Source organism: Lynx canadensis, chromosome A2, assembly GCF_007474595.2.
Source record: "Lynx canadensis isolate LIC74 chromosome A2, mLynCan4.pri.v2, whole genome shotgun sequence".
Lineage (NCBI taxonomy): Eukaryota > Metazoa > Chordata > Mammalia > Carnivora > Felidae > Lynx > Lynx canadensis.
Genome location: NC_044304.2, coordinates 1,167,262 through 1,440,078, shown reverse-complemented (window position 1 = coordinate 1,440,078; position 272,817 = coordinate 1,167,262). Strand labels below are relative to the sequence as shown.

At 59.8% G+C, this 272,817-nt stretch overlaps 13 protein-coding genes and 1 long non-coding RNA gene across 29 annotated transcripts; 8 read left to right on the top strand and 6 right to left on the bottom strand.

The window, feature by feature from the left end:
• Positions 1-10,201: 10,201 nt before the first annotated feature.
• Positions 10,202-30,239, top strand: LMNB2 (lamin B2). The gene is made up of 12 exons (XM_030336163.1): positions 10,202-10,411; positions 17,371-17,507; positions 21,871-22,027; positions 22,248-22,373; positions 24,385-24,555; positions 24,647-24,772; positions 25,091-25,311; positions 25,484-25,787; positions 25,875-25,982; positions 26,497-26,616; positions 26,880-26,993; positions 27,654-30,239. Exons 1-12 carry the CDS (start codon positions 10,208-10,210, stop codon positions 27,693-27,695), a joined length of 1,830 nt encoding a protein of 609 aa, XP_030192023.1. The 5' UTR covers positions 10,202-10,207; the 3' UTR covers positions 27,696-30,239.
• A 345-nt stretch (positions 30,240-30,584) lies between these two features.
• On the top strand, positions 30,585-31,292 carry TIMM13 (translocase of inner mitochondrial membrane 13). 2 transcript variants are annotated; one of them, XM_030336646.1, is made up of 3 exons: positions 30,585-30,727; positions 30,859-30,927; positions 31,079-31,292. In XM_030336646.1, exons 1-3 carry the CDS (start codon positions 30,653-30,655, stop codon positions 31,175-31,177), a joined length of 243 nt encoding a protein of 80 aa, XP_030192506.1. In that variant the 5' UTR covers positions 30,585-30,652; the 3' UTR covers positions 31,178-31,292. The 2 variants fall into 2 exon arrangements, with proteins under 2 accessions (XP_030192506.1, XP_030192497.1); XM_030336637.1 differs by having other exon boundaries at positions 30,591-30,772.
• A 736-nt stretch (positions 31,293-32,028) lies between these two features.
• On the bottom strand, positions 32,029-61,052 carry TMPRSS9 (transmembrane serine protease 9). The gene is made up of 18 exons (XM_032595482.1): positions 60,900-61,052; positions 57,232-57,359; positions 53,865-53,932; positions 53,576-53,755; positions 52,681-52,718; positions 51,475-51,588; positions 49,065-49,236; positions 46,382-46,656; positions 44,296-44,432; positions 43,273-43,576; positions 42,964-43,135; positions 42,173-42,444; positions 41,468-41,604; positions 37,390-37,771; positions 33,781-33,952; positions 32,872-33,137; positions 32,661-32,797; positions 32,029-32,190 (listed from the first exon to the last, which is right to left on the bottom strand). The coding sequence occupies exons 1-18, from the start codon at positions 61,039-61,041 to the stop codon at positions 32,029-32,031; spliced, it is 3,258 nt and encodes a 1,085-aa protein (XP_032451373.1). The 5' UTR covers positions 61,042-61,052.
• A 24,269-nt stretch (positions 61,053-85,321) lies between these two features.
• On the bottom strand, positions 85,322-103,469 carry SPPL2B (signal peptide peptidase like 2B). 7 transcript variants are annotated; one of them, XM_032595463.1, is made up of 16 exons: positions 103,355-103,456; positions 95,335-95,454; positions 94,542-94,724; positions 94,005-94,094; positions 93,137-93,276; positions 92,615-92,757; positions 92,220-92,316; positions 91,401-91,517; positions 90,186-90,267; positions 89,869-90,024; positions 89,430-89,504; positions 89,283-89,345; positions 89,091-89,190; positions 88,846-88,923; positions 87,319-87,479; positions 85,322-86,096 (listed from the first exon to the last, which is right to left on the bottom strand). In XM_032595463.1, exons 1-16 carry the CDS (start codon positions 103,439-103,441, stop codon positions 85,851-85,853), a joined length of 1,938 nt encoding a protein of 645 aa, XP_032451354.1. In that variant the 5' UTR covers positions 103,442-103,456; the 3' UTR covers positions 85,322-85,850. The 7 variants fall into 7 exon arrangements, with proteins under 7 accessions (XP_032451354.1, XP_032451356.1, XP_030191855.1 ...); XM_032595465.1 differs by having other exon boundaries at positions 92,615-92,754; XM_030335995.1 differs by lacking the exon at positions 103,355-103,456 and adding an exon at positions 99,154-99,222.
• A 95-nt stretch (positions 103,470-103,564) lies between these two features.
• LSM7 (LSM7 homolog, U6 small nuclear RNA and mRNA degradation associated) lies at positions 103,565-108,957 on the top strand. The gene is made up of 4 exons (XM_030336629.1): positions 103,565-103,599; positions 103,683-103,773; positions 107,389-107,460; positions 108,674-108,957. The coding sequence occupies exons 1-4, from the start codon at positions 103,594-103,596 to the stop codon at positions 108,814-108,816; spliced, it is 312 nt and encodes a 103-aa protein (XP_030192489.1). The 5' UTR covers positions 103,565-103,593; the 3' UTR covers positions 108,817-108,957.
• A 23,462-nt stretch (positions 108,958-132,419) lies between these two features.
• LINGO3 (leucine rich repeat and Ig domain containing 3) lies at positions 132,420-135,615 on the top strand. The gene has a single exon (XM_030336027.1). The coding sequence runs from the start codon at positions 132,462-132,464 to the stop codon at positions 134,241-134,243; it is 1,782 nt and encodes a 593-aa protein (XP_030191887.1). The 5' UTR covers positions 132,420-132,461; the 3' UTR covers positions 134,244-135,615.
• A 4,732-nt stretch (positions 135,616-140,347) lies between these two features.
• On the top strand, positions 140,348-144,911 carry PEAK3 (PEAK family member 3). 2 transcript variants are annotated; one of them, XM_030336158.2, is made up of 4 exons: positions 140,348-140,554; positions 140,859-141,146; positions 141,609-142,150; positions 143,455-144,911. In XM_030336158.2, exons 2-4 carry the CDS (start codon positions 141,065-141,067, stop codon positions 144,235-144,237), a joined length of 1,407 nt encoding a protein of 468 aa, XP_030192018.1. In that variant the 5' UTR covers positions 140,348-140,554; positions 140,859-141,064; the 3' UTR covers positions 144,238-144,911. The 2 variants fall into 2 exon arrangements, with proteins under 2 accessions (XP_030192018.1, XP_030192015.1); XM_030336155.2 differs by lacking the exon at positions 140,348-140,554 and having other exon boundaries at positions 140,561-141,146.
• Positions 144,912-146,781: 1,870 nt separating this feature from the next.
• OAZ1 (ornithine decarboxylase antizyme 1) lies at positions 146,782-149,215 on the bottom strand. Its single transcript, XM_030336421.1, is given in 6 exon segments — positions 146,782-147,198; positions 147,356-147,441; positions 147,533-147,705; positions 147,931-148,017; positions 148,019-148,085; positions 149,000-149,215. Coding segments are annotated over 6 exon segments (693 nt in total). The 5' UTR covers positions 149,146-149,215; the 3' UTR covers positions 146,782-147,064.
• A 1,598-nt stretch (positions 149,216-150,813) lies between these two features.
• Positions 150,814-156,640, top strand: LOC115528533. The gene is made up of 2 exons (XR_003973287.1): positions 150,814-150,951; positions 156,595-156,640. It is a non-coding gene; the product is annotated as an uncharacterized LOC115528533 (long non-coding RNA).
• Positions 156,641-156,701: 61 nt separating this feature from the next.
• JSRP1 (junctional sarcoplasmic reticulum protein 1) lies at positions 156,702-161,736 on the top strand. The gene is made up of 7 exons (XM_030335113.1): positions 156,702-156,945; positions 159,014-159,208; positions 159,593-159,630; positions 159,790-159,919; positions 160,270-160,446; positions 161,008-161,108; positions 161,228-161,736. The coding sequence occupies exons 1-7, from the start codon at positions 156,702-156,704 to the stop codon at positions 161,645-161,647; spliced, it is 1,305 nt and encodes a 434-aa protein (XP_030190973.1). The 3' UTR covers positions 161,648-161,736.
• Positions 161,737-161,955: 219 nt separating this feature from the next.
• Positions 161,956-164,957, bottom strand: AMH (anti-Mullerian hormone). The gene is made up of 5 exons (XM_030336040.1): positions 164,331-164,957; positions 163,613-163,755; positions 163,295-163,403; positions 163,045-163,204; positions 161,956-162,968 (listed from the first exon to the last, which is right to left on the bottom strand). The coding sequence occupies exons 1-5, from the start codon at positions 164,767-164,769 to the stop codon at positions 162,041-162,043; spliced, it is 1,779 nt and encodes a 592-aa protein (XP_030191900.1). The 5' UTR covers positions 164,770-164,957; the 3' UTR covers positions 161,956-162,040.
• A 665-nt stretch (positions 164,958-165,622) lies between these two features.
• SF3A2 (splicing factor 3a subunit 2) lies at positions 165,623-176,180 on the bottom strand. Of its 4 annotated transcripts, none has more exons than XM_030336119.2 (10): positions 176,102-176,180; positions 171,765-171,848; positions 171,255-171,418; positions 170,006-170,077; positions 168,925-168,971; positions 168,386-168,495; positions 167,163-167,212; positions 166,944-167,084; positions 166,551-166,619; positions 165,623-166,446 (listed from the first exon to the last, which is right to left on the bottom strand). In XM_030336119.2, the coding sequence occupies exons 3-10, from the start codon at positions 171,378-171,380 to the stop codon at positions 165,646-165,648; spliced, it is 1,416 nt and encodes a 471-aa protein (XP_030191979.1). In that variant the 5' UTR covers positions 171,381-171,418; positions 171,765-171,848; positions 176,102-176,180; the 3' UTR covers positions 165,623-165,645. The 4 variants fall into 4 exon arrangements, with proteins under 4 accessions (XP_030191979.1, XP_030191997.1, XP_030191988.1 ...); XM_030336137.2 differs by having other exon boundaries at positions 171,789-171,848; XM_030336128.2 differs by having other exon boundaries at positions 171,765-171,851; positions 176,102-176,172.
• A 266-nt stretch (positions 176,181-176,446) lies between these two features.
• On the top strand, positions 176,447-178,969 carry PLEKHJ1 (pleckstrin homology domain containing J1). The gene is made up of 6 exons (XM_030336548.1): positions 176,447-176,789; positions 176,918-176,985; positions 177,079-177,145; positions 178,017-178,107; positions 178,203-178,266; positions 178,348-178,969. The coding sequence occupies exons 1-6, from the start codon at positions 176,582-176,584 to the stop codon at positions 178,411-178,413; spliced, it is 564 nt and encodes a 187-aa protein (XP_030192408.1). The 5' UTR covers positions 176,447-176,581; the 3' UTR covers positions 178,414-178,969.
• Positions 178,970-179,537: 568 nt separating this feature from the next.
• On the bottom strand, positions 179,538-243,473 carry DOT1L (DOT1 like histone lysine methyltransferase). 5 transcript variants are annotated; one of them, XM_030335769.1, is made up of 29 exons: positions 243,331-243,473; positions 226,425-226,468; positions 217,743-217,817; positions 215,623-215,686; positions 214,106-214,334; positions 213,172-213,266; positions 212,752-212,814; positions 205,932-205,987; positions 203,785-203,864; positions 200,066-200,134; positions 199,326-199,432; positions 199,008-199,049; positions 198,024-198,134; positions 197,644-197,878; positions 197,132-197,245; positions 196,411-196,502; positions 195,994-196,095; positions 195,592-195,729; positions 194,855-194,980; positions 193,384-193,868; positions 193,058-193,193; positions 192,513-192,659; positions 191,291-191,405; positions 189,534-190,096; positions 189,091-189,212; positions 186,700-186,764; positions 185,304-186,227; positions 183,985-184,537; positions 179,538-182,489 (listed from the first exon to the last, which is right to left on the bottom strand). In XM_030335769.1, exons 1-28 carry the CDS (start codon positions 243,409-243,411, stop codon positions 184,020-184,022), a joined length of 4,998 nt encoding a protein of 1,665 aa, XP_030191629.1. In that variant the 5' UTR covers positions 243,412-243,473; the 3' UTR covers positions 179,538-182,489; positions 183,985-184,019. The 5 variants fall into 5 exon arrangements, 4 of the variants coding, with proteins under 4 accessions (XP_030191629.1, XP_030191621.1, XP_030191649.1 ...); XM_030335761.1 differs by having other exon boundaries at positions 189,091-189,293; positions 243,331-243,472; XR_003973124.1 differs by lacking the exon at positions 179,538-182,489 and adding an exon at positions 184,736-185,199 and having other exon boundaries at positions 184,474-184,537; positions 189,091-189,293; positions 243,331-243,471.
• Between the last annotated feature and the right edge of the window lie 29,344 nt (positions 243,474-272,817).

Sequence of the window (272,817 nt, the reverse complement as noted above, 5' to 3'; positions counted from 1 at the left end):
CAGCACAGAGAATGTCCCAGGCGGAGAAGCAGGACCGGGGAGGACAGCCTGCCCACCCCCCACGTCACTACAGGAGGTATTAGGGACCAAATGTTTGTGTTCTTCTGCAGAAGCCCTGACCTCCAGTGGGGCGTACTTGGAGGTGGGGCCCCTGGGAGGTGACTAAGGTCAGGTGAGCTCATGGGGTGGGGCCCCCCTGGGGTGGATTAGCGCCCTTATAAGGAGAGGAAGAGAGATGAGCACTTTCAACACAGATGAGGACACAGTGGACAGGTGGAGGCTGCGGGCTGGGGAGGCCTCCCCCGGACTCACCCCTGCTGGCACCTTGATCTCAGACGTCCAGCCTCCAGGACTGTGAGGAATCAGTGACTGTGGCATAAGTCCCCCAGTCCGTGGTGTTTGGTTATGGCAGCCCCAGCTGAGCGGGGGGGGGGGGGGGGGGGGGTGGGGATGAGGAGAATGGGGACAGAGTCCCTGCCCAGCACGTGGCGGGGAGGGGTGGGGTGTTTGACTGGGTTTGAATCCCAGCTTCCTTCCCGACCAGCCGTGTGAACGTGGGCACATGATTCCCTTGTTCCACTCCCATGCCTCAGTTTCCCCCCTCTGCAAATGGAAATAATAGCCTTGTCTAGGATTGTTCTGTGCACCGAACGAGGCCATTCTGGTCCACACTCAGAGGAGGGCTCTGTGGGTAGCAACTGCCTCTGAATAGGGCTGCTTCCTGACTTGCAGGCATTGATTGGAGACCCGAGTCACGTGAAGAAGCCAGGCTCGGAGGCATGAAGGGAGAGGGCCTCCGACACAGCTCGTGCAAAGGTCCTGAGGTGGGGCCACAGCTGGCATGCCCACGGAGCCCCGAGGAGGCCCAGGTGGCAGGATAGTGAGCAGAGATAGTGAGGGGGTGTGGGGGGTTGAGGTTAGAAAGGTGGGTCCTGGGGGCTGCAGGTTGGGGCGTCTGGATGTGACTCCGGCTGTGCCAGGAAGCCATTGGCAGGTGTGAAGCAGAAGAAAGGCCGGCCTCTGACGTCATGTGGGTGTTTTTGCAGAGATGAACAAGACGGGATTCCTGTCCCTAAGGAGAAGCTTCCGGGTAGATGTGAGTCATCATCTCCAGTTTGAGATGTTGGTAAGACAGGATGGGTCGGGAGGAGGTAAGGGTGACCCAGCAGGTGGGGGAGGTGACAGGAGCAAAGGTCATGGGGCCAGGAGCCCAGGCACACTTGGGAAAGAGATGGGGGGTGGTGAGCGGGCAGGTGGCTGGCACATCCTACAGGGGGGTGGCTGAGGGGGGTTCTGCTCTGAGGTCACACTCACCTTGTTCAGATCCCACCTCCACCCCCCTCACAAACCGTGTGTCCTTGAGTTGGGGTCGTAAACTCCCTCAAACTCCCTCTTTTCATGGGAAAATCGGGCTGTTGACAGGCGAGAAATGATGGCCCAGACTGCACTTGGCACGTGGGAAATGTGTCTCCATACGCCTCCCCTGCTGAGGTTACCTGGAAATCCATGGAAGGCCACCCCTTCCCTCCTTGGACACCCACGCCCCCCCCCAACTGGCCTCGCTGCAGTGCTCAGAGGATCCCTCCCTTGACTCACCCTCCCAAAGTAACACACACGCCAGAAAACCTCCCGCTCCCCTTTTCTGTTTTTTAAGTAGGCTTCACGTTCAGCGCCCCAATGCGGGGCTTGAACTCACGACCCTGAGATCACGGCTGAGGTAGGCTCAGCAGGGCTGCTGAGCTGCTGTCCTTGGAATGCACCCGGCAGGGTCCTACCCCCAGGCCTTTGCTGGTTCCTCTCCCTGGAACACCCTCCTACCCCATGTCATCTCCCCACTGTCCCCCTGCACCCCCCATCTCAGCGGGGCTCCCCGCCCCCCCCCCCCCCGCAGCCTGAGATGTTTCACACCCTTGCCCCGCCACCTCGCACATTTCGTACTCACCCCTTGTTTCTTCTTAGCCTCTCACACCGTCTATGTGTCTTACCTCCCCCTCCTAGTTACCCCCCGCCCCGTGCCCCTTATGGGAGCATGGATGCCCCAGGGCGGGAGTTCCCAGCACACAGTAGGTGCTCAAAAAAGACGTGTTGGTTGAACGACTGAATGAGCCCGCTAACTAATGAAGGGACTGGTGAGATGTCACAACACTCTCAGCTCCAGAACCACACATTTCTAGGCAATCGGGATGCTGAAATAAATGTGTTTCACGGGTACGAAAGGATACGGACCACCATCGACTTTCCATCGTTGACCGGAGAGTTCATGCCGCTTGGCTGGAGGACACGGTTCCCCGGAGGCTGCCCACACTGCAGGCGCCAGCCGCGAGCCTGGGGGCCCGAGACGGCCCAGAGCCACCGAGGACTCGGAAAAGGGCTGGATTTACAACGGCAGCACAGCGGTCTCCCGTCTCCGGGGGCCGGACGACAAATCCCCACACGCTGGGCAGCTTAAAATGACAGGGATTTATTCTCTCCCAGTTCTGGAGGTCCAAGGTCAAGACCGGGCTGGTTCCTTCTGAAAGTTCTGAAGGAGAGTCTGTTCCGGGCCCCTCCGGCAGAACCGGGGACTCCTTGGTCCCACCTCTGCCTGGGTCTGGACCTGGCCTTCTCCCTGGGCGCCTCTGTCTTCACAGAGACCTTAGGGCTGACCTTAATCCCAATGACCTCACCTGAATTTAACCAATAATTATATTATTATTTAACCAACCCTATTCCCAACCAGGTCCCATCGCTGGTTCCAAGTGGCCGTGAATTTTGGGGGGACACGTTCGCTCCAACACACAGTGAAGATTCAGGGCTCCCGGGCAGGAGGGGGGCACACGTACAGACAGGTCAGCCAGCAGGAGTGCAGGTGGGAGGTGGGAGGTGCCGCAGGGGTGCAGGAGGGGTCGGGTGGGGCTCACCCTCTCACCTCCCTGCCCTGCGGCATCGAACTCCTCAGCTCTGACTCCAAACCAAGCCTCGTGTCCATGCCTTCCCTCGGGTCTGGCCCACGGCCAGCGAGCCTGTCTCTAACATCCATGGGACCCAGAGCAAGTATTTGGAGGGGGGGGGTGTCACAAAACCCTCATCCAAGGGTTCAAAGTCCATACACCGAGTGACAAACTGGGGCACAAACGTGTCCGTCCTGTCTGGACAGATGCTCTGATGGATTAGAGACGCTTGCCCTGGGACCGCGGGCAGGCTGCCTGCCTCACGCCCACCGGGGCGGTTACAATAAAGACACAGATTCTAACAAATGTCGGCAGGAGGTGGACACGTTGGAACCCTCACGCGCGGCTGGCGGGAGGGTGAAACGGTGCAGCCGCTGTGGAAGAGTCTGGTGGTTCCTCCAAAGGGTAGCCCAACCCTGATCCGGGAGTGTTAATGGCAGCGATGTTCATAATTTCCCAGATGTGGAATCAACCCCAATGTCCATCAGCTGATGGTGGGTGAGAGAGATGTAGTTCATCCCCACGACGGAATTCATTCACCTGCTAGCAAGAGCGAGGCGCCCACCCCCGCCGCCCCGCGGATGGACCCCGAGCACACGACGCCCAGGGAGGGAACCAGACCCGAGAGGCCACACAGGGTGTGAGTCCGCGTGCGTGAAACGTCCAGAACGGGCCCATCCACGGACGGGAAGGGGGCTCTCGTGGGGGGCGGGGGAGGGCAGGGGGAGTGACAACCTGTGGGGACGGGGCTTCTTTTTGGGGAGAGGGAATGTTCTAAAGTTGACTGTGTTGGGGGATGCACCATGCTGTGGACATAGTAAAACCCACTGAAATGCACACTTTAGGGGGTGAACTGTTTGGTATGTGAATTACACGTCAATAAAGTTGTTAGGAAGAAAAAGAAGGTTGCAATTCTTGGACATCCCTCCCATCGGCCCATCCCGGTTCCCCTCTCCTCCCTCACATCTGGGTTGCACCTGGTCCTAAAATTCAAGAGGCCTGGAGCTTCCGTCTGGCTCCCAGGGAGCCCCGAGACACCACGTAAGAAGTTCCACTGTGCTGCAGCCACAGGCACGCGGGACCACACAGAGGGGAGCGGGGCTCGCTGAGGCACCAGGCCAAGCACAGAAGCATCTGGGAGCCCCCACCCCGGCCCACCTGCAAGTCAGACGCCACCCCGTGACCCCTGTCAAGCCCACCCCACCAGGGACGGAAGAACCACCCAGCTGAGCCACATTCCCGACCCACAGGTTGGGATAAAATTTGGGGATGGTTTGTGACACAGGGATAGACCAGAACTCAAACCTTCCGAACTTCCTGGCAAGCCCGCTTCACGTTTAGAATTCTTGGATTCCTTGTGGTTCTGCCCCGGAGGCTGCAATGTGGGGAGAGCCGGCCCTGTGTCCAGGCCACCCGCCGTGGCTCGCTCTCTTCTCCCTGGGGTTTGTTCTCTGTGATAAGGTCCTGGCCTGGACCAGGTGGCATCTCAGCTCACAAATCCCCCCCCCCCACACACACACACCTTCAAAAACCAGCCGCCCTTCACCACCTGAGTCCGGGCAGCACACACACTGGGCCCCAGAGTGCCTTTGGGAGGACAGGCCAGAGAGGGAGGTCGGCCCAAGTGTTGGAGACAGGTGAGTCCTGAGATCTGGGTGCTGGAGTGAGGTCTAGAAAAGGAGGTGTAGGGAGAAGCCCACAAAGGGAGACGGACTAGGTCCAAGTGCAGCAGCGACCCCCGCCCAGGCCACTACAGTCCCTCCCCTGGGTGACCTTCCCAGAATTCTCTTCAACCTGTGCTGGCTGGTAGCAGCTGCGTGTGGCTACTGAGCCCTTAAAACAGGGTTAGCGTTGGGGCGCCAGGTGGCTCAGTCTGGGGGGCTTGAACCCATGAACTGGGAGATCATGACCTGAGCCTAAATCAAGAGTCAGATGCTCAACTGACTGAGCCACCCAGGTGTCCCTAAAGTCTCATTAAAAAAAATTTTTTTGGTAAAGTTTATTTATTTTGAGAGAGAGCACGCTCGCAGGAGGGGCAGAGAGAGAGAGGGAGAGAGAGAATTCCAAGCAGGTTCCACACTGAAAGCTCGGAGCCCGATGCAGGCTCTATCTCACGGTTTGTGAGTTTAAGCCCCGTGTCAGGCTCCTCACTGACGGTGCAGAGCCTGCTCGGGATTCTGTCTCTCCCTCTCTCTGCCTCTCGTCGGTTTGCTCTCTGTCTCTCTCAAAATAAATAAAAAAACTTGAAAAAATCTTAAAAAAAAAATAAAGTAACAATGTGGCTCACATTCTATATCTTTTCTTTTTTTGGATATTCTTTTTAAAAGAAAAAACTTGAGATTGGGGCACCTGGAGGACTCAGTCGGCTGAGCGTCCGACTTCAGCTCAGGTCGTGATCTCATGGCTGGTGAGTTCGAGCCCGGCGTCGGGCTCTGTGCGGACAGCTCGGAGCCTGGAGCCTGCTTCGGATTCTGTGTCTCCCTCTCTGTCTGCCCCTCCCCCCACTCGCACTCTGTCTCTCTCTGTCTCAAAAATAAATAAACATTAAAAAAATTAAAAAAAAACTCAGAGATATAATTGAGTATAACATTGTGTAATGTAAGATGTACAACGCGTAGAGTCGAAACATTCCTAGATTGCAACACGATTACCACCATAGCTTAGGTAACATCTCCATGAGGTTGAGCGGTTACCATCTCTCTTTTGTGGTAGGATGTTCTATTTCCATTTTTTCCCCCACTTTTGAAACGTGAAATATATCAAACACACGAAAAGCATCTATAACTCATATGTCCGGCTTATCGAATAGAGACTTCACGACCACCAGGCGTACAAAATACAAGGGGACCACCATGTTGAAACCCCCACCGTGTACCCACCTCAGGTATCACCCCCCTTCCTCACCAGACAAAACCACGAGCTGACTTCTGAGTAAACAAGTTTGTACTTTTCCTTTCAATGTGTCACCTTTGCAGCAGCCCTCCAAAATATAAGCTAGGGCGGCCACGTGTTGAATTTTATAAAAATGGCAGGATGTTGTTGGAACTTTTCTGCGTTTCGCTTTCTTTGCACGATCTTCTGTTGGGGAGAGCTTTCTGTGGATGGGTGTCCCCGGGGCACATTCAAATTTACTGCTGTATAAAATTCCACGGTGTGTATTTACATGAAGGTGTGGGTCCGTTGCCTGAGGGATATTTGGGCTGTTTTGGGTTTTGATTCCCTGTTACAACAAATGGTGAGGGTTTCAAAACCCAAATGAGATCCTCTGTTATGTGATGAGGAACTGAGACAGCCCTTGGACCACAGCTGGCCAGAACCTGAGACCCTCAGCCCAACTGCCTGCAAGGACTTGAACCCTTCCATCAACAGTGTGAAGGCGGCACCTGGGTGGTTCAGTCGGCAGAGCATCCGACTTCGGCTCAGGTCGTGATCTCACGGCTCGTGGGTTGGAGCCCCGCGTCGGGCTCTGTGCCGACAGCTCGGAGCCTGGAGCCTGCTTCGGATTCTGTGTCTCCCTCCCTCTCTGCCCCTCCCCAGCTCATGCTCTGTCTCTATCTCAAAAATAAACATTAAAAAAAAAAAAAGTGAGTGAACTTGATGTGAGCTTTTGTGAAGCCTTGGCCAGGTGTGCAGCTAAGCCCCACCCAGATTCTGGAGCCACGGAAACTGAGAAAAATGGGAGTTGCTTTAAGCCACTACATTTAGGGCTATTTGTTACACGGTGATAGATAACTAATACACTAACATCATATCCTATATTTGCTTAAAAGCGGAAAGTCAAAGAAACAAAGATGGCTCCACTAATGCTTCCATAAAGCTTGATTTTATTTTATTTTTAAGTTTTATTTTTTTAATGTATTTTGAGAGAGAGGGAGAGCATGAGAATGCAACAGGGGAGGGGCAGAGAGAGAGTCCCAAGCAGGCTCCGTGCTGTCAGCGCAGAGCCTGACGCGGGGCTCAAACCCACAAGCCACGAGACCCTGCCCTGAGCTGAAGTTGGATTTTAAAGTACTCTTTTTCCCAGGGCACCTGGGGGGCTCTTTATCCCCAAATCTGTCCTCGGGCTACTAGTTTGGGTGAGAACACCCCTCCATGCCCAGAGGCAGCGCTGGGGGGTCCCTGTCCTTGGAAGGCTTTCTCCCCACAGTTGACAGGGTGGATCCCCTCCTTCTCTCGGAGTCCTTGCTCAAACGTCCGCTTCGCTAGCACGAGGCCCAGCCTTTAAGGAGCGCTCCCCCCTACTTAAAAATGCAACCCCCCTGGGGCGCGTGGGGGGCACAGTGGGTTAAGCCTCCAGCTCTGGATTTCGGCTCAGGTCATAATCTGAGGTTCCTGGGATGGAGCCCCACGTGGGATCGAGCCCCACATCAGGCTCCGCATGACGTGGAGGGGCCTGCTTGGGGGTCTCTCTGACCCTCCCCCGCTCTCTTAAAATAAATAAACTTAAAAATAAATGCAACCCCCTATCCACATGCTCCCAAGCCCCTTCACCCTGCTGTGTTCCCCCCCAGGCCCTGTCTTCCAGCTCCGCCCAGGTCAGCTGCCCCAGAGCCAGGATCCTCGTCTGGGTCCCCGGTGCAGCCCCCGTGCCGGGCACAGGGGAGAAGGTCAGTGAGTCTTTGGTGGTGTCTCCAGCGCATTCCGCGCCTGTGAGGAACCGCAGCCTGCACCCAGATTCCATCTGGGGTCACCCGTCTGCAGCCCTCCAGCCTCCCGAATTCTGCCTCTGTATTCCAGGGTCAGCCTGCACTCCCCGCCAGGCCCCGGAACCCAGGATCCAGGCTCGCGAGCCGGGCCCGCAGCCAGCGGCGTCCGTTGGACCGAGGTTTTGAAAAATCAGGCGCCAAACGGAGCGCGAAGCCCGGGGCGCGGAGGGGACGACTGGGGGAGGGGTGGGCGCGCTGGGCGGTCCCGGGCTCGGCCCCTCCCACCCCTACCCGGACCCCCTGCCTCCAAGGCAGACAGCGGAGCACTCTCTGCGTGCGCTCCTGGGTTCGAGCCCCGCCTCCGCGTCGCCCCTGCTAGGGGGTCCCGTGCCTTAGTGTCCCGTGCGGGCCGGGGTCCGGAGCGCAGCCTGCGGAGGGGGCGGGGTGCGGCCGCAGCTGTCGCCGCCCCGCCCGCCCAGCGCCAAAATTTGAAAACTGCCGAAGCCTCTCCAACCGCGCGGGGAGGGGGGACGTCCCGGGCCCCACCCACGGGGAGCGCAGGGCTTTCTGGGACTTGGAGTCCAGCCCCCGGGGGTCCCGCGTCGGGGGGTGCTGCGGACCCCGAGCCCCGCCCAGCGCTGAGAGGTCAGGGCGTGTGGCAGGGACCCGACCCCGTTTCACAGACGGGAAGGCTGAGGCCAGGCCAGCCCGACAGCCAGCAGGGCAGTGGCACCCTGGCCTGGGAGAGACCAGGAGGCGGATGGGACATCCCCGCGTCGGGAGGGGTGACAGCGGTTCACGGTGCGCCGGACCCTGAGGGGCCCTGAGTTGCAGGCGCTGGGGGTCAGGTCGCTGACCTGTGGCTCTGGGCGCTGGTCCAGTTGCTTTGATGAGGAGGGGGTGGCAGCTCAGTCTGGGGGTGGAGCGCTGGAAAGGTGACCCCATGCCACCCTCAAACCTCAGTCCTCTCCTTCCCCTCTGGCCCTGCCGCCTGGAGTATCACCTACCTTCCCTCTGCTTTAAATGCCCTCACATTCTACCAACTGTCTTTTGTATTTGATGGCCCACCGTTAGCAGGTGCAGACGACAATATCAGGTTTAAAGCACAAGGTAACGTTTGAGAAGACAGCGGAGTGACAGTGTAGCTGGGGACCTGCTCCTGCCTGGGTGTTCAAGACCGGTGACCACGCAGGGGAGACCTCCTGGCCTCCTCAGAAGGCTGGAAGGGGAATCACGTTCTCAATGTGCCACTGGCCAGGCTCCCTGAGGGAAGCTGTTTAAGCCACAGTCCCCAAGGTGGGACGAATGGGAAGGAGGGGTTCTCGAGGCAGAAAGAGCACCTGGCACGGTCCAGGGTACGGGGAAGGAAGTGATCCTAACTGGGGGTGATTTTGCCTCGGAGGTGACACGTGGAAATGTGTAGACATTTTGGTCTTAGGGACTGGAGTGAGGCAGTGGTGCTCCTGGCTTCAAGGGGAGCGGTGGGGAGCCTAGAGATGTTCCTCCACGTCCCACCCCCACAGAGCAGGATGCGGCCAAATGTCCAGGCTCCAAGACCCCGCTCTGTAGAGGCCCCTCTTGTGGACATTTTATACAAGTGGAATCATAGACTGTGTGGCCTTTTGTGCCTGGCTTCTTTCCCCGAGGGGTGTGTGTGCGTGTGTGTAATATTGAGATGTAATTGACATATTACATTGTATTAGTTTCAGGTGTACAACCTAATGATTTGATCTTTGTGTGCATTGTTGAAATGACCTCAGTGGGTCTAGTTAGCAACCATCGCCGTACATAGTTACAATTCTTTTTCTTGTGGTGAACACTTAGCAACTTCAAATATGCAATAGAGTGTTATTAACTACAGTCACCATGCTGTACATTACATCCCCAAAACTTATTCATCTTATAACGTGAAATTTGTGCCTTTTGACCATGTTCACCTACTTTGCTCACCTCCCACCTCTCCACTTCAACCACCCCCAACTTGTTCTCTGTATCTATGAGCTCAGTTACTTTTTTTAAGTTAATGTACTATTTTTTTTTTTAAGTAATCTCCACACCCAAAGTGGAACTCGAACTCACGACCCTGAGATCAAGAGTCGCAGACTCCACCGAGTGAGCAGGCCAGGCACCCCTGTGAGCTGTTATTTTATTTTATTTTTATTTTGTTATTTCATTTTATTTTAATTGTACAGGTAAGTGACATCACTGAGCATATTTTTCAGGTTCCTTCACCTTTCATTTTAATAGGACTCCAAAGAAGTAGGTAGGCTATGCAAGTGTGGAAACTGGGCATTGGCGGGAAAGCCGGTGTCTCTCGGTGTCGAGCTGGGAGTTTCGGGGCGGGCGGCTTGGCTAACGGATTAAGGTTTATGGACAGCCAAGGCCGGAGCGGGAACCCGAGCGGGAGGCGGGCCGGCCGAGCCCGCGCAAGAAACTACAGCTCCCGGCGTGCCCCGCGAAGCCCCGACGGACTACAAGTCCCAGGCTACTCCGCGGCGGCGGGCGCCGGGCGCCATCTTGGTCGGCGGCGCGGATTGAATGAGCCCGCCGAGCCGCGGCCGCCGTTCCGAGCCGCGCGGGCCCCGAGCCGTCGCCGCCGCCGCCGCCGCTGCCGCCGCCGCCGCCGCCGCCATGGGCACGCCGCTGCCCGGCCGCGCGGGCGGACCCGCCACGCCGCTGTCGCCCACGCGCTTGTCGCGGCTGCAGGAGAAGGAGGAGCTGCGCGAGCTCAATGACCGCCTGGCGCACTACATCGACCGCGTCCGCGCGCTCGAGCTCGAGAACGACCGGCTCCTGCTCAAGATCTCCGAGAGGGAGGAGGTGACCACGCGCGAGGTGGGCGCGGAGCGGGGGCTCCGGCCTCCGAGGGTTCCGGGGGGTTCCCCTGCGCGGGAGTGACACCGGGCAGGCCCCGCCCACCGGGGGGGGGTTCCCCGGGGCTTCGGGGGGACCCCTAGGGTCGCACGTTGGGGTGGGCGTCGGCCTCCGAGGGTACCTGGGGGGCTTCGGGGATCCCCGCGAGTGAGGTTTGGAGGCCAGGTGGGCCCTGACCACCGAGGGGTCCTCAGGGGTTTCTCGGGGAACCTGTGAGCGAGGGGTGCACACTGGGGCAGGCCCCTCACACCGAGGGGGATTCTCGGGTTTTTCGGGGGACCTGTGAGCAAGGGGTGCACACTGGAGCAGGGCCCGCCCACCGAGGGGGATCCTCAGATTTTTCGGGGGACCCGTGAGCAAGGCGTGCATCCTGGGACAGGCCCCGCCCACCGAGGGCTCCCAGGGAATTTTGGGGGGACCTGTGAGCGGGTGTTGCATACTGGGGCGGGCCCCGTCCGCCGAAGCGCCCGCAGGGGGTTTCGGGTGTCTCCTAAGTGAGGCGTGCAGTCTGGGGCAGACCGTGCTCTGAGGGACCCCCAGGGCATCTCGGGGTCCTCTGTACGACTGGTGGATATGGGACAGCCCCGAGCGCTGAGTGATCAGAGAAGATCTGGGGATCCCCTGACTGAGAGGGTGTGAGCCAGAGTAAGCCACGCCCCTAAGAGAGTTGTGGGGATGCGTTAGTCTGTTCTGGTGTCCTGGGAGAAAATTTGGTGGGGTTCTCTGGTCTCTGAGGAGACTGGGAGTTCAGGCTGTCTGATGGGGCCCTGAGGAGGGGTGGAGGGTCTCATGGGTGCGGGTGGGGTCCCTGGGGCGAGTCACGTGGCCTTTTCTGGTAGAACTCTGCAGAAGTCCTGTGATGAACTCTGGGGAGTTCAGGGACTGGGGAGGTGGTTAGGCTGTAGGCTTCGGCTCCTACCCGCACCTGGGGTGGGAGGGCGTCCTGGGGGGGGGGGGGGCTGATGTGTTAGCGACCCCGCGGGAAATTTGAGAGGTCCTCAGTTGGGCCCTGGGGAGCCCTGTTTGCTGATGAGTTGTTTGATGAGTGGATGAGAGGGGATGGGGAGACAGCTGGTCTTGGGGACCCACTAGGAAGTTTTGGGTTCCAGGTGGGCCCCAGGGTTTCACAGACTGAGGGGCTGGGTAAACCCTCCCCCTAAGGGGATGTGAGAGCCAGATGTCGAGGGGGTCCTGGGTGGGTTCTTGGTGGGGACTACGGCTCCCACCCAACTATCCCCCAACCCTCATTGGCCCCAGGCTCTTTTCTCGTTTAGCCGGCCCCCTGAAACCCACGTAGGGGTCCTCTGAGTATGGGTTGGGGTGACGAGGGTGCTCACCTTGCGGTCCCCCCTGAGGGCCGCTAGGAGAGCCAGGTCCTGAAGCCACGGCGTCCCTAGCCTGACAGTGGACCATGTGACAGAGTTGTGGGAGGACAGCAGCTAGGGGGTCATTTCTGGGAGCCACTTACTTACCCTTCGTGTGACCCTGGGCAAGTCACTTACCCTCTCTGGGTCTCAGTTCCTCTTCTGTAAAGTGGAAATATCAATACCACCTTTTGTGCCAGCTGGTGGGCCCTGGGAGTTGGTATTGGCTTCGTGGAATAAAGGGCAGGCACTCAGGGGAAGTGCCCTGTGGCTTCGTTGCCCCTGTGTAATCGTGGCCTTAGTGGCTCAGAAAACGGCTTCGGTGACGGGGAGGAAGAAGTGTCCTTGGCGGGGGGTGGTGTTGTGTGTTGCTCGGAACTGGATTCAAACCCAGATCCAAACTGCTTTTAGTCTGTGTGACCAGGGGGCAGGTCATTTATGCCGTGGGGCTAGAATTGTCCGGTCCCAAGCGTGGCCACCTGCCTCAGCGGTGCTCGTGTCCTCAGGATGTGGACCTCCAGCTCCCACCTGCAGGTTGGTCAGGACGCCACGGGACCTGGCTTCTGGTCTTTCCCCTGGCCTCGGTTGTCCCACCGACAGACAGAGTAAATGGCGAGCAGACCTTTGGGGGCCATGAGCCTGGTGGGCGGAGCGGAAGTGGGTGCTGTCCCTGGAGTGCACACAGGTGGGGCCAGGGAGCTGTATCCGGGCCCTGTCTGTCTGTCTGTCTGGGCAGTGGCGTTACTTACTTTTCAGGGGTGAGGCCTGCTCCTGGGAACAAGGGGAGTGGTGCTTCGGGCGATAAGCCTGCCCCACCGTGACCTTGAGGGCTGTGCACAGGCTCCAGGGGTGAGGGATGGGCTCCCAGGATAAATGGGGGGATAAACGCCCCTCTTAACTGGGCAGTGGAGGGAGCTGGTGACCTGCGGAGGGATGGGGAAGGTGGTCACATGGGCCCTTCAGAGGGAGTGACCTGGAAATGGCCTTGGGCTACAGTGGGACCCAGGCTTGACTGCTGAGTTGGGCAGAAGCAGAGGGGGCTGGAGAGGTGGCTCGGGTGGGAGGGCCATGGGCCAAGCAGCGTTTATTTTACCTGCGCGGAAGCTTCGCACCTGGATGGAGCCTGCCCGACACAGAATGATGTCTGGGGACGCTAGTGGTCATCACGCTGGGGGTGCTCCTGGCATCGGGTGGCTGGGGAGAGGGGTGTGCTCAGCCCCCACAGTGCCCAGGATGGCCTTGCCCCAGAGGATGATCCCGCCCCAATGCCAAGAGGAGAAACCACTTGAGGAACCCTTTGAAGATGCCTTTTAAACTGTTCTGAGCGTGTCACACGCTTGTCATAAAATCCAGACAGTGGAACTGCATGAAGTAAAACCACAGCTTCACCCCTTTTGAGTCCTGCCCGCAGGTTCGCTCTCACACGTGGGGCGGGTAGTGCACTGCTCAATAGCCATGTGCTCGGATCACTAGAAGGTTTCTGGAAAGGCTGGGGCGGGCCGGATTCTGTTGGGAGAGAGATCTGGGTGCGGGCGGGGAGGGAAGGGGCCCCGGGAGGGAGGGGCAGTTCTCCAAGGAGCCTCCCCTTGGGGTGTTAGGTTCCTCCAGCCTTCAGTTTCTTTTCCCTTACCTGCCCAGGTGTCCTGTTCCTCCTGGGGGGGGGGGGGGGGGGGGGGGTCGGGACTCCCTCAGGTGGACCCAGGGAGCAGGGGCTGGGCAGGGCGAGCTGGGTGGGAGAGTAGCACTTGGGGCTGCCTGCATTAGGGGATTGTGGGACTGTGGTTCTCAGCCGGGAAGTCGTCCCCCGGAGACACAGGGACAGGAAAAGGCCACCTCGGGTTACGTGCGCCCCCCCCCACCCCCTCTCTGCCCAACACATGCGAGCACATTTGCTCACTCCTGGCACTTGCAGAACGCCGTGAAAGACCGAACAATAGGCCGAGCCATTGGTCTCCGGTTGCCTGCCCGCAGTGCCTCACAGGTGCAGGGAAGCAGGGCCTGCCAGGGGAGCACCTGTTAGTGGTCTGAGAAAAAGGAGTCTGTGAGCTTGTCCCCTACAGGAAGTTTCCAGGTTGCCCCGCTGCTGTGGAGCCGGGTCCGCGTTTTAGCTCTGTGGGCTGGAAGTGTCTCCGTCGGGGCTGCTCGACTCCGAGGCTGCAGTGGAGCGCGGCCGCAGACACCGCGTGAAGGAGCGGGCCAGGCCGCGTGCCCGTGAAACTTCATTTGTACACGCTGAAATCAGAATCCCCGGGATTTCCCTCCCTGTGTCGCAAAATCTCTTTTTCTTTTCTCCTTTTTTCCCCCCCTCGGCCATTTAAAGATGCAAAAACTATTCGGGGCTTGCAGGCTGGACGAAGACAGGTGGCGTGGTGGAAATTGGCGCGTGGGCCCGAGTTCGCAGACCTGGCTGTAGATGAGTGCCTTGTCGAGACCAAAGGGACACCAGCCGCACGCGGACACACGCAGGGACCTGAGTCACGCTGCAAGAGCTTGGCGTTGTGCTTTTGGTTTTCTTTTTGTTTTTTTAAGTAATCTCTGTAACCGTGGGGCTCGAACTCACCACCCTGAGATCGAGAGCCAAATGCTCTCTGACGGAGCCAGCCGGGCGCCCCAGAACTTGGTACTTTAAACAGGACACTTGAGGTGGTTGTGACGCTTCGGGCACAGAATCCGGGGGGGGGTGCCAAAAATCTCAGTCGTGAAGACAAGCGATAGGGTGTATTTTTATTGACTCAACCTGATGTTTTAGGCCAGTTTTAGATGTAGAGAAAAATGGCAAGGCTAGCGCGGGGTTCCCACAGAGCCCAGCCCCGTTCCCCTTCGTGTTACGTTTGTCACCACGATGTCACCAGTTTTGACGTCACGTTGACCTCGTTGACTAGCACCCATACTTTATTTGTGGGTCCTCAGTTTCCCCTGACCCCTCTGCCCCAGGACCCCCTGGGGACCCCACATGGCATCCAGGGGTCCTGTCTCCTCGGGCCCCTCTGGACCGAGACGCTTTCTGAGACTTCCCTCGTGTGCATGCCCTGGGCCACCGTGAGGAGTGCCGGTCAGGAATTCGTAAGACGTCTGTCCAGTGGGGTTTGCCTCCTGTTTCCTCGTGGTCAGGCTGGGGCAGTGCGACAAGTAATATTTTCACGGACTATTCAAGAAACTAAAACGTGTAGGACGCCTGGCTGGCTCACTCGGTGGAGCACGTGTCTCCTGATCTTGGAGTCGTGAGTTCGAGCCCCACGTTGGGGGTAGAGTTTACTCCAAAAAAATTTTTTTTTTTTTTTCTAAACAAATTTTTTTTTTAACATTTATTTATTTTTGAGACAGAGAGAGACAGAGCATGAACGGGGGAGGGTCACAGAGAGAGGGAGACACAGAATCCGAAACAGGCTCCAGGCTCTGAGCGGTCAGCACAGAGCCTGATGCGGGGCTCGAACTCATAGACCGCGAGATCATGACCTGAGCCGAAGTCGGACGCTCAACCGACCAAGCCACCCAGGCACCCCAAAAATCTTTTTAACTAGTACAAAAATCTCGCTGTGAATGAAATATAGAAAACTTAAATACGGTGTCATAGTTGCTGGCTTCTCCTGCCCTGTGCCCTGACCAGGCTCCGTGCTGAGGTCGCCTTAGTGACCGTTGTGTCGGTCACTGTTCGTCCCAGGACCCCCTGCCTGGTGAGGGGAGGGTGTGAGGGAAAGGGCCCCAGGCTGGGGGAGGAGCAGGGGTATGTCCTGCGTGTGCCCCTCCCTCAGGCTCAGGAGAGTTCTAGAAGGTGAGATGGCAGTTGACGAGCAAAGACACACACGTAAACCCAGGTGCCCATCTACCTGTGGAGAGAGGAGCCACTCTGTGAACTGAGGTTTATTCCAGAAGCCAGTTCCCAGAGTTGGAGGCATCGGGTGTGGCCAGAGGTGACCACCTTTGTGGGAGGGAGGGCTCTTGCTGTTGGGGGTGCGGGAGGGAGAAGCTGGCTTTGTCTCCACTCCCCCTATCGTGTGTCCTGACCTTGGAGCTGCGCCCGGCAGACCGGCCCTGCACCTGCAGGTCAGGAGACCACAGCTCACCGCTCCCTGTCTGGGAAGTGGGCCTGGGAGCCCGGATCCCGTCTTACCTGTGGGATGAGATGACTGGGAGCTGCCGGGTTGAGGCACAGGGTGCCCGGGCCAGTGGGGGTGGTGCGTGGGGTCTCAGACTGGATGTTAAAACCCCAGCTCTTGGGGCGCCTGGCTGGCTCCGTCGGTGGAGCATACAACTCTTGGTCTCCAGGTTGTGCGTTCAAGCCCCGTGTTGGGTGTAGAGATTACTTAAATAAAACTTGAAAAAAACTTAAAAAAAACAAACAAACCATCTTTTCTGAAAAGCGCCACCTCCTGGAGGCTCCTTGGCCCCTGGGCGAGCCGGGATGGTCATGACCCTAGCACATGGCAGGTTCCACGGCCCCTCTGCTCAGGGGCCTTTCCTGTGGACGGGTGGGGTCCCAGCCGCGCCCCGGACACACACCCGCGCGGGCACCTTCTAGCTCCACAGCGATGGCTGTGCTTGTCGTCCCGCGGCCCCGTCTTCAGCCGCTTTACTGAGCTGGAATTCCCGTCTCCCACCGCTCACCCAGTCACACTCTACATCTCCATGCTTTTAGCACTTCCAGAATGGTGCAGCCTTCACCTCCGTCCAATTCCAGAACATTCCATCTCCCCAGAGGGAACCCTATCACCCCCAGCCCCCAGCTCCTAGCCCCCACGAGCCCCCCTCCTGTCCGTGGAGGAGCCCGTTCTGGACGTTTCACACACGTGGGCCCACACCCCGCATGGCCTCTCGTGTCCGGTTCCCTCCCTGAGCGTCGTGTGTTCGGGGTCCGTCCGCGGGGCAGCGGGGGTGGGCGCCTCGCTCCTGCTTGAGGCCAAGTGAGTGGGTGGGGTGCCGTGTGTGTTCGTCCACGGATGGCCCTGTGGGTCGTGTCCACTCTGTGGCTGTTGTGAATCGTGCTGCTGTAAACACACACCCGGGTTTGTGTAGACGCGTGTGTCACTGCTTCTGGGCAGACAGATACTCAGCCGTGGAATTGGCGGGTTACAGGTGAGTCTGCTAACCCGTCCGAGGGGGCGCCCCGCGGTCTTCTGCAGCGGCTACCCGACTTTCCATTCCCCCTGCCGTGCGTGGAGGGCCCCATTTCTCTGTGTTGCCAGCATTTGTTGTCCGTTGTCTTTTCGACCCCAGCCGTCCTAGAGGGTGGAGGGGATACCTCACTGTCCTGTTGGGTTCCAGATATCCGTGAACACATGTGCGTGGTCCTGGGCACGTAGACATGGGGGAGGCTGGGGGCAAGAAGGCCACGAGAAGTGAGCCGTGTGCCCAGCTGGTGGGTGACCTGGGCAGGGGACGGGCCACAAGGGCGGGTGGGACCGGCTGGGGTGGCCCCGGGCTAGCGGGGCCGAACTGGGTGCGGAAGCCTCCGCTGTCCCTACGAGCTCTGTCTGGCCCAAGGGGGGCGGGGTGTGGGGAGCCTGCGCGGTGGGGAAGAGGCTTCTCTTTGACCTGGGCCCTGCCGAACCCCCTCAGGTGAGCGGCCTCAAGACGCTGTACGAGTCGGAGCTGGCCGACGCCCGCAGGGTGCTGGACGAGACGGCCCGAGAGCGGGCCCGGCTGCAGATCGAGCTGGGGAAGGTGAAGGCCGAGCTGGAAGAGACGAACAAAAGGTAGGTGTGTGGCTGGCGTCTGCCACCCTCGTTCTGGGCTGCGTCCCCGGGACCGAGCTCTGTGGCCTCGGCCTCCAGACGCCCCTTCCCAGCATCATGCAGCCCAGGGGAGATTCCTTTCTTTTTTTTTTTTTTTCTTTTCAGAAGTTTGTTTATTTTGAGAGAGCGGCAGGAGCAGAGAGAGGGGGAGAGAGAGAATCCCAGACAGGCTCCGCACTGTCAGCACAGAGCTCGATGCAGGGCTCGATCTCACCAACTGTGAGATCATGATCTGAGCGACGGCAAGAGTCGGACGCTCATCCGACTGAGCCCCCCAGGCGCCCCTTCCCCAGGCAGATTTCAAACCCGAGCAGCTCTCCTGAAGCGAGTCTGTAGGGAGCTGTCAGCACGGGGCCCCTGTGCTCCCAGGGGGAAGGACGGGCCAGAGCCCAGCCTCCCTTCTCTGCCCTGGACTTGGGAACCACTGTTGTGTCGCGGGTCCCCAGGGACCTTGCCGCCCACCTCACGTGTGTGCAGTGGCCCTCGTCCCCCACGGCACCTGTTGGGTGCCCGCCCCGGGAAACTCGGTCCGCTTCCGTCCCCCCACTGGAGCACCTCAGCCACCATACAGGCCGCGTGAGGGAGGCAGCCTTCAGGCTGTGGGCTTTTCTCTTCAAAAGCACACACTGTGGCCACTTTTGAGTGAAAGGGCCGCACGGGAAACGAGCAGAACCAAGTTGTGCGGGTGTGGACAGCAGCAGGACGGAGTACTTGATCGGGGACACGGTGCGCCACAGCAGGCAGTCAGATGTGACCCGCTGTAAGCCTCACACCCGCCAGGGCCCGACCGTCACGGTCTCCAGTCCGGACGGGCAAACTGTGGCAGGGGCCGGGCTTATCCAGGGTCCCTCAGCTTGGTGGTCACCGGGAGAGGCCTGGTGCCTGTGTCCCTGCCCACAGCCCCAGCCGCCACCCGAGTCACCGTTGCATTTGCGGGAATTTTTCCTTCCTATTTTTTAAATAGAGTTTTGGGTTTTTTTTTAAGGCAGTTTTACGTTTATAGGAAAACGAGTGGATGGTACAGAGTTTCCAAAATCCCCCCTCCGGTTTCCCCGTTATAAACACCTTTTTCACCTTCCATTAATGAGCGGGCTAGGCTGTTGTAACGGACGAGGCAACACCAATACGTTGTCGTTAACTGAAGCCCACAGCTGACGTTAGGGCGCACTCTCGCGGGGGTTCCCCCGTGAGTTTGCACAAACGCATCGTGAGGACGTATCCGCCCCTATACCGTCGTAGTCCCACTGGCCCTCAAAGTCTCGTGCTCTATCCGTCCCTCCCTCCCTTTCTCCCTCCCTCCTCCCTTCACTGCCTCCATGGTTCTGCCTTTTCCAGAATGTCCTAGACTTGGAACCACGCTGTGCGTGTGGCCCCCTCAGCCTGGCTTCTGTCGCTGAGTGATGGGCACCTGTGGTTCCTCGGTGGACTAGATCTGCTGGAGCAGAACAGAGAGCCCAGACACGGGCCCACGCTGCGCGGTCACCCGGTCTTTGGCCAAGGACCAAAGGCAAGTCCTGCTTTTGTAAAAGGCCAGGTAGACTGTGCGGGCCATCCGTTTGGTCGTTTTTTTTCATTAAAAAGTGATCCTGGAGAAGACTGAGGGGATTCCAGAGTCAGCACCGCCCGGACCCCAGCCTCTCTCTCTCTCTCGTGTCGGTGCGGAGTCCAGAACTCTCCAGACGCTCCTTGTCTGGGCCAGAAGTCTTGGTTTTTTTTCCCCACTATCGGTCACAGATGCTCGCTGTCAAGAAAGTGGAAAATGCAGGAAAGTTTGAAGAGAAGCAGCACACGTGGCCCCAGCCTTCGCCCAGAGTCGCCTTAGTGGGCCTGCCATGTTTCGGTCCCGCGGGTCTTTTCTGTGTGGCCTCAGGCAACTCCACGAACTGGCGACGCCTGAGGGCAATGGGGGGGGCGTCCCTCGCGGCCGTCCCCCGAGTCATGAGATGCCCCTGTGCCGGGGCTCTGTCCTGGCTGCTGGGATGTCCCCACGTCTGGGCTGCTTGACCAATGATGCCGGGGCTGTGCACTGCCAGCCCCATTGTTCTGTGACCGCCTCCGCGGGTGACAGCTGCGGGGTGGGGGTGGGGGCAGATAGGACAAGAAGAATGGCGAACGCTGCTAAGTGTCTGGGCCGGAACTTTCCCGTAAGGCCCCTACTCCAGAAGGAAGCCTTCCTGTGCTTGCGGGCCTGTGGACGCCTCTTTGGCCCCTGACCTCCGGGGCTTCGCGCAGTCGCCTCACTTCCTCTCGTCCGCGCAGGAGCCCTTCCAGACCAGGGCAGCCGTTTAGCTCTGGTGTCTTTCTTCTCCCGAACAACTTGTCACCACAGCCCCGTGAGGATGGGAATGTGGGTAGCGTGTGGAGGAGCCGCATTCTCCCACTCAACCTCCCAGGACTTCCTGTCAGGCAGGTGAGCGATCTGCCTGAGCGCCTCGAAGCTGGTGAGACGCGGCCAGTGAGACGAAAGCCAGTATAAGCCCCAGTGCCCCCGCTTTCCGGGCCGTTCTGTGTAGTTGTGCAGGGTACCGAGCACTAGATAAAGTTGTTCAGAAGTTCTCCACGTTACCTGACGCCTCTGTCCCAGTCGCCCTGGCTTCGTTGCCGATTTCAGACGTGCTGGGCACACCTGGCCCCAGGGCCTTTGCGCTTCTGCGTCCTCTGCCTGAACGCTCTTCTCCTGGAAATAACAGATCTGGCTCCTCCCACTGCTGCCCTCACGCAGGTCTGTTTCCGGCCCCCCCCCCCCCCCCCCCGGGCACGGCTGGCGGGACTTAAAAGTACAATTCCCACCTCGCTCTGCTCACCCGGCGTCTCCCCTCCCTGCTTCGTCTGCCCTTCTGATGCAGACTTACGTCTGGCAGGCAGCGTGTTTCCCTCTGGTCCCTACCCACGAGAAAGTTCTGCACCGTGGGAACAAGGGTGTTCCCGGATGGATCTCTGGCAGGAGGGTGTCCTCCACAAAGCGGGCTGTCAGTAATGGTTGTGAAATGAGTGACTTGTTTCCCCGCCAAACCCCTGCAAAACCGCTCTAGGGGCTCAGGGTTTGCAGCCCCTGGAGAGCCAGGACTGTGTGGCTGTGGGGACCCTGAGACCCCCCATGGAGAATGGCCATATGATGCCCGGGCAGAGCCCCACGTTCGTGGGGCTGCTCTTGGGGACAGGGGCAGCTTGGCGGCCAAAGTCTCTGGTCCTTATGCCACCCCACCTCACGTGAGCTGATGCGGGGTCCCCTGCGCTTCTCCCGGGGAGGGGAATGGCGGGGATGCCGCCCAGCCCCCACCGTGTCCCACGTGAGCAGTGCTGCTCGATGGGGATGGCTCCCTCAATTCCGTGGTGGGGAGGTGGGCCTGTGTTCAACTCCAAGGTTGAGAATTCCTTTGAGAATCAAGGGCCAGGGGCCCACGGTAGTAATAGCTGTGCCTTAAAGAATCTGTTTGTCATCTTCAATATCGGGAAAGTTGTCTACTAGGATACCAGATGAACCTGCTTCAAGTAACTTAAGTTTGCAAGTGAGGTGGACTTTTCAGCAGCTGGGATGTTAATTTTATAATGTTTATTTTTGAGAGAGAGAGGCAGACTGCAAGCGGGGGAGGGGCAGAGAGAGGGAGAGACAGACTCCGAAGCAGGCCCCAGGCTCCGAGCTGTCAGCACAGGGCCCGACGCGGGGCTCGAACTCACCAACCGTGAGATCGTGACCTGAGCCGAAGTCGGATGCTTACCGACTGAGCCACCCAGGCGCCCCAATATATACAACTTTAATAAATTTAAATTATACATTAACTTTTTAAAAAATTTATTTTTATTTTTAAGCTTATTTATTTTGAGAGAGAGACCATATGCAGAGAGAGAGAAAGGGAGAGAGAATCCTAAGCAGGCTCCAAGCTGTCAGCACAGAGCCCAACGCAGGGCTTGAACCCACAAATCGCGAGATTAGGACCTGAGCAGAAATCAAGATTCGGACGCTTAACCGACTGAGCCACCCAGGCGCCCCAGTATATGTTAACTTTTTAATAAATTGTTCTCCCCTCTACGAGCCGTCCAGTGTCCAGAAATCACAAAACAATGACATTAAAGCTCTTCCCTTGGGGTTTTTGGAGTGTGTGTGTGTGTGTGTGTGTGTGTGTGTGTGTGTGTGTTGGCCAGTGGGGCCCTGCTGGCCTGGCTCAGGGCAGGTTTGTGCCGAGAGCCGGGGTGGGTCTGGCCTGCTTGGGCCCGGGTGACCTTGTCCCGGGGCTTCCTGGGCTGCCTGAGGGGCTCCCTGTAGCCGCACCACAGCTGCCCTCCTGCTCTGCGCTCTTGGCTGAGTCCCGCTCTTGACTTTCAGCTCCAAGAAGAGGGAGGGCGAGCTCACGGTGGCCCAGGGCCGTGTGAAGGATCTGGAGTCCCTGTTCCACCGGAGCGAGGCGGAGCTGGCCGCCGCCCTCAGCGACAAGCGGGGCCTTGAGAGCAATGTGGCGGAGCTGCGGGCCCAGCTGGCTAAGGCGGGTTTCCGGGGGGCCCTGGTCTGGGGGAGGCCCGGTGCCACTGGGCATGTGCGTGTGCTGCGGGCCCAGGCGGTGGCTTTCCTGTCGGGTGTGAGCGGCTTTCCCACCTGGCGACGCCCCATCAGAGTGTGTGTGTGTTTAAGGGGATCCCCCGCGCCCCGAGAAGCTGCGTGGTGCGGCAGATGGTCACGTTGGCTTGCTGTCCTGTGTCCCCCAGGCGGAGGACGGTCACGCGGTGGCCAAAAAGCAGCTGGAGAAGGAGACGCTGATGCGCGTGGACCTGGAGAACCGCTGCCAGAGCCTGCAGGAGGAACTCGACTTCCGGAAGAACGTCTTTGAGGAGGTGCGGCCCGGCCGGCCCGCTAGGGCCCTGTGACAGCCTGAGGACAGGGGCCTCAGCCCGGCACAAGTGTGGGGGGCGGGGCGGGACCCGGGGAGGGTCCTTCTGCCTCTCTCAGCCTGGGGGACCCCGGGCACCTCTCCATCTGTGCCTTTCTTCACGCGGCCTCTCTGCCTCTCACCCAGACACTTGTCACTGGGTCTAGGGCCCACCCAGCTGATCCAGAATGATCTGATTTTGAGGCTCTTAATCGCATCTGCTAAGCCCCCCTTTCCAGATAAGGTCACACTCCCAGGTTCTAGGGATTAGGATGTGGACTCCTCTCTTGGACTTGGGGCTCCACCATTCAATCCACAGCAGACCCTCCCCACGGAAGGGAAGGAAGGGGGGGCCCATCTGCTTCCCTTGCTTCCTGGGTCTCTCCCTCCCCCTTTAAACCTGGGCCTGCCCGGGAGTGAATGAGCGCTCCTGGCGGTTAGAGCAGGGGTTTCTGTGTCCCCCCCCCCCCCCCCCCCCCCCCCCCCCCCGTGGCGCCTCCCAGCTCGTCCTCACAAAGCCCATTGTCCTGTCACAGCCCAGAATGGAACCCTGGGGCCCTCGCTGCTGCCCTCACTGCCTGGGTGAGCTGCTCGAGGGAACGATGTCCATGCTCCCGAGGAGTGGTTTCCCACTCCAGCCGCACCCCGTGAGAGCCAGGGCCGCCAGGGCTCTTGGGGAGCAGCCCGAGAGGGAACCCCTGAAGGCATCCGCCAGAAAACTGGAGCCTTCGAGGGGATCTGTAAGGGACCCTGAACTTGTGAGGGGCCCCTCGGAGGCACCAGTGAAGGATCCCGGGTCTGCCAGGGGGCCCGGGAAGACAGACATGAGGGGGCCTGCCAGGGGAGCCGGAAGGGCACCCCAGAAGGGCTCCTGGAGGGGCACCCGTGAGGGGCGCCGTGACGGCGGGTGTGCTGTTCGTGGGTTCGTTGTCAACAGGATTGGCTTCCTTGAGAAACATTCCTATTGTTCTTACAAGCGATGGCGCAGTGTGATAAGTGACAGCTCTCTGTGCTGGGGGGAGCTTCTGGGAGGAAAGGCTGTCCCCTTTCCTGGAGCCGGAGGCTGGCGAACAGCTCCTTCTGCCTGCCCTTGACCCCACCGTGCGTCTGGGGCAGCTGTGCTCTGGGGCCCCTGCCTTCCTCAGGCGTTGCCCTGTGTCCTCTGCTGTCCCGAGGTCCGGGTCTCTATCTCAGACCCCAGGTACCCGAGACGACCCGTCAGGAATTCTTTTAGCGACAGCTCTACTGAAATACTCCCAGGGTGCCTGGGTGGCTCCGTCGGTGGTTTAGTGACCGACTCTTGATTGAGCCCCCGTGTCCGGCTCCTTGCTGGAAGCTGCTTGAGAGTCTCTCTCTCTGCCCCTCCCCCACTCAGGCAGCACGAGTGCGCGTGCACGGGCTCGCGCGCGCTCTCTCTCTCTCTCTCTCTCTCTCTCAAAGAAAAAAGGAAAGGAGCATTCCCATACCCTGAAACTTTTAAAGTATACAATTTACTGGGTTTTGTATTTAACTCCAGAACATTCCATCAGCCCAAAAAGGAAGCCCCGTCCCTATCAGCAGTCACCCCCCTCCCTCCCAGGTCCCCAGCCCCCCCCCCCCCCCCCCCCCCCCGCAAGCCCCCTTCCTGTCCGTGGACGAGCCTGTTCTGGACGTTTCACACCCGTGGACTCCCGCCCCGCGTGGCCTCTCGTGTCTGGTTCCCTCCCTGAGCGTCGTGTGTTCAGGGGTCCGTCCGTGGGGCGGCGGGGGTGGACACACGATATTTACCTGCTAGTCAGCTGGAGGACACTTGGGCTGGGTCTCCCCTGCGCAGTGTGAGCAAGCAACCGGGAGATCCCCCCGCCCCCCGGTGGTTCACTGTGCAGTTTTGAGCCCTCGCTCGGCCTTGGCTCTCGGGTCGGGGACACCGCCGACCGGGAGGCCAGGGGTGCCCGGGCCGCGGGCCCGCCGCAGCGGTGACGCTCGCTGTGCCGCAGGAGGTGCGGGAGACGCGGCGGCGGCACGAGCGCCGCCTGGTGGAGGTGGACAGCAGCCGGCAGCAGGAGTACGACTTCAAGATGGCCCAGGCGCTGGAGGAGCTGCGCAGCCAGCACGACGAGCAAGTGCGGCTGTACAAGCTGGAGCTGGAGCAGACCTACCAGGCCAAGGTGCCCGCGGCGGTGGCGGCGGTGGCGGCGGTGGGGGGGGGGGGGCCGCGCCCGCCGCCAGCCGCTCACCCGCCGGTCCGTGTCCCTTCAGCTGGACAGCGCCAAGCTGAGCTCTGACCAGAACGATAAGGCCGCCAGCGCCGCGCGGGAGGAGCTGAAGGAAGCGCGCATGCGGGTCGAGTCCCTCAGCTACCAGCTGTCCGGCCTCCAGAAGCAGGTGACTCCCCGGGGCCTGTCTACCCGCCCCCCCGCCCCCCCGTCGACCCCCGCCGCCGCTGCGGGGCCCCCGCTTCTGGCTTCGGGTGTAGATGCAGTGGCGAGTCACGGGCGCTGGTGATGCATGCAGCGCTCCTTCCGGCCTGGCCTGGCCGAGGGGGCTGTGGGGCCCGCCGGCCACCGGAGCTCCTGGGGCTGGGTGTCTGTCCCCGGCCCGCCCCAGGAGCCTGGCCGCGTGTGCAGGAGGACGGGAAGCGAGGCGCGCAGCCGGGAGGGCTTCTCCCCGTGACCTGCAGAGGCCGCCCCGACTCCTCCCCAGGCCAGTGCCGCGGAGGACCGGATTCGCGAGCTGGAGGAGACCATGGCCGGGGAGCGGGACAAGTTCCGCAAGATGCTGGATGCCAAGGAACAGGAGATGACAGAGATGCGCGACGTGATGCAGCAGCAGCTGGCCGAGTACCAGGAGCTGCTCGATGTCAAGCTGGCCCTGGACATGGAGATCAGCGCCTACCGCAAGCTCCTGGAGGGCGAGGAGGAGAGGTGGGGGGGGCGAGGGGGCGGGGCGAGGCAGGCTGTTGGGGGCGGGGCTCCGGGGGGGGAGGGGAGAGGCGGAGCCGCAGGGGGTGGGGGCTCTCGGGGCAGGGGCGAGGAGGACGGGGAGGCCGAGCGGGTCTGGTCCCTTGGGAGCCCTAGTCGGCCCTCTGTCCCCCAGGCTGAAGCTGACCCCCAGCCCGTCGTCGCGGATCACAGTGTCGCGGGCCACGTCGAGCAGCAGCGGCAGCAGCGTGGCGGCGGCCGGGCGCCCGGGCCGCGGCAAGCGGAAGCGGCTGGAGGCGGAGGAGTCGCCGGGCTCGAGCGGCATCGGCTCCGGCGGCGGCGGCGGCGGCGGCGGCGGCGGTGGCGGCGGCGGCGGCGGCTTCCACCTGGCGCAGCAGGCGTCGGCCACGGGCGGCGTGGGCATCGAGGAGGTCGACCTGGAGGGCAGGTTTGTGCAGCTGAGGAACAGCTCGGACAAGGTGAGAGGCCCGCGTCCCTGGGGGTGGGGCCCCGTGGGGTTCCCCCCGAGCCGTGCGTCACGTCGGGCCGCGTGTCCCCTTTGCCAGGACCAGTCTCTGGGTAACTGGAGGATCAAGAGGCAGGTCCTGGAGGGGGAGGAGATCGCCTACAAGTTCACGCCCAAGTACGTGCTGCGCGCCGGCCAGACCGTCACGGTAGGTGGCTGCGGAAGGGCAGGTGGGCCGGCGGGGGGCGGGGGGGCAGTAGCAGCTAGCCAGGTGACCGATGTGACCGGGGGCCGGGATGGGGCAGGAAAGGGGGTGGGGTGGGGGGCGGTGGTTGAGTGACTTTGCCCCGAGAAGGGCTGTTGCTTGTCACGGGTCACCCGTGTGCCACTGCTGTGCCAGCGGACCCTCCCTGGAGCCCTGTGGCACCTTGGTGACACGTCAGGGTGCCGTGGCAGAGAAGGACGCAGGCTGTCCGGGCTGGCGGGCGGGCACTGGCCGAAGGTGTTAACAGTGGCGGGTGTGGACCCCTGGAGCCCACGGGCTTCTGATCCCAGCACGGCCGGCGCTCGCTGAGATGAGAGCCGTCGGCCACCGTGAACCTCAGTGTCGTGGCAACGGACGTCCCCCGGCAGGCCCCGGGGGCGGTGACAGGGACCCGGCTGGTGGCACAGAGTACTGGGACCAGAGCCAACACTGATGGGGAGGCCCCTGTGTCCCCCAGGTGTGGGCAGCTGGTGCCGGAGTGGCCCATAGTCCCCCCTCGACGCTTGTGTGGAGGAGCCAGAACAGCTGGAGCACAGGCGACAGCTTCCGGACCGTCCTGGTCAACGCGGATGGGGAGGTGGGTGCCCTGGGCCTGCGGGGGCCGTCCTCTGTCCTGGCCCCGGGGTCCCCCCCCCGGAGCCTCCCCGGCCGCACCACAGGCCGCTGTGGGAGCCCTGGGGTGGAGCTTCGGCCACAGGGCCAGCGACGCGATCCCGGGTTTGGGGTGCCGGCCTGCGGCGCGCCGAGGCCCGGCCGGAGCATCCTCACCTGACGGCCGACCTGTGGGCCGGGCCCTGGGCACCCGAGGGGTCGAGTGTCCACGGCTCTTCTCTCGCCCAGGAGGTGGCCATGAGAAGCGTGAAGCAGTCCTCAGCGGTGCGGGAGACGGAGAACGGGGAGGAGGGAGAAGAGGAGGGAGCCGAGTTCGGCGAGGAGGATCTTTTCCATCAACAGGTAGAAGTCCCCAAGGTGGCATGCGTGGCCGCCACGTCCCCGGGGCCGTGCTGCTCCGCGGGCTGCTGCGTCTGCGCTAAGGTTCTTGGCACAGTCCGGGCCTCACCCCCTGGAGGGCCCCACGGCCTGTGGCCAGAGATGTGCCATGGTGGGGCTGGGGGTGGGGGGGGGGGGGGCGACATCCCTGCCTCCTGGCTCTTGCCCATTGTGAGGGCCTCAGGGTTCTGGCCCGGGGGCCCCCCAGGAGTGCGGTGTTGGCCCCCGAGCGCCGCCAGGCGGCACCGGTGTAACCCCGAGGGTCCCCAGCGAATGGGCCCTGTGCCACTGCTCCGGCAGCCTGAGACAGCGGGGCCTAGATGTTGGTTTGGGGGGAAGGGCCCCTGGAGGGCCCTGGGGCCTTGCCGCGGCAGCTCTAAGTCCTGAGACTGGGGTCTGACATTCCAGTTGTGTTGTGTAGCTCAGAAGGGAGACGTGGAAGGTTCTGGAACGGGGACAGTTGAGGCTGAAGCTGCTGGCCCTGTCTTCTCGCCGGGAGCTGGTGCTCTGGGCTGGCGAAGGCCCTGGTCCAGCCCCTGTCTGGCAGGGGTGGGGGGCCACCAGCTACCTGCCTAGCCCGGCGCGCACGCTCCGGCCTCTTAGGCTGCTGGCCTTTCTTTCCAGGGGGACCCAAGGACCACCTCGAGAGGCTGCCGCGTCATGTGAACGGAACTCGCCTCATCACGTCTTTACCCAGAGCCACTGAAAACTATTTTTATATCATTGGCCGTCTTTAGTCCTTGATACATTTCTAGAGAATTTTTAAGCAAACTGCCAGAACGTGGGGGCGGGTCTCTGCCATCTGTGCTGTGGGTGGGCTTCCTCGGACCCTCCCTTCATCGCCACTGTCTGGACCTGGTTTTTGTTTTTGGTGCCGCGTTTCACCATTTGGCTGAGTTCGAGGAGGCCGAGGAACCTAATAGCTGCCGGGGGCGGGGTTTGGAGGCTGGAGGGCCTGGCGGGGGTGCAGGGGCCCGACTCTCTCCCTGCCTCTGTCTCTCCCTCGGACAGAGCGGACAGAGCGGGGCTGGCCTCTCCTCTCGGGACCAACCCGTGGGCCTTAAGGGGGCGGAGAGCAAAAATGCCCGGGAGTTTCGTTGTTTGTTAAGCTCTTTCAAAACCAAATCCAGAGCCCAGGCTGTGACCTGGCGGGGGGCCAGCGCCCCCCCTGTGGAATTTTGGCGGCTGGGCCGGAGACCAGAGCGTTGGGAGCGGGTGGTGTGGACGAGGCTCTGCTCTGACTCCGCTGGAGCGTGTGTGCGGCTGCAGGCCGGGTGTCTGTGCACGTGTCGGGGGCTCTGCGGTGAGCCCCCCTCCCTTCCTGGCTGTCGGGCCCTGGGGTTCTGGAGCTTTCTGTACTTGAGTTCCTCGGCTTGCGGGACCTGGAAACCTAGGGGACAGGGACAGCTCTGTTTGGAGACTTGTCACCAGGTAAATGGCAAGGGCACAGGCGGGATAGCCTCGCCGGCGAGTGTCCACGTGTGACAGCTGCTTCCCGGGCCTCTGAGAGGAGAGCCGCCTCGGGGTGAGACCCGGCCCCCTTCTCCAACTCTGTGCCTTGTGCACGGGGCTGAGCGCGGCTCCCCGCCGGCCTCCTGTGTGCTCGCGTGTCCCGCTGTCCTGGCTTCTGTGGGCGACTTCCTTCTCTGACGGCCGTGCTGGTGCCGACCGATTCCTGCAGGGCGGCTCCCGGTCACCTCGCCCGGCCCCCCCCTGCACTCGCTGACCGTTCATACCCCCTCCCACATAGATACACAGAAGTTATTTTTTTAATGGATATTTATTTTTTTACATTGGTCAGTGCTCAGATTGCCGGATCCCACTTCAGGGCTCGAGCCAGGGTCACTGGGACAGTCCCCCGAGGGGGTGGAGTTGCGGGGGGCGGGGGGTGGCCAGCTCGGTGGACGCTGAGGCCGCAGACGGCAAATTCCTTCAGAAAGCGCAGCTCAAGTCTTAAAGACGAAATACTGAGCCATGGAGGCACGCTGCCCCCAAAAGGTAGCACGTTTACCAAGCTGGCCCCTCCCACTCGCCCCAGGCAGGGAGCCCCGGCATGCGGCATGCGGTCCCTGCGGGTCCCCACCGGTCTCCCTTTCCTTGGAAACTGCCTGTGGCCAGAGGGTTAGAGGCTTGTAGGCTAGCGAACAGTCTGCTGCATCTTAGGTCAGGTACTTTGCGTGGCCACCAGAGTCCCCAGGGTGTGAACTTGGTTTTTCTCGTGAAGGGAAATGTCTCACCGCTACCCCTCCCCCGTTTCTGGTGGGTCCTGGGGTGGGGGGGAGGGCTCGCCTGCCACGATGATGCACCAGCCTCCGCCCCACGCGTGACCTTCCCCAGGAGTGCTTCCGGGCCCCCGAGGCCCTAAGGTGGTGCCCCCACACCCGCATCACAGGAACTGCATGCGCAGTGAGGGTCTGGAGCTCAGACGCAGAGGCATCAGGCGGGTTGTGGTGGGGGTCTCCAAAGTCTGCACTGGTCTCAGCCACATCTTGCGATGTATGGGGGAGGGGGGAGGGGAGAGGCGACTGTGGACAGGGAGTGGGCCCCATCGTTCCCATGGACCCAGATGCCTCATGGCATCCTTTTCGGTTCCGGGCAGGGCCTCCAGGTGCACGGGTAGGGCTTGCTCCTGGCAGGTGACATTTGTCCTTTCCAGGCCCGCTTCCGGCCTTTCCCCCCAACCCGTGTTGGCCTGGCCTTCCCCCTCCCCCCCCCCCAACCCGTGGTGGCCTGGCGGAGGTCCCGAGTGGAGGGGTGAAAGGGCCCAGGCACCGTGGTGTCCTTGTCTGGTGGGGGGAAGGTAAACTAGGGACCCTTGGTGACTGCAGGAGGATGGTGGCCGTTGGTAAGGGAGTATTTGGAAATCCAGAACGGAATCCAACGTTCAGATGTCAGCGCTGGCCTGGGAAACAGTCTGCAGTTGTCATTCTTAGCTTTAAGCCGCTTTAAACGATGCGGGAACGATTCCTTTGTCCGAGCCCCACTCGCTAACCGGGCGCCCGGGCCAGCGGCACCCCCGCTGGGGTCTCGCCCCGCGGCCCGCGCCCCGACGGATCATCAGCACAACCTGCCGTGGGGCCGGCTGGGCGGACGGCTTCTAAGGACTTGCATGCCAAACGTGTGGTCTTTTTCTTTCTCCAATGATTTGTAATATGCATTTTATGACCGGAAACTTTTTGTACAACACTCCAATAAACATTTTGATTTTAAGTTCTGCCCCCGAGTCTACTGTGACGCGGCTGGCCCCAGACCGGGGACGGAGGGGGGCATACGAGACCGCGGGACACTCCCTGGCAGCGACCCGCGTCGGGGTGCCCGAGCCTCAGCGGCCGGGCTGCGCCTTCGGTCACGCGACACGCCCGACGCTCTGTGCACATGCGCCGCGGGATCCGCAGGACGAGCCGGGGACGTTTTCTGCAGGCCCGGGGCCTCGAAACCAAAAGCTGCTGGCGCAGAAGGTGACTCCTATCCGCGCATGCGCAAAGGTGGAAGCACAGCTTTGTGGGGGTCGTAGTCCAACAAGCCCGGACTCCATTTCCCGTGGTGCCCTGGGGGGGGGGGCAACTTCCGGCGCGGGTACGGGTCGGCGCACGCGGTCTCGGTTCGGTTGACTTTGCGGAGCCATGGAGGGTGGCTTCGGCTCGGACTTCGGGAGCTCCGGCGGCGGCAAACTGGACCCGGGGCTCATCATGGAGCAGGTGAAGGTGCAGATCGCCGTGGCTAACGCGCAGGAGCTGCTGCAGGTCCGGGGTCGGGCCGGGGCGGGCGCCGAGGGCAGTGGGGTCCACCGGGCGCGGGTGTCGCGGCTGAGTTCGCGTTGTCCCCACAGAGGATGACGGACAAGTGCTTCCGGAAGTGCATCGGGAAGCCGGGGGGCTCCCTGGACAATTCGGAGCAGGTGAGGCGCGTGGGGCCGCGTGGAGGCAAGTACGCGTGCGCGGATCAACGGGCGTCGCGGTGGGACGAGTGCGCGTGCGCGGCCCGCTGCCTGGGGTGGGGCGCCGGTCCGGCCGCTGCTGAGCCGAGCCGCGCCCCCTTCCCGCCCGCAGAAGTGTATCGCCATGTGCATGGACCGCTACATGGACGCCTGGAACACCGTGTCCCGCGCCTACAACTCGCGGCTACAGCGGGAGCGAGCCAACATGTGACCCCCTCCCCGCCCCCGCGCCGCGTCCGGCCCGGCGGGCTCCCGGCAGGCCCCCACCCCACCCCCCTTTTCCGTTTCCATAAAGGCCCTTTGTGAAGCGGGGGCCCGCCTGTGCATCCTGCCTGCCCGTGGTTCCTGAGGACGAGACCGGTGCCGCCACACTGGGGTCGTCGCTCCCTCGGGTCGTGGGGGGCCCTGGGACTTCCCAGATTGCAGGCGGCGCGGCCCCTGCGGGGTCCAGGCTCACCGTGCACCTCGGGTGGCGAATCCGCCCTGGGACCTGGGGGCATAGTCAGGCCCCACCTGGCTGTGGCCACCTGAAGGTGGAGGCCAATAAGGGAGGTGCGGAGAGCACCCGATCGGTGTTCCCTGGAGGGGGTCTCTGCGGGAGGTGGCCCGGCGTGTTCCCGGGTCCCCTGACCGGCCTGCGCCTCTTTACCCTCTGTGCCCCTGGTTTCCAATGACCATGACCGGGAGCCGGTTGCTCACGCGAAAGGCAGCTTGGAGAGGAAGCGTGGCCAGACCCCCCCTCCCCAGCTCCGGCGCCAAAGACGGAGGGTAGTCCTGCCCCGGGGAGGCCTTGCTGCCCCTTCCCCGCACCTCCCATATCTGGGCCCCGGGTGAGCAGCAGCCGAACGGTCCCTGCTGTGATACGGAGGTGCTGAGCCAGCAGGCTGGGGACAAGGGGCTGTTTATTGGATCCAAATAAGCAGCAAACGTGCACCGGGTTACCCGCAGCCCCCTAGCCCCCCGCCCGCCCACCCCCTAGACTCTCCTCCTCGGGCAGAGGGGCCAGCGGGTTCCTGGCGCCGTCACCTCTCGTCCCGGGCGTGTGCAGCCACGTGCTGGCGGTCACTCCTGGATGTTCTGCCCGATCCAGCCTCTGACGGCAGCCACCCGAGTATAGACCCCTGGGAAGTGGGGCCGCCCGCAGCCGTACCCCCAGCTGGTGACCCCAGTTAGCACCCACCGGCCAGAGGGCTCCCTGCAGGCCAGGGGTCCCCCGGCGTCGCCCTGAGGGAAGGAGAGGAAAGGCCTTAAGAGCAGGCCACTACCTCCCCCATAGTAGCCCTTGGGCCCGGGTCCTTTTCCTCGTGAGCTTATTTTCTGGGGAAGGGGTTCTAGGTTAGGATGACCCGTTCATGCAGACACTCATGGACACTCGGTATTTCCCCCGGGCTGAATGGGGGCCTCACGCGGCAGTCACTGCCCAGCCCACGTCCCCATCCCGCCGGGGCCGGGCCGGGGAGGGGGGCGGGGGATGCCGAGGCGCCGAAACCGGCTCATAATGGATGCCCAATAAACGGTGGTCGAGTGAAAATTCCTCCAGGGTCAGAAAAGGTGCCCTGCTTGGTGGGCTTGAGAGGGCGGCGCCGGAGGGTCTTGCAGCGGTGACGACTTCGCCCCGCCACGCCCCCCCTTGCCCTCTGCGTGTGGGACCTGGGTCCCGAGAAGCGCCCGCTTCCGCTGCAGAGTGCGCTCACCGAACAGCTGTCCACGCCGCCCTGCGGGAAGCCGGCGCACAGCATGCGACTGCTGATCTGCACCGGGTAGAAGCGGCGGCACGTCTGCTCGCTGAGGAGGCGCACGGCCGCCTTCTGCAGCTGCCGCGCCATCGAGCCTGCGGGAGAAACGGGAGCCGTGGGCCGAGGGCCCTCTCGCCGCGGCGGGGGGAGGGGGGGCAGCCGAGCCTACCTCCCTCGCGCACCGAGCCCCAGCCGGTGATGACGCAGCGCGCGCCGTCGGGGGGCCGCGGCGTGGGCTCGGGCAGGCAGATGGGCCGCACCAGGCGGCCGCGGCGCACGGGCCCCGCCAGCTCGAGCAGCGCCACGTCGTAGTCGAGCGTGTAGAGGTTGTAGAAGGGGTGTTTGTAGATGCGCGCCACCCGCTCCAGCTGCCCCTCGGCGCCACTCAGGAACGGCGTGCCCAGGAAGGCCGCCCACTGCTTGGGGTCCCCGTAGCTGCGGGGTGCGCGGGGACAGACGTCGGCCCGAATCCCCGCGCCCCGGGCGCGCCCCCCCATCAGGAAATGGGGCTGTCGTCGCTTCCCCCTAGGACGGCGGGGAGGGTGCGAGGGTCCCGTGCCTGGAGCGAGTGCTACCGCGCACGGAGGTGACACCACAAGCGTATCCGTTCCCGTCAAGTATTAGGGCTCTGACCCTGGGAGGCGCGCTGCGCGTTTCCCTGGAGGACAGGGCCCCTAGCCTGGTCTACCCTACGAGCGCCCTACCGGGAAGGGGACTCACCACTGGGTGGCCTTTGGGTCTGGTGCCAAGTGCCAGCGGGGCGGGCCAAGGTGGGAGTGTTCCATCGTTCCCCAGAGCCTTCCGCCCCGCCCCGCCCGTGGCTGCAGACCTGGCCCCCTGGTGCCGGCAGAGGCCATGGCCAGGGTTCGGGGTGGGGGGGCTGCGGGGCTGGACGGGACCGCAGTGCCGCACGGCCAGGGGAGGGGCTGTATAGAGGAGGGGCCGGTCTGGGGCGGTGGGTGCCAGTGGCTGGGGAGGGCATTTGGGGCCAAAGCGTGGACAGGCGACGCGGTGAGTTTTCAGACAAGGCGCTCCAGTGAAGCGCACAGGCCAGGGGCGCCGGGGCGGCCGGACTCACACATCGAAGCAGTGCGCCGCCGACAGCAGCCACCTCTCGGCCACCAGGACGGCCCCGCAGCGGTGCTCCCGGCGCCGCAGCCACAGGCTCACCTGCCACGGCCACTCCCCGCGGGCCGCGGCGCTGCCGCCCACGATCCTGGTCATCGCTGCCACCGGTGCCAGGCCACAGTCTGCGGGGGAGTCGGGTGACAGATCGGCGGGCGAGCGCATCCCTGCCTGCGGCGCGCAGGGGAGGAGGAGCCCACACTAGGTTGGGGGACCTGCCTCGGGAAACCTCCGCTGTCAGGAACACTGGGCCTGGTGGTTAGGCCTGCAAATGAGGCTTCTCTGAGCTTTTCTCAAATAGTATTTGAAATGCATTTTAGGTTTGCCTCCTTCGTGGCTGAGGGCCAGCCCAGCAACTCTGCTCACCTCCCCTCTCCTCACCAGGCGTCTCCCACTGCCCTAGTAGCCAAGTTCCTTGCTGCCCCGGGGCCTTTGCACACCCTAGGCTGCTGCCCAATAGGCCCCTTCCCTGTCCCAACAGCTCCTGCACTGCCCTGGATGCCCTCTCTGGGCATCTCCCCTTACTGGGGTCCTGTGTGACTCAGTATCCTTCCCTCGACACTTCCTCCAGGCTGTGACATGTATCACTCCCCCTCCCCCAGCACAAGATGCCCTCTCAGAACACTACTGCAGACAGAACAAACTGGTGGTTGTAAGGGGTGCTGCAGGAACCCTTACCACCCATAGGGGCACTCGGGGACCCGCCCTATCATTCCCACAAGGAATTTCCTGCCTCCGGAACAGTCCTCCTTCCCCAGCCCGCCTTTCCTGCCCTTCAGCCTCCTGTCCCAACCTCAGCTGGAAGGGGAGAACGGAGAGATGGGGGGCCACCTGCCCGGTTCCCTCTCAGCCCCACCCCCAACACGCCAACACCATGGGGATCTTGCCCAAGACCAGGAGGCCTGGGGAATCTGATGGAAACAGCTCCTCTCCTGGAAGTGCCCCCCCACGCTGAACAACGCGAGAATGTGTGCCATTCCAGGGGGCTTCCTCACCTCCACTGGAGGCCAAGTTAAGAACTTGGCTGTAACTATTAGAACAGTAAAAACCACCAGGGCGGGAGGCGGTCTTAACTTTGTGTTGCCAGGGAGACAGGACCGGGGCCCCCCTGAGAGGGTCCAGACGACCCTTGCCCGGACCCCTGGCATGTGGCCGACTGGGCCCGCAGCCAACAGAGACTGCTTCTTTTCGATGCCATCCACCCCCTCTGTGCCCCCAGACCCTTCCCTGGTCTGGGAGCCGTGCGATGGTTCTGAAGGTGTGCGGGCTGCCTCGCTGCAGCGAGCCCCTAAACCTGGCTTTGTGGGCACAGGTCTGTGCCTGAGCGACCCAGGCTCATCGGGCCACGTGTGCGCACGTCCATATGTGTGCGAGGGAAAGGGAAGAGAATAGGGAAGAGAAGGCGACACATCCTTAAAGAGAGTGGCCGTGAGCATTTTCCCCCAGCTCCTGTGTCCTGGGGTTAGACCAGACGCACACACCCCTGCCACCCCTGGACAGGACAGTGGGGATCCAGGGGCCCAGGGAGGGACCCTGATGCAGGAGGGAAGCAGGGAAACCCCCCTGGGTCGCAGTCTCTATAGGGGAGTCGGTGAGGATGCTGGAGATGGGGACTTGGAACAGCCGGGAATTCTGGGAAACTCCCAGGAGGAAGGGAAGTGGATGCAGCCGGCAGAGGTCCGCAGCCCCACGTGCTGAAGCCCTGGGACTCCCAGAAGCGTGCTCGGTCCCTCCCTGCCGACCCGCTCCCCGCCTGAATGAAGCCAGACTCCGTCCCTCAGCATCTGGACACGAGCACAACGTTCACGTCTGCTGGGGGCAGGCGGGGGCGGCGTGCCGGGGGCCCTCCCCCATCCCCCCACCCCGCCTCCACCCTACTTGGTAGGGCCCCTCCTCTGTGGCAGCACTTCCTCTCTGAGTTTTGCGACCTACCACTCGGTCCCTTGAAACTGACACGGTGGATGGGGGGGGGGGGTTGGCAGGGCAGGAGTGGGATGGTTGCTAAGACAGGGGTCCCGCCAGCACACCCCGCGCCCCACAGAAGCCAGGCCTTGTCCTGCCCTTGGTTCCCCACGACGCTGCAGCCAGTATGAAGCTGGCTGCTTTTGATGGCGTTTTACTCCGGACCTGCCAACACGCGTTCGTACCTTCTGATCACTGTTTAATAAAAAACGCTTTGGTCACGCACGAAGGATCTCAAAGGCACGTTCTCCATCAGTATCTCTCTGGGCCCGTTCTGCCAAGATGGGCTGAGCCAATTTAGCCAGGGGCCCCTGAGCGGGGCCTGTGGGGTCAGCTGGGGCCTGCACAGTCCCCTTTTCACTCCTGCCTGCCAGGGACTGTGTGTGCGTCGCCAACGTCTGGTTCCCTGCCGCGCCGCATGGCATCGCACGGCAGGCTCGGCCCAGGGACCCTGGGCGGCCCAGAGGAGGGATTCAAGCATGGACGACGGGTGCCTGGACGTCCGTGATGACCCTCCCGCCGGGCACTTCCCCACATGCCCTGGTGCCTCAGAAAAGTCTCCGTTTTGTAACAGGAGCACACAGCGGCGCCTGGGTGGCCGTCAATTGAGCGTCCGCCTCTTGGTTTCAGCTCAAGTCGTGGTCTCAGGGTCGTGGGATCGAGCCCCACGTTGGGCTCGTGTTGGGCACAGCGCACAGCCTGCTTGGGATTCTCTCTCTGTCCCTCTCCTTTTGCCCCTTCCCCACCCGTGCACGCTCTCTCAAAATAAGTAATAAATAAGCATTAAAAAAAATAAAGGAGTGCCCGGGTGGCTCAGTTGGTTGAGTGTCCAGCTTTGGCTCAGGTCACGATTTCATGGTTCATGAGTTCAAGCCCCGTGTCAGGCTCTGTGCTGACAGCTCAGAGCCTGGAGCCTGTTTCGGATTCTGTGTCTCCCTCTCTCTCTGCCCCGCTCTCTGTCTCAAAAATAAACAGTAAAAATTTTTTTTAATAAAAAATAGGGGCACCTGGGTGGCTCGGTAGGTTAAGCATCTGGCTTCAGCCAGGGTCATGGTCTTGTGGGTTGTGGGTTCAAGGCTGACATCAAGTTTTGCGCTGACAGTGCAAAGCCTGCTTGGGATTCTCTCTTCCTCTCTCTCTGCCCCTCCCCTACTTGGGCTCTCTAAGTGAATAAACAGACTTAAAAAAATTAAAAATAAATAAGTAAATAAATAATAAATAGCACAGGAGCAGACAGGGGCTTGGGGCTAAGGCATCCGCCGCTAGACAACATACACCTGGCCAACCAGTGCCCGTGTCCCTGGCTCTCAGGACTGGGGGGGGGGGCGGGGGGGGGGGCTGATCCAGTGTGACAGGTGTCCTTACAGGTGACGACATGAGGACACAGACACGCACAGAGGGACGGTCCCATGAGGACACGGACAAAAGGGAGAGCACAGTGTCTACACAGACTTCTAACCTCCAGCCTGGGTGAGAACAAGCGTCTGTTGGTGAAGCCTGCCCCCACCCTCCGCGCACTGTGGCCCCTGTGACGTTAACAGCGTGAGCAGACCCACGCGGGACCCCTGCCACCCGCACATCACTCCACTCGCCCCAGTACCTGGTGGCTGGAAGCCCACGGTGGTCCTCGGGGCGTCTGGGAGGGGTGTCTGTCCCCCAGCAGTGGCGCTTACGGTGGCTGCAGTCATGTTGGCGGGCTGGCTGGTTGCCCTGCTGGTGGCCGAGGGGGTGGCTGTGCTGGCCGGGACTCCCGGGACTGTGAAGGCAGCTGCCGTCCCAGAGGACTGCCTGGTGGCGGGGGTCCTCGCGGTGGGGAGGAGGCCGGAGGACATGGTGTCCAGGATCCAGCCCTTCAGCCTGGTGATTCGAGCGTACACGCCAGGTCTCCGGGCCTGAGCGCAGCCGACCCCCCAGCTCACAATCCCCGCCAGGTAAAACACACCGGGGGCCTCCTCGCAGGCCAGGGGTCCCCCGGAGTCGCCCTGAAAGGGAAGGAAGGAGAAGGTGAGCTACATCCGTTGTGGCCATCATTTCACACGGCGCGTGAGACCACACGCTGTCCGCCCCCAGCACACGCGATGATGCAGATCACTTATTCCTCAGAGACTTGGGGGGGGTGGAGAGGGGAGGAAGTTAAAGCAAAAAAGTAAAGAGCTGGCTGTGACCCTGCGGCGCCTTCTCTGCAGGGGGCACCGCCTGGGCCTCCAGCCTTCCCGTGGGTGGCTGAGACCCATCAGTGGAGCAGGAGACACGGCACGGGGGCTCCGGAGACCTGGCTTCAGACCTTGCATGACCTTGATCAAGTCACTTCTCTCTGAACGTCAATTTTTCCTGCTTTTGTTCTTGAGATGTAAAAAAATAAAATAAAACGCAGAAAACCCAATCTGCTCATTAGCCGCCAGCCTTTTTCCTACACGTTTCAAAAAAATTACACCAGTAACATACTGCTCTTCCTTTAAAAGGGAAAAAAAAAAACAAAACCTTTTTTTTTTTTTTTTTTTTTGAGAGAGGGAGAGAGCGCGGGAAAGGGGCGGAGGGAGAGACAGAATCCCCAGCAGGTTCCATGTACTCTGCACAGAGCCGGCTGGACACGGGGCTCCAAGTCCTGGACTGTGACATCATGACCCGAGCTGAAATCAAGAGTCAGAGGCTCAACGGACTGAGCCACCCAGGTGCCCCCATTTTGTTTTTTAATTTTTTTCATGTTTGTTTATTTTTGAGACAGAGAGAGAGAGAGAGAGAGAGAGAGAGCATGAACGGGGGAGGGTCAGAGAGAGGAGACACAGAATCCGAAGCAGGCTCCAGGCTCTGAGCTGTCAGCACAGAGCCTGACACGGAGCCCGAACCCACGAACCGTGAGATCATGACCTGAGCAGAAGTCGGACGCTCAACCGACAGAGCCAGCCAGGCGCCCCTTGCTTTTCTTTAAAAACTCAGAATGTGACAATAGAGCTTAGGCCACACAGCAGACTGCTTTCCCAAAGGTGGCAGGAGACTGTCTCCCTCATCCCACACGTGCTCCTTGAACGCGGAGATCTTGGCACTCCTCCCATTGGGGGGTGGGGGTCTGCCTCTCCACGTGGCCCTGGGCACAGCTCTGTGGCTGCCTTCGCCCCTAGACTTTGGGGACAGTGATGCCAGGTGACTTCCATCTTGCTGCCTTGAATTACCTGCTCTTGGGAGCCAGCCAGCACATTTCGAGGTGGGAAGGAGCCCAGGCGGAGTCCACGTGGAGAGGCCACATGTAGGGTGTAGCTGAGACCCCAGCCAACAACCGGTATTGGATGTGCAAGTCGAAACCCCGTCAGAACCTCCTGGGACATCAGCCTTTGAGCCGTCCCACTGCAGGCCGCAGACGCCATGTGGAGCACACAAGCCAGCCCCACTGGGCCCCACCGGAATTTCCAACCCACAAAATCTACGATTGGAAGAAATGGCTGTTTCACACCACCAAGCTTTGGGGAGTCTTGTTACACAGCAGCGGGGACCGACACAGCCCTGCCCCTGGTCCCGGGGCCCCATTTCCCCAAAAGTGAACACATTAGGAGCTTGGTGGGTCCCACTATGCTTTTACATTTATTAGTAATTTTAGAAAATATGTAGTGCTGTCTTTAAAATGTACATAAATGTTACGTGTAGTATTTTACAACTTGCTTCATTCATTCAAGTCACAGCAGCCCTAGCAGACAGGTATTACTATGACCCCGTTTTACAGACAAGAATCTGAGGCCCAGAGAGGTTGAGTAACGTGCCCGGAGTCACGGAGCTTGTGGGAAGAGGAGCCAGGATTTGAACCCACAAGTGCACTTCCCAGAAGCTGCGCGAGAGGTTCCCACTGCAAGTTATGTGCCACGTTTCCCTCAACTGCGGCCTGTGAGCGTACGTTTATGTTGCAGCCGATATCTTCAACCTGGCGGACGTGAGCAACACCTCTGAGTGTTACTACTGAAGTCCACCCTTTGGGGCCCTGGCCCTCTCTGCTGGGACGAGCAGGCGGAATCCGTCCCTGCTGAGCTCTTACCAAAGTGCAGGTTCAGGAGCCCCATCGATGAGTCTCGTTCCCAGTCGCTAAGCTTCGGGCTGGTTGTTGACACAGAAGTAGGAGCCATCGCCACTTCCTATTTTGTTGTTCCCGGCGGTACACACATTCCTGATTCTTCTTTACCAGGACTATCCTGCCTGGTCAGGTACCATTACTTTGCTCTCCTGTGTGAATTTAAAACCAGCCCGCCAAGTCATATGGTGAAATGCTGTTGGAATTTTGCCTGGAATTGCAGTGATTTATAGGAAAAAATGGAGACAAACAGCTCTTCATAATATTGTCTTACCGTCCATGAATATGGTATGTTTTTCCATTCATTCAGACCTTTTTATTTTCTGCAGAGTTTAGTAACATTCTCCACGAAAACCTTGAACATCTAGAGTTTACTGCTAGACACCACACAGATTTTGTTCTCACGTCAGTGGGATCCCTTTTTCTAGGACGCTGATTTTTGCTGGGAAAAGAAACGTTCTTGACTTTGTATGACCTTGTATCAAGCCAGACTTGCTGGACTCTTGAATCTTTGTAGTTTCTTACTTGGCTCTGCGTGTTTTTATTTTATTTTACTTTTTTGGTAGACAGTCATGTTACTGCAGATTACATTTTTGTCTACTTTACAAATCCCTATGCTTTTCTTTTTTCTTGACTTCCCACATTAATCCAGATGTCCTTGGTGACGGCAGGCAGCCTGGTGTGTGAAAGGAAGGCTTTGTTTCACCATCAACATGATGTCGGCTGTAGGTTTCTGTTGTCTTTCATAGGATTGTAATTTCTTAAAATCGTAATTACGAATGGTTGTTAAATGGTTGTTAAAAAGTATCGGATGCCTTTTTCTGTGGTTTTGGAGAAGACGCCCTCTTTCCCTTTTGGTCCACTAATGTGATGAGTGGCGTTACTGGGTTCTCCTGTGTCAGACTAGATCTTATGAGATAAACTCACTATGGTTGTGATTTATTTTCCTTTTAACACATTATTAGATTTAGTCTAATATTTTATTAAGGGTTTTGCATCGATATTTCTTCAAGATTTTTAAAAATGTTTTTTGAGAAAGACAGACGTGGTAGGAAGAGGAGGAGAGGGGGAGAGAGAGGGAGGGGGAGAGGGAGAGAGACAGCGGTGGGGGGGGGGGGGGCGGAATCCCAATCAGGCTCTGTGCTGTCAGTGCAAAGTCTGACATGGGGCTTGATCTTGCAAACTGAGATCATGACCCGAGCCAAAACCGAATCAGATGCTTAACCAACTGAGCCACCCAGGCGCCCCACATCAATGTTTCCAAGACCATACATTTCCCCACTTGTATATTTCTTTGGCCTTCACAGCATGGTTCTGGAGCCAGGTTTCCCCTAAGCTGGATCGCACACACCTCAGGTGCTCACTGGCCACCCTGTGACACAGAGCAGTCACATGTGCCATCACTTGTGATTAGCTTTTCCTCCTGTGAATGCATGCTGCACATTTTCAAGTTAGTGTCTGTATTTTTATGCACACCCACCTCATCTTCTGCTTGGAAATATGACAATTTCTCTAAACCACACGTTTACAGGCATTCGGGTTCTCTTGAGGGTTCCCCTGCTCGCTGTGACGCACTGGAAACCGTTTCCCTCCCATCTGCGAACACGTCCGGCGGCCCGCTCACCTGGCAGGAGTCCACTTTGCCCTCCAGGAAGCCGGCGCAGAGCATCCTGTCCGTGAGGGAGGAGTTGTAGAGTGCGCTGCATGCCTTCTGGTCTATGATGCCCACAGACGCTCTCTGCAGAATGTCAGGCTTGGTGGCTGCCAAGGAGAGGAGGCCCCACACAAGCTCACTCACAGAGCGATCCCTCTTCTACGTCGGCTACGCTGTGGCAACACCCACCCGGGCAGGGGAGTCCCTGCCCTATGGATAAAGAACCACAGCCCCTCGGGGCCGCAGGGGTCCGTGCGGTCGTGTAGCGATAAGGGGGCGGACCCCGTGCTCCTACTCAGCACCCTAGACCCTCACCAACATCCCCAGGCAGATTCCCTAGTGCCTTGGGTGACCTGCAGGGAGGACAAAAGCAGCACTAACTCTTGGGGGTCCCTGAAGGGTACAGCACAAGGGTCTCCGAGCTTTTCTACCAAGGGCCACAGAGCACATAATCATGGCTTTACGGGCCAGACAGTCTCTTTTGGAACGACTGAGCTCTGCCCTTGTAGCAGGAAAGCCCCCAGAGACCGTCTGTAAACCAGCAGATGGGCTGGGCGCCGATAAACCTTTACGAAGCAGCCGCACTGCCCGAGCGCCAGAGCCTGCGACCCCGGGGGGAGCGGAGGGGAGAGGGGTTTGCAGGTGTGGGACCGGAGAGCCTGGTGGGGAGCTCACCGTTTCCCTCCTGTGTGTTACCCCAGCCGGAGATCATGCACTTCCGGCCCACGGGGAACTTCTGGATGGCCAGGGGCAGGCAGACAGGCTGGATGTACTTGTTGAAACCCAGGGGCCCGGCCAGCTCCAGCACGGCCACATCGAAGTCCAGGATGCCGGGGTTGTACTGGGGGTGCAGCACTGCCCGCTTGAGCCCCATCTTCACTGGGTTTCCGCCGACGCCCGTGAGGGACGCGGTGCCCAGGTGGGCCCGCACCAGCTCCACCTTCGTGCTGCCGACAAGGGGCCGCTCAGACACCCCGCTGCCCCCAGGACGCCAGGCACAGCTGTGGGGCCCGGGCTCTGGGGAGGGGCGCCGGGAGGACGGAGGGGCCACACGGCTGTTGCCCAAAAGTGGTCCCAGGCCGGGGGCCTGTGGACAAGGCAGGGAGCCCCTGCGGGCTCATCTCCTCTGGCTAGAACACAAGGGGCCCCTGGTGCCCTGTGACTGACAGACTAACCACAGGGCGGAGGCGAAGATGCCCCCACTTGTCCCCCAGAGACCAGCCCAGCAGAATCCTCCCCCCAGGAGCTGCGGCCCAGGTGGGGCCCTTGAGAGGCACCCCTGAACCCTCACTTCTCCCGCCTGTTCCCTCTCGGTTTTGCAGCTGGACAGAACCAGTTCTTGAGCCCAGGGGAAGGGCTGCCTCTGTGTGGCAGGATTCGTGTTCACGAGAGGAGGGGGCAGGGCATCGGGTGACAGAGGGGCACAGGGGTGGCTGCGCAGACCCAGGGGCCGGGGTGGGTCTTACTGGTTGAAGCAGTGGGCGGCCGACAGCAGCCAGCGGTCCCCCACCACGGTGGCGCCACAGAAGTGCCGGGAACCTTCCTTCAGGCTGACCTGCCAGGGCACTTCCCCGGACACGGCTCCCAGCCCGCCCACGATCCGAGTGGGCTTCTCCATGGCAGGCCTGGCCCCGCACTCTGTGGGGAACAAGAGAGAAGGGCCCAGACGGCATGCATCTCCTTCCCGCAGAGAGCTGCCGGGAGCCAGCACCCATCCGCCCAGCCCCGCAGGGGCGCACGCCTACCCTTCCTGCGCCTGCGCCCCTAGAAAGTACCTTGTGGCTTAGGGGCGGTGACTGAGTCGGGAGGCGCGGCGCCGAGGCCCAGAGTGGGCCTGGTGGGGCTCTCAGGACTGGTGGGCCGGGCAGTGCTGGCGGTGGTGGAGGCGGGAGCCGCCGTGGGGGCCAGAGGCCGGCCTGCCGTGGTGATGGCCTCCAGGATCCAGTCACGCAGCCTGGTCACTCGGGCATAGACGCCGGGGCGTCGGGCTTCCGCACAACCTATTCCCCAGCTCACGATGCCGGCCAGGAAGAACCTGCCAGAGGGCTCCTCGCAGACTAGGGGGCCTCCCGAGTCGCCCTGGGAGACAGAGGCACGCCTTTGGGAGGGTCGGGGGCCCTGGCCGCAGCCAGTCCAGATCCCAGAGCCGCAGAGTCAGAGGAGGCCCCCCTCCCCACGGGCTCCTGGAGCCAAGGTGGCTGGCGAGCCTCCGTCCGCTCTTCGTAAACACACAGCAGGACAGCTGGACAGCCGGGCCGTGGGGTCTCCAAGACCTCGCTCGGTTCAGCCTCCGGCAGTTCAAAACCCAGCCCAAATAAACATCCCCTCCTCTCCTCGTCCACGGGATCTCTGATGACGTTGCCACTTGCTAAGGCGGCCAGTGTGGCTGCCCCCGTGTCTCACTGGCAGTGAAGGGCCTGACCCGCCCTCACACATCCTGTCTGCTCACCCTTTCCCTTCCCACTCCCAGCTCGCCTGGTCTCTCACGTTCCCAAGCACACGCCCTCTGCCACCATTTCCCCACCTTTTCCACAGGCCCCGGTTTTGCTGTGGCACCGAGTGCAGGCAGCAGTCTCCCCACCTCCCCGCAGCCAGTGGGCTTGAGAAATGAGACCAAAGGCATAAAGGAAAAAGGCGATCCGGAGCCGTGCCAGAGGTCAAGCAGGGAAGTGTTGGTGGCAGACTGGAGACTGTGAGCACCCCCTCTTCCAGGGCGGAAACCTGGGGGCCTCGGGCAGGTGGGGCGGGGCCTGGGCCCTCGGGACTCGTCCCCAGGCCCCGGGGGCCGCGGGGCTCACCTGGCAGGAATCCACCTTCCCGTCCAGGTAGCCGGCACACAGCATCCTGTCGGTGAGCGAGTGGCCGTACAGGCTGGCACACAGGCCCTGGTCCAGCAGCTCCACTGTGGCTTTCTGCAGCGTTTCTGGCTTGACCACTGCCCAGGACAGAGAGACACCAGCAGGATGAGCGCTTCGGGGCCCGGGGCAGCCACCCCGAGGCCGGGGGCTGCAGGCCGTCTCTGCTCTGGCCCTCGGCTTCCCCAGCGGGAAGGGGCTCCGCGGCAGCAGCCAGCTCGGAAACCGGCAGAGCACACGCTCCACAATTGCCCCCAGCAACCTCCGTGGCCCAGGCGGCGAAGAGGCATCAAAGGGAACACCCAGGACTGGGCTCCTTCCCCACCTCCCTCCTAAAACCTGCTCCGCCCCGAGCCTCCCCGTACCTGCTTCTGCTATCATTCTTGTCCTACTCTGCGGAAATCTTTTCTCGGCCTGCAGCCAGTGCCTTCTTTGCTACAGATTATGTTGCCCTCTCCCCAGATCCTGCAGGGTGATGCCCTCCCCCCATCCCGGCTCAAACGGAAAGTCCAAGTCTGGACCACCGACCCCAGAGCCTTTGTGCATGCTGTCCCAGCTGCCTAGAGCGCTGTCTGTCCCTACACAATCTGCCTGCCTTCCCCCCTCACCCCCATTCTCAAGAAGCCCCTCCCGACCACCCTATTAAAGCTTGCAGCCCCCATCTCCACCCAACCTTAGTCTCCAATGCACTCATCGCCACCTGTCGTCCTCGCCACCTACTTCCTTCCAGGGCTGTGCTGTCCAGTCTGGCGGCCACTGGCTACATGTGGCTATTTAAATGTAGATCTAAACGCGTAAGATGCCATAAAATGTAAAAACTCGGTTTCCCAGGCACACGGCCACGGCCAGCTTGCAGGGGGCTGCTGGCTCCTATAGCGGGTGACACAAACATAAAGCACAGCCCCCACCCCCCAAGGGAAGCGCTCTTGGATAGTGCCGGTCTGGCCTGGGAGCCCCACGTGGCGAGGCTCACTGCTCTGCTCCCTGCCCCGCCCTTAGACCTGTGGTCGGTGAACGAGGGAGGCTGAAACGAAACGTTTGTGGCCTGGGCTTAATTATCTTTATATTCCCTCCTAATTAGGTCCGTGTGGAAAATACCTTTCCTTTTCAGAAGGTGTAAAAATCATACGACGTTTTTCTTTTCTTTCGTATCAGGCAGGCACAGACCTGAGAAAACCCCAAATCACAGGCCATGGGCCCTGCACCTGAAGTCAGCTGCGGTGGACGCCCAGACCCTTCCGACAGGGCAAAGCTGCCCCTCAGCTTGGGGGGCCCTAGGGCACCCCCCACTTCCATGCACAGCCACTGAGCCAGCCTGGACAGTTTGCTCTAGAATGTTCTAGACTAGCGTCATCCAATAGGACTTCCCGCAATGATGGGACTTCTCGCTGCAGGACAACCCCCTGTCCAAATACTTTATCTCATCCACTGGGTCAGAGCTGAGGCGTCACTTTCACGGTCCTTCCCTGAAGCCATCCCCACCCCAAATCCTTTTCCCTGAGACATCCTGTGGGTTTCCTTCCAGCACCTTCTGTCAGATTACAGTGGATTCTCACCCCTCCTCCGAGACAGTTCTGTTCTGTAAAGTCGCCACAAACCCTGACTTATCGCTTCTGTAGCGTGGCTTGTGGGGGGCAGAGGGCAGGTTCCTAGGAGCCTCTGCTCTCAAGGTTCATAACTTACGGTGTGTGTGCCTCTGAGCACGCGCACTTCGCTGAGTTTACGCTCTGGAACCCACCGCGGAAAGCAGCTTACTAGACACCCCGGCCTGTCTGCACCTAGAGACGCCAGCCGCCACTCTGCACCAGGGGCCATTTTAGCAATCACCCACCAAGAGCACAAAAACGCACAAAACGTGGCAGTGAATACGCCACGGAAAGGACGCCAGTTTCTGGCCTGGGCTGACACAGCAGGGCACATTCGCAAATGGCACAGAACTGCCCAGAGTACCCTCTGGGGCGGCAGGCACCGCAGGCGTGGAGCGCCAGGACCCCCGGCCGCGGGAGGAGGCAGGGGCGGAGCGACTTACGGAAGTCCTCCTTGAGGTAGCCCCAGCCGGAGATGAGGCACTTCCTCCGCGGCGGGAAGACGTGCGTGGCGGCAGGCAGGCACACGGGCTGGACGTGCCTGCCGAAGGCCAGCGGGCCGTCCAGCTCCAGCACCGCCACGTCGAAGTCGGCCGTGTCCGGGTTGTAGAGGGGGTGCGGGGTGATGCGGGCCACGCGCACCCGCACCGTGCTGGCCTCTGCGCCACTGAGGTGGGTCGTGCCTGCGTAGGCCACCCACTCCGCCGGGTCTTGGAATCTGCGGGGCACAGAAGCCACAGCTCCAGGGCCCACCCAGCACAGACGGGCAGCAGGGGCGGCAAGGGAGGCACCCGCCCTGGGAGCGGGCGTGATTAGGGTGCGCCCCGAAACTCAGTCATCACGCGACTTTGTCGAAAATGGAAATGGATGCACACGAACCCATTCCACGCCAATTTTCAACATCTGAAACAAAGACAGATCTGGGTGCGGAGTGTTGGGGTGGGGGCCAAAGCCCACAGGCCTTGGGATAAACCGTGTCTTCGCGCCATACCGCAGAACGTCCAAATGAATGCGAACCCACGACAAACAAAGTGCGGACATTTTACATAAACACAGGATCCGGCTGCCCCAGCCCCACTCACCGCCCAGCCTTCGAAGCCAGAGCCCCGGCCGGTCAGATCTGGTCTGAATTTCCCAACTGGACATTCTGTTCATTGTGGATTTTGTTTTTTGCGTTTTTATTTTTTTGCAACATGACATGAAAATATTACTTGTCATAATGACTGTTCTGGGCAACACCTGACACTTTGCCCCCCCCCCTCCCAATCACCAAAAGTGCCTCGTTCTCCTCACCCTACTCCTGGCCTTGTAGTGGATGTTCCTCGTGGGCCCCGTACAGGGTCAACGGACGGAACACCACGCTTCCCAGCAGAAGCAGGGGACAAGGCCCAGTTCTGTCTCCCAAAGCCCTCCCTCCCCTCCCCCACCCTCTCTCCGTACCTTTGCGGAATCATTCTGCTAAGTTCAAGATCAAAACTCTTACTGCCTTAAATAAGTTTTACCAGAAGGAAGTTTTACCATGTTACCAGAATAAGAAAGAAAACACAAAGGCAGCTCTAATGGACCCTTGGGACAAGCGGGGAGATCGGATGTGGACAGGGCGCCGGATGCCAGCGTGTGGCGGTGGGTCACGATACTGTGGGCACGGGCGACAGTGTTCCTTGTTTGTACAGACACGTGCAGCAGAGTCAGGGGGACGCATCACGGTCAGAGGGGAGAATATCAAATGGTTTGGCACGAAAAGACGCAGAGCCGCGTGTGTGTAGGTAAAGGCACAGCAGGAGCGATGGCTAATACGGGAAAATGCCAACGCGTGCTAAAATCGGCTAAGAGCGCACAAATGTCTGCCGTGCCGTTTTTTCGTCTTTTCTATCTGCTTAACTACTGCTGTAATAAAATATGGGAGAACAAAACTGAATGGAAAAATTGCCACCTACTGTCCTGAGCTGTGACTGGTTCTGGCATCCGTCCCCAGGCTGGCAGCTGAGGCAGACAGCAGGCTGCACGCGGGGCCCGGCAGCAAGCCAAGGGCTGTAAAGTACTGGACCATCTGTCCAGACTGCCCTGCCCTCTCCCTCAGGTCTCCAAAGACTGCAGCAACCAAACAGCAATGCCTGGCACAGAGGCTTCTAGAACCTTCTCCCACTTTTGACCAGCTCCATTCTGCCTGACCACTCTGGTTTGTTAAAGATTCTGACCATCCTCAACAACAAGCAACGACCTGGTTCAACAACAGGCAAAGAGTTCAAACACATTTCTCTAAAGAAGACATACAAGTGGGCCACAAGCACAGTCAGGCAGCATGGGACAGCCGCCGCGGTGGCTCAGATCAAAACGGCAGATGACAACAAGTGCTGGGGAGCACGTGGAGACACCGGAGCCTGCTGCGTGGCCGGCGGGGATGGAAAATGGTGCGGCCCCTGGGGATAACCATACGGTGGTTCCTCAAAAAGTTTAAACACAGAATTACCAGATGACCCAGCAATCCCACTCGCGTGTCTATACTCATAGAGGCACTGGAAACAGGTCCCAGTTCACAACCACCAAGAGCTGATGAAAGCACTCGAGTGTCCCTCCATGGATGAAGGACAAACACAATGTGGTCCATCCACACGCCGGAGTAGGATCCAGCCTCAGGAAGGAAGGACGTCCTGCCGCCTGCCACCACGTGGACGGACCCAGAGGATACCATGCACAGTGACAGAAGCCAGACACAGAAGGACACGTCCTGCATGACCCCACTCACAGGGGGTCCCCAGAGGAGTCCCGTCCACAGAGACAGAGAGCAGATGGTGGGAGCCAGGGGAGGGGCAGGGACAGGGAGTCAGTGCTTCATGGGGACAGAGTCTCAGCTTGGGGACATGGAAAGTTCTGGAGATGAGTGGTGGGGGCAGCTGGACAGCAGTGTGAACAGCAACGCTACTGAATTGTGATGGTTAAGGTGGTAAATTTATGTAGTGTATATTTTACCACAACTTAAAAAACAAGAACACATTCAGATTCAACAACAGAAAAGAAAAAGAAGGGAGGGGAGGGACAAGAGAGCTCCACGGGGCTCTAAGGACCCCAGGAAAGGCGGTGCTCCGGGAGTGGGACAGAAGGCAGGACCAAGGGTGCAGGGCTCACCCGTTGAAGCAGTGGGCCGCGGACACCAGCCACCTGGCCCCGATGACAGCAGCCCCACAGAAGTGTTCCTTGTTTTCTCGAAGGCTGACTTGCCACGGGAACTCTCCCGGGGACGCTTCCACGCCACCCACGATCCGGCCGGCCGTCTTCCAGCCAGGCTGTAGACCACAGTCTGCAAGACAGAGGTCACCAACCAGGGCCCTCAGAAGGCAGGGCCGTGACTATGCTCCCACCACGTTTGTGCAGAACCGCTCATCCCTGCCACCCTCTCGTTCAAAGACATGCTCTAGGTCCCTTGCACTTGGCTTTGCCGACTCCTTTGGGGTCCCCCTAGCCCTCGTGTGCCCCACCTCCAGCTGCCCAACAGGCCAAACACCCAAGGCTGCATGCACCAGGCAGTGGCAGAGAATGTCTCTGCCGGGACCCTTTCTCTGCCTCAGGCACAGGTGGCCTTCAAGCAACCTTCACTTCTCCGCATTACACCTGTCACGGAGCTCATGGCCAAGGGCGAGATCCAGGTGGAACTCCACACTTTCGACTTGACTCGTGGGTGTGCCGACTCATAAAGCAAAGGGTCGACCCCTTGCTTCCTCATGTCTCTAGCTACCCAGAGGGCACTTTCTTCCTTTTCTTCCCCACACGGCCCCCTCCCTCTGCGTCTCCACTTCAGCTCATGTTGTCATGCAGCAAACAGTGAACTGAGAAGAGCTGTCCAAACACTGCACGTCTCAGAGAAAGTACTGTTGCCCTTGGCCACCTCCTGGGAGGAAACCTCTAAGCTCTTGGACTGTTGTTTGAGAGCAGCTGGACCTTGACCTGCCTGGGGACTTGGGTCACCCAGAAAGTTCATGGTGACTTTGGGCCACGTGGTATCACCTTGACCTCTTGAGGGGCTGGAAACTCAGTTTTTTGGGCTGAGCTGTGTCCCCCGAAAAGATGAAGTTTTAACCCCCAGTACTTGTGAGTGTGATTTATTTGGAAATAGGGTCTTCAGAGATGATCAAATTAAGATGAAGTCATTAGTGAGGGCCCTGAATCCAATGACTGGTGTCTTCTTAAAAAGGGGAAATTTGGACAAAGGCACACACACAGGGAGAATGCCATGTGGACGTGATGTCAGAGATCTGGTGACACTTCCATAAGCCAAGAAATGCTAGACATCCATCAAGCCCCAGAAGCCAGGAGAGAACCATGAAACAGATTCTCCATCACCAGCTCAGAAGAAACCAAACCTTCTGCTACCTTGACCTCGGCTTCCAGCCTCCAGATTGTGACAGGGACCGTCCCTATTGTCCAGGCCACCTTGTTTCAGCAGCCCTGGGACTCTCACACCTAAAGTGAGCTGTGCCGGTGCTACCTGCCTGTGTGACCCGGGACACCAAGCCTCAGCGAGTTTCCCTGGCTGGAAACACTTTGTATGTGTTCACGTGCTGCTGCTGCTGCTGCTGCGACTTTCAGTCCAGCACCGTCCCGTGACCGCACTGGGCAGTGGGGAGCCTGCCCACCGCCGGTCTCGCCCACTCTGTGCCCAGTGCACCTCTTCCTTTCATGACCTTTTCACTGGGAGAAGCTGTAACCTTGCATAGGAGGACACCTTTCTGAGTTCTGCGAGTCACTTTTGGTGAGTCACGGACCCCGAGGTGGGGGGGGGTCACAGCCGCCAATTTCAATTGGCCTCCACAGATCATCCAGGTCCAGGTGCCACACGCTACCAATGTTTCCTCCACCGTAGACTTTGCAAGTTTCAAAGTTCTTATACATCCATCTTTTCACGGGATGCCATGTTTCAGCTTATTTGGTCCACTTTTACGTCCAGTGAGGTTCTATAATTTTATAGAACTTTACAGGCTTGACATGCTCATTTTTTGTTGCTTCTGATCACATGCGGGATTTTTTGCATTTTATCTTCTAACCCGTTGTTAGTTGCATAAAGCAAAGGAATAGCTTTTGTATGTGTTTATGTTTCTCGTACTCTCCCCTCCATGTCAAACTTTCTCATTTTCTAATCCCGGGCTAGTCAATTTATTGATTCATTTATATAGTCGATCACATCCACTGTGAATTATGATGGTTTTGCCTCTTCCTTTCCACACTTCAACTGCTGCTCTTACCCTATTGCATGGGCTAACATCGCTAGAAAACGTTGGCTCCTCTTACGGCACTTCCACCGTGAGATTCCCTTGCTCGAATCCCACTGCATATAGGACAGAGAGCCAGTTCCTGGCACTCGAGGCTTATCACGCTTCGGCAGGGACCCATCTCACAGGCGTCCCCTCCCTTCCTCTGCCCAGCTCCAGCGATGCCAAGCCCAGGTGGCGTGTTTAATGTGTGCAGCGGGCCAGACAGCAGAGCCAGCAGCTGACCGTGGAGAGGGGACATGGCCCAGATACCAGCCAGACAGGGGACTGACCACAGTGGGCCTCATCAGATCCGTCGGGGCAGTCCACTCTGTCGTCACACTCCGGGTTCACTTTGGTCACACACTGGCCGTTGCGGCAGGAAAAGGTGTTCCCTGGGCAGTGACCTGTGGGCAGAGAAGAACCAAGTTCCTGACCCCACTCTGTACCTCCCGGCTGCAGCAAGATTCCGCTCGCTACTCGGAGCCTTCAGGGCATGGAAAACCTCTTTTTTGCTTCCTTGGCCCTAAATGTTTCTGAAGTAATTTTCTCAGAACCAGTACGGAGACACAACACGAGAATGTCAGTCAGCACACAGGCCAGGACAATGTAACAGAAGTACAGGCACACCATGTGTGCTTCCACATTTTTGAGCGCCCACGTATTTTTAAGTAAGACACAGGTGAAACTGAACTTTTCGGGGCACCTGGGTGGCTCAGTCGGTTAAGCATTAGACTTTGGCTCAGGTCATGATCTCACGGTTGGTGGGTTTAAGCCCCAGGTCAGGCTCTGTACTGACAGCTCAGCCTGGAGCCTGCTTCTGATTCTGTGTCTCTCTCTTTCTTTGCCCCTCCCCTGCTCACACTTTGTCGTTTTCTCTCTCAAAAATAAATAAAACATTAACGAAAGTATTTAAAAAAAAAAAATCAAACTTTTCAAGTTGTAGTAAAAACATACAGAACGTGAAGTTTACCATGTTAACCATTTTAAGTGTTCGGCACACACGTGGGGCCCAACCGTTCTCTGCGAGGGCATCCTGGGCACTGTGGGGGCTGAACAGCACTCCTGGCCCCACCCCCTCCAGGCCAGGAGCCCCGCTCCTTACTACCAGATGTCCCTGGATACCACCCAGCATCCCTTGGGGCCAGGATCGCCCCTACTTGAGGACTCCATGTGGTACTCATTCTTTTTTCTTTTTTTCCAAACTGTGTTATGTCTTTTAACAGCAGATCCCTACCACTTTTCCAAAAAAACCCACCAGTAATGTTTTCTCTTACTCGTATTTGGCCACGTGTGCTTCAGCGTCTCATCTTTCCATCTCTTGCCCACACAGGACTGTAAGTCCGTGCCTCCTGGCCCCCAGAGGAGGCTGGTGTGCAGAACTAGCCTGCACTGCATTGGAGGGAGCCCTCTGTGTCTGAAGTCTTGGGGAACCTCTCCAGGTGACTCTCTGGAAACTGCAGAGGGCAGGGAGCTCCGTGGGAGAGGGGAAGACATACCTGATTTTAAATCTCTTTCTGTCCATGGCGCTTTCTGGCTTCCTGCAGTGAAACGGACAAGACACGTAAGCTCATCCAGTGAGTTGTGTAGTTTTTTGAAAACATCGGATTGCAAGGCAGCTGCACGGTCTATCATGGGAGCCACTTAAATTCTAACTTAAATCAGTTAAGATGAAACCCAACGAATCATTCTGTTGCTTGGTCTCACTGGCTGCATGACAAGCACTCAAGGGCCACACAGGCCTAGTGGCCACCATATGGACTGTGCAGGCACAAGACCGAGGAGAGTTCAAGTCACACTGACGCCGAGGTTACTAAGACTCAACCAGCATGTCAGCATTGGTGGGCAAAGGGCATAAATGTCCAGTAGGACAAGGTCAAGGCAAGCAGTCTTTAACCTGACGACAGACTGAACGAACTCATGTCTGGTTCTCAAATCACGATGAACTGCACTATCCGATCTTGTGTGAAGTTTTTGGTTCATGATACGGAATCTGCACCATCAGATCTTAGAGCACAGCATTTACTCTTATTTCTATACCAGGATTGGCAAACAATGGCTGCAGGCCAAATGCGGCCTACCATTTGATTATGCGTTAAAGTTTTATCGATACACAACAGTGCCCATTTATGTATTGTCTTTAGCTCTCATGTGACAATAGCAGAGTTGAGTGACCTCGACCGAGACCCAAAGGGCTGCAAGGATGAAAATATTTACACTCCGGCCATTTGCAGGTTGCTGTCACCTGGTCTCTACTAGTGAGGGTAAAACAATGTGCCTGTGTTTTCTTTTCAAGGGAGGGAGCGGCTGTTGAAAACCTAAAGTTTAATGCAACGTTCAGCTGCCACCTCCCCCACAGCCTCCCCCTGGTGTCTTTCAGGGTCTATAGCCTACTTGCCTGTGAGCTGGGCGGACACAATGGTGCCGTGGGCAGCCAGGGGGATACCGTGCCCCTGCAGCCTCGCTCGGAGTCCCTGCCGCAACAGCTCCTCCTCTAGGCCCAGACTCAGTGACTGCGAGGCTTGCAGCAGGAAGTGCAGCCGGAAATGCACGAAGACGCTGGAATTCCCATCCCTGCAGGGAGGAGAGAAGCCTTTGGGGAGGGAGGGCTCCTGCTGGAATCTTCTGGAACCTCTTGGGTGTCCACCGGGGTTCCTTCGCCTGAAAGGAGGCCCTGACCCACCTGTAACTTAGCACGGTGCAGCCCACACAGCTGGCCTCCAACTCGGTCTCCCGAAAGCTGCTCACAAACTGCAACAGAAACCACAGCAGCACGCGCTAAGGCCACAGGCTGGGCGGCCGTCCCGCAGGGACCCGCGGAGTTGGAGAGGGCACGGAAACGCGCCTCCTCTTACACTCAGTGCACCCGGCAGTCACAGAGCCGTGTGCGGGACAGGGAAACTTGGCAGTTATTTGGATGAAAGTACTGCCCCATCAGCAGATGGATGGATAGAACGTGGCCCATCCACACGGACGGGAGCGAGGCACGGACACGAGCTGCCTGTGGGACAGACCCTGGACACACAACGCTCAGAGCGGGAACCAGACACGAGAGTGCGGTTCCCGTGTGTGAAACGTCCACAACAGGCACATCCACAGACAAGAAAGGGCTTCATGGGTGCAGGAGGCTGGGGAGTGACAGCTAATGGGGATGGGGCTGCTTTTGGGGTTGGTGGAACATCCCGGAACTAGACAGAGGTGACGGCTGCACAATTTTGTGAATATACTAAACACCCCTGAAGTGTTTACTTTAAAAATGGTTAATTACATTTGACATGAATTTTTACATGAAAATAAACTCTGCTTTGGGCAACCAGACGCCATTAGGAACTTGCTTGTCCTTCGTGTGCTGTTCGAGTGACCACTATCCACAGTCTCCGGTTTAGCACTGAAGGGCCCTCATCCTGGGCACCGGGATAGGTGTTACTCCAGATGCTGTCCCCAGCAGCACCAAGGTCGGGGGTCCGGAGAGTCCCCCCGGCACATTATGTGACCTATACCTAGGGCTACCAGATGTCTCCGTTTACCTGCTCTCAGTGGAGTCACTAACAGCATCCCTGTTCACAGTCAGTGTCCCGGCTTGGCTGCTAAACCTGACGCTCACCGCGCCAAAGCACATGATACACAGGTCTCCCGCCTAAAACTCCCTCTGACCTGCTTCTCTTCTGTCCACTCTCCGAGCCTATGTCCCCCTCACCCACATTCAGACCTGCACTGGCCCACAGAACAGCACACAAATCTGGGAAATGTTCTTTACCTGCCCTGCCCCACGTGGCAGCCACGGGTCACACGTGATGACGGAGCATTTGACACATGGCACGGCTGGTGCCACAGGGGGACTGGTTTTTACATTTTAGTTAACTCACGCTTAGATTTAAAAACAGATACTCGGGGCGCCTGGGTGGCGCAGTCGGTTAAGCGTCCGACTTCAGCCAGGTCACGATCTCGCGGTCCGTGAGTTCGAGCCCCGCGTCGGGCTCTGGGCTGATGGCTCGGAGCCTGGAGCCTGTTTCCGATTCTGTGTCTCCCTCTCTCTCTGCCCCTCCCCCGTTCATGCTCTGTCTCTCTCTGTCCCAAAAATAAATAAAAACGTTGAAGAAAAAAAAAATTTAAAAAAAAATAAATAAATAAAAATAAATAAATAAAAACAGATACTCTGCACAGTTACCAGAAAACTCTTAAGAATACTTGGGGCAACTTACGCATGTACATTTATGGAATCTACACACGGATTAAGTATTCCTGGTGACAATTTAGCAAATGCATTGAGATGTGAGTGTAAAACACACCCGGGTTTTGAAGACTCAACACAAAAAGAGGTGAAAAGTCTCATTAATACCCACTTTATCTATGCCAATGACATCAAATGATAATATTCTGGATACCGTGGGTTAAGTAAAATATATTAAAATTAAGCCTACCTGTTTCCTTTTCCTTAACACAGTGGCTAGATAATTTTAAATTATGCATGAAGCTTCGTGTTGTACTTCTGGACAGAGCTTTAGGGCACGGGGCTTAAATCAGCTAGCTGACACCCATGGGCCAAATTCGTTACCTGTTGTTATACAGTACACAAACTAAAAATAGTTTTTACAGTTTTAAATGGTTGGAGAAAGTCAAAAGGAAAATATTTCATGGTACGTGAAGATTATACGAAATGTTTATTTCGGTGTCCATAAACAAAGCTTTATCGGCACACAGCCACATCCATTAATTCACCTGTCCCCTGTGGCACCTCTTGAGCTGCCTCAGGCCAAGTTGAGTAGCTGGGCCCCAAAAAGCCAAAGATCTTGCCTGTCTCGGTTAGAGGAAAAGTGTGTTGATCCCTGGTCTGGATGGTGGTGTCTTGTAACTGCCCCCCTGCTTTCCCACGTCTTATCATACAGCCTCCAGGCCACAGGCAGATTGCTCGTCTCAAAACGTGAATTCTTACCTAGTGATCCTTCTGCTCTCTTACGATGAAATTTAAAACATTTTCTTTAATTGAGATAGAATTCACCTACCTAAACTTACCCTTTAAAAGTGGACAACTGGATGGGTTTTAGTGCACAGAGTTGTGCAGCCATCACCACAACCAATTTTTGAATATTCCATCAGTCCCAAAGCAACCCCATCTCCCCTAGCACTCACGCCCCACCTCTCCCCAGCCCCCATGAGCCCCCTTCCCGTCTGTGGATGAGCCTGTTCTGGACATTTCACACACGCGGACTCACACCCCGTGTGGCCTCTCGTGTCTGGGTCCCTCCCTGAGCGTCGTGTGTTCAGGGTCCGTCCTCAGGGTGGCAGAGGTGGGTGCCTTGCTCCTGCTCCCGGCCGAGTAACGTGCCCGTGTGCACGCAGGCCTCCTTGTGTTTATCCATTTACCCATCGATGGGCATTTGGGTGTTTCCACTTTTTGGCTCTTGTGAGTCATGCCGCCGTGAGCACTGGTTGTGCAGGTTTTCTGTGAGGACATGAACTTTCATCTCTCTTGGGTGGACACCTACGAACAGAATCGCTAGATCATGTGGAAATTACGTTTACCCTTCTGACCAACTGCCTGCCTGTTTCCACAGTGGCTGCCCTCTTTCAGGTTCCCACCAGTTGTGTGTGAGGCTCTGGTCTCTCCACTGGAATACAACTTTTTTTTTTTCAAGGTTTATTTTTATTTTTGAGAGAGAGAGAGGGGAGCAGAGCATGAGTGGGGGAGGGGCAGAGAGAGAGGGAGACACAGAATCCGAAGCAGGCTCCAGGCTCTGAGACGTCAGCACAGAGCCCGATGTGGGGCTCGAACCCGTGAAGTGGGAGATCATGACCTGAGCTGAAGTCGGACGCCTAACCGACTGAGCCACCCAGGCGCCCCTGGAATACAACTTTTAACCTTTTAAAAATGCCTACGAGCCAGCAGGGGTCAGTCCCCACTGATACCGCACTGCCCCGTATTCCAGGGGCCACCAGCGCTGGCCACAATGGCCTCAACCTCTCCGCCCCACACGCCCTCTTTCCTGCCTCAGAGCCTGCCTGGGCTTCTCCCCTGCTGTGCTCTGCTCGCCACCCACGGCCGCCCTCACCAGCCATTCCAGAGCGGGCGTCAGGGTGCGGTAGTAGTCTGAGGCCTCGTGTTGCAAGCTGTGGGCGTAGCGGACCCCTTGCAGCTCCGCCGTGTGCTCCACGTCGACACCCTGTGTAGAGAGGGAGGCTGCGGACAAGACCAGGGCCCCGTGAGAGAGCCCAAGTTCGGGGTCAGGGTGCAGTTAAGTCAGCCTCAAAGGCCCGCAGCCACCCAGGGGCCATCACCCTGACAAACAGGTGGTGGGCCGACTGCCAGGGTGGGGGGGTGGGCCCTGAGTGGTCACCAACAGTGTCCCCCTTCGTCTCTCACACAGGTCTCGGTTTGGGGACGGACTCTACAGGCAGCCGCCTGAAGGCACCGGCCGTCCCCAGGTCTCCTGAGGACACGGTTAGCTCCTGCTCACCCCTGGCTCACCAGGTGTACCTGGCTCAGGGCCTGAAGCTGGCCTCACCAAGAAATGGCCTCAGGAGGAGCAATTCCCAACAAATGCCACGGGGGCGTGACCACAGCCGGGAGGCACCAGGACCCTCAGCCCACAGCCCCATGATGCCACCCTCTGAAAAAACAGGGGTTTGCGACTGTTGGAAACACGGCGTCAAAAGCACTTAATAACAGAGAATCGGACCCATCAATACAGAGAACAAACCAATGGGTACCAGAGGGGCGGGCGGGGGAGGGCAGAGGGGTGCAGAGGACAGGGTGGCACGGTGCCAGGAGTCCAGCCAGTGATGTCGGGGTGGCCGATGGCAGCCACGCTCACGGTGAGCACAGCACAACCCACAAGGCTGTCCCGCCACTACACTGTATACCCACCAGTAGCCCCTAAAATCCACTTTGCTTTTATTTAATTATCCATTTAAAAAAATTTTTTTAATGTTTATTTATTTTTGAGAGAGAGACCGTGAGAGCGTGAGTGAGGGAGGGGCAGAGAGAGGGAGACGCAGAATCCAAAGCAGGCTCCAGGCTCTGAGCTGTCAGCACAGAGCCCGACGCGGGGCTCAAATTTGTGAACCGCGAGATCATGACCTGAGCCGAAGTCGGATGCTTAATCTACTGAGCCACCCAGGCGCCCCTACTTCGATTTTAAAAAGTACGTGGCAGGGGCGCCTGGCTGGCTCAGTGGGTACAGAACACAACTCCTGATCTCGGGGTTCTGAGTTCGAGCCCCACGGGTATAGACGACTTAAAAATAAAATCTTAAATATAAAAAAAAAGTACACAATAGCAAAGAGTAACAATCATCACAAAGTTTTAAAAGGACACAACAGCAACCACCTAAAACATGAAAACGGGGGTTTCTGCCACGAATGGATCAAAATAACACACCAGTGAAAAATGCTCATAACTGCAATATAAAAACATGAAGGTAGCAGCCACATAAACCGTGACAGCTGGGTACCAATTCTATTTATTGTGAGTGAATGTTCACCTAGAAATATATTTTGGTATTTATGATTACCACAGGATATATATATCGTAAGCCAATTCCTAAAACAACGGTTTTCTCATTCGAGAAACTAAAAATAAAGAGAAATGAACGTTCTTCAGTGTGGGCCATGTTGCCTACACTCTATACGCCAGCTAAGCCTTTCTGTTTTCCCTCGGAAATAATGATAGACACACAGGAAGCTGCAGAAATAGTACAGAGGTCCCAGGGGCCCGACCCCCAGCTTCCCTGAAGGCTAACATTACCAACTAACACTTTGAGCTGTCTGGGAAGGGGACACATTTGAATTTTAATTAAAGAAAACATTCTAAAACTTCTTAAAGCCTTCCTTAGTTTCAGAGGTCCTGACGGGGATTGTATTTATGCTGTTCCCCAAAATGTATGTGCTTCTGGAATGCAGGTGTGAAACCCCACCCCCTGCCTCTCCCCAGTGTGAGGACACTGATGTGCTCACACCTATACAATCACACACACATACGCGCACACTCACACGGCACAAATTTTCCTGCATTTGACTCCCACAACCACTAGGGGGCCTCTGTCAGACACGCCAGGCTATATTCCACACTAGATATATTCCAGATGTTCCAAATATATGCACAAAGTGCATAATAGACATATCTGTACTATATATAAGAATCAAGGAAACCCACATAGCATTGCCAGCTTACACTTTTGCCACATGGCAACATTTTCCCTCAAACTGCCCCTTTGTATCGTTATGTTTTTTCATGAAAAGGTGACCTTCACATCTCCAAATAAAACTGTAGGAAGCTTATCATCTCAGAATAAGCCTGTTCCAGAGCAGCGCTGCCCAGCGGAAATTCCTGTGATGACAGAATGTCCTAGATCCACACTGTCCAGTGCAGTATCCGTGAGCTGCCCATGAAACATCGCTGGTGGGGAAAAGGAACTGACTTTTAAATGTTACATAATTCTAAATAATTCTGTTTTGTCTGTTGGGGTTAAGTAGGCTTCTGCCCAGCATGGAGCCCAACGTGGGGCTTGAACTCAGGACCCTGAGGTCACGACTTGAGCTGAGATCAGGAGAAGGACACTTAACCGACTGGGCCACCCAGGCACCCCTAATGTTAACAGATTTAACCCTAAGAAGCCCCCAGGGCTCAGGGCCACCAGCCCCAGTAGCACTGAGGCAGGCAACACCGGACTGAGCGCTGTCTATGGTGGTGACAGATGAAAACAGCTCATGGTCTCACAGGGAATGTCCGTCTAAACTCTCCACACGAACATTAGGGAGAATCCAGGACAAATGGTGGAAGGAAAAAGGCAAGCTCCCACAGGGTCTGCAGACCCTGCTGACACATAACAGATTCCCCCAAAACAGCACTAGGCGTTATCCGTGGAAACGAGTCTGTGTGTGGAAACCTGTGGACTGTGAACCACTCATGGTCGCTGCTGCCACAAAGGTGGCACATGGAAAACCAGTGCAGGCTGTGGTCAGCTGCGGTGAGTGGTTTCATACTTTGCAAAAAGACAACACTGTGAACGGGCGTAATGAATCCACATGGTTCAAAATCGAAAGCCACCAAAGGGCATCTGGTGACAAATCTCCCTCCTGTGTCCTCCCCAGAGGTAACTGGTCAGTTAGGCTCCGAAACTCCTTTCCAGAAAACAATTTACGCACATAGGCAAACACGTTCTTTCTTACTATTCGGCACCTCTCTCTACTTTTCCAAACGTAGGCGTCTCTAGATCATTCTACTGAAATACAAAAAGAGCTTCCTCTGTTTATTTTTCACAACTGCAGCCCCACATTGTACAGAGACCATAATTTTGTATGGTTAACTCTAAATAACATGACTATCTACTGAAAGAAAATAGGAAATGGGGCCCACTTTGGATTGTAGGAACATAAACCACTGTTCATTCCTTACACTGTATGCTTTTCGGTACTTTTTAAATTTCTTAAATTTAAAAGAGTTCATTTTGCTGTTTTCATTTTAACCCCACAGCAAAAACTTCCTTGGAAAACCTGGTCAATGGGAAACGTGATTATGCAGTGCCTGGCCCCCTCCCACGCACCACCCACCCCAGACCGCCACCCCAGGCCCTCAGGCTCCTGGCCTGCCTTCAATTCCACACTTGCAGGCTCAACCCTTCGGTTCCGGGATCACAATGTGGATACGACTGAGCCACTTCTAAGCATCTTTGTGCAAGTTGCCCGGTGTGTGAACCCATGCAAGCCCACAGCCACTTACCCATGAGGACTCCCAGGGTGACCATGATGATGCTGGTGGCCACAACAACACAGAGGGCCATGCGGCAGCACGAGGTGTAGGGAGCTGGGACTTCCTTTGCTGTCCCAGGCACAAGCTGTAAGTCACCAGCGGTGGGCTCCATGGCTCCTACACACTGGGAAGGCGACCTGGATGCCAGCAAGAAAGGGCGAAAAAACAGGGTCAGGGCTGGAGGACGCGTCTCTTCCCCTAAGCAACGGTTTTACTTGTGCAGATGTGGCAGCCTCCAACAGTGCCCTAGGTGCCTGTCTTAAAGTCATAAAAGGCGGCACAGCGTGATCGCTGGCTGGGCCTGTGCATGCGGGCTCCCCCGGGTCCCTGGGGTCCACTGCCAAGACGGATGCGTGACTTCCTGGTCGCCGTTTAACAAATCACCGCAAACCTAGTGTCGCCGAGGAACCCAGATTTATTACTAAGCAGTTCTGGCCTCAGAAGTCCTAACATCCAGGCCTGGGCAGGGCCGGTTCCCCCCGGAGCCCCAGGGAGACCCGTCTCCCCACTTTTCCAGCTTCCAGAGGCGCCGCATCCTGGGCCCGCGGGGCCCTCCTCATCCTCACGGTCAGCAGCGCGGGGTCCGCCCGGCTCTCTGCCTCCCTCTCGTGAGGACCTCGTGAGGACGCCGGGCCCCCGGGCCCCCCCCCCCGAGTCACCCCCGCCTCAGGGGCCTTGACAAGGACCCCTCTGCCACGTGACGCGACACATTCCAGGCTCTGGGACTAGAACGGGTAAGTCTCCAGGCCGCCGCTCCGCCTAGCGGCACAGAACACGCGGACGCAGAGCGAACCAACTGGAGCCTAGCCGAGCGCCAGGTCGGGCGCCCGCGCCGTCCTTCGTGGCCCTGGGGTCTAGGAGAGCGTCCGCAGCCGCCAGCATCCCTGGCGGAGGGACAGGCCTCGACGCGCCCTCGGCTGACAGTACGCGGGGTACTTATCCTCGTTAGGGCCTCAGCTCCGAGAGAGCCAGAGGCAGCCATGCGCTCCTATGGTCACGCGTCCAGCCCGCCCCTTCCTCCCGGTCTCGCGAGAGACCCGAGACCAGGCAGGCCCTGCGAAGCCACCACTTGGTCGTAGTCCCGCGAGAGACCCAACCGAGGTCACGCGAGGTCACCCGTTGTTCGCGGTCTCGCAAGAGGCCCAGCAGAAGTCCCCCTCGATGCGGCCTCGATCGTAGTCTCGCGAGAAACCCCGCTGAGGCCGCGCGAGGCTGTCTTGCGAGGCTGTCTCCGTGAAGAGTGGCTTCTGCGTCTCCTCAGTCTCCTCCCGGGAAGCGGCGAGGAGAGTAGCTGCAGCCTGGCCGCGCCGGCCTCCTGCTTCCTCATGTCAGGTAGGCCGAGTGCGGGCCGTAGGTCGGCCTTTCTCTCCGGGGGCCTTTGGTCCTCCTCGTGCCTGCAGCCGCTCCCTCTCTGCGCCGGGCGGGCACAGGGCTGCTCTGGGCGGGGGGGGGGGGGGAGGGGGTCTGTGGGCACCAACGGCAGGCCTGGGTGTCAGGGAAAACACCGGGCGCCCAGATGCGCTTGGATTTCAGATGAGCAGATCCTGCTTTCGCAGCACGAGTGTGTCGCTGGCCTGGCTAATTTTACGTGTCCTCTTGGCCGGGTTGTGGCGCCCGGTGGACGGGTCAGACATTATGCTAGAAGTTGCCGTGGAGGTAATGGTTAGACGTAACTACCTTTGCAGTGAGTAAATGTTGAGTAGAGCAGGTGACCCTCCCTCTTGCGGGTGGGCCACATGCAATCAGTTGAAGGCCTTCGGAGACTAGGAATGCAGCCTCCCGGCGGCCTGGGGGACTCGAGCTGCAGCATCAGCTCTGCCCTGGGTCTCCAGTCCGCCCTGCGGATCGCGGGCTCGCCAGCCTTCACGTTGGCTGTGTTTATCTGGAGAACCCCGATTGACACAGCCCCTAACGCGCCTTATGCAACATTTGGGACCTACTTACGCTAAAAAAAAAAAAAAAAAAAAAAAGTATTTGTCGTTCGCTTGAAATTCAGATCTATCTGACTGTGCTGGATGTTTATTGTTAAGGCGGGAACCCTATGCTGGGGCCCAGCCAGAATACTCCATCCTCAAGGGAGTGTGTCCCTGCCGGGAATGGCCACTCCATGCCTCCCCGCCGCCATCTGGAGCTGAGGAGAAAGGGGAGATGTGCGGGGGTGGCGGGGAGTGAGGCTGTGTAACACTTACCCCTTTATTCTCACACTTGAGCCGAATTGCCTTCTGAGGAGCCAGGGGATCTCTAAGAATCACTTGATGAAATGTTTTAGGGACAAAGACACCAAGATTCACCTCTGTGATTAGGGCTGGAAACTCAAGTTTAGTGTATGAGCTCATTGACACGCACCGCCCCCCCCAACCAAACACACACACTATATTCATTCAGCCCCAGCTGCCCCTGCTACCCCCCCAAGCCTGTGGGTTTTCTAAGGATTCCTGTGTTCTCCGAATTGTCTTGTCATCACTGTCATTAGGACACAGAAGGGGCCCGATGCTGTTTAGCATCGAATATAGAAGCACTATTCATTCAGCTTTCTGTCTGTCTGATATTTGTGACGGGCCAGGCCTGGGTGCTCTGTGCTGAGTCCCCAGCCCTGAAATGAGGCAGATGGGATTCTCTGAGCTCAGAGAGCTTAAATCAGAGTGGCAGGGCCCAAAATAAATTAAAATTACAGCTACAATTAAGGCTTGAAAATGAAGATGTGTCCATGGGGCTTTGAGTCCGTGTGAAAAGGAGCTTTGATCTAGATGGGGCGGGGGGGGGGGGGGGGAGGGGGAGTGGCGTCAGGAAGGGCTTCCCTGGGGGAGGGGTGTGTTATCTGAGTTCTGAGGGATAAGCGAGCATGAGTTCAGTAAGTGCCCACAGAAGGAACAGATTTCCACACAGGACAAAATGCGTAAAGCCCCATAGCTGAGTAGGAAAGGAAGGGCCGATGCAGAGAAGGTGTGTCAGTTGTTGCAGCTGCTCAGCACATTTCCGCCGACATAGCAGCTTAGAACAACGCATAGTTATTCTCTTGCGGTTTCTGTGGCTGGGATCCCGGCAGCTTTCAGCTGGGTCCTCTGCTCTGGGTCTCAAGAGGCCGTGAGTCAGGTGTTGTTAGCTGGGCTGCATTCTCATCCGGAGGCTCAGCTGGGGAAGGATCCACTTCTGAGCTCCCGATATGCCAGAATTTGTTTCCTGGCAGTTGTGGGGCCTGCTGGCTGTTGGCCTGGGGCTGCTGTTAGCTCACAGGCCCCTGACAACACAGTAGCCACGTTGTCAAGGCCAGAGAGAGAAATTCACTGCAGCGTTCTAGGATGGGGTCTTTTTTTTTTTTTCTTAAGTGTATTTATTTATTTTGAGAGAGAGAGAGAAAAAGCAAGCAGGGGAGGGGCAGAGAGAGATGGATAGGGAGGATTCGAAGCAGTCTCCATGCTGTCCGTGCCGAACCTGATGTGGGCCTCAAACTCATGAACTGTCGGATCATGACCTGAGCTGAAACCAAGAATTGGACACTTAACTGACTGAGCCGCCCACGCGCCCTACTACGGTGGAGTCTTACAGAATGTAAGGCGACGATGGGAGCCACATCCTGACACCTTGTTCATCGAATGTGACTTAAGGCAGTGGCCATGACATTGTATTCAGCGGGTTCACACTCGGGGGGGAAGGGGTTATACAGGGCATTCATGCTGGGGGACAGAAATCTTAGGAACCTTTTAGAATTCTGCCTACCACAGATATGAGGAGGGGTGATCTGAGGTGTGCATGGGGATAAGCAGGGTGCATATTTCACTGGTGTTTGAGAAGGAGAGATTAGACAAATGGGAGAGGCCATCTTAGAAGAGAAATGAGCTGGGAACTTTCCAGAACTGCTGGAAGATCTGAATCCTCAGACTTGAAAGGCACAATGCCAAGCATGACAGATAAAACAGATGCTCAGAGTAAATCCACAGAATAAAAACAAAGAGAAGGTTCTAGGAGTAACTAGAAAGTAGAGATACGCCACCTACAAAGGAATGCTGGATAAGAGCAGCAGATTTCTCAACAGAAAAGAAACTGAGGTGAGAGAATAACACGTTCAAAGTGCTAGGTGGAAATAGGTGTCCATCAACAATCATATACCTAAACCCACATGGTCAAGAAGGAGACTCAAGAGGCGCCTGGGTGGCTCAGTCCGTTAAGCGTCCGACTTCAGCTCAGGTCATGATCTCGCGGTCTGTGAGTTCGAGCCCCACGTTGGGCTGTGTGCTGACAGCTCAGAGCCTGGAGCCTGTTTCAGATTCTGTGTCTCCCTCTCTCTAACCCTCCCCCGTTCATGCTCTGTCCCTCTCTCCGTCTCAAAAATGAATAAACGTTAAAAAAATTAAAAAATTAAAAAAAAGTAAACTTAAAAAAAAAAAAGGAGACTCAAATGCAGACAATTGCAGGAAGACTGTGAAGCTCAGCACTAACACACCAGCACTGAAAAACGCTACTGAAGGATGGAATGAGGAAAACTACAGTTGGATTTGGAACAAAGAGGTGAAATGCAGAAGCACCATGAACCCAGATACTGGTTAACATGGGGAAGCATCGGAAAAGCACTGTATCTATAAAATGATAATACTGACCAACTTGAGGTGCACAGATACCAAGGCTGAACCAGCTACAAGATGGAAGCATGAGTGCGGTTGAAAGACTCTCAGGTTCAGAGAAAAAAAGAGATTAGTGATTAATTTCAGACCTTGTCAAGTGAAACATGCATGGAAAAATTTTAAGAGCAATTTTGATAACAGAACTGAAATGGATAGCTTCCAAATAGTAGAGTGAAAAAAGATGTGAATGCAGGAGAAAGGGAAGAAGGCAGAGAAAGAGAAAAAGAAAACATACAAATGTACTTAAATGTAAAAGAATTGGTGAGGTTAGGTTTTTTTAAAAGTCAGCTAGATGTTTTAGGTGGTCTCTTGTAAACCGCAAAAGGCATAAAATGGAAGAGAGAAAAATTGTAAACTCTTATGTATGTAATACCAAAATTTAACACTAGACAAGTTTACTTAATGGACCTATATTCCCTATACTGAGAATAAATTTACTTTTTCAGGATTCTCTGTATTGAGAATAAATTTACTTTTTCAGGCACACACGAAATATTTACAAAAATTAATCATGTACTTAACCACAAAGCAAATCTCCACAAAACCCAAAAACTCTACACTTGATGCACATGTCTTGTGGAGTGCAATTAAAGTTTTTTTTTTAACGGTTTATTTATTATTGAGAGACAGACACAGAGCGTGAGTAGGGGAGGGGTAGAGAGAGGGGGAGACACAGAACCCAAAGCAGGCTCCGGGCTCTGAGCTGTCAGCATAGAGCCCGACGTAAGGCTCGAACTCACAAACTGTAAGATCATGACCTGAGCCGAAGTCAGTCGCCTAACCAACTGAGCCACCCAGGTGCCCCTCATGGCAGTGCAATTAAATTAGATGACTGGAAATAACAAAATCATGGTTGAAAAGTCTAAAATTACTTCTACAGAATTAATGATCCCAGGAAGAAATTATAGCTAATTAAAATACTTAGAACTGAATGTGCTTGGCATCAAAATACCCGATGGACCCAAAGCTGTCCTTACAGCGGTCACCGTCAGTGTTCCATCAAGCCAGACAGCCCACACAGCATCCACTGCACTGAGGTCGGCTGCCAGAACCCTGGTGTCCTTGGCAGACCAGGCCACATTTTGGGTTGTATTGTCCTGAGCAAAGCTCCTTCTCTGTGCCAATGACCCAGGAAGTACTCATGGGGCAAGTGTGCCTGCTGTCTTTTTTCTTAATATTTCCTGAAGACACATCTGAGAAGGCAAATCTGGCAAGAAGAGAATGGAATGGGAATTCAAGGGGGGTAAAGATCGCCCGATGAGAGGATGTGTAGGGCAAATTTAAGATTGCTCAAAAAGAAAGCGCAGACTTTATCCTCAGTGTCTGGGAGCTTTTTCTTGGAGGCTGAGATCAACCATGTGGGCAATCAGTGAATCAGCCAGCAAATCCATCAATGAATCAGTCTCGGGAAAAACGCTGGACACAGAAAATGGAAGTTAGGGGGTGCTGCTCAGATTGGTTATAGTCCATGCGTGTTGTCGCACGTGCCCCAAGAACAACACACCCTGGCTGCGCAGGGAGAGGACCATGGAAGCGTCAGGCTTTGTCTTTGTCCTGGTGCTGCAGACTAGTGCTCTGTCCCCCCAAATCCATATGCTGAAACCCTACTCCCCAAGATGACGGTACGGGGAGGTGGGGCCTCTGGGAGGGATTAAGTCATGAGGGTACAGCCCCCGTGAATGGGGTAAGTGCCCCTGTAAGGGAGGCCCCAGAGAGCTCCCTGGCCCCTGCTCTATGTGAAGACACAGTGAGAATATGGCCATCTGTGAACCAGGAAACAGGCTCTCACCAGATATGGAACCTGCCAGTGCCTTGAACTTGGATTTCCAGCCTCCGGAGCCATGAGAAATGTGTGTTGTTCATCAGCCACCTGGTTGGTGGTGTCCAGCTAGAGCTGCCCGAGCAGACTGAGACAGCTGCCCTCTTCCCCACTGGCCTCTCTCTTTGGCTCCTTTTACCCTGTAATGTTAATCCCTGTAAGCCGTAACTGTGACTGTACCCGCTTTTAGTGAGTTCTGAGTCTTTCTAGGGAGTTGTTACACCTAAGAGCGGTGCAGGGGACCTCCCTGCATGAGTCTCCTGGGGCTGCCATAACAGAGAAACACAAACCGAGCAGCTCGAACAGTAGAGATATATTCTCTCCCACCCCTGGAGGCCAGAGGTCCAAAATCAAGGTGTAGGTAGTGCTGGTTCCTTCTGAGGCTGTGAGGGGGAACCTGCCCCAGGCTCCTAGATTCTGCTGGTCACAGCAGTCGTGACCCTTGGCCTGTAGAAGCATCCCCTCATCCCTGCCTCCGTCTTCATAGGACCTTCTCCCTGCGTGCACATCTGTGTCCCAAGGTCCCTTCTTATAAGGACATCAGTCATAGAGCACTAGGACCCACCCTAATGACCCCATTTTAATTTGGTCACCTCTGTGAAGACCTTATTTTCCAATAATTATCCTTCTGAAGTGTTGGTGGTTAGGACTTCAACACACAAAATCTGAGGGGACAGAATTCACCCCAGAACCCCTCTGAACTCGCATGTGGTGTCAGATGTGCAGGCAGTCTCAGCCTCTGACCTTATAGTTGGTAGTTCACTCTTCACGAAGGAAGAGCTAAAGAGAGATATCACACCCATTAGGGTGGCCATCATCCAAAAACAGAACAATAACAAGAGTTGGCGAGGATGTGAAGTCAGAAGACTTGTGCGTGGCTGGTGGGAATGGAAAATGGGGCGGCCACTGTGGAAAACAGCTTGGTGGCTCCTCAAACAATGAAATACAATTACCATATGAATTGCATAAAATTATCACATAGAATGACCACAGGACCCAGCAATGCCATTCCCAGGTATACACCCGAAGAACCTGAAAGCGGGGTCATGAAGCTCTAATATATCTGTGTTCACAGCAGCATCATCCACAATGGCCAAGAGGTGGAAACACCCCAAGTGTCCATCGGTGGGTCAAAGACAAACACAATGTGTCCACCCACACGCTGGAATATTCTTGTTCAGCCTCAGGAAGGAAGGCATCCTGCCACCTGCCACCATGTGGATGGACCCTGAGGATGCTGTGTGCAGGGACAGAAGCCAGACACAGAAGGACACATCCTGCACGACCCCACTCATAAAGGAGGTCCCTAGAGGAGTCCTGTTCACAGAGACAGAGAGTAGATGGTGGGAGCCAGGGCTAGGGCAGGGGGGTGAGGAGTCAGTGCTTCATGGGGACATAGCCTCAGTTTGGGGAGATGGAAAGTTCTGGAGACGGATGGTGGGGTGGCAGACAACATTCACAACGATGTGAATGTGCTTAATGTCAGTGAGCTGTGTACTTAGACATGGTTAAGGTGTCTTGTGTGTATTACTGAAAGAGAGGAAGGGAAGGAGGGAGGAGGAAGAAAGGAAAAGAAAGAAGAAGGGAGGGGAGGGATCAGGAGAGAGAGCAAGCAAGGAGGTACATAGGCCACAAACTGGAACAGGAGGCGGACAGCTGGAGGAGGTGAGGAGGAAGCCAATAACCATGGGGAGCAGCAGGACACAGTTGATGCAGAAACATCCAGAATGTGGAGAGCCAGGAGCCAGATTCTGTGAACAAACAAGGAAACTCAGGAGGAGCCGGCCGCCTGCTGGCTGCGCCTCTGAGTCCCGCTGATCCCCGGGCTGGACCTGCACCAGTGCATTCGCGCCCCGGCACGACCCCCACGCGGCCTCCTCCAAGGGCCGAGAAACCTCATCCGGCAGTTGGCAGGCTTGGTGGAGGGCAGATAAAAATCAGGCTACAAAATCTGCCTTTGAACCAAGCAAGGCTTAGAAAGGCAGGGACTGTTTGGTCCAAACAACCTGACAGTGTCCCCGGGCACTTCCACAGAAGTGGCATTTTGCTTAGACCCTGTGGTAGGTGGAAGAATAGCTCCAAAGGCGTCCATGTCCTCGTCCCCGGGACCTTGGACATGCTCGCCTCGCACATTGAAGGCACTTTGCCAGGGGGGCCAAATTGAGGCCCCTAAGGCAGGGGTGACCCTGGGTTCTTCAGAGGTGCAGTGTCCTCACGAGGTCCTCATAAGAGGGACGCAGAGAGAGGGGCAGACCTCATGCTGCTGGCTGTGAGTATGGAAGAGTGGCCACAGGCCACGGATGTGGAAAAGGGGAGAGACGGGTCTCCTTGGGACCCCCGGGAGGAACCAGCCCTGCCCACACCTGGATGTAGCTCCGGGAGGCCCACATTGTTACAGCAGCAACAGGAATCTAATACAAGCTTTCTGTGGGCAGTGCTGACCCAGGAGAGAGGGTTGAGTGTTGATTCAGGACATTAGGCATCTTCATAGGAAAAACATCTTGAAAAGGGGAACTGCCTTTCCCCCATGGTGCTCTACAGTCAGGTGGAAGGAATGCTGGTCATCAGAAGACCAAAATCCACGTTCCAGCTGCAACCCAAGTAGTCTGTGACCCCCAGAAAGGTAAACCTCTTCAGGCCTAATTATGGCCAATGATCGGCCTTGTCCCTTTAGTTCTCATTTCTTATAACGTAGGGTGGCAATATCGTTTTTGTCTTCCCAGATCACTTTCTTTGGGGAAGACTTACCCCAGGCGTGAGCCCCACGCACCTGGCCACCAGACCTACCAGTCACACTCTCATGCCCACCCCCTTTGGTGCCAGGTCCACACTGAACCCGGGCCTGCCAGTCACGATACCCACCTCTTTTTTTTTTTTTTTTTTTAATTTTTTTTTCAACGTTTATTTATTTTTGGGACAGAGAGAGACAGAGCATGAACGGGGGAGGGGCAGAGAGAGAGGGAGACACAGAATCGGAAACAGGCTCCAGGCTCCGAGCCATCAGCCCAGAGCCCGACGCGGGGCTCGAACTCACGGACCGTGAGATCGTGACCTGGCTGAAGTCGGACGCTTAACCGACTGCGCCACCCAGGCGCCCCACGATACCCACCTCTTCACTCCCATCGGTGATTGGTCCATGGGGTCGTGCATGACTGAAGCAGGCCAACTGAGTTTCTTCCCTGAGTTTCAACTGTATGAAATTGCCCTTTTTTAGACCAAAAACAACAGGAGATGATCAATTTCATACAGTTCAACTAACAAGAATAGGGGGGAGTAGGGGGGAAGCATTCTTCCCAGTGGGGCTCCTAAACTGCCATAGGTAGGCTTGGGGCCACCTTGACTGTCAACAGGAAGGAGGTTGAGATCAACACCCTGAAGGAAGAGATGTGGGGGGGCACACCCAGGGGCATGCTTCAAGGGACAAGACCGAGTGACCCAGCTCTGCCAGAGGCCAGGGCTTCTTCTGGATTGCCCAGGCAAAGGAGCCAATCTTTGCTTGAACTGGTTCAGGGTGGGGTTGTCTCTCTTATAAGACCAAGCTTATGGCTCATCGACACTCTAAAGCAGGGAGCAGTAACTTCTACTACACGGGCACTAAGGAAGATTCTCTTCACCCACCTCTTCAGCTCTGGTCAGACAAACACACACTACAGTCAACACAATGTCAGGGTCATCGGAGTTCAGGGTCCCAGATGTTGTCACCTCCCCATGTGCTGGGGTGCCTATTCCCCCAAGGCCTTTGTAGGCTTGTGGACATGTAGCCCCAGCGGGCCTGTGGTCAGGAAACTCCCTCCTAAACTCCTCTCCCAGTCTGATTAGGGGCTTCCTAGAGGCAGCAGGAGTGATAGAGGGGCCTTCTGCTAGGTCTTTGTGTCCTCACCAGCTGGCTCCTCTGCTGGTAACATCTTGATGGGACCATGTAAGCAGCCACAAAACAAAACACATCAACTAGTTGTAAGCTGCAGAGGCCTTTCTCGTCACTATCAGCCTTCTCCCACCCCGTCCTCCACGGCTCCCTTCTCTGGTGCTGCCCCTAGGAGAGTCCACAGCACCAGTGATCATTTACCTACCAGCAAGCCCCACATAGAAGTTTCCAGTTCATGTCTCTCTGGAGCTTCAGATGGGAATGGACATGGGACGCTTCTGCACACAGCTCAGCTTGTCCCAAGTGGGAAGTGTATTACCCCAGCCAACCTGCTCACTCTTCCCTCTCCAGAGTCCTGGGGACTACCTCTCCCATCTGCTGATGCTCTAGACCAGCCCCCTCCTCCCCAGTCTTCCTCTATCACTTCTCCATCTTCCTTCCCTTCCTTGCTGGTCACCTCCAAATCTGGCCACTCCACCTCCTTCCTCCTCTCCAGGGGTCCCCCCCCCCCACCCATTCCTGCTCCCATACCTTCACCCCTTCCCTGGGCTAGTGGTGTTCTTGCTAACTCCAGGCCTGTGTCAACCTACCCATTTTTTTTTTTTAATTTTTTTTTTCAACGCTTTTTATTTATTTTTGGGACAGAGAGAGACAGAGCATGAACGGGGGAGGGGCAGAGAGAGAGGGAGACACAGAATCGGAAACAGGCTCCAGGCTCCGAGCCATCAGCCCAGAGCCTGACGCGGGGCTCGAACTCACGGACCGCGAGATCGTGACCTGGCTGAAGTCGGACGCTTAACCGACTGCGCCACCCAGGCGCCCCAACCTACCCATTTTTTATACAACTAGAGATAGCTACCTAGACCAGGGGATCTCACCCAGGGTGATTTTGCCTTCAGGGGACAGTGGGCAGATGTTTGCGGCTGTCATGACTAGGGGCACTCTTGGCATTGAGGGGGTGGAAGTCGGAGATGCTGCTCAACTTCTCACAGCCCAGGATGCCCCACATGTCCACAGTGCCAAGGGAGAGAGGCCCTGGTCGGCACACATACAATGGCGCTACTCCCTGGCCCTTCAGTAGCTCTTTACCACCCTCAGCACCAAGTTCAAAGTCTTGGTCCTCACCTGACTCTCCTCACCAGCCCTTGCTCCTAGCCATTCCATGTGTATTCTCCCAAAGGAATCCTGACACCTGCTATAACGTGGAGGGACCCCGAGGACACTGTGCGCCACAGGACAGAAGGACAGAAGCCAGACACGGACAAATCCTGCGTGACCCCACTCACAGGAGGTCCCTAGAGGAGTCCCATCCACAGAGACAGAGAGTAGATGTGGGAGCCAGGGGTGGGGCAGGGGGCAGGGAGTCCATGTTTCGTGGGGACAGAGTCTCAGTGTGGGGAGATGGAAAGTTCTGGACACGGATGATGGGGGTGGCTGCACCACAGTGTGAGTGTGCCTGACGCCGCTGAACTGTGCGCTCAGAGATGGTTACGATGGTGAGTTTTAGGTTGGGTGTACTCTATTGCAATAAAAAAAAAAATCGCTAACAGAAATCGGAAAGGACGGATGGAGAAGGGGGGTTCAGCGCTGGTGCAGTAAACGCTGGTGTGGAGTAGAAGGCGTAAAGCCACGGAGGCAACAGGGCTCCCTGGCTGGAAAGTGATTATGAAGTACTCCACGGACACATGCAGGTTAGAGAATCTTCTAGACCCCTGTCAACTCCTCGAGGACAGACGTGCACCTTCTGCCTTGCTCTCATGTCCTGGCAAAGCCTGTGCAAATCGTTGGCACAGACAAGGCATTTGTTGCTTCAGTGAAAAGCTAACAATTTTACCAACAAGTGAGTTATCAGTATGCCTGTATTAGCTTTGCAAAAAGTTGGCTAAAGACCTCTAAGGAGCAACCTCTTTGCATCGCTGTATGTTCCACTAAATGACGTAACATTGAGAGAAGCTGAAGGCTGGATTGATCATGGGCTAATTACCAGTTTCCAGTCATAAAGTCAAGTCGATTTAAAACTCAACTTTCTCAAAGCACCCGTATTTCTTTTTTTTTTTTTCAATATATGAAGTTTATTGTCAAATTGGTTGCCATACAACACCCAGTGCTCATCCCAAAAGGTGCCCTCCTCAATACCCATCACCCACCCTCCCCTCCCTCCCACCCCCCATCAACCCTCAGTTTGTTCTCAGTTTTGAAGAGTCTCTTATGCTTTGGCTCTCTTCCACTCTAACCTCTTTTTTTTTTTTTTTTCCTTCCCCTCCCCCATGGGTTTCTGTTAAGTTTCTCAGGATCCACATAAGAGTGAAAACATATGGTATCTGTCTTTCTCTGTATGGCTTATTTCACTTAGCATCACACTCTCCAGTTCCATCCACGTTGCTCCAAAGGGCCATATTTCATTCTTTCTCATTGCCACGTAGTCCTCCATTGTGTATATAAACCACAATTTATTTATCCATTCACCAGTTGATGGACATTTATTTAAGCTCTTTCCATAATTTGGCTATTGTTGAGAGTGCCGCTATAAACATTGGGGTACAAGTGCCCCTATGCATCAGTACTCCTGTATCCCCTGTGTAAATTCCTAGCAGTGCTATTGCTGGGTCATAGGGTAGGTCTATTTTTAATTTTCTGAGGAACCTCCACACTGCTTTCCAGAGTGGCTGCACCAATTTGCATTCCCACCAACAGTGCAAGAGGGTTCCCGTTTCTCCACATCCTCGCCAGCATCTATAGTCTCCTGATTTGTTCATTTTGGCCACTCTGACTGGCGTGAGGTGATATCTGAGTGTGGTTTTGATTTGTATTTCCCTGATGAGGAGCGACGTTGAGCCTCTTTTCATGAAAGCACCCGTATTTCTAAATTGAAGTAGAGTTTGGACCAACACGTGAAGTTCATTTAGGACTTAAAAAAAATGTCAGCCCCAAACCGAATCTGCCTACGTCGATTATCTTTCCCTTTCCCTTTTCACTCAGATACAGTGGAGACAACCTGTCTCAGACAAATGGGCAGTTTACTTAGGGAAAGGTAAAGGGATGGGAGGTTCCAGAAGATCCTTCATGCCCTTAATCTCAGACTACAAAATATCTTCTAGAGTTTGTTTTATTTCTGTTTTTTTTTTTTTTAAAGATCGGGCTGGGAGAGAATGGACAACGAAAGCTGAGTGCAAAGAGGGAAGATAGCCGATTAAGAGAAATAAGAGAGAACCCAAGAAGGCGATTGCTGGCTCACGCGGTGACCTTGAGCTAAGAGAAAGCCCTGGACAGGATGAGGCATAGTTTATTATTTTTTTTTTTAAAGAAACGTAGGAGGATAAGTTACCACCTGCGCTTGAGAGATACATGAGAACACCCCAGACAAATCTAAAGAATGAGTGCAGTTGCAAAAGAAGAGAAATGAGTAGGCACAGACTTGCTGTCCCCAGTTATGGGAATGACCAGTAGAAGCTTCAAGAAGGACTGACACCGGTTCCAAGATCTGAAGTGTGCACGGAGACAGAGGGAAGGAAGAGGCAGGGTCTCTAGAACATAGAGACCCAAATTGTGAGCTGTGAACACCAGCGTCTCCAAGCTGAGCCTGTGGCTTGCCCAGCATCCAGCTCGAGTACATACCCCCCCTGTCCCGACGTTCCCGGGCCCAGGCGGGAGGCGAAATGCCAGCCTCTCATCCCAACTCAGCAAGGATGGGGTGACACTGAGGAAGTCACCCCCATCTGGGGTGACCAAGTGTCTTAGGTCACCTGGAACTGTTCTAGTCATAACCTGGAGATCAGGACATCTGGGCACCTGCTCCCCCTCTGTCTTCATCTACCAGGAAGGGTCTGGAGCAATTCAGGGGTTCCCAAGGGGGTGCTGAGCACGACGCCAGGGCGGAAACAACTTGTTTCCAGCCCCCCGACGATGCCGGGGACAGCTTCAGCTTGGAGCCAACATGTTCCTAATGCCACTCTTAACTCTTGTCAGTGACTGTTTTCAAAAAGGGCGTGAACTGTGGGTGCACAGCCTTCAGGGAGAGTACCCAGCCCAATGCCTAGGGTGAAGGGATCGAGGGGCTGGCCTCAGGGGCAAAGTGCAAGGGTGCCCCCATAAACCTCAGTTCAAGATAAATATTTTTACACAACATTTTAAACATATAAACATTAACAGCAAGAAAACGAGCAACCAAATACCGATGTGGCACACAAAGACAGGACTTTGCACGTCCCCGACCACCTCTCTCTCCGCCCCCACTCCCAGCCCTGCCGGGTGCTGTGTTGGTTTGAAACTTTGATATTTTGCTCATCGGGAGTTTCTCTGCGTTCATTGGTGTTTTCGTGATCGCACTGCAGCGTCATTTCTCATGAACACTGACTGTTTTTTTGTCCCTTCAAATTTTGTGCCCGAGGTGAGTGTCCTGCCTGCCTTGCTTCGTCTGGGCCCCGAAGGGCAGTAACTACCTAACAATACTGGTTTTCTTCCCATGTATTTATTTATTGTCAGTGACCTCCTCTTTCTTGTTTTTTTTTTTTTTTCAATGTTTGTTTACTTTGAGAGAGAGTGTGCTAGTGGGGGACGAGCAGAGACAGAGGGGGACAGAGGATCCAAAGCAGGCTCTGCACTGACAGCAGCAAACCTGATGTGGGGTTCGAACTCACGAACCCACAAGATCGTGACCTGAGTCGAAGTCAGACACTCAGCTGACTGAACCCCCCCCCCCCAGGTGCCCCTTTCTTATTTTCTATTTGTGTTGCAGTGACTCCATTTTCTTTTAAAAAAGGGAAAAATTTTAATTTAAAAAAGTAGGCCATTTCAAGAAGATTTAATGAATATTTTCACGGTCTCCCTCCAGATAGGTGCCCTCCTCCAGTGACGCCACTCAGTCTTGTGGTTTTAATAACATCCCTGAATTCTACAAGCTCCTGGCCAGACTCCTCTTCTGAATTCTGGACTCAGGTCCAGCTGGCTGCTGGAGCCTCCTCCTGCTGGTGACCCAAGGTGACCCCGTGGGCCCTCCCCTCCTGGTATTCACACCCCTGGCCAGTCTCGCCCCCTGAGTTTGTGTGGCTTGCTTCTACCCATTGGAACGCAGCAGAGCCAATGGGCCATCCCTGTTCTGAGTATATTGCGTTAGGTAAGACCCTGTATTGGCAGACTGGAGCTAACAACCCCCTTGCTGGCTTGATGAAGTATGTGGCCACCTAGGAGACCCCCAGATGGCCTGTAGGAACAGAGGGCGGCCACCAGCTGGCAGGCTGCCAAAGCCAGGCCCTCCGTGCTCGCCCATGACCTGAATGAGTTTGGAAGGTGGGTCCTTCCCCAGTCTGGCCTTCAGTTGAGAACACGGTCTCGTGTGATCCTGAGCACGGGGGCCAGCTCAGCCACGTCCAGATTCTGGACCCACAGAAACTGAGAGGTATTAAATGTGAGCTGGTTCAAGCCACCAAACTTGTGGTGACCACAGCCCAATGACTGGCAAGCTGCTCAGATCTGACGCACACCAGACTGAAGCCTGTGGCTTCCCACGGCCTTCCCTGCCTCAGGCAGCACCTTCTGTGATCAACTGAGACCACATCTCCTAGGGTCGGCATGACATGTTTCCACAGCCTGGAAGTGCTGGCTGCCCCACCCCCAGAACATACCTAGCATTGGCCCACCTGTGCCGCACCTGCCTTGGTTAAACAGAGAACCACCCAGGCCTCATCACAGGGCTGGCGGCTTCCATCCTCAGCGGCTAAAACCTGACTCAGGCCATGTCCCACCTCTGCTCAATCCTCCCCGGGGCTTTCACTCAGGGCAAAATGCCTGGGAGACCCAGTCCCACCCATCCTCCCTCGTCTGTCCTCAGCTGTTCCTCCTTCCTCCCTCACTAGAGCCACGGAGCCTTCCCACTGCTCCTCAAACGTGCAGGACACAATCCTGCCCCGGGGCCTTTGCATCTGCTGTGCCTGCTGCCTGCCATGCTTATCTATATCCTCATGGCAGATGCTTCCACCCCCCTGCTGTATCTGTTTTCTCCTGGATTGTGCAGTCTGCACCCTTGGGAGTAGACTGCAGGATGGTGCTGAGCCTGGACTTCCGTGGGTCCCTTTGGGAGAAGCGGAAGTCAGGGAAAGAGCAAATGGACGTTCTCTTCATTCTTAACCCAATCCTGACCGAGAGAACCGCCATCTCACCCCACACTCTGGCCTCACGGCTCCAGGGGGCACAGCTTGGTGTCAACGGCTGGGACGTCACTCCTCAGGACAGTGTGCCGGAGCAATGGACCACGGCTTCAAGGGCTGCCACGAGAGGCATCGTCTCGGGGGCCGCTTGCCGCGACGATGCTCACGCACCACTGCACAGATGCAGGCCCGGAAGCGGTTCTTCCGGCCCCGGCCAACACCCTGACGGCAACATCATGAGAGGCCCCGAGCCCAGACCGCCTGGATGAATCACCCCCAGGTCCCGCCCCACGGAAACCGTGGCATGATAAACTGATAAACGTTTGTTGTCAGTAAACCTTACCCCCAACATGGGGCTCGAACTCCTGACTCCAAGATCAAGAGTCACAGTCTCCACCAACTGAGCCTACCAGGTGCCTCTAATAAATGTTTTAATCTGCTAACATCTGGAATAATTTGCTATGCATCATCCGCTCGCTCATTTGTACGCCGGCTCCAGACCCCACCCGGTGTTCTGCTCCCTTCCAGGCACCACACTTTACTATCGGGGGCCCATCTGGCCCCTTCTCTCCACCTCTTCCAGGCCCCTCACCCTTTCTGTAGCGGCCAGGTGCCCGCCGCCGATCTCCCCTCGCCCCCAGTGGCCACCTGTGCCCCGTCGGTTGGGGTGCATCCAGCGTCTGCAAGGGCAGAAGAGCACCGGAGTTCACTGTCTGCCCAGGAAAACCCTGACTTCGCCTCTGCTTCGACCCTCCCCGCTGCCCCCACCCCACCCCAGCCCCCTGTGAAAGTCCATCTTTCCCCTGATCCCATGTGATGCTGGCCCCCCCTTGCATCCCGCCCGGCTGCACGGCCCGAGGCCTGCTGCTGGAACAGGCCCCCCTCGCCCGCCCTCCAGCCTCTCCTGTTTCTCCCGCCTCTCTGCGGGCTCGCCAGGAGACCTCCCCGCCCGCCGCCCCCACTCCATGAAATAAATCACTCAGCAAGCCTACGGGAAATTTAATAAGCTCGGCCTCTTTTTTTCCTTTCTGTCTGTGGACTTTTTGTTAGGTTTTCATGGGAAGAGGTGTTTGTGAGAAAACTGTTTGCAGTGATGATACCACGTGTTCCCTTAGCTTTAGTAACATGCACAGAGGAACGGGGAGTTGGGGACCCCTCAGGGCGCCGGGCGGGGTTGCTGATAAACACGGGTGATACCCGGGAAAACAGATACAGGTTCAAAGGTTCAAGAAACAAACCTCCAGCCACCTACAACTTGTATAACTTAAAATTAACACAGGTCTGGGGCGCCTGGGTGGCTCGGTTGGTTGGGCATCCAACTCTGGATTTTAGCTCGGGTCATGATCTCACAGTTTGTGGGTTTGAGTTGGGCTCTGGGTTGACAGTGCGGAGCCTGCTTGGGATTCTCTCTCTCCCTCTCTCTCTGTCCCTCCCCTGCTCGTGTGCACACACTCTCAAAATAAATAAGTAAAATGAAAATTTAAAAAGTAAGATTAATGCAGGTCCTAAATGCCATGGGGGCTCTCAGACTGGAGCCCAAAACGGAAAAAGTACATTCGTGGGAAAACTGGGAAACCTGAACGAGGTTGGCTGCAAGTGCTGTGCCCACATTAATTTTCTGGTCTGCATCTTTGCACTGTGGTTACGTGAGGGGAAGCTGGTGCAGCGTGTGCGGGGACCTGCCATGCCATCTTTGCAAGTAAAATTGTTCCAAAATCATTGATTTTATATTTTTAATGTTTTTAAATTTTATCCTGTGTAAAAAAATTTTTTTAATGTTTATTTATTTTGAAAGATAGAGGATGGGCAGGGAAGGGGCAGAGAGGGGGGAGAGGGAATCCCAAATAGGCTCCCCGACATCAGCAATGAACCCGACACAGGGCTAGAACTCATGAACTGTGAGATCATGACCTGAACTGAAATCAAGAGTCGGCCACTTAACTGACTGAGCCGCCTGGGCGCAAGAGAGAGGGAGTGCAGGTGGGGGAGGGGCAGAGAGAGAGAGGGAGAGAGAATCAGAATCGTAAGCAGGCTCCATGCTGTCAGCAGAGAGCCTGACGTGGGGCTCAAACTCACAAACTGTGCGATCATGACCTGAGCCGAAGTCCAACGCTCAACCGAACTGAGCCACCAGGTGCCCCCCCCAAATCATTGATTTTTTTTTTTTTTTTAATTTTTTTTTTCAACGTTTATTCATTTTTGGGACAGAGAGAGACAGAGCATGAACGGGCGAGGGGCAGAGAGAGAGAGAGGGAGACACAGAATCGGAAACAGGCTCCAGGCTCCGAGCCATCAGCCCAGAGCCCGACGCGGGGCTCGAACTCCCGGACCGCGAGATCGTGACCCGGCTGAAGTCGGACGCTTAACCGACTGCGCCACCCAGGCGCCCCCCAAATCATTGATTTTAATTAATAGAGGTAGAGTAGGAAAAACAAAGCCTTATCCAGGTATGAGCCAGCAGCCCAGAATATATTATCCTTTGCATTAATTTTAGAGCCATGAATGTTAAAATACATAGCTGGGGACAGCTGTGTCCCGTCTCTACTCACGTGGACAAGGAGAGGAGCAGCCACGAGCAGAAAGGTCACACCTGCCACCAGTTTATAGATGAAGAAACTGAGGCTTGGAGAGACTCCCTCTCTCTGCCTCTGTCTCTCTGCCTCCCCTCCTCCTCTTCCTCACACACACAGTTCTTTTGATCCCAGCGATGTCCCCCACTTCGCTGGTGGCTTCTCTATCGCGAAATGGGTCCCTGCCACCCCAGGACCCGGCTGTCCAGGTACAGCAGGTGAGCCTCCAAGATGGGGTTCTCGGCTCCCCATGCACCAGCCACACCCCTCGATAAGAGTCACGCGTCCCAGAAGCACACGGCGGCCCCCACACGCCCCTTGCCTGTAGCGCATGGATGACGAGGCCCAGACACAGGCATCTGCTTCCTCTGCCTCTGTTCCCCTCCAGGACGGGCAGGGCTCACCCGGCCGCGGTCAGAGGAGCCCCCGCCTCTGCCCGGTCCCTCCCGGGTTCCTCCCAGTCCCTCCCAGGGCATCAGACTCTCCCCCCACAGCAGTGATCGCAGTGATCACGGGAGGGGGATGCTCTGTCTTCAGGCCGCACTCAGAGCAGGCTGTTCCGAATAGGAGTTCCCAGCCTTAGCGAAAGGCCGCTCACCACACTGTCTGCGGACCCTCCAAACCCCGCCCTGCACACGGAGTGAACTTGGGGCCACATGCACGTCAAGGACGGGGCTCAAAGCCGGGATGGGCTGCGGGCTTCACTGGCCTCAGTCCACACACCGCGGTCAGATCAGTGCCCACGTCTGACGTCTTGTGTGCGAGGGCCGCGTGCCACCGCGTCTTCCTGGGGACCGCCGTGGCCTGGCTCTCCGATCCACGCGAGCCGCGGTGGCCGCCATCCCCGTTCTCCAGGCCGGGAGGCTAGTAAGGAGTTCACACACGTGATGCCTCACACAACCGCGTAGAAAATCAGACAGCACCTCCCAGTGCAATCACAAACACAACACAGACACACACAGGCTCACGCGCGTGGTCGCACACTGAGTGACACAGCCACGCACAGCCACCCCACAAACACTCCGGGACACAACTACACACGGTCACGCGTGACTGTACATCCTCACACAGCCACACGAGAGCACACACTGTTGCCATACGGCCACACGCGACTACACAACCTCACACACGACGTGGCAGTGACACAGACGCGCAGTCTCACACAGCACCCCGGTCAGGCCTGCGGGCAGGTGGCATGGGCTCTGGGTCCACGGCCACGCGCAGAACCCGAGTCCACTCACCTGCAGGGTTCCCGAGGCTGTCCCTGCACGTGCCAATGAGGCTTGTGTTTAATGTGAACACACAGTCCCCCAAAGCCCACACCTTCCCCCGTGGGGTCCAGGGAGCCTGCGAACCCTGAGATGTGGCCCCTGTGGCCCGGCCACCCTCAGCCATTTCAGGGGCAAAGCGGGTACTTCTGACCGGACCGCAGAACTCCAGTGACAGCCTGCCCTTGGTGCCAGGGTGGCTTTCCTGCCACACAGAACTGAACCCGTGAGACCCCTCCCGCCACAAACAGAACCCTCACCCCTTCAGACCACACCCTTCCTAACGTGTGGCCCCGGTAGCCTTGTCGTTTGTCACTTCCAGGGAACTCAGATGCTGGCCGGAGGGCCGGGCGCCCCACGGCCCTCCCTGCCTCTGTCCCCGGTCCCTCCCGCACTCCCCTCCGCCCGGGCTCCAGCTTAGCGTGAACGGAGGGCGGGAAACGGCGCCCTTGGCTGCCGGGACACGCAGTGCAACTGGCCTCCGTCGCCGCGACCCCCGGGCCCCCCCTCCCCGCCACCTGTCCAGCCGGCTCCGCGGCGGCTCTGCCCCACCTGCCGCGCGGTGCCGCCCCGGGAGCCACCGCGCAGAGGGGCCGCCCCAGCCCTTCCGGGGACCCAGACTCACCGAGCCGCGGAGCCGCGCAGGGGCTGAGGCCGCGCCAGAGCCGCCACCACCGCCGGCCTGCGGAGCCCAGCGAGCCGCCAGCACCAGGGAGTCGGGGCGGGGCCGGGGGCGCGGCCTCCCTCCTCCCCCTGGGGCGCAGGTGGAGGGTGAGGCCAGGGGCGGGCGAGTCCGGGGCCCGGGCCCGGGTGGGGGTGGGGGGTGGGGGGTGGGGGGGGTCTCGGGGAAGGGGTGTGTGAGTAACTACCATAGTTTAAAAAACCAACTTGATTTCAGAAGTTTCAGATTTACGGAAGAGCTGTGGAGAGCGCCAGTTACTCTGCACCCCGTTTTCTCCGTGAGTGACACGCCATCACAATTAACGAACCGATAGTGACACATTGTTAGTTAGCGAACATCCGCACTTTATTCAGGTTCTGGCCCAGGTCCCCCAGGCTGAGGCACTTTCTCAGGCCCCTCGATTCTGAAGCCGTGGGCAGTCGGGAAAGGGCTGGTCAGGACCGGGGGGGGGGGGGGGGGGGGGGGCGGCGGCGTTTGTCGTGGCCAGGCTGGGGCAGGGGCCTGGCCTCAGTTTTGACACGCTTGCCACAGCCACGCTGGGACCCCGGCCTCCCCACCTGCTTACTTCTCCCTCACCGGCCCTGGGGGAACACATCTTCATCTCTGCTCAGGACGCTCAGGGGATATTTTCTGAATTGCCTCCAGGGACCAGCTGTCTTAACTACCATTGGTGGCATCGTCTTTCATGTCCTAAGTGGTGACTGACTTTTGTGGGAAACGCCATAAGCCGTGGGGAGCCAAGCATGGTGCTAGAGGGAGAGCAATCCTCCGGGTCCCGGCTGCCTGCAGCATGGTCCCATTTCCTGAGCACATGCAGGGAGGCCCTGGAGAAGCAGCCGTCACACCACTGGCAGAAGCAACAGCTACAGCCCCAGAGGGAGCATAGGGGCATGACCGAGGTCACTCCTCCAGCATGTAAGCCAAGACTGCAGACCTGGGCTCTTCCCACTGCTGCACCTGTCCTTGAGCTACGACAGCTGTGGGGGGAGGGGTCTCCCTCCCCTCCCCCCACCAGGACAGGTGCCACTATGCCCTTTCTAGGACTCTTGCCCCCTCACCTTCTGGTGACACCGGCCATGCCTTCCCCACGGGGCCAAGAGACCCCTGCCCCTCTCCTGCCCTCCCAGCAGCCATGCTGATCTCCCCACTACAGGCCTCACCTGTCTCCTCCAAGTTCCCTTCCCAAAGACAAAGACAGGTGTGGACTCGTGTCCTGTCCCTCCTCTCCAGGGTCAGCCACCTGGGGCAGAGTGGGGTCTGAGCCTCGCACGTGAATCCCCGGTGGAGTCGGGGGCCTGGCACACAGCAGGCGCTCAATGAAGGCTGATGGAATGAATGAGTCGTGGAAACCAAATAAGCTCTGGGGCTTTAGTGGAAGAACACTGCTGTCCTCACGGCCCCGAGCCAACTACAGAGCCCGCACTCCAGCACCGAGCCGAGCCCCGCCACAGGGCAGGAGCACTGTCCCCCCTGCGCCCACCCGCAGCTCTGCGCGTGGGGCCCTCCCTGCCCTCACGAAGGACGCTGGGCCCCCGGCCCCCGCGGCCTGGCCGAGACCACTGAGCACCCGGTGTCGGGACCATCTCGGAGGAGCGACACGTCTCTGCTGCGTCTCCGCCAGCCCCGCGCTGCCCAGTGGACCGGCCTCGGGAGCCTCGCCTTCTCTCTCTGCAGCAGAGCAGAGGCACCGCTCACACCGTGGGCGGCACAGCCGGGGGTGGGCCCGCCGCCCTTGGAAGATGCTGGCAAAGAAAGGGCTTCACTGTGTTGACTAGTTGAAAAATACCAAAAGGAGGCCATCACGTGACCTCTGAACACCACTCGGAAGGCACGTCTCTGTGTCCGTCAGCGCCCTGGCCACGGGCACGCCTGCCCGCCACGTGCTGTGACACTTGGGTTATGGCAGCAGGGCTGAGTTGTGGCAGGGAGTGGGTGGCCTGGAAGACCCCAAACACGCTGGCTGGCTCTTCACAAAGTCCACGGGGTGCGGATCCCGGCCACGCTGCTTAGATCACCACGGACAAGCGATGGCCCGGAACACGGGGTGGACCGAGCACTGACTGGGCTTCCTTCGACTCTCCAGTGCCAGGAAATAGGACAGCAGCCCCGCTCGGCTCCAGTGGGCGGTGTGGACGCGCTCCCCGGGGCGGTGTGGCCATCCTCACAGACCAGGCCACTCTGATCCTGCCGGGCCGGGCTCTGCCAGCTGCCACACTGTGGAAAACATGAGAGCCAAGCAACAACTATCAGGCCAAGCTGTGTCAGGGCGCCTGGGGGGAGCTCAGTCGGTTGAACGCCCAACTCTGGTCATGATCTCGCGGCTCCTGGGTTCCAGCCCCGCGGCGGGCTCTGTACCGACAGCCCAGAGCCTGGAGTGGAGTGTGCTTAGGATTCTGTCTCTGTCTCTCTCTCTGTCCCTCCCCCACTCATGCTCTGTTTCCCTTCAAAAATACAGAAGGCAAAAACTGCAAATGGAAACTTCAGGAACTAACAGCCGCCTCGAATTCCTTGATGTTTGTCAAACACAGAAGACAGAGAGAGATCCCGGCTCCTACACCGACGTACAAAATGGCTTAGAGTAAGGTGTGGGCCGATGTGCAAAGGGGGCCACTCAGGCCTGGCACCCCGGCCGCCCAGGGCTGCACCCCAGCTCCGGCCTCCGAGTCAGGGGCTCTCTGGGGTCGGCAGGTCCAGCTGGTCTCCCTCCCAGGTCACCTGTTTTTTAAGAGACACACAGAAACAGGTGGAAAACGTCTGTTTTTTTTTTTTTTTTTTTTTTTTTTTTTTTTTTTTTTTTTTTTTTTTGGAATAACCATTTCTTCTAGAGAAGCATGGCTGACAAAGGCTGTGAGTCTGTCTGGTGCTGGTATTTTCTGGAATGGATCATGGTTGACCCCCCGCCTGCTGTCTACAACTGATCAGCAGACACGTCGGGGACAGAGCTGGGACCGTGCGGCTGGAGGGTCTATGTCTTTCTGAACTTGAGTCTGTAAGCTGCGTGGACGGGCACGGCCCTGGCACGGGGGCCGCTGCACCGCGGCATTTCTGTCCTGACGTTCGGAGAACCCTGTCGGTGAGGTAGAAGACAAAACGCCGATTCCAGAATACTCTCCACGTTGCAGAAACTCCTGGGCGGTTTAAATAACAAGTATGCTCGCCCGGCCGGTGGTGTCGCTAGAGGCCGGTCTGGGGTGGGGTTGAGAATGTGCAGATGCCGAGAGGACGGTGCCCCCCTCCCCAGTCCCTCTAAGCTGAAAGACCAAACGGAGCCCACACAGAAGACACAGCCGCCGTGGAGGGTGCGGCCTGGCACCCACCCGCCCCAACAAGGGTGGTCCGAGAGACTCACACCCAAGAGGTGACACTACGGAGCTCAACGAGTCATGGCCGTTTATTAAGAGGCGGAGAAGCTGGAGCGCAGGCATGGGCGGCCCGTCACGCCGGGCGCCGCTTGCAGTCCCTGCCGACACAGAGGCAGGTCCGACCCGGCCAGCCGGGCCCGCATCCTGAGTCCAGACATCCAGGGCCCAGGTGCCGGACTGGGCTCTGCTGGCCAGCGTCCCTGGGGACGCGCAGGCGCGGCACAGGAGAGAACCTGAGGGAAGTGGCGGCAAGGCAAGCACCAGATGTGGGCGGATCTGCAGCCGTGGGCGGTCGGAGGCGGCACTTCCTGCCCTTTCCGAGGAACCACCGAGTCGACAGGCAAGACCGCGGAGCTGGGCGCTCCACACGGGTGACCTCGTCGGTCCGGGGGCTCGCGGCAGCCACTCGGGCCGGGAGCAGGAGCTGGAGAGGGTCCGGGGTGCAGCTGGGCTCTGCTCAAGGAGGAGGAAGAGCGGGGACATCGGCCAGACCAGAGCACCAAGTTGGGGGGGGGGAGGGCCGAGCACGTCCAGTCTCGGGGTCTCTCGGCGCAGAGGGGCGGCAGCGAGGGCCCGAGAGTCTGCGCCATCATCTAGGCCGAGGTGCCTACCGGGCCTGTGGGTTCAGGGGTGCGGCTGGCTGGGCTCGTGGGCTCCTGGGGGGGTGCTCTGGCCCCCGTCTCCTCGGGCGCAGACGATGCCGGGGGCTGCTTCGTGGGCAGGGAGCACTTGGCCAGTCCTTCGCCTGGAGGCGGCTGGGAGAGGCCAGTGTCTGAGTCCGTCTGGGGCTGGGGGCCGTCGGCTGAAGACGCCGCCCAAGGAGACTGAGGTAGGTCCTTCTGTAAGAGAAGAGGCCACAGTCAGGCGTGGGACGAGGACAGGAAAGCCCGGGGACAGTGGACAGGGGAGGGCAGATGAGTCACCGTCCCCCGAGGGTCCAGCTCCAGGCCCAGGAGCCACCTTCCCTTGGGGCCAAGTAGCACCAGCCAGAAGGCGGGACCACAGGCCGGTGACCCAATGCAGAAACGCTGAGCCTTGTTCCCCGGCCTCCCGAACCTTCCAGAACTTTGCCCTGTGGCAAAGCCAGCACTCCTCGGGACTGAGAGCCTCTGAGGACGGTGGGCGATGAAGCCGGGAGCGTTTCCCCGAGGGCCCGCGGGAGGGCCCAAGGCCCTATCATCCATCGGTTACGTTATCTGGTTCATCTATCAGGTTAACCTGGGGCCCTGCTCCGCTCGGCGCCTCTAGGCCAGGACGGAGAGGGTGCGAGTTTCAACTTCCACAAAACCTGGCACGGTAACACCACACTCAACCAGCAGCGCTCCAGAGGGACACATGTCACACTCAGGAGCTCCTGTAACTGACAAGGCTGGTCCCGGTGTCGCCCGCCTCTGTGTGCTACTGACAGGGCAGCAGAGGCAGCCGCAGCCTTTCCATACCCGCAGGGCGTCAGCTCTGTCCCTGCGCCACTGAAACACGTGCCCTCGTCCCATCGAATGTGCTGCGCTGCACCAAGAGTGGCCTCCGTCCCTCTCCTCTTCTGTCTCAAAAACCAGGAACAGCAAGCCACTGGCCGTGATCCACTCCACGAGGGGGGCGGTGGCGCCACAGGCTGAGCTTGGGTTCCTCCACCTGGCCTTGCACAGCTTGCCCCCGGGCCCCCTGCCCTTTCCCCGTCCTGGGCGGACAGCCCCCACCCTGGCAGAGGACCTCGGGGGCCCCCCCAGCTCGGCACTGTGTTCCCAAGGGCTGAAGAGCCGGAAGCCAGTATCCCATCACATGGGGTGTTACGGTCCCTCGGGACTGGCACCTCTAGTAAAGGGCTGTTAGCACCATCCTCAAGCCACACCCAGTGGGACGGCACAAGCGCGTCCCCTCTGCTGGGACGGCTCGGACCCTTCAGAGCCACACGGACAGGACACCAAACAGAACCTTCTGGGAACGGGGACAGAGGCCGCGGGGTTTAGTCGTGAAACTAGGAGGTTTTACTCAACTTTAACTCTAGTTAGGGCTTATTGGGTTATTATTTCTCGCAGACAGTCATAGCAAACGGGTATTCACCGCAAAGCCGCTGCCCGTCCAGAACATGCCCAGCTCCCTGCGCCAGAGCGCCAGGGCGCAGCTTATCATCAGCGTGCAGGGCACCAGGTAGAGGAGGGCGGGCTGGCCGCGCTGCATGAGGGCCAGCGCCATGAACGTCACCAGGAGGCCGATCCCGTAGGCTGCAGGGAGAGACGGGCGGCGTGTTACCCCCACGGGTGGCCCCGCGGCCCAGCACCCGCCTGCGGCCGGGATGCCGGAACGGGGACCGGAGAGGCGGGGCGCCCGCCACACGGTAGCGCATGGGGCACCCGGGGCAGGCAGGGGGCTGCCTGCCTGCGCACGGATGCGCCTGCGTCTTCCGGCACACACACCCCTGCCCGGTCCCACCGGGCGCCAGCGAGAAGGCGGGAATGAGCAAGGCTCCATGGCTGAGCCCCGGGTCTGGAGCCACAGGGGCAGTGAGAGAAAGGCCCGTTAACTGCCTGAGCACCTGTCTGCTCAGCCTCTGGCTAGGAAGAGAATTCTGGAGAAGAGTAACGTCCGCACAAAGTTACAAAAGCAAATGTTCGTAACAAGCTGTGATCGTTCGAAAGGCTGTTTCCATTCTCATGAGATACCCGACGGAGCCCCGAGGGGCGAAGGTCCGAATAAATCCCGCACGTCGGTTCCATACGTGAGCGCCAGCATAGAAGGACGCGCGTTTGCGCACGCACACACACGTACTTGCACACACAGTCACGCACGCACACGCTGCTGGACCCGAGGGCCGGCGTGCAGGCGCTCTTTGCGCTAATCCTGCAGCGGTAAATCCGCAACCGTCTCCTCGAGGAGTTAGGCTACAGTAACCTCCTCCGAGATCGCGGCTCGCTCGGCGGTCCTCACCTCCGGGGAGAGCTGTGCGTCACTTACCGGCGGTCCACGGGAGCGGGCTGCGGCTGCGGCTGCGGAGGAGAAAGGCGCCCGCTGCCCGCAAGGTCCGCAGGCTCGACAAGGAACCACACACACAAGCCGGCCAAGCGGCTCACACACACAAAGCCCTTGCAACGGTACCTGAAGGATGAGTGTGGTGTGTAAAGCCCAAGGGAAGGTTTAGGGCCGGCAAAGGGGACGAGGGGGCGTGCCTGCAGCCGTAGCAACCGGGGTGGGAAGACACAGGCGACCCCAAGGTACGCCCGGAAGGTCAGCCCCGGTCGTCCTGGTGCTCCCAGGGGCATTTACAGGGCCTCGCCTCTGCCGGGGTGGGCTGCCGGGGCCTGTGCGCGCGGCCCACGACGCGGGGGAGGGAGTCGTCAGGCAGCCCCTCCCCCAGCCTGGCTCCCCCATGGCGGGGGACACGCATGCACACGGACAGGCGCCATCGGGCAGGCTCGCTGCTCCTCCGGAAGGGCTGACCAGAGGTGAGCAGGCCGGCCGGTCTGGAAAACTCTCAAAGCAATCGGGCTCCACAGGACAGGTCGGTTCTGTAGCAATGGCTTTGGTAACCAAAGAAAGAAGTGGGGGACAAGGACAGGACGAAGGACGGACAGATACAAGGAGGGCGCTTACCCACGGTGCAGGCTACAAAGTAGACCCTGGACGACTGCACCTGGATGTCGAACCTGTGGCAGTAGGCCACGAGCAGCCCTGCGGGGAGAAGGCGCGTGGGCCCGGCGGCGTCCCGTGTGACGGCCGTCCCTGCTTTCAGACGGGGCTCGGCGGCCAGCCCGCCACCCAGGGGGCAAACCCGGCCTGCTCCGCTCAGGCTCCACCCACTGGACGCTCCCAAGGCCGCCCACCTCGCACCCCAGTACCTGGCACCAGGATGTCCCCGAAGCCCAGGAGGGAGAAGGGCCGGTCACACAGGGCCAGCGGCGAGGCGTTCAGTCGGGGCACCTTCAGGACCATGGGGAGCTGGGGGGAGCAGGAAGTGCCATGTCCGGGGGGGCCGCGCGTGCCCAGCACTCTTCTCCGGGCAGCGCCCCGGCCGGGGGCCCCCTACGTACCTTCTCGTGGGTGGCCGAGTCCGAGGGCCCGGTTGCCACCTCCACCATGATGCTGTTCCCACTCTAACAAAGGGGGGGGGGGTGTCAGAGAAGGGGCACGGGGACAGGGGGTGCAGCGGCAGGGCAGGGCAGGGCAGGGGCGCCCACCTTGGTCAGAAAGGGCGTGATGAACACAAAGAAGACGTCGTAGACAAAGAGCACCAGCAGCAGCAGCGTGCAGGCCTGGGGAGAGGACGTCCTGAGGGGCCGCGCTCAGAAGGTCCCCGGCGCACACCCCCAGGCCGCGTCCCCACCCCCACCTCCCCCCACAAGGCTCAGCCGTGCCCACGGGACAAAGCAGCTAGGGGCAAATCTGAGCAAATCCAGTCCCATCCCCTGGAGCCGCGGGAGACCAGGGCAGCACGTGAGTCAGGCCACGGTTCTGAGTGATGGAAAAGCTGGAAGGCAGGTGGCTCCAGCGACACGCATTCTGTGGCTTTGGGGCGGTGACGCCCCTTCTTCACGTCTTCCCGTGGACTTCTCGGTCCTGCCCACGGGGCCTGCGCTGGCGCTGCCGCCCCCTTTTGCCTGTGTGTGCGCGGCTCACCAGCAGGAAGTTGACCCGGCACCGCCACGGTGGCCGCCTCGGGAAGGGCCCTGCCCTGCGGCCGCCTTGCGGCCCCACCCGGGGAATCCTCAGCGCCAAGCTGTCACTGGCGTGGCCGCCACACTGGGAGGCGATCCTGCGGCTGATCCTTAAGCCCTGACACCAGAGAGGTGGCGGGACGGACAGAGGCACAAAGAACATGCTGTCCACAGGGGACCCGGGACACCCTGGGCGGACACGGGGGCGGGCCGGCCTGCAGCCGCCCTGAGGACACGGCCCCCTCCCATCCGGCGGCCCCACCCCCTTGGGACCCTCACCTTGAAAGTGGGGAGGCGGATGGTTTTCAACATGTAGAGGCAGAAGGCGACGCCCAGTGCGTCCTGAAGGATCCAGGCCCACCTGGGGAGCAGAGTGGTGGTCACCCGCTGGGGCAGGGGCTCCACCAAGAGCTATGACCCGGCGGGTCGCTCCCTCCTTGGCCACCTTGGCTCCCAGCTTGTGCAAGCTGTCCGTTCCCAGCCCGACCCCATGCTGTGAAGACACAGGCACGGGACCAAGGCTGGGGGGGGAGGCGGGGGGAGTGAGGCAGGAATGGGTGCACACGCTCAGGGGCTGTCTCTCTTGGGTGGTGGCGTTCACCCCCACATCACGGGACGGGGCGGGGGGATGGGGTGGGGACACTGTGCAACTATTGGACTCTACTGGACTCAGGTTTGCTTCAAAACTATTTTTTATGTGATTTAGCAAAGCCAAATGCTCGCCAGCCAGGTTCTACACCAAATCTCTTGGTGCCAGAAATGGGAGCTCAGGGACTGCAAGGTGGCGGCGGGGGGGGGGGGGGGGGGGGGAGGGTAAGACTGTCACCCCAGCAGCTGCAGGGAGCTCCCCCCCCCACACACACACACACACACAAGCCACCCCGCCCGGTCCACAGGCTCGCCCGCGCTGGGGCGGCAAGGAGGCCGCGGCCCAGGTTACTCATCAGACCGGGATGAAAACATCTCCCGGCCGGGGCAGCCGCAAAGAACAAAGAGGAGGCTTGCGGGCGGCCAGTGGGCGCCCAGACGCAGAGGGAACTGGGCCTGTTCTAATTTTAAAGAACAGAGCGAGTCTTGTGGCTCGAATCTAACCGTGGGAGCTCGTGTTCCCTTTGTGTACAAAGGACTCAAAATATTTTCACGTTTTCCTTCTGCCCAATTAAAGCTGTCGTGGCTCCAAACGGCAGCGCGGCCAAGAGCGGTTAACCGCCCCAGAAAAGGCTCGGAGGGAGCGCCAGGTGGTGTCAGGGGCCGGCGGCCAGGGCCTCCCTGCACCAGCGGGCACCCCGGAGGCCACGCGCTCGCTCAGGGCGCCCGGGGCCGGGAGGCTTCGCGGGAACCATATCCACATTCCAATCACGGTTCACGTGGCAGCCGACAAACCCAGTGGCACCGGACGCGGGCGGCACCTGGCCGCCACACAGCCCGGCTCACGGTCGCGGGGAGACGAGCACAGAGGGCACCTGAGGACAGCCCGCGGTGGGGGGCACTCACTGGTCCTCGTTCCGGAAGACACCCCACACCACGCTGACGGCCAAGCAGAGCAGCGCCAGGAGCAGCATGCCGACCCGAGGCCGCTTGTGGAAGTAGGGCAGGCTGTTGTCGGGGACCCTGGGGGCGGGGGGGGGGGGGGGGGCGCAGCTGTCAGGGCCAGCTTGTTCCTCACCTCCACCCAGCACCCAGAGGGTCACTTCCACCCCTGCCCCAAACCCTGGGCCCCTCATCCTTACGGGGCCTCCTGCTGCCCCCGCCTCCGTTCCCTATTGAACTCTGCCCTGACCTCTTAATTGACTTCTAGAAGGGAGGCCCCCCAGGTCCAGGGCAGACAGAGCAGGGGTTGGCACGTGGGGGTGGGCAGACCCCAGCCAGCGCCGAGCCGGCCCTGCCCTCCTTCAAACCTTTCAGCGCTCGGCCACACGGCCCTGCCCTGCCGCCCCTGCCCTGGACCCACATGCATCCACATCGCCCCGCTTCAGCCCCGGTGTCGACACTGGGCCTGACCCGGAATGGGATGCAGGGAGAGAGAGGCTGGGGAACCACCACCCGCCTCTCTGCTCCGCCCTACTCCTGAGGCCGCGAGCCCCAGCCTGCACTGAGTGAGCACGCGTGGCCTGCCCACGCCACGCCAGACTGGCCGGGGGCCACGGGACCGGGAGGGGGTCCTCGGCACCACTGAAGCAGAGCTTGGAGCTCCAGGGGCCGGGAGACAGGAGACCCCACCAGGGACAGGCCGAGGAAAGGTGGCAAGGTGGGACCTCAGTGAGCGGCGCCGGGGGGGCAGGGCCGGGCAGGGGCCTCCCGCGGGGGGCTTACCTACATCTGCCGAACGGCAGCCTCTGGACCAGTGGAGACAGGCAGCTGTAGAGGCCCGTGGAGGAGGACAGGCAGAAGATCCCTATGATCACATAGACTGCGGGGCGGGGTGGGGCGAGCGTTGAGGGCCGGGGGCCACCTGGGTCTCCCACCCTGGCCCCCCGCCCGAGAAAGGGCTCCAGGTGTTCGTGCACCCTAGCTGGGTGGCCGGCAGCTGGTAACGAGAGGGACAGTTCCCCGAGCACAGGTGCCCTCCTTCGGGCCGGCGGTGGCGGCCCGCGTTCGCCCCACCACCGCCTTCTCAAGTGGAACCCCGCAAGCAGGTGGAGGGGGGACCCGGGACCGGGGAGCGGGGGTACGGGCCTCGGCGTCCCTCTGGTGAGCCGGGGGCGCACCGAGCTGGTCGTAGAAGAAGTACAGCAACACCAGCATGGAGCAGCACATGACCACGAAGACACAGATCATGACGGGCGTCACGTCCACGGCCTCGTCCTCCCGCTTCTCGGGCCCGTCATCCCGCTTGTGTTTCATGGACCTTCTTGGGAGGCACAGCCGGGTCAGGGGCACCCTGCCGGCCGGCACGGGGACGGGGAGGGGCGGGGAGGGGCGGGCAGGGGCAGCAGGACGCAGGCGTCCACGGGGCTGAGGGGCGGCCCCTCCACGCCCATCACACATCCCTGCCGTCCCTTCGACGAGAGAGCCGGACCCCACCCCGGGGACCTCGCGAGACCACGCGGCGAGGGGCTGCCAGGCGGGCCCCAGCCCCAGGAGGAGCCAAGCCGTGACGGCCGCTTTTGATGGAAAGAGGCGCGATGCCCTCGGCCAGTGCTAGGACCACCCGCGGACCCCCAACCCGGCACCGACCGCGTCACGGGCTTCCCTGGGCGGCCAGGGAGAGGTCTCCCCGGGACACTCACTTCCTCACGTCCCGGCTCCCGGCCCAGTAGCCCCCGAGGGCGACGGTGCCGACGGCCATGACGAAGATGATGACCATGTTGTAGTCAAGCATGGGCTCGTTGGGGGCATACAGCGCTGCCCTCGCCGATCGGCCAAAACTCTGCCTCGGGGAAGGCACCAGAGCTCAAGGCGGGGGCTGCCGTCCCGCCCCCTCGGCCACCCAGAGAGCCCAGACCAGCCCACGCGTGGAGAGCCGGGGCCCGGGGAGAGCCTTCGCCTGCCACTCCCACCCCAGAGAAGTCAACTGTCGGAACGAGTGTCACACGACGTCCGGTGAAGGGGCCCACGCGCGTGCGGGGACACGAATCCTAAACCTAGATGCGTGTGCGCGTGCGGGAGTGGGGACGTCGCCCCGGGAAGCATGCAGGAGGCCGACAATGGTTCCCTTGGGGGAGCTGTGAGGCTGCAATCAGGATCGAGACATGTCCTGCAAATTGCCAGAAGCTTCCACAAAGATTGAACGTTTCCATTTTAATTGTGTCTGGAAGCTCGCCTGTTCTGGAACCAACAACTCCCCCGATGGTGGGTGCACACAGGCCTCTGGTCAGACGGGGCCGTGTGTGGGCAGGGAGAGCCAAGCTCAGGGTCTCTGGCGTGTGGGCGGGGCCGGCCGGTCTGGCCCGGAAGCCAGTGTCCGGCTGCCGCTCGGCACAGAGGCCCCGGAGCCTGGGCGCTCTGACCGCTGGGGCCAGCGTCTCCGTTCCCACGGGTCAGTGTCACCACCGGCCCCGGGTGGGCGGCCTCACTCGTGGGTCCCTGCCCACCCCTGCCCGCCAGATACTCACGGCCTGGCAACAGCCGCAGACCAGAGGACGTGGGAAACCCTACCTTGAAAATGTCTAGCATGTCTTTGTAGCTGAGCAGGGCCACGGGAATGCCGATCTCCTCGTACTGTGTCTTGTTGCCTCCTGGAGGGACCTGGGGGCCGAGAGGAGGGTGTGGCGGGAGGGGGGCCCTTGGCTTCCCAAGGGCGAGGCGGCCTGAAGAGCTAGCCCTCCCGGAGGCAGCTTGGGCCGGGGTGTGTGTGTGTGTGGCGGGGGGGGGTGTCTGCCCCTCCCCACCGGGGGAGGAAAAGCTCTCCTTCCGTGTTCAAGCCTTGGGGTCAGGTTGCTCAGGTGTCACTCTGCTCTGGGGGGGGGAGGGGGGCCTGCCTGGGGGAGAGGCAGGCGCGTGGGATGTGGGCCCATGCCAGCTGCTCCTCAGAGGGTACCCCCGAGCTCTGCCCCGAGGCCTTGTAGAGCGAGATGGGATCCGGTCTCCCCAGAGCCCCCGCGACTGCTCAGGAACAGGTCCCCCTCCAAGAGACACGGGTCCGCAGCCACGGTCAGCAAACCAAACCCCGGTCTCGAGGCCCCGGGGCCCTACCAGTGTCTCCCTGCTGACGATGAGCAGTCCGCGCGCCCCGCCGCCCTGGGCCAGCCGCACTTTCTCGTAGAAGGTGCAGTTTCCCCGCGCCACCAGCGGGATCTGGTTGCTGAAGCCTTTGGCCGGGAGGTCAGGCGGAGAGCAGAGCACAGAGGCCGTCCAGTCCCGCAGCTGCAGGAGGGACTGGGGAAGGGGGCGTTGACACCACCTGATCTAGAAAAGTCAGTGGGGGGCCGCACACACACACACACACACACACACACACACGTCCACACGGCTGAGCGCGAGGCCAACGGGAGGGGCAGGGGGTGGCGTGCGCTCAGAGAAAAGCCCCCAGAAACCTTCCCAGCATCCACTGCAAACGGAACACGGGCTGGGCAGGCGGGAGCCGTGGCCTCGGCAGTGAGAATCACCCACAAGCCCATCCAGCACGTGGGGGGTGGCCAGCGCCCCCGGCAGGGGCTGTGCCTCAACACCACCCGAACGTCCTTTTGTTTCTGACCAAGGAAACCAAGCCCCAGAGAGGTGATGGGGCCCCTCTACGGTCGTCTGAGACCCCAGCAGCCCCTCAAGTGTGACCAGGCCCCCCACGTTGGTTTCCCAGCTGAGGCCCTTCCTCTGTCCTCCAGCTGGTTCCCTGCAGGGTAAGACTTGTAGCAGTCCCCTCAGACAGCAGGCTGGGGAGCGGAGGGTGGCAGCCAGCAACACAGACCGGACCCCAAGTCAGGAGGGGGCACCCCAGAGCACTCCGGGCCTGCAGGGCCCCAGAGGGGACGCCCCAGTGGGTACTCACCGCTTTGCTCAGGTCGTGGGGCAGGTGGGCCCACTGAGGGTTGTAGAGAATGCAGTAGTCCTTGCCTCTGGGGCCCCCTGACTCGGAGACCACGTGCACCATGCCGTACTCACAGGCCACCTGGGGTGACAGGGCGGTGAGTCAGAGAGCTCAGCACCGGGGCTTGACAAGGAGGACAACCCCCACCCCCCAGCTCAGGGTTTGGGCTGGTTTCTTCCCTGGACAGGACGGATGGGACACCTCCATCCGCATCTTACGGCAGAGGAACAAGGCAGGGACAAGCTTCTCGAGGGAGACCTGGGTGCTGGCCGTGGCCGTGGCTCTCACGGCCGGGACAGCACCACGTCACGGGGCCCTCCAAGGATCGACGGGACGGGGAGAATGAAACCCCCACGGCTCCGTCACGAGGGGGACGTGGGGAGCCAGCGGGTCTGTCCAGGGGCTCCAGGCAGAGGCCGGGAGCACAGGGCCAGGCAGGAGGCCTGGAGGAGCTTTTCTGCACCCCAGCAGGTTTGGGGATTGCCCCTGACCCTGGAAACCAGGCTCCTGGAAAATCTGGCCCTGACCAGCGAGGCCAGCTGGGTCCAGGCCCCTGGTGCCAACTTTCCGGGGCGGGGGGGGGGGGGGGGGGGGCGCGTCAGACCCAGTGATGTGACCGGCCAGTGGGATCCGGTCAGTGGGATCCTGGCAGCCAGTGGGATCCCAGGTCAGGACTGAACCCCTTGCCCTGGGGCGTGGCTGGGAACTGCCAGACTTCGCCACAGAGGAGGGTCGTGCTGACGTCATCATCAGGGCGCGCACAGTTGTCCCTGCCAGAGCCTGCCTCCCCACACACCTAACCCTAACCCCACACAGCCCCGGCTCCCCAGAAGGAGGGAGGAGGAGGGAGGGGAAGGGCCACCCCCAGAGGGTCAGGAGGATCCAGCAAGCTTCGTCTGAACTCAAAGCAAGGCACAGGGGCAGATCCGCGTCCTCGGAGCACTGGACGGCCCTCGAGGGCAGTGGGGTGGCTGGGGGCCTGGGACAGAAGAGGCCGACAGCCCTCTTTTCTGCCGAACGCCAGCTTAATCTATGTGACAATTCCATCACACAAAGGTGTCCCCGCTCCCTGTCTCCATCCCTCCCTGGAGCCGCTGCCTGGCCGTCAGGTGGACTTGATTCGCAAGACCTCTCCCGGCTCCTCCCCTACGCTGGCCTGGGGCAGGGGCGCAGAGCATGACCTCTGTCCCTCAGGAGGGCTTTGTCACCAGCGGGCCACGCGGCATGTGACGCCCAGGTCTTGGCTGCTCTGCTGGCCGGTAGGCTTGCCCCAAGTCTGAGTAGCTCCCCAGGGTCTGCTGAGAGGGGAGGGGGTCTCAGGAGAGACACGCTGTGCGAGGTGCCAGGAGGCTGAGTCCAGCCACCACACCCAGGGGGCCCTGCGCCCGCCTGACCCCCGAATCCTGCTGTGTGCACCTAGGGCTCTTGGGGCCCCCGTGTCTCTAGCTCGTGCTCCCCGTGGGCTGCAAACACCTCAAGGCCGAGATGGAAAACTCACTCCTTGGTACCCCAAGAATCTGCCAAGGAGACACACGTGCACCGGCGGGACCCAGCTGGCACCGCCAGACACACACCTCACCGTCGGGGCCGAGGGTCCTGATGGCTCACGGCTCCCAACACCAGGCCTGGGGCCCTGACGGGCTTTCATCCGGCCAGAGCCTCGGTGGGAACACAGCAAGGCCCCGGCTGTTCCGGGAGCTTCTCACCCGGGCCCTGGTCACTTGTGGCGGCGGGAGCGTGGACCGACCCCCCCGGCCTCCCAAACCCGCAACCTGGAGGCCAACAGGAGGCACTGGGTGGCCACCCTGCGCTTCTCCGAGGCACCCGGCCACCTCTCTTCCGGCTGGCATCTCCACTCTGACGTTTCCGTCTGCCGCCTTGAGCCAGGGACCCAAGGCCACGCGGACTGCTGGGTGTGCTCTGTGAAGCCGTGCTTGACACAGCACCCAGCTCTAAGAACCCGGGCTCGTGGCAACAGGGCCAGGGGCCGCCCGAGGCTGACCGGAGGTCTCCTAGCATCTCGCTAAGGCTGTGTCCTTCCCCGACCTGCCCTGGCCAACCTCCGCTCACCTCAGTCCCTCCACCAGAGACAGAACTTCCTAACTCCTAATGTCCCCCTCTTCCAGATTCTTCCCGCCAGACTGTCCCCCAAGGGCATCCTTCACCCTGGCTGAGGCCCCGCGTACTGTGCCTGGCCGTCTGCTCTTTCCAATGGGCCACCCCGTGTTCAGGACCCCAGCACCTCCTCACCGTGGGCCACTGTGGAGCACATCCGATCCCCAACCCACCGGCCTCCTGCGCCCCACCTTCCGTGCTCCTGAATACGTTTCATTGGAGCGCGGCCACCCGCTCCTGTGCGCAGGGCTTCCGGCTGCTCTCAGTGACCACGGCAGAGCCGGGCAGTCGCTACACAGACCACGTGGCCCACAGAGCCAGAAATATTCACCATCTGGGCCTCTGCGGGACACCTTTGCTGACCCCTGATCTGTGGGACCCAGGTTGTTGGAGAAAAATGTCACGTGTGTAAAGGGGGAACGAGTAGAAGCTTCTAGAAAGGTCACTGCGGAGTACAGACCTCCGTCCCCACACTTGGCACAAGCAGCCTCCTGCTAAATCAACCTGCGCTTCCGTCGGATGCCCGCGTACAGTCTCCTCCCCCACGGAGTTAAAGGAACCAGTAGATGCTCCTCAAAAGGACCCAATGTGCTACAAGTGGGGCTTGGCCAGTCCCGGTCTGGGATAACGGACAGGCCGCCTTCCGACGTGTCACGGCCACCAAGTAGGTTCAGGAATGGCGAGGGAGACCGTGACTCAGGGAGACCGCGAATGCATTCCACATCAGGGGGTCTGAGAAGAGCCAATGCGTCCAGGCCAGAGGCAGCCTCCCCTCTAAGACTTGGCAGGTCTTAGGAGGAGAGGGGGTAGAAATAAGAACCCAGGAAGCTTGGAGATGCTGAGGCAGAGGAGGGGTGGTGACAGGTGGAGGAGGGGCAGAGGGGACAGGTGGAGAAGAGGGGACAGGTGGAGGAGTGAGGACAGATGGAGAAGAGGGGACAGGTGGAGGAGGAGTGAAGACAGGTGGAGAAGAGGGGACAGGTAGAGGAGGGGACAGGTGGAGAAGTGAGGACAGATGGAGAAGAGGGGACAGATGGAGGAGGAGTGAAGACAGGTGGAGAAGAGGGGACAGGTGGAGAAGAGGGGACAGATGGAGGAGTGAGGACAGATGGAGAAGAGGGGACAGATGGAGGAGGAGTGAAGACAGGTGGAGAAGAGGGGACAGGTGGAGGAGGGGCAGAGGGGACAGATGGAGGAGGAGTGAAGACAGGTGGAGAAGAGGGGACAGGTAGAGGAGGGGACAGGTGGAGGAGTGAGGACAGATGGAGAAGAGGGGACAGGTGGAGGAGGAGTGAAGACAGGTGGAGAAGAGGGGACAGGTGGAGGAGGGGCAGAGGGGACAGGTGGAGGAGGAGTGAAGACAGGTGGAGAAGAGGGGACAGGTGGAGGAGGGCCTGGGCTGATAGAGGAGAGGAAGACAGGTGCAGGAGGAGCAGAGGGGACAGGTGGGGAGGAGGGGGCCAGTAGAGGAGGGGAGACAGGTGGAGGAGGGGGAAGGGAGTACCGGGGCGGGGAGGGAACCAACTTTGCTCCGGGTCTGTTACTGGCCTTGACAGTACACTTCCGGTAGCCACTGGGGGAGATGTGTCTATCTGGGGAATCCCCCAGCCAGGGTCACAAAATGGTAGCAAATGAATTCAGGGCTGTCGGCAAGCAGCCTCCTACCCGGTGGAAAGCTAGTCTTCTTCCCAGGCAGCAGGACCCAAACTTCTAGAGAGAGCCACACCCGCACGCCCAAGGGCCGTCTGCCCCGTCTCACGGCCAACAGACCCGACCGGGCCGTGTTCCGCGAAGGGCACGCACAAGGCTCTCCGCGGCTGGCGCGCAGGTCGAGGTCCCGCCCGGGAGAGAGCCCGAACGCCCCAGCACCGGGAGCACTGCCCTCCTCGGTCCGCCCAGGAGGCCACGGCGAAGCCTGCCCTTTACCCTCGGCCGCCAGCCACGCCCACCGCTGCCCCTCCCCCTGCCCTCCCGCGAGCCTCCTTCAAGTGCATCCGAAGGGCCTCCTTGGGGGTGTCGTCTTTCTCAGGGAGTGAGCATGATATCATCCTACACGCCAAAGTGGCCTCTTCACCTTCTCAAAATAAAATATCAGCTCTCACACCTCCACCCCTGTTCAAGCTCCTCCCATCACCGGCAACACCCTCCCTCTGCCTTGAGACCTAGCAAACTTTTTTTTTTTTAATGTGAAGTTATTTACTTAATTTTGTATTATTTACTTACTACAATTTTTATTTTTATTATAAAATAACTATATTATGAGATAGTATGAAATACGTACTCAGCTCAGCTCACTGTATTTTTTTATTGTTTATTTTTGAAAGAGAGACAGAGTGTGAGCAGGGGAGGGGCAGAGAGAGAGGGAGGCACAGAATCCGAAACAGGCTCCAGGCTCTGTCAGCACAGAGCCCGACATGGGGCTCGAACTCACGAACTGTGAGATCATGACCTGAGCCCAAGCTAGACGCTTAACCAACTGAGCCACCCAGACGCCCCTCAACTCACTTTAATATTTTGTCACATTTGCTTCGGCTTTTAATTTCCCCGTTTTTTAAAAATAATATATTTCTTTTTAATTTGCATCCAAGTTAGTTAGCATATAGTGCAATGATTTCAGTAGAATTCAGTGATTCATCCCCTACGTATAACACTGAGTGCTCATCCCAACAAGTGTCCTCCTTAATGCCCCTTGCCCATTTAGCGCATCCCCCCACCCGCAACCCCTCCAGCAGCCCTCAGTTTGTTCTCTATCTTTAAGAGTCTCTTGGGGCGCCTGAGTGGCTCAGTTGGTTAAGCGTCTGACTTCGGCTCGGGTCACGATCTCGCGGTTCTTGAGTTCGAGCCCCACGTCAGGCTCTGTGCAGACAGCTCAGAGCCTGGAGCCTGCTTCAGATCCTGTGTCTCTCTCTCTGCCCCACCCCGCTTCTACTCTGTCTCTGTCTCTGTCAAAAATAAACATTAAAAAAAAAAAAAGTCTTATATTTTGTCCCCCTCCCTGTATTTGTATTATTTTTGCTTCCCTTCCACGAGTGAAGTCACATATTTGTCTTTCTCTCACTAATTTCCCTTAGCATAATACACTCTAGTTCTATCCACACTGTTGCAAATGGCAAGCTTTCATTCTTCTTGATTGCTGAGTAATACTCCATTGTATTATACCACATCTTCTTTATCCATTCATCCGTCAATGAACATTTGGGCTCTTTCCACACTTTGGCTATTGTTGATAGGGCTGCTATAAACATAGGGGTGCAAGTGTCCCTTCGAAACAGCACACCTGTATCCCGTGGATAAATGCCTAGTAGTGCAATTGCTGGGTTGTAGGGTAGTTCTATTTTTCGTTTTTTGAGGAAGCTCCAGACTGTTTTCCAGAGTGGCTGTTTCCCACCAGCAGTGCAAAAGAGATCCTCTTCGTCTGCATCCTCGCCAACATCTGTGTTGCCTGAGCTGTTAATGTTAGACATTCTGACAGGCGCGAGGTGGTATCTCCTTGTGGTTTTGATTTGTATTTCCCTGATGATGAGTGATGTGGAGCATTTTTTCACGTGTCGGTTGGCCATCTGGTTGTCTTCTTTGGAGAAGTGTCTGTTCAGCTCTTTTGCCCATGGATTATTTGTTTTTTGGGTGTTGAGTTTGATAAGTTCTTTATAGATTTTGGATACTAACCCTTTATCTGATATGTCATTTGCAAATACTTTTCCCATTCCGTCAGCTGCCTTTCAGTTTTCCTGATTGTTTCCTTCGCTATGCAGAAGCTTTTTATTTGGATGAGGTCCCAGTAGTTCATTTTTGCTTTTGTTTCCCTTGCCTCTGGAGACGTGTTGAGTAAGAAGTTGCTGCGGCCAAGATCAAAGAGGTTTTTGCCTGCTTTCTCCTCAGATTTTGACGGCTTCCTGTCTTACGTTTAGGTCTGTCATCCATGTTGAGTTTATTTTTGTGTCTGGTTTAAGAAAGTGGTCCAGGTTCATTCTTCTGCCTGTCGCTGTCCAGTTTTCCCAGCACCACTTGCTGAAGAGACTGTCTTTATTCCACTGGATATTCTTTCCTGCTTTATCAAAGGTTAGTTGGCCATACGTCTGTGGGTCCATATCTGGGTTCTCTATTCTGTTCCATTGATCTGAGTGTCTGTTTTTGTGCCAGTACCATACTGTCTTGATGACTACAGCTTTGTAATACAGCTTGAAGTCTGGGATTGTGATGCCTCCAGCCTTAGTTTTCTTTTTTAGGATTGCATTGGCTATTCGGGGTCTCTTCTGGTTCCGTACAAATTGTAGGATTGTTTGTTCTAGCTCCATGAACAATCCTGGGGTAATGCATTCAGTGCTAGGTAATGCATTGAATATGTAGATTGCTTTCAGTAGTTAGCGACATTTTAACAATATTTGTTCTTCCTATCCAGGAGCGTGGACTTTTTTTTTTTTTTTTTTTTTGGTGTGTGTGTGTGTGTGTGTGTGAGAGAGAGAGAGAGAGAGAGAGAGAGAGAGAGACCTGGCAAACTCTTATCCACCCTTCAGAACACCCTTTAGGTGCCTCTGCTTCTGAAAAGCCTCCCCAAGCAAACCAGGTCACTCTCTCCATGGTGCTCCCATTGCCCTTTGTCCACTTCTCACTTTGTTCTCCTTCAAAATGTCTGGAGAGCTCAAAGTCCCTGCCCTCAGCTTGCTCAGACGAGGAAATGAGTGAGCAGCATCGGGAGGAGTGCTGGGGGCTGGGGAGGGGGCATCCCAGAGAGCGTCTCTGGGGAGGAGGGAAGAACAAGCAAGCTGAGACCACAAGGATGACCAGGGGCATCCCAGGGAAACGGGGAAGACCAGAGAACTGAGTGCCCTCCGCAAATAGAAAAGGAGAGGAAGTTTCTTCCCAAGCAGCCAAACCACAGAGGCCTCCCAAATGCACTGAAAGCCATGGGAAGGCTCTCATCTGGATGCCACGAGACTTGACACACTTTCAAAGAGGTCACTCCTGCTGTGTCCAGGATGGATTGGAGAATGTGGGAGACGAAAGTGACCACAGAGAGAACACTGGCCACCAGGAGATACGTGGAGGTGGTGGGCTGGAGTGGATACATCAAGGTTAATGGCTGTGGGTGCAGGGCTGTAGGGACACCATTCCCTGAACTGCATAACCCAGGGGAGAGAGGACTTGAAAATAAAAAAGGCGCTTATGATAACGTACATAGCCGGCTCATGGCAGGTCCCCCACTCCCCGGGGAGACCCTTCACTTAAGTGCCCAAGAAGATGCACGCCGCACATAAATCACCCCATGCATCATCCCGCTCAGTCCTCGCTGTGCTCCTCTCTTCCTTTTGCAGAAGCGCAACAGACGGCCAAAGAGGGGACCTCCCTTGCCCAAGGTCACGGGACAAAATGCAGGGCGGCGATTCGACCCCACTCCCAGGATGGGCCCCTTGCCGCTCCCGGACACAGTCAGGCACTGGGTGCCGCGTTGGACGGCTCACCGCAACCACGGGGGTGGGCGCTAACAACGCGCGCAAGGGGAAACTGAGGCTCGGGGAGGGGCAGCCCCCTGCCCAAGGCCACGGGGCCAGGCAGCGGCGCCCCCGGCGGCGGTTGGAGACCTCGAGACAGAGCAGGGCCTGAGGAGGTAAGGGAATTCCCAAACTTCAGACCCCGGCACAGCTGAGTGACGCTGCAGCTGGGGAAGGCTCCAAGGCAGGAAAGAGAGGCTGGCCGGGGACAGGCCCGCAAGGTCACGGCCGAGCTCCGGGCCTGGGGGCCAGCCGCGCTGGAGGCGCGCAAACCCGAGGCGGGCCCCCAGGCCAGGCCAGTCGGGGCTTGCGCGGGGCCGGGGCAGAGGGCCCGGGTGCCGCAACCGGCGGGGCCGGCGGGGCCGACGCAGCCTCACCTGGGCCGCGAGGAGCAGGAAGGCCGCCGCGAGCCGCGCCAGCGCCGCCACCGCCGCCGCCGCCGCCGCCGCCGCCGCCGCCGCCATGTCGGCCGGTCCGCAGGCGTCGGCAGATGTTTCCCAGCAACGCCCCGTCGCTCCTGGGCGCGCCTGCGCCCTGTGTGCTCCGCGCCTGCGCGCGAGGGCAGGGTCAAAGGGCGCGGCGGCAGCGCCTGCGCCGAGCGGCGCGGTGCGGCAAGATGGCGGTGAGCGCGCGGCAGGGCCGGCTGGGCGGGCGGCGTGGGACCCGTCGGCGCTCTGCGCCTCACGCGCTCTGCTTCCCCTGCAGGACAAAGAGAAGAAGAAAAAAGAGAGCATCTTGGACTTATCTAAGTACATCGACAAGACGATCCGGGTGAAGTTTCAGGGAGGCCGCGAAGGTGAGAGCCCGCCGCCCCCACGCCCTAAACGGTTTAGGGTGAGTGACGGCCGAGGCGAGAATGGTGGCTGATGCCTGGGCACCGCTTTGAGCACTTTGCTCGGATAACTCGAACCGGCCTTCTAACGTGGGGAAATTGAGTCACGGGAACGGGTCCCAACCACCTAGAGGCACAGAGTTGCAGCCGGGACTGGGATTCCCGGCTTGCCTCCTGTGCGGTGCTCTCCCTCCGAGCCCGTCCCGGGCAGCGGTCGCAGCCCCTCGCCGATCCCCCCTACACCAGGTTCCTCAGGCGCCGCACCGGTGACATTGGGGCCACATGGTTTTCGGTTGTGAGGGCTGCCCTGGGCACCCTGGGGTGTTGACCAGCACCCCTAGATGCCACCAGGTGCCGGGAGCATCCCTTCGTTTTGACAAGCAAGCCAGACATCTCCCCGGTGGAGACCACTGCCCCTATCTACAGTCGATCTCTAAGAATGGGCCACGGAGACCCGTTAGAAACAGGTTGAATCTCCGTGTTTGCTGCTCAGTTCTTCCAGGCTCCGCGCCGGCTTAGGGTAAAGGACAGCCTTTTGTACCTCTCAGTGGCACGTGGAGCCCTCAACTACCACAGGGACGAGAGGTATACGCTTCCTTTGCCTGGAGTGCTCCTACCAGGCTAGCTTGTTACCCGTGTTAAAAGCACAGACCTCAACTGAGGGAGTTTTAACGATCTGTTGGCTTTCTTCAACAATCCGTGAGTCAGGCAGCGACCCATCTAGCAGATGGAAGGGAGCGGAGAGGCTGTACCAAACAGAAGGTTTTTTTGTAGGCGGGAGGGTGCAGGAACAGACAAAAGAGTGGATTGTTTCAGGGGAGGTCACCTTCCTTTGGGGGATGGCTGGGGGTCCACCGGGAAGATGGCCTCACTTGGTGCTGGCCGGGAAATTCCAGACTGACTGGTTGGAGTTACGTTCCTGGGAGAGCCGAAAGTGTCTCCGTGTGGTGGTGTCCACTTGGCACAGGTGACTCCGTTTTCGGTCTGTTTAACTCCAGGTTAACCTCAGAGTCCTTTTCCTGCTCTCAGCTCAAGGTTCTTGCTCCGGGAAGCCTTCCCTGAGTCTCCTCCCCAGGCCATGCCCCTTGGGTGTGAGCTCCTGGTATCACCTGTCACAGCCCCCAGCTTTATGCATGTGAACACGCTGATGACCTCTGCATCTTCCCCCCGGAACCTAGTACGGAGAGGGCAGGAGCGAGGCCCAGTGTCGCTCGTGCGCGTAGGCAGTGTGGCCTAGGTGGCTGCCCGGCCTAGCCTCTAGGTTCTAGAGCCAGACGGCGTGGCTCCAAGCCCCGGCTTCTTCATTTGTCACACAAAGCTGTTTCTCCACCTCCTCGGCGGGCGGCAGCGGGGAAGGAGCAAAGGGTCACGGGGGTGCTTTGCATCGTTCCTGACACCAGTGAGCACTTGAACCAACGTTTCGTTTACTCAGCTGCCTCTTTGGTCTTCAGTTTATCTCATGAGACAGCGAGCCAGATCCCTTCTCACGGGTGATCAGGTGGCGTCAGCAGGGTTAAAACACAGCGCGTGATGGGGCGCCTGGGGGGCTCCGTCGGTTGGGCGGCCGACTTCAGCCAGGTCACGATCTCGCGGTCCGTGAGTTCGAGCCCCGCGTCGGGCTCTGGGCTGAGAGCTCGGAGCCTGGAGCCTGTTTCCGATTCTGTGTCTCCCTCTCTCTCTGCCCCTCCCCCGTTCATGCTCTGTCTCTCCCTGTCTCAAAAATAAGTAAACGTTAAAAAAAAAAAATAATAAAACACAGCGCATGCAAGAGTGCATAGCCGGCAGCAGAGAGAATTTGAACCCGAATAGACGTCCGCCCCGTCCGCACCATGCTGGCTCTCGGACTTACGAACGAGATGCAGCTCTTGTTTTTTGGGGTGTCTGTCCTGGTTTTCCGCCCTCCATAGCAAACGGCCACCAGTTCAGCAGCTTGGGCAACACGAATTTATCACCTCGTGGTGTGCGTCTGGAGTCTGGGTGCCCTGGGCCCGAGGTCTCTCACAGGCTGCGGTCAAGGGGGGGCTTAGAGCCTCTTACCTCAGGCCCAGGGCCTTCCTCCAAGCCTGCTGGTTGCTGGTAGAACTCAGTTCCTCATGGCTGCAGGACTGGAGTCCCCGTGCTCTGCTGCGGGTGTCCAGGACGCTTGGCTCACCCAGGACTCTGTCCACAGCGGGGCAGTTTGCTCCTTCCAGGCCAGCAGGGAAACCTCTCCCACACTTCCAGTTTTTTTCTTGCAGAAAATTCCTGTTCCCTTCGCAGCTCATCCAGTCAGGTCAGGCCAACCCAGTGTAGTGTCTCTTTAGATGAACCAGAGGTCCGCCGACTTGGGGACTCTCGTCACATCTACAGAATCCTTCTTCCTTATCGTCAAAATAACCTAATCGCATTAGGAGTAGGCACCCCACCGGCACTCACAGCACCCCCACACACACACTTGAGGGGAGGGGCTGCCCACAGTGGTCACCAGGGAGGGGATATTAGCTCCATTTTAGAACCCCGCTCGCGCCGCATGAAGGAGGGTAGACCCACGGGTGCCGGTCCCCTGCTCTGGGCTCCGTGCCACATGCCCGTATGTTATTGCCATCCGTGCTGTTCGCGACCCCATCGGGGAGATCCTCGTAATCTGTTTTGCAGGGCAGGGACAGGCAGGGAGAGAGGAAGCACAGAGCCAGGGGCTCAAGCCCAGGAAGTCTGAGGCTGGCAGATATTTTCTGTAAAAGGCCAGAGAGGAAGTATTTTAAGCTTTGCGAGCCAGAGGACCCCGGTCACAATTCTGCAGCGTGAAAGCAGCCATAGACAGTACGTGGCCAAGCGAATGTGGCTGGGTGCCAGCGAAGGTCCGCGCGAAACGCAGCAGGCTGGATTTGGTCCGCGGGGCCGCAGTTTGCAGACCCCCGCCCTACGCCACACGGGGCTGGCTGCTGGTCGTGCCCAAGCCCGTTCGCTGTGTGGACGCTACAGCTGCGTGCTGTAGTGACGCGGAGGGACACGTGCTTCTGCCAGCCGTGCCTGGGACAGGGAGGCCTGAAAATGGGAGGAGTGAGGCAGGGGGGGCAGGGGGCTTTCAGGGCACATCATACAGCTCCTTCCTGTGGCTGAAGAGTCCTCTCTATCCGAGGCTCACCATTGCTTGCTTTTGTGTGGCTCGTGAATTACCTGAAATTCACATTTCTGTGTTGTAAGTGAGGTTTCACTGTGGCACAGCCACACCTGAACGTCTACTTGTGGTCTGGCTGCTTTCGCCCCAGGAGGGCAGAGTGGAGTCGTTGCCATGGGGACCATGTAGCCCGCGTGGTTGAGAGGTGCAGATGTGCACCGGCCGGCCCTTTGCTGAAGACATTTGCCAACCACGCTGTGGGGGGGTGAGAGTCATCCTCGCTGCTCCCCTTCTGGAGCCCCCTCACTTTCCCCTTGGTCCCTGATCCCTCCCGCCCCAGAGAGGCCGCTCCCACATCAGCCCCTTCCTGGGGGGTGAGCCCCCATCTCCGTGTACTGCCTCCCAGGCGCCGTGTGCCCCTGTCCCTGGAACGACTGTTTGTTTTACGCTTTTCCGTTTCTCTTCTCGGTGATTCCTACAAGCCAGCGGCATCCTGAAAGGGTTCGACCCACTCCTCAATCTCGTACTTGATGGTACCGTCGAATACATGAGAGGTGAGCACAGCCACGGGCCTCGGAAGCTCCTCGCCAGGCCTGAATTTTTCACTGCTCCAAACCCACCAACCTGCCCCTGAATGAAGGACACGGTCCTTGTGAACCAGGTAGCTGGTCTCCCCCGTCTCCTGTGTCCTCAAGTGGACTCTCTGCTGCTAACAGGGGGTCCTGTTCCCCTGATTCCCTACCCCGGTCCCTGTCGCCAAGGTCCCCAACCCTCCATCAGGCCAGCACCTGCCCATCGGCTGGCTAATTCTCCAGTTCGGCCTGCCTGAAACTTTAAGGGGATACCCAGACCTAGGAGGGAGGCAGGGTCCTGCCCCCCCGGGCACTGTCGCTGTTACCCTGGTGAAAAATTAGCGGGGACGCCAAGGGGCCTTTGTGCGGAAGCTTGGTCTCGGCAGAATGGCCGCCACCCGGCCTGTCGCTTTGCCCTCGTTTTCCGTCCTCCTGCCGGGTCCGCCCAGGCTGGAATCCCGGAGGCAGGATGAGTTTCTTCCTTTGTGAAAGGACAGCCCCACCGCGTGGGTCCACTGGGAAACCCTGCACTCGGAAGCAGGCCAGGCACCCGGCTGCACGCTGTTACTCCACACGGAGCCCGCTCCTCGCGGGGCCGGACTCCCCCGTGGCAGGAGTCCGTGCCCTCTTGTCTCAGCCCCAGAACAGGGGTTACCCCCTGGTCTCTGATGCACTGGGCCACTGGGCCCTCCCCTGACATGGTGCAAAAGCAGTAAAGGTTCGGTTGCTGTCTGTGCCACGGGGTCCCTCTCATCCCACCGTTAACTGCCCGCTGACATGGGGCGGACGGCGCCCCCACGCGGCTTCCGAGATTTTGCAGGAGCCAGGAGTCCCAGACCGATTTTTATTCCAGCTGCTCATCGCAGTGTAGTCCCTGGACCTCTGCTGACTCAGATGCCAGGGCCCCCAATGAGCTTCGTGAGCCAGCGTCCCCCAGGCTGTGTTGTCATTGTAGGAGGAGGGCAGGTACAGACACTGTTGCCAGACCTCTTCCTGGCCCTGTGGTCCGTGGTTCACCCAGGCACAAGGGCTGCGTGTCTGGGCTTGAGGAGTGAGGGTGAGGCACCTGGCCTGCACCCAGGCCACCAGGTTCCCTTGGATTTGGGTCCTCAGAGCCGCCACCCCCACCCCCGCCACCTGGCATGCGGCCTTCCCATCAGGCCGCCTCACGCCCGCCCTCCTTCTTGCTCTGCAGACCCCGACGACCAGTACAAGCTCACAGAGGACACCCGGCAGCTGGGCCTGGTGGTGTGCAGAGGCACGTCTGTGGTGCTCATCTGCCCGCAGGACGGCATGGAGGCCATCCCCAACCCCTTCATCCAGCAGCAGGACGCCTAGCGGGCTCGGAGGGCCCGGGACACAGCCTCCCGAGGACTCGGAGCTGCCCCTCCCGCATCACGCGCCACCGCAGGAATGGGGTCTCCTTCTTGTATAGGTTTTGTTTTTGTTTTCTTAATAAAATCGCAAACCTCAAGTGTCCGGGAGCCCCAGCATCTTGCTTCTAGCCTTGGCTTTCTGGCCAGACCGGCTCCCGGGGATTCAGTTCGGCACCCCGGGTTGTCAGGCGCTGACCTCGGTCGTGCTGGCACTGGCGGGTTCAGAGAGGACCGGGCACACGCTGTGCAAGCCGAGGGACGGGGACGTGGGAGGCAGGAGCCCCCTGCAGCTCTATAGCAGGTGCAGCGCCCCCAGGCCCGCCTGTGGTCCCAGGAGGGTGGACGGGCACACACCTCCGTGGGAAGGCCCCGGCGGCCCGTGCCTGCCTCTGCTGTGTCGCTCCAGTGCCGCCTCGTGCCAGCCAGCGTGGTCCCCGAAAACCAGGGCCTTCTGGGCCATGCTGGTCATGCTGGCCGGGCCCTAAAGCACACTGTGGGCCCTTCTGGAACCCCACCCTTGCCGGCTGGCTCCAGATCGTCCTCGGGAGTTCCCCCCCCCCCCCACCATGTCCCCTCCTCAGAAAGCGGGACGTCTTCTCTGATCCTTGTTTTCTAAACTCCTAGTACTTGTTAGGACCCTGCCCCCACAGGGGGGTCCCTGCCCGGAACAGGCTTCCTCCCTGACTTGTCACCAGGGGGGCCGAGGGGGGAGGGGGAGAGGGCTTGGGAGTAGGAACTATGGACCCGCGACCCCCTCACTACCAGCAGGGCCCGTGCAGGATGCTGGCGGCAGACGGGACCGGGGCTCCGAACGGGGCCGGACGGGCGCACGTGCTACCTGGCCGGCACTGCCACCAAAGAAACCGAAACCAGCTGGCTTCCGGCTTATCGCGGGGATCTGGGCTCTGTGTTCGCCGCGGCCACTGGGGATTAGTTGTCAGCCACCTGGCCAACCCTGTGCAGTCTCCTCATCCCTCCTGCCTGCTTCCACTGCCGCCGGGCCCGGCCCTGCCTCCACCAGCTGCCTTATCAGAGGCCTCATCCCCGAGCCAAATCCTCAGCAGCTGGGCATTGGGGGGGGGGGGGGGGCGCTGGGTTAGCTGCGGGCGGCAGCCCCCGGGGAAGGCTGTGACCTAGAATCGGCACACCCCACGTGCCGGCATCCGGGCCACCAGGCCTCGCTGCTGGGGAGCGACGCCCCGGTGCCCGTTTGACAGTTGGGGGCCCACACACGGTCAGAGAGGCCACGGGATAGAGGGACCGAGACCCCAGGCCCTGGAACGTCTGCTCCTTCGCGCACCTAGGCCACCCAGTCTGAGGCCAAGGCACAGCCTGAGACCGAGACCTCGGGGTCACCACTGAGTCCAGAGCCCTTGGCCATGAGGTAGGGCAGGGACGGGGTGCAACGAGGTCTTGGAGGCCAGTTAGACCTCATTAAAGCCCCAGGGGCAGCCAGGGGACCAAGACAGGGATGCCTGGCTTCCCAGCCCCTAGCTTCTCCGCAGACCAACTAAAGCTCGGCCCTGGTCCCCCCACCCCCACCCCACCATCGCACACCCCTGTGCTCCAGGCCTCTGCCTGCCCTCCCCTCCCCCTCAGCAAGCTGGTGAGGGCAAAAGCTGCCCTCTGCAGCCACAAATCCAGAGTTCAAATCTCCTGCAGCTTGCTGTGTGACTTACAGTAAGTGTCCCAACCTCTCCTAGGCCCCCTTCCTTCTCTATTAAGTTCAAAAACAGGCCGGGTATATCGATTCTGTGGCCAGGCACCGGGCCACCGCTGTATGGGGGGTTGGTTAAGAGCGACAGCTTTGCATTCAAGTCTGAAGATGAGAACAGAATGCCCTGGGACCCCCCCAAAGAGGGAAACCTCAACCCTGGGGGCTCAGGCAGAGCTCCCCAGAAAGGGGGATGAAGTGGGTTTGTTCCATTTAACCATATCTGCCCTCGAGAGTCCGTTTGACCCCCTTTGTAAAAGACTGGAAATAACCTAGCTTCCCATCACCGGGGGATCTGCATTATAAACTCAGGTTCCCGGGGCCCCTGGGTGGCTCAGTGGGTTAAGCACAATCATGAGATCACGACCTCACAGTTCGTGGGTTCAAACCTCGCATCGGGCTCTGTGCCGACAGCTCGGAGCCTGGAGCCTGCTCCAGATTCTGTGTCTCCCTCTCTGCCCCTCCCCTGCTCGCTCGCTCTCTCTCTCTCTCTCTCTCTCTGTCAAAAATAATAAGCGTTGAAAAAATCAAAACTTAAACTCCGGTTCTTCCGACCAACTGTAAAGCAACTTTTTGCAAAGAGGTAGCTCTCTGCATGGGGGCGGGGGTAGGTGAAATGCAGCCACAAACGCTCTGCAGCTCTCCCCGCGAGAGGGGGAGTCTTTGTCCACCCCTCCAAACCCGGGGCCTAGCTTTGGTGATAAGGATGTGGTGGGAACGAGGTGGGAATTCAGAGTCTCCTTCGCCGAGGGGCCTTGCAGCTTCCGCCTTCCTCCCACTGGAGCGAGGCCACCGCCGTGAAGGCGTAAGAAAGCTGGGCCACTGACCGAAGGCTGAGAAGCCCTCGTGGGAGCCCTGAGGCCTCCCAGCCAACAGCCAGCAGGCACCAGGGCCCTCGGACTTGTGACGGTCTCAGAACTCCTGGCCCAGGCGGCCCCCCTGAGCCAGCCCAGTGACAGCTGCGGACGCATTTCACAGCCGACCCACTGAAGGATGAGGAAGAGTAGTTTCGTGCCACTGAGACTGGGCGTGTTTATTACCCAGTGACAGGCCCAGACACTTGACACAGTGAGACAAAGTTGGGCGCACAGATACGGGCGGTCTGGTCCCATTCGCGTCAGATAATGATGGTTAAAAAGACCTTGTTTCTCTGCTTTCAAATGTATAGGGAAAGATCTGGAAGGAAGATGTGGAATTGAAGAGGGTGCCCGGAGGGCGGCGTTAGCCACTGCTTAACATTTTAATATTTCACGAGGAGAGATTTAATATTTAACGGTCTGTTGAAACTGTAATATTCTAGGAAGAGCCAGAGAAGGAGAAGGCCAGGAACGGGGAGATGCAGAGAGAGACAGGGAGACGGGGAGGCAGAGCAGGGAGGGCGACGAAATGAGGGCACAGCGGCCTAGCGGGTGACACCGGATCCCATCCTCCCGCCCCCCTGGCCGCGGTATAAATCCCCGGTCCGCCGCCCCACCGGCCGGCGACCATGCCTTCCAGAGGCTTCCCGCTCACCCCTGCCCGGATCCCACCCTTTGAGCTCCCAGGCCCACACCGGCCTCGGCACACGGGGCGCGGGCTGCGGCCGCCAGACCAGGAGCTAGCCCTGCTCCACGTGCACACGGTCACCGCGGCCCACGGCTTCCGGGTGCTGGCTGAGAGGCCTCGGGTGTTGTCTGCTGAGGACCCGTTCTGGGAGACGGTGCCAGCGGCCCCAGCAGACAGGGAGAGAGGGGCAGACCCCGGCTTGAGCCCAGACCGGCCAGAGAGCCCCCGGACACCCCCACACGGCAGATTCTGGAGCCTTCCGAAGGTGGACCGGATCTTCATGTTGCCCACGGTCAGCCCCGCCCCTCCCCACCCCAGCTGCCTTTGTCCCCCGGGTAGCTCTGGTGACAGGATACACCTTCTGGTCCACTTAGCGCCCCCCGCCCGCACCCCCCCCCAAGCCCTTTCATCACCCCGCTTACAGATGAGGAAACTGAGGCCCAGACGGCAGGGATGCCAGCTCGGATGGCAGGCTGCCCCCCGCACCCTCTCCCCTACCCTTCCTGTGCTCTAAAGCCACCGAGGCGCACTGCCCGTCCCTGAGGCCCAAAGCTAGATGGGTGACATACGTGGGGTGGGCACAGAGAAAGGGAATCACCACCTGCCCCACCCCCTGGCCAGGGGCCGGGAGGGAGCCAGTCCTCATTCCTACCCTGCAGGCCTGTTCCTGCCGCCAGCAGCCAGCGGAAGACCTCACTGCGGCCTCCGAGCACCGACAAAAGGACCCGATGCTGCCGAGCGGCTTGGGACCCTCTGCTGCAGATCCCAGAGCCCCCAGGGCGCCCAGACTGTCGCCACAGGCCTCCTGGCCAGGGAAACGGGGGAGGGCCCAGTGGAGGACGCGGACGTGAGAGGCTTTTGTCAGGCAAGTCTGCAACGGGCTGCTGGCTTGAGCTCAGGGTGTGAGCGAGGACAGCCCCGCGGGGCCGCCCCCCTCCCCGCCTCCTGCTGCCCCCACGTCCCTCCCTCCCTCCGCAGGAACAGGTCCCCCCACCGCCACCCACCGCCTCCCTGCTGTTGCCAGGGAGACGGGGGAGACCCCGGGGCTCGAGGCCTCAACCCAACCTGACCAAAAGGTGTCGCTGGAGGCTCTCGGTCTCCTCACAAGAAACATTCAAGGACGGACGGGCACACCGTGTTTGAGGCAAGCCCGTGGGAGTGCATTAGAGCGAGCGCACTACCCCCCACGCCGTGTGAGGGTCTGTCTGTCACCGACGGTTGTTAACAAGGACGCGGAATGTTATTAACTGGGGGAAGGGAATTTGGGGAGGGGGGTTTCGCCTCTTCTGCCTTCCTCGGTCAGGGTCTCCCGCCTTCTTTGTCGTGGGCGGGGGTTTGATCCCGCTGCCTGCGGCTCTCATTTGCCGGGTGCTGCGGGGACCGGCCTCCGACCTCCCGAGAGTGGGCCCCAACCCCCCCTCTGCTGGCCTGCACGCGTCCTCTTACAACCCGACTAGCTGCCTATTTTAACGCTGCCCTCCAAGGAAACCTTAAAATCTTTTATTTTATTTTATTTTTTTATTTATTTTTGAAACAGAGAGAGACAGAGCATGAGCAGGGGAGGGGCAGAGAGAGAGGAAGACACAGAATCCGAAGCAGCTCCCGGCTCCGAGCTGTCAGCACAGAGCCCAATGTGGGGCTCGAACTCATGGACTGTGAGATCATGACCTGAGCCGAAGTCGGACGCTTAACCGATTGAACCACCCAGGAGCCCCTAAAATCTTTTAAAAGAATGGGTGATGGCCCGTCTTCCCTCACGACCGCGTGCGGGATTGGGACGCTGACCTGCCTGAAGGCCCCGGAGGTCCCCTCTCTCCAGGTTTTAGGAGACCCGGAGGGACAGCGGGGAGCAGGACAAGGGGTGGCTCACTCTGTTTCGGGGTTTCTTTCGGGGTTGCTGCGGATTTACCTGGCTGAGGGGAGAGGAAATAAGTGTGTTAGTAACTTGAGGCCCCGGGGTCCGACATCAGAATGGGGTGTGCGGTCGCTAGGGGTCCGGGAGGAGGGTGGACCATGAAGAGTCCAAGGAGCCCCCCCGGGAGGAGGCGGAGGCGGGTGGGGGTTTAGGACCTGGGGTCCTTCCTCGGAGCTTATCCGCGGCCCGGACTCATGGGCCACTTGCTGGAGATGTGGGCCTCTGGGGCGTGGTGTGGGGGGCGTCCTTGGCAGTTGAGAGGCCCCCTCCTTGCAGCCGGCCGCGTGGGCGTGTGGACAAGGAGGGTCTGCTGACAGTCCGGCACCTGTTAACTTTTGGGCCCCCCTACTCTCGGGGCTCTGCTCCGGGGAGTAAGCCTGCGCTGTGGTGCTGGGCGTAGGGCCCCCGCCTCCAGAACCTGGCAGAGGGGGGCCTCTTACACGGAACTGCCGCCAGCGGTGAGCCAGCTGCCGTCCTGGTCGCCTAGAGTTGGCCTCTCAGGCCTGGCCTGCTGTGCCAGGACCGGGCGCCTGTCACCCCCCGCGGCAGGAGGGCAGCGGGGGGCTCAAGGATCTAGCACACTTTGACTTACTTCCCGAGAGTCCAGCCCTGGGGCCTGACCTTCAGGGAAGTATCCTCTGGCTGCCATCGCTGTCCCGTGGTCTCCGGGACTCCCTGTACCTGCTGGGGTCTGAGCCCCAAGGATGTGACCCGACGCTGCCTTGATGGCTTCTCCCTCGGAGAGCACAGCGGCGGCCACCGCCCTTGGGTGTCCGAGTGTCTCGAAAGAAAGGCTGTGGGTCGCGGGGCGGCCCCCGGGCTTGAGTAGGTGCCCCCAGAGTCACCCCTTGCCTTTCGGCCACAAGTAAGGTGAAGCACTTTTCAAGGTTAGGCGTCCCCAGCGTGGGGGCTGTTGCGAGCAGGCTCTGAGCTGTTGCTCTCCCTTCCGTGCAAGCGGGTCGGCGTCCGGGCCTTTTAAAACCTGGGGCAGGGGTTTGGCTGTGAGCCCGAACTCCGGAATCCGGATTCCGCAAAACGCACCATCCTAGAAACGTCTCGCCTCTGCACGGTATGGCTTCCTTGTGCTTACGGAAAGGGCCCGCCTTCCCGGGGTTCGGACGTGTCCCGAGTGTCCTCGCGTGGGCCTCTGTTGGGGCCACTCCACACCCTTGCGGCGACAGGACGCCGGTCCTTCCTGGAAGGGGCTACAGGGGAGCGCGTCACCCACACATCGCAAGCAAGCTTCCTGAGCCGTCTGGCAGGAGCGTCGCCAGACAGGTGGGGACTGTCCCTGAAGCCCAGGGCAGGACTGCGGGCGTAATGCTGAGTCACACTGGTGGGTGGATGTCGCTCCCTTCAAAGGCAAGCGTTCTGAGATTCCAGACGTAAGCGCGCAGAAGAAAGCGGCTTGGAGACGTGGGACCGTGAGCCAGGCGGTGCCTTCCGGGGTCAGGGGTGAGACGGTGCAGGGATGAGGCGCCTGGGGGGCTCAGTCGGTTGGGCGTCCGACTTCGGCTCAGCTCATGATCTCACGGTCCGTGAGTTCGAGCCCCGCGTCGGGCTCTGTGCTGACAGCTCGGAGCCTGGAGCCTGCCTCGGGTTCTGTGTCTCCCCCTCTCTCTGCCCTTCCCCTGCTTGTGCTCTCTCTCTCTCTCTCTCTCAAAAATAAATAAATCGACATGAAAACAGCAGACGGTGCAGGGATGAGGCACAATGGGGTTGACACGGGGCAGGGGGCTGAAGGGAGCACAGCACCAGGAGGCCGTGATTTAAGATCGTGTCTGTTGAGGGCTGGAGGCCTCACCCGCTTCAGGTTTAATGGGGTGCTGGCACCTGCAGGGGTCATTACTCTTGTCCTTTAAAGCACTTTCTATCGGATTTACAAACATAGCTCCTCCTGGGGTCCCCTTGTCCCACACGTGGGGATTAACCCGATCCCATGCCTGCGGGAAGTGGCGCAAGATGGGACCTCCCGAGCCAGGAAGAGGCCAAGAGTAGCGCCCAGGGTAGACGGAAAGCCTCCTCCCAAGAGCGGGCGTGGACGTTCCGGCAGGACCCGCCGTCTGCGAGCCGCGAGGTGACTTCCCCGCAAACGAGATGGGGGCTGAGTAAATACTTTGATTTTGGCCCTCCCTCCACCCCGACAACGGGGCAGCTTCAGAAGCTAGGGGCCCCCAGTGGGAATCAGGGGAGAAGTGGCTCTCGTGTGGACAGGAAACCGAATAGGCTTACCTGCCACTTCTGGGGCCACCTGTGGTTCCTCCCCCAGGATGGTGACGGCCTCCTGGGGGGCCTCCAGGGAGCTCGGGGCCGGTCAGTCAGCCACGGCCGTGACTGGTAAGAGGTGGGACCCCGGCTCCCTTTGGACCCACGGGCTCCCTCTTCCAGTGTCCTCCCTGTTTACGCAGGGGACACGGCGCTGGAGGAGGCGGGTGCCGGGGGCACTCGTGGCCCCAGTGGCCAGGACCACCACGGGGGAAATGGGCTCCCTCGCCTTGTGGTCTTATTTGGGGTGGGTTCGGGTGGCCCCGAGGTGGGTCACCAGCTGTGAGGGCGGCAGTCGAAGCCTGGCCGGCCTGCTGAAGACCGAGAAGGCCGCACCCCATGGTGATTAGCTGCTGTCTGGGCCCCACAGCCACGTGTTGGAGCTTTCTACGGTTTCTGGGGCTGACTGGCCTACGAACCGGACCCCAGGACTGACTGCCCTGCCCAGTGTCTGGGTCCACGTTGTGGATTCCCACCGCCCTCCTGCGCGATCGGAAGAGGGCAGGATGTCCCTGCTCCTGTCACAGTCCGCTGGCTTGGTGACACCACGGTGCCATGTGGTCCCTGAAGGCCAGTCCCGGTCGCCGGGGGTTTGCTCGGTGTTACAGCAGAAAGTGAGGAGGACCACGCGGTCCTCCCAGCTGAGGTCACCCGTCTGAGTCAGCTCACAGATTCCCCCCCCCCGTAAATCCGTCAGGGTCATCAGACAGACGACCCAGCGCCCAGGGCATCGTAGCGGGCAGGGAAGCTCCTTCTGACTTGGCTGTGGTGACGGAGGACGGACGGGTTGGCAGGCGCCGGGCCCGAGGCGAGGGGGCATCTCCGTGGCTCCTGGGTCGTTCCCCGAGGGGAGCTACAGACAGAAATCCCTCCCTGGAGCCACGAGCCAGAGGACCCCATCCGGCCACGTGCGCCTTGCACTTGTCAGATGGCTCCAGAGGGCCGTGAAGGCCGGGGCGTAGGGGGTCTCCGTCCATTTCTGGTCTCTTACGGAAGAGGTGAACCTGTGGTGTGGTTAGGACCCATTTTCCCGCCAGACTTCCCGCCCTCCGGCTTATGTTGGGGCCGAGCCGTGTCACAAACATGGAGAAGCATTTTTCTTTTTTTTTTTTCTAAAGTTGTTTAAAAAAAAAATTTTTTTTTTAATGTACTTATTTTTGACAGAGAGAGTGCAAGCATGAGCCAGGGAGGGGCAGACAGAGAAGGAGACACAGAATCTGAAACAGGCTCCAGGCTCTGAGCCGTCGGCACAGAGCCCGACGCGGGGCTCGAACCCACGAACCGCGAGATCGTCACCCGAGCTGAAGTCAGATGCTTAACCGACTGAGCCCCCCAGGTGCCCCTGGCTCTGGTTTTTTTAAGATTTTATGTATTTAAGTAATCTCCACACCCAACATGGGGCTCGAACTCACAGCCCCGAGATCAAGAGTCTCCCACTCTTCCGGGCACCCCCGAGTGCCCCTCCACGTCCCCCTTTTGTTGCCCCACTGCTCCTGGGTTTCCAGCTCACTGTCCCTTATTGTGACTCTGTTAAAACAGCGTCAAGGAGAGCCCCAGGGTTCTGGATGGCGAGCCTGGTTCCACAAAAGACCACCAAGGAATTGAAACAGAGACGTTTATTCCTCACAGGACCCGTGGGCGGTACGGGGCCTGGGAGAGCCTGGCCGGGAGCAGGACCCACACGAGACTTTACTAGGGTCCGTGGGTGGAGTGTTTTGGGGTCCCTGCACTAAAGCTGGTTTGGTCACTTCAACCAAGAAAGAGCAGGGGTTTGGCAAGCTCCGTGGGGGCTTATCTAAGGGGCCCCCACAGGGAGGCCTGGGGGGGGCATGTCCCAGGGCAGTTGTGGGGGCGGGGGGGGCTCGTACTTCCTCGTGTCCCAGATGCTGCTCTCCAGGGCGCATGCCCGCCTGAGGGACCAGTTCTAGGCCCCCCCGCAGGCCACGTGGCCGAACAAAATGGATGCCGAGGCATGAAGGCCGCAGAGCAGCAGGGCTAGACTCTGGACTCCCCACTGGCCTCCGCCGCCCTTGGGCCCACGGAACTTGTCCTTTGGGGCCCAGCCCTCCCATAACATTTGCCCCGTAGCCTGGATTTGGGGCCCCCTGGTCTCCCCAGCCCGATGGCGGAACCTGTGTTTGGGGACCCCGTATCCCAAGGGCACCACGCACAGTGCGAGGAAAGTGTTGACTCAGAAAATAATAACCAACAACCTCTGACAGTCGAGAGGGATTCGCTGTTACTACTTTTTTTTTTCTTTAAGTGTATTCACTTATTTTGAGAGAGGGAGTGGACAGAGAGAGGGGGAGAGCGCGAGAGAATCCCAAGCAGGCTCCGCACCGTCCGCGCAGAGCCCGATGCGGGGCTCGAATCCACAAACCGTGCGCCAGATCGTGACCTGAGCCGAAACCGAGAGCCGGGTGCTCAGCCCCCAGGATTCGCTGCTATTATCCCCACTGTTGCAGATGAGGCTACGGGGGCCCAGAGAGGTTAGCTCAAGGTCGCGCGGCAGGGACCCAGCAAGACCCCAGAGATCTGGAACCGGAGCCCAAGGCTTCGATCACTGCACGTTTGATGATTCCACTCCCAGTTACAGAGAGGAAGCCACTTGTCTGGGGCCACGGGCAAGAGGAGGAGGGCTTCTGATTTTAGAAATAATTACTGACGCCTAAGGGCTCCTGCTGGCTTTTCCAGGCGTGAGGGCACAAGAGGGGAAAAGCCCGTGGCCCAGGCACACCCCCACCCAGAGGGGCACACCCCCCGGGCAGGTGGCCACCTCCCTGCCCCCCAGCCCCTCTCATGGCTTCCCCATCTGGAGCTGTGCTCTCCTCCCGGGTGGTCTATCGCCATGGCAACATCCCCAGCACACACACACACACACACACACACACACACACACACACATAAAAGTGGTCGTAACCTTGGCAACCAGGTACTTCCACCCCCCGCCACCTGGGACGCTTGACCCCCTTCCCACAGTCCCCACACCCCTATGGTGGCATCTTGCTGGGGATGCTGGGCCCAGAGAGGCCACCAGGGTGGCTGAACCCCCCTCCGCCATACTGCTGGACGCATCGGAGCAGCGCACTCCAACGCGCACGTTCTAGCTGTTTGCTGAGCACCTACTAGGTCCTCTGGGACATGGCAGCCTGCGAGACAGGCGTGGTCCCTGCCCTCGGCAGGCACTCCCTTGGGACAGGAAGCGGGGAGATGCTGGCCAAGGACAGAGAGGGGAAGACAGGCAGCGGCTTTGGGGAGCGGTACTTAGAGGAACACCAGGGTGCCACTTCCCTGCTCAGAATCCCCACCTCTGGGGTTCCCTCAACATCACTGGGTCACTCAGTCATTCAACCAGGATCGGCCACAGGGAAACAGGATTAAATCAGGAAATTGCAGAGAATCTTAGCTGGGGAGAGCGCCGAGGAGGAGGGGACCGGAGGAGCCCTGAGTCAGGGGAAGGGCGGTGCAGGCAGAGGAGCGGCCGTGCAAAGGTCCTGAGCTGCGTGTGGGCGAGGCCTGCCCCTGCCCTTCAGCGCCCACACACCGGGCAGAGCAGCCAGCACCCTGGTGTGCCCTCTGTCATTGGGAGTGGCGTCTGTGCGGGTCTAGGAGATGGGGACTGCTCTGACTCCCGCGTCACAGGTGTGGAAACTGAGGCTGGAGGGGCGTCTCCCACAGCCCCATCGCCAGGCAGTGGTGGCAGGATCTAGACTGGAAGCCTGGCCCCCACTCCAGGTCACCTCTCAGCCTGCTGGACTCATCTCCAGTGCCCTTCCTCGGGGAAGCGGCCCTGTCCCCCGCCCGGGTTGGGCACCGGGTGTCTCTGCTGATATTTCCACCCCGCTCCATGACTATTCCGTGACTCCGCTTCCCCCGCCAGCCTTGGTGAGCCCCCTCGTTTCTCTGAGGGTCTCCTCCCTCCAGCACTTTGCCTGGTATACAATAGGTGCTCAGTAATGCTTTCCGCCAAGAGCACTGAGAAGCAGGTATCAGGAGAAGCAGGCATCAAAGGGAGACACAGAAGCTCAGAGAAGGGAAGTGACCTCCCCGAGGTCACACAGCACATACGCGGTGATGACTCCTCTGTGCAGTGTTCTAGGCTGGTCATGGGGGTGGGGAACCATGAGGGACGGCCGCCCACATCCCCCTTCCGGACCTCTCTGTGGCCAGGAAAGGAGCCATCCCCCCACCCCCCCGTCCTGTGGCGGGGGGGGGGGGGGGCCTGGCCTGCAGCCTCCTGAGATGCGGTTTCTGGGCCTCCAGCCAACGCGACAGTCTGGGAACGGAGCCTGCTTGAGTCACAGGTGGCTGAGCTGACACCAAGCTGCCATCGAAGCAGCTGGGTGGATGCAGAGGGCAGGGAGGGCTGGGGTGCCGTCTCTGAGCCTCACTTTGCTCATCTGGGAAATGGGGATGGTAGAAGGGTCCACCCTGGGACAGCGAGCGGAGCAAGTAGCAAAGGGCCTACGATTGAAATGAGCTGGGCACTGGCGTTATTAGCCAGATGGGGAAGAGGACGCCCCCAACCCCGTCCTCTGCCCCCGGGGCCCCCGATCTGCGGAGATGTCCACCTCCCAGTGAGCGAGCCCTCCGAATGGGGCAGGCCGGTCCCGGAGGCTAAAACACCCCACTCCTTGTCCTACTTCCGCCCTGTCCCGCTTGCAAGGGGAGCCACGGGACCCCAGCCTGGGAGTTTTCACCCTGACGCTCCCTGGTTCTGGAGTGTGTTCTGAAAAGACCCCTCTCATCAGACAGGGAGGCCCCCCTCCTACCTTGAGGCTCCCAAGCACAGGGGCACCCACTGGTCCCCAAACTGTTCGCGGTAGTGACAGTGAAAGGCTCTGAGCACGCTGCCTCCGCCAGGCCGAGGGTGTCGGTGGGAGAGCCCTCGTACTCAAACACACACAGGTGACTGCAGACTAGCCAAAGGAAGGATGGAGGGAACGGCATTGCAGGCAGAGGGAACAGCAAATGCAGAGGCCCTGAGGCTGGCAGCAGCTCGGGTGCTTGAGGAAGAGCAGGAAGGGGAGGGTGGGAAGAAAGGGGGTGCCGCGGATCCAGAAACACACACTCAGTTTAGACACGATCCTGAGGGCAATAAGGAGCCACGGTCGGTTCTGGAGCACAGTGGTTCGGTTGCCTCTGGGGCCCATGTGGGGAGCCGCCCTGAGCGGAAGAGGCTGGGGCAGGTGTACATGTGCCAGGCCCAGACGGAGGAGGAGGCCTCGAGGAGGGGGCAGGTCCCCGAGCGGCCCAGCCGGGGCGCCCCTGCGTTTCCTGCGCCACCGCCGCAGCAGGCCCACCAGGGCCACCGCTCCAGGGGTCCTCGGACTGGCGCCAACGCGGGCAGCGCGCACACTGACCGCACGCGTCCGGAGGCCCGCTCGCGTCCCCGCCCTGCGCCCCGGCGCGCGTCCTGCCACCTGCGCGTCACGTGGCCCCGCGCACCCCGCACACACTTGCGGCCCCCGCGCCGTGTCACCCCGCGAGCGGGCGGCGCGCACGGCCCGGCGCAGCCCCGTCGCGCCCCCGCCCCGCCAGCCGGGGTATGGCGTCGGGGCGTCGCGCGCGGGGGCGCGCACGGCGGCCCGGTAGGCGGCGGCGGCGGCGGCGGCTCGTGTCGGCTCGGGGCGGCCCTCGCGCCGCAGCCCGCGCCGTGTCCGCGGCGGAGCCGCCCAGGTGAGTGGCCGCGCGGGCCGGCGACCCCGCTCCGCCCGCGCGCCGCAGCCCCCCACCCACCCACCCCCGCGCGCCCCCGTCCTCGCCCCGGGGCACTCGCCCTGCGCCGCCCCTCCTGGGCGCATCGCTCCCCGCCAGACCCCCGGCGCTCCCCCTGGAAACTTTGGGGGCCACTCCCCACGCTGGGGTCCCCTCGTCCCTCCCCTGGGGCGCTGAGGAGCGCGGAGCCGGGTGGGCGTCTCTCTGGGGCGGCGAGGACACCAGGAAGGATGCGCTCCCTTCCAGGGGGGAAGAAGGGAGCACTGGCAGGGTCCTGGGGTGGGGGGGTGCTGTTGGAAGACGGCGGGGATAGGGGCTTCACCCCTGCAGCGAGGTCTGGGCCAGCCTGGAGGTTCTGAGGTGCCAGGACAGAGAAGGGGGCGTTTGGGGTCCACACCAGACAGGCGCCCTCTCTTGGGCTGGGGACAGCTCAGTCCGGTGGGGAGGCATTTGGGGGTGCAGGGCTGAGCCCTCTGCGCTGTGGGCCTGTGTCCAGACAACACCAAGGATGGGGCGGAAACCTTCTTTCTATCCCCTGAGTTTGGGCCTGGGTGCCCCCTGGGCCGTGGGGCCTGGCCGGTGAGCCCCATTCAACAAGTTGGGGCGAGGGGGGACAGTGCCCTGTGCCTCCGTCTGGGCCCAAGAAAAGACCCGGTCCTTACTTGCAAACCGCTTTAATAACTGCTTTCCTCAAAGCGTGCTCCGGGCGCGAAAGACCCAGGCACCGCAGCCCCCCAGTTCTGAGGTTCGGGCCCCGACGCTGCATTACGAACAAGCAACCCCCTGGTGGATCCATGTGTGCACAGAGGTGGTTGAGAACCTCTTGTTTCTGGCAGGGGGTGGGAAGGGGGTGTCTGGTGTGACGTGACATCGGGCTGAGGGACCATCTGGGACTCGATGGGTGAGGGGACCTCTGGACCGGCAGGGCAGTGAGACCCGGAGCAACCCAGGAGGCCTCCCTGGACGGGGTGTGAAGGCTGCAAAGAGCGTGGTAGTTGAGGGACAGAAGGCAGGGGACACAGGGTCTCAGTGTGGATGAGGCGGTGGGCAAGGAGGGGCTTGTCTGTGTCAGGAGTATCGGCCGAGGCGCGCTACGGGCACCTCTGAGCCAAAGCAGCTGCCGTCTGGGGCAGGTTGTGAACTGGGAGACCCCAGAGACGTCCTGCACTCCACCTGGACGGCACGGGGTGACGGCGCAGCCCCGGGACGGGGGTTCGGAAGGGCCGGAGCCAGCCTCCCGCACCCGGTCTTTCCTTCGTTCCCCGTCCCGTCTGGTGACTTCCGGCATAGGATGGCCCCTCTCTGAGCTCCAGCTCTGAGGCTGACCTAACAGACGGGTGCGCGCCGGGCCCGGTGGCTGCTGGGTCCCCACAGCTCTGCCTGGTGTCCGCTCAGCCTCAGTGTGCTCTTCTGTACAATGGGGGCGGCTCCTAGCCGCCCCCAGACGGAGCCCGGGATCTGAAGGTGCCTCGCTGAGTGGGCACGGAAGGCAGATGTGAGCCAGCAGCCCGACTACTCTTCCCACAGTGCTGTCATTCCTGGGCACCCCTGAGTCACCACCTCGTCACCAGGTAGACAGCCTCTCGGGGAACTCTCCAGGCAAAGCTCGCCCCAGGTGGGCCTGAGTGAGCCGTCATCATCTTCCCGCGTCAGTCCCGGGCCTCAGAAGAGCGTCCTCTGCCCTCCAGCGGGGCTCTCGCACTTAACGGAAAGGAGCTGGCACGTCCAGACGTTGACTCTTAAGCTTAGTGAGGCTAGATGCGCCGGGGATCACTCTGACCCTCAGTCTCCTTTTCTCCGAATGGGCTTCATTCCTGCCACCCTCGCGGCTGGGCTGGCGGCTGAGCGGCCACGGTCTATGGTGAGCATTTCAAAAAGTAGTTCCGATCTAGAAGCCTCACCTGTAGAGGGCAGTTGACAGTGCTCGCGCACAGGCTGCAAGGAAAGTGGGTCGGGAGGCCCCCAGCCCCCCAAGGGGTTAAGGGACTGTCGGCAGACGGGAGACTAATTAGAGCTTAATGAATTGTCATGGATGAAAGCCCCAGGAGGGTGTGGATCTAGGACACACAGCTCACCAAACGGCAGAGGGGGGGTCGGCCGCGTGTCCCCAAAAGCAGGGCCTCAGAGGGCCGGGTGCTGCTGCGGCTGGGCCCCCACCTTCCGAGTCTGTCTATAGAAGCTTAAGTGGGGGACGTTTCTAGACCCTGCCAAAGCAAACTCCCCGTGCTCCCTCCTGCCCCCATTGTGTGTGGGGGGGCAGGGGGGTCCAGCTGCCAGCTTCCACCGTCTGCACCGCCCCCCGCCCCCCGGCTGCCCCGTGGGTTCAGCTGTGGCCTCCAGGGGGACCTTGCCCGGCCTTGCCCTAGGCAGTCCTCAGCATCCCCTGGCCTGGCAGGGGTGGGAGGATGTGTCTCCTGTGGCCTGGACGGGGAGCAGGCTCACTCAGAACAGAGGAGGTGGGTGGAAGGTTCTGGGGGCCTGGCCAGGCCGCCTCTGTCCCAGGGGAGGGGCGCGGGTACCCCAGCCACACTCTCCTCCTCCTTGGCCTCAGAGCTTGATGGCAAATTAGTCCCCGGACAGTTTGGGGGTGGGGGGAGGGCTCTGCAATTGCCCAGGTCCCGCCGTGATGGACAGATCTCAGGGCCCCTCCCCGTGGGCCCCCCCACCCGTGAGCTGGTGCTGAGGCCGTTGCTCTCCCCAGCCCCTGGAAGGAGGCCCACAGCTCCGCGGGGACCTCCGCCCACCTCTTCGAGACCACACGCCTCTCCCGGGCCACTGTCACAAACGGCCACCAACCCAGGGCTTAAAACCACACACACTGGTTCTCTGACAGCTCTGGGCTCAGAAGTCCTAAGACCCAGGCGTGGGCGGGGCCGGTTGCCCCCGGGGCCCCAGGGAGCCCCGTCTCCCCCCTTTTCCGGCTTCCAGAGGCGCCGCATCCTGGGCCCACGGCCCCTCCTTCCTCACGGCCGGCGGTGCGGGGTCCGCCCGGCTCTCTGCCTCGCTCTCGTGGGGACCTCGTGGGGATGCTGGGCCCCCCCCGCCAGTCATCTGGGACAGTCTCCCCATCTTGAGGTCAGCTCAACGGTATCCTTAAGGTCATTGGCAAACGGGATCCTGGTGGCCACCTAGGGCGACATTCAGGGGTTCCAGGGAGTAGGGCGACATTCAGGGGTTCCAGGGAGCAGGTTATAGGCATCGTAGGAGTGGCCGTTCCGCCAGCCCTCCCGTTCAGGTCAACTCGGCGAGGCCTCCCCAGGCCTTGTGGGACCAAGCATCAGATCGTAACAGACCCCCCCCCCCACTTTTCCCAAACCATCCTGCTGCCGGTAACCATTTTCACGATTCCTGTCTGCTTGCCCCCCCAACACGACGCCCCGGGAGGGAACCGGACACGAGAGGCCACACGGGGTGTGAGTCCACGTGTGCGAAACGTGGGGGCTGGGGAGGGGGGTGGAGGTGATGGCTGATGAGGACGGGGATTCCTTTTGGGGAGATGGAATGTTCTGGAATTGCAGAGAGGTGATGGTTGCACGACACCGTGAGGGAACTAAAGACGCCGAGTTAAAAACTTGAAACGGGACACATGCGGCCACAGAGGCCCAGCCCCGGTCGGGACCCGCCACACAGTAGGTTTCAGGAGGAGAAATGGACACACAGGGTGACTGGCTAGCTGGGTGTCTCCACGCCCCAGACCCCCGTCCGCGGTGACCGCAGCCGCCCTGCAGAGGGCCTGGTCATGGCGGTGACACTCTGTCCTTGCAACACAAGTCACCTGCCCACTGGACGCGGGGCCGGGATGGCTCGGCCCCCGAGGGATTTGCATTTAGGTGGGAAGAAGGGCGGGGAGGTTCGGGCGACCAGCCCCCTGAGTGCTCGCCCGGCTGGAAAACGGGGTGGCAGAGGCCCCGGACTGCAGCGGGGGGGGGGGGGGGGGCTCCCGTCACCTGGCCACAGCAGGGAGGAAATGCCCTTCGGCCCTCATCCCGGCGCCCAGGCTGGCCGACCCCAAAGCTTTGTGTGGTGTGGGAGGAGGGGCTGCGGTCCCGGGGGCCCCACCGTCCTGCCCGGCTGGCCCAGGGCAGGCCCCTGGGTCTGCGGAGCTGGCAGAGGTCGTGGTTCTGTGGAGGACGGGGGTCCCCTGACCCTGGGAGAGCCGTGGAGAACGGGGCGTGGGCCCGAGTCTTGGATCTGCTTGTCACCTGCTCTGTGGCCCTGGCCGGGTGGCTTCCCCTCTCTGGGCCTCTGCTCTCCCGTCTGTAACACAGGCTGATAATCAGCTCACTTCCTCCTGGGGCGTCAAGTGCGCGCCTGCCGTGTGCCGCGCATCCGTAGATGGGGCTGTCACCTGGGGTGGTCCTGCCTCCCCGTCTGGGGACGTCTGTGGTTGTCATGACTGGCGATGCCCCTGGCGTCGAGCGGGTGGGGGCCGGGGACGCTGCTGAACACCCCGCAGGGCCTGGGACGGCCCCCCGGAGAATGACGTCACCCCTCAGTGGTGACGGCTGTCATCCAACCCTCCCACATCCCCCGGTGTCATTGTGCAGATGGGAACCCTGAGGCCGCAGAGGACGTCTGTTGAGAGCTCAGGTGTGAGCTGGCCTGCAGTGGGTTGGCGGTGGCCCAGCAGTGACAGGAGATCCAGAGCGAGGGAGAGCTGTGATGTGCTCGGAGGTGGGGCTCACGGCACCTGCTGACGGACTGGCTGGGGGCGGGGGGTTGCCACGATCCCAGCTTGTGCGGGAGGCGGGGCGGGGCGGTGGAGCGGGGACGGCTCCCCGTTGCCTGGGTGCTGCACCCCCCCCCCAGGAGAGGTCGGGCATGCGACCGGGTCCCCAGGACTGGAGCTCAGGGGAGACGTGCTGCCCGAGACACAAAACCAGGGTCATCAGCTAACAGTGGCAGTTAGTCTGGGCAGCCGGGAGGAGGGGCCCCAGGTGGGTGCCAGGTGCTGGGCAGGGCGGGGACGCAGGGTCTGGGCGCAGGTGCGCGTCACCTCCCCCAGGGCCGCGGCCCCGGGGGGCAGAGAATGGTGAAGCGGTCCCACCGCCCCGCCTGTGCCCTGGCCCGCCCTTCCTGCAGCATCTGCTCTGCTGACCCTCTCGCCTCCCGCAGGGAACGGGCCCCGGGCCCTAACGACCCCGCAGAGGCAGGACCCGAATCCAGACCTCTACCGGAGAGGGAACCCAGGGTCCCGGCCTCCTGACGCCACCCTGAGGCCCCGGGAGAGGAAACCGGTCTGCAGAGGGACCCTTCCTTCCCGGGGTGCCCAGCCCTTCGACCATCCGAGAGCGACAGACACAGGGGGTACCCAGGACCTCCGGGGGAGGCGTCAGAAGCTCCGGCCCCCCACGCCCCCGCCCCCGTGGAGACGACGAGGCCGCGCCTGAGAGGAGGTTTCGGGTGACGAGCTGGGTCCCAGCTTGGGCGGCCCCGCTCCTGTGACAGGCAAGGCACAGAGAGGGTGCACTGCTCATCACAGGTCACAAGGGGCGGGGACGGACAGCACCTGCTGTACCGTAGAAGACGGGCCAACCTCTCGTCGCCTGATGCCTCCTTCCAGATTTCGTCCTTACCCATATCCTGTGCCGGCTAATTTTTGAGAATTCTTTCCAGCTTAAAAACAACTTAAAATTTTAAACAGTCCGCCCTCCTCTCTGGCCTCAGCGCCTTGCCTGGACCGCGTGGCCCCCGCTCGCAGCGTTTGCCCCTGATGTGCCCTCCACCCGACCGCCCCCCCCACCCCGAGCCATCTGCTCGGTCTCTGATGGAACATTCCTCTCTCGGTAGATTAGATCTTCGCAGCCCCCTCGCCACGCCGTCCCTTCCCTGGATATACGTTTCTCCGCCGGCGGCCCCGGGAGGCGGGAGAGGGCGCGTGCATTTACCTCCTTTGATATCGTTCGGCTCCGAGAAAGCGAGCTCTCGGTCTTCCGTGCTCCGTGTCCCCCGGACCTGGAAGATGTTCCCCACATGGTAGGTGTTTGTTGACTGACTGGTGGACAGAGGCAGTGAATGAGGGGAAACAGCGTTATGGTGTCTCCAGAGGTGACAGCAGAAGTCATTCTTAAGGACATCCCCGAAGCTAAGGTAACGTTGTATGTCAACTATACTCAATTAAAAAATTCTTAAAAACTAGGACCAGAAGCAGAGCCGTGTTGCAAATCGTAGCCGGCTTCACCCGAGACCGTCCCCTGCCACCTCTGATGTGCTGTGTGGACCAGAGCAGGTGACTTAGGTTGCTTTGAGCCTCAGTGTTCCTGTCTGTAAAGTTAAGGTGACAGCAGCGTGTCCCCCCTCCCCATGCGTTTGTTGTGGGACCATCCAGGTGGAGCCCTGACCCCAGGGCTGGCACAGAGCAGAGGCGTTTGCCCTGAGGAGGAGGAGGGGGAGGTTCACAGTCCGGCTGACGGGAGACCAGCAATAAACAAGGGTTTAATAGCATTTAGAGAGACTAGGAAGGGGGCACCTGGCTGGCTCCGTCAGTGGAGAGTGCAACTCTTGCGTTTGAGCCCCACTTTGGGTGTAGAGCGTGCTTAAAAAAAATAGACGAGGATGGGGACCGTAGTACAGAGAGTCACCAGGGAGAGAGCCATGCAGGGAAGGTGTTCCAGGCAGAGGGAACATCGTGTGCAAAGGTCCTGGGGCAGGACCTGTCTGGCGTGTTGGAGGGACAGCACGAAGGCCCGTGTGGCTGGAGCAGAGTGAGCGAGGGGGAGAGAGGGAGGAGGGGAGGGCAGAGAGGGGACGGGGGCAGGTCGTGCAGGGCCTTGGGGGCCTCAGGGAGGACTGAATTATACTCGAGGGGGCTGAAATTCTCTGCTGCAGAAAGAACCAAGCAGGCAGTTCTGCCCGCGCAAGGAATCTGTTTGGGGGCTGAGCCATACCGCCCATTTCCTCGTTGGGGCAAAGCCAGAGAGGCCCCAAGTCCTTACAGTCAGAGGCCCTGTCCCCAGTTCCCCGGGGAGAGGACAGTTACCCCTTGACCACAGGGAACAGCACGGGCTGGGACAGGGACCTAGGAGTAACCTCACACTCAGGGACTGGTTTAAGGTAGGAAGTTGCCGGAATTGTGAGTCGGGCAGCTGAACAGGGGACCGTCCGTTCTGGCTCTCTTGTCCCCTCCTGGGACACGGCCTCTCCGTGTGCTGTTCAGGGCAACGACATGGGGAGAATGACCTAGAAAAACAGCCTCAGAAGGAAGTTTGCCTTGGGGAAAGACCGTGTCCCTGCAACGCCCGGGCCAGAATTAAGGACAGCTGCAGGGGGAGGGCACAACCAGCCAGCGCTCGGGGGACCCGTGACATCCCGGACACCAGATGATGCTCGCTTTCCTCGCGGTGTGAGCTGAGAGTGAGCAACCCCCTTCCCACCGCTCACGGTGCTGTCCCGTGCGGTGTGCGAGTCCCCAGGCGTTTTGGGGGGGCGCCTGCCCACGGATTCACGCGTCCGCCCGAGTCGAGAATCCCGTTCGCTGTTCTGTGTTCCCGTATTTTGCCGTGAGCAGGGCTATGCTGTCTGTAATCGCTTGGCCAGCCGGTTTGTCTCTAAGCCCCGTCTGACTGCCTTTCTCTGCGGGTCCATCCGTGTCTCCCAGAGCCCCGCCACAACCGGGGGTCACAGCTTACTTCCTCCCCCGCTGATGGACACGTAGGTTAGCCCCAGTCCGCGCTTTCACGCGACGGGCAGCAAACCTGCGTGGCCACGGCGTCTGCTCCCGCGCGGTCTTTGTCAGGGATCCACGGCCCCTCTTGAAGTCTCGCGCCAGTGCCCCGAGACCCCCTTCGCAAAACGCCACAATCGCGGCGGCTGAAAACGACAGGACTGTGTTCTCTCTGTGTTCCGGAGGCCAGAAGCGCAAACTCAAGGGACCCCCCCCCCCCGGGCTGGGCCCCCGCTCAGGGCTCCGGGGGGAGGATCCTCCCTTGCCTCTTCCAGCTCTTGGGGGCGACCGGTGACCTGCGGTGTCCCGTGGCTCGCGGCGCACCCTCCAATCCGCCGACACGGAGCCGTCTTGCCCGCGCGTCTGCGTCCGAATCTCCGCTCTTCATCAAGTCGCCAGTGGCTGGACGAGGGCCGCCTCGCCCCAGGGTGACCCCATCTTCACTGGATGGCACCTGCAGAGCGCAGACTCTCCCCCCGTTACGTGACTCTCCCCCAGCGTTCGGTGGCAGTTACTCGGGGGCTCCGTGTGTTACTTCCCCAAAGGGCCCAGGAAGGCAGGCGCTGGCCTCACAGATGTTGAGCAGACGAGGATCTGCTGCCTGAGCCCCTGCCGAGCCGGGCCTCTGGGGACAGCGCGGAAACTGGCAGCCTCTCCTGGGACGAGGGGGGTCGGGGGGGAGCCTTGGGGGGCTGCAGCTGCTAAGATGCCGAAAATAGCGGACCGGCTAACGGGGCAGGCCCCATCCCTGCCATCTGGCTAGAGCCTCCCCACCCGCACCCCACCTTGACCCCCGGGATCTGGGCTGCAGCCCAGAAGAGTGGGGGGAGGGGGAGGGGGCGGCGGGGCCAGCAGGCGAGATGGGCAGGCCCGGGGCCCTGCACGCCCCACGCCATCTGGCCTCCCTCCCCCAACCCCTTCACTCGCTCCTTCTGCCTCAGGGCCTTTGCACTGGCTTTTCCCCCAGCCCGGCCCCTCCCTTCCCCGGACACCGCGGGCACTTCCCTGACCGTCCTTTGTGTCTGCGTTAGCTTCCCGTGGCCGTCACAACAGACTACCACAAACGGAGTGGCTTAAAACAACAGAAATCTATTCTCTCTCAGCCCCGGAGGCCGAGTCTGAAGTCAGTGTGTTGCGGGGCCCCGTCCCCTCCGAAGGAAGGCTCCACGGGAGGATCCTCTCTGCCCCGTCCAGCTTTCGGGGGCTCCCCACGACCCTTGGCTTACTGACCCATCACTTCAACCCCCACCTCGGTCTTCACGTGGCCTCACTCCCTGGGCGCATCCGTGTGTGTCCAAGTTTCCCTCTTGTGATAGGACAGCGGTCAGTGGAACAAGGTCCCGTTCACAGGTACCGGGGGTTAAGCCCCACGTGTCTTTTGGGGGGGGGACACAGGTCCACCCACATCTGGGTCTCAGCTCACGTGTCACCTTTCCAGCTGCACCTCCTTCCCCCGGGATCACCGACTCTTCCTTTCAGAGCACCCGGGGCACATTCTCTGGTCTTGCTGCTTGTGTTGACTGAGCCCCGAAGGTCATCAAGCAGGTGCCGGGTCTAGGCTCTGAGAAACCGGAAGTGATGAAGACAAGTGCCTTGGAGAGGTTACAATCCACAGGGAGCAGACAACGAACAGGGCTTTAACCTGTAATTTCATGTGCTGGTTGGACCGGTGTAGACACAGGGAACTGAGGAAGGGCAAGACGGGTGGAGGGGGGGCCTGGTAAGGCCTCCGGGGGGGGGAGGGCAGGGGGGAATATTTAGACCACCTGTATCCCCACAGGGTGGATGTGAACCCCAGGAGGTCGGGGTCTCCATCTGCCTTGTTCATCAGTGTGTTTGGAGACTGGTATACAGTAGGCAGTCAGTAAGTGTTCTGGGGGGCTGTACCCCAAAATCTAACCTGTATTTGTGAAGTTCTTCCCCAGTTCAATAAATGTTTCCTCTTGCAATTTATTTTTATTAGGGTAAAATTCACATAACACAAACTTGCCCTTTTAAAGTATACATTTCAGGGGCGCCTGGGTGGCTCAGTCCGTTAAGCGTCTGACTTCCGCTCAGGTCATGATCTCGTGGTTAGTGAGTTCAAGCCCCACATCGGGCTCTGTGCTGACAGCTCAGAGCCTGGAACCTGCTTCCCATTCTGTGTCTCCCTCTCTCTCTCTGCCCTTCCTCCGCTTACACTCCCTTTCTCTCTCAAAAATAAACAAACATTAAGAAAATTTAAAGTATACATTTCAGCGGCTTTTAGTATATTCACAGAGCTGTGCCACTATCAGCACCATCTAAATCCAGAACATTCCACAACCCCCAAAAGAAGTCCCGTCCCCGTGAGCTGTCACCCCTCACCCCCTCCCCCGCCCCCCGCTCCCACGAGCCCCCTTCCCGTCCGTGGATGAGCCCGTTCTGGACGTTTCACACCCGCGGACTCACACCCCGCGTGGCCTCTCGTGGCCGGTTCCCTCCCTGAGCGCCGTGTGTTCGGGGTCCGTCCGCGGGGCGGCGGGGGCGGGCGCCTCGCTCCTGCTGGGGACCGAGTGACGTTCCGTGTGGATGGAGCACGTTTTTGTTCATCTGTTGATGGGCGTTTGGGTGGTTTGCACCTGTTGGCCGTGGTGGGCACTGCGGGCACAGGTTTTGTGGGGGCTCGCCCAGGGGCGGGACTGCGGGCCCCACGGCGGATAACCGCGTCTTGCGCACGCGTGCTAACGCTGCCCCCCCCGCCCCCCCCCCGCAACCCTCAGGTGCCCACGAGGATGGTGGCGCGGCCCTAGGCCCAGGCTCCGCACCATGACCTGCTGGCTGTGCGTCCTAAGCCTGCAGCTCCTGCTCCTGCCCGCGGCGCCGCCCCCGGCCGGCGGCTGCCCCGCCCGCTGCGAGTGCACGGCGCAGACGCGCGCGGTGGCCTGTCCCCGGCGCCGGCTGACCGCCGTGCCCGACGGCATCCCGGCCGAGACGCGCCTGCTGGAGCTCAGCCGCAACCGCATCCGCTGCCTGAACCCGGGCGACCTGGCCGCGCTGCCGCTGCTGGAGGAGCTGGACCTGAGCGAGAACGTGATCGCGCACGTGGAGCCGGGCGCCTTCGCCAACCTGCCGCGCCTGCGCGTCCTGCGCCTCCGGGGCAACCTGCTCAAGCTCATCCCGCCCGGCGTCTTCACGCGCCTGGACAACCTCACGCTGCTGGACCTGAGCGAGAACAAGCTGGTCATCCTCCTGGACTACACCTTCCAGGACCTGCGCAGCCTCCGCCGGCTGGAGGTGGGCGACAACCACCTGGTGTTCATCTCGCGCCGCGCCTTCGCGGGGCTGCTGGCGCTCGAGGAGCTGACCCTGGAGCGCTGCAACCTCACGGCGCTGTCGGGCGAGTCCCTGGGCCACCTGCGGGGCCTGGGCGCCCTGCGGCTGCGCCACCTGGCCATCGCCGCCCTGGAGGACCAGAACTTCCGCAGGCTGCCCGGCCTGCTGCACCTGGAGATCGACAACTGGCCGCTGCTGGAGGAGGTGGCCGCCGGCAGCCTGCAGGGCCTCAACCTGACCTCGCTGTCCGTCACGCACACCAACATCACCGCCGTGCCGGCGGCCGCGCTCCGCCACCAGGCCCACCTCACCTGCCTCAACCTGTCCCACAACCCCATCAGCACGGTGCCGCGCGGCTCCTTCCGCGACCTGGTCCGCCTGCGCGAGCTGCACCTGGCCGGCGCCCTGCTGGCCGTGGTGGAGCCGCAGGCCTTCCTGGGGCTGCGGCAGATCCGCCTGCTCAACCTCTCCGACAACCTGCTGTCCACGCTGGAGGAGAGCACCTTCCACTCGGTCAACACGCTGGAGACGCTGCGCGTGGACGGGAACCCGCTGGCCTGCGACTGTCGCCTGCTCTGGATCGTGCAGCGCCGGAAGACCCTCAACTTCGACGGGCGGCTCCCGGCCTGCGCCACCCCCGCCGAGGTCCGCGGCGACGCGCTGCGCAACCTGCCCGACTCCGTGCTCTTCGAGTACTTCGTGTGCCGCAAGCCCAAGATCCGCGAGCGGCGGCTGCAGCGCGTCACGGCCGCCGCGGGCGACGACGTGCGCTTCCGGTGCCGCGCCGAGGGCGAGCCCGCGCCCACCGTGGCCTGGGTGACGCCGCGCCACCGCGCCGTGACCGCCGCCGCCGGCGCCGGGCGCGCGCGCGTGCTGCCGGGGGGCACGCTGGAGATCCGCGGCGCGCGCCCGCAGGACAGCGGCACGTACACGTGCGTGGCCAGCAACGCGGGCGGCAACGACACCTACTTCGCCACGCTGACCGTGCAGCCCGAGCCCGCCGCCAACCGGACCCCGGGCGAGGGCCGCAACGACACGCAGGCGGCCGCGCGCTTCCCGCTGGACCTCACCAGCATCCTGGTGTCCACCGCCATGGGCTGCATCACCTTCCTGGGCGTCGTCCTCTTCTGCTTCCTGCTGCTGTTCGCGTGGAGCCGCGGCCGCGGGCAGCATAAGAACAACTTCTCGGTGGAGTACTCCTTCCGCAAGGTGGACGGGCCGGCCGCCGCCGCGGGCCCGGGGGGGGCGCGCAAGTTCACCATGAAGATGATCTGAGGGTCCGGGCGCCCCCACGCGGGCGCGGCTGACACCACCTATGCATTTCCCGGAGCGGGGGGCGGGGCCTCCCTCCCCGCGGCCGCCCCCTGGCGGAACTTCCCCTTTTTTTGTAGAGACCCGACCACAGGACTTTTTTCATCAGGACGCATTTTTGCATTGTTTCGCAAAGCATTTTCTAAAGGTTTCACCCCGTCTTCCTGCCCCCGCCGGGGTCCCGAGCTGGGCGGGGTGGGAGTTCGGAGCCGCCGGAGCCGCCCCCCCCCCACCTCCTCCCCAGAGCAAGTAGTTCACACGGGGGGGGGGGGGGGGGGGGTGGTCCAGCGCGCGGAGGGCAACCCGGCCCCCGGGGAAGGCCCGCGAAAGCCCATACGGGCCACACCCGGATGCCCCACACCGCACCTCACATCCAGCGGCACACACGCGTTCGCACCAAGGACACACAACCGACACCCAGCTCCGAGACCGAGCGCTCACACCTCCGACCCGCCTGACCCTGAACAGGTGCGCCCGGCCGCTGAGCTCCCGGCGGGCCTGCCCGCCTCTCGGCTCTCGGGAGACCACCGCTCACACCTGGGACACACCCCACTCGCACTCAGGACACTCGCAGCTGACACACGGCCCACCCGAGACACACGGCCCACCCTTGGGACGTGCCCGGCCTACGCTGGGAACACAGTCGGCTCCCAGCCAGGACTCGCTCGGCTCACCCAGCTCCTGATCAACCGGGCATCTCGGGGGCGGAGGAAAGTCTGGCTGAGCACGTGAATGCTCCCCCCAGGGGCCCAGCACACGGCATGCTAGCCCCCCGTCTCCGCCCCCAGACTCCCTCCCACCGGGACCCCTGGCCCAGCAGGGCGGGCTGCCCACTACAAGCCATTTCCCTAGCGCCCTCCGGCACCCCTAACGGCTGCCACCTGCTTCCTGTGCCCATGCCACACGGGAGGCACAGCTGCCCTGGCCCCTGGCTCGGGAGCATGGCCTCTGGGGTGACCCTCCACCCTGAGTTCACACTACGGCTGAGCCAGCCTCAGATGAGCCCCGAGGGTGGCCCTACCGTGCCCAGCCCTGTGACCCACCGCCCGTGTGGGGAGCGAGGCCAGAGAGTGTGGGAGGTTCTTGGGGTCCCCGTTAGGTGCGCTACAGGGGCAGCCATGGAGAACGAGGCCAGGACAGGGTGCAGGCTGCAGGGGGGGGTCTGGACCCAGCTGTTGGGAGCAGAGGTCCCTCGGTGCCTGCCTCTTTGGGGCAGAACTCGCGCTAAAGATCAAGGGAGCCGAGGGCAGACTACAGCTCAGGCTGAGGAAGAGCTTGCCCAAGGTCACTGCCCCTTTACTCTTCAGATAGCGAGTTCCCCGCCACTGGGGGTAAGCAACAGGAACTGAGGTTTTGCAGAAATATTCAGACACCACACTGGCTCCATCCATGACCCTGCCTCTCCCAGGCTGATTATTGCCCCCACCGTCCACCCGGGCCAGATGACAGGGCATCATCGGAGGAAGGGGCGCGGGAGATGTTGTGGGACCCCTCGACTAGTCAGGAGCTTGGCCGCCCGCCAGGAGGTCGGGACAGTATTCTTAAGGACCTTACAGGAAGGCTCGAAACCAGCCCTCTTCCTGCCCACGTGGGTAATTTCATCTGGTGACTGAGAACCGCCCGGGCTACAGTGTCCTCATCTGTAAAATGGGTCTGAGGTCAGATCCCCTGCCGCATATACAGAGGCCAGGCCCATGGATGGGCTTCACGGTTGACTGGGATCCTGGATCCTTCGAGATCTTTCCGAGAGGAGCCAGAGACATAGCTGGGTGAACGCTGGGGGTTTTGGGCAAAGGATTCACACGGAACTCGGAAGGGGGTACGGGCCGTTCTCCCTGGGCTGTGTGGCTGGAAGCCTCGGGACGCCCTGGTCCTTCTCCCACGGCCGCAAACGGGCCAGCGGGGCCGGGTGACGGGCCGCTGACCCCGCCTCAACCTCACTCGTGGCGGACATAGTGACGGCCAAAGGGGGTGTCCTGCGACCCCAAACCCCACCCGAGTTGGGCAGAACTGACTAGTTTTCTTTCCCCCTTCACATCCTCCTAACCTTGGTTGCCATAACCCCAAGGGCCCCTCAAAATGACATCCAAGTGCCTTTACCATCATCAAAGATGGGAGGGGTGTGTTCTCACAGCAGCATTAGGACTTGACCGAAAGTCAGCAAAGTGGGATCTCCCACCCCCTCTGCCCAACCCCCATCCCAACATGAACCGAGACCCCCCCCAGCCCCCCATCCTAACAGGAACCAAGACCCCCAGCCCCCCAGCACCCCCCAGCCCCCTAGCCCCGCAGCCCCCTCCTGCTGTATTTGGTTGGAATCTAATAAAATGAAGCTGATTTAATAACAGACTCAGTTTTTTTGTTTTTAATTCTCATGGGAGGAGTGAGGGCAGGAAGCAGTGGCTTCTGGGGTCCCCAGGGGGAACTGTCTCGTTCCAGCCCCGGAGCTGGCCCCAGAGCTGGCCTTGAGCCACAGGTGGGTGGCCAAGTGAGTTTGTGGAGCGACAAACTCAGCGGCCTGCTGAGATGACGTTACAGTAGCACTTCGGGAGCGCCCGTGCTGTTCCCGCGTGCTGTTCCCCAGCTCCTGCCATGCAGGTGACACCCTGGGAGCCGGGTCCTGTCATGACCTCACTTTACAGAGAGGCACAGGGAGGGCCAGAGGATGGAGGGCATCTGCCCAGAGCCCCCAGCTAAGGGGAGGTGGGGCACTCCTGCTGTGCCCTCACAGCTGGCAGCTTCCTCCAGGCCGGGGGTGGGGGCGGGGGTGTCTCTCCTCTTCTAAGGGGTCCCATCGGTTTCCCTGCTTCTGAGGCCTCTGAGAGAAAGCAGGCAGCTTTTTTAAAAAAAGATTTATTTATGTTATGTTCAAGGTGGGGCTCGAACCCACGACCCCGAAATCAAGAGCCACGGGCCCTTCCGACGGAGCCAGCCAGGCGCCTCCGAGAGCAGGCAGCTTTATCCGCACTGCAGAGTGGGGAAACTCGGGCCCAGAGCCCGTCTGAGCTGGAAACTCCGCTCCCGAGAGCCCGCGCTCTTTCTGGAAAGAGGTAGGCCGAGTCAGAGTGGTCAGCAGACTCTGACCTGGGCGAGGTGGCCAGGGGCAGTTCGCAAATGCCACTCGGTGTCACTCCGGGTCTCAGTTCCCCATTTGAAGCTGGGGACGTGTCAGGGCTGTGGGATGCGCCCCCCCCCCCCAATGCCTGATTTAAAAGGAGCCAGGAGGGGCGCCTGGGTGGCGCAGTCGGTTAAGCGTCCGACTTCAGCCAGGTCACGATCTCGCGGTCCGGGAGTTCGAGCCCCGCGTCGGGCTCTGGGCTGATGGCTCGGAGCCTGGAGCCTGTTTCCGATTCTGTGTCTCCCTCTCTCTCGGCCCCTCCCCGTTCATGCTCTGTCTCTCTCTGTCCCAAAAATAAATAAACGTTAAAAAAAAAGTTTTTTTTTTTTTTAAAAAGGAGCCGGGAGGCGAGGGTGCCGGGCCACGGGACCCTCCCTCAGAGCCTCCCTTCCCCTTGAACCGGGTTCAAGGCCCACGATTTCCTGAATCCCGTCTTATTCCAGGGGCGTGGCTGAGGGGTCCTCCTTCCTGGGGCAGCCTAGGCCCAGCTAAAGAGGACCCGGCCTGTTGGTGGCTGGAAACCGAGGAGGGGCCCCTCAGAGGGTGTCCGTGGGGTCCCCCAAAACACAGGACACAGGTCCAGGTAGCACACGTGGGCCCGGGGCAGGGACGCTGAACATCCCCGTCTCGATTTCCCCTCCCAGATGGAGCTAGGAAGGAGGGCAGTTTCCTCCAGCCAGCACCCTCTCCGGGGAGTCCCGGAGCTGTGAGCCCTCGTGACAAAACTTAGTGGCTTAAAACAACTGAGATTCGTTAGTCCTGGAGCTCAAACCTGTAAAATGAGTCAGCAGGGCCAGCTTCCCCCGGGGCCCCGTCTCCCCCCTTTTCCGGCTTCTGGAGGCACCGCATCCTTGGCCGTCGGCCCCTCCTCCACCCTCACAGCCAGCAGCACGGGGTCCGCCCGGTCTCTCTGCCTCCCTCTTGTGAGGACCTGTGAGGACCTGTGAGGACGCTGGGCCCCCAGGAACCCAGGGTCATCACCCCCTCGTCTAACAAGCAGAGCCTCAGTCGCACCTGCAGCCTCAGTTTCCCCGCCACGACACGTAGCAGGTTCGTAGGGTCCGGACATCTGGACCTGGACATCCTGGGGGGCCGTGACCCTGCCCGTCGCAAAAACCAGAGCGTTTTTCTCGGGAAGGCCAGCGGCATGTGAAATCGTGAGCACTTAGCATCCCACGGCCACGCTGGGCCACGCCAGACGCGCAGAGCCTGGCTTCGGCTCCCGCGGGACCCGGTGACCGCTTGTCAGACGGAAGATGACAGTCCCCAGAGGGCCCGACACGGAGGCCGAGCGGCCGGCGGGGGCGGGCACGGGACGACTCACAGGCGGATGGCCAGTTTTCGTGGCGAGCCGAGGCAAGCGGTCCCCGTTCCCGAGCCTCGGGGGAGGCCTGCCCGGTGGGGCTCAGGGGGGTGCCGGCAGTAGGCCCTGTGCTCCCCCCTCCCGCGGAGGGTCGGGGGGCACTGCGGGCACAGGCCGGCTCGAGGCAGGCAGGGGGTCCCCATGCGTCACCTGCTTGTCACCCTGCCCAGTCCTGGTGGAGAAGCCCCTGGAGATCTCACCCCTGTCCCAGGCTGGCCATCTGCTCGCCCCTCCCCCACGCCACCCCCGGCCTGGCCACACGGCTGTCACAGCAGGGCTGGGACCGGGGCGGGGTGGGTGAACCGCTCACCTCGGGCACCGCATCTAAGGGGCGCCCAGAACACTCATCAGGACCAGCATTCCATAAACAAAATTAGTTCATGTCCCGTATGCACAGTGACCGAAACAGTCATCTTTTAGATAAAAACGGGATCTGCCCTGGCGTGACCCCGCCCGGCCCCGGTTCTTAATAAAACTTCATTCACGAAAACAGACCGCCAGCCCGTGGCCAGAGCCAACGAGGCTTCGTAAGTATGACGGTAAAATGTTATTTCTCCGGATTGCCGAGTGGGGTTTGTTTGGCCTCGCCTTAAATCCTGCGCCTGAGGGGAGAGTGTGGCACGGCCCCCCTCCCCCCTGTCGTCGTGGCTCAGAGCCGTGACCTGGCTGCTGGCCCCCAGGGTCTCGTGAAGGGAAGGGCGAGAACCCGCGATCAGGGTTTGGGCAGTGCGGAGGCCGCCTGCTTAGCCCCGCTGGTCCCAGCTGGGACAGCCCAGGATTCGTGGGATCCGGCCCCGACGTTCCTGGAGCCCGCACCCCGCCTCCCGCCGCCGGCGTCGAAGCCCACCCAAATCGCAGCTGGGTGTGGCAGGGGACCCACGAGGAAGGGGTTCACGGAGCGGCTTCATCTGCTTCCGGGGGGGAGTGAGATGATTCCGGCTTTTAAAAGTTTTTAAAATATTTGTTTACGTTTGAGGCAGAGAGAGACAGAGCACGAGTGGGGGAGGGGCAGAGAGAGGGGGAGACCCGGAATCCGAAGCAGGCGCCAGGCTCCGAGCGGTCAGCACAGAGCCCGATGCGGGGCTCGAACCCATGAACCGCGAGATCACGACCTGAGCCGAAGTCGGACGCTTAACCGACTGAGCCACCCAGACGTTTTTTAAGGAAGAATCCAGCTGGTGTGACTGTCGTGAGGCAGCACAAGGGAACTGCTCTCCTTTATTCCCCGGAACAGAGAGGGGTGGCGATTTGCCCAACGTCACACAGCGAGTCAGAACACAGCCGGGTTCCGTGGAGCTGGGACGGGTGGGGGGCTGGTGCGCTGGGGGCTTCTCAGCCGCCCTGCACGAGGGACAGGGAAAGCAGAGAGAGAGGAAAGAGCCACCCCAGTGGCGGTGGTGTTTCTCGCTGCCCCAGCGCTGCCGGGGCTCTCTGCCCTCCCGAAGGCGGGGAGCCTAACTTGTCTGGCCGCCGGCCCCCTGGGGTGACCCCTTGCACCTTGCCCATGTCACCCCCCCTGCTCGCAGCCCTGGGGCCCCCCCTTCCTGGCCCAGGCGGCGCCCTCTGCCTGGAATGCCCTCCCCACCTTTGAGGGAGGTGTCCTGGGAGGGCGGGCGGGGCGCCAGGCTGGGGAAGTGGCACAGAGGCCCCCACACCGGCCTGCGGTCTGACAGTTGCACGGCACTTCCGGACCACAGCGGCCGCAGGCACACTGTCCCGGCAGGCCGGGGTGGCAGCTGCCCGGAGTCTGTCCCCAAGGCCCACCCCCTGCCCCTGGTCACTCCAGTTCTGCAGGTAGGGGCTCCTGGAGGGGTGCTCGGCAGGGAGGGGGCAGATGCTGCACCTTGCAGAGGTTGGGGTGACCAGGAATCTGGGGGGGGGGGGCAGCCGCTGCCCACTGCCTGGCTCGAGGGGGCTAGAGGAGCTGAGCTCTGGGACGGAAGCCCGAGCGGGTCCCTGGCTACTGTCCCCCCCCCACCACCAATGGCCCGCATTCGAAGCTGGACATTCTATTCTGTCCGTGTCACAGAGGCACGGGGTCCTTCTCCCTGCCCTGAAAAGTTGATGGGTGACATTCCTGCTTGCCCCATGAGGACAGGAGTCCAGAGAGGGCGACAAACCCTCCCAGAGAGAGCCACACAGCAGGTCAAGGCCGGGCAAGAAGACCAAGACCGCCCCTCTTGCCCGGGTCCCTGCACCCCCACCAACGCCACGGAGCCCTCCTGACTCCCGCGTGGGCCCGCCCGCGCACGCCCCCTGGAGTCCTCCTCCCGCCCACGCACGCCCCCAACTCTGACCTTCAGCATGAGCAGCCCCCCGCCGCCCACAGAGACCCCCGCACCTGACGCCCCCACCTGGCCGACTCAGCCGACCTACGGCAACCTCGGTGAGCCACCCCGGGGCCCTGGCTGGGGGACGCGGGCTGGCGGGGGCGGGTGGCTGAGCTGAAGGGCTGAGTCTCTCGTCACCCTCGAGGGAGCCCCCTGCCCGGTGGCGGCTGAGCTCACTCAGAGTGGTTGTTTCCACATCTTTCATAAAACGTTGTTAAGAAAAGGCTGGGATCATCAGCTTGTAAAAATGAGGAAGCTGGAATTCACGGGGGGGGTCATCTGGCCAGAGCCATGCGGCAAAGGGGACCACCTGCTGTGGGCTGGACACTTCTCGACCACTGATCTGTCACTCCTCCGGGCCTCGGTTTCCTCCTTTGTAAGCGGGGGGTGGTGTTCGTACCCCCCACGGGGCACCGGGCGTTGTTGAGGCAGTCGAGGCCGAGGGGTGGAGTCAGGTTCCCGAGGCCCCAGACTCTGCGAGGCCTCACCCCCTCCCCGCTCCCCCTCCCTCCCCCCAGGTGAGGTCCGCGCCCACCTGCTGCCCTCCAAGGCCTGCCGGCCCCCCCGGAAATCTGGGCCCCCCTCGGCTGACCCGCAGCCCCTGCCCCCACCCCTGCCCAAGAAGACCCTGTCCAGGACCCAGTCTCTGCCCAGCCACAGGGCCGCCAGCCGCAGCCCTGCTCCGGAAAGGCAGCCCCGGAGGCCCTTTGTGGGGTCCCACAGTGTGGACGAGCGCCAGGCGGATGACGGCCAAGCTCGGCCAGCCTGTCCCCTTGCAGAGACGCCCTTCGGCTCCCTCGACACCTCACTGGGCCTCTCCTGGCACGACCTGAGTTGCCCCGAGGCCACGCGCGCCGTCCTGGAGGCCCGGCAGCTGGAGGGTCTCCGCACTGTGCACTCCCGGCTCGAGGCCCGGCTCCTGGGGGGCCACCCGGGCCCCTGCCACCCCGGCCACGACTTCCGCCTCCTGGACAGCTCGCCCTACGTGGAGAGTGGGGACGCCCTCTACTACCGCATGGTGCGGGTGGGCGACGAGTCGTGGCACCTCCTGGCGGCCAAGGTGAGCCCTGCCCCCACCCCACCTCCTCCGAAGTTTCCAGTTTTCCATCTTGGGCACAACCCAGGACACGCACGGCGGGGGCTCAGCTGCCTAGTCTGCAGCGAGCATGGCCTAACACAGCCCTCAGCGCCACGTTTCTCAAGCGTGGGGCCACTGACATGCAAATGGCTGGGGGTCTTGTCTGCCGCCCCCCCCATGCCCCTCAGGAGCCTAGGAATCTGCATTGTAACCAGTCTCGGACGAACCCTGCCGCTAGAAAGCCGCTGCGTTCACCGCACTGAATAATCCTCGTCAGGAGCTGCCCAAACGTATGGAGCGTTTCCTTTGTGCCTTGAGCATCTGCGGGGAGTCCCGGACTCCTGGGTGATGCGAGTATCACCACATTTGTCCTAAGGGCGCTTCTGTCTTTTATGCGCCACTCAGGAAAAAAAAAAAAAAAAAAACAAAAACAAGATTCCTGTTAAACCACACCACCAGGGAACCTCACCCATTTGACAAAACGTGCTAGTGCAGGCCCGTAATTTTTACAGACTGGAGCGTCGTGGGGAGAAGGTTCTCGCTGGCTGTGTGTTCAGTTGACGGTTGGATCCTGGATCCACAAACAAACAAACACAAAAACCCTCCCCTGGCGATTCGAATCTCATTCCCAGAGCTGATGCTCTCCTGACCTGCTAGAAAGAGCCGTGTGCTGGCCGGTCCTGCAGCCACCGGCCACGTAGGACTTATGAGCACTTGAAACGGGGCTGGTCCGGCCCGGGATGTGCTCTGAGGGCCAACCATACACCAGATCACCAAGGCTTAGTATCTAAAAATTACTGTCATGTAAAACCCCTCGTTCATAGATTTGATGTTGATGACCGGCCCGTGGTAACATCTTGGATATATCCGGTCAAATAAAAACTACTGTGAACATTACGTTCGCATCTCTTATCGCTTTTTAAAAATGAGGCTTCTGGAAAGTTTTAATTATACCGTGGCCGCAGTTGCGTTTCTACTGCAGGCCCAGCCCTGGCGCCTTCGCCACCCCTGCCCCTGCCCCTGCCCTTGCCCTTGCCCGGAGCGGTAAGAACCCGCGCCTTTGGCAGGCCGCACAGTCTGACCCCTGAACACCACCCTCCTTAGCGTCGCTCTCCCTAAAATCACGTGGGCCACGAACATCCCAATTCACATTGAACCCCTGCTTCCGGAGGCGAGGCAGCCCACCTCCGCCACCGGAGACCGCAGCGGGGGCGGGGCGGGCAGGTGGAGGCGCTCGGCCGGGGTCTCGGCGGTCAGGCCCTGATGGCCCCCCTTTGCCCCCGCAGGTGTCCAAGTCGGGAGCGGAGGAGCCTCGCCCGTGGGGCCTGGAGCTGCAGGCCTCACTGCCCCCACACTTCAACCTCCAGGGGCTGTGCGGCCTGGTGCCCGAGGGCGCACTGCCCGGGGTGCCCTGGCCGGGCCCCGTGGTGCTGGCGGCCGAGGTGCCGGAGCGCACGCTGACCCAGTGGCTGGCAGAGGTGGGCACGCGGCGGCGGCCGGCGGAGTTGGCCTGGGCGGCGGCCCTGCTCCTGCTGCAGCTGAGCGCGGCCCTGGAGCAGCTGGAGGCGCGCGGCGCGGCCCTGGCGGAGCTGCGGCCGGAGAACCTGCTGCTGGCGGCGCCCCGGGGCTGTGCGGCCGCCGGGCCCCCGCGCCTGCTGCTGGCCGACTTCGGCCGCGTCCGCCCGCGGCCGCCGGGAGCCCCGGGCGCCCACGCGCCGCAGCTGGGCCGCCTGCTCCGCACGCTCCTCGGCCTCGCCGCGCCCTCAGCCACGCCCTTGGCCCACGGCCTGGAGACTCTGGCGGCCCGGCTGGCCCGCTCCCGGCCCTCGGCGGCCCAGACGCGCGGCGCGCTGCAGGCGCTGCTCTGGGGGCCCGGGCCCGAGCTGCACCGCCAGGGGGCGCTGCTGGGGCCCTGGCTGCAGGTGCGCCGCGCGCTGCTGGTCCTGCACCTGGCCGAGCGGGCCTCGGGTGGGGAACTGCCCGGCCTGGAGGACTGGCTGTGCTGTGAGTACCTGGCCGAGGCCACCGAGGCCTCGCTGAGCCACGCCCTGGCACTGCTGTGGGACTGACGCCTCCAGGGGCCGCGTGCCTGTCTGTTCCGGGGGGGGGGGGGGGGGGGCAGGCACACAGGGGACCTGGGCCGGAAGGCCAGGCGACAGTGAGGGAATGTGGACGCCTCTTCTGGGGTGCCTGCCCCCTGCCGTGCTGGGGACTTAGGCCCAAGTCGTCCCCAGGAAGGCAGGGGGCTAATGGCCGGCGCCTCCCGAAGCTTCCTGATGCCGGACGGCCCAGCCCTCCCCCAGCTGTGAACACTCCCTATCAACCGTCTCTGTGAGAGGGTGGGACCCCTCCGCCCACCTCCCGGCAGAGGCGAGGAGGATGCCCTTCTAGTGCTGGAGTCTGATGGTCACTGTCTTCATGAGAAGGTGCCCACGGTCCCTCCGACACCGGTAGCAGAGGCATCTCTGACCCTGGAGCACCCCCTTGTGCTGAGGACGGCCAGTGATCCTGAGTGTGAACGTCCCTGTCAAGAATGGCTTAAAAAAAAAAAAAAAAAAAAGAATGGCTTGGGGTCTCCAGGGGGGAGGGAAAGCTCCCCAGAACCTGAGACACCAGCCCACCCGGCAGAGCCCCCCCCAGAAGAGTCTGAACTCACCTGCCCCAATGCCACCCTGCCAGTCTCTGCACCCGCCTTGGCCCCCTCCCCGGTGCTCCGTGAAATTAAATTTTGTCCAGCCACCAAGCCTTTCCATGGGCTGTTCCCTCTGCCAGACCGTCCAAATCTCACCTGCTCCGAACAAAGTTGCCCCTCCCGGGCCCACCTTCGCCCCTCACTCTGCTCCCACCTCCTCCCAGAACACCTGTCGCCACCTGGAAGTATTTACGTCATTATCTGTCACCTAAGAACTTCACCCATCAGGCTGGGAGCACCCTGAGGGCAGAAAGCCAGGCTTAACACACAGTAGGTGTTTTTTTTTTTAATTTTTTTTAACGTTTATTTATTTTTGAGACAGAGAGAGACAGAGCATGAACGGGGGAAGGGTCAAAGAGAGAGGGAGACACAGAATCTGAAACAGGCTCCAGGCTCTGAGCGGTCAGCACAGAGCCCGACGCGGGGCTCGAACTCATGGACTGCGAGATCATGACCTGAGCCAAAGTCGGACGCTTAACCGACTGAGCCACCCAGGAGCCCCCACAGTAGGTGTTTAATTAATAGCATAGGATGATGCAATCACCTGGCAAGAAGACTCATCAGGGAACCTAAGGAAAAGAACAGAGTATCTCTGAAAAATGAACACAGAAGCCCCGAGGGGTCCCACTACCCTTGCCTGGGGACTCCAGTCATGCCCCTCACTTCCCTTCCCCCACCACGGCTAATCCCCCGGTATGACCAGGGTCTTCTCCTGCTCAAACATCTCCCATGGCTCCCTAATACCCTCAGAATACAGTGGGGCTCCTTCCAACATTCCACAAGCTCTCTTTGGCCAACCCCTCCTGCCACATTGCCTATCCTCGGAGCTTTCTGGCCACCAGACCTTGCCCAAATTGTTTCCTCCCCTGGATCGTTCTCCCCTCAAGGCCTGTGCTTTACTCCTACTCATCCTTCATTCAGTACCCCAGCTCGAGCCCCTTGTCCACACTCGCACTCCCCGCACTGGAGTGTTGTCCAGCTTTGTCCCTTCACGCCTCTGAAGACCGGCTGCACCCTCAGGTAGCTGAACATGCCTCTCCAGCCCCAGAGACACTCCAAGCCCTCCAAGTACCTTTCCTGCTCCATAAAAGATGCCCCCCTTTTCCAGCCTGTCTCCCAGCCAAGGCCTGGATGTGACTCCCTGGGCCACGCTCCCAGACGCAGCCAGCAGGTGGCACTGCGGTCCCGCCGATCGAATGCCTCAGGGCCCCTCCCCCTAGCCCGCCTACTGCTGGCCCCTCCGGCTTCCCCACCTTTGCCCCCCACCCCCACCTGCCAGGACCGGGCAGGCCGCAGTCCCGCCCCAGCACAGCACAGCACGCAGGGCCCTCTCCAAGGGGTACTGGTGCACTCGGGGTCCGCACCGGTGCTAAGGTGGGGCCACGTCCCACTCCCCAACACCTTAGCCTGGACAGTCCCCTGGGGGCCGACCTGGGAGCCCTGGCCACACCTCACCGGGGCCACGCCCCAAGCCACCATAACAAGCCCAGCCTCAGGCAGAGGGGACACTTCAGGGCCAGCCCGCATCCCAGCAAAGGGCACCTAAGGTTCAAGGGTGGGGCTGCTGGGAAGGACTGAGAAAGCGTGGGGTTCAGAGACGGCCAGGCCACAGGAACCCGGCCATAGCCCGGAGGGCGAGACCTCAGCCTTGGCTTCCCCCCAACCCCCGGAACAAGGGCCACTCAGCTCAGGGCACACTACGCCCGCCGCCCCAAGTCGCGGGCGGTGGGGACAGTGGCCGGCTGAACACCACTGAGCCAACACGGGTCTTGTAGGTGTCATCACTTTTATTCAGGTTTTCGAGCACTGGAAGAGCAGTAACACCTATCTTCTCAAGATCAGAGACCGAAGATTTCCAAAAGCCTTCAAATAAACTCCTTCTCCAAGTACAGGGACAATTGGAATCATCTTAAACCAGCAATAAAAAAGTAAAATATAAACTTTTATTTAGAATTAAAGCAAATACTTCAGTATCACAAACACAATATTAAACTTCAGGAAATATACTGCTAATTTGGAGTGAGCATTTATTTGCACAATCACAACATGCGGACACACCCAGCAGAGGCGAGCACCCTGCCGCCTGCGCCCTCGGCGAAGCAGTCGGTCACGCCGGCCACGCAAAGCAAAACACGCAAAGGGACCGCAGCCAAGGCTCCGAGGGCTCCCGCGGCAGAGCGCCAGGGCGGCGGGCGGCGCTGCCACTACTCCTCCTCCCCCGAAGACTCTCTCTCAAACGTGTAGGCCATGAAGCAAGCGTCGGGTCTCTTGGGGACAAGGGGATGCCCCGGTCTCACAATCTCAAAGCCCAAAAAGCTGAAGGTCCGGAGCAAGGCAGCTGCAGGGGAGACACCGTCAGAGACACCGCCGCCCTGGGGCCGCGCGCCCATCACCAGACGCCCGGAGGCTCCGGTGCTTGGGGGCGACGACACCCTCTCCCATCACCTCTGCAGACCCAGTCGTGCGCCCCCCCCCCCCCCCGGGAGGACCCCCACCTCTGTCATCGCGGTTCTTGTGGAAGCAAATGAAGACGTGGTCGGCGTGGAGCTGCTCCTCCGCGAACTCCAGAAGAACTGCGAAGCTGAAGGGCCCGCGTGAGCCCGCTGGCCACGCCCCCGCCCCTCCCCCCCCACCCGGGGCGGGGGGGTGGGGGGGCAGCCCCGGGCCCCTACCTGTCTTTGCTCCCCTCGGGCAGGGCCCCGCCTGGGATCTCGATGTAGAGGCAGCCGCCACTCAGCACCGCTCTCCAGTCGATGTGCTTGGAGCCCGTGAGCCTGGTCTGGACGTTCAGGACCCTCGTCTTGTTGTTAGACGTTAGTTCCTCTGTTACATTCAGCCGATTATCCTGCCGGGGCGCCCCAAGTCCGCACCTGGTATCTGCGCAGCAGCCAACCCGGAGAAGGGCCCCCCCCCCACCCCCGTCCCCCTCCCCCGGGGCGCGCGGACATCTGGACGCGGTTGGGGGAAGGGGCAAGTGGCTCGGGGACCTTGGCTCCCAGGAGGCACCGCGCAGGGAAGCAGGTGCGCCCCCCCCCGGCCCCCCCCCCCCCGGCGGCGCGAGCATACTCACGGAGTAAAATAAATTAGCTGAAAGATTGTGATCCCTCTGACTATTCCCTCGCCCACCTGGGATCTTCAGGGGTGGGTGAGGGACATCAGGAGCACCACCGAGGCCCTGGACCCAGGTTACTACAGCAGTTAGAAGCGGTGACGGAGGCCCTGGAACTGCAGCCGACGGCGCCGGTGAGCCGGGCCGCGGTGACACCGGCGCCACTTCCGCCTGTCAGGGCGGCGCCGGCACAGCGACCCCGCCGCCGCCGCCGCCGCCCGGCTCCCGTCCCCCACCCCACCCCCCACCCCCCCGAGGGCCTCAGACCCGGACTCGGCCTCCGCCGCCACTTCCCGTTTCTTCCCCAACCCGCTCCACTTCCCCTTCTCCCTTCGTCGTCGGCCGGCCCCGCCGGGCTCGTGGGGTCCGGGCGGCACCCCGGGCGGCCAGCGGGGCGCCCCCACCCCACCCCCCGCCGGCCCCGGGGTTGCGTCATCTCGCCGCCGCGGCCCTCGGCCCCGAGGGAGATTTTCACAATCGGCGCAGCCCGAGCGCCAGCAGCCATTTGCTGCGCGGCGTAAACAGGCTCCGTGGTCGCCTCCATCTTGCGCGGCTCCCATCCGGGGCCCCCAGAACCGCGGCCGTCTACGTGGCGGGGTCCCGGGGGTGAGGGTGTCTCGAGGGCAGCCGCGCGGCGGCGGGGGGGAGGGGGGGGGTCCCGCGGTCAACGACAGCCGGCCGCGCCCGCACAGCACGCACTCGCGCGGGCCTGAGTCGGCCTCGGGCCAGCCCGCCCCCGACCCGCCCCCTCGGCCCCTGACACCGCGCCCGCCCCCCAGATCAGCGCACAGCGCCCCGCGTCCCAGGGACTCTCGCGCCCCCCCAAATCCGATCGCCGTCGGGCCCCGGGGACCCCTAGGGGCCGCCGGGAGTAGGGGGGGGTGGGGGAGGACAGTGGGCACCCGCCCCCGCCGCGATTATGGCCTCGACAAAGGGGCGGACCTCGGGCTCCCCGGACTTCCGTGGCCGGCGCCCCGCGGGCCTGCGCGGCCGCGCTTCTGGAAGCTTCGGGCGGGGGCGGGGCGCTCACCTCTCGCTGCTGCGGCCGCCGCGGCTGTGCAGGCTGAGGAGCGGCATGGTGCGGCTGGCGTGGACGGTGGCGCTGGGTTTATCCCCCTCCTTCTCTCTGGCGAAGCAGTGGCTGTTGAGGATCCGCTGCAGGGAGGATTTCACCATCCGGCCGCTGGGGTCCGAAACCAGAAAACCTCCGCTGCGCTTCTCCGCGCCGCCGCCGCTGCTCGCCGTTCGCAAAATGGCGCCGCCGCCGCCGCCCGCCTTTATAGGCGCTGTGTCCGGGCCACGCCCCCTCGCCGTCTGGAGCGCGGCCGCGCGAGGGGGCGGGGCCACGGGGGCCCCCGGAAACGCAGGCGTGCCCGCCCCTCTCGGCGTCTGATTGGCGGGAGGCCGGGGTTGGGGCGGGGCCGCCTTGGGCCCTGCCCCCGCTCCTGACGACGCTCTGCGGGCTCTCGGGGGGCGGGGCGCCGTGGCCCGGAGAACGCATTGCGCGTCCCCCCCCCGCCCGCGTCAGCTGGGCCTGGGGGCGGGGCACCTCGCTCAGTGCGACTTCGGGAGGCGGGAGGCTGCGTCTCCGCCCTGGTTCCCCGTTCCTCGTCCCTTCCGGGGCGACGACAGAGGCCCCCGGTATTTGCGGGAGGGGTCCCAGAGCCACCCCCCCCCCCCGGGCAGGATTACCTGCAGGAATCACCCCGAAAGGATCGGGCCTAACGAGGGTTTTCTGCTTTCGTGTTTCACGTTTTAAGACGGCTGCAATTAGAAAGCGAAGCTTCAGGGTTAGAGACGCATTTGGCGGACTCGGACGGAGCCTTACCCTCGGGAGCTCCGATGCGGGGCGTCCCCGCGGGGAAACTCATCGTTTCACGCGTGCACCAGACCCGCCGCGGGCAGAAGTGCCACTCCCCGCGCTTAAATGCAGGAGCGCACTCTCTGCGAGCTAACTCTGGGACTTACCAGGGAAAATGCTGATTTTTGCAGGTCCTGCTTTGTTTCGTGGTCTTGGGTTTCCGGCACATTTACATAGAGGCTCCGAACGAAGCGTTACCTAGCATTGAAGCCGCTCCTATTTGGTTTTTGTCTTCACAATTCCTGCCTCTCGTTTTAATTTCATTCTACTATGTCCATTTGGGTTAGAGCCACAAACTTGTCCCTAAAGGGACCTTGAATGATTGCCAGACCAGCAGGAGCTCACTCTCCAGAGCACGTACGCTGAACCCCTGGGTGTCTCCGAATTCCCTTCCGTGCCCATCGCACTGTTTGTTATACAGTAACTCCCAAGGAAAACAATGTCCGATTTACAGCTTCCCTCCATGCGTCATCAAGACTCCCTCTAAACTGTTAAGGATTGCATGTAGTGGGCCAACCAAAGAATTTTCCTGGGAAAGAATATTTAAGCCATGACTTCGTTTAGAGTTGCAGCTCCCAGTGAAAATTAAAAGCAGGTGGATTGCTGATAGTGAACTTCCTAATCGTTTTCCATTGGTATGCAGAGACGCGTGCTTTGGTTGTGAGGGCTCCCTCCCACCCACCCTGGGGTGCTGCTTCAATATTCTCACTATTTGTAGGGTTAGTATCTTTGTTATAACGAAGGTCCTGTTTTCTTGACGCCAGAAGAGCCCCTGAGCTTTGAAATCTTTTTTCTTCCTTTCTTTTTTTTTTTTTTTTTTTTTTTTTTTTTTTTTTTTTTTTTTTTTTTTTTTTTTTTTGGTCTCTTGATGGCTCTCCAGTGTTTTGCACTGACGAGTGATTCTGGGCCAAGAGTCCGGAATCCAGACCTGCCACTGGTCACTGGGTCACATGGTGTTTACTCCCCATGCCTGAGGCCAGAAAGTGACAGAGGTCACAGTTGAGCCTCAGCCTCATGGGTGACTGTCTTGTGCCCGGGGCAGAGTCTGGGGAAGAAGATTTAGCCCTCTTCAGCCCACGGGGAACCAGCAGGAGCCTCGAGAGGAGAGACCCAGCACCCAGGTGGGGAGGGCCCCTTCTTCATCGACAGGTTTTGTGCCCTTGCTGGCCAAAGCGCTCTTCTAATTCGGAATCGTTGTGGGTGGAAAGCTGGGGCGGGGGGTGGGGGGCGTAAGCTCTTAAAAAACAAGTTGCAGCACCTTGCAAAAGAGCGGAGCTTGGAGAGAAAAGGGGGTACGTGTGGGGTGGGGTAGGACAGGCCAGGGAGAGCCAGGGAGAGTAGCCGCAGGGGGCAGGGCATCCTAAGGCCTCCCAGTGCCGTGGCGGGGATATGGGAGCAGTGTCACTCACCCTCTCGGGTCTGGATCTGGGGGACAGCTCCCTCTGCATGCTGTCAGGGAGGTAGGGGCGCCCGGGATGAGGAACATGTTCATCAGCCTCACTGACTGTGGTGGGGGAGGGGACCCAGGCGCCTGCCTCCACCAAGATTGCAAACACTGAGGCCGGGTCAGAACATCCTCCTCCCAGATCTCATCTGGCACGAAAAGGCTTGCTTGCTGTCAGATCTTGGTCACCGCCCGCGGTATTCAGGTGCTGAGGCAGAAATTGATTCCCACTATGCACAGTAGGGCCGGTCACGCCTGGGGGTGTCCCAGGCACTGGCGGGGGAGGGGGTTGAGCATACCCCCGGTCCCCACCACTCGATGCCGGGAACCCCTTCAGTTGTGACAGCCACAGATGTCCCCCGAGACACCGCCCCGTGTCTCGCAAATGTCATGTTTTCCTTTCTGTCTACTCTGGGCGCACCTGCAAATGTTGTCTGTGAGGGAGGAAACTCCTCTGTCGGAAGAGCACGGTGGAGGAGAGCTCCCGATCAGCACAGGTATTCAAGGCAGCCCCCCACCCCGGGCTGGGCTTGCTGGGGACCAAGACGGAAGTCAGACTGTGGGAGCCTGTGAGAGGCGAGGGACCCCCAGACTGCAGGGTAGGAAAGAGGCATATCAGGGAGGGCCTCGTGGAGGTGGTGAGCTGAGCTGCTGGTAAGGACAGCAGAGGATGTGGTGCCCGATGGCGAGCCCAGGCTTCATGTCCCGGTGAGATCAGTGTGGCAAGGTCTGATATCTGGGGGCGCCAGGGAATCTGAGGGTCTCACTCTGATTTTTAAAAAGGAAGTGTAGAGTATAGTTGGCTGATTAACAACCTCCCCTTCAACATCCGCTCCTAGTTCTGGAATGTGTGAATGTGTCACCTCACCTGGTAAAAGGGGAACGAGTCAAGGCCCCCAAGGCGGGGGTGGCCCTGGGGCCCCGGGGGGGACCAGCCCTGCCCAGGCCTGGGCGTTAGGACTTCTGACCCCAGAGCTGTCAGAGAATCGATGTGTGTGGTTTTAAGCCCTCAGTTGGTGGTGATTTGTCACATTGGCCCCGAGGGACTCCCACTTAGAATGATGTCAAGGTTCAGTATGTGGGTCAGTGACGTGGGGCGTGTGGCCATGTAAATTCCGTCCAAACGCACGGATCTCTGTCTCATGCTGAAGCATTTCAGTATCCGCAACCGACTTTGCAATAAAAATCCAGGGGGGCGCCTGGGTGGCTCCACTCGGTTGAGTGTCTGACTCTTGATTTCAGCTCAGGTCATGATCTCACGGTTCAAGGGTTCCAGCCCCACGGCGGGCTCTACACTGACAGTGCAGAGCCTGCTTGGGATTCTCTCTCTCCCTCTCTCTCTCTGCCCCTGCCCCACTCATTCTCTCTCTCCCTGTCTCTCTGTCTCCCTCTGCCTCCCTCAAAATAAATAAACTTTAAAAATAAAATAAAAAGTAAACATAGAAAAAGCTTGGGTCTCCCTTCATCAGGTCCACCTGGCCCTTTCTCCCATCCTCACTCCCAGGAACGAGACAGCAGAAGGGTCTTGGCCCCTTGAGCAGGGAAACGCGAACTAAGCAGTCACCAGCCATTCTGAACACGTGTCACACAGCCCGGCTGTGCGTCAGGCCCGAGGAAGGCTTCAGACGGCTGCAACCTGGCCACGAATCCACACAGGCGTCTGCGGCCGTGCGATAAAGCACGGGACACCAAACCGTGCTGGTGACATGGTGACAGGCCGGTAAACAACGCGGGTTCAAACAACCAGAGGGGGCGTCGACCAAGAAACGGGTGCGGAGTATCTCACACGGGCCAACTATGTCCTTGTCTCGTTGATATTTTCCAATGCACTCTTCCTTATTTTACTCTGTGGTGCCCAAGTGTTTTTACAAAGGTTTCGTGTTAGAAAGAAAATGATCCACAGGCTGCCACCCGAACATAACGGTGGCACCGTTCTTGGTCCCGCCCCGTGTGGCCCGCACCTCTGTTTTTTTTTTTTTTTTTTAATTTTTTTTTTTTTTAATTTTTTTTTCAACGTTTATTTATTTTTGGGACAGAGAGAGACAGAGCATGAACGGGGGAGGGGCAGAGAGAGAGGGAGACACAGAATCGGAAACAGGCTCCAGGCTCCGAGCCATCAGCCCAGAGCCCGACGCGGGGCTCGAACTCACAGACCGCGAGATCGTGACCTGGCTGAAGTCGGACGCTTAACCGACTGCGCCACCCAGGCACCCCTAAATTTTTTTTTTTAACGTTTATTTATTTTTGAGACAGAGAGAGACAGAGCATGAACGGGGGAGGGGCAGAGAGAGAGAGGGAGACACAGAATCGGAAGCAGGCTCCAGGCTCCGAGCCGTCAGCCCAGAGCCCGACGCGGGGCTCGAACTCACGGACCGCGAGATCGTGACCTGAGCTGAAGTCGGACGCTCAACCGACTGAGCCACCCAGGCGCCCCCGCACCTCTGTTTTTACCACGCTTTATCTTCGTTTCTGTAGAATTTCTGTTGCTAAATACAAGAGCAGCCGGTAGGCGTGACTCTTGATCTCGGGGTGTTGAGTTCGAGCCCCACGTTGGACCTAGAGAGTACTTAAAAAGGAATAAATACAAGAGTAGAGGAAACTAAATACATACAGGCATGTTTCTTACAGACATTTCTTTATATATATATTTTTTTAATTTTTTTAATGTGTATTTATTTTTGAGAGAGAGAGAGAGAGAGCGCGTGAGCTAGGGGAGGGGCAGAGAGAGGGAGACACAGAATCCGAAACAGGCTCCAAGCTCCGAGCTGTCAGCACAGAGCCCGACGCGGGGCTCGAACCCGCGAACCGCGAGATCGTGACCTGAGCCGAAGTCAGTCAGCTTAACCGACTGAGCCCCCCAGGCGCCCCAAACCGTAACATGCTCCTAAGAGAAAAGAAAGCGTCGTTTGTTAAACGAGATGTTCAGATCCTCACGGACGATGCTGGTTTTTAAAAAGCGAACACGTAAGTGACGTCACCACGGAGGGTCACGGAAACAGCGAGGAAAGAATCCTCAGATGTTGACAGTGTCTGGGTTGGGACGAGAGTATGCCGAGCTTGCTAAACACTGTCCTCGCCGAGCTCGTCTACGTTTTCTAAATGTTCGGGCTTTGTCGTGTAACAGGAAGAATGCGCTCTGTTTGGGGGTGCGGGGGGCCGCTGGCCTCAGCTATGCAGGTGGGCACATTTGTCAGCTTTCACGGTGGCTCCTGGGGGGAACTTACTCGCTCAGGGTTTATGCTGCTGGTGACCCACTGCTCCAATCCACCCCCCCTCAGGGTCCCGAAGGGGCTCTCGCTTTCCAGCTGCAAACCCCTGGGTCCAGGTCTCAGGATGAGCCTTCGAATATGGAGAAGAGAGCCTAGAGCCCCCCAGAGCAGGGGACCCCTGCTTCTCTGCACGGTCACGTGGGGAGAAGGAAGTTTGGGGATGTAGGTGTTTCTCGCAGCTGCCGTAACTAATAACCGCAAAATGAGGGACTTTAGTCTGGGGGCAACTTCTGGGGGCAGAGTCTGGAACCCAGGCATCCGCAGGGCGCCCTTCCCCTCTCTCCCCTAGAGGTGGGGAGGGAAGGGGGAGGGTCCTTCCGGCAGCTCCTGGTGGCTCAGACATTCCACCGGTGGCCGCGTCCCTCCGTGTCTGCCCCCCACCCCCCGCACGTATCTACATCATCTCCTCCCCGCGCGTGTCTGTTTCCAAAGTCCCTTCTCCTTACAAGAGCCCCATCCTGAGAATGTCACAGACCGGGGGGGGGGTTATAAACAACAGAAATTTATTTCTCGGTTTCGGGGGCTGGGAGTCCAAGGTCCAGGCGTCGGTAGATTTGGTGTCCGGTGGGGGGATCCCATTCCTGGTTCGTGGACGGCTGTCTCCTCCCTGTGTCGTCATGTGGGGAAGGGATGGGGAGAGTTCTCTGGGGTCTCCTCCATGAGGGCATTGATCCCATCCACGGGGGCGCCAGCCTCACGACCCAATCACCACAAAGGCCCCACCTCCAAATACCGTCACGCTGGAGATTAGGTTTCAACATACAAATTGGGGGGGGGGGGGACACACGCCTTCAATCTGCAGCGGACCCCAATTCCCAAGCAAGGCCACGTCCTGAGGTTCTGGGTGTTAGGACTCGAGCATGTGTTTTGGGGGGGGGGGTACAGTGAACCCAGTACCGGGGTCAGAGGCGTGTCCCAAAGATCAACCTTCGTCAAGGGGCCTCATGTGAGCCGTGGGGGAAATGTGGGAACGGGTCCCGTAGGGCGAGGGCCCTCCTGACTGAGTGCAGGCATATTTCCCACAAGTGTATGACTTTTACAGCAACCATGGGAGCCCGGCTGCGTGCAAATTGATTGGGATTCCACGCGGGGGCTCTCTGAGCCCAGAGACCCCTGTCCCAAGTCCTGATGCTCCTGCTCCCATGCTGCCTCCCGGGAGACCTGTTTGCACTGGGAAATTGCTATGACAACCAACGTGTGTCTGGGGTGGAACCGACTCACTAGGTTCTGTTCTGATGGCGCGATATATTCCACCGTGTTTTGACAGTTTAAATTCAACAGAGTCTCCTCCCGGTGCCGCTGACGTCGGGGCGGGTCACTCTGGGGGCAGAGCAGCGTCCCCGGCCCCACCAGCCACAGATGTCCACCCCCCCCCCCACACACATGGCTCAGCACGGGGCAGAGTCACCCCGGCCGAGAGCCACAGACCTACGGTTACAGAAATCGTGTCTTTTCACACATTTTAAAATATATGGCTCATGTACGGTATTTAAAAGGTTTTGGAGGCTTTCAAAATAAGCTTATGACTTTTTTACTCTGACAGTTCACGTTAGTTACTCAGTTAGGGTTCTGTTTATCCAGACAGCTCCTGTGGAAGGTGGGGACATTTTTTTTTTTTTTTTTTTTTTTTGGTCACTTGGCATGCCACTTTGGTAACTTCCAATGTATGTTTTGGTCCTGTCCAGGTAAAGTGGTATTTTAAGATTCTACATGAGCTCACGGGGCTTGTCCCCTTAATTCTGTCATACAAAATGGAATTCATTGTTATGCAATCTTTAAAAATTTTTTTAACGTGTATTTATTATTGAGAGACACGAGAAACAGAGCCCGAGCAGGGGAGGGGCAGAGAGAGAGGGAGACACAGAATCCAAAGCAGGCTCCAGGCTCCGAGCTGTCGGCCCGGAGTCTGATGTGGGACTCGATCTCACGAACCGTGAGATCATGACCTGAGCTGAAGTCGGGGCTGAGCCACCCAGGTGTCCCTCTTCACACATTTTAATATTAAAAACTTGTTTTTTTTTGTTTTGTTTTGTTTTTGTTTTTTTTTACAGGTGATGAGTCTGGCATGTATAGGGCATCTCATAAATCTGGTATTAAGAAAAAAAGACTTCAAAGCAGGGACTCCAACAGGTACTTGCACCCCCGTGTTCATAGCAGCATGACTGCCGTCCTTCGGTGGATGAAGGACAAACACGCTGTATCCATTTACACCCCGGAGTATGACCCAGTCCCAGTTAGGAAGAACGTCCTCCCACCTGCCACCGCGTGGAGGGACCCGGAGGCCACCGTGCGCAGTGACAGGAGCCAGACACAGAAGGACACGTCCCGCGTGACCCCACTCACAGGGGGTCCCCAGAGGAGTCCCGTCCACGGAGACAGAGAGCGGATGGTGGGAGCCAGGGGTGGGGCAGGGGGCGGGGAGTCCGTGCTTCCTGGGGGCAGGGTCTCAGTCTGGCTGGGGAGATGGAAAGTTCTGGAGACGGGTGGTGGGGGCGGGTGCAGGACAGCGTGAGTGCCTGATGCCGCTGAGCTGTGCGCTTAGGGACGGTCACGATGGTGAATTTCAGGTTGTGTGTATTTTACCACAATAAAAAAAATCAACGTATAAAAATCCACGATGAACATGATCTCGACCTTTTCTAAAGACGGGATCTGACCCGGGGCTCGACCACCCAGCACCTCTTCTCCTCTCCCTAATCTCACCCTGTCGGATGCCAGCGAGCGGATACACGCGGCGGGTCCGCCACCGCGAGCAGGAGCGAGGCGCCCGCCCCCGCCGCCCGGCGGACGGACCCGAACACGCGGCGCCCAGCGAGGGCACCCGACACGAGCGGCCACGCGGGGTGTGAGTCCGCGTGTGTGAAACGTCCGGAACGGGCTCATCCACGGACGGGGAGGGGGCTCGTGGGGGCCGGGGGAGGGGCGGTGACGGTTAACGGGGAGGGGGTTGCTGTTGGGGAGACAGAATGTTCTGGAGTTGGTGGTGGTAGCGCCACCCCGCCCATGGTTGTGAGCGGTGATTTCATATGGATTCCAGGTGCGGAAACAGAGGCCTCCCAGCTGGCGTCCTGCCCTCACGCCCCTGGCCCCACAGGCCCCACGAGCAGGGGTGCAGCTGAGCCCCGCACGTAATCGGTGCTCCGCATGCCCGCTGATGGAATTCGAGGGACCCTCCCTGGGTGCTCCCGCCTCCGGGACCTCCCTTCCTGGGCTCGGGGACGGCAAGCAGCTTTCCCAGGCCACCGTGGCCAGCCCAGCAGCGGCTCTGTGCTGCAGCGGGGGTGGGGTCACCCTTGGGCCAATGCCCAGTCCTGCTCTGAGCGTGGGGGCCACCCCAGCAGCAACCTCGTGGCCGGGCCTCCCCCCACCCCCGCCTCGCTGCAGCCTGCTGAGCTCATTGGCCCAGGCCGCGGCCTCCAGGCACCTGTTGCTGTCTGTCTGGGGGCCACCCTCCCCGTGCTCCATCTGTCCAGCGGGCTCACTGTGGCGGCTGTGCAGTAAGTAGGGCAGGGGGCGGCCTGGGCAGAGGTGGGGGGTCCCCTGGGTCTGGGGGAGGCCATCTCGGAGGTCCGCGGGAGTCCCCAGCTCTCGTGGGGGCCCCCCTACATACCTGAGGGCACATACCTGCGGCCTGGCCTGTCGGGGCCCCTCCCCCAATGCCCTGCTCCAGCCCCAGGGAAGGGTCACTTTTCTGGCCGGAGACGTGACACAATGGTGCTGGCAGCCAGGGGCACTGGAGACCCCAAAGGCTTTGGGAAATCGGCAGGACTGGGTTCGACCACAAGCTCCCTCCGACCTCTGGCTGACGGCTGTCTCCAGAGACTCAGTTTCCTCATCTGCCCTATGGGAGCAGAGGCAGTGGGAGGAGGCAGGGGCCCCAGCATTGGGGTCAGGAAGCTCCTGGGGGGGGGGGGCCCCTGCCCCTCCCTGCCTGTAGTGGCCAGAGTGAGGCTGGTCCTGACCGCTGCAGCGTGAGCTTCTAGATTTAGGGGTGGGGGTGGGGTGCAGCAATGGCAGACGAGGATGGTCCGGAGACCCCATGTGGACAACAGCCTGGGAGGGGCTGGCACCACGTCGGCCTGTCGCGCTGGCTTCCGGCACCGGATAAAAATAGTCCCTGCTCTCAGAGAACATGAGTCGACCCTGGGGCCAAGGGTTCAGGTCTGGGCTCTGTCTCATCTCCGTGTGACCTTGGGGGGGGGGGGTCCCAGCCCTCTCTGGGCCCCAGCAGCCTCCTTGTGCTCAGGGAGGGTGGGCTATGGGGAGGGGTCCCAAGGCAGGGGGCGGGGGGGGGGGAGGCATGAGGGCAAGGCTGTCCCGCCACGCCAGCCTGAGTGTGAACTTGCCAGGTGAAGGGGGTTCCGGGCAGAGGGGCCAGTAATGGCTGAGGTGAGAGGCGGGGGCCAGTCGATTCGTGTACACGGGGCGCCCCCCAGGTCAGGCCCACAGCGGGGCCTCAGCAAGTGTGAGCCGCCTCTCGGGCGAGACGCCTTTTCTGCAGCCCTCCTCCCGCCCAACTCCGGATCCCAGGCTTCTCAGACGTCTCCATGACAACCAGGGCCTTGCAGGAGCTGGATGGGGGCCTGGGCAGCTGCCAAGCAGGCCAGGACCTCTCCACGCTGGCTGACCCCTGCCCTGACCCGCCCCTGGAGGACAGAGCTCGAGGTACCCACAGAGGCACTGGCAGGATGGAACCTAAGCCCCCGTCTTCCCATTGAGCCGGAGGTTGACCTCCAGAGACCGGGACCTAGACTCCCACGTTGGACTGGTTTAAACTATGCTCCCTGTTTCCGGCCTCTGCCCGTTAGTGCCTTGGGGATCTATAAGGAGCCCCAGAAACATAAGCGCTGGGCCCCGCGGGTCAGGAGTCAAATCCCCGCTTGTCCGCAAAGTGCTGTGTGCGTGTGGGCAGGGCTGCCTGTGAGCCTGTTTCCTTTCTAATCTGTAAAATGGGAGCCATCACCCACCCTTAGCCCTGCAGAGCCCAGCAGAGGGTGGGATGGGCCCGGGGGTCTCACGACCTTGACTCTCTCTCTTTCCCTATTACAGCAACACCGAGGCTGGCCGACTCTAGCAGCTGGTCCCCTGTGAGCAGCCGGGGCCCCGGGGTTTCAACCTACGATGCCCCTGCAGCCAGGGATACGCTGGCCAAGGGGGTGGCTTTCTGTACTCCGTGGGAAGGGTGTGGGCTCCCTTAGGGGAAAGAGACAAAGGGAACACCCCAGGCGACTGGTGACTCCTCATAGGATTCTCAAGAGCCGGCAGCAGAGAGCAGCCCCACAGGCAATGTGGATGCCAGGCCCAAGAAGACAGAAAAAGAGCCTGTGACCAAAGTGGCCCCAGGAGCTGGGAAAGAGAGGCTGAAAGCTGGAGCAAGTAGGCTTGCAGAAGGCAGGGGTGAGGTGGGGGCGTGGGTGCGGCCCAGCAGGGCGTCAGATCCTGGGCTGCTGGGGCTTTGGATGTAGGGGGAAGGCAAGGGGGCGCAGTGGAGCTGCTGGCTGGGTTCTGTCCCGGGTGTCACCAGCGGTCACTAAAAGGGCTTGGGACCCTCTGCTAAAGCATAACACAACCTCAGCCTCGGTTAATTACCTTCTAGATTATTCTCCCCATCCCAGGGAAGCTCCGAGGCAGGCATGCAGGGCCGCGTGGCCAGGCAGGGAGGAGCTGAGATCAGGGCCCAGGTCTGCCCCGTGGGGCTGTGCCCAGCCCAGCGCTTGCTCCCGCAGCTCCCCGGAGCCCCGCCCGCAAGAAGGCGCAGGCCGCCCCTCCCCCGCAGCGGCCACCGCCGCCCCCGACCCCGGCCCTGAGCGAGGAGCTGCCCTGGGGAGACCTGTCACTCAACAAGTGCCTGGTGCTCGCCTCACTCCTGGCGATGCTGGGTTCGGCCTTCCAGCTGTGCCGCGGTGAGCCTGCGCCCTCCGGGGTGGGCTCTTGAATACCCGCCCCCGCCTCCCCGGGCTGGTCCCCTTCCCCCTCCCTCCCGCCCCCGCCACGGTGTGGACCTCAGAGGAGTGCTCGTCCCCCGACTGCCCCGCCTTGTGCCGGCACACTGCTCAGCGACTGACCTTGGGCGCCCCCAGGGCGGGGCCTCCTCCCCCACCCCCACCCCACCCCCACCCCCACCGGGGACCTGACCCTGGGCCCTTCCTCTCCCCCCGTCGCATTTTGGCGCTCCTCCCCCCTCGGTGAACAGGTCCTCACCCACCTCGGGCCCTGCCCCTCCCCCCGCCCAGGACTGGCCCTGTGAGCCCCCTTTCCAGTGTGTGCGCTCCGGGCAGCTCTTGTGGCCCTTTTGCACCTGGAATGAGGGAGACTGGGAGGGAAGGGGGCGCCCCAGCAGTGAGACCCTGGAGCCTTCCCTTCGGAAGGCTCGGAGCGGGGAGGGGGGAGGGCTCCAGCGGGGGGGACGCGGGTGGAGGGCGCGGTGTGCGCCGTGGCCTGGGCTGACACCCCTCCCCTCCAAGATGCTGTGGCGGGGGAGGCAGGTACCCCTGCACCTGTCCCCGAGCCGTGGGTACCGCCCAGGTCGGCACCGGAGCCGGCGTCGCCCCGGCCCCCGCCCCCGGTAAGCGCCTCCTTTAAGTGACCGCGGGCGGTGGGGGGGAGGGAGGGGCCTGGGCCGGCAGGGGAGGCGTGCGCTGACCCCACCGTCTCACACCGCCGGCGTGGCAGCCGAAGCCCGAGGCCTGGGTCCCCCCATCGGGACCGCCCGCGCCCCAGGTGGAGGCGGAGGAGAAGGCCGAGGTTCCTGGGAGCCGGGAGGCTGCAGAGAAGGCTGCTCGGGAAGAGCGCGCGCCCAAGGAGGCGCCTCGGAAGGAGGAGAGGCCTCGGAGGGAGAGGCCGCCGAAGGCGCAGAGGCCGCCGAAGGAGAGGCCGCGGAGGGAGGAGAGGCCTCGGAAGCAGGAGAAGCCACGGGCCGCCAGGGAGCCCAGAGCAGCCCTACCGCGGCGCTGGGAGGCAGGCGAAGGGGGCCGTCGGCCTTGGACGCAGGACTCTGGAGACCCCGGGCGCAGGAAGAGGCAGGCCTGGGGCTCCCCGCGGCGCCCGGACGGGGACCGGCCTCCGGGCCGCCAGAAGCAGCGGGCTGGCAAGGGGCGGGACTGAGCCAGGCCTCGGTACTGTGACACACAGTCCAGGGACCCCCGCTCGGTGGCCCCCGCGGTTCAGTGAAATAAATTGAGTGCTGCAGCCCCCGGGCCGCCTGCTCCTTTGAGCCTCGACGCCGGAACCTGCCTGGGCCCGAATGGCGGAGATGCTAGCTCTAAGGGGAGATTGGGGGGGGGGGGGGGGGGCGCCGGCCCCGCAGCGCCCCGCCCCCGCCCCGCCCCTCCTGCCAGTGGCTGCCGGTCCCCAGCGCGGGCGCGCGCGCGCGCGCGCACACACACACACACACACACACACACACGTCAGCCTGTGCTTGCTGGTCTTTATTGGGGCGATGATGGGGGTCCGAATAAATACGGGCGGGGACGCCACTCGGGGGGCACGGTGCGGGGCTCACCGGCAGCCGCACTCGGTGGCCACCATGTTGGGCACGTGGTGCGCGCTGATGCGCTCCTCCGACAGGCTGATGAGGAGCTTGCCCGCGTAGGCCGTGGGCACGCAGCAGGGCGGGCGCGCCAGGGCGGCGCCGCGGGCCTGCATCTTGAGCAGCAGCACCACGTGGTTGCCGTAGCGCGGGTTGCGGTCGGACTGCGGCCAGCCGCACGCGCCCTGGCAGTTGTTGGCCTGGTACGTCTCCGGGATGAGCACGGAGCGCTCGGCGCGCAGGTCCACGCTCAGCTCGCGCAGCGCGCACGGCCCGTCGGCCGCCCCGGCCCCCGCGCTGCGCTGCGCCCGCGCCGGTCCGCCCTGCTCGCGCCCGCGCCACTCCGCGCGCAGACCCTGCAGCGCCTTGAGCAGCAGCAGCGCGCGCAGCGGGCCGCCCGGGCCGCCGGGGGCCCCCGGGGCCCCCGAGTCCCCCGAGTCCCCCGAATCCCCGGGGCACAGCGCGAGCAGGCGCGCCAGCAGCGGCGTGGCGGCCGGCGGCAGCCCCGGGAGCCCGCGCAGCTCGGCGGCCGCGGCCTGCAGCTCGGCGGCCACGCGACGCGCTAGGCCGGCGGCCCAGGGCGCGGACGCCGGGCCGCGCGGCGGCGCGGGGTCCCCGGCGGCGGCGGCGGCGGCGGCGGCGGTGGGCGTGGCGGGTGGCAGCAGAAGCAGCAGCAGCGGCTCGTCGCCGCCGTTGAGCAGGCGCTCCTGCGCCGCGGGGTCCGACAGGTTGACCAGGCCCTGCGGGAAGCCGGCCAGCGCGCCGGGGTCCAGGGCCAGGCGCGGCGGCGAGGCCTGGGCCGGGGGCCCCCGCAGCGCGCGCACCAGGCGCGTGAGCGTCTCCAGGAAGGGGTCGGCGCCGGACCGTGGCTCCTTAGGCGCCTGCTCCTGGGAGGGCCTGGAAGGCGGAGTTGGGCGGTAGGGGCAGGTGCAGGGTTCCCCTCCCGACACCCCCAACGTGGGCCTGCGCACACCTGGGCGGCGGGAGAGGCACTTGGTCCAGCAGGCCACGCGCGGGCAGCGGTGCAGGCGCGGGCCCCGGCAGCAGGAGCAGCGCCGGGGTCATGCGTGTGAAGCAGCGGGGGTCGGGGCCGAACAGCAGCTCCTGCAGCTGGGCGGTGCTCAGGGGCGCACCTGCGTGGCGGGGCACGGGGGCCTGGCTGAGCGGGGGCCGAGGACCGCGGGCCGCCCACCCTTGCCCGGTCCCTCTCTCGGAGAGCCTACCGTCTCTGCGGGGTTGCAGGGTCAGGGTGAGCCCGGGGCTGCGCCAGGCCCCTTCTGGGTGGTCCACCGCCAGCACCAGGTAGCGGGTGTCCCGGGACTGACAGAGGCTCTGTGGAGATGGGGGCTCAGCCTAGCCAGATGGGAGGGCGAGGACACCAGCCCTGCTCTGCCCATTGCCCTTGACACCCCCCTTCAAGGTTCCAACCAGGGGACTTGGAATCTTTCTGTTCAGCACAGTTAAAAAACCCCATTCCCCCTCCTCTGCTGGGTGAGGGCTCCTGGAGGCCCCAGAACTAACCCCCTTCAACACCCCAGTACCTGGGTGCCTGGCAGCCCAGCCCCTGTGACCGTGACCTCGGGGCCAGGGCCAGGGTACAGCACCAGCATCGCCAGCTCTAGGGGACCGGCCCCTCCAGGCGGGGGCTCCTGGAACTTCAGTGAGGGTGTCGGCTCCCATGTCACTGTGGCCAGGAGGGACAAATAGGGAAGGGGCAACACCTGAGTCACCGAGGCCCCAGCCCCTCCCCGAAGCCCGTCTTGCAGTCCTGCGGGGAGAGCCCCCACCCGTACCGGGAGAGGCTTGACACCCAGCCATCGGGTGCAGGGCCTTGCCCCAATACGAGGAGCCTGGAGCACCCCTGGGGTCTCTGTCTGGGGCTCTCCTTAGTTGGGGGAGCCCATAGGGTCCCCTGGGAAACCATTTCCTCCAGCAGCTCCTGGGAACAGGCCACACACTACCCTTGGAGGGGGGGTGTGGGCGGAGCATGGCTCTGCCCCGACTCCCTTCTGCTCCTTCATGGGGTGGGGGGGGGGGCGGTGAACACCTCCCAGGAGGGCTGCAGGAGGGGTGGGCATGGAAGCAAAGCATCGGGGGGTTTGCAGCCCCCAGACACGAAGGGCCCCCACTTCCTGGGCCCTCAGCCTCAGCCTTCCCAGGAGGCCAAGATGGGTCTAGAGTTGGGCTCCGGCAGGACCCGGTCTGGAAAGAGTGGTGGCAGCGTGGCACCCCCCAGGCCGTGGCCCCCTCCCTACGTACCTTCCTCCAGGTGCAGCACCACCAGCCGCCGCCCCCCGGGCTCCCCCAGCCACGCCTGCAGCTGCCGCAGAGAGAACAGGGCGGCCTGCCTGTCCCTGGGGGTGCAAACTCCAAAGGTGGCCAGGCCGTGGGGACCCCAGCGGGCCCGTCGCACAGCCTCGAGGAAGGCGTGCTCGTAGCCTCTCAGCGCCCCCACCACCCGAAGCGGGGAGCCGCTCCCGTTACCACCCCTGTCCAGCGTCACCAGGCACAGGGGGTCTTGGGGACTGCCCGGGGGCTGCCAGTCCCAATCCGGGTGGAAGATGAGACCCCCGGTGCCTGTGGCTGGCCCCCCAGGCGGGGCCGGGGCGCTGGAGACCTCTTCCCCAGGGTCCCCGGCCATCAGCAGAGCCCCCATCACCGACAGCACCAGGGCCGGCGGAGAGAGCAGACCAGGCATCCTGGCTGCTGTGAGGGGCCGTGTTGCTCTGGCTTATGTGGAGGAGACCGGGATGTTTGTGCAGGAGCAAAGCCCCTATCTCCTTCTGGGGTGTGACCTTGGGGGCCAACGTCTGGTGCCCCACCGTGGGCCTGGGCAGGCAGAGGAGCCTCTCAAAGCCTCTTCTGTTCCAGCCTGACCGCCTATCTTCCTACCCGTGATACAGAGTGCCGCCCGTGCCCAGTTGGTCCAACGACTGTCCTTGATGAGGTTTTCCCCTCTGCAGGAGGGAGTGGGAACCAGACCAGGGAGCGACAGCGCAGACGATCAACAGCTCTGGGATGGGGGCAGGGGGGCAGGCGCCCTGGAGGCCTCCGGCACCCGGCTCTGATGGGGACCAGAGATCTTGGCGTTCAGACCGCTGGGTGCATGGGCTTGGCCGGAGGGTGGTCCCCCAGCGAAGCTGGGGCTCCCCAAGTGCTCGCTCACACTGCCTCTTGGCACCCTGGAGCTGCAGAAGCACAGCCATTTGGCTGGAGACCCCAAGGAGGGTGAGCGGCCGCAGAAGAGAGCCCAGACCCGCTGCTGACTGCCTGGGTCTGTCCTTCACCCACCGGCATCCTGGGAGGACACAGGGACACCGAGGCCCCAACCCCAAGCTCCCCACACGTACGGTGGGGGTGCACGTGGGTGTTCGCCAGCAGCGAGTGAAGCTACCACACCTACTGACCCACAGAGGCCCCCCCCCCCCCCGTTCCCCCACACAGCAGGTCACTTCGGGCATCAGGGGAGACCGTTTAATGACCGTCGGGGACATGGCACAACCCTGCACAAAAGCACACAGCTTGGAGAGAAACAGGACAAGACAGCGAACTGGCCTGGAGAAGGGGCAGCTTTTTAGTTGGCTGGGGGAGGGGGCGGAATGTTCCCAGGGCCCTCGGAGGGCAGCGGGGGCCTCAGCATCGGAGGCATGGGAGTTGGGGGGTGAACCCCGGGATTTGAGGGGTGAACTCCAGGAGGCTGGGGGTGAACCCCAGGAGCTGGAGGATGGACCCCAGGAGCAGATGGGTGGACCCCAGGAGGTGGGGGGTGAACCCCGGGAGGCTGGGGGTGGATCCCTGGGGCTGGGGGGTGGACCCCAGGAGCTGGAGGGTGGACGCCAGGGGCCTGGGGGTGAACCGCGGGAGCTGCGGGGTGCACCCCTGGAGCTTGGGGGTGAACTGCAGGAGCTGGAGGGTGGACCCCTGGGGCCTGGGGGTGAACCCCAGCAGACGGGGGAGGGTGGACACCCGGGGCAGGGGGGTGGACCCCTGGGGCTGGAGGGTGGACGCCCGGAGCAGGGGGGTGGACCCCAGATGCTGGGGGGTGCACCACTGGTGTCGGGGGGTGGACCCCGGGAGCCGGGGGGTGGACTCCTGGTGCGGGGGGGTGGACCCCAGATGTTGGGGGGTGGACCCCAGGAGCTGGTGGGGGCAGCTGGGGAGGGCCCGGAGGCCCGGAGGGTGCAGGCCCGCTGGGCGGCATGGGCGGAAGGGGCAGGCCTCCTGGCGGTGGCGGGGGCAGAGACTCTGGCAGCGGTGGCCGGGGGGGCAGACCGTTCATCAGGGGGGGCGGGGGGCGCTTCACCCCGGGGGGCCCAGCAGGGAGGCTTGGCGGGGCTGGAGGCTTCTCCATCTTGAAGTGGAACTGGAGGAAAAACTGGAGAAGACGGAGGGGGCTGAGCGGCGGTCCAGAGGGGACAGGCCGGCCGGGGCAGATGCCCAAGGCCCCACGAGCGCCTGGACCCAGACCCACTCACTCACCTGCTTCGTTTCCCGATTCCAGTGGGTCCAGAACTTGCCCTCGGCCTTGTCGATCTCCCTGCTTGGCACCTGTGTGGGGAGGGGGGTGGAGCGGGGCCTTGAGGACCACGACGGATCTGGGGTGGCGGCGGCTGATGTCCCAGCCCGGCTACCTAGCAGCCCTGGGGCCCCGGGGAAAGGCTGTGCTCTTTGCCCGGGACGGGGTTACGGGTCCCCAGACAGCCTGGCCACACAAGGGTGTCTTCCCACCAGGGTCACGTCAGGCTCTCTGCCCTTCGGCGGGGACCCACCTCTGGACGCCCAGCCCCCGGCTGTCGGTTCACCCAGCTCCCCAGCCTTCCAGAGGCCGCGACCCACTGGGGGACGGCTGCTGGGGGACCCCGTGGGTGCTACCTTGAAGGCGATGGTCTCGTAGGGCTCGGCGGCCATCAGGAGGTACTGCCAGCGCCGGTCCGGAGGCTCGATCCTCTGCTCGTAGGCGGACATAAAGCGGTGGCGGGGCATGACGCCCTCGGCGATCTCGGGGTAGTCGATCTGGGGGGGAGGGCAGGTGGCAGCGCCGCCGTTCAAGGGACCCCCTCCCGCCCCCAGTCGGGCTCCGGCTGCCCCTACCTGGAAGAGGAGACTCTGCTGGCCCATCTCTGTGTCCCTCTGCTTGGTCACTGCAACACACGAAGGGATCAGGTCCAGGCCAGCTCGTGCTCCCGGAGGCTAAGGGACCACGGGTGTGGACGAACGCCACCCGCGAACGGGAGGGCAGGACACTGGGGCCCGTTGTCTGGCTGGTGAACCAGGGCTACGTGTAGCTGGGACGGCTACCGCCCAGGACCGTGGGGTCCCTGCCTGAGGTCACAGAGTCAGGGGTGCGCGTGGGCAGGACGCGGGCCCTGTGGCCCTTACCTCGAGGCCTGGGACGACACTCCATGGAATCTGAAGCGGGGGCACGCTGTGCACACACAGCAAGCGGGGTCTGTGCCCCTGCTTCTGGGAGGACGCCCTTCACGTTAGAGCCCTGCAGCCAGGCCTCCAGTGGCCCCGTTCTCACTTGCAGACCGCTCTCCATACAGCTCTGGAACATGCCGCGCTCCCCCCCCAAGCCCTCCAGCGTCTCCCCATGACACTCAGGACAGAGACCAGGTGGCCTACCATGGCCCAAAGGCCTTTGGTGGCCTCCACCTGCTCCCCCCACCCCCCTCAGATCCTGTCATCCCAGCCCTAGCTTATCAAGCAGACCTGCCCCAGGACCTTTGCGCTGCTGTGTCGGGCTTGGAGTGCCAGTCATGCACAGACGTCACTACCTTTAGTTAGAACAGCTGCCTGGTAACTTTTTCTTTCTAACTCCTGGAAACATAGTCCTCTATATTCCAATGGAGCCACTTAACCTACTTTCTGGCAGGTGATCCAAGAACCCTCCTCTCTGCCGTCAGTTCCACTAAATAAGTGGTTTCTTACACAGACCTTCACCCTCTCCTCCTTCAGGCTGAAGCACCAACACCCTGTCCCAAGGTCAAGGAAAGGACCCCCCCCCCTCCATGGTCACTCATGTCCCCCAACAGCACAGTAAAGAACCACCTGCTCCCAAGACACGGGGACACGGGGCCCGAAAAGCCGTGACACTCTGTTACGGCTGTTTGGGAAAGTTCACAGGAAAGGGGGGCCAAGGGGGGCCGCTGGTCCCAGCCTAGTCCTTCCGATGGGAAACAGGAGAGGCACGGACAAGTGGGGGTCTCTGCAGCAAAGGGCCAGAGAACAGCAGCTTCTGTGTGGCTCAAGGACAGGGCTGGGGGTCACGCCCAGCCCCGGCTGCGGGCCAGACTGCCCCCAGACAGAATTACCTTTGTAGCCCGGGCGGCCGATCTTCACAAACTTCTTCACCTCCACCTTGACCTTCTCTGGCGCCGGCTGGGCGGGGGCCTCTTTGGCCTCCTTGGCGGCTCGCCGGGCCCTGCAGGCAGGACAGAGACGGCACTGTGGCCCCCCACACGGGCCGCCAAGGCCACAGGCCCAGGTGCTGGGAGCTGTCCAACCCTCACAGCGACCTTGGGAGTTTGAGAGGCCAGGGGCACAGGGGTGGGGGTGCTGGTTGGGGGGTCCCAGGGTTCGCACGCAGTGGGGCTGGGACAGGCTCGGGGCACCTCTGTCCCCATCACATTTTGTGCTGCCCCTCACTAGGGGGTCTTCTGTGACCCTCACCTCTCTCCCCGTGTTACAGAAGCCCCAGGCTGCAACACAATCAGCTTGACCGCTGGGGAAAGAGCACCTCCCGCTCCTCCTCGCGCCCACCCTCTGCTCGGCCCCAAGGCCCGGGAGACCCCGTGAAGCAGCTCCTGGAGGGGCTGGACCCCGGGCGCCGGAAGGGGGCCCAGGTACTCACAAGTTGGTCTGATGCTTCTTCCCCTGGGTGTGCGCCAGGTAACTCCCCTGCAGCGGGAAAAGCACACGGGTGGTTCGAGACCAGGTGAGCGAGGGTGGGGAGGGCAGAGAGGAGCCGGCCTCCGGCCACAGGCCCTGCCTCGAGGCGGGCGCTGGGTGGCTGCCGGACGGACAAGCTCCGGCACGTTCGCACGAAGCGGAGCAACACCGAGCCGGAGAAGGCGTCTGCGAGCGCCCGCTGTCACGGCAAGTGGGGCTCGGGAAGGCTCGCCGCCCACTGCTGCGGGGGGTGATCAGTGGGCCCGGCTGCACGGTGGAGGCTGGTACCCCCCAAGTGACATGCCCCGTGACCGCCAGGGTCCGACCTGACGACAGCCCAGGGGACCTCTCCACACGGAGCGGGGCGAACTCCCCGTTTCTCGATCGCCAGGGGAGCACTGGTGGCGTCTGGGGAAGTTTGTGGTGGTCGTGACCGGGGCGGTCCTGGCATCGAGCGGGTGGGGGACGCGGCTCAGCACCCCGAGAACGACCCGACTCCTCCGTCAGCACTGCCGAGGGGGACAGACCGTGCGACTCGGCACCACTTGTGACCGAGAACAACCCGAACGCTCAACAACGGGAAAGGGGAAAGCCGGCTCTACTCGCTCCGGAGCGGATCCGCGCACCGTGTGCACGCGGCAGACTACGACCTCCCGTCACTGAAAGAGCCCAGTTGGAGCCACACCGACGAGATCCCAAAAACCGGATCTAGAACTCCCGGGCACGGGCCTGGCCCAGGGCCGACGGCGCGCTCCCGCAGTAACGGTAGCAGCGGGGGTTACGGCGCAGCAGGGGGACTGGGGGGGGGGGGGGGGGAAGCAGACCGGGGACGGGGTGCTTGGCCTGTGCCCGGAGCACGCAGGGTCTCCCCTAAAGGATGTGCCCGAGAGCGCAGTCTGCTGAGGTAGCAGGCCCGAGCCCCTCCACCCTCGGGCGGGCTCTGAACGATGTCCCGGAACTACGAAGGGGGCAGCGCTGCCGGGCCAGGCGGCGGGGGACCCCGACGCGCAGCAGCAGAATCCACCCCGGAGCCGAGAACGCACCTCGTTGTTGTGCAGGGTCAGGCACAGCTTGCACTCGTAGGAGCCCAGGTGGTTCTTCATGAAGTAAGGGTCCTGGGGAGAGAAACATCCGTCAGCGGCGACCGTGGCCCCGCATGCGCCGCGAAGAGCCAGAGCCCGGTCTTTGTCCAAGCAGCAGAGGCGGCTGCTTTCCCTCGGGCAGGGGGCCGGGAGGAGCCCGCGGCCCAGGCTCCACGGGGCCCTCCTGAGGCAGCACCGCGGCACCCCCCCCCCTCCCCCCGGATCCCGGGGACACAGGCCGCTCGGCAGGGCTGGGGGCCCACGATACTGGTTCTCCACGCCGCCCCGGTGGCGGTTCCAGGTCCGGAAGGAAGCAGCGCCAGGACGGCACGGCGCCCGTCGCTAACCTCGCCGGCTTTGCCAAGCTCTGCGGCACAAGCCAGACACCAGAACAAAAGCAAACGCCTCGACAAAGGCCCGTGGGAGACCCTGGTCTCTGCGCGCGGGGTTCCCAGGCCAGCCACGCAGCCTTCCACGAACAGGGGCGGCGGCACAGACCCACGGGGGTTCAAATCCTAACTCGCTGTCCCGTAACTGTGTCGTCGTTGGCCGTGACGGTTCTCCCTCGTCTCCTTGGGAAAACGGGGACGGGAACAGAGCTGACCTCACAGGTGAGGCCTGGCACAGGGTGAGAGCTCTCGTCTCAGAGGAGTTTGAAGTCTAAGGGGCACCATGCGTGGACCCAGGGCACACTGGGGGACGTCTGGGGACACCGGAGTTTGTCACAGTTGGGGTGATCCTGGCACTGAGTGGGTGGGGGCCGGGATGCTGCTGGGCTGCCAACAGCACCCGGGATGCTCTGGCCCTACATGTCCGCAGCGCCGACGGGCAAATCCCGGTCTACCGACAGCCCTGAACCGCCAAATAAAACGTTGCCCTTCACTGCTCATGGCCAGAACGTCAATCCACCCGACGCTGTCTTAGTCCTCGCCACTGGCAATTCCCCACGCCTCTGGCCAGTCAGTCACACAAAAAGCTCACGCGATAACCCCCCTCCCCCCCTCTGAACAGCAGGCGGTCTCTGGGGTGGACAGCTGGAGCTGCTCTAGGTCAAGTTCCCTTGATTACAGACCGGGACCCGAGGCCCGGAGCGCTGGGCAGCGGGGCGAAGGGCACCAGGTGCGGGTGTACTGAATGTGGCTCCATTGACAGAAGGCAGAGCGAGGGAACACGGGACGGAGGGGGGCTTCCTGCCCTCGGTTCGACCCACCTTGTTGATGTCAATGGTCTCCAGGGCCAGCTGCCGGAGGCGCTCCCTGCGGTCTCGGTTGCTCTCTGAGGAGGAGGCCACGCCTCCACTCCCCGTCTTACCCCCAGGGCGATGCTGGAAGTCCATGGTGATGGCCTTGGGGCTTGACCAGACCCCGGAGAAACCTGCAGGGACAAAGGAGAGGCTGTGACAGTGCAGGGCACAGCAGGGGACAGGGCAGGAGAGACACCCCCCCCACCCTCTACAGTCTCCCATCCCTCCCTCTGCCCCCCACCCCATAGTCTCCCACCCCCCCCCCCAACTCCTGGTGGGGACAAGCCTCGTCGCCCCCCACCCCCGCCAATCTTCAGGTAGGCTGGGGCCCAGAATGGCCCAGGCACACACAAACCAGGAACAGGATGAACAGGATGCCTGGCCCTGGGGGAGGCCTGGACAGGAAGCCCCCGCAGCCCGAAAGGTGTAAAGGCTCAGAGACCCAAAAGGGCAACGAGGAAGAAACGGCCAAGCCACCTGCTTCAGGAAGCCTTTCCGGACCTTGGCCCGAAGTCTCTGTGTCTGCTCACGTCTCCGGAGTCCTGTAGCTCAGCCGAAAACCTGCTGAAGAGGAGGAAGAGAATCTACCTGTTCCTCCTAACGCACAAGAGACATTCAAGACCTGCCTGTGGCCCAGGAGGGCTCCCCTGAGCCCTCGATACCCTGTTCCACTCCCTGCCACAGTGCCTCCCACGTTCTTCCAGACTCGGCTCAAACCCAACCCCCAGGCACCTCTCTCGAGTCTCTGAACACTCTGCCTCTTGACTGGTCAGTATCAGCCCCGCTGGCTTAAACCCACACTACCTTGTCTCTGCAGAAGTGAGCTCACAGGGACAGGCCCAGCAGTGAACATGACCGCACAAAGACGCCCCCGTTCTAATCCCCAAAACAGTAAACGTGGAACCACATATGGCAAAAAGGACCTCGCAGGCGGGATCGATTCAAGGTCCCGAAGTGGGGGAGACCCTGGGTTCCCCAGGGGCCCAGTGTCCTCACGAGGGAGGCAGAGGGTCGGAGGCAGAGAGCCGGGCAGACCCTGTGCTGCCGGCCGCGAGGATGAGGAGGGGCCACAGGCCGAGGACGCGGTGCCTCTGGAAGCCGGAAAAAGGGGGAGACGGGGCTCCCTGGGGCCCCTAGAAGGAGCACAGCCCTCCATTTTATACTTCTGATTTCCAGAACCGCATAGTAATAAGTCTGTAGCCCTTAAACCACTAACTTCCTGGTGATTTGCTATAGTGGCCACACGCAAGGAACACAGGGGGTACAGACGAGCTGTGCTGTGGACCTTGGAGTCACCCTGTAACTCTAGAGGAACCTCGACCTCTCCCTGGCCCGGTTCTTATCCTCTGGATGAGCACACGAAGACCTCACACCCGGGAACCAGCAACGCGACCTTCCGGATGGCTGCCGACTCAGGGCAGTTATACCGCTCACAGGGTCAGACCCTGTATTACAGAAGGACGCCTGGAGCTTCCCACTTTGAAACGCTGTCAGGCCAAGTGTGGAGGCCAAGCACCGCCAACTATCCCAATCACTCCATCACACGGCACTTGGTCCTGAGAAGAGGGTACAACGCCAGGAGCACCCCCTGCCAGGGAGGCAAGTGCATCGGCCCACGGAACCCCCGCTGCCTTGCCACCTGTGCCGTTTGCGGCGAGCCCAGGGAAAGCTGCACCCCAACCCTCCCAGGGGGGATCCCCGTGGTCCTGGCTGCCAGACCTGGTCACAGGCTCCGTGGGGGAGGTCCTGCCAGGGGCTGAGCTGTGCCGGCATCTGCCGTGAAGCACCCGCTGTGCCTGGGGAGACTCCAGCGTTTCTGGGGGAAGTGGTGAGAAACTCCTGGGGTCAGGGGGGGAGGGGGGAGCACAGAGGGACACGACTGGCCCTCGCTGCTGCCCGCAGCACGGCCGGGGCTGGGGAGGTCTCTCCCACAGGTCTTGAGTGACTTACGGGCCTCCGTGAGGAGCCTCCCACCTTCTCAAGGACATTACGGGAGAGCGTTCACCCAAACAATGAAATGGGGTGCCTGTGGGGGAGCGTGTGCTGATCAAGTGAGCAGCAGCTGACAGTAGATGAAAACGTGCTCAACGTCACTGTCCCCAGGGAACCGCAAATCAAAACCACACGGACGCACTGCCTCCCGCCCATCAGGATGGCTGTTGCCAGAAACAGAAAACAAAGGCAACTCTCCGGAGTCCGGGCCGGACTCAGGAGGCAGCGGTGTCCCCCCGTCTGCAGAGGAGAGGACGACACAAGCTCAAGGCCCAGGACACAGTCTGTGCTGATGCCTTGTTTCCCGTCATGTGTTACATGGGTGACGCTTCCGGAACACTCCACGGACCCAGTGGGAGCAAAGAGCTGCCCAAGTGACCCGGAAGGCAACGTCTTAAGAAAGCCAAGGGTTCCCACAAGTTTGGTGATGAGCCCGGTTCCTTCTTAATGGCGAGATAAGGCCCTCGAATGCTAGAGGCCGGCTGGGGAGTGTGCCCCGCGGGTGTCAGCTCAGGGAAACCCGACTCAGATACTGAACTGGTCGCCACGTCAGAGAGAAACCAGTGACCACTAGAGACCCAAACTGCTGGTTCCTAGCAGCGCACTGCACACATCATCCCTGTCCCCGCCTCCATCCCCAAGAGATCTCGTGCCCAGGGGCCTCGACAGACTGCTGGCACAGACCGGAGTTTCATCGTCAGAAGGACTGGAACGAAGGGACACTGCACTTGGGCTGGCACTGTGGGGGAGAGTCCAGGAGAGGAGGGAGGGCCAGGCCGAAAAGAGGGAATCCCATCAAAACCTGCCCACCAAACAGCAGGCAGCCTGCCCTTCCCCCACGCCTTGCCCAGCAGGGCCAGCTGGAGGCCCCCAGCAAGAGCACCAGAGACCGCATTCTCCCGGGAGCACCAGAGACCAGCTCCTGGGACTCTGGCCGCTGGGGTCTCGCACGCCCCAGAGAAAACACCAGCGCCTTCCCAGGCTGGCCGGGCAGTGAGACTCACTAAGTGAAGCTGGCAATTCAAACATAACCAGATACGAAAAACCCCGTGTATCAAGAAAGGAAGGAAAGGAAAAGAAAAAGGAGGAAAGGAAATGAAGAAAGAAAGAAAAGGAAGAAAGAAACCTGAGGGAAACGTCCCCAGATGATGGCAGCGTCCTCCTTGATTACCGGACAGGGCACTACACCACGAAAGCAGTGCAACCCGCCAAAAGTTAGCAAGGCGAATTAAAACCAGAAGGAAACTTCAGAAACACGGAATGATCCAAACAAAACACAGAACATGAGAGCTTGGAAGCACGAATTAAGCAAGCCTTTTACAAAAGGGAATAAAAAAGGGGAAAATAGGTCAAATTTCAGAGCAATAATAGAAAGCAGCACGGGGAGCCTTACCAAAGATATGCGAGAGCCTTACCAGAGAGACAATATCCCAGGGCTGAGGAATCTGACAGTTCAGACAGAAACAAACAAAAACCCATCAACGAAAACAATCGTGAAACTCTACACCGCCAAGAAAAACCTCCAGTTTCTATCAAAGGAGAAAAACAGAAACAAAAGGTCAGACACCAAAGGAGAATCAGACCAGAGACAAGCAACACTTTCTCAGTCTCAAGATGAATTTTCAACCTAGACTTTTACACTCCAATTTCCAACCGCGAGAGTAAGGAAATAACCAAGGGCTCAAAATCAATTCCTTTGAAAGCTATCTGGAGATGCATCCCGACACAACGAAGGAAAACAAACAGATGATCCGACTGAAAACAGAAGCCAACTCAGGAGAACACGCACAGAAAGTTCTAGACAGCTGCTCCACTGCAGGGGACAGAAGCAGGCACGTGCCAGCCTCTGAGGGGATGCTTCTGTGGTGGGGGTGGAGGTGGGTGAGGGACGAGGAAACAATTTGTTTAAACCCAGGGAAAAATACAATCAATACGTGTTGAGATGTTGGGAGCTTCGAGGAAAAAAATTTAACAGGTCAAGAAAACCAGGCTAACAGGAAAAATGCAGAAGTTGGGGTTTTTTTTTGGGGGGGGGGGGAGGGAGAACAATGGAAGAAAAGCACACAAGTGACCCCGATAATTGCCTTCGCAGCAGAGAATACTTTCAGCCTCAGGAAACAGGTCTAACGATGTCGCTAAAACTGCAGAAAACGCATTCAGAGAGCGGAAGGGGAAGCTGCCGTGGGTGGGCGGGAGGCAGAAAACAAGACCCACCAATCATCAGAGAACTCGGCAGGTCAGGCCCCAAACCCACACGGCCAGAGAGACCCGCTCCTTACAAAAGCAAGGGCTCCCTTTACGGAGAGGGAGGCGGCCTCCGGGGCCCAACGAGGGAGCGGGAAGCTAGCAAGCGGATGATCAGCGCCAGCTCCTCTAGGCCCGGAAAAGCAGCCCCGGGCACGCGAGTCTGACCAGGGCCAGTTAACGGGCTCTGGCCGCCTGGGGGCGGCGCCGAGCGCCCCGCCCCCAGGACCGCGCTCCCCACTCGGCGGGCCCGGGGCGGCCGTTGTATCCCCCACACAACAGGGGCGGGCATGGAAGCTTCCCGGACCCGAGAGACTCAGGACCGCACAACCACGGCGAAGAGCCGCAAATCAGTGCTCGCAGGGGTCCTAGGGGCGCGGAGGGCACCATGTGAGCCGCCACCCGACCCGATCCCACGGGCCTACGGAGAGACTTCCGAGGACGCGGGACTCGTTTGGCTGTCCTGGCGCGCGGCCGTCGGGAACCCCAAAGCCGCCCGGCCCTCGCTCGCACCCCCCGCCGCCCGCGTACGCTCCCGTCCAGGGAAGCCAGGGCCTCGGGGGCCCCCCCGCCCTCACCGTGCTCCGCTCCTCACTCCGCGCCCGCCGCCACTACGACTACGTTACGCGCAAGCGCATCTCATCCTAGGGAAATACTTCCGGGGACGAAGCGGGCAGGGCCTCCCGAGTGCGCATGCCCGCCCTGCCCGGAGAGGTGGGCCGGAGGCTCGGGAGGCGCGAGAAAAGGGGGCGGGACTGAGAGTATGGGCCGGGATTCTAAGTGCGCGTGCGCACCAGCCTCTTAACGCCTTCTCAGTGGCTCTAATTCGCGCGGGCTCAAGTCTCGCGGGAGGTCGGGTTGCGACTCGTTCCGCTCCGCCTGCTTCTGTCCGCTTCGGCAAAGGGCGCCACTGGTCGTGAGGGTACCTTACTCTGTTCCCACCCCGGATCCAGCTTATTGCGCAGTTATATGTGACGGTCGTCTGTTTTGTTTACCGTCTCCTGCGCGCCGCGCGCCCGAGGTCGACGGGATGGGTGGTTGGGCAGCGCGCAAGCGCAATGGCTGCGGTAGTACTTCCGGGAGGACGGCGCTGTGGGACTTTTTTGGCGCGAGGGCGGCCGGCGGCCCGGAGGGCGCGGCTCGCGCTCCGTGTTTTGGGTCCGGGCGGCGCCATGCGCTACAACGAGAAGGAGCTGCAGGCGCTCTCCCGGCAGCCTGCCGAGCTGGCGGCCGAGCTCGGCATGCGGGGCCCCAAGAAAGGCAGCGGTGAGCGGGCCGGGTCACCGAGGCGGGCGCAGGGGGACGCGGGCGCAGGGGGACGCGGGCGGGCGGGCGGGCGGGCGGACGGGGGTGGGCGGCCACCAAGCCCGCGCGAGCCTGCCCTGTGCTCGCAGTGCTGAAGCGGCGACTGGTGAAGCTGGTGGTCAACTTCCTTTTCTACTTTCGGACGGACGAGGCCGAGGTAGGCCGCCCGGGGGGCGCCCTGGAGCGCACGGGGGCCGGGGTTCCCCCGGAGGCGCGCCCCCACCCTCGCCTGCTCCTCCTCTTCCCGCAGCCCGTCGGAGCCCTACTGCTGGAGCACTGCAGAGTCACCCAGGAAGAGCCCAGCGGCTTCTCCATCAGTGAGTGTCGGGCGTGGCGGACGAGGCCGGCCGCGACCCCAGCCCCGCCCTGCCCCGCCTGCCTCTGCCGAGATCAAGTCCACTGCCCCGGGCTGCCCAAGGTCGAGCTGGGCCTTCCCGCTGGGCGGGCGCCGCATTCTAGCGCCCCGCGGTGCCCGCCCCAGATCCACTAGGACTTTGTCTCTCGCTGGGGAGCCCTGCACCCCTCGGGTGCCGTCCTCTGGGCCTTGCGGAGCATCCTCCCGGGTCCTGAGGGGATCGGGTTGGTAGCGAGGAAAGACGGAGTTTCTACAAGTTTCCCGTGCCACATGTTGAAGGGCTTAAACGGCAGGAACGTGTGCTCCCCCAGATCTGGAGGGCGGAAGTCTGAGATCAGGGTGTGTGTGCAGGCGTGGTTCCTTGTTAAGAAGACGTTTTGCCATGCTTTCCTGACTTCTGGGGGTCGCCAGCGATCCAGGGTGCTCCTTGCCCGTGCTTCTCTGTAGAATCATGTCCCCCCAGCCTGTGTTCATTCTCACGTGGTTTACTCTCCTTGTTTGGTTGTGTCCAGATTTTCATTTTTGACAAGGACACAAATTCTGTTAGACTTGGTGCCAGTTTTGTTGTAGTCTAATCTCGTAGTAAGTCATTACGTCGGTAACTGTTGTGTATTCAAATAAGGTCACGTGTTTAGGTTCTAGACTTGAACGTACCGTTTTAGGGACAGAATTCCATCCAGGGCACAGCTGGTGAGAAGTCCTGAGCCTGGGCTTGGACTGGAGGAAGGGACAGTTTTGGACAGCGGGTCGCGGGAAGCTGAGGCCTGAGGGGGAGGGGGAGTTGGGGGGGGGGTTGAGCCGGGGAATGAGATGGGGACTGCCTCCCCCTGCAGGCTTCATCGAGGATCCAGAGAGGAAGTATCACTTTGAGTGCCGCAGTGAGGAACAGTGTCAGGAGTGGATGGGGGCTCTGCGTCGAGCCAGGTGGGGTGTGGGCCCGGTGGGGGGGGGGGGGGGGGGGGGGGTCTGGGCCGGGGGCAGAGCAGGACTCTGTGAGCACACGTCGCTTTCTCCCCCAGCTACGAGTTCATGCGGAGAAGCCTTATATTCTACAGAAATGAGATCCAGAAAATGACCGGCAAGGTGCACAGAGGGCTGGGGGCCGGGGTGGGATGGAGCGCGGCCTCTGGGGCCTGAGCTGACACCACCTGTTCACCCGCACAGGACCCCCTGGAGCAGTTTGGCATCTCCGAGGAGGCCAGGTTCCAGCTGGGTGGCTTGAAGGCCTGAGTGTGGGGTGGGGCTTTTCAGCTTTTCTACTGGGGCTGGAAGAGCCCTCCCCGTCCTCACCAGGCCCTGGGGTTCCTGGCCAGGCCTGCATTTGCTGCAGCAGACTTCAGAAACCCAAGACTGGTGGAGGTGGGCGGGGGCAGGTTGGAGAGACAACCCAGTGACCCCACCCCCACCCCCACCCTGGTGCCTCAGGCCCACCCCCTGACTCCCCCCCCCCCCCCCCCAGACTGGTCTGGCACCTGCTGGTGCCACATGCTGCTACCGGGGGATGAGTGTCCCCTCCCAGAAGCTGTGCCCAGCCCTTGGGTGTATCCATCTGGGGCCTGAAGCGCCCAAGGCTGGTGCAGCCCTGCCTCCCTGTGCGGGCTGAATGTCCGAAGCTAGATGATGCTGTGAAGGGCGTGGGGGCCGGGCCTCCTGGAGCCACTGTGAATTCTACTCCTGCCGACGACGGGCAAGCCCTGGCTGGGCGCCTCCGGGCGGGGAGCTGCAAGCATTGACTCAGGCCAGCGTGCTTGTTCTGTTCAAATAAAGGTACCTCTTTTCCACGTGGGACGGTGCTGCAGTGGACACGTGGAGGGCTGGCGGGCCGGGTGGTTGAGCCGGCTGCAGAAGGAAGCAGGGCCTAAATGGAACAGCAGTGCTCTCCAGGCCAGAGGTTTAAGTTCCCCGGGAGGAAGGGCTGGCCTGCCTGGATCAGGAGAGACCTAGAACCAGACCGCGGAGAGACGGGGAGGCTGGGTGAGGAACCCTAAGGTGATCCTGACTGGACCCCACTTCCAGGTCCCAGGCCTCCCTTGAGTCCAGGCAGGACCTCAGGAAGCATTTTGCCAACGTACAAGTCCTAAATTAGTTGGTTTTACTTCAAAAGGGAAGCGTGCTGGCTTGCACTGACCTATTCAGGTGTAGGCACAGGCAGGGCGAGGCCGGGTGGGGTGGGGTGGGCCGGGCCGGGCCCTCCCTGAGATGGGTGCTCACAGTCATGGTCTCACGGCTGCCTTGGGGGGCTTCTTCTGCGAGCCCCAGTCCTCCCACTTGGGGAGTGGGGAGTGTGGCCCCTGGCCCTCATGCCTCTCCCTCACCCTGTCGTAAGCAGAAAGAAATGGTTCCAGCAGACCAGGTTCAAATGAAAAGTATTTTATTACAGCGCCTAGAGGTGGAGATGCAGAGTGCGTGGGGGTTCTCTTAGGACAGGAGGAGGGTCGAGGCAGCAGCCCGGGGAGGGACAGGCCATGCCAGCACCCACCCCCAACTGAAACACAGTCTACCAGAAACACAAAGCGAAGCCCCCCCCATCTGAGTTACAAATTACGGTGGACACACGAAAAACGAGCCAGTGTGGCTGGACCATGGGGAGGAGGACAGGGGCCGGAAAGGAACCGTGTCCTGCTGTGGAGCGAGCGGTGTGGATCAAGAGGGGCGCGTGAGGCTCACACGCGTCAGTCTGTAGCTGTGAGAAACGGCGACTGCCCGGGGGGCCGTTTTCCTTGTTGGGTTTTCCTGAGCAGAGCCACCCTGCGGCCCACCGGACTTCCCTGAAGGTGCCCGCAGTCAGCGGCGGCACCGGGGCCTTGCGCCCCACCGCCGCGCTGCCTTCCCTCCCACAGCCGGCCTTGCTGTTGGCGGCGGGGGCTGGGGGGTGGGGGGGGGACTGGTCCCGCGGTCAGGAGGGCCGAGGGGCTCAGGAAGGAGACTCCCTAGCCTAACCCGCCAGGGACAGCGGGGCCGCTGAGATTGGACACCGACGCTCGTGTGTGTGCGCCGTTTCTATCGGGAGGGTGCATATGGCACGTCGCTGGGGACCCCCCCGAAGCGATGCAGTGTTTGTGTACAGGGTTGCCCTGTTCTAGACCAGGGACTTGTGCCGTGACCTCTCTGCTGCGCACCCTGTAGTTTTTAGGGAGTCCTGGGCTCCTGACACGGGGTGGGAGGGCACCCTCTCAGAGAGGCCGAGCAGACACCGCCTTGTCCAGGAGGCCGGGGCTTGGGGTTCACAGGGGCGAGGCACAGCACCTTCACATGCCGGGGAGCACCGGCCCAGAGGGAGGGAGCCATGACCACCAGTTACAGGAGGATGAGCCAATTTCAAGAACCCATCACGAGCACCATCTTCTGCCTCAACTATTGGTCTGGACCGGCGACGTCACCCCCAGGGCAAGCAGGAAAGCAGGGCTCTCGCAGGGAGGGTCTGGCTGGTGGAAACCGGGGGTCCGGCCAACTTCCAAAGCTGAGCCAGTGGCCAGACCTGCCCTGCATAGACCGGTCGGCCATCTTGAGGTGGCGGGAGGCAGAAAACCATCCTCCAGCCCCGCCCGCCAGAAAGGCTGGCTCCAGCCCCGCCCCTGGGGGTGAGGAGGAAGTGGGGCCTGGCCTCGGCCCACCACACCGACCCTCCCAGGTAGGCAGAGGACTCCTGACATCCACACTTGGAGGGAGGCAGCCTTGCTGGCCAGACCAGACGAGGCAGGAGCTCAAGGCCTTTACTTGAGCAACAGGTTAGACCCTACACACAGCCCACCTTCAGAAAGAGGCAAGCTGCCTGTGTTCCTTGGTGGGTGCAAGCACCTGAGGACAGGGCTCTGACCCCTCCCCCGTCCTGGGGTTCAGGTCCCCTCCCAGGACCCTGGCTGACGTTGGTCCTTTCAGGGGATGGAAGGCTTCGGGGGGGGGGGGGGCACCCTTCTGAAGACTGTGGAGAGACACAGCACTGGTCAGCTGGGGGACCCGGGACCAGTCACAGACTGCTATGCTGGACCCTGCTGGCGACCTCTGGAAACATCTAAAACGACTCTCCTGACTTTTCCCTGGTCGCCTGCCCCCCCCCCCCCCCCCCCAGTGCATTCATTCCCAAGCACCATCAAGGCTGCTCCGGGGTAGGGGCCGGCTGAGACCGGGAGCAGCAATGCCAACTGGCCAGAGAGACACGGGCAGGGCGCGCGGGCCTGTCCGCTCTGCCCCAGGAGCCGCGGTGACGCAGAGTCCGGGGCTGAGGGCCGGCCCTGGGCCCCTGCCACTGTGTGCACTTGAATAAATAGAAAGGTTTCCCCCCTCACTTTTCTCTTTTCTTTTTTAGTTTACTGTGCGTTATACAATCTAAAAATAAATGAAGTCAAGTCTATGAAATTTATAAATTTTCATCACATCTCTATAAAATACTGTCACTCATCAGCGTGACTCTCTTCTGTACACACACACCAGGCACCCGTGACTAACCTGCCCCACGTCACCGGCCAACGTGCCGTGAGCTTACTACGCGCTTTGGTGGACGGCGGCGTGAGCCCCAGACGAGCAGAGACGCACAAAAGTAAACGCACTTGCCGCGCCAGCTGGCCACGCCAGCGGGGAGTCGGGTACCAGACCTTCCTCGCGAGCACCACTCAGAACGGGCTCCGTGCAGGAGCGGGGAGGGCCTGGCCCTCCCACGCCCACCGGCCGTTCCTATGCCAAAGGCGCTGATCCCAGGACCGGGGTGGGGGGGGGGGAGGGGGGGGCAACAGTCTGGTGGGAGCCGTTCACAGTGATGGGGAGGGGGCTTCTTCTGAGGAATGTCACAACAGAGCGAGCCACCCCCCGCCTGGAGACAGCCGTGCCTTTGGTATAGGAAGAGCGGCGGGGACAAACGGGGCAGGCGCCTCACGGCCTGGGTTTGGCGTTGGTCAACCTCCAGTCAGCACCAAGAGGACGAGGCGGCAGCGAGGCCCGCGTCGAGATAGCACCGGGACCGGCGGTCAGCGTGTCCGCGGGCGGGCCAGTCCTTCGGGTGGACGTCTTTATATAGATCCTCTCATATATAGTATTTACATTTCTCAATAGGTCGCCTTTACGACTCCGGTGGAGTAAAATAAGTCAGAATGTTTATACTTTTTAAAAAACGATAAATACTTTATCTAAAACTATCAACAGTACGAGCTGGAGCCAGGCCCCAGCATCTCCCGCAGGTGTGCGCAGCGCTGATTCACAGTAGAGCCTCGTCCCCTGTCCTCGGTCTGTCCCGCCGTCCCGTGGCCGCTGCCGCACCGCCGGCCCAGCCCGTGCGTGCATAGGTCTCACGGTTGAGGTAGAATCCTAGTTACCTGCGGAGACCAGCGCGGGAGGAAAGGCAGCATTAGCGTTCCGCTCGGTGGGGGGGGACCCGCACATTCCCCCAGGCCAGGGAGCCACACCTCCTACAGACAAATGGCGGCGCACGGTCAGACAGACAGGCTGTGGTCGCTGCAGGCCCCACCTCTGCTGGCAGGGACCGCCCCCTCCCCAGCCCCGCCCCCCGCCCCCCGGTCCACACCCCCTGGCCCTCCTCCCCAGGAGCCTTGGAGCCGAGGCCCTCCCGGGCCGCCACCTGCCAGGCACTGCTCACAGTCCCGCCCCGGGGGGGGGGGGGGGGGGGGGGGGGGGTGGGGGGGACCGCGTGCGACAGCAGCAGTGGTCCACTGTGGGCCAGGACCGGAGCCTGCTGCCCAGACGCTTCCACGCGTACACCTCTGACCTCTTCGAAGCCAGTCTCGGCCGCACAAAACGCCTGCTCTGACAGCGTGAGGCCACCACACGCGAAAGCTGCTCTACCTTCTGGACTTTTCCAACGGGACTGAGGCACAACCTCAGTCCGGGCTGTCTACCGACCTGCACTCTGACTGGGAGGGCATCAGACTCCAGCGGCCCCCGCCCCTCCCGTCTGTTTCCACTTAAACACGCGGCAGACGGTTGAGGACGGCCCGGCCCCAGCACCCTGTCAGCGCCCGGCTTCCTTTTCTCAAGTCCTCGCCTGGAGGGCCCCTCACCCCCAGGGACGCCAAGCAGCACCAGAAGTGGCCACGCCAGCTGCACCAGGGCCTGGCTTCCTAACGCGGGCACACAGCCGGCAGAGGAGCGGACGCAAACCCTCCCCGAACAGGCCTCACAGAGACCTTCCTCACCCGTTTCCAAGCACGGGCCCTTCCTACACTGCCCTCCGCTGAACCTCCACTGACCGCCCCGAGGCAGGGGCCGCGTTCCTCCGAGCAGGAGGGGCTGTGTGCTGCGGCCACCAGCACAAAGCGCTGCCCACGACCTAGGCAGCCCCTTCCTCTCTGGCCGGTGCCACGCAGCCCCATACCCACTGGCTCCCAGGGCCCGCAGGCAGGGGGCTCCAGCTCAGGAGCCCGAGGCTCGAACGCCAAGTGTGGATGGCCGTCTACACACTGCCTTTTCCTTAAGACCTACAAAGCGCACCGGGGAGACAGGCTGCGGGAGGCCCAAGAGCAGACAGACGGCGAGGCTGAGCTCCGAGCTGCCCCTGTGGCCGGGGGCCCGTGGGGCTTGCCCTAAAGGTCTGGGCCGGGCAACGAGAGCCGGCCACTCCCTCGAGCTCCGTGGCGGCTGCTCAGCCGTCCTGGAGGCTGGTACACACGGCCAGCCCCGGTTTCCCTGGCTTTCCCTTGCACCTCTCAGAACCGACCGTCTCCACCCGAGGCAGAACAGCCTGGGTCCCCTGGGCCCCTCCTCGGAGCCCTGCGGGCCCGTCCACTCTCTGTGGAAGGAAGGACAGACAGTTCAGGGTCTCATACGGGCCCCCTGGTTGGGCTCTAGCCTTACCTTACAGAATACGAACCGCTAGCTAAGCAAGGTCTTTATCTTGGCTTAACCCCCGCAAGGCGCGCGGCATACGGAGGCGGCATGCCAAGGGAAACCCACACGGCGGACGGCCCCGTGGAGCTGGCCTGTGGGATCACGGGCGCGGCCTGGGCCAGGGCCAGCCCGGGCAGGGGCTGGTGGTGCACCGTGAAGGAGGGGCGGGGGGCCTTGTGCGGGAGGGAGGCGAGCTTGATGGACAGAGAGGCGTTAGCAGGCTGCAGAGAGGCGGCAGAGGAGGCGGGTAAGAAAGCCTGGTTAGCCGGGAGGGACGCGAGGTTCTGCAGAAGCGCGGGCTCAGAGTTAGCCGGGAGCAGCGCGGGGGCGGGAGGCAAGGCGGCGTTAGGGGGAGGGGGCGCGGGGAGGGCAGGCTGCCCCGGTGGGGGCGGGGGCGGGGCGCCGGCCACCGCCTGCAGCGGGGTTAAGCTCAGCGTGGCGCTGCGACACGCAGCCCCGCTGCCGAAACTGGCTCCAAACGGATGAGCGGAGGCGGAAGGCACCGCGTGGTTAAAGACACCTGCAAACAGGAGAGAAAAACTCAGCTTCAACAGGGGGGCACTCTCCAGTCGGGCGAAGAGAGCGAGACATCGGGAAGCAGACAGCGGCCGCAGCTCCGCGTGCGACGCGGGGGGAGGGGGGTGGGGGGGGAGGGGGGCAAAGCAGCAAGCGGGGGGGGGGGGGGGGGGGGGGGGCGCGGGCGGCCGGTGTGACTCACCTGCGGGCGCACCTGCCCGGGGCTCCCAGCCGCAGGACGGGGTCCTGCCCGCCTGCGCCCACCACAGAGCTGGCTGGGACCCCGCGGTGGGCCCGGCCCAGCCCAGCCACGCGGCTCCTCTCCACCCCTACACGGTGCCACCACGCGGCAGGCGCCGCGGCCGCCGGCTCTCGCCCAGCGCCGGCCCCCCGCGGCCGCCCGGACCCATGGGCCGTGTCAGGTTCGACAGGTGGCCTCCACGGGGATGAGACAAAGCCCTAGTCGTGGCGCCAGCTCTCCCGAAGGTACAAGGGACACCGTCACGGCCCGAGGACCTGACACAGGCCGACTCACGCGTGGGCGCTCTGCCCACGCCACAGGCGCGTCTGCAGCTCACGAAAAGGAACGAGGTGACGGGTGCAAAGTGGACCCGAGGGGACACACGGGCACAGCCTCTCGCCCCTTAGGGGGCCCTGCAAGGGAACCTGGAAAGCAGTTGTCATTAACCCGGCGGTCCAGGAGGGCGTCGGCGACGGCGTGCGGCCCACAGGACCCGAGAGTCACACGAGAGAGACGCGCGTCCGCCTACCTCCAACTGCGCCGCCTGCCACCCCGGAGGGAAAGCTGCCCATGGCGTGCGAGTTGGTCAGTCTGGTTGCGGCGGACGAGACGTGCACCAGGCCGGCGGCCGGCACGGAGCCAAACAGGGACTGCAGCACAGACGAGCCCAGGTTGGCCTGCAGCGACATGGGGCCCAGGGCGAACTGCGGGCCGGGGGCAAATGTGCCCAGGAAGGGGCGGTGCGCCTGGGCGGAGGGGGCCGCGCTGACCACCGAGGACGCCGCCGTGGCGAGGCCCGGGCCACTGAGGAGGCCCCCGGGGGGCACGTTGGCGGCCGCAATGAAGAGGTTGTGGCCGTTCTTCAGGTCGGGCTCACGGTCCCGGCCCTTGCCCGGCTTGCCGTGCGCCAGCGAGGCCTTGTCCGGGGGCCCGCACGCCGGGGGGCCCGGCTCGCCTGCCTCCCTGCCCTTGGGGCCGCCCGCGCCGTCCAGCTGCCTCTTGTTCACAAAGGGCCCAGGCTCTGCAGCGCTGTCCTTGCCCCGGGGGGCGGGAAAGCTCAGGGGGGCGCCCAGGCCTGCCGCCTCGGGGACCTTGTGGGAGAGAGAAGCACCATCACTGAAGCTGTGTAAACTGAGGTCGGCGGCCAGGCCCCCGCTGAAGGCGAAGCCGTTGGGAGGGTTGCTGCTCGGGCTCAGCCCGCCTGCCCCCGACAGGGCACCGGGAAAGCTTTTCCTGGGGTGGGCGGCCAGCTTGGCGTCGGCCGAGCCGGGCTCCTCCAGGGGGGGCCGGAAAGCGAACAGGGAGTTCTGGCTCAGGGCGGAGCCGGCCTGCAGCGGGCTGTCGGCGCACTTGGCCAGGCCGAGGTCGGAGATGGGCGAAAAGGTAGACTTCCACTTGCTGCTGTTGGCGGGCTCGCCGGCAGGGGTCGGCTTCCTCCCAGCCAGGCCACCACCTGCCGAGGAGACGTGCAGCCCGTGAGGCACCTCCGGGGGCCGAGCGGGGCAGGAGACGAGGTGCTGGGCCTCTGAGGGGCCGGGGGCTCAGAGACACCCCTCCCACCCAAGGGAAGCGTGCCGTGGTCCATAACTAGGCCTGTTGGGGGGGCCGGGTGGTGCCGAGCAGGCCGAGGGTGGGGCGGGAGGGGAGCCGGGCACCAGAGCCTGTGCGAGAGGGGACGAGGCAGGCGTGTAAGCAAGAGAGTCAGACTCCGGCCTGGGCCAAACAGGAGGGGACGGGACTGCCGCCCGGCAGCACCGGGACCAACAGCCGTGGGGACGGCTTTCCAGGTCCCGCTGTCCACGCAGGTGGCACTCAACACTGCCCAGAGACCATTCTAGAAGCCGAGCGTCCAGGCCACGCCCTGGGGCTGAGTCACCTTCAGCCCGGGGGAGATACAGGACAGAACGGGGAGGAAAGTCACTCACCGTTTTCCAAGGTTTTCGGGGGAGATCTGCTTTCTAAGGAGATTGTCGCAATTTTTCTCTCAATTCTATCGAGAAAAACATAGGCGGCAGATGTTTGAAATCCATTTGCACGGCAGAGGGCCGTGTGTGCACGCTGCTGCCTGGGGAGGCGGGGAGGCAGGCGGCACGCAGCCCGCCTGCCCTCAGACCCCTTTACAGGCAACTGTGGCTCCCAGGCCTCTCGTGTGCCGTGCAGGACGCCGCCAGTGGCAGGCGATAGGGCCGAGGCTCAGGCACAGGGGCGCCATCTCCCGACACAGAGAGACACCCACAAGTCCCTGCTGGGGCCGTCTCGGTGTTAACTTGCCTCCCAAGCTTTGTCAAATCTCGGGGCCGGCTGTGGCTACAGGCGCTGCCTCATCTACGGCGTGTCCCCTGTGACCGGTAGCACGTGCTCACAGGAGCACCAAATCCGTATGTTCTACGTGTCAGTATCTCCAGAGCACATGCCAAGAATGCTATGACCTCCAGAAACGCAGGAAAAGTTCCAAAAGGATTTGGAAACTACTAGGTTGGACGTTCCCAACACAAAACAAAAGCACTCAAGTGCAAAATTCCTAGAAACATAACTTAGGTACGCGGAAGAGGAACAGAATGAATCACCCTAGACAAGAAACCGAAAGCACAGGCAAGAAAAGCAGGCAAAGAGGAATGGGGCTGGACCAAAATCTAACTCTGCCCTTCGATGGATACCAGCAAGAAACTGAAAAGAAAACCCAGAGAAAGGAAGAAAACGTTCAAGGATCAGATCTCTGATAAAGGATGGCGTCTAGAACACGTAAAGAACTCTGACAGTCGAACAAAAACCCACCCAACGACGCCACACACAAGGAGCACCTGGACGCACGTTTCTCCAAAGACGCACAAATGGCCAAGCAGCGCACGAGAGAACGCTCACCGTCACTGGTGATTGAAAGAGAAGGAACCCACAACTACGAAACACTGTGCCCGTAAGAATGGCTGCTACGTTAAAAAAAAAAAAAAAAAAAAAAAAAAAACAGTTGGGGCACCTGGGTGGCTCAGCTGGTCAAGCATCCGACTTCCGCTTAATCATGGTCTCACGGTCCGTGAGTTCGAGCCCCGCGTCCGGCTCTGTGCTGACAGCTCGGAGCCTGGAGCCTGCTTCGGGTTCTGTGTCTCCCTCTCTCTTCCCCTCCGCCCACTTGTGCTCTCCCTCTCTCTCCCTCTCTCTCTCTCTAAATTAACATTAAAAAAATCGTAAACAGGTAGGTAGATGACAAAACCAGAAAATAACAAGTGACGCGGAGAAACTGGCACCCTCACCCGCGGCCGGGGGACGTGAGACGAGGCAGCCACTGTGGAAAAGTCTGGAGGTTCCGCAAAAAGCTAAACAGAGTCACCGCGTGACCCAGCAATTCTACTTCTGGGTAAATGGGAAACACGATTTTTTTGGAAAACGTTTTCAAACAAAAACACGTGTGTGAAACTTCTCAGCAGCATAGCAGTCGTTAACTGAAAAGCGGCAACACCCACCCCAGGGTCCCTCCGTGGATGAAGGACAAACACGGCGTGTCCACCCACACGCCGGAATGTGACCCAGCCCCAGGGAGGAAGGACGTCCCGCCGCCTGCCACCGCGTGGACGGACCCGGAGGCCACTGTGCGCGGTGACAGGAGCCGGACACGGAAGGGCACGTCCCGCGTGACCCCATCACAGGGGGTCCCCAGAGGAGTCCCGTCCACGGAGACAGAGAGCGGACGGTGGGAGCCAGGGCTGGGGCGGGGGCAGGGAGTGACGGATGAGGGGGCTTGTTTTCGGGGTGACAACAACCTCCTCCAATTGGCACTAGCGACGTTTGCACCACTCTGAACACGCCCCCGACCCCCAGATCGCGCCCCAGAGACGTGCTGCGGGAATCTGCGCCAGTGAGACCGCCACGCACAAAAGAGAAGCCCTTCGTGACCCATCACGCCACGGGTGAAGCGTTCACCAGCAGCGCAGAGCTCGGCCTCCTCGAGCGCTTTCCTGCCGTGGCCGCCTGCGCCCCGGACGAGAAACAACAGAGCGGCCCCCACGCCGGGGCCTCCAAAGCTGGGTGGCCGGCCCTGCCCTGGACCTTGAATCTCAGGTGGGTGGGAAGGCGGCCCGGGCCCTTCACAGACAGCAACTCACCGAGCGGAGGCCAACACCCCGGAGACACTGTCCGCCCGAGGACGGCCGCTCTGGGGGACCGCGGACAGCAGCCTAGGGGTCGTGCCCCCCGTGCCCCCCAACTAATGGCAGCCGGACGCCGCCTGGCCTTCACCCGGGCCCTGCCCTGGGAGGGGCCCCACCGGATCACGAGGGCCTCTCCTCCCTCCCGCGAAAGCTGCCCTGCCTGGCCCCCCTCACCTGGTGCTGCCCGGCTCATCCTCGGAGCCCTGCTCCTCGTCCGAGGTCAGTGGGGAGTAGTGGGCCCCGTTGGTCTGGCTCAGGGGCTTCTCCTTCTTGAGGACGGGCGGCTGGTCGCTGTCCTGGTAGGGGACAGGGGAGCTCTTCAGGCTCTCAGGGGACGAAATGGCCGTGATTTCCAAAGGCTGGTTAATGTTGCTAACCTGAGGGACCAGCACAGACACAGCACGACGCCGTCAACAGGCTCCCAGAGCACCGACACCCAGGGCTGTGCTTGGGACCCTCCCACCCTGACCCGCTCCGGATCTCAGACCGGACCCTCCGGGGGAGTGCCGGGGCGAGGGGGCCGAGGCCTGGCTGTGCTCCGGGAGCCCTGCCGCCCCGGCCGGGCTGGGCACAGAACACGCCCTCCCACCCCCGCCCCCGCCCGTTCCCAGCCTTACCATGGAGTTGAGGTTCAGGGGGGACCCTGAAGACTGCGTGAAGAGGCCGGCCACGGACGGCAGGGCCCGGCGCTTGGGCGACACGCCTGAGCTCAGACCGGGGGTCCCTGCCGCCGCCCGCTTCCTTCTGCCCCGCTTGCGGCTGTCCTGCCCGTGGCCCTGGCTGCCGTCCCCACGGCCGCCCGTGGGCAGAGGGCTGGGCTTGCTGGGAGGCGACTGCTTGGTGCTGCCCCCACCGGCCGAGACGGTGAAGACGATCCTCCGCTTGGCTTCGCCCTCGGGGTCCGAGAAGCCGGCCTCGGGAGGAAGGTCCCCTTTGTTGGCGTCAGGGAGCGGACCCTGGGCGGCGCCGCCCGGGCGGGGGCTGGCGCAGAGCGGGTGGGCGGGCGAGGCTGCGCCGGAGCCGCGGGGCTGCGGCAGCAGGGGCGGGTGCTGTGGGGTGGAGCCACAGGACCCCACGCTGGCAAACAGCCCGCCTGCGCTGGGGACCTCGTCAAAGGTGCCGGGATCTGCTCCGGAAGCGAGGGGGGCTGGGCTGACGGCCACCGGGCCCGCGTAGAAGCCTGCCGGAAAAGACAGCTTCTCAGGGGAGCCCGGCGCAGAGTGGCCAAGGGGACCCGCGCGGGCGCAGCTGGTGAGGGAGCTCAGCACCCACGAACCTGCCCTACACGTGGTTCCCTCGAGCACCCGGACCAAGCTCGGCGGTGCGAGAGACGCCCGCCCAGCCCCGGGCGCCCCTGGGCTCCCGGCACTTCTGGACTGGGGGCCCGCAGCTCCGGATGCGCGCTGGCACCCCCAGGGAGCCCTTTCACGGCCCGCCCCGGGAGCCTCACCAAGCGTGGGGGAAGCCCTGAGCACGCGAACGTCTTTCGCGCAGACCGAGGCCCGGCCCCGGCGCTAGGGGCGCTGCTGTGCCAGGAACTGGAGGCAGGGCCTCCCTTCCTACAGGCCACGTGTCGGCACGGGGGCCGGCTAACTCAAGACCAGCCCGTGGGTCCAGCGGTCTGGGCGCCTGCTGCGTAAACGCTGTCGTCGGCACACACATCCCGGGCCACGCGCTCTCCAGCCACAGAGCCGCACGGGGCGGGGGGGGGGGGGGGGGCAGAGACCCAACGGACCGCGGAATGCCACCTGGCTGCTACAGAAAGTCCGTGGGGGGGGGGGCGCCTGGGTGGCTCAGTCGGTTAAGCGTCCGACTTTGGCTCAGGTCATGATCTCGCGGTCTGTGAGTTCGAGCCCCGCGTCGGGCTCTGGGCTGACAGCTCAGAGCCTGGAGCCTGTTTCAGATTCTGTGTCTCCCTCTCTCTGACCCTCCCCCGTTCATGCTCTGTCTCTCTCTGTCTCAAAAAATGAATAAACGTTAAAAAAAAAATAAAAAAAAAAAAAAAAAAAGAAAGTCCGTGGGGCCTCTGCCGGCACGTGCGGCCTCAACCACTGGCGTTCCCCGAAGGAGAACCGGCACCGGGCTAGAAACGCCCACAGCAGATTGACGAGGACGTCACCTACCGGCTGAGGCCCACCTCCCGGGCTGAAATACAGCCAGAGCGAGCACGTTCACGTCGGGAAGCCGAGGCCCGAGGGTCGCGAGCCCTGCCGAAGCCCACACGAGAAGCCCCCAACCGCCTAGAGCTGGTCGTGTTGTGTGACGACAGCCCCGATGCAACACCCCAGACCCCACGGCCGGGAGGAGGTGGGCCAGCTGGGCCACGGGGGAAGGGCCAGGGGCAGGGACTCAGGAGCAGGAGGAGCCCACCGACCTGCAGGGGCTGGGGCGAGACTTTTGCTTCCGGCGCTGTGTGCATTAGCGCCCATCTGCTTTTCAAGTGTGGACAAGGACTCTCGGGTCTGCGGCACGGGGCTGGGGGTGCTTCTCTGTGGAGAAAAAGGATGCGCTGTCAGCTGAGCCTGGGCTGGCAGGTGAAGGTCAAGAAGAGCGTCCCAGATGTAAGCCACGGGAGGTGCAAAGGGCCGGAGGCAGGGAGAACGGCAGGTAGGTGAGAGCCGGCACATAGGAGGAAAGGGACCTGCTTGGGTCTGAGCACCGTGGGCAGTCACCAGAAGGTTCTGACAAGGCGACTTGGGTTCGAAAGGATAGCTGTGGCTAACGGCAAACGTCAGGCTAGCGACGGAGGGATCAAGGAGAGACGGGACGGGCTGCAGCTATGACGTAATCAGTGATTCCACTCCTCTACGGAACGGGGCGAAGACGCCGCCCACACCAAACCTGCGCGTGCACGTTCACGGCAGCGTGATCCACAATGGCCAAAGGTGGAAACAAACGTCCACCCTCGGACAAACAGAGAAGCCAGCGTGGCCCTCCACACACGCACATGTCCCTCGGCCGCCAGCAGGAGCGAGGCGCCCACCCCCGCCGCCCCGCGGACGGACCCCGAACACGCGACGCTCAGGGAGGGAACCCGACACGAGAGGCCACGCGGGGTGGGAGTCCACCTGTGTGAATGAGCCCGTGAACGGGTACGGCTGCATAACTGAACGTGTTAAAACCACTAAAGTATGCTCTACGTGGGTGGGCCGTCCGTGACTCGTATCTCAATTAACACAAAGAAAGGCCCGCGTCACACGAGACTTTGCCATTTCTGCCACTCGCGGGGGCACACACGTGAGGCGGGAGGGCCAAAGGTGAGCCAGCAGGAGGGGAGACGGGCTGCACGCCTGTACCGAATCCAGACTTTTAGTCCCTCTCCGCCCGCGCGCGCCCCCTTTTACAAAAACAGACCTGAAACAGACACGGGAAAACGTCACCGTGAGGAGCCCCGGAATCTGGGCGTTCCAACGTCCCGGAGCAGGGCGGTCCGCTCCGAACGTACCAGCGCGCAAGCTCACAAAAGGGAACTACCAGGCCTTGCGGGAAAAAATAAAACGAGACCCCCTCTGCCTACACACCACACCCCTGCAGCACGAGGGCCCGGGCCCGTGAGAGCAGGTGGCCGGCGCCTTCCCCACCCGGCGTCCACTCACCACTTTCTCGGCACGGCTGGGCAGCACCACGCTGGCCAGAGGGATGCTGACGGGCAGCTTGCTGGGCTGCACGGTGCTGAGCGGGATGCTGACGGGCAGGCTGGTGATGGCCTCCCCGCTGCTGGCGTAGGCACGCTCCTTCAAACCCTGCAGACACACGGCCACACCCTCCTTGCTCCCGCTGACCGCTAACGCAGGGCCGCGAGCACCACCGGAAGGACACGGGGACCTCCCGCCACAGGAGAAGGCCCCTTGTCCCAGTAAACCCCCCCCCCCCCCACGGCTCCTCCCGAAATTCAGGGTCCCGCCTCCCCCCAACCTCAGGTCCCCACGCCGTGACCCACACGCTGCCCCTCACACCTGCCGCCTTCCGCTCACGAACGAAACCACCGCCCTCCTCCTCGAGCCTGCGGGCAACAGCCTCCCACAGGGGCTCAGCACCGTTTCCAGGCTCACCCCCGGCCCCCCCGAAGCCTGGCGTGGCCCAGGATGCCTGGCTCAGGATGCCTGCCGAGCGCCCCGCACAGCCCACGCCCCGCCCTCACCTTCTCGCTGCCCCTCTCCCCTGTCATCTGTAAGGCCACGGGGGATGAGGGCCGGGGGTCCTGAGGGCTCAGCTTGATGCCGTTGGCGATGCCCGGGCTCTGGTACGGAAGGCCGTTCTCCTTGGCGTGCTCGGCTCTGGAAGAAGACGCATCTCTGGTTCGTTCTCCGGGGAGCCGCCAGAGCCGGGGTTCTGCACCCAGAGCTGGCATCCCGGGCCCAGCAAACGCCCCGAATCTCTTCTGAACCTCTGGGGTCTCACCCTAAGAACCCCAAGGTGGCCCCAGGGCACCAGAGCAGGGCTGGCGCGTGCCACGCGCAGACTCACCGCGGGTGCAGCTCCCCGGCCGCCGTCTTGCCGCCGGCCGCGTGGTCCTGGCTGAGGTGCCGCCTCAGCACCAGCTTGGCCGGGGACAGCCTGGTGTAGTCCGGCAAGGCCAGGCCAGACACCTTCTCGAGCCTTGGCCGGCTGCCGTGGCTGGGGGTGCAGGGCACCACCTCCTGGTCCAGCGGGGAGGCCAGGTACTGGGGGGTGTTCTGCTTGGACGGGGGCCGGCTCAGCGCACCGCAGAGCTCGTAGCTGGCCGCGTGGCCGTTCATGGAGAGTTCCGGGCTGGCGCTGCTGAAGTGCGGCAGGGAGAACCTAGAGCAGTCCAGGTCGAGGTGCAGCCGGCCGGGGTCCGCCTCCGGCTCTCGGCCCAGGGCGCCTTTCCCGCGCAGGTGCGCCGACAGGGCGTCGTCGGGCGGCACGCAGGACTTGAGCTGCAGAAGCTCTTGCTGCCGCTGGCTCTTCTCCAGCTCCACGATGCTGATCTGCAAGGGGAGGGGGGGGTCAGGCCTGCCGCCGCCACCGGCCTGGGGACCGGCCGGCCGGGCCGCGCCCAGCAAGGCACCCGAGGGACGGGCCCGGGAAGGCGGGAAGGACGCGGGCCGGCTTTGTGGGTGACGGAGAAGCCAGCGCCGCCGGCCACCCCGCACGGGTCGAGAGGCTCCGGGGCGTCCAGAGCAGCTCTGCCGACGCGCACTTGAGGGAAAGGGGACGGGACGGGGCGGCCCCGTCTGTGAAGGAGGCTACGGGCGCTCCGTCCGCGAGGAGCCCTCCCGCCGCGCTCCCTCTCGGTCACTGGGGACACGAGACGCCCCCTCTGAGGCCTCTCTGTTCTTTTCCCCGTAAGGAAAGCACCTTGCTCTTTACTACGCGGAAGGGTCAGCGCCCAGCAGCTCCTCCTGCTGGTGTGTCTGTGGAAAGAGGGCCCGGCCCGGCCGACAGGGTCGGCAGGCCTCTTCTCTGTGCCACGTGCTGCTGGCTCAGCAGGAGGGGACGCCTGGGCCACAACCCTTCAGAGAGCACAACTGGTCGTGGGGTCACCCGGTCAGCCAGCAGCCGAGGAACGTGAGGACACGCGGGCCCCTCTGCTCCCCCTTCCTTCTCGCCCTGTGTCCCCGCTGACCTGGACGCACACGTCACCGTCCTCAGCGAGCAGCGCAAGCTCTGCGGCGGGGTGCGCGAGCACTGCCCTCCCCGGGGGCCGCTTCGGCACCCACCCCCAGGTGGGTAGGGGCGCCGAGGGAATCCCAGATTTCTAATGGAACCCGAGCCGCCCCGGGAGCAAGTGGGGCCCCTCGGACGCCAAGCCCGGCGCCCCGCCCCCGCCCCGGGGGCCAAGATGGGGCATCAGGGCCGCCGTCACTGCAGCGACGCAACCCATATCCTGTCCTCGGGAGCAGGGTGGTTTCGGGGGGCTGGCGGGGGGCACTTCCCGCGTTCGCGATGCGTCAAAGCCCAGAGGGGCCCCCACCTGCAGCTCCAGGCAGTGCCTCTGCTTCTCGGAGATCTGGCTCCTCAGGGCCTGCTTCTCCTTCAGCAGGTTCTCCAGCGACAGCGTGGACCAGTCCAGTTTCAACTCCTCACACCGAGCCTTGAGCTGCGGGGACGGGGAGGCCGCAGTCGTGAGCCCGCGGGGAGGGCGGGGTGGGCGCAGGTCCGGCCGGCACAGGGCAGACACCGGACAGGTGTCCCTGAGGGCCTGCAGGCCCAGAGAAGGGACCCGCTAAGGGAAGGTGAGGCTGAGAAGGCAGCCCAAGGGGGAGACCGGGGTCCCCTGTAGGAACACCCAAGGGGGACAAGAGGAGGGTCCTCAGGGCCGAACGGGGAGGCCCCGTGAGAAGTGGCGCTCTGCCCGTCCAGCAACGTGCCGTGGGCCCCGTGGGAGCGAGGTCCCGAGAGACCTGCGCCCTAGCCCTAGGGGCGCGTTCGGGAGCCCAGCATGGGTGGCAGAAACGCGAAAGCCTGGGCCACCCACAAAGCCCCGCTGGCTCCCGCGTCCTTTGAGAGCCCAGGAAGGGACCTCAGTGCTCCCAGAATGAGAGCCGGACTGGAGTCGGGTGGGGGGGGGGCCTGGGAAGCCCATCCTCGGGAAGGACGCCGGGCCCCACGAGCGCCCTGTCGTCCTGCCTGTGCAGGGGGCACGCAGGATGGCCGTGTCCAGGCCCCTCCCCCCACCCCGTGTGCCCCAGAAGGCCGCCCCCCGCCCACCAGCTGCAGGCTCTGGCTCCTCAGCTCCCTGTTGTCCTCCTGCAGCTGCTCTGTCTGCTCCCTCAGCTGCTGGTTGTGGGCCGAGATCTCCTTCTGCGCCTGAATCAGGTCGTTGTAGGTCAGCGCCTTCACCCCCAGCTGTGGACACACGGCAGCACGGGCGGGCTTTCACGCGGGGGCGCGCCACGGCGGGCAAGGGGTGGGGCCGGTGAGGAGGGGGCCGGGGGGCGGCCGCCCGGGAAAGGGGCGCGAGCCCTCCCACGTTCCGGAACCCGCCGTCAGAACAGGTGAAAGGTCAAAACCCCAGGAAGGAGAAGATCCTTCCAGATCTCCACTCCCTGGGCCGCGCCCCGGCCCGCACGCTGCCCGCCCAGGGTGGTGATGCGGTCTCGGCACCCCTACCTCATCCAGTTTCTGCTGGAAGAGCCTCTTGATCTCCTCTTTCTGGGCCTGGCAGTGGCCGAACAGCTGCTGTGCGGCCCCCAGCAGCCGGGCGTTCTTCTCCTGCAGGGGCGCAGCACGGTGACGGGAGGCCCCGTCCCCCCACGCCCCTTCCCACGGCGGGACATGCCCCGGCCCAGAAGGCCGACGACCCTTGGCCCATCTCAGTGGTCGAGAGCATCGCTGCTCGGTGAGGAGCAACGTCCCGCAGCCTCTCCAGACCCTGCGGGGGCAGGTGACTGGGCCTGCGGAGACCGTCACTGCTCCTACGGCGTGGGAGCCCCTGCCGGGTTATGCCTCCGGGCCCAGGACAGCCCGGCAGCGCTCGGGACCCAGGGGGCAGAACCGCTCCGTGAGGGTGCCCAGGGCAGGGCTCACCTTCTCCTGGTCCAGCAGCTGCTGAAGGCTGGCCTTGTACTGGGCGGTCTTGGTGTAGGCCAAGAACTGCAGGTACTGAATCTTGAAGGATTCTAGGAGGAAGCGAGATGACTTCACTGCAGACGTGACCCCGTGGGGCCCTTCAGAAGCCGGTGTGGGAGGGCGTGGCCGCCGTCCCCAGAGGCTGCTGGAGGTCACCTCCTGCCATCAGGCCAGGGCCCTCGGTGCCCCCTGGAGCCCCTCGTGGCTCCTGCCACCGCTCCCCGGTGTCGTCCTCCCCGCAAGGCCGTGTTACTGAATCTGCCGGTTTTTTGGTGAACACGGGCTACTGATGTTGAACCGAGGGAACCGGCGACGCCCGAAGCACGGAAGGGGTTTCCTTCGCCTGATGTTTAGACGAGCAACAGGTCTACCCGGCCTAGCATCGTGAGCGCGTGCGTAGACGGGGCCTCCCCCACCCACTGCCGTAGATACGGCCCGGACTGTTCTCTGGGGAGCACCGCGCGGCACCCTGGGCCCCGCCCCCTCGATACCAGAAGCACCGCAGTCCAGACAGCCACGGACGCCCCCCCAGAAATGGCCCCACATGCCCTGGGGCGGAGCCCCGACCTCAGGCGACCAGGGGGCCGGGCCGACCCAAGGCCCAGGTGCCACCTGGCGGCACTGAGCCTGAGGCCCGGGGCGCCCAGCGTGGGGGCCTGCGGGCCAGGCCGCGGCTCACCTAGCAGCTTCTGCAGTGCGGGCGGGGTGGCTGCCAGCAGCGGCCGGTCGGGGGCGTGCCGCTGCACGCAGGGAGGTAGCTGATAGAAGGGGCTATGAGGTGACCTGTACGCATCTGCGGGGAGAAGCAGATTCACGCGTCAGCGGCAGACTGACGCTCCCGGGGCCCGGCCAGTCCGTTCCACGGAACTGCCAGGTCTTTGTAAAGACACGACCGAACGCGGTCGGCCAAGGACGCTGGCAGACACGACATCCCGGCAGTTCCGGAAGCAGAGACGCGTCCCCTCGCGGCCGAAGAAATCCCAGCTCTTCACCAGAGCCTGGGTCGGCAGGATGCTGGCAAGGCCCGGAGCGGGACCCGCTCCGGGGCGGGGCGCCCGGGCGTAGACAGGCCCGGGGGACGCCCCAGTGCGTCTGCGGCACCGAGCCGCTCGGCGCACGAGCCGTCACCGCGGCCTGAGCCCCGAGGTGGAGAGGTGAGGGGGGCTGTGGGCCCGCTCGCGGCCGACTCACCCTGTGGCGAGGGCGCCGCCGTCTGCGACGAGGCCGGGGCGTGCAGGAGGTCCAGTGCAGTTTGGCTCTTCCGGGGCTTGCGCTCGGGGTTGGCAGCGCTCATCTTCTTGGGGCGCCCGCGCTTCCTGCCGGCCATTTTCCGCCCCTTCTTGTTCAGCTTCTTCTTCCGGGCTTTGGAGGGGGACGGCTTTTTGATGGCGGTCGTCCCAGCCTTCTCTTCCTCGGCACCGGAATCCTAGCGGACAGCGGGCAGCGGGACGTCAAGGGGACGCGATGCCCTCGTCGGGGACGCGCGTTCCCGGTAAGTCACGGGAGCCGCCCTCCACGGAGCACGGGGGGGGGGGGGGGGGCCGGGTGCAGGGCGTGCGGCGAGCGCTCACCACGGGGGTGTCCGCGGCCACGGCGGCCTTGCTCTCGGGCACCTTGGTGGGAGTGGTCGTGTTGCTCTTGTTCTCTCGCTGCTGCCGGCGCCGAGCCGCCTCTTGCTCCTCCTGGAAAGCAAGCGGTGGGCGTTCGCGGATGCGCGGGCTCGGCCGGGCCCTCCTGCACGGCTCGCGGTGCGCCACCAGCACAGGCGGGGAAACCGAGGCACAGCGGAGCCCGAGAGTGCAGCCCCCCTCCCCCCTCCCCCCTCTAGGCAGACCGTGCGGACCGTGGGGCAGAGGAGCCGCCCGACCGTCCTCTCCCTCCCGTGGGCGGCGAGCTCTGCCACACCGCCACACCGAGAGAGGCCTGTGCCCGAGGGCAGACGCTGCCGCCGGCCTGGGCTCCCGGCAACACCCCGGCGGGCCGGCAGCTGCAGGGCTGTGGGCACGGGTGCCCGGCTACGGTGGGAAGGACACGGGGCCCCAGGTGGCAGGAGCTGGCCGTCTGACAGGCCTCTCTTGCACACGGACTTGTCTGAGTCTCCAGAAAGAAAGAAAAGCTCTCGGACAGACGTACGGAACAAACGGACAGCGGCCACGAGGCCGCAGCGGGGAGGGCGTGAGCACTGGGAGGAATGCAGGACCCAGGCGGCCGGCGCAGTCAGGACCCAGGCTGGCGCCCCGCCGCGGGGGCGGCCGCTCTGCCCTCGGATGGCGACTCACGCCGGGACAGCACGAGGGCCGCTCGCCGCCCTTCAGCACAAATGCCCGCGTCACCAAAGCCCACTTCAGAGACCCGCTCAACCCGCTGCCGAAACGCGCGTAAGAACCGTGGCCCAGCTGCGGCCGTTAAGGACGAGGCGGGTGTGCGCGGGCAGGGCCGTGACCCAGACCCCGTCACACAGACCAGCGCCTGCGCGTGTGTGGCCACTTGCAACCCGCACGCCCCAACAGGCAGCACACACACGCTGTTCAGGCGAGGGAAGAACACAGACTTACCCTGAGTTTTGGGTTTTTCAGACTAGAAAAATAGTTTTCAAGCTAAAAATACAAAAAGGAAAGGAAAACTCTTATTAGAAGTCAGCCCCAACCCTTTCAGGACGAAAGCAACGTCCCGGATGCACAGCCAGCGGGCGCTCTCGGGAGGGTGGCACAGAGTCCCCCAGGCGGACGTCTGTAGGGGCCGACCCGATCCGGGCTCCCAGCGTGTGGGGCCCGACCCTGTCACGAGCCACCCGGGACAAGGCCCACCCCACACAAGGGCTGGGGCCGTGGAGAGCGCCGGGCCCCCCCACCCCGCACGCGTGGGGCACTCACTATGGTGCGGTCGATGGTGTGCAGGTAGTAGGAGACTGGCTTCCCCGTCCAGGACACAGAGCCCTTCAGGGGCGAGAGCTCCACGACGCGCATGATGGTGCCGATGTCTGCGCACAGAGGGCTGCGGTTAGGGCCCCTCCTGCGCCCGAGGGGTGAGCGGGGTGTGTGTGTGGGTGGGGGGAGGCTCTGCACGGTTTTGTGGGGACTCCCTCCCTCCTCACAAGAGACAGGTGGGGGGCCAGGTGAGGTGCTCGCATCAGTCCCACTCCCCCGAGGGGCTTGTCCAAGGAGAATGGCGACAAGCCCCCGTGGGGTCGGAGACCACTTAGAGGGCGAATGAAAAGCAACGTGGCTACAGGAGCCCCCAGCAGCACACAAGAGGTCATGAGCCCCGGGGCCCATGTGGCTTGGCCCAGGGGCCTGAGGTGCAGCCCATGCTATGCAGGACAGCCACCTCTGTGACAGACCCCTCCCTGAGTTCTCCTGACCTGTCCCGCCTGCGACACCCACCTGGGGCCACTCTGCCCCCAGGGGACACAGGGCAGGTCTGGGGACGTCTGTGGTCATCACAACCAGGGCAGTCCTGGCATGGGGTGGGGGCGGGGGCCGGGCAGGGGAGGAATGCCCCCAGGGGGCGGTCTGCCCCGACGTGAGCAGTGCCGGGGGACAGACCCTATGCTGACACAGCCAGATGCCGGAAATCACAGATCTTAATACTTCAGCAACCAAGAACTTCTTACCGCTCAAGTTTCTGCTGTTTATTCTGAAGTTCAGAGGCGCAAAGGGCTTCGAGGACACAATTCTGCCGCCTGAAACACAAACCTAGTTACTGCCGTTCGTGGGGAAGCACCTGCACGCACACAAATGAGAGGGAGACAGACGTCAGGGGAGTAAGGGGAAGCCGCAGGAGGAGCGGGGACAGCGACCGTGTGCACAGCAGCAGGACGGAGTCCCGTCCGCCTCCTACGAGGAAGAGCAGGACCAGGTGCCGCCTCCCAGCTTAACCCTGTCCCGCCAGCTGCTCTCCTGTGACAACGGTCCAAGGCCCCACGGTGCTGACCTCGGACCCAAAGGTCCCAGCTGGGGGCTCACCCATCTGTGAGGACAGACCGGGCGGGGGTGAGGACGGTGACTTGGCACGCCACCCCCCGCCCCCCACGGTCTGCGTGCTTGTGGGACGCGTCCCGCAATCGACAGCCAAGGCAAAGCCCTAGAGCCCCAAATGCAGCACCGGGCCGCGTCGGCGGGGCAGCCACACGGGCCGCATCATCCCCAGTGTGCGGAGTTCTAAGGAGAGAGGACTCACAGAGGAATCCGCGGGCTCAGGAGGGAGTCCGCGGCGCGTGCGTGACAAACACCGCGAACAAACACACGCGCTCCCAGAAGCCACGCTTCTCCGTATGAGGGAAAAAAGAGCCAGTCGGAGAAGTCAAGGAAAACAATAAGGTCACGTTCAAATTGGAAAAGTCCCGGGGCACCTGGGTGGTCGGTGGGCTGAGCGTCCAACTCTTGATTTTTGGCTAAGGTTATGACCTCACGGTTCATGGGACTGAGCCCCTCGTCAAGCTCCGCGCTGACAGCACACAGCCCGCTGGGGATTCTCTCTCTGCCCCTCCCCTGCTTGTGCACCCTCCCTCCTCTCTATCAACGAATCAGTCAATTGGAAAACTCCCTTTGCGTGCAGTTCGACACACGCACACAGACACAGATGCACACGGGCACAAACACGCCAGCCCGCCATGACCCCCGGCGCCGGGAGCACCCACTGCCCCCGGTCCTGAGAACCGGGCCCCTGGGAGCAGGGGGTGACGGGCCAGGGGCGAAGTCAGGGGGCGGACGTGTCGTGCCAGGGGGGTCGCATCAGAGGTCTCGCAGCCAGGGGCCGAACAGAGCCCCGTGGGACGCTGGGAACCCAGGGCGCCTCTGAGAGCGTGGTGCCAAGCGGGATAAACGCCGGGTCCACGGGTGCTCCCGCTAGGAGCCCGGCACCCCGCGCTGCCCACTCGGCAACAGCCGGTGCCGCGAGGGCCCGGGAGGAGGTCACAGCCGGCAGCTGGGACCGCAGGGCTCGGCAGGCAGCCCTCCCACGGGAAAGCACGATGCAGAGACCCGGAGAGCAATGCCGCGCGGGACGGCGAGCCCGAGTGCCCGGCAGGCGTCCCCGACGAGCAGGGAGGAGATGTGTTGGAGCCAAAGCCCGCGAGGCCCCTGGCCAGGGCAGGGTGGTGGGAAGGCAAGCTCTCGGGTGGGCAGCAGGCGGAGGGGCTCCCCGGTCCGTCCCGGGGCAGGTGCACAGCTCGGTCCCTACCCTGGGACAGCCACCGCTCACTCTTCCAAAATGACCAAGAGACACACGTGTGCACGACCCGTGGCCGTCGGTGCTGAAGACAGCCGGCAACCGCCTGTGTCTACGCAGAGCGACCCTCTCACGAGCTCAAAACCTTCTATCACGAGACACAGGGGACCCAATCCCGTTCCTCTCTAACAACAGGGGTGAAGAGGGCACCCGGGGCCTTCTTACAGCTAGGGACAGGACCCAGGTGGGAGGGGCAGGGAAGGTGCCACTCCCTGGCTGGGAGCACTGAGGTCACATGCAGGCCATCTGGGAGTCTAGAAAGTTCTTGTAGCTTTAGGAACTGCAGTGACCGGCTAAGAATGAGGGCACTTCCTGAGGCTTCCCGTCCAGGCCCCGGGTGGGCCGACAGTGTGAGGACGGCATACACAACCTCACGGTACAGCCACAGCTCACGGCCCACTTCCCCCACCAGGGCACACCCCACCAGGCGCCCGCAGGCCAGTCGTGCTCATGCCCGGAGGACCCGGAGAAGGACGAGCGCCTGAGGTCAGAGCTCTAACGAGGACGAGGACAGCAGCAGCCCCTGGCCCCCACCCGGAGCCCGGCCGCCGTGCACCCTGGGCGCTTGTGGGGAGGGGAGTCCCGAGCTAGGGTCTGAGCACTTGGCTGCAGACCGGACCCACGAGCGGTGGGCTCCTCTCTCCTGAAACACCGTGCACGACGGCCAAGGACGCGGGGCTCAGCGCGTCACAGGGCTCGGCCCAACTGACTGGACTTTCTCCACGGGGAGAAACAGGTACGACCTCGACTCTTGGGTCAGTGAGGACGGATGAGAAACAGGCAGGAGGCTGCACACCGAGGAGAGCAAACGGCCAGGCGGCATGGCCCCCGTCCACGGAGACAGACAGGAGGACCCGCCGTGGCCCACGGGGTGCCCAGGGCAACCTACAGCCCACAAGCGTGCTGGCGTTTCTACCTCCCTCCGGGAGCTCGCCGGGTTCTCTCTCCCACGCTCCGAGTCCGAGCACAACATGCTGTGTGGCCCACCGGCACTTACAAAGGCCGAGTTGGTATCCAAACAAACTAGCCGACTCCCACCTATTGAGAAGATTCTACACGGGATGTTCTCGTCCGTCTGACATTCCAAGCACACCAGGAAACCCCTGGCACGGCGAAGGGAGAGGAGACACCTAACCTGGGCCACCTGCGGCCTGAGCGGGCCCTGACCCCACTCCCGGGGCCAGAAGCCAAGAGCCAGAGGGAGCCTCCTTCCCTCGTCCCGCAGCCACAGAGGGTGTGCGGGGGGGGGGGGGGCACGCGGCCCCATGGCACAGGCACCTCGGGCCGCCACTCAGGACGGCCGTTCCCAGGTGCTCCCCCAGAGGGAGCGGCTGGCTGTGCCAGGCCGTGAAGCGACCATGAGGCTGCCAAGAGGCTGCACCTCGGCACGCGGCCTTGACTCTCAGCTTGCCGAGATTTAGAAAACACACACTCTTCCCCAGGTGGCTCAGGCCGGACACAGTGGAGGGCCTCACACGCCACCAAAGCACCAACACAGCTGCAAACCGAGAAGCCTTCACGGGCACGAGGGAAACACGACCCCAGGCGCACGTCTGGCTTGAGAACAAGAGTGCGGGCTCCCAGGCTCCTCCGCTGCCCCCCCCCCCCACAGCCGTGCCAAGCAGCTGTGGCCGCGACTCGGAGCCTCACACACAGCGAAGGGGCCGTCCCTCCTCCCCACCCCGGGAACGGAAGGCGGAGGCGGCCGGGCGGCGATGGGCCCAGACACAGGGAAAACCCAGGAAGAGCAAAGGGGCCAGTCTGGACGGCCCCGGTGCCCTCACCACCCCCAGGTTAGGGCCAGCAGATAAAATGGGGACGCCAGTCAAATCTGAGTTTCAGGCACGGACCGAGCGATCCTGCAGCAGAAGCGGGGACATCCTCGTACAGAGAAGTCATTCGGTGTCTACGCGAAACGGGAACGTAACCGCACGGCCTGGGGCCCGCTCGTCAGTCTGGCCGCCCACCCGGGTCCCTTCAGCGGAACCCCGCTCCCGAGGCTGACGGACAGGGGCAAGGGCTCCGAGCCCCGCAACCGGTGCCAGATCCACAGACAGACCGGGCGCGGGGCGACGCAGGGCAGGGTTACGGGGAGCGCGTTACCTTCCTTCATGTTCGCAAACCGCTCCTTCAGCTGGTGATCCACCTCAGGACCAAAGGCAAAGTTATTCACAAATATAACACTGCAAAATAATGTTCCAGTTGAGTACAACGAAGGCTCCATCCGCGCACGCGCACAGCACTCCGGGGCATACCATGCCACGGCCTCCTCCGCCAGCGCCCCAGCCCGGGGGGGGGGGGGGGGGGGGGGGGGTGCGACCGGGGCCCGCGGGCCAGGACGCTGAGCCCGGCTCGCTGCTGGCTCGACAACCAGGCTGCCCGCTTCCCAGGAGGAAAGGTGGACACCTGCTCGCCGGGAGGAGGCCCCTGGGGCCGAAACAGGACCGCAGAGATGTCCCCTGGGGACAGAGACGTGAGGACACCGAGGCAGCAGGAGAGGACCCGTGGGACCAGAAGCGAAGTCGTCCCCAGGGAGGGTGTGGCTCGTCCCTTCTCCGTTCTCCCTCGCGCCTGGCCCGGACACGCCGCCCCACGCCCGCCCAGGCCCGGCTCTCGCCCACGAGAGGAACTCTGACGGCCGCGCTCTACGAGAAGCACGCCGCTGGCTCATCTGAGCCCACGAGTAACCCGGCTCTGTGCGCGGTCGTGCGGCTCCTGTCTCCCCACCTAAGGGCCTCCAGGTAAAAACTACGCCACAGCGAGAACTAGGCACAGCCACCAGAACTGCGGACAGGGAGTTCACCTCCTCACCGGAACGTGACGGAAGTCAGAGAGAGGGCCGATGGCCGTCCCCTCGCTGCTCCATTTAAGTCTTGATAGTTTAAAATTAAAAAGTCTGGAAACCTGGGGCGCCTGTGTGGCTCAGTCGGTTTAGCGTCTGACTTTGGCTCAGGTCGTGATCTCACGGTTCATGAGCCCCGCGTCGGGCTCTGTGCTGACAGCTCTGTCCCCCTCTCTCTGCCCCTCCCCTGCTTACACTCTCCCGAAAAATAAATATTAAAAAAAAAAAAAAAAGCCTGGAAACCGTCACTGCACCCAGTAACAGAATGGTCCTGGGGAGCCTGAGCAGGGCGAGAACAGACAGCGCACCCAACAGGCATTAGAGACGCAGAAGCGCCCAGTGTGCCCCCCCCCACGGCGCCGCATGGAAGGAGGGCGGGTGGGACTTTAGGCCGGGGCACAGGCGTCCCTGGGGGCTGAGAGACCGAGCCCCGACGAGAGAGCTGGGTGCGATAAGCCCTGACTTGAAGAAGGGTGCTCTGAAGGCAGCCACCCTCTCATGTCTCGGAAGCCACCAGAAGCTCACTGAGGCCAGGCAAAGCAGGGGCGGACGCCCTAAAGATAAGGGGGCTGCTGGGGAGGGGGCCCAGAAGCAGAGCGCCTGGGGCACGTCAGGGGGTGCTCTCCGGGCCCAAGGCCCATCCTGCTCTCCCACAGGACCAGGGGCGGCGAGGCCCAGGGGGGCGGTGTGCTCGCCATGAGCTCTCACATCGCCAGCGCAACCAGAGACGGGACCCCTGGGCCTGGATGCTGCTAGCCAGCTCTCGGTGGCGATGGGGCTTCCTCTCCGCTGGAGAGCCCTCACATCCCTACCGATGGGGACGCTCATGGGGTCAGCACAAGGGGCTCAGGAAAAGAGGGAAGACCGGGCTGGCAGGGAGACCAGGGCGGACCCAGCACAGATGGGGGACCTGTCACAGGAGCGCCACAAAGGGACACACTCTGCAAAGAGCCGCCCCCCCCACCCCCCGCCTTCTACCTGCCCCCAGGCTCAGACGCTGGGGAACACAGGGCGGCAGGCGGTAAGCCTGCAGGAAAGGCAGAGAGAGGCCACACTGCCAGGTCCCCCAGACAGTGGCTGCTGCGGGCAAGGCTGCCTTGTGTCCGGGGAGACCCACACGCTGGAGGCCAGAGAAGGGGCCGCAGACCCGTGTCGGGCCCAGGGCAGGCCCGTGGGCAACGCCGCAGCGTCCCAGCCGGCCGCCCTCAGGGGTCAGGGGTGCGGACAGCCAGCCCCACGGCTGGCCGGGGGGCGGGGGATGGGCAGTGGGAGCCGGGGCCCGGCCACCTCCCCACCCCCACCCGCCCCCCTCTGCTGTTGGCGAGGGGCCGGGAGAGAAAGAAAAGGCTCGTGCCCCGTGGCCACGGACCCACCCTCCCCTGGGGCACCTGCCCGGGCCGGACCCTACCTTGTGTTGGCAATCCGCTCTCTCCACTCCTCCGAGAGGAAGTCGCCTCTTTCCAGCTGGAAGGAAGAGAACAGGAGCGAGGCTGGTGGGGCCTCCCTGGGCGTCGCGCCCCGCCCGCCCTGCCCTCGGAGAGAGGATGAGATGAGCGCGGTCGCTAAAGTGGGGAGGACGTGAGACGGGGGAGGGGACGGCGGCTCCTGGGGCTACGGGACCACCCACGGTCGGTCACTACACAGCGACCCGGAGCAGGGACGGGGCACACACAGGACAACAAGACGGTGGGCCGGAGGCTCCAGCTACACCAGAGGACACGCCGCGGGACCGTGAGGCACGGCCGCTTCTGTTCCCACCCGCTGGCGAGGCACTCAGGAAGCGCCCCGGGGCACAGGTCTCCGCCAGGTGACAGCGGCCAGGTGACAGCGTCCGCACGGCTTGCTCTCTGCAACACACAAACACCCCCCGGGGCGTCCATCTGACCCCAGGCTTGCGCCGGCTTGTCCGCCTGCAAGGGCCCCGAGGCACCTTCCCTCCAGCTCTCCCTGCCGCTCACGCGGCAGACGGACATGGCGACTCCGGGCCCAAGTCCGCCCGGGAGCACCCGGTTCGTGACAACCCACGCGGCCACAGCTGTGGCGTTCCATAAGCCAAGAAGCCTAACTGGTTCACTCTTTGAAAAGACAGTCCTCACGGCTCCCCGGTGCCCGCCGGAGAATGGAGAACACACATCTATCTACACAAGATCCTGTGCACGCGTGACCTCGGCAGCGTGAGTGATTCACAAGAGCCAAACCGTGGAAACAACCCAAAATGTCCACCAGCGTGTCCCCCACACACAGGAAGGTCCCCCGGACGCCAGCAGGAGCCAGGCGCCCACCCCCGCCGCCCCGCGGACGGACCCCGAACACGCGACGCTCAGGGAGGGAACCAGACACGAGAGGCCCCGCGGGGTCTGAGTCCGCATGGGTGAAATGTCCAGAACAGGCCCATCCACGGACAGGGAGGGGCTCATGGAAGCCGAGGGTTGGGGGTGACTGCCCTCACCTGCACCCCCACACGTGCGGTGAGGTGACCCGGAACCCCCACCCTTCTCGTGAAGACAGCAGCCCAACGGGGCACCGGCCCTGCAGGCTCTCACAAAGGGACGGAAGAGAGACCCGAGCAGAGAAGGTCCTGCGTGCTGCTGCCCCAGGGCATGAGGCCGTGAGCCAGGGCCCGAGCCAGGCCCGTCTTCCGGTGCACACGCGAGGAGACCGCCTAGGGCAGCATGCGGTGGATGTGCTGTGACAGCGCACGGCGTGGGGGACGGGGAGAAGGGGCGGCCACCCTCACGCGCTCTGGCACCTTGGGGGGGGGGGCTGCCCACACCCCAGTCGTCCTGTCTCTGAGCCCCCTCCCCACCTGTGGAACTTTCAGGATCTGCACTCCCAAGGACAGCCCTGAGGGCCTCAGGAGTGGCTCAAGTCCAAAGTGCTTACTGTCCGGTGCAAGACAGAGCCCACACGGGCCTGACACCTCCCTCCCCTGAGGCCGGCTCGCGAGGCCGGCCCTCAGGGGCGTGTCCCGGGGCTGTCTGTGCAGACACGAGGTTTGCGCCCAGGACCTGCTCCCCTCCTGGGGTCTGGGGTCTCCGCCCGAGCCCGGCAGACGGGCCTGCTGACCGACCCCCCGTGAGAACCTGGGCGCTGGGTCTCTACGCCCCCTGGAGACCACACCTCATGTGTCGGTTTGGGGGAATTAAGCACATCCTGAGGGACACGGTGGGAGAGGATTCTGGAAGCTTGGCCTGGTGTCCCCACCCCTGCCCCACACGCCTTTGCCCGGAGGTCATCTTGCTTCCTATCCTTTCTCTGTATAAACCACAGCCTTGGGGCTTGGGGACCACCATCTACTGAGCCCTGGGTGTCCTCCCGTAACACCTCCACCCTCAAGGGCCCTCCTGGCACATCCCTGCCCGTAGGGTGGGGTTCTGGGAACGGACAGGGGTGCCGCAGGTGTCTCTTGCCGTGGCCAGGTCCCTGACCTCGGAGGCTGGCTCACCGTCCACAGCAGCACTGTGGAGCTTCGGCCTCACATTCCAAGCAAGGAAACAGCCGGTGTCCAGGCTCTGCCCACCCAGCCCCTGCAGGCCTGCTCCGGGCACAGGCGGGCTGCGATCATCCAAGGGCAGTGACGGGCACAGTGACCAGCTGAGCCGGCCGTGCCGCTGGGCCCAGCGCTCCGGAGTTAACAGAGCTCAGAAGGACGTGCGTGGCCTTCCCGTGCGCCCCTGCCCAGGGGACCCCGAGACCTCCTTCTACAGAGAAACGGGGAGACGCGTGAGAGGGCCCCGGCACGCACAGGTGCAGAGGCTTTCAGTCCCCGTGACCACCTTTCCCCGCCCTTCCCAGAAACCACTGATCCGCCTGTGGCCCCCGCAGCCCCACCCCAGGCTGCTGGTTCCCCCTGGAGGAACACGTCTCCGGTGAGGGGACAAGAGCCTGCTTCCAAGAACGGAGAGACCCAGCTTGCCCCCACCCAAGGTCAGGTGGCCCTGCATGCTCTGTCACTCTATGTTCGCTAACCTGCAGCCCACCTGCCCAGGGGCAGCCCAACCCACAGACGGACACAGCGCAGCTCGGCAGGACGGCCAGATCCTTTCCCTCGGCAGCACCGGGTCGCCAGCAGCTCGACCCAGACCAAGACCAGAGGGGAGGTGAGCCCAGCGCGGGGCTCCGGCTGACCCGGCCAAGGAGGAAGCTGCAGGCACCACGGCGCCCAGCCACCCCGAGGGCCACACGGCATTGCCCGCCGGCAGCACTGGGCCGTCCTGACGCGGACAGGCCCGGAGGGGCAGCCGGCGCCCAGAGGGAGGCCCCCGCACACTTCCTAGAGAGGCACCTGCCCACGAGGGCACAGGCCGGTCCATAAAGACTCTGGCACCTTCCCCACGTGGCACTTCCACGAGGCCACGGGCACCCCAGGTACCGGACTCTCAACGCACGACACCTGCTGTGCGCCAGGCCCACCGCCAGGTGCCCGCAGCAGGCGGGTCTCACCGTGAACTGCGTGATGGGGGCCCCGGGGGCTGGACAGAGCACCTCCCAGGCGGAAGGGACGGAGGGGGTGCCCTGAGGTCAGACAGACGCGCAGACAGAAGCCAAGCAGAAGGGGGGGGGGGGGGGGGGGAGCGGCTCTGACAGGAGGGGTGCGTGGGGGGTCGGGGGGGCCCGGCGGCTGGCAGCTGCTGGACTGCAGGACGGGGGTGGGTGGGGGTGGGGGTGCCCAGGCTGGCAGGGTGAACCCTGGCTGGGCGGCGCCTCTGTGGTGGCGGGAGGGGGACCGAGGCGGCCGCCCAGGGAGCCTTGGCCCCGAGAAGCACACTGGGCTATTTTTAGACTCCCGTTGGCTTTGTTTCCCCTTCAGTCCGTAAGTAACGGGAGCGGGGCCCCGTCCGCCAACAGGACGCCCGGTCAAAGCCACAGAAAGCTGGCAGGCCGGCCTCGCCAGACCCAGGACACAAGTTCCCGCCAGATCTGGGCGCTCACGGTCGGCGCAAATCCACCGCACCCTGCTGGAGCTGGGCACGGCCAGCTGCTCGTCCACACGCCACTCCGAGGCCGTGCCCCAGTGTCCTTCCAGCCAAATTCCACTCCCAGCCCCTTCGCTGGGGCCCCGACAGGGCCGACGAGTGCGGGAGGAACGAGAGCCCCTCCTGCGTGCCAACCACTGCGCCACAAGGCTCTGACGCACCACCGACTCTGGATGGGGACGGGAGGAAGGGAAGAGGGGAGGTGGGGGGAGCAGCGCCCCCAGCCTCACCCCTGTCTCTTACTCCGGCCACTCCGGCCGTGAGGAACACGCCAGAGGCTAAAACCAGGCTCCGGACAAAGTGCCGGAGGCCGTGCGCGGATCAACACCAGCCGTTTCTGGGAAATCTCGGAACCTTTACGCTGTGGGCTGCAGCTGCCTGACCCCGTCACCAGAAACAGGAAGCGTTTGAAAACTTGAAAACCCAGGGCACCTGGTAGCTCGGTCAATGAGCGTCCGACTCTTGGTTTTGGCTCAGGTCACGATCCCAGGGTCGTGGGACGGAGCCCCGTGTCGGGCTGAGCGCGGAGCCTCCTTAAGATGCTCTCTCCCTCTGTCCCTCTCCCCTGTTCGCGTTCTAAGCTAAAATTTTAAGAAACAAAAATGAAATAAAACAATTTAGGAAGTCACAGCTTTAGGAAAACGATAAGCCATTTGGGAATACAGCCAGCGTTAACAGCAGATACGGGGACCGTGCGGGAAGAAGTTCCCTGGAAACAAACCCACTGGGCCCACTGCGCACTCAGCCCGGACAGCAAACACCAGGGGACCTCAGACACAGGGGCACAGGAGGAAGGCTGGACTGCTCGCCTTTCACGGAGGGGAGAAAACTCCAGAAGAAATCCCACCAGGAGACAGGATGGGCAAGTCCTGGCCCAAAAGGAGCAGAAGGGCACCTCCCCACTACGAGGCCGGCCTCACCCTGACACCAGAACCAAAGATGTTCCACAGGAAGGAAAATGGGTCGATATCTCTCAAGGACACGGGAGCGCCCCGGAAATCCGACACAGCGTGTGGAAACGACCGCGTGCCACGACCGAGTGGGACCCACCCTGGCGGGAGGGCTGGCTCGCTCACCACATCAACGGGCCAAAGAAAGAGCACAGGCTCACGCCAGACGCACAGAGGGCCTCCATGATGAAGCCTCTCGACAAAATAAGGCAGAAGAGAACCACGTCAGCTTGATAAAGGGCACCCACGGGACACCTGCAAACGCACGTCGTCGCCACGGTGAGGAACCCGAAGCTTTCCCGATGCCATCAGGACCAGGGCAAGGGGGCCGCTCTCTCTTCGTGACAGCGTCCTGCACACGTCTGCCGCCATGCTGGCGTGCACAGCAAGACAGACATACGGGACGCAGATCGAGAGGGAAGGCGTAAAACCGCCTGTGTTCACAGACGACAGGATCAAAAGAATCCAGAGAACAAACCAACAAACAAACCTGGAACTAACCAGCCGTTACGGCAACAGTCACGGAGTAAGGGTATTGCTGCCCCCGGAACAAACCACACCCAAAGGTCAGCTGCCTTCCTATCAACGCGCAACGAACAAGTGGAACCGGAGGCTAAAAAAGACCTTCACGTAAGCACCGAGACAGACAGACTCAGGCATAACCTTAACGGAACGTGAGGCTCAGTACAAGACCCTGGTGAACGACCTCAACGAAGAAGTCAACAGACGGACGGAGAGTCCCCGTGTGAGGGCAGGAAATACCGTCAAGATGTTGGTTCCTCCCGACCCAACGGGCAGATGCACACGCTCCCCCCGGCCCCGAGCCAGCGTGCTCTGTGACGGGGGCCCCCGGACGGACTCTTGGGTTTATCTGGACAAGGCAAAGACAAGCATCACGTCAGAGGACGGCCGGGCGCTGCGGGAGCGCAGACGCACTCCAGAGCCACGGGAACACGGACGGCACGGGCTGGTGAGGGAGACGGACAGCGGGACAGGACAGACGGCCAGAAACACTCAACTGGCGTGCGACACGCCTCACGGGCAGAGCACCGGGGCGAGGGCAGACTGCAAGGATGGGGCCCGCGTGCCCGGAAAGGATCCGGGAGCCGACCTCACACCTCACAGCTCTACACATCAAGCACAGAACACGGAACTCCCCAGAACGCCCAGAAAATACCGAGGGGCAGGGGTGGGTGACCTTGGTTTGGGGAGTGCCTTTCCCACGCTGCAGCAGAGGCACGAGCGTGAAAGCAGCAGCCGTCAGGCGGTGCTAAGGGAGAGGGAGCCTCCCCGCCTCCAGCCCCCCCCACGCCCCAGCCTGTCATCTCGTGACCAATCCTCATTCCCTAACACAAGCAGCTCAAAGCCCACGCCCCACGACGGCCCGCTTGGGGCCGGTGACTACGGAGAGGGAAAGAAGTGAACAAGGAACGGAGGGGCAACGGGGCCCCCGCCGCAGAGCCAAGTGGACCTCAGCGATCGGGGCCTCAACCTCTGGGTACGTGCAGGCGATGACCTGGGATGAGAGGAAGAGTCAAAGATGCGGTTTAGACACACTCCGTCTGTGCCGTCCCCGCGGCAGCCCGGTACGGGGAGACTACAGGGCAGCGGTGTGTCCATGGCAAGAGAGTGAGGGACGGGGTCACGGGACCAGACACACATTTCGAGGTGTGATGCAGGTGCCCGGGCAGAGGCAGACGGAGGCCAGGGGCCTCGAACCCTGGCCAAGGAGCCTGGGCATCGACAGGCAGGGCTGAGCAACGGAGGCCGAGGGGCGGCAGCCGGGAGAGCCAGGGGCACGTGCGGCCCCAAAGCCGAGGCTTGCCAGGAGGGACTCATGGGCGGGGTCACGTACCGCCACGAAGGCAAGGAGAAGGTGCCCCGGAGCGGGCCAGCGGGCGAGGGAAGAGGCCGTCCCACCCACACCCCACGGCCCAGCCTCGCACCGCTGCTGGCACAGACACGTGCGGAACACCAAGGAGGGCTCCCCGAGAGCCCGCAGGGGCCTGGAGACACACGCACGACGAACTCCGTTCAGCGGCCGGGGGAAAGGAGAGCCGCCCCCGTTCTCGGACGGCAGGCGCAGGGGCCGCAGCCCCCGGGCAGCCCAGAGAGAGGGTGGAAGAGACCGGAGAGAGAGGCGGCACTCCGGTGACGACACGCGCGCCCCACGCAGGGCCGGGACAGGCAGGGAGGGCGTCCCGTCCCGGGAGGGGAGAAGAACGGCGGGTCAAGGGGGAGGAAGAGGCACAGAAATGGAGCTGGGTCAGTAGCCGCAGGGGCATGGAGCGATGGCACTCACTGTGTATTCTGCATGCTTTTTTCCATACCATTTCATCCACTTCCTGAACTCTCGGTCCATGGTCTGCAAGGGAACGACCACACAGCCGTCAGCGGCTCCCCATGGCCCCTTCCTACCCCCACGAGACGAGCGGGGGGCCGCCCGTGGACCAGGCCTCAACACGACCCCTTTGACAAGCAGCCCCAGGACAGCCCAGGGCCTGCAGGGTCCACGGGTCCGGACCACACACTCTAAAGGGGTTTCCGAAGACAGAGGCGCTGCCCCAACCCCACTGGCCCCTCCCCGGGCAGCCGCCTCTGGAGGGCACGGGCCGCCCTGTGGGGAGCACACGGAGACCCGCCTTGTTCTGTCCTCTCTCTGTGCCCCGCAGGTCATGGCCAACAGGAGCCAGACCCTGCACCGTACTCCAGGGTCACTCACCTCCGCGTACTTGGCTGGGATGTCGGCTTTCTCCACGCCGTAGTGATGTTTGCAGTTGGTGGCCGCGGCCACCTGGAGCACCACCTGGCCCACTCCTTCAGAGACAAACACAGAGAGAGAGACAGAGAGGGGGAGGGGGAGAGGGAGAAAGAAGGAAGGAGGAAGAGAAAGAGGCAGGGAAAAAGAGGGAGGAGAAGGAGGGAGAGAAAGAGAGGGAAAGAAAGAGAGGAAGAGAGAGAGGAAGAGGGAGGGAGGGAGGAGGGAGAGAGAGAGGGAGGCAGGGAGGGAGAGGGAGGGAGACAGAGAGGGAGGGGGAGGGAGCAAGAGGGAGGGAGGGGGAGAGAGAGGGAGACAGGGGGGAAGGGAGAGGTGCTGTCACAGACGCGGCCCCTGGGTCAGAGGCGCGACCTACCCCTGGTGCTGCCCATGGGGGTCAACAGGCAGAGGCCACAGGCTCACCCAGGTCCCTGAGGACATTCTAGGGACACAGACCCTGAGCTGAGCCCCCACCCGCGGACGGGACGGCCGTCTCGCTCACACTGCCTCACACACACAGGCCACCGCACGGCCCCCGCGTCAGGACGCAGTTCTCCTGAGACCTAAGTGATCCGCGAGACACGGCTCCACGAGACGCGGGAGGACCCCGAAGGCTCCGGCCACCCGAGCCCACCCCCGTCGGCGCCACAGCGTGGCGGGGGCGGGCTCTGACGCAGGGCTGCAGGGAGCAGGCCCCGCGCACCAGAGACAGGCTCCCCGGACCGTGCGTCCTGACAAGTGGGCCGCACGCACGCAGGCCCAGCCGTCCAGGTCTCAAGAGGCCACGGGGGCTTGCCGCGAGGGGCTGCGGGCAGCAGGGGGTGGTGACCGAGCCACCCGCTCTGCCTCCGGGGGCCAGGGAGGCGGCGTGCTGCCCGCACGGGCTGCCCGCACTCACCGCTGCCCAGGTCCACAAACAGGTCGTCCTCGGTCATCTTGATCTCGTCGATCATCTGCGCGACCAGGTCAAAGGAGGTCTCCCCGTACACCTCCGGGGAGAAGGGCTCGTAGTTGTTGAGCTTCTCGGGGTCCGTCACCGAGTGGTTATACACCTGCTGCAGGATGTGCCGCAGGAGCCCGTTGGACGGCCGGGTGTTCAGTTTCATGGGCTGAGTGGTCCCCTTCCACTAGGGCGTCAAAGGGAGCACGTCACAAGTGACCGTCCTCCCAGCACCGTGGACTCCGCCCGAGCCGGCTAAAGGCTCACACCCCTCAGGAGACGACAGAGGCCGCTAGCTGTGTGGGCCCCGCGGCCCTGGCCTCAGAGCTCTCTGCCCTTACCCGGGAGCCTGGCTGGGCAGAGAAGTGGGCCGGGAGCCCACAAAAAGGGCTCTTAGGGCCCCATGGCCGGGACCTCTGCCTCAGGGACAGGAGCTGGGCCCGAAGGGGCAGTGGGTCCTCTGACCCCTCACAGCCCACCCCCTTCCGACGCACAGCAGCTGCCCTTCAGCCACCTGCAGCCAGGACTGGGGCACAGAGCATCCCCGAGGACCTTCCCACCTAGAGACACAGGACGGCCTGGAGCCAGGCCACCACTGTGCGGGGGACTGGAGACCGCACGGCCCGGCCCAAACCTCAGGCCCCGCCTCCTGCCCAGGACAAAACTGAGGCAGTGGGGTGGGGGTGCCACGCAGCTGACCCCAGAAGAACCTCTGAGCCCCAGTCCCTTTGCACAGGAGGCCCGAGGCCTGACCATACTCGACTGACTCAGCATCCCCCTCCCCCATCACTGCTACTAACGGGGATGACTGCCCTGTCCCAGGCCCCGGTGCCACAGGGCCTGTCACCCCACCACAGCCTCCCCCACAGCAAGGCTCCTGCCGGAGAGCCCCCACCCAGACCAAGAGCCCACACTGTCTGGACAGCAGAACGTCCTTGGAAACAGGAGTGACGCGCTCTTTGGAACTGCTTCCGCAGCCTGGCCTGGCCCGGCTGTCTCTGTTCTTTGCCAGGCGAGGCCTCCTAAGGCCCCAGCATGGTGGGTCAGGAAAGCGAGGACAGAGCCTCAGGCCTCTCCCCGGTCAGAATGTCTCAGGAGGGCGGAGAGATGCTCACAACACCGCTGGCCGAGGGGCAGGAGAAGCCCCGGGAAGCTCCTCAGCGTGTCCGCCTGTCACAGTCTGCGGAGACGGGGCGCCAGCGGGAAGGTACGCGTGCGCCCGAGCCTGGGGACGACCGCTGGGCACACAGGGCCCGAGGACGCACCCCACCCCCGACAGCAGCTCCCCAGACCCAAGCCACATTCGTGCGCCCCTGCAGACGCCTCTCAAGGAAGCCCACGCTCCAGGTGGCCCGCAGGCTCTGGGAGGCGTGTGGTTAAAACCACCCGGGGAGCGTGAGGGCAGCCGGGCCGGGCGGCCCAGCACACGCCCCAGGCAAGGAGCCGAGCGTGGGGGGAGGGCAGAGGCCACCTACCAGCTGGTGGATGCTGTCGATGGCGCGGTTGTACTTATCACACAGCCTCTGCATGCTCTCGAAGCTGGAAGGCAAGGGAAAGGCTCCGGTCACGCAGGAGCTCGGAACGAGCCGTGGGGGCCCAGCCGGCCTCTCGGGAGGGACAGCCCAGGGCCAGGCAGAGCCAGCCCGCCCCCCGGTGGGCAGGCGGAGGACTCGGGCCCCCAGGAGAACCGCGCGTGGGCGACGAGGCCGAGCCAACAGTCTGGGGCTGAGACGGTCTTGGGCCACGTGCCGCGTGCTTGGGGCGGCCTGCGGAGGCCGAGGCTCCCGGGTCAAACCCAAGGTCAACGGCGCGCCCAGGAGGTGTTAGGTGAGGAGGTGAGGAGCCCTGCACAGACTTCACGTCGCGCTGTGGGCAGGACCCGGGCCGGCCGTCGCTGCCCCCGGGGCCGGACAGCAGTCCCATCTGACCTGCCAGCAGGACCCACTGCCCCGCAGGGCTGTGCACCGGCCCCACACGGTCTTCCTTCCCTGGCCGGAAACAGCCCCTGCCTCAGCCCTAACTTGATGGGTTTGGGGACCACCCGGCGGCAGCAAGGGCCCCCTGACTCTCCTGGGCACCGCCCAACACCGGCCTCTGCAGAAAGCTTCCAGCGCTTTCCAAGACATAGGTAGCACGTGTTAGATACCTAAGGACAACCGGGCTGGGAGTCTGTCGGTGAGACCAGACTCTCCCAAACCCCACCATTTTTACTTCAAGTATGACTTTCAGTGAAATCCTCTAACCCAGGAGCCGCCCCCACCCCCCCACCCAGGGCTGACTCTGCCTCCAGGGGACACTGCGTGACATCTGCGGATGCTCCGGGGCACTTCCGGCATCGACAGGGTGGGGCCGGGGACGCTGCTCAGCCTGTGACAGGGCCCGGGACGCCCCACAGAGGACGAGACCCGCTTGGTGTCAGCGGTGCGGAGGGGACGTGCTCCAAGTGTCTGCCCCAAACCGGAGGGGGAGTCACCGGCTCTTCCTACAACACCCACAAACGCACACAGAGCAAGGAGGCTTCCCGCCCTGAGCAGGACACCAGGAGCCTGGGAGAGGAGCCTCCACACCCAGGGCACGGGAAGCGATGGCCGCACCGTGTGCACCCCGAGCTTCCTGCCCCAGGCCTCCCTGCGTCTTCACCGACCGCCTGCCCCTCATCCTCGGCCGCACCCCAGACCGGCCCCCCAGTGTCCACTTGCAATCTCTCCTAAGCCACCTGGACACGGGAGGGAAAACCACCTTGAAGGAAAACCATCGTTAAAAACACTGGCCGGGCACAGAGCAATCAACCCTTTTCCGACGGTGTGCTTCGCTGGCCAAATGCCTCCTGTCCAAGGGTCAGCGCCCGTCCGCACCCTCGCCCTGGGATCGGGAGGGGCGTACCCCAGTCCTCGGCCGGGCCCCTGCTGCCAGAGGCACAGGCCACCAGAGCCCAGGGCCTGAGCGCTCGGGACGACGGAGGGTGAGCACAGCCCCTTCCTTGCTTCTCAAGTGCTGAGCTGATCGGGGAACGGGGTACGGGGCCAGGGCTGGCTCAGGCTGGAAGAGCGAGGCCAGGTCAACGACAGTGGGGTGCCGGGCCCCGCGAGGGGCTTCGGGGCTCCTCTGGGCCCAGCTATCGTGCCCGCAGGTGACCCAGTCCTCCGGACAGACTGCAGGCCGCTTTCAAGCCTGCCCAGAGCTAAACCGGCAGGAGTGGGGAAGAAGAGAAGCAAACAACTCCAGGCAGGCGGTCCAGAGCCGGCCCCGCCCTTCCCCACCCACAGGACTCTCCCCTTCCGGATGTGCCCGCGGGGAAGCTGCCAGAAGCTGCCGGAGGGTGAACCCCAGAGACCCTGCCTGGAGCCGGCCGGCGCCCGAGACCGAGACCGGGGAGGCCCGTGCCAAGGCGCCGCTGGCGGTGGCCGCAGAGAAGGCAGCGCCCGCCAGCCGGGGCTGGCCCCGCACGCGGCAGGGGCAGCGCCCGCAACGCGCCCCTCCCAATCGCGTCCTCCGGTGTCTGATCCACGTTTCCCCCAACAAAACCTCACGGAGGCGCCAGCCAACCCAGACAGGGAGTCTCAGACCAGAGACCACTCGGCAGAGCTCGGCTCACCTTTTGGTGTCGTAGTCGATTAAAACGTAGTTCTCCATAGCGAGCTTGAGGTCCGGGATCTCTTCGCAGACCCACCTGAAACACAAGTGTAGAGACAGCAGTGAAGACTGTTACGATCGCCTATTTTCCACTCTCAACGGTCTTAAACACGGTTTGCTCCCGAATACTGAAGACAAAAACGAGAACAAATCCTCATTACCGAACTCAAAATGCACAAGAGGAAAGGGAGGCATCACTTCAGAACAAATCGCGTAAAGTTTAGGACGAAGTTGTGACACACACGCTTCCGTGGCTTCAGTTGGTGTCGCCTACGGGGTGGGGGGGGGGGGGAACTGGGCTCGCTCGCGACGGAGCCTGGAAGCGTGCCTGATCAGGTCAGAGCTTGAAAAGCAGCGGGTAGGGGCGCCTGGGTGGCTCAGTCGGTTAGGCAGCCGACTTCGGCTCAGGTCATGATCTCATGGTCTGTGAGTTCGAGCCCCGCGTCGGGCTCTGTGCTGACAGCTCAGAGCCTGGAGCCTGTTTCGGATTCTGTGTCTCCCTCTCTCTGACCCTCCCCCATTCATGCTCTGTCTCTCTCTGTCTCAAAAATAAATAAATGTTAAAAAAAAAAATTAAAAAAAAAAAAAAAAAGAAAAGCAGCAGGTGGACTGAGGGTTAAAGGCAACTATTTTTCTCTTAAGTTTATTTATTTTGAGAGAGAATGAGCGGAGTAGGGGCAGGAACAGAGAGAGAGAGAGAGGGACAGAGAGAATCCCAAGCAGGCTCCACGCCGACAGAGCAGGGCTCGACCTCATGAACCATGAGATCGCGATCTGAGCGGACATCCAGAGTCAGACCGAGCCACCCAGAGGCCCCTAAAGGCAACTATTATCTCACGAGTTAACTGATCGCAAGACAAGGGGGTTTCTTCAACAGACAGGGGGAGCCTACAGATTAAAAGGGGCACAAAAATACACCAACGAACCCTAAGATACAACCCTTGTTGAATCATGATGCAACGCGGACAGAAAGTCAAGGGAGAAGTCACTGCTGTAGACCATATAAAACACGGACGTTATGATTTCAAACTTAGATGAAATGAACAAATTCCTTGAAACACACAAATAACCAAGACCTGACACGTGTAAGGACGAGTGACACCAATGAGGCTGGCCTTACCCCGGTGCCCAAACCAGAGGGAGACAAAGCCTCGTAAAGCAAACTCCGGGTAGAAAAAGGAAATCGACGGGCCAATTTCCCTCACGAACGCAGACACAAAAATCCTCTACAAACATTAGCCGACAAGTTAGCAAGCCGTGTCAGTCAGCTGAGCACCTGACTCCTGATTTCAGCTCAGGTCACCATCCCAGGGTCGTGGGCTCCAGCCCCGAATCGGGCTCCACAGTCAGCACGGAGCCCGCTTGGGAGGGATCCATTCTCTCTCTCTCTCCCTCTCTCTCCCCCCTCTGTCCCTCCCCACAAGACCCCCTCAGGCTCACAGTCCCCAGGGCCAGCGGGGCACGCCCGCCTCCAAGCATCAACTACCCCGTGCTCTCTCAGACCCAGGGAGCAACCTCTCCGTGGCGCAGTCCGTTCGGCAGCACACGTGGTTGATGTCAGGAGACCCGAGGGTACAGGAAGGTGTGCACCCTGCAGCGGCCACCAGACGAGCGGTGCGACACTGAGGACCCCGGAAGGGCAGGGACAGGTGAAAGACACTTCCCTCCAGTACTCAGTCCAGGCTCCGGCCAGCACCACAGGGCGGGAAAAAAAACAGCACAAAAACTAGAAACGCAACAACAAAACATCTCTATTCACAGGCATACAATTTAACACACAGACTAACCTAAGGAATTTACATAGGAACTTCTAGAACTCAGGTGGATTGAGCAAGGTCAGAACACGTGGGGTCAATGGGCAAAAATGAAGTCTATTTGCATACGTCAGCAACAAAGAATTTTGAAATGAATTTTTTTAATGCCGTTTAAAATAGCAGTAAAGGCTAAATACCTAGGGATAATTGTTTTTTAACGTTTACTTATTTATTTTGAGAGAGAAAGAGAGTGAACTCATGAGCAGGGGAGGGGCAGAGAGGGAGAGTGTGTGCTCAGGAGGGGTAGAGAGACAGGGAGAGAGAGAATCGCACGGAGGCTCCAACCTGCCAGCACAGAGCCCGATGTGGGGCTCGAACTCACAACCCTGAGATCATGACCTGAGCTGAAATCAAGAGTCAGCCGCTTAACCGACTGAGCCACCCAGACGCCCCCCACCCCCCCCCCCCCCGGAATAATGAAAGATGTGTAAGACCTCTACGCTGAAAACTGTAAGACACTGCTGAGCAAACGTAAAGACGAAAAAAGGGAAACTCTGCTCACAGAAGACTCCACATTGTTAAAGCGGCCCTTCCCCCAAAACTGAACCGCCAACTCCAGAGTAGTGCCCAGTGCAAGCCCAGCAACTTCTGGAGAAGCAGACGACCTGGTTGTAGGGCTCAGTCAGTTAAGCGTCCAACTCTTGACTTCAGCTCAGGTCATGATCTCACGGATCACGGGTTCAAGCCCCGCGTCACGCTCTGCGCTGACAGCATGGAGCCTGCTTGGGATTCTCTCTCCCTCCCTCTCTCTCCCTGCTCCTACCCTGCTTGCGTGCACTCTCTCCCTCTCTCTCTCTCTCAAAATAAATAAACCTAAAAAAAAATTTGATACACTGAAAACTTCCACTAGTCAAGATGCCATTAAAACCACAAGCAGCTATGCTATGTGTAATGAAGTATCTCACGAGGCATTCACAGCCAGAATATGTCAAGAATTCTCACAACTCAGCAAGGACAACGCAAACAACTCAATCTCAAAAAACAGCACTGGGGCGTCTGGGTGGCTCAGTCAGTTAGGCATCCAACTCTGGCTCTGGTCATGATCTCATGGTTTGGGGTTTCAGGCCTGGCACCGGCCTCCCGACAGCTCAGAGCCTGGAGCCTTCTTCAAATTCTGTGTCTCCCTCTCTCTGCCCCTCCCCTGCTCGAGCTCTGTCTGTCTCTCTGTCTCTCTCTCTCTCAAAAATAAACATAAGAAGAGGCACCTGGGTGGCTCAGTCGGTTAAGCGTCCAACTGGCTCAGGTCATGATCTCACGGTCTGTGCGTTCGAGCCCCGCGTCGGGCTCCGTGCCGACAGCTCGGAGCCTGGAGCCTGCTTCGGATTCTGTGTCTCCCTCTCTCTCTGCCCCTCCCCTGCTCACACTCTATCTCTCTCTCAAAAAATAAACATTAAAAAATTTTTTTAAAAAACATTAAAAAGAAAAAAAGCAGCACAGACTATTCTCTCATAAAAGAAACCAGGGGCGCCTGGGTGGCTCAGCTGGTTGAGCGTCTGACTTCGGCTCAGGTCATGATCTCGCGGTTCGTGAGTTCAAGCCCCTCACTGGGCTCTGTGCTGATGGCTCAGAGCCTGGAGCCTGCTTCGGATTCTGTGTCCTCTCTGCCCCTTCCCTGCTCATGCTCTGTCTCTCAAAAATGAATAAACATTAAAAAAATAATTAAAAAAAAAAAGAGAAAGAAACCAGAGCTCCTCAGAGATGTTGCTGATTCGAAGGTTTGGAACATGGGAGATTTCAGGTGACTCCAGAGCATCTGTGGTTCTAGAAAACAAGGATGTGCTCAGGAAGGCAGGGGGCATGCCAAAGGGACACGGGACGAACCGGAGAGCCCTCGGTGGCCAGCACAGGAACAATGTGAAACGAGGCTGCAACAGCAGGAGTGCATCACGGCTCGTGGGATGAAACATGAAAACGGAGTTCTGATCAGCAGCTGAGGAGAGGATGAGGCCTAGAACACAGCAGTAAGCAGTGGCGGCAGGTGAGGTCCACCTGTGGTGCGGAAGTCCAAGCGGAACCGCGATCTCTGCATAGTTCCCCAGGACCTCACCCGAGGTATGTATTAAAAAGGGGGAAACGGGAACTACACCCCAGAGAAGCCTGGTGGACGCCACCTCAACCGGGTGGCCAAGCCTGACGTCACTCCACAGTAAGGCAGGATTAGAGGCCGTGTGCCTCTCGCGGCACTGAGGCTCTTGCCAGGCATGGACGCTTTTTGTCACAACCGTTTTCCACACCCGTTCCACATTATTCACAAGCAGGCCACAAATGTTACCAGTGTGTCCCTCAGAAATACGTCAGCATTCCTCCTAAAAGTGACAGACTGTTTCTTTCAACGTAACTACAATGCTGTGGGCGCACCTAGTAAAAACAACATCAGGAATAGTAAGGAATTTCCTCAAATTCATACAGGGCATCTGTGAAAAACCTACAGCTTACATCATCTCCGTGAGGAAAGGCTGAAGGGCCTAGTCACCTCAATAAGACCAAGGAAAAGAAATAAAACCGTGAAGACTGAAAGGAAGAAGTAAAACTGTCCCTGCTCAGAGATGACATGATTATTTCTGACAGCAACTCCTAACAAATCTACCAATCAAGTACCAGAATCAATAAATTTAGCAAAAGATCACGGTTAATGTATGAAAATCAAATGTGTTCTTTCTTATGAGCAGCAGGTAACTGGAAAATAAAATTTAACACAGAATCCCATTTACAGTGGTGCCCAAAGCTTAACTGCCTGAGAACAAATCTAACAAAAGGTGTCCACGACCCCACACTAAAATAACAGAGGACTGTTAGAGAAACACGGAAAGACCTAAGTAAGTAGAAAGATATACCATGTTCATGGATTGAAAGACCCAATACTGGAAAATGCAACAGCAAATCTTTCCAAACGACCTATCGATTCAATGCAATTCCTAACAAAACTATGCAAAAACCAACAAGCTGATTCTAAAATTTATATGGAAATGTGGGGCACCTGGGTGGCTCAGTCGGTTAAGTGTCCAACTCTTGACTTTGGCTCAGGTCATGATCTCACGGTTCGTGAGTTCGAGCCCCACGTCGGGCTCCGTGCTGATTCTGCTTGGGATTCTGTCTCTCCCTCTCTCTCTAACCCCTCCTCCCACTTACTCTCTCAAATAAATGAAAATAAACTTTAAGATAAAATGTACATGGAAATGCAAAGGAGGTAGAATAACCAAAACAATGTTTTAAAAGAAGACAAAGAGAAATTATTCCACCCACTTCCAACACTTACTTTACAGCTAGGTAACCAAGGTCTTCTTTGGCCAAAGGACACACATGGGGGGTCAGTGAAACAGAACCGAGTCTATAAATAAACCAACTCTTACACTGTCAACTGACTTTTGCAAAGGCGACAAGGGTATTTCATAGAGAAAGGACAGTGTCATTAACAATGGTGCTGGAACCAGTGGACATCCACATGCAAAATAATAAACTTTCAACTCATACACTGCACCACATGTAAAAATTTCCTCAAGATGGATGAAAAGATTTAAAAGGAAAACCTAAACTGTAAAACTTCTAGAAAACATACAAGAAAGCCCTTGTGAGCTCAAGAGCAAATATTTAGGCAATATTTAGGCAAGTATTTCTTAAGAGGCAAAAAACACAACTTATGAAAGAAAAATGTGAACAAGTCGAACTTTTATTGAAAATTAAGCTATTGGGGAGCCTGGGTGGCTCAGTCGGTTAAGTGTCCAACTTAAGCTCAGGTCATGATCTCGCAGTCCTGAGTTTGAGCCCTGCGTCGGGCTCTGTGCTGACTGCTCAGAGCCTGGAGCCTACTTCGGATTCTCTGTCTCCCTCTCTCTCTGCCCCCCCGCCCCTCACACTCTGTCTCTATCTCAAGGTGAATAAATGTTAAAAAAATATACGTTTTTAAAAAAGAATACTCAAAATTCAATAGTGAGAAAAAAATCAGTTCTTAAAAACAGGCAAAAGACGATGAACATTATTAGTGATTAGGAAAATGCAAATTAAAACCACAACGAGGGGCACCTGAGTGGCTCAGTTGGTTAAACATCCAACTCTTGGTTTCAGCTCAGGTCATGATCTCACGGTACGTGGGTTCAAGCCCCGCGTCAGGCTCTGTGCTGACAGTGTGGAGCCTGCTTGGGATTCTCTCTGTCCCTCTCTGTCTCTGCCCCTCCCCTGCTTGAGCTCTCTCTAAACAAACAAACAAACAAACAAACAAACACTGAAACACACACACACAATAAAATACCACTACACAGCTCAAATCAGAAACCGCAAGACCAACCCACCGCAACACCACATGCTGGTGCACGGGGGGGCTGCACAGAGGTTCCTGAACTGGTGGTGTGGTGCAAAGTAGGCGGATCCCTTTGGAAAACACCTTGGTCGTTCCTCTTCGAGAAAGCTGTCATAAAACCCAGTAACCCCACTCCCGGGTATTTGCCAAAAGAACCAAAGACACGTCCACACGAGACCCCCATGTGGATGTTCACAATGGCTTTGTTCATAATCGCCAGAGTCCAACAGGACCCGAACAGTCGTCAACAAACTGCAGTCTATCCTCCGAGGGAAAACTCCTCAGAAACAAAGAGGAAACACGACCACCCGAAAATCGTGTGCTGAAAGGAGCCAGGAGAAAACAACAGCACTACTGACCAAGTCCACGTACGTAAAATTCTAGAACACGCAAAGTAACCTGCAGAGGCAGAACGCAGCTCAGGGCTGCCTGGGGACAGCGGTGGGGGGACGCAGGTCAGAGGACACGAGGGAGCCCGCACAGGCGACGGAGATGCCCGCTCCCGAGGCTGCCTTGCGCATGCGTGGACACGTCCACGCCCGTCAGAACGTGTACCTTACCTGTGTGTGGCTCTTGTACGCCCACTATATTCCAAATTTTCATAATTCTCCTAATCTTTCTTTCAACGTTTATTTTTGAGCGAATACGAGTGGGGGAGGGGCAGAGAGACAGGGGAACAGAGGATCAGAAGTGGGCTCCGTGCTCACAGCGGTGAGCCCGACATGGAGCTCGAACTCAAGAACCACGAGATCGTGACCTCAGCAGAAGCGGGAACCTCCACCGACTGAGCCCCCCAGGGGCCCCGCAACTGCACTTTTAAAACATACAACTACAGGAAGGACTAGAAGTGTGTGCAGGTACAGATGACACTTAGGTGGCGATGAGCTGGTCGCTGTCAGGCTGGGTGACGGGAACCTGGGTTCAGTATACCCTCTGTCTACCTCCGTATCTGCTGGAAATTCCCCACCGCGCAAAGGAAAATAAGAGAAAGAACACTGAAGTAACTGACCATCTTGCCAACGGACAGAACGGGTCTGCAGGGACAGCAAGGAAGAAGGTGAAGCCGTTTTGGGAGCCCGATGTGAGGCTCCCGCAGAATGGCCTCGGGAGGGGACGAGGCCACAGGGGACTGCGGACAGAGGGCTGGCTCCAAGGCCGCAGAGCCGATGCTGAGCCCCAGCACCAGGGACAAGTGACCAGCCCTACACACGAGAAACGGCTTCCAGCCCACCTGACTCAGAGCCGCTGTGTTAACCACCACACTCCCACTTCCTAACCAGCAGACTTTTTAAAAAATAACATAAATCAGGGGCGCCTGGGGGGCTCAGTCGGTTGAGTGTCCGACTTCGGCTCAGGTCGTGATCTCACGGCTCATGAGTTCGAGCCCCGCGTCGGGCTCTGTGCTGACGGCTCGGAGCCCGGAGCCTGCTTCGGATTCTGTGTCTCCCTCTCTCTCTGCCCCTCCTCCGCTCATGCTCTCTGTCTCAAAAATAAATAAACATTAAAAAAAATTTTTTTAATAACATAAATCAAACCAAGCCAACCAGTTAACGCTATCGACTGGTTTCAGGCCCACCCTACAAGATCTACACAGATTGTTTCACTTAAAATTGCAAACACTCTTGCAAGGAGACTCGGCTTGGCCTCAGGAGCAAACCAAACGGGCTCAGGCAGCCGGAGCGCCGGGGGTTCGGTGGCCCCGCCGGGGGTTCGGTGGCCCCGCCAGGCGGCAGGGAAAGCACTCCCGTCACAGCCGGACCTCACGTCCTGGCTTTCTCACCAGCCCCGTCCTGCCAGCAGCCTCGGCAGGTTCATGCAGACTTCACGGCTGTGGCCTGCGGGGTGGCCGTATGCTTACGGACTTTGAGGGACGACACAGCGAGAGAGGCCAAAGCCACGCACAAACAGCAACGGCCCTGCCGCAGGAGCTCAGAGAAGGACGGGGTGTCTGACCGTGGAACACGTAGACGAGAAGCGGTCCAGCCACGACAGCATTCGGGACGTCCTTCCAGACCCCAGGCCAGCACGGGAGAAAAGGCCCACGAGAAACAGAACGGCTGGCAGCCTCCCCCGGGTCCTGTCTAGGTCGCCAACCTACTGGCCCAGGAGGGCCCGGGGGCTTTTCTCCACTCGCACGCAGGACAGGCCAGCAAAAGGCCGTCCCAGGTACCGAGGGGAAAAGCAGCCGCAGGAAAGCTGAGTCAGCACCCAATCCAAGAGGGAGGAGAGGGAAACGAGGCGGTGAGGGGAGGAGGGGAGAGCCCCCGAGGGCCCTGCCGGCTCAGCATTTCCCTCCCCTTCCACAGGAAGGCACCAAGTCTCAGAGGAGCACTGAGACCTGTTCCGGGCCACACGTGGACAACCCAGACTCCTCTGACCAAGTGGCCACTGCCTCTCAAGTCTTCCGGAGGTGCCCCCAGGAGGAGCCACGCAGGGCAAAGTGGGGTCGACCCACAGACCAGACCATATGCGCAGAGAGCACAGGTGGGGTGGCCCACCCTGAGACCTCACCCACCCCAGCAGGTGGCACACTCACCGGATGGTCTCGATGATTTCGTGAGCAGCATCGTGGTGTTTGTCCTGAAAGACAAAGGGACAGGTTTTACACCCTCCGGTGGTACAGGGTGTGGGGACCAGGCAGGGCCTACCAGCCAGTTCCTGCCCCTGGCCCGAGCTGGACCTGTGGCACTCCCTCCCAGGCGGGCAGGGAGGAGGGACCCGGGGTGACGTCGATGCCCCGACCCTCCTCTCCCCACCTCGCACCCCCACCTCTGCTGACTCTTCACCCACAGCCCCCACGTGCTCCTGCAGCCTGGAAGCCGCGGGCCTGGCTTTGAGCTACTGAACATCTCCAGGCCTCTGTTTCCCCATCTGTAAAACGGGGAAACACGAGTACCACAACCACGGGGAAAGCTCACGTGGCGGTCCTCCCGCCAGAATGCAGACACCTCCCGACCCCACAGTTGATCACGCCAGGTTCCCACAATGCCTGTCACACGGGGCGGGGCGGCGGGGGGCTCACTGTTGCTCCTTCCTCACAGAGGAGGCCAAGGGCTCGCTCCAGGCCTCTCACCGGGGTCCGGACAGCCCTGACCCCAGACCTTGAAAAAAGCAGGACCAGATGCGGCGAGTGGCCTTTCTCTGGCCCCCTGCTTCTCTGATACGAGCACCGCACCTGCTGCGGCACAGAGAAGGCGTGCGCGGTGCCGAGAGGTCAGGTTCAGAGCCGCGAACGGCTGCTCTGCGGCAGTGAGCGCACCTCTCAGGCCAGGCTTTACAACAGACCCTGGGGGTGAGGGGGGGAGAGGGGGGTGGGCGGGGGGCGGGTCCTAGTGCAGAGCCTCCGGTCCCATCCCGCACTCAGTGATGGTCAAAACAACCCCAAGGACCTTGGGCCCTAACCTCAGTTTAGTAGCCACGGCTCTCTGGGGACAGCATTCTCCCAGAAGGCGGCTCGCCCGCTCCACGCACACAGCCCAGTGGCTGCGGTACTTTCAGAATTGTGCGACCAAAGCACTATTACAGAACTCTTCTCACCCCAAACAGCTACCCCGTCCCCACTATCTGCCACGGCCCATCCCCCCGGCAACCACTGACCCACTTTCTGTCTCTCAGGATGTGCCTGTTTCTGGACATTTCACGTGAATGGAATCACACACCGTGTGGCCTTTTGCGCTAAGCCTTACTTTTTCCTTAAGGTAAAAGAACCAAGCTCGCAGCGTTCTCAATGCTATCCTCCAACGGACGAAGGATCAAATGACAACTATTAATTGCCTGCGTATAGCGGGGTGCAAGATGGGTCACGGGCCGTCCGGCACGGGAGACCCCACGCAGGCCAGGGGTCCCCACTGAGGGGAGCCTGACCAGCAGCACGGGTGCCACCCACTGAGTCGGAAACTCGGGGTGGGGACCACTAACGGGAACCAGTGGCCCGGACACCTCGCGGTAAGTGTCAGAAGACAACTGGGGGGCAGGTCTGCTGGGCGCGTGAGGTCACACCGGTCTCACGGGAACCACGGGAACCGGCAGCAAGGAGAGCCGCCCCGCGGGCCGCGGGGACAGACGGCCCAAGGCCCAGCGCCACATGCCCCCGTGTTCTGGGGAGGGCACGTGGAGCCGGCAGAAAGCCCAGGCCTCGGACACAGGAGCCCCACACCCGCCTGCGCCACCCTCTCTGGGCCCCCGCGGGCGGGAACACAGCCCGGTGGCCCGATTCCCCAGGAGGCTGTGCAGGGTGAGGAGCCGGTGACACAAGGAATCGCGGCAGCTCGTCTGCCGTCTCAGCCTCGACTCCACACCTCCCGGCTGGACGGACACAGAGCTCCTCTTAGCTGAGCACGGAGGAATCTACCCCGCTACCTTCGGGGTCCCCACAAACTCCTCGCGGGCACTTCCCTGTTGTTTGGTGACACAGCATCACGAACAAGGGGGAAGCCACGATTCCTGCTGCTCCGACCGCTCGCCCCAACAGTGCAGCGCCCGGGCCCATCGCTGAGCCGGCCCATCCGCTCAGCCCTGGGCCCTCGAGGTCCACACCCCCCATCCGGACGCTAGAGAGGCGTAAGGTCTGATGGCCACAGCAGCGGGAGGCGTCCACGGAGCTCGGGAGAGTAAATGGCAATGCAGGGGAGTAGGTGACACATCCAATGAGCTCAGATGGCACCAAGCCCTCTCCACCCGTGGCCGGCATTGCTCCCAAGTACCAGTCCATCCTGCAGATGGGGGCACAGGCTTCGGTGATGAGTGAGAGGGCCAATCAGAGTCCCTGCCGGGCGGCGACACACCCACCCCTACAATGACCTCGTAAACCTCCGGGGGAGGAAAAACAGGTGGGGTACATTTCATCAAAATGAAACGATTACACTTAAGGACATCAAGGAAGCGGAAAGACAAACCACAGGAAGAGGGAAAAACTTTGCAAACCATCCATCTGGAGAAGGACCTTATCTCTCACGGACACACCTCACTTTGCCGCCCTGTGCAGGCACGGCGTTCTCACAAACCGAAGGCGGCGCGGACCCCGTGATGAGCGCGCCCCTCGGCACCCTTTCTCCAACTTGCTCACGCGGAGTCCGTGGCACGTCCTGGCCGCTCTCGCAATCCTCCAAACTTCATCACTGTGGTATTTGCCGCGGAGATCAGCGGTCAGTCTCACCGAAAGCTCAGGCGATGGTGAGCGTTTTTGCAAATCGTTTGTCCTTTAAGGTACGCACGCTGCCTTTTCTTCAGACGTCATCCCGCTGCACACTCGGTGGGCCACGGTGTGGCCTAAACCTAACTTGTATGCGCACAGGAAACCAATCTGCGTGAGTCGTTTTATGGACACGCTTGCTTTACTCTGGGGGCCCGGGACCAAACCCACAGTACCCACGACGTGTGCCTGTGTGTACAGGGAACTCGGGAGAGCTCAAAACAAAATGACAAATGAAGCCACGAAAACACATCGACACTGACACGGTTACAGAGAAAATGCTCCAGTGGCCAGACAGTGGCCAGACAACGAGGCTAACGAGGCCACGAAAAGATGTCTGCCAGCTGAGCCAGGATGGGACCCGAATCAAAACCACGAGGACAGCTAGAATGGGAGTGACAGGCCTGAGTGTTGGGGAGGAGGAGTAGGAACCTTCACGCCTGGCTGGTGGGAAAGTCACGCGGAGCAGCCACTCTGGAAAGCGGCCCGGCAGCTCCTGTGATGTTTAAACAGAACATCCACGGGACCCAGCGACTCCACCCCCAAGTATACGGACGCCCAAAACAACCAGCACGTCCAAACACCTGTGCGCAGGCGCCTGGAAGGGTTGGGAGGGTGATGGCTGATGGGGATGGAGCTTCTTTTGGGGTAATGGAAAGTTCTGGAATTCACAGTAGCGATGGTTGCACGAGTCTGTGAATATGACATTCTACATGGGTCAGTTGTACGGTATGTGAATTATACCTCAAAAGAGCTGTTAACAGCAAAAACATCCACAGAAGAAATGCTCCCCACCATTAAAAGCACCCCCTGCCCCCGACCTCAGTAGGAAAACGCGGAGTTCGTAAGATTCTCACACGACGTGAGACGATTCTGCCCTGTTGCCGCTCAGTAACGTTTAACGAAACCCAGACACGCAGTCTTGGCAAGAGCTCACCGGACTCCTGCACGGACTGACCCTGAAAAGCGGAGAAAATGCCATACCGTATCGCAAGGTCTACGAGGGCAGTTAGTCTAGAACTTTCTACCAATTCTCTCTCGGATCACACTCTAGGAAAGCCAGCTAGCTGCTAGGTCACAAGCAGCCCCACAGAGAGGCCCATGTGGAGAGGAGCTGAGCCCTCCCGCCAACGGAGGGCGTTGGCACGAAGAGCTCCTCCCACCTGGTCCAGCGTTCAGACGAGGCGGCCCTGGTGGGTCTGTGTCGACCACACCACTGTGTCTCGTGGGAGACGCTGAGCTAGAGCCACGCAGCTAAGTTGCTCCCGGACTCCTGACCCACAGAAATCATGACCTAGTAGACTGTGTTGCTTCCAGCTGCTAAATCTGGGGTAATCTGTTATGCAGCCGTAGCTAACCGATCCAGACTTGGCGTTAAGGCTAACAAACCTGCCTGGGAGCACACTGCCTAGGAGAAAAACCCTAGAAATGCCCCTCACCACAGGGCCTGATTCAAGTCCTCACCACAAAGTCACGAAACGAGCTGCACACCCTCGCGAAGCCCCTGGACGCAGGCACAGAGCAGCCCGAGCAGCCGCGGCGCGGCGGGCACATGCGGGTGCTGGGCTCACATCGCACCCCGGCCTCTGTCCTCACAGGAACCCGCCACAGCCTGCCAGCTGACTTGTCTCACACCAAATCCTGCACACGTGGGGAGGAGCCTGGAATGCGGGCTCGTTTGTGAGAAGAGGAAATCCAACAGAAAAAAAAGGAGCGCCTGGGGGGCCCAGTCAGTCGAGCGTCCAACTTGGGCTCAGGTCAAGATCTCACGGTTTGTGGGTTCGAGCCCCGCGTCGGGCTCTGTGCTGACAGCTCAGACCCTGGAGCTGCTCCGGATTCTGCGTCTCCCTCTCTCTCTGCCCCTCCCCTGCTCGTGCTCTCTCTCTGTGTCTCGATAACAAATAAACATTAAAAAAAATTTTTTTTAAGCTGAAAAAAGGAAGGAAAAAAGTTGACAACTATGCCTCCAAAGATCGCAGAATGACCCTTTCAGGGACTGGCCAGCCTCCACTGGCAGCTGTGAGCTGTGTCATTTAAGAAGCGCCGATCGCCATAAATGATTCAGAAAATCCGACTTCTTGGACGTGGCCTCCTCCTACTCCTCGGGCCTTCAGGGAAGACGCCAGACGCCGACCGGCAAGGGGGGACTGAGAACAGCCCCGAGGAAGCCTGGATTTAGGAGAGGCCCTTGTCTTGCTACCCAGGGACAGCCCTCCCCCATCCTCCTCCTCCGTCCCAGGAGCCCCAGAATCCCAGGTCTGTGCCCCGGGCCCGGTCTCCCTGTAGGGACCCCCAGCCTGGCGCTGGCCCACGGCAGGAACGTCGGCTTGCTGCGGCAGGGACTGACCCGCTCTCTCATCACTAAGTGCATCTGGGCGCCCAAATGAAGCAACCAGAGACGTTTTTCCACGTAACACCTGTTTGGCGAACGCTGCTACCTAGGAAGCTGGCAACGGGCACTCAGCTTCACTGGGTCCCCCGCTCTGGGGAGCGCACGCAAACGTCCATGCTAAGTACAAGCGCTCGTGTCTTCGAGTGCACACCACACGGAGAGCAGTCACCACACCGAGATGACGCCATCACCCAGCTCCCCAGTCGGGTGCTGATCTGAGGCCCCAGCTTCATTCCTTCAGACGCCCTGACCCTACTGTCCTCAGCACCACCCAGCACACACCGCGGACAGAGCGCGGGTGTGGGGATCCCCCGCTGTCGTGCTCGGCCCCAGCCCAGCCTCCTCTTACGCCCTGAGGACAAAGCTAAGAACAAGCACCCCTCGAGTCTCACCGCAAGGGATCTGCACAGGGGCGTCTGATGCCCTCCCCCCTCACTGCCTCGACTCGTTCACTCTGCGCGTCCGCACGGCTGGCGGGGGCTCTGTGCTCAGGGCGCGGAGGCAAGGGAAGACCAAGAGGGGGGCAAAATGACACGGGGAGCCCGCGGTGGACGCTCTGCGGACGTACTACTGCGACGAACCCACCCGCCAACTCCACTCTCCCGATCCCCATTTCCGACAAGAATGTCGCCCAAGGAGCACCGTCCGCTCCCGTCAGGGATCACGGTAGGAGGGCAGACCCCGAGAGGTCCTGGGAGGCACCAGAACCCCCCGGAGGGCTCGTCAAGTACAGATGAGACCCACCCACAACGTTTCAGAGTCAGGGGTCTGGGGTCTGCGTCTCTAACAAGTTCCCAGATGAGGCCGAGGCTGCCGGCTGGGGGACCCACTCTGCGAACCGCAGCCCTAAGGACACAGAAGGCTACACTCACGCACGCCGTGACGTGGGAATTGCCGTGGACAGGAAGGCGGCGTGTGGACAGAGTTCCCAGAGTGGAGAACAAGAATGAAGGTGGGTGACGGGACACGGCCCAGCTTGGCCGGCAGATGTCTGCCGGAGGGCGAGAAAGGACACGGCAAAATCAACAGGCGTCCCGAAAACTCAGTCCGGGAGGAGGCCAGCGGGGCAGAGAGCACAGGGCCCGGGGGGCCCGGCTGGGGCGCTCGGCCTCATCCATCCGCCTATACGCCTGCGCACCTGGGGGCCGGGGCTGCGAGCGGTGGCGAGGACGGCGGGCCAGCACGACGCGGCACGTGCGGGGCCCGAGCACCAAGAAAGGGAAGGCTGTCATGTGGAAACGCGTGAATTCGCGCAGCAGCGGCAGCAGAGAATCCTAGCAGCCGGGTCCACCATCAGCCCCACATGTCCGCACGCCCCCGGCAAGGGGACAGCAGGGTGGCAACAACAGGTGCCCTCGCTGCAGACTCCAGGAAGGCGGTGGAAGCCAGCCCCGCCAACCATGCCTGAGGAGAGGACAGCCCACAGCTGAGGTCTGCACGAGGGTGACAGGCCTCATAAGAACAGAGCGCCGGGCCAAGCCAGGGCCATCGCAGGCAGGGGAGCCCGGCGTGGCCTAGTGAGCTGGGTCTGCAGCCAGCAGACTTCAAAGGATAAGAAGCCAAATTAGGGGCGCCTGGGTGGCTCAGTCGGTTAAGCGCCTGACTTCTGCTCAGGTCACGGTCTCACGGTCGGTGAGTTCGCGTCCCGCGTCAGGCTTTCTGCTGTCAGCACAGAGCCCAGTTTCAGTCCTCTGTCCCTTTCTCTCTCTGCCCTCCCCTATGCGTGCGCGCACGCTCTCTCTCTTTCCCTCTCTCTCAAAAGTAAATAAATGTTATAAAAAATAAAAAATAAAAAAAAAGACGACGACCGCAAACAAAGACACCAACGCGGAAGCACTCTCAGGGCCGCTGGAGGGGCCAGGTGGAAAGACAGAGAGACTGTAAGGAGCAGAACGTTTGTGTCCCCAAATCCCCATGCTAGGGCCCCGACCCCAGCAGAATGGTCAGGAGACAGGGACTTTGGGAGGTGGGGAGGGTCAGGTGAGGTCATGAGGGACGGTGGGAGGGACGATGGGAGGGACGGTGGATGGGACCCGCCCCCACCCCTCATGGGATTAGTGCCCTTGTTAAGAGGACGAAGGGACTGGAGTGCTCTGTGTCATGTGACGACACGGCGAGACGGTGGGGCTGCCGGCCAGAAGTGGGCCTTCCCCAGGCACCAACGCCGCCAGCCGTCATCTTGGCCGTGAGAGGCCCCCCACACCCCCCTCCCGCCGCGGGGTTCTATTGCTACAGTCCAAGCAAACTAAGACAGAGACCCCCAGGGCACACACAGTAAACAGCCAGTGTTCACAGGGTGACTCGGGGGGAAGAGAGGAGACAAGGAGCGGCCAAGGAGGAGCAGACCTCCGACCGAAGGCAGGGAGAAGGACACAGGTGGGAACGCGGAAGTCCAACCAAGAGTGCCGGCCGGAAGCGCGGAGTTCCCCGCGGCAGCAGCACACAGAGCCGGACGTGGCCGCGGACAGCATTTACTGACGGAATGAGCTTCTGCAGCGGGACCAGGGACCCTGGGGCGGGCTGGGCAGGGCAGCCCAGCTCTGAACCCAGGTGCGGAGCACCCCGAGCCACCCGCCCACGCCCCGCAGAAAGACGGCCACAGCCAGGAGGGCGGTCCCCTCCACCCCCGAGGACCCGTGTGGAGACAGCCCCGGCCCCGTAGCAATGAAGAGGGCTGCATGGGTTTAAGATCCGGGTTTACAGCACCGCGCCTCAGCACCGGTCCCCCGCTCCACAGGGCTCTGAAAAGAACCGGGCTCCTTGGAGGGAGGGCTGATTCCAGGGCCAGCGCAGAGAACACACAGGTGAGCCCGAACCTCTGGCACAGCAGGCAGCCAAGACGTGTCCCAAAAAGGGGCACAGGCATGCCAAGGGCCCAGGACAAAGCCCGGGGGCGCTCCCGGTGGCCGGTTCTGGAACACGAGTGACAGGGTACTGGCTCACAGACCGGACAGACTGGACCGTGGCCCGGAGACGGCATACACACCCAGGAGCCACGCGGAGGCTCAAAGTGCAGAAGCAGGACGTGGGCAGGACCCAAAGCGGATGCAGGAGCAGCTGAAGGGCCGGGGGGGGGGGGGGGCGCGCGCGCAAGCCCCACCACACCAGTGCTGCAGGCCAGGCCCCCCTCGGGCCAGAAAGCCCCTGGGCCGACTCGAGGACCAGGGTCCCCGACAGTCTCGAAGCGCCCCTCGCAGGGGGAGGGGGAAAGTGGCAGCAACGTGCCGGTGGGACACCCGCCGAGAACACACAACCACTTCCAACCCCACACGAGAGCCCCTCTGCAAGGACGGGCCGTTCTCTGCAGGGCACACAAGGCGTGCAGGTCGGGACGGGTGCCGGCCTTTCCTTGGACGTGAGGAGCAGCGGCAGGTTCGAGCTGAGGACACACGACAACTGAACACAAAGGGGGGGACCCTGGGCTGGGCCTGAGCAGACAGGGACACGGGAGGTGAAGTCACTGGTCTCCTCAGCGCCGGCCCCGCTCTGATCCCGGTGTCATGGGAGCTGAGTGAGGCGCAAAGGAACCCTGTTCTGTTTGTGCAACGCGCTTTCAAGTTCAAAATCTCTTCCAAGGAAAACGGACAAAGTTGCACAGGGAGGTCGGACCCAGAAGCTCCCGCTGCAATGCAGCTGGGCCCTTCCCTCAGCCCGCCCTCCCCGGGAGGCCCCCCCCATCCGCCTGAGGGAGACACCGCCGGCCGCCTTTGGACTTGGCAGGAGCAGCACCAAGACACTCTCGGCACACCTGGGGCTCCGGCAGGCCCAGGAAAAGCACGCAGCCCCTGATCCTGAGGCTGTGAGTCCCAGACCCACGGTGAGTGCAGAGGTCACTCATAGAGAAAATCTTGGGGACGCTTGGGCGGCTCCGTCGCTTAAGCGTAAGACTTCGGCCCAGCTCATGATCTCACGGTTCACGAGTTTGAGCCCCGCGTCGGGCTCTGTGCCGGCAGCTCGGAGCCTGGAGCCTGCTTGGGATTCTGTGTCTCCCTCTCTCTGCCCCTCCCCCGCTCATGCTCTCTCACACTCTCTCTCTCTCTTTCTCTCTCAAAAATAAATGTAAACATTAAAAAGTTTTTTTTAATCTTTAAAAAAAATATAGCATACTTGAAATCTTTTGCACATGCTAATGATTCCGTGAACTTCACGGTACCTTTCCCCAGCTAAAATTCTATATTCCTCAACACAAAAATAAGAAAGACATGTAACATAACACTCACATTAAGGAACATATCACAGTCTGAATCTGTTTAAACATCTTAAAACTCAGTGTGGACAATTTGCTATTTTAATAGTCACCTTAAATTTTATCCAGAAGCTTCCCTTTGACAGGCCCATCCACTTGAGCAGAGAAGGTCCTGTGACAAAATGAATGCTCATTCTTGACCACTTTATTTTTTTAGTATTTTTTATTTATTTAAAAAAAATTTTTAACTTTTATTCATCTTTGAAAGACAGAGCGTGAGCAGGGGAGGGGCAGAGAGAGAGGGAGACACAGAATCCGAAGCAGGCTCCAGGCTCCGAGCTGTCGGCACAGAGCCCGACATGGGGCTTGAACTCGCGAACCGCGAGCTCATGACCCCGGCTGAAGTCAGAGGCTCAACCGACTGAGCCCCCCAGGTGCCCCCTTGACACTTTAAAACAAAGAGCACCACTTCAGTCTGAGCTCCTGCTTAAGATCACCGGACAGGAGCAAAAGCAATTAACTTGTGGTTTGTCCTCCCGATGACCAATTCAAGAATCACAAAAGCACTTTTACCAGCTCAGAATGAGAGGAACTCAGAACGAGAGTCCACGTCTACAGATAAGAGCAAAGACAACGGGAACACGGCTGGGGTAGGAGAGTATTAGCCAACCCTGGAGATCAGCCAGGAGAGGGTTAGGACTCAGAGCAGCAGAAGACCCTGGGAGCCCCGTCACCCACCCTCCGGAGGCAGGGGGCAGCTGCTGGTGAGGCTCCAGGAGGGGAGCAAGGGGCGGGTCTCTGGCTCACGCTTATCGTCAGGCCAAAGTGCAGAGTGGGGCAGGGACCAGGGCAGGCGGCCTCGGGCCTGGGCAAAGACAGCCAATCAGGCCGGCGAGGGCACCCCTGTTCAAACGTGGTCAGCCGTCCGCACTGAACCAAGCACGGAGCCCTCCTGCCGGAAGGCCTGCAGTCAGGAAGGACAGGACCTGGGGGGGGGGGGGGGCATGTCTGCGTGGCTCCCTGGTCTGTGAACTGGAGCCTGTGCTGGAAAGCCCTCCTCCTAGTCACGCCGGTCCTTCTCCTCTGCCCTCAACTGGCCGGGTCTTCAGACACCACACGCCCACACAGAGAGCTGCGCAGGGAAGGCAGCCCCGCGGCTCACAGCCCTGGCGTCTACGCAGCCACGGAGACCGCTGGGGCTCTGGGCCTGCCGTATGTCCGTGGCGGGAGGCGGCGCGGGGAGAGAACCGTCTGTTCTGAAAGACCCACACGGTGACTATGGCCACACGGGGGCACCCGCGTGGGGAGTGCCAGATCTGGAGCCGAGTGAGGGGACAAGCCACTACCCCGCGGGGAAGCACGGCACCCGCCGAGAGCGGCCAACGCACCTCCAGGAGCTGCGCGAAACGTCAAGGCTGCTCGTCACGGCTTTGGAGCTTCGCTAGTTTTAAGGACTAAACTTAACGTGGCCCCCGGAGTAACGTCACGCTGCAAAAGGGGCCAGAATGGGGGCAGCTGATGCTGCTCAGGTAACCTCCCTCCAGGGAGGAGGGTGCTGGGCCAGGCGCTCTCAGGGAAGGCCTCTGCTCTGAGACTCACAGGGAGGGAGGGCGCAGCCCCCTGCCACCACCTCCACCGCACCCCCTTCCCGGCGCCAGCGCTGACCTGTACAGGCCTTGCGACGGACGAGGGTGCTCAGAGGCCAGGGCCGCATCCAAAAGCACCCTGCCTACCACCCCGGCAGCCCCAACTCCAGGGGGCAAGGGAGTCCCACCGGACACCCTCCCAGCAGTGTGCCAGGCCTGCTGCGTGGCCCTCAGCAAACCATCATGAAGAGCGGCTCCGGTGGACGAGTTAACATTTGAGCCCCTCGAGTCTCCGTGGGAAGAAGAGCCACAGGGGTGCCACGAGGCCTGAGTCCAGCTGGAGGAGAGAAGGGTGAAAAACCCGGAGGGCGTGAGGAGAGCTCGAGCGGTCCCAGGAGCCAAGCACGGCATCAGGGACGCCCACCCTACCGAGCAAGCAGGCCAGAGGGCCGGGCCGGGCCCATCACAGCTTACCCCTGCGCAAACTCGGTCCCACACAGCCCCGCACGCCGTGCTCTGCGGACCCCAATGACCAGGGGGTCCGGAGGAAGGAGCCCCCACAAGGCAGGGGAGTCTAGAGCTGTGCCATCCCAGCAGCAGCCGCTGGCCACCTGGTGCCGCAAGATCCCATGACCTGGTCCATCCACGTAGGGGAACGTCCCTCGGCCGCGAGCAGGAGCGAGGAGCCCACACCCGCTGCCCTACAGACGAACCCAGAACATACGACGGGTCCGCTGCGCACGCGCACGTCCACAGATGAGCGTGTCCGCCATGCACGTGCACGTCCGTCGGCCACAAGCAGGAACAAGGTGCCCACACCCGCCGCCCCGCGGCCGGACCCTGAACGCACAACACAAAGGGAGAGAACCAGAAACGAGAGGCCACGCGGGGTGTGAGTCCCCATTTGTGAAACGTCCAGAACAGGCTCATCCATGAACAGGAAGGGGTTCACGGGTGTCAGGAGCTGGGTGGGGTGGGTGGGGTGCTGGGGGGGGTGGCTGTTGTGGGCGAAGGTTTCCTTTTGGGGTGATGGAATGTGCTGGAATTAGAGGTGGTAACTGTACCACCCCGTGAATGGACTAAAATCCGTGGAATCGTACTTTAGATGGATAGATGGTACAGTGTGTGCATTATATTGCAATAAAGCCGTTACTGATGAACAAAAACCACAAGACCCAGCACTGTCCCTGAACCCCACCCCACCCCCAACTGTCATCCTGGTCCCTCCTGTGTCCCTCCCCATCCAGCCTGGCCTCCTGTGCCCGCCCCTTCACGGGAGAGCAGATCCACCCACAGTGAGCCACAGGCAGACCAGGGAAACAGAACCCCGTGAACCACTTTAAACACGTCCCTGCAAAACAGCCATTCAGAGCAGCCTGAGCCCTCCAGAGCTCCTGTGGTCCCGCAAGTCACAGCCCCCCACCGCCCCAGCCCCACCACAAAGCCCCGGAAGCCCTGTTCCCCAACTCCTGAACAGAAGCTTCGGGTTTTTAAATGATAGAAGTGTTATCAGAGTGAACATCCACGAACGCTCACCCCCGCTTGCACCTGGAGTGAATTTAATGCTCTCTGTGCACTAGCCCACGCACCCCCGTGACTAACTGAAGGGAATTCAGGCTGAAGCCTCTCCAGAAATGAGGAAACTGAGGCTTAGGGAGACTGCACGATAAAGGCCAGAGCCCCTGACCTCCCAACTCCCGCTAGCAGCACCCCGGGTGCTGTGCACCAGAAGAGGGGCTGGTCCAACGCAGGGGAGAGGGCCTGCGAGGTGCCCAGGGGATGCAGGCAGGGGAGAAGAGAGAATCCGGTCCGGGAGAAGAGCACGGGGCAGAGGAACAGCAAGGGGCGTGCAGGGAACTGAGGGGCGCACCAGAGCCACATGTGGGCTGCAGAGTGGCAGACGCACCCCGGCACCCCCCAAAATGCGGCAGGTCCTCGGCAAACAGAATCAATGCCATGGGCCGGCGCTAGCAGGAGACACGCTGTGGAATTGGTAGGGACAGCTCGAGGGGACAGAGAAGGCAAGGGAGAGGCTTCTGGAAGTACAACCCTGAGAAAAAGGAAGCAGGAACGTTATTCCCACAGCTGGGGAGACGAAGACACAATTGCAGGGGCATCAGGCAGAGGAAGAAGTTTCCCAGGAGAGAGGCATGGGGCCCAGGACCCGCTTACTCCCAGCTGCAGACCGGTGGCACCCCGCAGGTCCCAGCATTCAAAAGAGGACCCTGGGCGCCTGGGTGGCTCAGTCAGTTGAGCACCTGACTCTTGGTTGCAGCTCAGGTCGCGATCCCAGGGTCATGGAATCGAGCCCCACATACCGGGCTCTGTGCTGCACTGAGCCTGTTTAAGATTCTCTCTCTCCCTCTGCCTCTCTCCCCCACTCACTCACTAAAAAAAAAAGAAAAAACTCCTAAAGAAAAGAGGACCCCAAAACGCTTTGTATCTGGATTGTACCAATCTCAACGATACGATCGTTCTCCTCACTGGTTGTAAGATGCCACCACTGGGGGAAGCTGGGTTTAAGAACGTGGAATGTCTCTGTTATTTCTTATGGCTTCCAGTGAATCCACGATTATCTCGAAATTAAAAGTTTAAGAACAGAGGCGCCTGGGTGGCTTGGTCGGTTGAGTGTCCGACTTTGGCTCAGGTCATGATCTCACAGTTTGAGGGCTCGAGCCCCGTGTTGGGCTCTGTGCGGACAGCTCAGAGCCTGGAGCCCGCTTCGGATCCTGTGTCTCCCTCTCTGCTCCTCCCCTGTTCATGCTCTGTCTCAAAAATAAACATTAAATTAAATTAAATTAAATTAAATTAAATTAAATTAAATATTAAAAAATGAAAGTTTAAGGACAAAAAGGACAGAGCTCCCAGAGGGAGGGTAGAGTGGGCAGGCAGGTCCCCTGAAGCTCTGCCACCGCCTCCCTGGAGAACCCCTGAAGTTCCCAGCTCCCTCTGGCTCCCACCCATCGGGAACAGAGCACCAGCAGGCATTTGGACCTCAGGGACCACATAGGAAATTCAGCCCTTTCCGATTATCCCTCCCCCCTTTAAAGTGGCTACTCCACCCACACGAAGTTATCTAAGGGTTAATCTGCCTTCCACCTGAGTGTGGATTAGGCAAAAGGCTCACACCAGCGAGGTCAGTGTCAGAAAATATTTTCTGAGTCACAGGGAAGGATGGCTCACTCTGCCCGCCCACTTCAGCTACTACTCACAGCCCCGCTGAAAGGGCATGACTGCTGGAGGGCATTCGTCAGAGAAGTCGTGGGCTCCCGGGGAGGAAGCTGAAGGCGGGGACAGTCACGCTGGGGCCGCTCCCCCGCCCACAGGCTTAATAAGTCAAGGAGGGGAAGGGCCACTCCACACCCTGCCACCAGGCAACCAAAAATACCACAAACTCCCCTCCGGTGGAGACCTGGTTTTCCCACCAAAAGCAGGGCCACCGTGAGCGGCAGGCAGGTATCCCAGAACTCTGAGTCACGGAAGGAACAAAACTCAGCCTGCCCCCTCCCCCTTGTCAATTTCCCCAAAAACCCGTTTCTGAGACTGGACATTCCCAGCGTGGGTGGCTGTGGCTGTTGACACTTCCTCCTCCAGATGGCCCGGCCACCGCCTCCGGGAAGCCACCCCCACCTCCCCCCAGGGTGAAACCAGCAGCCCTGCCCTCTAGGACTAAGTCGGACCATAAGTGCACTTCTGTGTGTATGAGTCACCTACCTCCCTGCGTTTGTAGGTTTCTGGAGCAGAACACTGCCCAGTGCCCTCTGCGTCCCCAGCAGGTGCTTGCAGAACGGGTAAATCAGGGAACAAATAAGCCCCGTCATCTCACACATGCGGTCAGATGAGTAACGTGACCTTCTGGAAAGTTAACTCACCAACCGGTCCATTTTCCTAACATTCATCATCGAGCCGTCACAGAGTACGAACCCTCCCAAAGGTACCGCCTCCCCCTTCCCACGAGAAAGCACAATCCCTCAGTAGGGGTGCGGAAAGGCCGCAGGCATCACTACAAAGCGGTGACAAGCGAGCTGCTGCGGGCCACTGCAGGATTTCACTGGGCCCTCCTGCCCGCTGGCCCGGCAGTGGCACAACTATGCCAGGAACGGGCCTGCTCACGTCAGGCAGAGCGCCGGGCCAGGCGGGCAGCACAACCCTGTCCCCTGCCAAACGAGGTCGAGGCCAGTGAGGGAAAGAGGCTCTGCAGTTCAGAACCACCCACCACTGGGAAGCCAGGTCCTGCCAGGCCCAACACAGAAGGGCCTATTTACAGCAGGTGCGAATCGCTGTGGCCTTGCTCCGCTCCAAATAAAAGACAGCGGTGGGGACATCGTGACTGTCTCCGGATGAGCTTTCACCATAGTATCAAATGCCTGGAGAGTGGCCCGCAGTGAATTTCCTCACTCTGCCAATACTCAAGAATACCCATCTGTAAGATGTTCGAGTGTCAAACACAGCAGAGTGCCCCCCCCCCCCCCCCCCCATACTTCCTAAGGGGAAAACTCAACTTCAGGTAGAAACCTGCCCCCACACGTTCATAGCAGCTTTATTCGTAACCACCCCGGCCACCAGGAAACATCCCCCGCGTCCTGGCACCCGCCTGCCAAGGGGGAAAGGAAAACACGGAATACGACATGGCAAGAAAAAGGCGTGACTTCGGATACCCACAGCAACGCGGATTAAGTCTCAGAAATGCTCGGCTGAGAGAAAGCGGCCAGAATCCACTTATCTAACTTCCTGGAAAAGACAAAACTGCAGGGATAGAGAGGAGATTAGTGGCGGCCAGGAGGAAGGGGGCGAGTTGGCAGCGAAGGAGCAGCAGAAGGGAAGGCCGAGGGGCGAGGGATCCGTCAAAACCCCCAGAGCTGCGCTGTGCTAAAGAGAGCGGCCGTAGTACGTGGGAGCCACCGCGGGTAAAAACCAGTTCCGTTTCAAAGAACGCGCTGGCCAGCCAACTGGTGCATGCCGAGCGCTGTCACAAGGGCCGAGAGAGGCGGAGGCCCGTGCGACGGTTGGAGTTTTGAAGGTTCTCCCCGCTCGCGCGTCGTCACCTTGGACGTCTCCCCGCCCTGCCGCACTGCTCGGGCCGCCGGCCCGGACGGACGGACGGACGGACGGACACACACACACACACGCACAGACGGGCGCTGCCAGCCGGAAAAGCCGGAGCCCGGGCTCGACCCCGCCTCCGGCCGCAGGATAAGCAAAAATAGAAAGCTCCGGAGCGCGCGCGGCGGGCTGGCAACCGCGAAACCCTACGACCGCGGAGCACCCGGGGCCGGGAGCCAACACCCGCTCCCGGGCGGTCCCAGCGCTCCGACCCCGCCCCTGGCCGCGACGTTTCCAAAAACTGACACACACGGAGCGCGCGTGAGGGGCGGGGCGCGCGGGCTTCCCCGCCGGGTCCCCCGGAGGCCCTGTCTCCCCGCGAGGCGTTCGCGCCAAAGGGCGCCCCCACGCCGCCCGCCCGGGGGGCCCGCCGCGCCCCCCCGCCCAACGGCACACTGCCCGGCCCGAGCCGCCCCGGGGCCGCGGACACCGCGCCACGCCGCCCACCCCGCGCCCCGGCGCCCCGCGGCCGCCTTGGTAAATTTCCGCTCGGCCTGTCATCTTCCAAGGGTCACTCGGCACCGGGGGACAGCGTGTCTCGTGCCCCAGGTCCGACCGGCCCACCCACCCGGGACCGGGGAGCCGGGACGTCCCGTTTGCAAGGGTCCGGCCAGCCCACCCACTCGAGAGCAGGGGGGCTAGAAAACCCGGCGCGGAGGGAAGACAGGGCATCCCCCAAACGGAACAGCCGGGCACACTGACAGCGCAAAAAATAAACTACCCCAAACAGAAGGAAACCCCGGTGTCAGCGCACACACCGCGGCACGGCCGGCTCGCCCGCCGGCCCGGACCCCCCACCCCCACCCCGCCGCGGGCACCGGCAACGGCAGCCCCGCGCCCCGCCGCCCGGCCCCGCAAACGGCCACGGACCCGCAGGGGGATCCGCGGGACCCCGGCGGCACCGTCGGCGGGCGGGCGGGCGCGGCGCGACGCGCCGCGGGGACCCGGGGCCGGGGGGCTGGGGGACGCGGGGGCAGTACTCACGTAGACCGGCAGCGGCCACGGGTAGACGGCGGGCTCGGCCCCTACGGGCGACTTGAGCCTCAGCTCCAGCTTCTCCCCCATGTCGGCGCGCGCGGCCGCCGCACCATGCTAGTCGGGCGGTTGGGGGAGGGGCGCGGCGCCGCCGGCGGGGGCGGGGCGGCGGGCGGAGGAGGGCGGGAGGGCGGGAGGCTGAGGGGAGGGGGGGGCCCGGCCTGGGCCTCGGCCGCCGCCGCCGCCGCCGCCGCCGCCGCGCTCCCCGTCCGGCCCCCGGCTCCTCTTTGTGGTCACAGGCCCGGGGCCTCCAGCGCCGCCGCCATCTTGGGCCGGCGTGAAGCGAGCACAATGAGCCGGGGGCCGGGCCGAACCATTCGCCGCGCGCGCGCGGGGGGGGCCCGGCGCGAGGAGGCGGCGCGCGCCCGCTGCCCCGCCCGCCGCGCCGCGCGCGGCCCCCCCGCAGCCCCGCCCCGTGGGCTCGCCCGCACGCACGCACGCACGCACGTCCTCGGCTGCCCTCGGCTACCCACGCCAGCCCGACGCGGGGACCCGGGGAGACCCCGCGCGTGTGGGATGACAGGTTCGAGCCCCGCCCCTGGAGGAATGGGGCCCGCCCCCCGCGCCGGTAGTAAAGCCGTAATTCCTGGTTAAGTAGGAGGGTCGGCCTCCAGGCCGCCGCCGCCGCTCGCCGCTCGCCGCTCGGAGCACCCGACTCGCCCAGCAAGAATGCAGTTTGTTGAGTACCCGCTGGGCGCGGGGCCTGGACACTCGTTAGTGACCAGGGGGAAATGCCCTGCCCGCAGGGAGCTGCGCTTTCCGAGAGGATCACCCAAGAGCGTGCCTGATCTCCTGCGTCCACTACAGTACTCCACATGCGGCCAGGAGCTACTTTTCAAATCGGTGGACTTTAGGTAAAGGACGTGGTTACCCGCCATGGCGTGGGTGGGCCCCGTCCAATCAGGTGAAGGTCTTTGGGAGGAAATAAGTAAGCTTCCCCACAAGGAGGGACGTCTGTCTGCAGTAGTCTTCAGACTCCAGTTGCAACATCAGCCCTCCCTGAGGTTCCAGCCTGGGGGGCCCGCCCTGGAGATTTGTGACTTGCCAGCCCCACCTCCGAGTCCCGTCACCCAATTCCCTAAACTAAAAGTTCGTATGGATCTATAACGTGTACATACACTGAGCATATGCACACCTATGCATTTATGTGTGTACGTGTATGCATGTAGTATATGTGTAAGTAAGTCTATTTACAGGTGCGTGTGTGTGTGCGAATATGTATTATATATGCATACAGACGAGCATACTATATGCACGTGTATGTTAGCTGTGTATACCTATATATATGTGTGTATATATGTATTGTATATATATTGTATTGTATTGTATTATGCATTATTGTATTATGTATTAATGTATTATTGTATTATACGATATATTATATGTATATATGTATTATGTATATATTATATATATGTATTTTGTATACATATATTGTATATATAGTATATATTGTATTATGCACCTGTTGTACATGTTTAGATGCATGTGTATATACACGTATTGTAAAAACGTGCATATGTGCATTGCATATTGTATATGTACAGAATACATCTACACACCTATATTTCCCTATATGTGTGTGTAAATATACACACACAGACAGACATTCTCTGCTTGGCTGGAGAGCCCTCACTAACACAGACACTTGTGATAACTGAGCACCTGGCATGTGCTGGCCAAGGAGCCAACCGCCTCTGCCTTTTCGCTATGTCCCTTAAGTGTCACAGCCCCCCAGGAGGGCGGGTGATGGTGTCTGCTCTTCCCAGGTGAGGCGCCTGACGTCAGGGAGGTGCAGTGACCTGCCCAGTGTCACACAGGTAGAAAGATGGAGCTCTGGCAGGAGCGCGGCACGGCAGTGCCCACACCCCCGTAGGGGCTTCTCGGGGGCGATGTGGAGGGAGAGAGGCAGGGTCCGAAAGACAAGCTGTTGGGAGCTCTAGACCAAGGCCAACTCACCGAGGGCATTAGAAGTCTGGACAGTGGTTACCCCTGGGCGAGGGGGGTGGCCAGAGGAGTTACACAGGGACATTCACCTGTGAAAAAGTAGCCATCATGCGCTTTTTATATATCTATCAATAAACTTTTTTATTTTTTAATGTTTTTTTTTTTTAATTGAGAGAGAGAGACTGAGCACCAGCGGGGGAGGGGCCAAGAGAGAGTGGGGAGACACAGAATCCGAAGCGGGCTCCAGGCTCTGAGCTGTTAGCACAGAGCCCGACGCGGGGCTCGAACATACGAACCGTGAGATCATGACCTGAGCCGAAGTCGGACGCTCAACCGACTGAGCCACCCAGGCGCCCCAATAAAAAGCTTTGTAAAAACAGATTCTCCTGGTTGCTATGCTAGCACACTGGAAGATTGGGGCGGGGCGGGGGGGGGGGCAAAAGAAGAACGAATAAGAGGAGTGAGGAAGGGGGCGCCTGGGTGGCGCAGTCGGTTAAGCGTCCGACTTCAGCCAGGTCACGATCTCGCGGTCCGGGAGTTCGAGCCCCGCGTCAGGCTCTGGGCTGATGGCTCAGAGCCTGGAGCCTGTTTCCGATTCTGTGTCTCCCTCTCTCTCTGCCCCTCCCCCGTTCATGCTCTGTCTCTCTCTGTCCCAAAAATAAATAAACGTTGAAAAAAAAAATTTTTTTAAAAATAAAAAAAAAAAAAAAAAAAAAGAGGAGTGAGGAGGCCAGAGGGTCACCCAGGCGACAGGAAAGTGGGGCTCAGACAGGGACAAACCTCCCATGGATCACGCAGCCAGCCTGGACTCCAGCTTCGTGAGCTGAGGACACCTGCCAGCCCTGGAGATAAGGGTTAGGGTCCCCAGCCTGAGAAGCCCAAAGCCCAGATGCACCCCTTGTCCTCCCAAGGAGGGCCAGTCACCCTGGGCTCCAGGGCCCTCAGGCTATTTTCAGCCTCCATCCCAGAGGGCACGTCTCAGGAAACACCCTCCCTCCCTTTCTGCCTCCCACTCCCTCCATCCTCTCCTTTCTGCCCAGAGACCCCCAGGGACCTCTCACACCCTGTCCAGCAGCCAACCAGGGAGTGCCTACTCACAGCTGCTTCCGTCCACCCCTCCCCTGCCCACTCCCCGCCGGCTGAGGGATGTCAAGGCAAGCCCTGAAGGAGTGTGACCTTGGCCCACGGCCATCAACAAGTGCTGTTCCCTGGCTTGGAATCTTCCTAAGACTCCTGCCTCTGCCATCAGTCTTGTTCTCTGCTCGCTTCCTCCAGAACGTTCCTGGGCTCCGCAGCCAAGGTGGGGTGTCAGACTATGCTTTATACTTGCCTTACGCCCACAGAATTCCAATCCCGCCCCCCCCTTCCCTGAGGGGTGACTTTGAGTGAGTCTCTCAACCTCTGCGGGTCTCCTCATTTGAGCAGCCGATGCCAGCAGTCCGTGCCTCGGGGTGTTCGAGAGGGTTGAGTCAGTTACCATAGAAAATGCTAGAACAGTGCCTGGCACACGATTTGCCATCAGCACTGCTGTCGGTACTGCGACGGTGGTTTGTAGGGTGACCCACAACCCCGTTTGCCCAGTCTTGGCTCCGGAAACCCGGGGGACCCCTCTGTTCTGGGCAAACAGGGATGGTTCGTCATTCCATCTAGGACTTACCTTCCACTCCCACGCAGCCGGAAGGGAAAACTTCCCCCCACTTCCCCTCCTTGCCCGTAACCCTTCATTCATCTACTCGTCTCTTTGCTCATCTACTTTATTCACCGAGTGTTTCTTAAGCATCTACCACGTGGTGGCGCCTCTTGCAGGCGCTGGGAACAGAGCAGCCACGACGGGACTGCGGATGGAAATCCCTGTCCTCATAAAGCTTACGTTCCAGAAAGGACGGCAAACGATAAGTTGCTAAGATGTAATTTATGATACGGGAACGACGTCTCGGAGACCACTCAAGTAAAAGGACAGGGAGAGGGGGGCGGCTTCAAACGCAGGCCCGCGCCGGCCGCCTCAACACCACCGTTCTGCCCCCGAGGGGTCCTGCCCCCAGGGGACACTGGGCCAGGTCTGGGGACATCTGTGGTTGTCACGACTGGGAGTGACGCTGCTCAGCCCCCCACAGTGTCCAGGTCACCCCTACAGAGAACGACCCAGGCCCAACATCAGCAGCGCCAAGGGGCAGAGACCCTGCTCCAACATTACTCTGACCCATTGGTTCCCCCAGAGTCCTGCAAGGGCGGGGACTCTATCCTGGCCACTGGTACACCCTCAGAGGTGACCTGGAGTGAGGCAGCCAGGCAGGGTTGACCCAAGCCTCGGGGATGAAATGATAAGTGCGTGTGCCCATCCACCCGGCACTCAGAGCTGGGGAGGTGGCACCCCCACACGTGATGGCCTCTTTCGCCCACCTTGTGCAGCTAGCCCTTTCCAGAGTCACCTCTTCTGGCCACTGGCCGGGTCTCTGTGCTGGGTTGAGTTCCCTGGAGTCGAGGCAGGTCGATGATTTGAGAAGTGCAGAGAAGAGTGTGGTGGGGGGGGAGGGGCAGGGGGAGACAGGAAGAGCCGGTGCCTCTGACACCAGCTGCCACAGTGGGAGCCCCAGCACCACAGAGACTGTGGGGTGCGCAAACAGGTCCCTTGGGATTAGCGTCCCCGGGGGGCGAAGGGGATGTCATCGGTGGAAGGGGGGCTGTGAGCTCCCCGGCACTTCTCCACGCACGAGGTGCAGGTTCTGGCTGCTGGAGTCTCGACACCGAGGTCATGTCCAACAGAAAAGGTCAGGGCGGCAGCAGGGGCAAATCCGGTCCCCAAGTGACCTGACTCATCCTGTCCTACGGTTCTAAATTCTCCCGGAGCCTTCAGACTTCCACCCACGATTTTAGTCTTGAGCTCTAGAGTAAACCACCAGCGGACGACCCACACCTTCTCAGGGGGCTGGTGGGCAACTCCTGTCATTGATCGTAAGATGCACCCAGATCTCAAAATTGTGAACACGGAAGGAGACTGGGACGTGTTCAAATCAAAGACATACATTATTATCTTTGTTAAATACACGCTTAATTTTAGAAGAGTTAAGATTGACAAAAAAGTTGCAAAGTTGGTACAGGATATTCCCTGTGCCCTGGCATCCTGTCCCCCCCCCCCCATTCTCACATGTTACATTAGTAAGATGTACTTGTAGCAGCCAAGGAACCCATATCGACACATTATTACTAACTAAAGTCCAATGTTTATTTGAATTTCCTTAGTTTTTCCCTAACATCTTTTTCTGCCCCCGTGTCCTCTGGGCTGTGAAGGTTTTGGTACCTCGAAAGTTTTCAGGAGGACTAGTCAGGCATTTTGTCCCTCAATTTGTTTGTTTTTCTGATGTTTGCTGTCTTTCTTTTTTTTTTTTAAGTTTACCTGTTTTTGAGAGACTGAGAGAGAGAGAGTGAGCAGGGGAGGGGCAGAGAGAGAGAGAGAGAGAGAGAGAGAGGGAGAGAGGGAACCCCAAGCAGGCTCTGCGCGGACCCAGAGCTTGAGCCCAGGAACCGTGAGATCATGACCTGAGCAGAAATCAAGAGTCTGACGCTTAACCGACTGAGCCGCCCAGGTGCCCCATTTTTCTTCTAGTTGGTGTGGGGTTATGGGGTTTGGGGGAGGAAGACCCAAACAGAGATAGAAGGCTGTTCTCATCAGATGACATCTCAGCGGGTAGATACCTATGACCCACATGTTGGCATTGGCCGCCTGGCTACTATTATCTTTTGAATTATGGTGGACGTTCCCCTCCCCCAAAACTAAAGAGGCTGACGATGTCTAGTGTTGGTAAGAACGGGGAGCCACCAGAACACCTTTCTTGCTGATCCCAGCTGGAGCGATCACATTGGAAAGCTGTCGGCCGGATCCTCTGAGCTCACTGCACACACCCCACGTCTCTGGGATCCCCCCCTCAGTGCATGCCCAAGAGAAATGTGTCTGAGTCCACACTAAAAGACGCGCACTGGGGCGCCTGGGTGGCTCAGGTGTTGAACATCTGACTTCGGTCACGTCATGATCTCACGGTTTGTGAACTCAAGCTCGACTTCAGGTGAGCCCCACTTCTCTCTCTCTCTGCCCATCCTGGGATTCTCTCTCTCTCTCTCTCTCCCCATCACTCACTTGCACCCCCCTGTCTCTAAAAGAATAATAATAATAATAATAATAAAAGAAGTGCATTGAAATGTTCACAGGGACTTAATTTACAATAGTCAATCACTGGAAATGATTTTTTTGAAAGTTTTTTTCATCTCATTTATTTGAGAAAGAGAGAGAGAGAAAGTGAGTGGGGGAGAGGGGCAGAGGGAAAGAAGGAATCTTAGGCAGACGTGGGGTTCCATCCTAAGACCCTGGGATCGTGACCTGAGCCAAAACCAAGAGTCGGACGCTCAACCGACTGAGCCACCCAGGCGCCCCTTGGAAATGATGTAAATGTCCTTCCAGAAGAGAGTGGGTGGAGAAAGTGTGGGGGTACGCAGGGAAAGGGATGCCACACGGCGCTGAAGAGGCAAGAAGTGACACACGCCGGCGTGGGCGGGCCACCGACGCGGTGGCCAGGTAAAGGCAGTGAAACAACACGACAGGGACTTACTTTTTTTTTTTTTCCTTCTTTTTTGAGCAGTTAGTTCATTTGTTTGGCTGGTGTTTTGTGTATCATCAAGTTTTAACTTTTCGTTCCAGTGTAGCTTCCACACAGTGTTACATGAGGTTCAGGTGTGCGACGTAGCGATTCAACAATTCTCTGCGCTTCTCCCCGTTCATCGGGAGGGTGCACTGCCCCTGTTTCATCCACCTCCCATCCCCGAAAGGGACGGACTTCTTAACTCCGTTTATGCGAAGGTCAAAACCAGGAAAACGAACGAACGGTGTTGGAAGTCAGGTACAGGTTGTCTCTAGGGGTTGGGGTATTGACTAAGAAGGGGCTGGCTGTGTTCCAGCTTGTGGTCCGGGTGCTGGTGACTTGGAGACGGAAAGGGGGGGGTGGGGATTCATCAAGCTAGAGTCACTTGAGAGTAGCGAGTGCACTTCTGTCTGTTTTGTACGTATGTCACCCCTCATATTAAAAGAAGAAAGAATAGGGGCGCCTGGGTGGCTCAGTCGGTTTGAGCGTCCGACTTCGGCTCAGGTCACGATCTCGCGGTCCCTGAGTTCGAGCCCCGCGTCGGGCTCTGTGCTGACAGCTCAGAGCCTGGAGCCTGCTTCTGATTCTGTGTCTCCCTCTCTCTCTGCCCCTCCCCCGTTCATGCTCTGTCTCTCTCTCTCTCTCTCTCTCTCTCTCTCTCTCTCTCTCTCTGTGTCAAAAATAAACATTTAATTTTTTTTAAATAAATAAATAAATAAACAAATAAATAAAAGAAGAAAGACTAGAATAAATGAAACCAGGTCTGGGGCGGTGGGAATGTAAAATGCAGCTGCTTCTATGGAAAACAGTTTTAGAGGTCCTCAAAAAATTAAACATAGCGTTACTGTACGATCCAGTAATTCCGTTCCCAGGTATATACTCAAAAATATTGAAAACAGGGACTCAAACCGACATTTGTACACCCATGTTCACAGCAGTGTGACTCACAATAGCCAAAAGGTAGAAACACCCAGAGCGTCCACTGATGGACGAGTGAACATGGTGTGTCCATCCACTTGCCTGGGTATCACCCAGGCTCAGGAAGGAAGAACGTCCTCCCACCTGCCACCACGTGGATGGACCCGGAGGACAGTGTGCGTGGTGACAGAAACCAGACACAGAAGGACACGTCCCGTGTGACCCCACTCACAGGGGGTCCCTAGAGGAGTCCCGACCACGGAGACAGAGAGTGGATGGTGGGAGCCGGCGGGGGGGGGGAGTCCGTGCTTCACGGGGACACAGTCTCAGTCTGGGGAGATGGAAAGTTCTGCAGACAGATGGTGGGGACGGCTGCTCGACAGTGTGAGCCTGCCTGATGCCACCGAGCTGTGCACTTGGAAACGTTACAATGGTGACCACATTTACGGGGGTGAGCAATTCATAATGTATATAATTTTCAAATCACTATTTTGTACACCTGAAACTAACATATAGTGTACGTTAACTGTGCTTTGATAAAAAAAAAATAAAAAATTTAAATGGTTAAGATGGTAAATGTTAAGTGTATTTTATCACAATTATTTATTTATTTATTTATTTTAATGGCTGTTTTATTTTTGAGGGGGTGGGCAGAGAGAGAATCCCAAGGCGGGTCCGTGCTGTCAGCACAGAGCCCGATGCGGGGCTTGAACTCACAAACTGTGAGATCGTGACCTGAGCCAAAGTCAGACACTCAACCGCCTGAGCCACCCAGGAGCCCCATCACAATTTTTTAAAAAGTAGTAGCAAATATAACCCTAACAGCCAGATTTTCAGACAAGGGTAGGCTTCTGCCCCAGAAATATAGAACCCTCTGGGAGTCTGCATTCCTGTTGTGTCATTTGCTGGCTCCTAGGGTCAATGAGATCACTCTTGGCAAGACGGGATGCATCTGTGTTGCAGGGAACAAGGATTACAAAGCTGTATGCCAAGTTAAAGGTCATCCAGCAGATGAAACTGTGGAAAGATGTCCTCGCGGAGAAAGATTTACACGATATGTGATGTGAAAAAAGCAAGGTGCGGGTTAGCGAGCTGAGCAAGTCATGTTTGTATTTAAATATATACATATATACATACATAAACATGCTTGCATATAAGTAGGCTCTTTCTGGCTCACAAGAAACACATCACAGTGGTTGTAACTGGAAAGGGACAAGTCGTAGACTGTTGGAGTCTCCCTACGATGGGCCTACGCACGTGCACACTCTTGGCCATGTGACTTTGCAGGGTCTCCCAGTAGAGCTGTCAAAACATACATCCCGGCTCTGTGAACTCTAGGCCTAACGACGTGTATCAGTCATCCACTGCTGCGTAACAAGCCGCTACGAAACTCAGTGGCTGCGAACAACCGTCATGTAGTTTGCTCCTTGCTCTGTAAGGTCAGCACTTTGGACCGAGCCCAGCTGGACAGCTCTCCTGGCGGTCTTGCCTGGGTCTTTTTACACACACGTGGTCATTCAGTGGGTCAGCAGTAGGCTGTTTGGTCTAAAGGGCTTTAGGTAGGCTGGCTCATCTCTATTTTCTGGCCTCATCCTCCAGTAGGCGAGCTGATGGTAAGAGGACAAGAACGGAAGCGTCCAGACCTCTAGAAGATATTTCGGGAGGGGCTTTAAGGGCCCATACTTTCTCCTCTAAGGAGAGTTGGCTTAGGACAGGGTCTAATCCAGTCCACCCCTTATTTTTGTAAATAAAGTTTTATTGGAAACAAACACACGCATTCACTTACACATCATCTAAGACTGCTTTTCCGCCACCACTGGACGGTTGAGCTGTTAGAGCCAAAGTATCGACTCCCTGGTCCTTTACGGAAAGTGCGCCAGCCCCTGACACAAGACATAACATGTGCCTTTTGGAAACAGCTGCCTAATCATGCCTGCCATGCTTGCAGGGGGCTGGGGCAAAGCACCCCTGGACCCCCAAATGTAACAGAAAGCTCCCCCAACGTTCTCCTGCTGGATTCGGCCCTAGGGACTGTGGTTTGCTGACCCCCTGTTTAAGATTACAGGAGCTCAGGGATGCCTGGGTGGCTCAGCCAGTTGAGGGTCCGACTTTGGCTCAGGTCATGATCCCACAGTTCATGGGTTCAAGCCTGGCGTTGGGCTCTGTGCTGACAGCTTGGAGCCTGAAGCCTGCTTCACGTTCTGTGTCTCCCTCTCTCTCTGCCCCTCCCCTGCTCTCTCTCTCTCTCTCTCAAAAATAAACATTAAAACATTTAAGGTTTTTTTTTTTTTTCATGCTAAAGACCAGCATGCACAGAATAACATCTGATTGTCAGGTGCTTTGGAAAATCTCAGTGAATTCACCATCTTTCCTCCAGTGGGGAAATCATGGAGCTGCTGGCTCCTGGGGCTCCCTTTAAAGTCTCAGAAATGACAGCAGTAACTGCAGAGAAGTGAAGAACTATAGGTTCCTTCTGTTCCAGGATCCAGGCCACTGTCTGCTCTGAAGCCCAGGGTTTCTGAGTTCCCTGCAATGGGAACTCTACCATTTCCAGTTATTGAGCACCAACTGTATGCCCGGGCTAAGCCAAGCACTTTACACACAGTCTCTCTTGACCCTGCAAGGACCCCAGGAGGGATATTCTTTTCGTGTCAGTTTCCTGTGGCTGCTGTAGCAAAGGACCACAAATTGAAACACACAAATTTACTATTATATGTGCATTGTATCTGCAGAACCCTGACTAACACACTGGGCTAAAATCAAGGTGTCAGCAGGACCTCACTCCCTTCTGGAGGGTCTAGGGAAGGATTCATTTCCTTGCCTTTTCCAGCTTCTAGAAGCTGCCTGCATTCCTTGGCTTGTGGTCCTTCCTCCATCGTCAGACCCAGCAACATCTCAGGCCAGTACCTCCCTGACCATCTTCCACTTTGAAGGAGCCTTATGCTGACCTTGGGTCCCCCCGGATAATCCAGGATAAACTCCTCATCTTAAGGTTGGGTAATTCACAACTGCAGTTCTATCTACAACCTTAGTTCTCTTCTCTGTAACCTATTCACGTGTTCCTGTAATTAGGATGTGGACATCTTGGAGGAAGGGGCAGTTATCTACCTGCCATACCTTATAAACATTCCATTTTGCAGGTGAAAAAAGTCACCAAGGCTTAGATGGGGTTAGTGACTTACCTGAGTCACGAGCAGCTAGTCAGTGGCCAGGCTGGGTTGATCTAACTGCAGAGCCTGTGAACCAGTGCTGTGACACGCAGGACTCCAAGTGCTTGTGGGCAGAGGGAGGGCAATGGGGGGCTGAATATAGGGGTTAGAAAAGCGGGGACACAGTCTTGCAATAAGTGAAGTAGGCAGAACTATTGGAGGGCTCACCACGCCCCCCCCGCAGTAAACTCGCTGTGGTCTGAGGTTACACCTCTTCCGTCCCCTCCGGCCCGGTCACTGCACCTGCCCCCCGCAAACTTTGACGGGATCTGGACGCTGATCTCTTTCTGGGCAGCTCAGAACTATCCGTGGTACTGAAACTCCCCCCCTTCCTTACCCCCCACCACTTGCCTGTCTTGGCCAAGTGTTTGGGTCTCTAGCGTTCTAACTCCTGCTTTGTCTCGCTAACTACACCCCAGGACTCCTTTTTTTCTTTTCCAGGTCCTTCCTTGGCATCGAGTTGGGGAGAGGTGGGGCGTCAGCCTTGAAATCTAGGGTGGCCTAAGAGCTTAGAGCTTTCCTGGAATCTCTAAATACTTTCACATTTGGAGAGTCCCAATGGTTGTGCAGTGAGTAGATTCATGATGGAAGAGTGCCCTCCCTTTAATGACACGTCTCTTAGTCACTCCTGGACAACCTCAAGGGTCCCCATGTTCTGGCTTCAAATTAGACCAGCTGGTTTGAGCGTACTGATGAAAAACAAGGAGAAACAAACAAAAACAAAACTCTCTTCTGTGTTTTGACCACATGGCAGCCTCCAGAAGCCATCTGGTCAAGCACATAGGTTTCTTGGAGTCTGTTGTTGTTGTTGTTGTTGTTGTTAATTGCGGCAAAATACACATACCATAAAATTTATCATTTTAAAAACCTGTTAAGTTTTTTATTTATTTTGAGAGTGCGTGCTCAAGAGTGGGGAAGGGGCAGAGAGAGAGAATCCCAAGCAGACCCTGTGCTATCAGGCAGAGCTGTACTCGGGGCTCAATCCCACAACCGTGAGGTCATGACCTGAGCCAAAATCAAGAGTCAGGTGCTCAACCGACTGAGCCGCCCAGGCGCCCCTAAAATTTACCAACTTAACCAGTTTTAAGTGTACATTTTAGTGGCATTAAGCACACAGTGTTGTGCAACCATCACCACCATCGATCTCCAAAACCCTTCATCTTCCCAAATGGAAATTTCTCTCCCCATTAAACACTTAACTCCCCCCTCCACTCCCCCACCCTTTGGTCCCATCACCTACTTCCTGTCTCCATGACTTTCCCAATTTTATGTCACTTTTATGTTCCAGGATCCCATCCAGGGTACCGCGTAATATTTAGTAGACACCTCTTCTTGAGCTCCTCTTGGCTGAGGCAGTTTCTCAGATTTTCTTGCTTTCGATGACCTTGACAATTTTGAGGAGTGCTGATCAGGCATGTTACAGAATGTCTCTCAACTGGGGCTTGTCTGGAGCTATGGGTTTTAGGGAAGGAGGTCACAGAGGTGAAGGGTCATCCCATATCAAGAGTCCAGCTATCAACAAGACTTATCACTCTTGATGTTAATCTTTGAGGTATGTTGTCAGGTGTCTGCACTGTAAATTTACTCTCCCCTCCCCCCTTTCCATCCTGTACTCTTTGGAAGGACGCTGTTATGCATAGCCCATGCTTTGGAATTTGGAAGTTACGCTCCCTCTCCTTGAAGATGGAATGTTGATGTGAATTGTTTCGAATTCTTCTGTCTGGGAGGGCTATTTTCCACGTATTTCTTTAATCATTTATTTACATCAATATGGAGTCATAGATATTCATGTCGTGTTTGGGGTTTAATCCAATATTGCTTTACTTCATTGCAAAAATTGTTTTAGCTTTAGGGACTCTTTCAGTGGGTTCCCGTGTCCCGTTGACATACCCTTCTGTGATTACAAGATGCTCCAGGCTCATACTGTGTATTTCCTCAGTCTAGAACCAGCCATCTCTTCACGGAGCCCTGGTTCCTTTTGTTGGAGAATGGTGTTAGAAACCCAGGTCTGGGTGCTGGGTGTCGTGGATTTTTGTGTTACACATGATGGGACAGAGATATATGATGTGAGTCTGCACGAGTGGCTTCTGTTAAGCACAACAGCGTGTGGGATGATGTTGTTCTCTAAAGTCATAGTCTGTCCAAATTTTTGCTATTTTCAGTCTTGGTGGAAATACAACCTCTTCCTCTTGTCTGAAGGGTCTGAGCCCTCCGGGTCACTTCGACCCAGAGAAGTACTCTGGATTTCCAAACCAGGTGCAGAGCATCTAGGCTGTCTAGACACAACATTTCACACAACGGTTTCCAAGGAAACAGGACCTTGCGTCGGTATCTTAGCCCAAGCTTAACGCCAGCCTCTTTACTCGTAAGTCTGCTGAGCTTTGAGCCCATCAGACTCCACTCCATGTAAATATCACCTAAACTCTGCTTTTCCCCTAAATCTTATCATCTGTTTCCTTTTTTTTCCTTTTCTGGTGAGCCACTCCATTCCTCCCCTGTTATGTGGTCTCATGCTGTAGCAAGTTAAAAAACCAAACTTTCTGGGACCACAGTTGTGTCCCTGGAGGTCTTTAGATGGGTTTTAACAAGTGAAGGGGACGGTGGTGGGGAAAAGGCTGTTTCTGAAACACAGAGAAAGAAGCTGGGATTAGCTTTTGCTAATGTCGGATGAGCCATCCATAGCTCCGGGCCACAGCTCTAGCCTGAGCATAATGGGGTAAGTTTGTTCATTGTTCAAACGTCCAGTGGATGTTGCGATAATCAAAAAAAGGAGAGAGAAATGAGACATATTTCCACATCCTCTTTATGGGAGGAAAGAAGGGAAGGGTCCCGGGCAAGAGTGGGGTTGCAACATGGATGGGAGCAGGCAGGGCCAGGATTGACCACCCAGAGACTTAGTCCCCATCATACAAGGATAAAAGTCCTCACGAGCTTCTTCTCCCTTCTCTGGGTTCCCCCTCTCCTCCCTATGAACCGTCCGCAGTGGAGAGTCCCTGGAATTAGGATTGCCAGATGTAGCAATGAAATATACAGGATTCCAAGTTAGAGTTGATTTCAGACAAACAACGGACAATTTTTGTTATGTAAATATGTCCCGAATATTTAATGGGTCACGCTTACACTAAACAAAATTCACTGTTTACCTGAAATTCAAATTTAAGGGGCAGTCCTGTATCCTAGGTGGCATTCCTACCCAGAAATCCAAACACCTGCCAAACACAAACACACACCAGCCTGTTGGGGGGAAAGGGCCCGAGTCACTTCCTGAGTAGCCATATTTATTATCACGTGACAAGGTCATGTGATCACACTTCCTTAACGGGGATTGGCTCCCTAGCCAAAGCAACCAGCCATAGGTTGGGGAAGCAGCCTATCAGGTGGGCAGGCGTTCTAGCCAATAGAGGTTTAGACAGTGACTTAGTGGCCCAATCGGAGCTTCGGTCTGTGAGAATATTGCAGGTGGATGGCCTAGGTTGAATGTGAGTTCAAATCCTGTCTCCGGCAGTTGTCTGTTTTGGAGGAGAGTCCTCAGCCTCTGATTTTGATATGAACCCCATATGGGCATTAAGCGAGGTGCTATAGATGAAGCTTACAGTAAATGCTCCATAATTATGCCCATTATTATATTATTATAACTACCAATGTCAATATAATTAACACTTTTGCTCTCCCTTCTCCCCATGACATTAGGCCAGCAGGGAATAAATATCATTACCCCACTTTACAGCTGAGGAAACCAAGGACAGGGATCCGCTGTCTGGCTGAGTTCCTGGTGGAGCGGTGGCTGGGACCGGGCCCTTCCGGGCTCCAAGGGCCACCTCCCTGGAAGCCTGGCTTGCACCTCTGTTGCCACCTCACCTCGGCACCCTCCCAGCAATCCTGGTCCCTGTGGTTACCAGGACCACAGGTGATGCAAGATGACGGGTTCGTTGCTGGGACCTCCTCTCCGGCTACCAGGGGACTGAAACAGCCTAACTGGGGTCTCTGGGGGCTAGAAGTGCCAAATCATTCACGCCGACACCAGGTCTAGCCCTAGGGACTCCACACCTCATGAGCAGAAATGAAAGGCGTTTTCTCGCTCTGAACCAGAGGACTCATTAGAGACCACCTCTGTCTCTAATATCCAGGTTCCTCACCTACCAGCTGGCACTGTAACGATCGCCCACGTGGGTGTATTCGTTGGACACTTGAGACAGACAAGTGTGGGCACGAATATCATAGCTCTGGAACCTCGGCCACTGCTGCAGGGATGGGAGGTTCGTACGACACTTGGGAAAACTGACATCATATACTAGACGTGAACATACACTTACCCACGACCCTGGATGTGAAGCCAGGAGAAACGAGAGCACTTATCCACCAAAAAGTATGCACAAGCATGTTCATCATTTAGATAAATTACACATCATCAGAATGAAAACCTTTTGTGCTTAAAAGAGCTCCACTGAGAAAATGAAAAGACAACCCACGGAACAGGAGAAAATATCTGTATATCAGGTATCTGATAAGGGACTTGTATTTTGAACGTGTAGAGAACTCTTACAAGTCAACAGTTTATAAATAATCCAACTGGGGGACACCCGCGTGGCTCAGTTGGTTAAGCACCCAGCTCTTGATTTTAGCCCAGGTCACGATCTCACTGTTTGTGTGTTCAAGCCCTGCGTCAGGCTCTGTGCTGACAGCTCAGAGCCCGGAGCCTGCTTTGGATCTGTGTCTCCCTCTCTCTCTCTGCCCCTCTACCGCTCACACTCTGTCTCTCTCTGTCTCTCAAAAACAAATAAACATTAACAAAAAAAAGTCTCTTACCGTTTGCCTCCCTCCCTCCCTCCCTCTCTGTTTGTCACTATTTTTTCCCCCTTCCCTCCCCCCATGGTCTTCTGTTAAGTTTCTCAAGATCCACATATGAGTGAAAACATATATCTGTCTTTCTCTGAATTATTTCACTCAGCATAATACCTTCCAGTTCTATCCACGCTGCTGCAGACGGCATGATTTCATTCTCTGGTGCTCTTATCATTCAGGAAATTGCAAGAGTTTTAGGAGCTCTGGATAGGACCTGGGGGACAGACCAATACATACCCATTTTTTAAATTATTTCACAAGTCATAATTTACATACCATACAACGAGCCCCTTTAAATGCGCAACTCAGTGGGTTTTGCTACAGCCACAAAGTTGTGCAAACATCACTACTATGTAATGTTAGGACAGTTTCATCACCACAAGGCAGAAACAAGAAAACAAAAAACCTGTACCCGTTGGCTGTCTCTCCATATCCTTTCCCAGCCCCTGATAACCACTAACCTAGCTCCTACCTGTGGATGTGCTGGTTGCGAGCATTTCCCATAAATGGAATCACACACCGTGCGGTCTTCGGTGTCTGGTCTCCTCCCTGAGCGTCGTGCATTCAGGGTCCGTGCATCCGGTAGCATGTGTAGGCACCTCACTCCTGCTCGTGGTTGAGTAATTTTTCCAATGTACGTGTAACTGGTCGTCTGTTCATGGATATTTGGATCACCTCCACTTTTCGGCAATTACGAAAAATGCTGCTGTGAACAGTCACGTACAAGTTTTGGTGTGGAAATAGATTTTCGTTTCTCTAAGGCATACGGCTAGGAGTGCAACTGCTGGGTAATTGTACGGGTAATAGCTAAAGGCCATTCTTTTTTCTAATGTTTTTAATGTTTTAATTATTTTTTAAAATTTTTTTTTCAACGTTTTTTATTTATTTTTGGGACAGAGAGAGACAGAGCATGAACGGGGGAGGGGCAGAGAGAGAGGGAGACACAGAATCAGAAACAGGCTCCAGGCTCCGAGCCATCAGCCCAGATCCTGACGCGGGGCTCGAACTCACGGACCGCGAGATCGTGACCTGGCTGAAGTCGGACGCTTAACCGACTGCGCCACCCAGGCGCCCCAATGTTTTAATTATTTTTGAGAGCACGAGAGACAGAGCAGGAGCAGGGAGGGGCAGAGAGAGAGAGGGAGACACTGAATCCGAAGCAGGCTCCGGGCTCTGAGCCGTCAGCACAGAGCCCGACGTGGGGCTCAAACTCACAAACCGTGAGATCGTGACCTGAGCCGAAGTCGGACAGCTCAAATGACTGAGCCCCCCAGACAACCCTGGTTTGCTTATAAGGAGGGAGGAAGACACAACGGCAGACGACGTTCCTTGTTTTATCCTTCCATATTCCTAACCCCTCCCTGTGTCAACACACTATCAGTTGAGGTTGGAAGTTTTCTAACTATTGGAAGCATGTCCTTGCCCCGGGGTGGGGGGAGGGAGGTGGGAAGCCCCTGACTTGCTCCGGCCAATAGGATGATAGCAGGTGCATACAGTGCCCCGGGGAGGAACACGACCCTGGGGAGCAGCCTGGCCTCAGAAGGGTGGACAAAGACACGTGGAGGCAGCAATATGCTGAAGCCAGCTCACAACGGCTCATCGGGCCGACTGTGAAATATCTAGGAATTTTGTGACCTGGGTTTTAGACACAGCCAGTATTGGACATTAAATGAGGGGCCCCCCGGGTGGCTCAGTCGGTGAAGCGTCCAACTTCATCTCAGGTCATGATCTCACAGTATGTGAGCCCAGGCCCCACGTCGGGCTCTGTGCTGAGATCTCAGAGCCCGGAGCCTGCTTTGGATTCAGTGTCTCCCTCTCTCTCTCTGCCCCTCCCCTGCGCACGCTCTGTCTCTCTCTCTCTCAAAAACACATAAACATTAAAAAATTAAATTATGTGAATATACACTTAAATAAGTTATATTTGAAACAAAGGTAGTCGATACTCAAAACTCACTATTCCTATTTGCCTTACCATTCTCTCAGTGTTATTTATTGCATTTTGTACATGCTTCAAGTTCTATACATAAAAATAGGTTATACATACCTTCGGGTTATTTATGCATATCGCATCAGACTATCTTTGGGTTATTTAGAGATATTGTATCAGTACTGTCCCCATAAATTCATATCTTAAAATCTACCCCCCGGTGTGATGAAATTTGGAGATGGGGCCTTTGGGAGCTGGTTGGGGCATGAAGGAGGAACCCTCAAGAATGGGATTGGTGTGCTTATAAAACATGACCCCGAGAGCTCCCTCACCCTTTCTGCCACATGTGGACACAGAGAAGAGACAGCTGTCTATGAGGCAGGAAGCAGGTTCTCACCAGACACCAAATGTGCCAGCACCTTGATCTTGGACTTCCCAGCCTCCAGAAGTGTGAGCAATAAACATCTACCGTTGACAAGGCCCCCATTTGTGATACTTCTGTTCCAGCAGCCCAAATGGACTCAGACGGTATATAATGGTCCACCAGTGCACATCTCTTTCCAACTCTGTATTCAGTGCTGTCTCAAAGGTCGATTGAAAATCAGCTCCGGTGGGAGTATTCACACCACAGAAATTGGTGAAGGTGACAACCTCCCCCCACCTCTAGATAGCTGTTCAACATTCAACAGCACACCGTGCTTGGAATATAGGTGGGGCAACATAAATCTTGGAACCAGGACCAACTAAGATGCAGTTAGCTCTACGGATGCCCAGCTGATTTGAAGATGGGAATAGATGATTACTGTCTAAGCCACGGAGCTTTGGTGTAGTTTGTTACCCAGCGTTAGCACAACACTTGCCAACTAATACACCAGGCGTTCACCTTATTGGACTGAGAGAGCTTCAAAGCAGTGACGCCAAGTGAAGATGAGAAAATCTGTTAACGGTGACACAGTTGGGTTCAAAGGTAGCTGGGATTAGGAAACAAACATGAGACCCGGGTTCAAATCTAGAGACTTAATAGCTGTGGGGTTTGGGTTCATGGACCTCACTTCTCTGAGCCTCTGCCTTCGAGAGAAAATTGAAATGACCCTCGCTCATTATCTCAGAGATCAAAATAGAAGAACACATATGGGAATTAGCACAGGCACTCAGTGAATGCGCCCATAAGCTGATGCCTAGTGACCTTGCCAAGCTCACCTTCCTCTGTCCCCCTCTTTGCTCGCCCTGCTCCGATCACGCCAGCTTTCTCTCCGTTCTTCCGTGCTAACTTTGTCCTGACATCTGCCTGGTCATTTTCCCCCAAAACTTCTCTCGGCCATGACTTTGTTCTCCTGCTCGTAGCCAAAGTCAGCACGGAGTAGACACTCAGTGTGGTGTTATTGAATGAATGGATGAATAGACAGAAGGATGGACAGACAGGAGGATGGCTGGCTGGCTGGCTGATGGGTGATGGATGGATGGATGGACAGATGGATGGATAATGCATGGATGGGTGGGTCATTTATGGATGAAAGAACCGACAGGGGCGGAGTTGGGATTGATCACATGTGTCCAAACCTCTGGCTAGATGCCACGCTGGGGGCTCCAAGCCAAGATCATTTCAGAGAACAGTGGCCCCTTCTCTGAACCTGGCTAGCACTGCTCTCTGCTGGATGTCCTAAATATTGCAGTAGTCTACCAGAATCCCATAGGCAAACATTGGCCCTTGTTCAAAACCATTCTTCGGTACACCCTGGATCACAAGTCCTACTAGGGTCTCACTGGGCTAAAACCAGGTGTGATCAGGGCTGGTTCCTCCTGGGGCCCCAGGGAGACCCTCCTCAAGCCTTTTCCATCTCCCAGAGGAACCGCTTCCTTGGCCTGAGGCCCCGCCCATCTCTTTGACTCTGACCCTTTGCCTCCTTCTCATGAGGACCTCCTGAGGGTGCTGCCCTCCCGCCGGACTGGTAGACCAGGGTCATCCTCGTCTCAGGGTCCTCATCTGTAAAATCCCTTTAACCATATGAGGTGACCTATCTACCTCATATGGTAAAAGATTAGGACGTGGACATCTTTGGGGGCCATTATTCTGCCAACCGCAGCATCCAAGACATATCGGTAAGTGAAGGCAAGCAACAGATCAGCATGCTGACATGTTTTTCAATGTTTATTTACATTTATTTTGAGAAATAGAGAGAGAACCCCAAGCAGGCTCTGCACTGTCCGGTGCCCCAGCATGTTCTCATTTGTATGAAAATGCATTCCCCTCCAAACAGACCAGGTAGAGACCAACGCGCATAAATGTAGAGAGAAGGGTCTGGAAGGGGACATCCCCAACGGCTAACCACTGTTAGCACTGTTTTCCTCTGGGAAGAGGATATTGAGACATGAGGAAGACGGGTTTTGGAGAAGGCCATGAGATAGAAAAGCCAAAAGGTATGCTGTGTCCCTGAAAGTCTGAACAAGATGCAATAAACACTAAAATATTGGAGGGAAAATAGGATGAGAAACAAGATATTATATAATCTCAAAATATCTCCCCTAAGATATTTATTGGTAAATGAAATATCTCCCCTAAGATATTATTGGTAGGGGGAGCGACAGATCAGCTTGTCTGAAAGAGAGAGGGAGAGGCAGAGAGAGAGGGAGAGGCAGAGAGAGAGGGAGAGAGATTTTGAGGTTTTACAGATATCTGTTTTTAATTTCCAACCTAATTACATTGTAGGAAACTATTCTGCATGATTTCAATCATTTTGTATGTATTACATGTTTCATGACCCGGCTCATTATCCAATCGTCTTGATGAATATTCCGTGTGTTTTGGTCTTTAATTAATTAATTAATTTTGTATAGCTCCGCGTGCTTTTGAAGAGAATGTACATATGGCTTTTGTTGGTTGATAGTGTTGTTCAAATCATCTATATCTTAACTGATTTTCTATTTACTCTACTAATTATTTTTTTTAATTTTTTTTTTCAATGTTTATTTATTTTTGGGACAGAGAGAGACAGAGCATGAACGGGGGAGGGGCAGAGTGAGAGGGAGACACAGAATCGGAAGCAGGCTCCAGGCTCCGAGCCATCAGCCCGGAGCCTGACGCGGGGCTCGAACTCACGGACCGCGAGATCGTGACCTGGCTGAAGTCGGACGCTTAACCGACTGCGCCACCCAGGTGCCCCTACTCTACTAATTATTGAGAGAGGGATATTGCTATCTCTTGTCATAATTGTGAATTTGACTTTTTTCTTCTCATTCCAGTCAAATTTTCCTTCATGTATTTTGAACACAGTTGTTAGGGGCATACATGTTTAGGATTGTTACGTCCTTTTGATGAATTGGTAATGACCTTCTTTATCCATGTTAGTATTCTTTGTTCTGAATTCTTTTTTTTTTTTTCCTAATAGAGATGTAGCTACTCCAGATTTCTTGCGATTAGTGTTTGGATGGTGTATCCTTTTTCCATCTTTTACATTTTTTTCCTGCCAACGTAAAGTTCCCCCCTCCACCACTTGTAGCATTCCCCATCTCAGCTTTATTGAGCTATACTTTACATACAATTAAATTCACTTTACTGTAAAATTACAATTTGATAACTTTTGGCCATTATTTATGGATGTATAACCACATCATGATCCCAATGTAGGCTATTTCCGTCACCTCAAAGTTTTTTCTCCTTTGCAGTCAACCCTCCCCTCATCCCTGCCCTCAAGGCCACCACTGATATGTTTTCTGTCAATATTGTTTTCCTATGTTTTTTTAATCCACTTGTCTGTTGGTGGATACTTAAATAGTTTCCACTTTTTGGCTACTATGAAAAAAGATGCCATGATCATTTGCCTACAAGTCTGTGTTTGGAAATGTGCCTTAATTTCTTCTGGGTAAATCCCTGTGAATTGCTGGTGCATATGGTAAATGTATCTTTAACTTTGTAACAAACCGCTAAGCCATGTTCCAGAGTGGTGGTGCCATTTTGTGTTTACTACAGCCATGCCTGAAAGTTCCAATCGCTAAGCGTCTTTGCCAATACTTGGTGTTAATGGGCTTTTAAATTTATTCTTTCTAGGGGCGCCTGGGTGGCGCAGTCGGTTAAGCGTCCGACTTCAGCTCAGGTCACGATCTTGCGGTCCGTGAGTTCGAGCCCCGCGTCAGGCTCTGGGCTGACGGCTCAGAGCCTGGAGCCTGCTTACGATTCTGTGTCTCCTCTTCTCTCTGCCCCTCCCCCCTTCATGCTCTGTGTCTCTCTGTCTCAAAAATAAATAAACGTTAAAAAAATAAAAAAAATAAATAAATTTATTCTTTCTAATAGATATATTGTGATAACCCACTGGGGAACATTTCTCTAATGACTAATTCTGCCAAGTATCTTTTCATGTGCTTAAGGGATGGCTATCCATAATCTTCTTTGGTAAAAGCATGTGCTGTTCAAATCTAATTTATTTAAGAAATTGTGTGGCTTATTTTCTTATTATTTCTTAGTATTTTCTTTTCATTTGTCACATGTGTATTGTGAATACTTTCCCCAGGTGGTGCTTGTCTTATCGCTTTTTAAACATTTTCTTGAATAGCATTTTTTTTTTTAATTTTGGTAAAGTCTACCTTATTGCTTTCAAAAAATGGTTTGTGCTTTTTGTATCCTATAGAAAAAAAGAAAGAAAGAAAGAAAGAAAGAAAGAAAGAAAGAAAGAAAGAAAGGGAGAAAGGGAGAAAGAAAGAAAGAAAGAAAGAAAGAAAGAAAGAAAGAAAGAAAGAAAGAAATCCGTGCCCAATCAAAGTCATAAAAACTTTCTCTTATGTTTTCCTCCAGAAGTTTTAAACTTTTAGCCTTTACATTTAGGTCTGTGATCCATTCTGAGTTATATTTGTGTATGTACATTAAGAGTAAAAGGGCGCCTGGGCGGCTCAGTCGGTTAAGCGTCCAACTTCAGCTCAGGTCATGATCTCGCAGTCCGTGAGTTTGAGCCCCGCGTCGGGCTCTGTGCTGACAGCTCAGAGCCTGGAGCCTGCTTCGGATTCTCTGTCTCCCTTTCTCTCTGGCCCTCCCCTGCTCATGCTCTGTCTCCCTCTGTCTCAAAAATAAATTAAAAAAATAAAAATAAAAAAAATTTAAGAGTAGAGACGCGAGGGCGCCTGGGTGGCTCCGTCGGTCAAGCACCCGAGTTTGGCTCAGGTCATGATCTCATGGTTGGTTTGTGAGTTCGAGCGCCTCATTGGGCTCTGTGCTGACATCTCAGAGCCTGGAGCCTGCTACGGATCCTGCGCGTCTCTCTCTCTCTGCCCCTCCCCCTCTCATACTCTGTGTGTGTGTGTGTGTGTGTGTGTGTGTGTGTGTGTGTCTGTCTCAAAAATAAATTAATATTAAATCATTAAAAAAAAAAAAAGAATAAAGATAGGGATGCCTGGCCAGCTCAGCCGGTAGAGCATGCAACTCTTCAGGTAGGTCATGAATTCAAGCCCCATGTTGGCTGTTGAGATTACTTACAAAAAAAAAAAAAAGATTAAGGACAACTTTCTTTCTATTTTGATATTCAGGTGTTACAGCAGCAATTGCTGAAAAGGCTATTGTTTCCCACACTGAGTTATTTGGCAGTTTTGTTGCAAATAAATTGACAATATAACTGTGAGTCTACTCCTTGGACTCTCTCTCTCTCTCTCTTTTTTTTTTTTTATTGTCTTGATTACTATAAGTTTACAATAAATCTAAAAACAGGTGGTCCTCCAGGGGCGCCTGGCTGGGTCCGGGGGTAGAGCATGAGACTTGGAGTCCTGTGTTGGGTGTACAGATCACTAAAAAAAATAAATAAGCTTTAAGAAACTTCAGATAGTCCTCCAATCTTGTTCTTTTAAAAATTGTTTTTAAGGCTTTATATTTAAAGCCTTTATATTTAAGCCTTTATATTTAAAGGACAACCTATAGTTGGGGCCATGCGGCCAGTTTCTGTCCCTGGACTAATGTTTAGACATTTATATTTAATAGAAGTATGGTTATGGCTAGGTTTATTTGTTTAATGTTTTATTTATTTTTGAGAGCAGAGGAGGGGCAGAGAGAGAGGGAGAGAGGGAGGCACAGAATCTGAAACAGGCTCTAGGCTCAGCTGTGAGCACAGAGCCGGACGTGGGGCTCGAACTCTGACTGCCAAGATCATGACCTGACCTGAAGTCAGATGCTCAACCAACTGAGCCACCCAGGCACCCCAATATCAGTTTCATTTTTTACCTATAATTGCTTTGTTTTGTTTTATTTTATTTTATTTAAGTAGTTTTTTTTTTTTTTTTTTGAGACACAGAGAGCGAGAGCAGGGGAAGGGCAGAGAGAGACAGAGACGGGAATCCAAGCAGTCTCTATGCAGCAGAGAGCCTGATGCAGGCCTTGAACTCATAAACCACAAGATCGTGACCTGAGCCAAAGTCGGATGCTTAACTAACTGAGTCACCCAGGAGCCCCTGTTTTATTTTATTTTCATTTTTTATTTAATCAATTTATTTTTTTAAGTAGTCTTCACCCCCAGCATGGAGCTCGACGCCAGGTTTGAACTCACAACCCCGGGATCAAGAGCTGAGCTGAGATAAGGAGTCAGATGCTCCGGGCACCTGGGTGGCTCAGTTGGTGACGCGACTGACTCTTGGTTTCAGTTCAGGTCATCATCTCATGGTCATGATCTCAGAATCGTGACATTGAACTGTGCTGGGCGCGGGGCCTGCTTGGGATTCTCTCTCTCTCCCTCTTCCTCTGCCCCTCCCCTGCTAGTGTCTCATTTTCTCTCTCTCTAAATAAATAAATAAATAAACTTAAAAAAATGCTCTAGGGGCCCCTGGCTGGCTCAATCAGTTAAGTGTCTGACTCTTGATTTCGGCTCAGGTCATGATCTCACCATTCGTGAGTTCGAGCCCCACGTGGGGCTCTGTGCTGACAGTGCGGAGCCTGCTTGAGATTCTCTCTCTCTCTCTCTCTCTCTCTCTCTCTGCCCCTCCCCACCTCTTATATGCTCTAGAATAAATCTCATGATACATTGCCGTTACTTTTTACGTAGAGTCAATGACCATTTAAAGGAATGAAGAACTAATCCTATTCCCCACGTTTTAAACATTTCTTAGGCTCTTCCTTCCTTTGCGTAGATCCACATTTCTGCTCGCTGTTATTTTCCTTCTGTCCAAAGAACATCCTTTGACATCATTTCTTTCAACGTCAATCCACTGGTCACAAACGTACTTGGCTTTTATCTGTCTGGGAATGTGTGTCGTCTTTGCTGCTAGGTAAAGAATTTTAGCGTTTTTGTTGTGATTGCTTTGTTTCTTTGGGCACATAAAAATATTGTGGCCCAATGTCCTCCAGTGTGAATTGTTTGTTAAAAATTTCAGTCATTCTGGGGCGCCTGGGTGGTTCAGTCGGTTCAGCGCCAGGCTTCGGCTCAGGTCATGATCTCACGGTTCATGAGTTCGAGCCCCGCGTTGGGCTCTGGGCTGACAGCTCAGAACCCGGAGCCTGCTTCGGATTCTGTGCCTCCCTCTCTCTCTGCCCCTCCCCTGCTCGGTCTTGCTCTGTTTCACAAAAATGAATAAATGTTAAAAATTGAAAAAAAAAATTCAGTCATTCTTATTTTTGTTTCCATGTATGTAATGTGTCTTTTTCCTCTGATGTTTAAAAAATATTTTTTTCTTCATCTTTGGTTTCTGGTTTATTTTAGTTTTCTGAAATAATCTCCAAACCCCACATGGGACTGCAACGCATGACCCCGAGTCAGAAGTTGCACGCTCCAGGGCCTGAGCTAGACACATGCCCCCCTAATACTTTTTTTTTTAATTTATTTTTTAATTTACATCCAAGTTACTTAGTGTATAGTGCAATGATTTCAGGAGTAGATTCCAGTGAGTCACCCCCTACGTATAACACCCAGTGCTCATCCCAGCGAGTGTCCTCCCTAATGCCCCTTGCCCATTTAGCCCATCCCCCCACCCACAACTCCCCTCCAGCAACTGTTTGTTCTCTCTGTATTTAAGGGTCTCTTAGTGTTTGTCCCCCTCCCTGCTTTTATATTATTTTTGTTCCCTTCCCTTATGTTCATCTGTTTTGTCTCTTAAAGCCCTCATATGAGTGAAGTCATAGGATATTTGTCTTTCTCTAATTTCACTTAGCATAATACCCCCCAGTTCCATCCACGTAGTTGCAAATGGCAAGATTTCATTCTTTTGATTGCCGAGTAATACTCCATTGTATATATATACCACATCTTCTTTATCCATTCATCCATCGATGGACATCTGGGCTCTTTCCATACTTTGGCTCTTGTCGACAGTGCTGCTATAAACACGGGGGTGCATGTGTCCCTTCAAAACAGCACACCTGTATCCCTTGGATAAATGCCTAGTAGTGCAATTGCTGGGTCGTAGGTAGTTCTATTTTTAGTTTTTTGAGGAACCTCCATACAGTTTTCCAGAGTGGCCGTACCAGCTTGCATTCCCACCAACAATGCAAAAGAGATCCTCTTTCTCCGCATCCTCGCCAACATCTGTTGTTGCCTGAATTACTGTTAGCCATTCTGACAGGTGTGAGGTGGTATCTCATTGTGGTTTTGATCTGCATTTCCCTGATGACGAGTGATGTTGAGCATGTTTTCATGTGTCGGTTGGCCATCTGGATGTCTTCTTTGGAGAAGACATGTCTATTCATAGCTTTTGCCCATTTCTTCACTGGATTATTTGTGTTTTGGGTGTTGAGTTTGAGAAGTTCTTTATAGATCTTGGATACTAACCCTTTATCTGACGTGTCATTTGCAAATATCTTCTCCCATTCTGTTGGTTGCCTTTTAGTTTTGCCGATTGTTTCCTTCGCTGTGCAGAAACTTTTTGTTTTGATCAGGTCCCAAGAGTTCATTTTTGCTTTTGTTTCACTTGCCTCTGGAGACGTGTTGAGGAAGAAGGTGCTGTGGCCAAGGTCAAAGAGGTTTTGCCCGCTTTCTCCTTGATTTGATGGCTTCCTGTCTTACGTTTAGGTCTGTCATCCATTTTGAGTTTATTTTTGTGTCTGGTGTAAGAAAGTGGTCTAGGTTCATTCTTCTGCATGTCGCTGTCCAGTTTTCCCAGCACCACTTGCTGAAGAGACTGTCTTTATTCCATTGGATATTCTTTCCTGCTTTGTTGGATTAGTTGGCCATATGTTTGTGGGTCCATTTCTGGGTTCTCTATTCTCTAATTCTTTAGTTATAACATGACTGGGTATGCTTTTCCCTATTTTTTAAAAAAAGAATAATACCTGTTTTAAAAATGTTTATTCATTTATTTATTATTTTTTTATTTTTTATTTTATTTTTTTTCAACGTTTATTTATTTTTCTTGGGACAGAGAGAGACAGAGCATGAACGGGGGAGGGGCAGAGAGAGAGGGAGACACAGAATCGGAAACAGGCTCCAGGCTCTGAGCCATCAGCCCAGAGCCCGACGCGGGGCTCGAACTCCCGGACCGCGAGATCGTGACCTGGCTGAAGTCAGACGCTTAACCGACTGCGCCACCCAGGCGCCCCTAAAATTTTCAATGTCACTAGTGATCTACAATTCCCAATGTCTACTCTATCACTAAGTCCATGCAGGGAGCATTTTTCATACTGTACTTTTTGGATTAGAGGTTTATGTTTCATTCTCCCCCGTTTCTCAGCCGCTGGTTTTTGGCCTGGCCTGGTGGATCTTCACCATATGCACACGCAGTGACACTCAGCCAAAGACTCATGGGGACGCTTATGAAAATTTATAAGTTCTTTCTCGAGATAGCTCTCTGCTCTCTGCTACATTGCTCTGAAAATTCTAGCCACCTGGACCTCCCTCATCTCCTGTCTTTATCCCCTCACTTCATGAAACTGTTGTGCTCTGTTTGGGTTTTCCCGCCTAATCACAGTCTGGATGGTGCCTACAGTATTGTAGCCAGTTCTCCTGCTGTGTAGCGTGGGAGGGCAAGTCCCATAGCATTTACCTACTGTATTCTTCTAACAGTCGGTCAGGAATCTGTTGCATGTATATGCCAGAACTTACACATCCAGTCTCCAGTTCTTCTCTGTACAGTTGGGTAACCTCTAAGGAGTTATGTAATGCTTCTTACCATAGGCCGGTTTTGCCCGTAACTGAACTTGACGTTGATAGGATCATATCATGCACACTCCTTTGTGTTGGGCTGGTTTCCTTCCACATTGTGTCTGTGCAATTTATCCGTTTTGTTCTGTGTATTGGTGATCTGTCCTTTTTCACTGCTGCGCAGTACTCCATGGTGTGGTGGCCGCAAAGTTGTGCATCCATTTTCTGTTGATGGACATTTGGGCTGTTTTGGATTTTGGACTAATAGAAATACAGCTCCTCCCAGCCTTTGGTGGATGTATTTCTGCATTCTTGTTGGGAACAGTAGTGAAATTTCTGGGGCATAGGGTCCACACGTGTTATCTTTATTTTTTTTTATTTTTTTTTTAAATTTTTTTTTCAACGTTTTTATTTTATTTTTGGGACAGAGAGAGACAGAGCATGAACGGGGGAGGGGCAGAGAGAGAGGGAGACGCAGAATCGGAAACAGGCTCCAGGCTCTGAGCCGTCCGCCCAGAGCCCGACGCGGGGCTCGAACTCACGGACCGCGAGATCGCGACCTGGCTGAAGTCGGACGCTTAACCGACTGCGCCACCCAGGCGCCCCATTTATTTTTTAATTTTTTTTTCAACGTTTTTTATTTTTATTTTTGGGACAGAGAGAGACAGAGCATGAACGGGGGAGGGGCAGAGAGAGAGGGAGACGCAGAATCGGAAACAGGCTCCAGGCTCCGAGCCGTCCGCCCAGAGCCCGACGCGGGGCTCGAACTCACGGACCGCGAGATCGCGACCTGGCTGAAGTCGGACGCTTAACCGACTGCGCCACCCAGGCGCCCCCACACGTGTTATCTTTAAAACACACAGCCAGGAGTGCCTGGCTGGCTCAGTCTGTGGAGCAGGCGAATTTTGATCTCCTGCGTCCGAGTTCATGCTCCGCGGTGGGGGTAGAGTTTACTTAAAAACAAAAACAAACACAGACAGCCAGGCAGATTTCCAAAGAAGCTGTGTAGTATTATATTCCTACCTGGACAGGAAGAGCAAAATTTCAGTTGCTCCACATCATTACAACTCTCGACAGTGTCATTCTTTCTGATTGTAGCCATTCTCATACCGGTACAGAGGCGTCTCACTGTCCTTTAAATTGGCGTTTCTCCGATGACCAAAGAGAATAGAGCACCTTTTGCTTTTTATCTTTTGGCCACTGGGGTGTTGCCTTTTGTGAAATGCATGCCATATTTTAACTGGGTTGGTTTTCTCTTCGTGATTTGTAGAAATTTTTGTTTTGCTCTGCCTTTGTGGATTAAAGTCCTTAGTCGGATGTATGAACATTGCAACTATCTCATCCCAGCTGGTGGCTTGCCTTTTTGCTCTGGTAGGGGTGCACGCGGAGGGCGGGCGCCGCGTGTCTCGTCGCCTGGCACCCAGTAGGCCCCCACGAATGTGTGCGGAGCCAACCGGCCTCGCTGGACCTCCAGCTCCCGGCCTCCGTTCCTCCACGTGGACATGTTATTCCCGTCCTGCCCGTGTCACGGGGTTTTCAGAGACGCGCTGGAGGCACCGCATCCGCTCCCCGCTGCGTCGGGTTTGGGGCTTCTCGAGCAGTGTCAGCTTTTCGATTCAGGAAAGGCGGAGCTGGATTCCTTCCCAGGAACTTGCCTGAGAAGCTCCACGTGGGAGCCCCGCCCACAGCAGGCCCCACCCACTGCTGTCACTTGGTTCAGGGGCGGGGCAGGGAGGGCGCTCCTGGAGGGCGTGGTTAGAACCCGAAACAAGGAAGTGGGTGGAGTTATGGGGGCCGCTGGCCAATGACAGAGAAGAGCCCTGGGCCGGAGCGTGCGAAGCTAAGCGGACGGTGAGGGCGTTGTCTGCGTTTCCATTGGGCGGCAGGCGTCGCCAGGGAAACGTGGTGGCCTGGAGATGTAGGGG

Excerpts from the sequence above, each read along its gene's own strand:
- LMNB2 (XM_030336163.1), top strand. The coding sequence starts at position 10,208 with ATGGGCACGCCGCTGCCCGGCCGCGCGGGCGGACCCGCCACGCCGCTG. Across the intron at positions 17,508-21,870 it reads CTGGAAGAGACGAACAAAAG|CTCCAAGAAGAGGGAGGGCG; the intron begins GTAGGTGTGTGG and ends CTTGACTTTCAG. Across the intron at positions 24,773-25,090 it reads TGTCCGGCCTCCAGAAGCAG|GCCAGTGCCGCGGAGGACCG; the intron begins GTGACTCCCCGG and ends ACTCCTCCCCAG.
- TIMM13 (XM_030336637.1), top strand. The coding sequence starts at position 30,653 with ATGGAGGGTGGCTTCGGCTCGGACTTCGGGAGCTCCGGCGGCGGCAAA. Across the intron at positions 30,773-30,858 it reads ACGCGCAGGAGCTGCTGCAG|AGGATGACGGACAAGTGCTT; the intron begins GTCCGGGGTCGG and ends TTGTCCCCACAG. Across the intron at positions 30,928-31,078 it reads CCCTGGACAATTCGGAGCAG|AAGTGTATCGCCATGTGCAT; the intron begins GTGAGGCGCGTG and ends TCCCGCCCGCAG.
- TMPRSS9 (XM_032595482.1), bottom strand. The coding sequence starts at position 61,041 with ATGGAGCCCACCGCTGGTGACTTACAGCTTGTGCCTGGGACAGCAAAG. Across the intron at positions 57,360-60,899 it reads CACCCTGGGAGTCCTCATGG|CCTCCCTCTCTACACAGGGT; the intron begins GTAAGTGGCTGT and ends TCTTGTCCGCAG. Across the intron at positions 52,719-53,575 it reads TCCGCCCAGCTCACAGGCAA|CCAGAAAGCGCCATGGACAG; the intron begins GTAGGCTATAGA and ends CACTGCAGGAAG.
- SPPL2B (XM_032595463.1), bottom strand. The coding sequence starts at position 103,441 with ATGGCGGCGGCGGCGGCGGCGGCGGCGGCGGCGGCGGTGGCGGCGCTG. Across the intron at positions 89,505-89,868 it reads GCCGGGTCAACTTCCTGCTG|GCCTGCACGCTGCTGCTGCT; the intron begins GTGAGCCGCGCA and ends TCCTCTCCCCAG. Across the intron at positions 88,924-89,090 it reads CGGGGACATCCTGGTGCCAG|GGCTGCTCGTGGCCTACTGC; the intron begins GTACTGGGGTGC and ends TTCTCCCCGCAG.
- LSM7 (XM_030336629.1), top strand. Across the intron at positions 103,774-107,388 it reads GTTTCAGGGAGGCCGCGAAG|CCAGCGGCATCCTGAAAGGG; the intron begins GTGAGAGCCCGC and ends GATTCCTACAAG. Across the intron at positions 107,461-108,673 it reads TACCGTCGAATACATGAGAG|ACCCCGACGACCAGTACAAG; the intron begins GTGAGCACAGCC and ends CTTGCTCTGCAG.
- LINGO3 (XM_030336027.1), top strand. The coding sequence starts at position 132,462 with ATGACCTGCTGGCTGTGCGTCCTAAGCCTGCAGCTCCTGCTCCTGCCC.
- PEAK3 (XM_030336158.2), top strand. The coding sequence starts at position 141,065 with ATGAGCAGCCCCCCGCCGCCCACAGAGACCCCCGCACCTGACGCCCCC. Across the intron at positions 141,147-141,608 it reads GCCGACCTACGGCAACCTCG|GTGAGGTCCGCGCCCACCTG; the intron begins GTGAGCCACCCC and ends CCCTCCCCCCAG. Across the intron at positions 142,151-143,454 it reads GGCACCTCCTGGCGGCCAAG|GTGTCCAAGTCGGGAGCGGA; the intron begins GTGAGCCCTGCC and ends TTGCCCCCGCAG.
- JSRP1 (XM_030335113.1), top strand. The coding sequence starts at position 156,702 with ATGACTGCCGTCCTTCGGTGGATGAAGGACAAACACGCTGTATCCATT. Across the intron at positions 156,946-159,013 it reads GCGGATGGTGGGAGCCAGGG|CCGCCTCTCGGGCGAGACGC; the intron begins GTGGGGCAGGGG and ends AGCAAGTGTGAG. Across the intron at positions 159,631-159,789 it reads ACTCTAGCAGCTGGTCCCCT|GATTCTCAAGAGCCGGCAGC; the intron begins GTGAGCAGCCGG and ends GACTCCTCATAG.
- AMH (XM_030336040.1), bottom strand. The coding sequence starts at position 164,769 with ATGCCTGGTCTGCTCTCTCCGCCGGCCCTGGTGCTGTCGGTGATGGGG. Across the intron at positions 163,404-163,612 it reads CTGGGCTGCCAGGCACCCAG|AGCCTCTGTCAGTCCCGGGA; the intron begins GTACTGGGGTGT and ends CCATCTCCACAG. Across the intron at positions 163,205-163,294 it reads CCTGCAACCCCGCAGAGACG|GTGCGCCCCTGAGCACCGCC; the intron begins GTAGGCTCTCCG and ends CCCGCCACGCAG.
- SF3A2 (XM_030336119.2), bottom strand. The coding sequence starts at position 171,380 with ATGGACTTCCAGCATCGCCCTGGGGGTAAGACGGGGAGTGGAGGCGTG. Across the intron at positions 168,496-168,924 it reads AAGAAGCATCAGACCAACTT|GGCCCGGCGAGCCGCCAAGG; the intron begins GTGAGTACCTGG and ends TCCTGCCTGCAG. Across the intron at positions 167,213-168,385 it reads CGGCCGCCCGGGCTACAAAG|TGACCAAGCAGAGGGACACA; the intron begins GTAATTCTGTCT and ends CGTGTGTTGCAG.
- PLEKHJ1 (XM_030336548.1), top strand. The coding sequence starts at position 176,582 with ATGGCTGCGGTAGTACTTCCGGGAGGACGGCGCTGTGGGACTTTTTTG. Across the intron at positions 177,146-178,016 it reads GCCCAGCGGCTTCTCCATCA|GCTTCATCGAGGATCCAGAG; the intron begins GTGAGTGTCGGG and ends CTCCCCCTGCAG. Across the intron at positions 178,267-178,347 it reads TCCAGAAAATGACCGGCAAG|GACCCCCTGGAGCAGTTTGG; the intron begins GTGCACAGAGGG and ends TCACCCGCACAG.
- DOT1L (XM_030335761.1), bottom strand. The coding sequence starts at position 243,411 with ATGGGGGAGAAGCTGGAGCTGAGGCTCAAGTCGCCCGTAGGGGCCGAG. Across the intron at positions 200,135-203,784 it reads GTTTGCGAACATGAAGGAAG|GCGGCAGAATTGTGTCCTCG; the intron begins GTAACGCGCTCC and ends TTTGTGTTTCAG. Across the intron at positions 197,879-198,023 it reads TGGCCGCGGACACCCCCGTG|GATTCCGGTGCCGAGGAAGA; the intron begins GTGAGCGCTCGC and ends GCTGTCCGCTAG.